Raw genomic sequence first — 247686 nt, 5'->3', positions numbered from 1 at the left:
TCTTACAAATACACTTGTTTGTTAAGCCATTTTAAAAGCAACACTGATAATCCAATTGACATCGATATCGTAGAATGAGAGGCTTAGTAAATCGGTTGAAAAACTACATCCATCCATTAAAGTCGTTATTACGTACATGAATACAACTGTACCTAATCGATACAAAGGTCCAGGCCTTTAACAGTGCCTACGGTGTTTTTTCGTACTGGACTTGTGTTGTAACCCGTTTTACTGGAATGTCAAAGTTACCCAATCAAATCTCGTCCTTATACACAAATATAGAGAAATGACGTCACCACTTGGCATCTCGGCCATGACTATTCAACAGCTTTCTTTGCACTTTTGGTAGCTATCAGTATCGAACGAACTTTAGCTCAGAAATCTCTTGGTAAATATTAAAAGATCTGCAATATTCTGGCATTGCTGTTGGCTTCAAAGGCAACGTGTAATTTATGCATCATTTTTCTATTGAATGCTAAATTTATTTTGCTCTTCAATTATGGTTTCTGTCCGATCAGTACTGTGCCATTTTCGGTTACAACCTTCTTGAATAGACGATGGCTTTGCTTTCCAATGCATATGGTTTGATATTGTATTAAAAATCAGCAAAAATACCAGGCTTGAATTTAGTACACTAGACGTAAATAGTTACTATTTTTGTTATTGCTATTTCTATTATTATTATTATTATTATTATTATTATTATTATTATTATTATTATTATTATTATTATTATTATTATTTAACCATCATCATCATGATCATTACCATTTGATATTTGTAAAAAGTTTTATCCATTTGTGTCTGGATGTTACAAATGATTTATTTGTCATATTTTCGAAAATATTTTAGTTGTTTTTATTATTAATTTTTAGTATTCAATTATTCTCAGATAGTTAAGATAAATAACTGCATGATTTTTCTTAATTTTCTAGAAATGCAGAAAAAAAGATCGGAATACTAGCAGCAGTTTCAAATATAAGTGTTTAGAGAAATATATATTTGAAGGTTTTGAATGAGTAACATTTAAGCTCGAAATATTTTGATAATTGTTATATATTAGTTTTAAAAATTTAATTATTATTTTACAAGTTCATTAAATTCAACAGTTATTTACAGTTTTCCAAAAGAATTATAAAATAAAGTTAAAATTATTCAAAGTAAGTATTTTTTTAACAATTTTCTGAAGTCCATATTTTTTTAACAGTTTTTTTTTATCTATCATATACTTATACTTATAATTATATATTATATATATATATAATTATATTATATATATATAATTATATTATATATATATAATTATATTATATATATATAATTTTAGTTGATCTAAGTTTATTTATCCTTTGTCTATTTATATAGTTAATTAGATTTCCCTTTTAATTAAAGGAGAAGGTCCGGTAAGGACCGATTTTGGCCTCAAATTTCAGGTTCATCTGACGAAAGATTTTGACCACTTTTTAAACACTTAAGTGTCTATTTTATTTGATTCAATTAAATTATGTGAAAGATTTTAACTGATTTAGTCATTAAAAACGATCCGATTAAAGCTCAAATATGAAAAATCTACCACATTTGCCGAAAAATGTCACTTAACAGATGGGTTTTGTCAAAAATGAAAGTGGCCGCATCCGTGTTCATCCACAACCTTTATATATGTTATTATAACAACAAATACAACTTACATTTCAATATTAAGGATGAACACGAATGCGGCGGCCACTTTCGTTTTACACGGAAACCGTCTAAAATTTAACTAAAATGCTCGAATTTTGAAGATTTCAGTAATTTAGCATGACTTAATGGTGCCACAACCCGATATATGTGCATTGCATTGTCAAAAACCGCCCATATTTATGTCGCAGAGGCATTGTTCTGCCCAATAAATAACTAAAAATTTATATTTTAGCAATTGTGTAAAACAATTATATTTTGGGGCCAAAAAGGGGTCTTACCGGACCTACTCCTCTTAAGAAACGAGTTTAGAAATGTGAATGAAATAAATGTTATGTCTTAATGACGAACATTAAAATACTTGCTTTAAAATATTTTTTTTAACATCAACACAATTGTCCAATTTTCAGAGGAATACAATTTAAAATATGAGAATTTTCTGTTTTGTCTTTTTTTAATTTTAAATAAAAAATCTTAAGTATGTTATAGAGATACTACAACCTGTCTGTGCCAGCAGGAAAATAAGCATGATACAAGAAACCCATTACCCTACATCACATACTTACTTAGTATTAACTTTGCTGCTTTCGAAACATTTTATGTTTGAATCTTTTCCACTAACATCCACTTCTAAAAAGTGTTAAATGAGAAAATTTGCACTCAAAACAAAAATATTCAAAATCCTAAAGACTCATCAGTGGCCGTTCCAATGAAAAAAAAGCTGGAAGGCCGAATCAAGTTCAAGAGCACTGAGATTCGAAAAATGCAAAATACTGTAAAGGGCATCTTTGTCTGGGCGTAGAAGATCCGTTGTGTGTCCAACAACAGTGAATTTATATAAGAAAAACTTCATATAAACAAAGAAGTATTGACTATTTATTTGTTGATACTTAAGTAGACGAAACACCCATGATCTACTGCCGGCATGATCATGCGGATACTGGTTGATTGGAATATATTAAAATGGGTACCATTCTATATATAACTTTTTTACTCTCAGTCCCAGAGAGAATCACCAGCACAGTAATCTTTACATCTGTACTTCTGTTTATAATTTTAGAAAATCATTTCAAATTATGGAATATATCTCCCCAATAGAAAGCTCTTATTCCTTACCCGGAATTCGCTATATAAAAGCTCCATTTGTATTAATTCAACTCTTTAACTTTTGTATTTTGTTTTCGATTTTCAAGTAGTTTGGTCTCGAGCATCAGTCAATAAACATTAATTGTCAAAACACACATCTGGTACAGCAAATTGGTAACGTTGATTTTCATCATAAATACTAAAAATACAAAATAACACTTCTGTTTAGGTTTATACTCATATAATTTCATTCTAACAGTCTTATTTCGCGGAACATGTCTACTTGTGTAATTATTTTTTTTTTGCTCAACAAAATCTGTTTGTTTTCACTGCACCATGATGTAAATGTTTCGTTAATTATTTCATTTGAAAGGATTTAGGAGTCTCGTGACCATTTTTTCCGAAAGAAAAACTATTTTACACTGCAGTTGTAAAAGAGGGACGAAATATACCAAAGGGACAGTTAAACTCATAAATCAAAAATAAACTGACAACGCCATGGCTAAAAAAGAAAATGGACACACAGACAAACAAAAGTACACATGACACAACATAGAAATCCGAAGAATAAGCAACATGAACTCCACCAAAAACTAGGGGTGATATCAGGTGCTCGGGAAGGGTAAGCAGATTCTGCTCCACATGTGGCACCCGTCGTGTTGAAAAATCCAAAATCTAATAATATTTCCTGCGCAATAGAGGGACGAAAGATACCAGAGGGACAGTCAAACTCATAAGTCGAAAATAAACTGACAACGTCATGGCTAAAAATGAAAAAGACAAACAGACAAACAACAGTACACACGACACAACATAGAAAACTAAAGAATAAAGCACACGAACCCAACCAAAAAAACTAGGGGTGATCTCAGGTGCTCCGGAAGGGTACGCAGATCCTACTCCACATGTGGCACCCGTCGTGTTGATTGTGAGATAACACATTCGGTAAATAGTCTAATTCGGTAGGTCACATTTATGAAAGGGAAGGGGATTGTAGTTACGACGTAAGGAACATATCCGATATCATTTGTGAAACGGTTATTCCATAACGGTCAACCAACTCGTGATGGCGACCGTAAAATTTACGAAGGGATGATTTCAACTTCACCATTTGGAACTCTTGATTTGATAGTTTCATTGTGAGCAACTTCTTTGGTAATGCCATAATCAAAGAAACGACGAAGGGATTTTGTCTAGGGCAATAGAAAAACATCAGTGGTCAACAGTGACAGACATTAAATAACTTTCAACCAACTTATTATAAAGATGTTTCTCTTGTAACAACCTTCATTCTGTATTAAACTTCACTACATAATACTACTCTTTTGTACGTCACCTCATGATAATGTATGCCTTTGAAAAACATTTACTGTGAAAGTATAAAGAATACAAAACTCATAATAAAAGTACAAAGCTACACGACAAGTTGACAACGCCGTTGCATATGAAATCAACTTGGAGGTTCATATTCCACAAGAATGCGCTTCTTGCATGTTGCCTTATAGAAATGTGAAGGTCACGATAAGAAAACAGAAATCACCTCTTTTAAAGTAAAATATGGATATCAATTTGAAATTTCAATATGTAATTGCAAGTCAAGATATAAGTCAGTAATTTACTGTATCTATGGTATTCCTTATTTCAAGTTCGATGGGATAGTCTTTCAATGCACGTTTAGAATTTATCAATAGTTTGGTTATGTCTTCTTTTTGTAAGTGTTTACATCCCTTAAAGACGAATACAACCATGTAGATAATTTCTTACGCAAGACGCCCGTTCTGTAATTATTTTTGATCAAATAAAATTGAGAATGGAAATGGGGAATGTATCAAAGAGACAACAACCCGACCATATAAAAAAAACAACAGCAGAAGGTCACCAACAGGTCTTCAATGTAACGAGAAATTCCCGCACCCAGAGGCGTCCTTCAAATATATACTAGTTCAGTGATAATCAACGCCATACTAATTTCCAAATAGTACACAAGAAACTAAAATTAAAATAATACAAGACTAACAAAGACCAGAGGCTCCTGACTTGGGACAGTCGCAAAAATGCGACGGGGTTAAACATGTTTATTAGATCTCAACCCTCCCATATAACTCTAGCCAATGTAGAAAAGTAAACGCATAAATCTTTGCTGATTTTTGTAATAAATTGTAACTCATAGCAATACAAAAACAGGTCCGCAATAAGTGGTGCACAGTTAGTCCCCATTGGAATTCCGATAACCTGACGATATACGGAGTCTCCAAAGCGAACAAAAATTTTATCTAGTAAAAAATCAAGGGCATATTATAGTATCAAAGTTTGTCCAATTGACATAGGTTTTTTTTGTATATTGCTACAAAAAAATGACATAAAAGAGTTTGAACATATATATATTCACATTCTGACTTTTTAAATGCCCATTTAATTAGGTGGGTGATTATTTTCTTAATGAGAATGTGAGGCAATGTGGTATACAGGGTAGAAAAATCAAAACTTTGAACAGATTCAAAATAATCAATATAAGCATGCAATTTATCAAGTACTTCAAAACGAGTTATTGTCACTCCAAACGTAATTAATTCCACTATTTTCGAAAGCCTTATTTGAATAATTTATTATCAGGTGTTTTATTGTACCAAGTTTACTGGTAAGAAGAATAGACAATTTAGTTGTGGAACAATGTATTGAAGACGAAATAAATCTTTATCTGTAAGGTGTTTTGTGGAGCTTCGGAAGCCAATACATAGTTGGGACTTTCATTGTATTTGGTTCTGCTTGTAAAGCGGAAGCTAAAAGTTTATGTTTGTCACAAATGTCGTTTTCTGAAAATGGATATTTCTATGTATAAAATGCATATTTCTATGAATAAAAATGTCAACAATTTGAATCTTGATATTTAACTTGAATATCAAATTTTCAATATCCGTTGCTTTATCGTAGAAACCAAATTCACAATATGGTTATTCGAGTTTTCCGTATTTAGTTAAGATTTTTAGTGTTATTGAATACATACAAGATCAAATTTTACTTGCAGTTTTGCAGCATTTGTGTATTCATTTTTCTTATATAATGTTACAAAATCCCTCACATAAAGTCAGTAGTAAACCGATATAAAACACTTGAAAAATTCATTCATAACATATAATGTTACAAAACCCCTCACTGAAAGTCAGTAGTAAACAGATATAAAACACTTGAAATTCATTCATAACATAACACAATGGTCTTGCACCAGTCAAAATTGTATCAACTCCAAACAGGATGGAAACAGATGAGTCAACAGGGTAAATAAAGGCAACAATAGTGTACCGGTGTTGAAAAGTCATGAATCGATTAAGAAAAAAACAAATCCTGGTTACAAACCAAAACCGAGGGGAACACAAAGTATATATATATCCTGTAATGCATGCAATACCGATTAAACAATTGGAAAGTTAAACTCAGTATCAAGGTTATGCCAGGATCAACGTAAAACAGTGATTTTGGACAATTAAAAAATATTACTAGAAATTTGAATGATGCCGAATGTAATTTTGGCAACATAAAATATCAGTCGTTTTTTCTTCATATAAACCTTACTGGTGTAGTTTTTGAGTTGGGAGTATTCTATTTGATAGTAATAGTTTTCAAAGGTATCAGGATTATAATTCAATATGCCAGACGCGTGTTTCATCTACATAAGACTCATCAGTGACGCTCAGATAAAAATAGTTAAAAAGCCAAATAAGTACAAAGTTGAAGAGCCTTGAGGACCAAAAATTACAAAAAGTTGTGCCAAATAAGGCTAAGGTAATCTAATCATGGGATAATAAAATCCTTTTTTTACGAAAAATTCAAAGTTTTTAAAGTAGTGTTGTCAACGGTTAACCGGTTAACCGGTTAATCGGTCGAACGACCGAATACCGAATACCAAAAACGCTAACCGGTTAACCGGTCTTTTTTCAATTTCGATAGATTTGATAAAAATTTGTGTTGAAAATCAAATCATTAAATAGTTATGTTTTATTTAAAAAATGTCGTCGTGGTAATTAGTTTGACAGATCAATTGTCTAGTATATTGATTGCTATTCTTAATCCTAAAAACATAAAATTAATTAGAGTTCACGGCAGGATCTTTAAGAAACATAATAATTAGTAAACATGTTTTTTAACAGTAACTTTAAATCAGTAATGAGATTTAATTTTACTAATTACTTCATTATTTCGTTTTCGATCTAATATTGTGTAAACCTACATTTAAATGTGCAACCTTGAATGAATGAATGAACTTTATTCTCACAAAACTACATGTCATAGTTACAGAGAAAATATATATTTACAGTTACATATATGTATATATAAGCATGCACATGTGTGAATAAATAACGTAACTTAACTTGGAGGACTGACTTTCACCTGTATTGTTTTTATAAACTTACATATTTTTTCTAAAATAATAGTATTGTCTGAATTAAATAAACTATTAAATTTGTATGTACTTGGATTTTTACAGCAATATTCAGGTAAAAATTTCTTTCTCTCTAAATCTAAAGATTTACAAGTCATTATATAATGATATTCGTCACCAATTTCGTTTGCGTTGCATAGATGGCAAAGTCTGTCGTTTTGTGACAAGCCTCGCCATCTGCCGGTCTCAATTGGTAAACGATGACTACCACATCTAAATTTGCAGTATACAAATAATAAACTATTAGACAATTTGTTGAGATAATTCTCAAATTTCAAATTATTTTTAAAAATTCTGTAACATAGGCATTTAGGTAAGGTTTCTATCTGTGACAAACATAATTGTGTGAACTGATCTTTAAGCTTTTGCTCCACACTTTTTGATACCCATTTGTCAGCAAAATGCATATTCCAAATATTAGACATTCCACAATTATTAAAAATATTTTTAATATAGATCAACCATTTACTTTCAAAACCATAGTTATTTAAATTTACAAGTAATAATTTATAAAGAACATGAGAAATTTTACACTCTTTACCGTTTATAATTCTGCCCCAAAAATTTATCATACGAACTTTTGCATAAAGAAATAATGGGAATCTGCCTAGTTCTGCATAAACTATACAGTCTGGGGTTGATTGCTTCAAATGTAAAATGAGTTTACAAAATTTTAGGTGCACCAGCTCTAATAAGTCAAAGTTTTCAGATCCCCAAATTTCTGACCCATACAACAAAATAGGTACAACAGCCTTATCAAAGAGATCAAGTTGACATTCAATAGATAAGTTATTAATTCTACTCTTCTTCAAGATAGAATACATAGCCTTTATTCCTTGATCTCGTAAGTATTTCTAGTTTGTAAAAAAGAACCACTTTTAGAAAAAAATATTCCTAAATATTTATAATTTTTAACAATCTCAATTTCATTGTAAAAATTCAAATTTTGTGGAAGTCTGCCATTTGTAAAAACAAGAATTTTTGTTTTATCAACATTTACCTTAAGTTGCCATTTGTTACAATATATGGCAAAATTGTTTTATGACATATTCAATTCTACGTGATTAAGATTATTTTTTTTGGTGATTTTTAATCTGAAGTTGGTACAAACGCTATAGTTGATACGGTGTATTTGATTATTAAAAGTCAAACTTCGCCAGGAATCCTCACAGACAAGCCTTATAATGCTAAGGGAAAAACTTATATTCTAAAAGCGCATTTATGACTTGGATGAAAGGTTTTCAAATTGACACTCATACCACATCTTATATCTATGTATAGGGTTCTATTGATAAGGCTTTCAAACATCAACTTAAAATACCGGTTAACCGGTTAATCGGTCGAACGATTATCCGAGTAACCGGTTAGGCAAAAGTGTACGATTTGACAACACTATTACATATTAATGACTTTTTTATAAGACAGTGACCTATTTTTTTTTATATAAATAAGGCCGTTATTTTTTTCGTTTGAATTGTATTACATTGTCCTATCGGGGCCTTTTATAGCTGACTTTGCGGTATGGACTATAGTTGTTAATGTCTGTGTCATTTCGGTCTCTTGTGGACAGTTGTCTCATTGGCAATCATACCACATCAACATTTTTATATATGTCAAAAAATAATGTTGACGAAATTCGCGCTAATGAGGAATGGAATTTTAAGCTTGGTTTTGAATTGATGGGCTTTCATTTTAAACACCTGCTAGCTGATTAGTCAAACTATGTTTTTTGAAAAATGCATGCTAGTACATAATATTTATTTTTCAAAAATTATCGAGATAAATGCATTATAAGCTTGATACATTTTCTTTTAGATTTTTTTTTATACCTATTGTTGAGCACGTTATTCGGTTCATTGCCATGAGCTCTTTCAATATACAAATATAGTTTGTTTTTGGTAAATACAATGTGTCACGAATTAAGCTCATGTCTCTTCAGATTAAACTAGAGGCTCTAAAGAGCCTGTGTCGCTCACCTTGGTCTATGTGCATATTAAACAAAAGACACAAATGGATTCATGACAAAATTGTATTTTGGTGATGGTGATGTGTTTGAAGTTCTTACTTTACTGAACGATTTTGCTTCTTACAATTATAGCTATCATGAACTTTGCCCATTAGTAATAGAGAACTATATTTGGTAAAAATTTACATAAATTTACCAAATTAATGAAAATTGTTAAAAATTGACTATAAAGGGCAATAACTCCTTAAGGGATCAATTGACCATTTAGGTCATGTTGACTTATTTTTAGATCTTACCTTGCTGAACATTATTGCTGTTTACAGTTTATCGCTATCTATAATAGTATTCAAGATAACCAAAAACGGCAAAATTTCTTTAAAAATTACCAATTGGAGGGCAGCAACCCAACAACCAGTTGACAAATTCATCTGAAAAATTCAGGGCAGATGGATATTGACTTGATTAACAATTTAACTTCTTGTCAGATTTGCTCTAGATGCTTTGGTTTCATAGTTATAAGCAAAAAACTGCATTTTACACCTATGTTCTATTTTTAGCCGTGGCGGCCATCTTGGTTGAATGGCCAGGTCATCGGACACATTTTTCAAACTAGATACCCCAAAGATGATTGTTGCCTAGTAGTTTCAGTGGAGATTTGGTAAAAGATTACTTAGATTTATGAAAAATGGTTAAAGATTGACTATAAAGGGCAATAACTCCTAAAGGGGTCAACTGACCATTTTGGTCAGGTTGACTTATTTGTAGATCTTACTTTGCTGAACATTATTGCTGTTTACAATTTATCTTTATCTATAATAATATTCAAGATAATAACCAAAAACAGCAAAATTTCCTCAAAATTACCAATTCAAGGGCAGCAACCCAACAACCGATTGACCGATTCAGCTGAAAATTTCAGGGCAGATAGATCTTGACCTGATAAACATTTTTATCCCATGTCAGATTTCCTCAAAATGCTTTGGGTTTTGAGTTATAAGTCAAAAACTGCATTTTACCCCTATGTTCTATTTTTAGCGGTGGCGGCCATCTTGGTTGGTTGACCAGGTCACGCCACACATTTGTTAAACTAGATACCCCAAAGATGATTGTGGCCAAGTTTGGATTAATTTGGCCCAGTAGTTTCAGAGGAGAAGATTTTTGTAAAAGATTACTTTAATTTACGAAAAATGGTTAAAGATTGACTATAAAGGGCAATAACTCCTAAAGGGGTCAACTGACCATTTTGGTCATGTTGACTTATTTGTAGATCTTACTTTGCTGAACATTATTGCTGTTTACAATTTATCTTTATCTATAATAATATTCAAGATATTAACCAAAAACAGCAAAATTTCCTCAAAATTACCAATTCAGGGGCAGCAACCCAACAACCGATTGACCGATTCAGCTGAAAATTTCAGGGCAGATAGATCTTGACCTGATAAACATTTTTATCCCATGTCAGATTTCCTCAAAATGCTTTGGTTTTTGAGTTATAAGTCAAAAACTGCATTTTACCCCTATGTTCTATTTTTAGCGGTGGCGGCCATCTTGGTTGGTTGACCAGGTCACGCCACACATTTGTTAAACTAGATACCCCAAAGATGATTGTGGCCAAGTTTGGATTAGTTTGGCCCAGTAGTTTCAGAGGAGAAGATTTTTGTAAAAGATTACTTTAATTTACGAAAAATGGCTAAAAATTGACTATAAAGGGCAATAACTCCTAAACGGGTCAACTGACCATTTTGGTCATGTTGACTTATTTGTAGATCTTACTTTGCTGAACATTATTGCTGTTTACAGTTTATCTCTATCTATAATAATATTCAAGATAATAACCAAAAACAGCAAAATTTCCTCAAAATTACCAATTCAGGGGCAGCAACCCAACAACCGATTGATCGATTCATCTGAAAATTTCAGGGCAGATAGATCTTGACCTGATAAACATTTTTATCCCATGTCAGATTTCCTAAAAATGCTTTGGTTTTTGAGTTATAAGCCAAAAACTGCATTTTACCCCTTTGTTCTATTTTTAGCCGTGGCGGCCATTTTGGTTGGTTGACCAGGTCACGCCACACATTTTTTAAACTAGATACCCTAAAGATGATTGTGGCCAAGTTTGGATTAATTTTGCCAAGTAGTTTCAGAGGAGAAGATTTTTGTAAAAGATTACTTTAATTAACGAAAAATGGTTAAAAATTGACTATAAAGGGCAATAACTCCTAAACGGGTCAACTGACCATTTTGGTCATATTGACTTATTTGTAGATCTTACTTTGCTGAACATTATTGCTGTTTACAGTTTATCTCTAACTATAATAATATTCAAGATAATAACCAAAAACAGCAAAATTTCTTCAAATTTACTAATTCAGGGGCAGCAACCCAACAACCGATTGACCGATTCATCTGAAAATTTCAGGGCAGATAGATCTTGACCTGATAAACATTTTTACCCCCTGTCAGATTTGCTCTAAATGCTTTGGTTTTTGAGTTATAAGCCAAAAACTGCATTTTACACCTATGTTCTATTTTTAGCCGTGGCGGCCATCTTGGTTGGTTGACCGGGTCACGCCACACATTTTTTAAACTAGATACCCTAATGATGATTGTGGCCAAGTGTGGTTTGATTTCGCCCAGTAGTTTCAGAGGAGAAGATTTTTGTAAAAGTTCACGACGACGGACGACGACGGACGACGACAGACGACGGACGACGGACGACGGACGCAAAGTGATGGGAAAAGCTCACTTGGCCCTTCGGGCCAGGTGAGCTAAAAAGGAAAATATTGTTTTAGAAAGTAGATTAACCGTTAAGCAGTCTCGATTTATTCGCATTCTGTATCAATCGGTTTTTGGTAACACAATCAATACTTCGGGTACCATCCATGAAGCAGGATCTTCATACCCTTTTAGTGATCATTAGATCACTCTAGGTTTTCGATAATTGAGGTGGAGGATAGGATTTGATCATTTGTTATGTTATGTTGTGTGTATTTCTGTTATATTTGGTTGTTATCGTATTTATTTACATTGGAATATGTTACATTTGAATTTGCCAAGTAAATTAATTTCATTAATCTTAATCTTTGATGTGCACTCTACATTCACTGTTCGTTTTCTATACTATGAGTCAAGTAATAACATTATAAAACAAAACGTTTTTATTCCAGTTCATTTTTATTGTTTCTGTTTACAGGAACGAGTTTTGTAATTTTATAATTATAATAGCGTCCTTGCTAAATCGAGAGAATCAATGACGATATTTTTAGACAATGGATTTCCTAATGAATTAACATGTATCATTCTCTTATCACTTAATTCTGTTTCCGTTGGATCCCGATAAACTGATAACTAAAAGGTGCATATCAACCAATCCAGAAAAAGACACTTAATCTTAATTCGTGTGTCACCCTATTAAATTACATACATAGATAAAACGAAATTTAAGCTACGCTTAAAGAGATTGATTTCCGGCAGGATCGGTAAGATAATTTGGTAGATATTTTAATCTCCGTTTGAGTTGATTGTAAGCTTCAGACTTAGATTGTGTATATCTTCAAAATAAATATGACAAGTAAATGTGAGTTATCGATTAACAAATTTCACTTTGACCATACAAGACTCATAAAACTCATTAGCGGCACTCAAATTGTAACATTTTTAATGTCATATCAATAACGAAAATGAAGATCATTATCAATCAAAACAGATCAAACTCTTGATAAAGCCCCTTTGGCTGGTGGTAGTAAACAACCCAGTTTTTCTCCCAAATAAAGTACAAAGTTGAAGAGCATTATGACAGTATACATGATATATTCCACCAACAGAGAAGTGTGTCTGACTACTAGGGTGGTGATACCATCAGAGACAAATTGTCAACCAGCGCGCAGTATCATCGACTCAGTGGTTACAAAACCTCGACAAAGATTTAAGTATACAAGGCGAGGGCCAGGTGGCTAATAATTTGTAATTTATAACAGGGTAACACGCCTCTTGTAAGTTGGACAATGGAAAAATCAACTTTCAACTGTTGTTGAGTTTTTTTTTGATTTTTTTTTTTAAACTGGGGTCACACATTCACGATTTTTACTACCGTCCTTGACAGGACCATTCCCGATTAAAAAAAATAAAAGTCTGATCAAGATCCTGTGAATCGTGGATTGTAATTCAAACTAAAATTAAGATTTGTAAAAAAAAAAATTTTGATCACGACAACAATCAGATAGTGTCCAGGAAGCGTCGATATTCAACCGTTTCTAAGCGAATTAGTCCCGATAATCCCGTACTGGATCAGCATCTAATCCGGTTTGTACTTTTCACCAGGTAAAATTCGACCGAGTCTGTCAAGACTGCGTCCCGACTCTACCGAATGTAATCCGACAAAGATCAGACAGTGACCAGACAGTGAACCGACGCTGACGGAAGTTATCCGTTCGAAAACTGTCGGCATATTCGGGATAATCAGGTACTGTCGGAACGTAATCCTATCATGATCCACTATATATCGCATTGCAAACGGCTTTGTCTGGTCTCAGTCGTATTGTATTCTGTAATTGTCGGGACTCGGACGTGGATATCATTGACGAATTTCGTCTTAATAACGGGACTGTTTTGGAACGGTTTCGGCAAAAACCGGTTCGCAATCGACAAGATCTGGATGCAATCTGGACTCAATCGGCGGAAAAACAGCTATGAAAAATTACTCTAGATCATTCCCGTTCCACAGGACACCGTTCAGGATACACAAGACATTGTTCGGAATTCGATCCGATACAGCAGAATCTGTCACGACATAGCCACGATAGGAATCCGACAAGACAAAATCGGCTGAGTTGCCCCGAATGTTACGGGACGAACCTAACTGTCGGGGTGCTTTGCCGAACTATTCGGAACCTTCCCGACCCGTAGGAATCTGTAACGAACTAAAACGACTGCGTTCAGACAATGATAGGACATTCTAGATAATTGAGGATACTAATCCGACTTTTTCACTTTTCGTGTCGTAATGTGGTCTGATCTCAAACGGGAGCAATAATCGGCAATGTGTGAACCCCGCATTATGGCGATCACAGAACTTGTAAAGCAATCATCAGTTGTTCAACCTTATAACATTGGTTGAGATATGGCTTATGGGCTCTGCGCTTTTGGGTAAATATTTTGCGACACTTCGTAAAATAGTTCAACTAAGATGGATTTTTAATTAATAAAACAAAATATGAATGTAGCAAAGAAAAGCTGGTTTAATATTCTTGAATAACTAAAACCATGCCCGAACCGAAACTCTGGGCAGGTGATAGAAAAACAGAAATCTTGTTTGTCGTAGATCCAAAAACTTCAATTTAGAAGAACCTATATGGATATGATTTTTATAACCATACATTTCTTTAATATCTGGCTTGATTGCAGGTTCTCAGTGAGACCAAGGGAATCCTGCTTCACATATGGCAATCGTCGTATTACTAATGATAGTACTAACCCAGTGATAAGTCTAATTCGGTAGGTAAAATTCGGATAAAAGGAAACGGGATTATAGTTACAACAATTGGAATATATCTGTTAGAAAGGATACTTCTGATACTAGATAGACCGCTTGATACTTTGATACCTTCCTCATTCTTGACACAGAAAATGTATGACTATATTTTATCAGTTAACCATTTCTCAGCAGTAACATACTGTTTGTCTCATCGTATGGTGTTTTGATATGTTAAGCACCTGCAAAATCACACGATACGTATTTCATATACAGGAGTGTGCTCTTACACAGACACTGCTCCAACAGAGTTATGTGGACGAAATATTTAAAATGGCATTTTGTAATGTTATGGAAACCATCACGAATTGGTTGATCCATGCGATGTGTCTGTGTCTCAACTAAATAACGACATTTTTACCACGTCTTAGATTGTGGTTTACTGTCTATGTCGAAATGTCTTATTTGTTTGTGTAATTTTTTTTTTTGTGTATTTCTCTGTCATGAATGTTCTTGTGTTTATTTGTACAGTAGTGTAATGTTATCATTTTAGTATTATATTAAAAATTGCCATCAAAGCGAGAGGTTTGGCTAGACACAAAACATGGTTCAACCCACCATTTTTACTTTAAATGTTCTGTACCAAGTCAGGAAAATGGCAGTTGTTACTAGCACCTTTGAGTTCTTTTCTGTGTGGATTGCATTTTAGTGTTTCTATTGTGTCGTTGTTCTCCTCTTATATTTCATGCGTTTCCCTCAGTTTTAGTTTGTAACCCAGGTTAATTTTTTTCTCAATCGATTTATGAATTTCGAAAGGAGGTACATTACTGTTGCCTTTATTTAGTTATGATGTTCCATTTGTAATTATGGTTGGGTGTTGTATTATGTCTTTTAAAGTTTGTGGGTTTAATTCTATTTTTATTTTCTTTATGTATAAAAAAGTAAAGATATAATCACCTTGTTCATTTATATGACTTTTAGTTCAAAGCAACTAGTATATGCACAGGATTTATTTGATTATAAAAAACAACATGGTTATATATTTACACATTATTACAAAATTATTAAACAAAAATCTCTATATCAATACTCTTCTAATGGTTAGAAAAAACATCAAATAACATCATAGGATTGATATCACTGGTGCTGCAGTTTTTATTCCCCGAGGGTATCACAAGCCAAGTAGTCAACACTTCTGTGTTGACATGAATTATCATTAATATTGTCATAATTATAAATCAACTGTTTACAAAATTTTGAATTTAGAAAATGTTCCTACGCTAGTAATAGATTACTTTAGATAAAGGCAACAGTAGTATACCGCTGTTCAAACTCATTAATCCATGGACAAAAAACAAAATCGGGGTAACAAACCAAAACCGAGGGAAACGCATTAAATATAAGAGGAGAACAACGACACACAACTTAAATGTAACACACACAGAAACGGACCAAGCATCAGACAAAATCCCACGAGAATAACAAATATAACATCAAAACCAAATACTAGTATATGAGTTTGGGATAGACAATTACCGTGACTCGTCTTATCGCAATGCGAATTTACACTCAAAAATAAGAGAAAAAAACCCGACGCAATGTTAAAATGTAACACACACAGCCACGAACAATAATATAATAATGGCCATATTCCTGACTTGGTACAGGACATTTTTAAAAGGATAAAAATTGTGGGTTGAACCTGGTTTTGTAACTAGACCAACTTTTAAGAATTGTGGTACTCAATGCTCTTTAATTTCGCACTTTATTAAGTCTTTTAGCTTTTTTTATTCGAGCGTCACTGGTGAGTCTTATGTGGACTAAACGTACGTCTAACGCAAATGCAAAATTTCAATCCTGAATCTATGATGATAAAATTGAAAATGGAAATGGGGAATGTGTCAAAGAGCAGACAACATCCGAAGGCCGCCTATGGGTCTTCATTACACCGAGAAACTCCCGGATCGGAGACATGCGGACCTTGCTCCTGAAAAAAATGTATACTAGTTTATTCACAAATTTAATCTCAATCTTATATTGTATTTTCAGAGATTTAGATGTGACGTTACTTTTTGTGATACATTCGTGAGATGCACAGTTCATTATTCTATTGTGTTGAACTTGTGTTCTGTTGTAAATTAATTTGAGGTGTTTCTTGATATTATACATTGGATAATATGTTGAAATAGACTATTATATTATTTTTTATGTATTTCTCTGTCCTGAATGTTCTTGTAGTTATTTTTTGACTGTATTTCTGTAGCGTAATGTTGTCATTTTTGGACTTTTTTTAACATTTCCTAATAAGTGGGAGGTTTTCTTAAAATCCTATTTCAAGTCAGAAGTGGGACAGCGGTTATCACATAGTCTGCTTCTATGTATGTTAACGTTTGTTTTTGTAGCAGTTCAGTGTATTTGTTTTTCCGTTTTGTTTCTCTTTATGCTGGCAGTTGCTTTGTTTCCATCAGATTCAGTTAAATCGATTCATGAATATTGAACAGCAGTATACTACTTTTGAATTTATTCATCTGTGAAACATATATTCCATGACGGTCAACCATTTGGTTTTTTAGCATCCTAATGAATATATCAGTAAAAAAATCTTGCCATCGGGAGTGCTATAAAAGTGGGCTTACGTTTTTTTTTATTTACATTTCAGGTAGGCATTTTAGTTATATTTTGTTTTTACCAGATAAAACATTGATTCCAAGTCCACAAACGAGACATCAACTCAATATAAAATCTACAAATATCATTAACATTAACAAATTTATCATGCAGAAATTTTAAAACATCATCATTCTTTAGGTTATTAAAAAGGTTGATTATTCTCTGTGGAAATGCGAATTTTGCTATTTAAGGTTTCGCCTTTGAACGAACAAAAGAAAACCAATAACCAAACAAAGAGTTTAATTAAACTAGTTCACATTTTCAACAGTCTGAACCTCTTTTTCCTGATTGCCGGCTGCAGTGTTCGATATATAAACCTTTGGTGAGGAATTCAAAACCATGGACGTCGTCCATTTAAAAATCACAGTTATGAAAGTATTTATGCAGAAAAATCGCACACTATTTGTCAATCGTGTTATATACCTTGTAAACTAGTGGTAGAAACACTTAATTCATCAGCCCAGTAGTCAGCACTTTAGTGCGGACATGAATAGTGGGCTGTAGGCACTATCAATCAAACAGCTATGAATCATCTGATGGCTGGGTTTTTTAAAGAGACAAAAAAAGTAATTCAACACATTCAAAGGGAGATAATACCTAACATTACGTTTGCAAATATTTTTTTAGAAAAAAAACAAATGCAGTACGTTATTTCTATATAAGGCAAAGACCATGGACTACCTTATTATAGGTGCATATGAACTTTAAAATTGAAACCGATATTTCAAATGCCAGTTTACGAAATGACTTTAAAATCGGTAAACTAAATAAGGAGCTAAAAACTAGAACTTAAATGACTTAATGAAAATCTCTCTTACCCACAACAATGTGGTAATTGTATCAGTCTATGCTTCATGGATTGGTTAAAGTTTGCAGTTTTGTAGCTATGTGTATGACGTATATTTTTAAATGTATTTTAAAGTCTTTCAAGAATGTTCTGCAGTGCTATGACATAATTCAAAAATACTATACAGAGATAAAATTATAAATTCCTTCTACACAACCATTTGTCAAAAGAGGGACGAAAGATACCAGAAGGACAGTCAAACTCATAGATTGAAAATAAACTGAAAAGGCATGGGCTTAAAATAAAAAGACAAACAGACAAATGATAGTACAGAAGACACAACATTGAAACTAAAGACTAAGCAGCACAAAAACCAGCTAAATCTGGGAATGATCTCAGCTGCTCCGGAAGGGTGAACAGATCCTGCTCTGCTTTGTTTTGTTAGATAATATATTTAACGTTTCTATATTCAATTTAGCGATTAAATTTGTTTTTCTATTTGTTTTCCGTATTTCATTTTTTTTTATTTAAATTCGTTTTTGTAATTGTTTTCCATTTTGGATACAGGTTTCACTCAATTGGCAACTAAGAGCGTTTGGCGAAAGGTACTTTTTTATTATTATAATAATGAGGGGGTAGGAGGGGTCCTGATCCCGAAATTCCGGGCTTAAAAACACGAAATCCCGAAATCCCGGGTTTTGAATCACGAAATCCCTAGGTCCCGAAATTGGAATAAAGAATTCCAAGATTCCGAAAGTGTCAATCACGAAATCCCGAGCTTAAAAACACCCGATCCCGGAGTCCCGATAAAGGTCCTATCCCCCCTCAATAATGCAATCATATATATTTGTACTTACACCAAACATGAAGTCAATAAGCTACAATGGACAAAGTGTCAATATGAAGCACCTGATTCAGATCTGGGTAATGATAAAAATAATAATAAAGATAAAAATCAAATACATAATAAAATGTGACTCCAAAAGTATTCGCTCGAACATTATTTTTAGGGCGTACGCTCTAAGTAAAACTCATGCAAATTCGATTTCAATTTTGCCAGTAGTTTCAATGGACATGTTTAAACTTTATTTCATCGTTAAAGAATTCAATTTTGGAAGTAACGCGTCCTCTGATTGGATGATAGACAAACCATATAGTACATAGTTTTGTCATGTGACCATAAAGTCGTCAACAATTTTTCATGATTTACTCCGGCTAAGATTAGAATTTATAATTAAATTATAAGGAATGACTGTAATTTTTTCCGTCTATTCAAAATAACATAATAAAACAAGAATGTGTCCACAGTACACGGATGCCCCACTCGCACTATCATTTTCTATGTTTACTGGAACGTGAAATTGGAATAAATTCTCTAATTTGTCATTAAAATTAGAAGGATGTTATCAAAGGGAATATGTATACTAAGTTTCAAGTTGATTGGACTTCAACTTCATCAAAAACTACCTTGACCTTAAACTTTAACCTGAAGTGTAACAGACGGACGAACGAACAGACGGCCGGACAAACGAACGGACGAACGGACGCACAGACCAGAAAACATAATGCCCTCTACTATCGTAGGTGGGGCATAAAAAATGTGATTCACATTTTGTAATAACCCGCTACACGGGTTATTCAGTGTGCACCACATTTTTTTATGTTTTCAGTAGACATCATTCCTTAAATACATATTTGACAGAGTCAGCAAATAAATAAGTGTGTTTATGCATTCTTACACATCACTTAATTCATTCAGTTATTCAGACTTCGAGCTGTAGGACCGTGTAATTTTTTTTTGTCGCACAAACATTTCTTACATTATTTAAAGAAACGATTCATCCACTACATTCCATTAGATGGTTTTGCTTTATATATGTACAAAACTGATAAAGCTATGTTAAAAATATAAACTACAAAACAAAAGAGCTTCTTGAAACAAAGTAAGAGCCTTTTTTCACATACATGTACATTTAAATGTAACAGTTTTCAATGTTACTTTTCCCTACCATGTATCTTTAGCATATACGTTATAACATTTGCACGGGTTTCGCATTGATGTTTCAAGATGTCTTTAAATTCCTTCATGAGATTAATTTGTTCATAAGGTTTGATGATGAAAATGTCTTCACGTCTGGGGATGAAAAATACTGGAAACGTCTGATTTTTGTTAAAAGACTGCAAACATAATAGGATATCGCCTACTAAATCAACTATAGCTACATGTTCATTGCTGGTTGCTACAGGCATGCCTTTCTTGTTGTATTTTTCGTACACATAGAAGAGACAATTTTTGAACATGTAGCTTGTTATCAATTTATTTTTTATACAGGCCTGAATATACTTGTCTTCCGAACTATGGGTATTTATAAGCCATAAATAAAGTAGTTTACAAAGACGATAACCGTCAAGAAAATATGTCGGTAAAACATTTTTTAACAACTTGAGCTCTGCTGGTGAACAGGAAATTCTCAAATGTGTTTCCGACTGTACCATTACTGTTGTTTGAAAAAGTAATAAGCATCCTTGCCCTTTGATACTTTCATTCTTCAGCAACTCACAACTTCCGCCATTTGAAGGCCACCATTCTGTTTTTCTGATAGCTGGCACGAGGTCAATACTTATAACTTCATCTTTGTAAGAGCATCCAAACCAATTTATTTCCATTGTTAACACCGGTTTGTCACATTCAGTAGAATTTTTCAACTTCCCAAAAATAACGTTTTTTGATTTCCAAATCTTCTCATCGAAAACAATTGTTTTCACCGCTCTAGAAAATGCCATTCGAACCTCGGATATTTTACACAACCCATCATCCCCAAAAAACATTTTAAATGGCTGAGGGATGTCTTTATTGTCCATGTTAGCACTAAGTTCAACAAATTCTTTTTCCATCTTCAAATCCTTAACGCTACACAATTTCTGGATTTCATCCAAGCAAAATATAAAATCGAATTCATTTGGATCCCCTACTTTTGTTCCCTCTTCTGAACTCCCTGATCTTCGAAGAGTGCATTTCAATCTTGCGTCCAATTCACCGATAGCTATGCACAATTCTTCAGCAAACTTTATAACAGTTTGTTTGATATCTTCACTTTCGTCATAGTCCCATGGGGCTCCTATTCCTCTCTTATTTAAAAGCGAATGTATGGATTCGATATTGATATTCGGAATTCTCTTGATTTCAGACTGTAACCGGAATCTCGAAACTTCATATGGTGCATGTCCTTTAATATCTTTACATTCAAAGTTATCCCAACCTTTTCTATCTTTACGTTCTAGGTAATCACACGTGTCCAATTCTTTCTGCAATATCGCAACGTAGTGAAATAATGTTGATTGATAAACATCAGTATGTAGAATATGTTCTTTGTCCATTGTTTCGATATAATACTGAGAAAGTTGTTTATGATTTTCCATAGATACAGCTGCAAGTAATATTGATCTTCCAAATATATCGTTTATGTTCAAATCTGCACCATTGTCTATCAGAAGCTGAACTGAACTTGTAGCATTTGCTAAAAACAATGGCGTACGGTCGAAAATATCTTTTTGGTTAACATTTGCACGAGCATTCAGTAACACTGTTGCAATCTTATTTCTCTTTTCGTTGTAACCATCCAGCAGTTGTTTGTCAGTGGCGGATGAAACATTCTCGTAAATATTTGGCAAAAATTCTTTTGACATTATTAGATGAAGTGGACCTAATTTCATATTGTTCGAAGTGTTGATATCATAGTCATAGTCTTCGTGTAAAAAGATTTGTAGGGCCTCTCTGTTAACACATTCCATATCTTCACATCTTAAAAGTTCAAGCAAAGGTGTATTTCCTATATTATTTTTTTGCTTTAAAGCTTTTTTAACGAACTCTTTTCCTTTCTTAAAAAGAAGCTTGTCTATTTGACTATCAAAGTTGTCGAAATTATCGGCATCTCCCATTAGAACCAATTTATGGAGAATATTATTTCCATCTTTGTCTATTAAATCTGCATTTTTTAAAGAATCATCTATAAAGAAAATCATCATTATTTTCAAACAATCTCAGTGTGGAATTATCATTTTGTCTACTGCAGAGATAAACAAATTGATACAATATTAATAAAAACAAGATTTAGAATGAATCAGATGACACAATGTTACATAATATACCGTGTTTTTATTACCACATCATCCATGAAGGGATGGATACGCGGCATTAATATGGTGCCATGACTTTAATATATTTTTAAAGTTCATTATAAAAGTATTATGAAACTCGTTTCTGGTGGTTATTATGTTGAGGAAATTATTGAACCATGCTTGCATATATAATAAACTTAGTCCTCTGTGCACTTATTTTAATTCTATAACAAATACATAAAGATAATCGACAACAAACAATTATTCGATGATTATTGACAAAATTTTGCTGCTTATTAACTTTCGGGTTTCGTACCATAGTTAAGGACGCGTCTTTACATGTCAAATACATGAGATGATATTACAGTGCAATGATTATATTTATGTGTTTTGTTTATTTTCGTTTTATTTGTTAATCACGCTTTGCCATTACAGATTTCAATCGATATGCGTGTATCAAAAGTTTTCTTACATTATCGGTTAATTCTTCAATTTTGATGACTATGTTAAACGAATCTATCCAATCGAACTTGAGATACAGAAAAGGATACAATAGATACAGTTAGGTATGCCTCATATATTGACTTACATTTAGATATGACAATGAGGGTTTGTTGAATAGAAAAGTTTACGATAAATAGAGATGAATATAGCTTCATAATTGTTAACTTTCCTTTTCTATGTACCAGCATGCAAGCAAACATACGGAGTATATATCTCCCTGCTGATACGCGATTTTAGGACTTTTATTTCCTATCATGATTTCATTGATAGATGGTTGATGCTTGCAAGTAAGCTATTAAATCAAGAGTTTCAAATGATGAAGTTGAGGTCATCTCTTCGTAAGTTTTACGGACGCAATCACGAGTTGCCACTGATATCATGTGTCAGAAATCTAAATGCACTACATGAATATCATCAATAATAGACAATTGTGTATATAAATCACTATTTATATTACAAACTTTGCACTTGTCCGAATACAATTGAACTTTAAATGGTGTTTACCTATTATTTCATCCCAAAGTGTTGTTTCATTGTCACTGTTTTCATCAGTACTTTGGTCACTGTACTTGCTGGTACCACCTTGATATTAATAAAAATTATAATTATGAATAATATGCATATGTCGTGTGGTCTAGCGGGACGACTGCAGTGCAGGCGATTTGGTGTCACGATATCACAGTAGCATGGGTTCGAATACCGGCGAGGGAAGAACCAAAAATTTGCGAAAGCAAATTTACAGATCTAACATTGTTGGGTTGATGTTGATATATATACAACTCGTCTAAACATCAACCCAACAATGTTAGATCTGTAAATTTGCTTTCGCAAATTTTTGGTTCTTCCCTCGCCGGGATTCGAACCCATGCTACTGTGATATCGTGACACCAAAATGCCTGCATATATATATATATCAATGTTCACACTTAATGCTTTTGTTTTCAGCCTTCTTTTTTCATTATAGGAATGTCATGCATTGTATGTTTTAATGATTCTTATACTTTATTTATTAAGTATTGTCAAAGTTTGTTGCGAACCGATGATAATATGCCAAGGACGTATGTGGTTTTTCTAATCTTCTATTCCAAACATGTGCAAATTGAAGCTTAATTATATCAATTTGAAATAACAAAAACTAGTAACATTACCATGATTTAGAGCAATTTCTCGCAATTTGATTGGCTGATATTGTCCTAATAAATTTCAGTACAATTTTTTATTACGTCAATATGAATTATCTTCCTTATTTAATCAATTGGGATTATCTCCCTTAACCCATTAACCTAATAAAAAAGAAAAAAATAGTCGCTTTATATTTTTTTATTTTTACAGTTTTAAATGAAATATCTCAAATATATTTGGTTGATATTGTCCTTATATTGAATTTAAATATAATAATATATATGTAACATAACAATATCAGGATAAATTCGTTACACATCTTTCAATTGTCCTAATACGGAATTTATCGGGCCAATAAATTCATTTCGGGTTTGGCGATATAGATTTTATTGACCCGATAAATTTTCATATTAAGACAATTGCACAATGTGTAACTAATAACATCCTAGTATAATAAGAGCATTTTAAATGATTTTAGTTTACTGAGAAACGAATTAACATGTCGTTGTCATAAAAACACCTAAACATCCAATATTACATTGCCACTGAGATGCAGACCCTGTTTCTGTGAAATCTATAACAACAATATGAAACTATGATAAGCAATAATTATAGTCCGTTAGAAGATTACCATCCCGTATTGTGTTCATTGACATTATAATAAGTTTCACACATGAACATCAATCTTTATCAAATTAAATTTTCTTATGGTTGTGACTTGTTTTTATTACTTGCATGAATAGAAAATTATTGTATGACACTGCACGGAGTTCGATACGAAAAAGTGATACGAAAATCTGTGTAAATTTGATAGGCTTGTTCGGTATTATAAGACGATATTACAGCATTTCAATAGTCTTATCGTTAACTGATGGTTTTCAAAGGTTAAGATGATGTATATTTCGTCCATGGCAAAGAACATATGTGATTCCGGAAAAAAATATATAAAACACTTACACATTTCACCTGACAATCTTCCTTTTGGTCAAATTTTATTTCATTCAGGAGCGTACAAAAAATTTAAAAATGTCTGATGTTAAAGTTTGACACCGTAAAGGAGATATGACGTTTTACAGGAATGTACAAAAGACTACATTTCGATGAATCTTTAACTTCACACATTGAATGTGTTGACCATAAGAGAAATAGTTATAACAATTTGTGAAAATTGGATATCGCTGTATATCAACTCTCGTTAAATCTAAGTATATTGAAATCAAATAACTCGAGTTTTTATCAAGCAATATTCCATTCTCACACGTTATGAAACCTATAAATATCAATAAATTTTCAATATGAAAAAAAACTAATAAATTTAAAACCCAAAATATCAATAAATGTAGAATTTTAATGTTTTACCAAAGTCATCAAACCCTTCGGGAACTCCAAATTGGTCCATTTTACGGAATACGTTAGCCTCGTCTATTCTTGCGTTTATTAAAGATGCATCTATAAACAAAAATACAGAACGGTATCTTACTAGTAGGCATTGTACATGTATTCAGTACACAAATCATACAACATACACCACATATGAAACTCAACTGCATGACCCAAAGGAGGAGCGAAAGATTCCAGAAGGGCATTCAAACGCATAGATGAAAAATAAACTGACAACGCCATTGCTAAAAATGACAAAAGACAAACAGAGGATAAATAGCATACAAAGCACAACATAGAAAACTAAAGATTAAGCAACACGAATCCCATCACAAACTTGGGGTGATCTAAAGTGCCCCCGAAGGGAAAGTAGATCCTGCTCCACATGTGGCATCCGCCGTGTTGGCCAAGTTATAACAAACCTGGTAAATATTCTCATTCCGTAGCACACATTTAAAATGACCCTCAATATAACATATTTTTAATTATCAGAATTTGTTTTAAAATTTTTTAAAAGTGAATTCTAATTAGAAAAGTACTATCGTTAAAAGTAAAACCACAAAAATACTGAACTTAGAGGAAAATCAATTCGGAAAGTCCATAATCACATGGCAAAATCAAATAACAAAACGCATCCAAAACTAATGGACAAGAACTGTCATATTCCTGACTTGGTACAGGCATTTTCAAATGTAGAAAATAATGGATCAAACCTGGTTCTATAGTGCTAACCCTCTCACTTTGATGAGAGTCTCATCAAATTCCGTTATATTTACATTTATGCGTTAAAGAAACAGACACAATAAATAAGATAGTCAAAATATGGGTACATCAACTATTATATGTATTTACCAAAATCATCAAAACCTCCAGTAGCTTTAAACTGGTCCAATTTTTGAAGTACGTTTGCATAGTCCTCATCTGATGAAAAATCACCTATGGAGAGAGATAAAACGCGCAAAATGATTATATTGGATAATGGATAATAATTCTCTACATTCCTGTGCTGGTGGAGTTTTAATTCTCCGAGTTTATCACCAGCCCAGTACTTAGTCAGCACTTCTTCTATTAATTGTAATTATGATGGAGAGTTGTCTCATTGGCACTCACACCACATCTTCCTTTTATCTATGACATGAATTATCATTGATATGCTCATATTTATAAATTAACTGTTTACAAAACTTTTTTGAATTTATGAAAAAATTAGGCTTTTCTACCTCAGGAATAGTTTACCTTGGCTGTATTTGACAAACCTTTTAGGAATTTTGGTCCTCAATGCTCTTCAACTTCGTACTTTAGTGTGGCCTTTTCAACTTCTTTTTTTCGATCGTCACTGATGAGTCTTTTGTAGACAAAACGCGCGTCTGGCGTAAATACAAATTTAATCCTGGTTTCTGTGATGAGTTTATTTGCTACTTAAATAGTTATCTAGCATATATCATATTTGACAACTAGAAAAATAAAGCAATGCATACAATGTAATCAGTAATAAGCAGTGAATCTTTAAAAGAGATACGGAATGAAAAAAAATATAGCGTATTTTATAAAGTATCATCAAATACAAAAAGTATACAACTTCTTTTCTTCCTGTTACAGTTGCGTTTGTGTCGTGATTCATTGTATATCGCCTATTTGAAACCGATCGGCAATATAATATAGGTACAGTGTGAGTCATAGCTTTGACATTTATATGTCACACTTGAAATAAATGTATTTTGTCGACATAATTTATGAGAAAGATTTTTTAACAGGGTCCATCTTGTCATAATGTCCAGAATTATAGCTAACATCCTGGACAAAGTTGTTTTTCAACTAATGAAAACATGTTGGTGTTTTAATACCAAAATTTATAACATCGAACCAAAAAAAGGTGTGAAAACATTACCATTCTGTATTTGTGATGACATTCTTCCTTGTCATTTTTGAATGAGCAGCAAACATTTAATCTTTGGCGAAGGAAATATCTTTGTGAATATTGAGCTTATACTATTTGACAGTATCATGGACATATGACTAAATACATCTTGTACGAAGTATTGCTATCGTATTCGGATTCTTTGTTTGACACCATTTCAAAGGCTAAAAAAGTTAATACATAGTCCTATCGGTATGTTATCAAATAGTGTGGTCACCTCCTATTACCAACATCGTCTTTATATTTAATAGTACCACCAATTAAAGAAAATCGAAAATGTTTTCAACAAAAGAATTACAGGTCTCTGGGGGGACTTTCTGGTCCAAGGGTATCATAAAATCTAACATAATTATATACATATATCAATGCATAAATTAACAAAAACAACAACTGTAGAACAAGAAATGATTGCGTGCATTTATTTATTTTTGGCAATTGCAGGAAAATCTGCGTAGATGTCTATATGTATCAGATATAAGAATACAAGTTTTGTGTATTTGATACTCAACCAGACGCATTATTCGCACTAATAACATCTTCGCAAATAATTTCTGAATTAACAGCATAAGAAAGTATTAATAAATATCACATATTCATCACTATTGCTGTTTCTTAAAAATCACCTGTGTTTGTAGTTCCTCCTTCTGCCATTTCTTCTTGTCTGTTGTTTTAAGAATAATCAAATCTTTAGAAACAAAATCCGCCTTTAAAAAGAATATTGGGTGCATTTTTAAAGTTAAACTTGATGCAGACGCATTGTATATTGTAAGCTGAGTATTAACCTGCATTGTCTTAATTTCCAAAGCAAACTGGTTTATTTACTTCAATATATTAAGATCTTTCAAAATATCTACTTCAATAGCTCAGTGGTGTCATACTAAGGTTGGGGTCTATAGATTTATTTGTAAACGTATGTTTATGTTTGAGCAATCCGAAATATGATAAGAAAGTATTGATATAGATGATTAACAGTCTACCTCAGGTATAGATTACCTTAGCTGCATTTGGCAAAACTTTTAGGAAATTTGGTCCTTAATGCTCTTCAACTTCGTACTTTATGTGACCTTTTTTTAACTTTTTTTTATTCGAGCGTCACTGATGAGTCTTTTGTAGAAGAAACGCGCGTCTGACATACATACAAAATTCAGTCCTGGTATCTATGATGAGTTTATTTTCATTGGGCAAAATCATATGATTGGGCAATTAGAGAATATTTTACTCAATACAAGGCAACATATTCATGATATAAATTTTTACGATCAATGGACAAAACTCTCTTCATACCAGGTTATTATCATTAAGGTACGAGATATATAAAAAAATTCTAAAGCATGATTTTTTTTGTTTGTTCAATCATTAATGAAAGTGAAATAGTGAAATAATAATTTGCTTTTTTCAGCTCAAATGGTACAATTTTGCCAAATTAAGCTAATAAACATGTATAATGAGTTATTCACTTGCAAGTGAAAAACTCGACCTCATTAAATCCGTATTCATGTGAACTTCAATTTAACCGCGTAGAAAAAGATAGAATACGCATGCATTACCAGTGTATGGTAATTTAAAGGAAAATAATGTCAACATTGAAAATTAAACAAAGGTTAATAATTTGATTGACAAAAAAATCTTACTTATAAAGGTAAAAACGACGATAAACATAAATTTCTAATTTATAAAACAAAATTTAACAGACCTATAAGAATTTAATTGCACAAGCTGCTTAATCTATTTACATGTCCTGTAAAATGATTTTTTTTGTACTTTTGATAGTTTGAAAGAAGGTTTTACATTGTTATAAACAATATATTAGAATTTGAGTCAAATCGGTGAACATGAATTTGGTAGCTAGTGCCCCTTTGATATAACCCTCTTCCTTCCAAAAAAAATATATAATGATGAATGATGTTTTCAATTTATTAGGATATAAAGAGTGTTAAGTATAAGATTGAATAAATTGGTGAGTGCTATCAACATTTCTGTGTTGTTATTTTGACTTGATCATTTCATAGTGTATACTTTCGATTAACAACACTGTGGTTTACAAATAGAAAAATGACATGCTATTTCAAATATGTTCTTAAATAAAGTTTTTAATCATACAAAACGTATAACGAAATGAACGACAACGCAAACAAACGTATGAGATTTTACGCCGATGATTTGTGCACTACTGGGTCGTTGCCACTGCTGTTGGACGTTTTGTCCCCGGGGGTACCACCAGCCCAGTAGTCAACATTTCGGTTTTGACATGAATATCAATAATGTGGTCATTTTTTTAAATTCCCTGTTAACAAAACTTTGAATTTTCGAAAAACTAAGGATTTCTTATCCCAGGCATAGATTACCTTAGCCGTATTTGGCACAAAGTTTTGGAACTTTGGATCCTTTCAATGCTCTTTAACTTTGTAATTGATTGGCTTTATAAATATTTTGATATGAGCGTCACTGATGAGTCTTATGTAGACGAAACGCGCGTCTGGCGTACTAAATTATTATCCTGTTACCTTTGATAACTATTAGCAGGCACATTTGCTAAGAACCGCGACAAAGTCATGACTTATTTTTGAGACTATATGAAAACTCAAGACATGCAAGAACTCCAGATCAAATTTTCAATATTATCAATTATACTATAAACACTGCTTTTTTGGCCTTTGAAATATATAAAAAAAATCAAGGTCAAAATAAATCACCACATATTACACAATGTAGAAATGTTTTTGTTAGATAAGGGTGTCTGATATCATCGTTTTATACAACATTTTTGTGGCATTTAATTTGTAAATTGTTTCGTTATTTGTAAATATTTCGGTCAATTTATGTTCGATCTTTTTTTATAATAAGATAGTCTTTTTTAAACTGTTAAGACTTTTAAATGATTCTGTCTGAATATAACATATGTTTATATATATTTTCAGATCAATTTTATTACTCTGCATTTCGCTTTATAGGTCATTTTTATTCGTACCAGTCAGACTGTTCATTTCTTTATTCCTCTCACGGGTTTTTAATGTCTTTATGGGTTTAGGCAGTGTCAGAGCGAAGTCCTTATAAAAAAAACATGGAAATTGTCCATAATTCCCCATATCAGCTTTTGTCTCGAAATCATAATAGGTCTGTTTTCAGACATTCCTACAAAAACATTTCTACATTATGTAATATGTTGTGATTTAATTTGACCTAGATTTTAACCAAATAAATCATACAATAATCGACTTTTCATGCATTTGTCTCCACCAATTTGTATCTTTTATTTTAGTACTTACCTTTGCAAAGCAAAAGCTTCATTCCCGAAAACCATATTTGCAATAATTTACTTTCGTTTTGAGGAACAATATATACACTCCAGTGGTAATAAGTCAGATCATCGACGGACCGAAATAACCTCTAGGATTCCTCTCGTGTAACCATATTTATACTAAGCAGACTCCCTTACGACCTTTCAGTCCACAGACGACAACTGTCTTTGGAAACAAAGGTGTGTCGATAACTGTCTGAAGTCTTTTAGAAAAAAAGAGAACTATAGATGATTATATTTGTCTTCTTATGCAGCAATAACAAACGACTAATCTAGTATGTAAGCGTGAAAAAAAAACCACCGATGTTTTCTGCTTGAGTTCTGACAGGTATGGCTAGGTTGACAATGGTTGAAAAGATATACCTTGATAAATTAAGTTTTCAAGACACTGAGCGTTCTGACACTTAATTCTTCAGATCAGTGAAGTTTTGTCAATTCAAAGTTGATATTGCCATATAAATGATATACGAGAACTTGGTAATATTAAGATAAGATTGTTTACAGAGACTGGACACGTTACCACAACGGGTTAGCTGACGAGTTTAGGCGTAACACAAAAAACGAAAAGAACGCATCAAAATGGATTCCTATAATGTTAAGTATTACTGCCTGCCTGATCCGGTTAATCCATATTCCTTGCCTCTTACCTGCCATGAAGTATTCCTGAACCCAAACTGTAGTGTCTGTTCCAGTCCTATGAGTCCCGACTTCAGTTCCAGTCTTAGTCTTGATCTATTTATTCCAGTAATTGATGCATTTCATTTGGTTACCTTAGAATATGTGAACAAGATCATTCTTGACATCAAACTTGGCCTCGAACACTTTCGAGTCAATTTTATTTGTACTCATACTCCAAAATCTATCAATCAAAATGCTGGATTTCATGTTTCGAGCATTATTTTTGTGCTCCAAGCACTGAGCAAAGATTTATGACTTCAACCCCTGAGGGCCTATTGATGGATTATCTTTGTGGTGAACATGACTCACTTTAGAGTAGCTAAATCCCTATTTTATAATTTGACCAGCATAGAAATGCATTTGACTGAAGAGTTGATCGCAGAAAAGATCGAACTTGAGGGAAACTTCGGTGATAATATTCTGGCACCTTAACTGCGCCTAAATAAAACTAATGATCGTAGATATGCCCCATTCATAAGAAAACCATTAGTGCAGTCGTACGATAGACCACAAAAAATTTAGTTTGAGCAATGTTCATAGAATCCTATATTGAGTGGAAAGACTAGTCCAACAAAATAATGTCGTTCTTAAATCATTGAAATACTAGTACAACTCTAAATTAAACGCAAGCTTTCTATGGCAATTTTCCAAAACTTTATTTGCTTGTCAACTCTAGGGTACAATGATCAGCTGTATTGGTGGATGACAAATACTAGTGGATACCATGTTTTACCTGGTAGAAAGAAATCCTGACTTGGCATATATAAGAAACTAAAAAGCTATTGGGATTAAAAGCTATACAAGAGACGACAAATACTAGTGGATATCATTTTTTACCTGGTAGAAAGAAATCCTGACTTGGCATATATAAGAAACTAAATAGCTATTGGGATTAAAAGCTATACAAGAGACGACAAATACTAGTGGATATCATGTTTTACCTGGTAGAAAGAAATCCTGACTTGGCATATATAAGAAACTAAATAGCTATTGGGATTAAAAGCTATACAAGAGACGACAAATACTAGTGGATATCATGTTTTACCTGGTAGAAAGAAATCCTTACTTGGCATATATAAGAAACTAAATAGCTATTGGGATTAAAAGCTATACAAGAGACGACAAATACTAGTGGATATCATGTTTTACCTGGTAGAAAGAAATCCTTACTTGGCATATATAAGAAACTAAATAGCTATTGGGATTAAAAGCTATACAAGAGACGACAAATACTAGTGGATATCATGTTTTACCTGGTAGAAAGAAATCCTGACTTGGCATATATAAGAAACTAAATAGCTATTGGGATTAAAAGCTATACAAGAGATTATCAAACTATAGACGATTATATTTGTCCTATAAGGTAGCACCAACATAACGACTAAGCTAGCTTTGAAGTGTGAAAAAGCAAATGTTCTCTCCTTGAGTTCTTACAGGGAGGACTAGTTTGAAAATGTATACCTTGATAAATCACTGAGCGTTCTGTCACTTAATACTTTAGATCAGTGAATTAAAGGCATTAACGTTAAGTCAAGTCAGGGGTAGATACGTGTGAAAAGGTTTAACAGGTAAACGTTGATATTGCCATGTACAAGATGTACAAGAAATGGGTAATCAGAAAAGTTGTTTACAGAGATGTAACGAACACGGGTTAGTTCATGAGTGTAGGTATAACACAAAAAAACCGCATTAAAATCGAGTCCTATAATGTTAGCGATTGCTGCATACACCAATAAATCCATATGCATTGTCTCTAACCTACCGCGAAAAATTCAAAGAGCCCAAATTGAAGTCTCAGTTCCAGCTCCGACTTCAGTTCCAGTCTAGCTCTTAATCTTTGTATTTCAGCGTTAGTGATGCATTTGAATGTCATTTGGTCAAGTTAATCTGTGCTGTCAATTATAATTAGGGTGATATTGAGTTATAAAATTGATATGATTGATAAAAAGTTGATACTGCTTCCGAAATTGTGGTTGCTTGTGGTTATGTGATATAAATATCCGAAAGGGCTTATACATTCTTCGGGCATGGATGCCATGAACAAGCACCGTTCAAAGATTGCCGTGATACCATTTGACTTCAATTTCTTATAGTATCTGAGATACTGACTACATCTTCGTACTTTATTCGGCTTTTTTAAAACTTCTATTCCGACGTCACTGGTGAGTTTTTAGACGACTACAAATTTAAATCCTGGTATCTATTCCGTATCTATGATGACTTTATTTGATACGTTAATAGAACATATACACTATACAACATATACTTTCAAATCAATAGTGAGAGTCAATTGACAACTTGAGACGAGACAAAACAAGATGTTTCAATTTGGCAACATGGTACTGTTACGAGTCACAGTTTATGACTAAACTCACTGAAGACCCGTCTAAATTGCATTTAATTGATAAATTCAACAGCACTTACCGTTATCTTGATGGTCTTTTTTCGTTAAATAATCAAGAATTTTCTCAATATACTGCTGAAATTTACCCCCAAGGAACTTACTTTAAATAAATCAAATGTATTCGGTAATAACTGTCCTTTCCTGGATTTAGATATTTCGGTTTTAAACGGGAAACTACACACAAACATTTACGACAAGAGAGACGATTTTTCGTTCCCTATTGCAATTAATTTTCCATTTTTAGATGGGGATGTTCCTTTGGCACCATCTTACGGTGTTTATATTTCACAACTTGTTCGCTATGCCCGTGTCTGTTGTGACGTTTTTGATTTTAACGAACGCAACCTATGTATTACTGGTAAATTATTAAACCAGGGATATCGTTACCATAAATTACTTAAAACCTTTACTAAATTTTTCCATAGATATAAAGATTTGGTTTTGAAGTTTGGTTGTACCTGTAGAATTAGACAATATACGTATAGTGTCTTGAAATATGAAATTTATTTGTATGAGGCTTAGAAACGGGAAAATGCGAGGTTCTACCGAGTATTTTCCCGTTTCGTGCCGAATACAAATAAATTTCATATTTCAAGACACTATACGTATATTGTCTTTATACTGAAATCGAAAAAAAAATAATGAAAAATGAAAAAAACATGTCACAAAATTTGTTAAAAAAAGTGTTTGGAATTTCCCTCTTGGGGTACCATTTTGGGGTATTTCCCTATGAGCGTAGTCCAGGTGGTAAGACAATGGCGTATTAAGGAATTAGAAAGGGAAAATGAACTTAATTAATAGCATTTGATAAACATGATATATAAATAACCAATTTGAAGACATAAAAGTTTAAATTCAAAAAAGTTTGACCATTGTTACTTTACGTTGTCATGGTCGTGACGTGATGTTGTTGATGAAATACAATAAGGAGGCGGGGCTTATAGGTCAATTGGGGTCATTGACGTATAAAGCTAACGTTTATACGTATAGCTTTATCTGTACAGTAAAATAGCTGATTGCAGTATAAAACTTATTTCAAGCGGGATAGCACATCCTCAGATTTACGGAAATGTTGTTAACCGTGCCCAGAAATTAATAAATGATCCATGTAAACTTATTGCTCCTTTAAATAAACTTATTCTAAAAGTTTACCTTTTCAACACTGTAATACGATCATTGATTATTGTTTTATTGGTATAAATATTGATTTTGTTATCAGTAGATTAAAAGCTAACTAACTATTACTAGTATGGTATATACATATACATTTTCATGGATCTACAATCTGTCGATACCTGTAACTTTGCATTGCACACGGCCATGTTCTTCTCTGGCTGTTTTGGACATCTTTACACTAAATCCATTGTATGTTGGATGTGTACGGGTTGAGTGTTTAGTCTTAGAGGCATGATTTTTTATTAGTTGTTAGTGGCTTTGAACTAGCTGTCAGATAACTGCGAGTACTCTCAGATCTGTTCATTATGTCTTTTTGTGTCGGGATGTATAAGTACCCTGCCGCGTCCACTTGTATTTTTCAACTGACTTTTATAATTCGTTCTTATGTTGTACTGTTATACCACTGTCCCAGGTAAGGGGGAGGGTTGGGATCCCGCTAACATGTTTAACCCCGCCACATTATTTAGGTATGTGCCTGTCCCAAGTCAGGAGCCTGTAATTCAGTGGTTGTCGTTTGTTTATGTGTTACATATTTGTTTTTCGTTCATTTTTTTTACATAAATGAGGCCGTTAGTTTTCTCGTTTGAATTGTTTTACATTGTCCTATCAGGGCCTTTTATAGCTGACTATGCGGTATGGGCTTTGCTCATTGTTGAAGGCCGTACGGTGACCTATAGTTGTTAATGTTTTGTGTCATTTTGGTCTTTTGTGGATAGTTGTCTCATTGGCAATCATACCACATCTTCTTTTTTTTTATGTTCAATTGGTCGAAACCTTCCGATATTAAATATTTTCATAGTTGACATCATCCTGTACGTAGTACTTTGACCTATAATTATTTACTTTTACAAATTGTGACTTGGATGGAGTTGTCTCATTGGCACTCAATCAACATCTTTGTATATCTATAAAGTGTTATTATATTTTTTGGAAAAATGTACCTAGTTTCAAGTTGGTTAGGTCCATAACCTTAAACATAATCTTCAATCCTACAAGGGGTGGACGAACAGATGTAAAAGACTAGAAAAAAATAATGTCCTACTATTATAGTAGACATTTCATAAAAAGTTACTAAATTTCCTATATTGAACTTTCGAATGTTATGTAGCACTTTCTAGCAGCAACTGCATTTGAAATATGTATCTCCAAGAAATTTATTAAGCATTCGAGTCTTGTGTTCCCTAACAAAATTTCTTTGATAAATGATTGTTGCAAAGGTAGTCTATTCCATGAATATAATCATTTCCACCAGGAGTTCATTACTAGAAATGGACTTCTGTTATCACGAATGATTGTTGAATCTCCACTTTTCAGAAAGCCACAATTTCGTTTTTTTTTCTCAATCATCACAGTTTTCAAAAGTACCAGGCTTATAGTTTGATACGCCAAACACGTGTTTCGTCTTCATAAAACTCATCAGTGATGCTCAAATCAAATTTTTTATAAAGCCAAACAAGTACAAGGTTGAAATGCATTCAATACCCAAAATTTCAAAAAGTTGTGCCAAATATGACTAAGGTAACCTAGCCTGGGATAAATAAATTCTTAAGTTTCATACTTTTGCAAACAGGAAATATATAAAAAAAAAATACCATATATTTGATATTCATGTCAACACCAAATAGCTTACTGCTTGGCTGGTGATATCCCTTAGGAACGAAACGTCCAGCAGCAGTGGCAGGACTATATAAACCTTCTCATAGCATTGGAGCCACCAAAAGAGAAAGAACTGAAGACCCCTTTTGGCAAACATAAACACTACCCTGTTTTTGTATGCTCAATTTTGACTTATCTGTGTAAAGTTTTGTAAATATGTTTTTTAGTCTTTATTCCTTTTCATCATTTTTGCTATGTGTTGTATGTGTTGTATGTCCATACATTGGTGGTTTCATTGTTTTGTTCTCTTGGTTTCTTCTTTATTTTCCATTATTATTAAAGATGTGCATATTGTTAAATCCAATTAAGATGCATATCCTGTTTCCAGTTCTACTTTCAGTTCTTGTAACTTTTTTGAAGAAATTACTGCCTACAATTATTTTAAAAGTATGTATACAGATCATAAATACTTAACCAGACCAACAGAGGAACATAAAAAGGGATTTAAAAACAGAAAGTAGAAAGAAGATTTCTAAGATCCTTGTAAATGAAGCATAGACATACATATAGATGTTCTCATTGAAAGAGTATGATTCTTTGAAGTTGTCCACAGGTACAAATGTAGTAGCATCAATCCTACTAATTAGAACAATTATAGTTTTTTTGTATTGTGGTTGTCTTTTCAATATCAATAGTTATCAAAGGTACCAGGATTATAATTTTATACACCAGACACATGTTTCTTCTACATAAGACTCATCAGTGACACTCAGATCAAAATAGTTATAAAGCCAAACAAGTACAAAGTTGAAGAGCATTTAGAACCGAAATTTCAAAAAGTTGTGCCAAATACAGCTAATTTATGTAAGGTCATCTTTTCCTGGGATAAGAAAATCCTTAGTTTTTTTAAATATTTAAAGTTTTGTCAACAGGACATTTATTGAAACTACCATATACATGATATAGTTAATATGCATGTGCTGAATATCAAGGCTGTTACCTAAACAATGAAACAAATGGTGAACACAATAAAGGTTTATTTACTGAAACTTAACATTTACAAGCAGTCATATTGTTATTTTAAGTCTAAACATAAATGGTGGAGACAAAAAACTAAAATAGAACTAAACAAATAATAAACAATTTAAAGTATAAGAAAGTCAAATAATAACCTTGTTTAGGAAATACCCTGTATCCCTAAAATCTTTGAATTAAATATCCCTCAAAAAAGGAGTACTGCATCCATCAATTAAGAAATAATCTTCACCCAAGCTATAAGGTATACATTTAACATGCGTAGTTAGGCTGCACTACTTTAAAATCCCTAAAATAAGGCTCATAATGCAAATTCTTAAAAGATTAAAGATACTAAAACATTTCTATTGCTATAAAATAAGGAAAGATGATATTATTGCCACAGAGACAAAATATCAACCAGAGATAAAATCATGTAAATGTTTCCAACAATACATGTACATTACAGTCTTAGTTAAGAGCAAAATCCATAATAATTCCTGTTTTGATTATTACTTTATACTCTGTTCTTATTTAAGTTAAAAACAATTGTAAAAAGGCAGACTTATTTCTTTTCAATTAATTTAACAGCGGCATTCAGGTAGAAATCATGTGATCAGATTTGTCTGTATATAAAAGTCTACATGCACATTAGTTATTTTATTACAAAAGAACCCTTAGAAAGGTTTTGAAAGTTCTATATTGTCCTTTTTGATTAAATACTAATTCAAAATGTTTTTGAAAATATTAAAGTATCTAAAGAAACACCTGAAATTATCTAACTGAGCTGAACAGAAATGTGCGTCATTTGAAGGGATTAAGTATGATAAATACAATTACATTTTATACCGAATAAATTAGAATATAAAATATATATATCTCCATATTATTTCTTGTATTAGATAACTTTTCCTTTCTAATATTAAACCTGTGACTATAAGACACTCCTTGTATTAGTTTACATACTGAAAATGACTATAAATCTGAATCATGGTTATAGTCAATATAGATAAAATAAGTGAAGATGTATTTAAAAATTGTTTGAATATTAAACAAAGAAAAACTTTGAAAAGACAACAATATTTCTGCTAAGAGCAGACCAAATAAATAATAATATTTGTGTGTATGGCATGTTAAAAATATTCATCAAGTAAACTCAATTCAAAAAAGTTAAAAATCAGGTATTGAGATATAGGATTATAAATATAACATTGCATGTCTGTCTTCATAATATTTTTTTTTCAATTTATCAATTGCTGGAATAAATTTTGGCTGTTTAAGGACCCTTGTTAATGTGAATCTAACACACAGATCATTAATGTTTATCAAAGGACATTTCTAGACTTTTTTCTTTTACTTCAGTCTTTTTGTTGTGTTAAAATAATCAAATTATTTTGAAGTGTTTAAGTTGTTAAACCCATACCAAGTATGGCAGCTTTATTAGCTTTAATGAAAAGATAGGTAAATCATAAATCATGTATTTAGCTAAAGCATCTAATTAACATAACCTCATAAAATGTGATTACAAGCAAAATTAATTAAGTAGAGACGTCTTCTATTAAAGCTGAAAATTAATAGTTGTCAGGCATGTCGGGATTTTACTATTTTTTTAATATAAAATTGAAAACTTTTACACTGAACCATCTATAAAAGTAATCACTCAGGCCAAATAGAATAATTGTGTGATTCTGGTTATTATCTATATATGTTATTAAAATAACAGGGTTGGTAGGTATGTTATTTTCCTTTTTTTGATAATTTTTTCTATAGAATATACTAAGACACATGTGAATAAAAGATGCTTACTTAAAAATGGCCCAAAAAAGTTTACGGTAAAGGAGCTAGGGGTTCAAAATAAGTGTAGATAGGGAAACCAGAACAACCAGAACAACATCTTCATTTTATTTGGCCTTGTGGTATAATGTATTTAAAATCACAACCATTTTCTTACTAAACATTATACCAGACAAATCTGTTCTATCACTTATCAATTCATAAAAAAGTCAACTTGTCTAACATCTTGTAACATACATGTACTTCAATTTAAATAAATAAATAAAAACAAATAGAATATCACCCCTTTCATCATTTTCTTATATCATTAAAAATATTAAATTTGGAAATCTTCCCAACCATATTCAAACTGATATTCATTCTTGTGGAGGTCTCCCTATTACTGTAAAAACTTGCATACAAGCTTGCAAATAAATTATTTTGACAATTATCAATACAAAAAATAAAGATAATATCTCATAACTGACCATATTGTGAGAACACATGTACATGTGTACATTACAAACACGTGACAATGGTGTATACCATACTCATATACATGTAGTAGTTAGGCCAATTAAAAGTAGTTACAAGAGACAGTTATATGTTAAATAATATATGAGAAATTTTGGCCTTCAAAACTTTCATGAAGCAATACTAGACACATGTACAGCTGTTTTGACAGTACAGACAGTACATAATTTACATGTCCCAAATATTTCCATTAAACCATTGTTTGGTGAAACTACATTCATGTGTGGTATGTCCCTGAACTCTGGAGTGACATAAAAAAAAAGTATCACTGACAGCATAAAAGCTATCGTCCAAAGCATAAATGAGTAAGGGTTTTACCCTTTTCAAACAAGGCCTTTTTTGGTCAGGTCACATGAATGTTATATAAAGAAAACTTAATAATACATTTTATTTGAAATAAGGGTATTCTGACTTCATAACTAATAACTGACCACATAAATAATAAATAATAATGGTATACTGGATTTTCAGTTGAAGTGGGTTAACAACAAACAAACAATGCATCAAAATATACTACAATACATCAAATACATTTGTAATAAGGTGAATAAAAAACACCAAAACAAACATCTATACATTGTACCTACATGTATAGGTGACAAAAAACAAAGACATAATCAAACAATATATAGCACTATCAAACATTATAAAGCACTTAAAAAACAATAACTAGCCCCAGCTAAAGACATAAAATCAGTGGAACTAAGGCTTAGCGATTAATAAAAAAAGAGAAGATGTAAGTTTGTTATTGCAAAAATATTACTTGTACATGTATCTAATCTGAATTATCAGGTTAAAGTAAAATTCAAATAAAACATCACAATTCTCAACATTTCTATTGATCAAAACTTTAACCAAAACATAAACAAAAAAACAAGCTTAACAAAACCCTCATGGTTTTAACTCTAACACCATGTGCATACATGGTTTCAGCTGTAACAAAAATTTGTTACCATTTTCAACCCTGATTTTACTCTCTTGCAATCATCTTGCTTTATCAATTTTCAAATTTCTTTAATTTAAGGAAAATGCATATACTATTCATTAAAAAGCAAATTCTTAATAGTATCTCCTCACAAAAATACAATTTTGTTACCAGGGGTATTTATAAGCTAAAGAAACAATTTAGAAGTGGTGTTGGTTTTCAGCCCCATCTCTTTTGTGTCACTGTGGTTGATGTCTTTATCTGCCTTTATATCACTGAGATTGAGATTCATATCCTTTACACCAATTGCTTTAAAAATGGTATTGTTCTGGTGGTTAAACTCATCAGTATTGCTCGTATTTGTTAATTTATGATGTAGAGAAACTGCTGCAATCACAACTAATACCAAAATGAGTATAATTGCGAAGATGAAACAGAATGTGGCATTCCTTGATCGTCTTCTCGTTTTGTCTTCCCGACTTTGTGTAAATAATTTATGCTCTCTGTGAAGAAGAAGAGCGGTATCTCGTACATATGGAGCACTATTAGTACTTGTGACAGTTGAGTAGTTGGATAAGAACTGCTCTCCCTCCAAGTCATGGATGGTAGAATAGTTGGATTTCATAGGATCCATTATTTCTATACAGTCAGGACGGGTAATTGGAACACATGGTTCATCACCATTTTCGAATGAAATACTTTTTTTTGCTTGGGACATTCTTTTAGCTTATGATTGAGTATCTAGCTATCTATAGTTGGTCCAAGTTTATCTACTCTCAGCTTTGCTGTAGTTCCAACCTTAGGTCACTGCAGTTATTCTCATCTTTTGTGATGTAACCTAAAAAGTAGAATTTGATATAATTAATTAAAAATGTCAACATCAATGTACATCTGTACTAACTTAAATATCTTGATTTTTTACTCTCACCTATTCACATACACCTTTTATTTTATTATAAAATTGATGCAAATTTATAAGTTACAATTCCTATACTCGTCTGACATGGGTTTTTATACATGTAATATACTTTATTAGAATGAATTCGCCTTTTCAAAATCTCAAGGACTATGGGTAATCTCATTGTTCTTACACCAAAAGGAGAATATTGATACATCATTAGATGAATTTTAATTGATTAGAACGTTTTTAACCAACATGACCAATCACAACATTTTGATGTACACTTTTGAAAATATTACCCTAAATGCATTAGATTCTGAAATGGCAAATTGTGACGTCACAATTTCCCTTGAAAATGCATGTAAAGTATAAATCCATACATAAGGGAAGTAATGCCTTTTAATGTCAGGTGCAAACAGTCATTTTTGGCTACTGTTAGTATCAAATTGGTTAAAGTCATTTTTCAAGATTTTTTACCGTTATTCCCCATTACGACCCTCGTACACAGGGGCATAGCAGCTAAGGTAATAATTTTTGTTGGTATGGCATGCCGTACCTAATAAATTGCATAAAAAGTTTTTTTTAAACCCAGGTTTTTGCTTGGAAATAAAGAAAACAAGGTATTAAGGGAAATAAAAGATAGAAAATCCATTTATGAGTCATAAGTAGTTTACCGTATACATTCATCAATACCGGTTCAATAGAATTAAGAAGATGGAGTATGTTTGTATGTACTTCCGAGATTCTGTCAGTTGAGATGCACCCCTTGATTGATTGCAAGGGTACAGCGGATCCATGTACAAAATGTACACTCCCTTAGGATTAATGGAAATGTGTCCTTTACAATATTATCCCACCACCAAAACAATTGCCACCCAACACTGCCCAAGGGAGGTTGTAGGACACCGGGAAGTCTTTTATTAGGGTGGAGGGAGACGAAGTACTCAGAGAGAGCCACCCGGATTTTCGGCGGGAACAAACAACCCGAAGAGATTTCAAAAAGATTGATCTCCAGGTCAAGCTTGGAACAACTTTGACCTACCGAGGCCCCCGAAGTATCCAATGTAGTTTTAAACTCCTTTTTGGTTACCAGACATGTGTGTGTGTGGGGGGGGGGTGAAAATAATCCTACTGATGTACTGAAAATTTGACGTCTCCAGTGAGAATCGTACTGGGGACCTTCAGTACTGTAGCCAATGATCTTAACCACTAGACGATGAACCCACATTTTTCTAGTTTGAGTTTGAGTATCAATGAGACAACTCTCAATCCAAGTCACAATGTGTTAAAAAGAAAACAATTATAGGTAAAACAAGTGAAACTGCGAGCTACTGCTCACTGATGATACCCCCGCCGCAAGTGCAGTGATCTGGAAGGTTTTTTTCACTATGGGCCCAGGGCCCCTCAAAAATAAATTCAATGGGCCATTTTAAAAAATAATGGGCCATGTTGTCAAATGAGTGGGCCATTTGAATTGACTTTGGTAAAAACATAAAAAGTATCATTATTTTTTTATGTTTTGGAAAAGAGGTGTTGGTACTTACCTTTATGATTTTAAATAATATCATGGATATTGTTCATGTGATTCTGTAATTTCAATGAATATACAATAACTTCTTCCAAAACGGACAATATTAAAGATAACCTTTATTTACAATGTTTTAATTATATAACTGTTACTGTTGCCTTGGCTTGTTCATGTTCATGTTTTTTTAAACCTTAAATTTGGGTCTTCGTCGATACCATACTCATTCCAGACGTTCCGTATTAGAGGACATTTCAGGAACGTCCTCTGCACTTCTTGTATTATTATTATTACTTCATCACGATGACAAGAATAACAGTAGAGAGTACCATTAATTGATAGAACAAAACAATAATTCGCTGAAGTCATGTTTACAAAATGTCAAAACGAGCCAAAGACCAAAAAATGACAAGGACAGTTAAGCGCCTTTTATGAAGACAAAAACTATATTCGTAAAAACGCTTCAGGGGTTTTCAATCGAAATAATAGCATGCTTAACTAAATTAAAAGATTATTATTAGAGTTAAATGTCGTCTGTAATAGCCAAATTTCACAAATGTAAAGTTGTTTATAAAAAATTATATCATGAATGATGGTTAATTACGTTTTTTGGGTTATCAGTTAAACCGCATGGTTCTATTATTACCATAAGAAAACACCCGAGACGTTTAACCGCATGGTTCTATTACCATAGGAAAACGTCCGAGACGTCCTGAAAATATATAGGTGCTCCTATGATTGGAGGAACATTATACAGTTGTGTACACACACATGGCGGCACGGAACACTATCGGAAATCTATTTGACAATAACTAAACGTTTCGAAACGATGTGAAAAATATCGTGCGCCACGTTGGCGCTTACATTTGTCACCCTATGCGCCATTTCTGGTGAATATGCGCTATAGGCGCAGGGCGCACGTCCTTCCCGATCACTGCAAGTGGATAATATAAATAGTGTAAAAATAGGCAAGTGTTCAGTAAACAGGAAGTTGTCGAGTGATGAATCTGAAAACGCATCACACAGTATAGCTGACTAATATAAATCCTGAAACCAAATTTCAGAAATCCTTGTATTGTAGTTCCTGAGAAAAGTGTGACGAAAATTTTCAACTTGGCTATCATGTGTAAAATCATACAAGTGTTCGGTAAATAGGAAGTTTTCAAGTGATCAATCTGAAAACACATCACACGGTATAGCTGACTTAGAAAAATGCGACAAAAAATATTTATTGGACGGACTGACTGACGGACGGACAGACGGACTGATTGACGGACGGACGGACTGAGGTAAAACAGTATACCCCCCTTTTTTAAAGCAGGGGTATAATTAAGGTCTTCAGTACGGAGCCTTGGCTATGTCACATTGAACAGCAAGCAATACAGAACCCCATTATAATTGACTGAAGTAAAATAATTCAAACAGACAAAAGTGAAAATGTCAGCTTCCCAATTGTGAACTTTCCATTTCTTTGTTGCAATATTACAGCATGGCCTGCATACGGAGTATATGCATTTGTATCTCCCAATCGATACGATATTCCCTGGGTTGTGTTTCCTATAATGATTTCCTTGATAGAGGGTTGCTGCTAGAAAGGAAACAATAAAACCAAGAGTTCAAAATGGTAAAGTTGAACATGTTGAAATCATCCCTTCGTAAATTTTACTGATGCTATCAAGAGTTGGTTGAATGTAATGGACTTTCTGTTTCACATATGAAATTGGATATGTTACTTATTTCTCTACTACAATCCAGTTCCCTTTTCACACTTGTTTTGTCTTTAGTTTTTTATCTTGTGTCTTGTGTACTATAAGTTGTCTTTTTTTCATTAATGCCAGCATAGTCAGTTTATTTTCGATCTACGAGTTTGAATGTCCCTCTGGTAACTTTTGCCCCCTCTTTTCTACAATTATCCTGGTGTAAACATTTCATAACAACAGTTGCATGACTTTTTTGTATGAATACTATGACTCAGTGGCATCATATCGCACGTTAAATGCCCTTTTTCAGGATTGGCACCCTGCCCATTTGAAAACCTAGCTGGAACACTGCCATGGAAGAACTAAAGTTATTAAGTACTCAACTTCCCAACTTCTCTGTTTAAAGAGTTCCACAGTGAAAGTTATTGAAAAAAACATACGAAAAACAAAAAGAGAATTAAATTAATCTTGTAATTTAACTCTTTTTTATTGAAAGTTGTCACTGATTTCAATCCTTCCCTGACAACCCTTTCTCGTCCTAAAATTTGGCGTCGGTTGTACCCCAAAGTATGCAAGGCAACGGCCATCTTTTATTTAACGATTGCTTTGCAAAAGGTTTAACCACACGTAAATACTGTTCGCGATTCACACGCAATGTACGACCATCGCAAAGTACGATTGATTTATGAAACGGAATTTTAGCGTTACTTTTGGTTAAAGTTCAAACTTACGCTAATGATCGTTTTATGAAACCGCAGCCAGGTGTCCAACACAAATGTAAAGTATTAGTTTTAGCTTAGATATTCCATTTTTCCTATTCCAGTTGGATTGTTAACTTTTTTTACACATAGGTCTTGTTGTCACGGAAAATAAGTTCCTTCATAATATAAGTTCCAAATGGAAAAAATATTCTGGAATATTATTTCCTCAGGAATAAATATTACAGTATATGTTCCTAACGGAATAAATAGTATAGAATATTTTTTCCATCAGGAATAGGTATTCTGACATTGTTTATAACAAAGTTTCCATTGGAACTTCTGTTAGGCGGAACAAATATATGTTGACACTACAACCGAGTCTTTATGATGCCCATTTCCACCCGGTTTCATTGCGCCCAATGTGGGGCTCGAACCCACAACCCCGAGATTAAGGTCTCATGCTCTACCGACTGCGCTAATGTCTTTATGATGCCCATTTCTACCCGGTTTCATATATATCATGCACGGTTGAATTTTTTATTTTATTTTTTTTTATATTTTGAAGTTTGGTTTTTCTTTTTGCGATTTATGAATGGAATGTGAAAAACTATATCTCCAGTGAAAGTGGTTGATAGTTTAGATTATTTTAATTGATAACCGCTACGAATTTCAGCTGACGGAAACTATAGTATGTATGCTTTCATGTCGATCGGTCCCTATATGTTCAGGCCCCTGTTGATCTGGCACATATTTACACTAAAGTCTTATCCTGCCCAAATAGAAAATATTAATATGGGAAAAAAAAACCATATTAGTTTTAAACATATTTATTTATAGTGGATTGGGAAACAAGTTTTGCAACTTATATTAATCCCTTTCCACTTTGCGGGTGCGAGTGCTGCCTTGTAGCGGCATTACCCTACTCTTTTTACATATGTATATAGAGGCGGGATAGGACCTTTATCGGGACTCTGGGGTCTGCTATATTTAAGCTCGGGATTTCAGGATTGACCCGTTCGGCATCCGGGAATTCTTATTTTGAAATTCGCGACCTCGGGATTTCGCATTTTTTAAGCCCGGGATATCGGGATTTTGTGTTTTTAAGCTCGGGATTTCAGGATCAAGACCCCTCCTAACCCCCCTCTATATAGTATAAAGACCAGAGTAATGCTGCCCTCTATATAGTATAAAGACCAGAGTAATGCTGATGGTCATGCATCTTTTATAAATTTTCAAGTACTGATAAATATCATTGGGCTGAGTAGTCCGAGATTACTCTGACGTCCAACGGCTGTTATTCCAGACAAGCTGGGGCCCATGGGACTATGGGCTGAGAAACAGCTGAAAGGAACTCCTTCCCAGGAGTTGATTCATATTTTTAGAAGAAGTCGAAGAGTGATAAGAAACAGCTGATACCCATTTTTTTCTTTAAATCATTACTTACCAAACAAATTTTTATAAACATGATTAAGAATGACCTTCATTTCACAAAAGATATTTCATTCGACAAAGTGTTTCTGTAGCCACGCTATGTGTGAAAATAACCAGTATAATCTGGATAATACACAACTGCAAACTGGAATAAAATGAGTAATCACATGATCAACTGTACACAATTTCTACATTCAAAAGTATCTTTTCTCCGTTAACAAACGCAACAATGATTAAGATCAATACAGGGGAAATAATCCTTGTACTAAATTGAAAGTAGAAACAACGTGAGGGAGAAAGAAGAAAACACTGCTTTGAAATTTAAACAAACCATGGAAAGACAAGGTTTGCACAAGTTATAACCATTTATCCATCTACTTGTACCTATTTTTGGTCTCAATATGTTATTTTCCAACACTGCAACAGTTGAAATCTTGACATTTGTTTATAAACTGATAAATAATATTTACATGCATGGCCATGGCATGGACTCAAAATGTGCACCAGATTTAGTTATTTTGTTTTGTAAACTCTATTAAAGAAATGATTACAGTGGTTACATATAATGTATAAGACATATATATATTGATCTTGCAACATTCAAGACCAATAAAGTTGATTACATAATTATCATTGCAGAGGGAGGGTAGGAGGGGTCCTGATCCTGAATTCCCATGCTTAAAAAAACGGAATCCAGAAATCCTGGACTTTAAAACACGAAATCCAGAGGTTTCGAAAAAAGAATTCCGGGATCCCGAAAGGGTCAATCCCGAAATCCCGAGCTTAAAAACACGGGATCCCGGATTCCTGATAAAGGTCCTATCCCCCCTCATTGCATAGCTAATAGATCTCTAGTTCTCCACTTGTGTTGAATCTGGGAACAGTATATATATGTTCCTAGTTGAATCCAGTCCATTTGGCCTGATTCATGTTCTCCGGATGGATGTTTCATGTGTTTGAGGGGGGATAGGACATTTATCGGGACTTTGAGATCAGGTGTTTTTTAGCTCGGGATTTCAGGATTGAAATCCCATTCAGTCTATTTATGCAGTAATATTTTAACTTCAAAATCTTTTAAAATTTAGAAACAGAAATACCGTAATGTTTCCGATTTTGGTTCTGTTGTTCATGTTGTTAGGGATTTTAGTAGTGACGTTATCTATAATACTAAAATAAAGAGGTCCAATTTTTCAGCCGTCATCATGTAAAAATCATAGGGTTGACACTACTAAATTCAATCATTGTCACATTGTTCCCGATTGTAGGATTTTAATCAGTATGACTTTCTAAAATGACAATAAGAATAATAAAAATCTGGACTTGAAATAAGGCGTATAGGTACAGCCTGTACAGTTTTCAATTTGTTAGCCGGAATGACATAAAACAGCAAATCAAAGAATTCAACTTTATTTATAACTGATAAAGGACAATGCTGTTGATTAAAAAATACTCCTTTCGAGGCCCTACACAAAATATAGTGCATTGTTCATAACATTCTATACATCTTATCCATGACCATTCAGAAATTTATCGATGTAATATATATTAGATATTCATGGCACAAAATGATGTTACAAAATGTACATACACTTGTCAAGAAATTACATAACTTTTGCAAGGTGCAAAAAATCTAATATCTGTTCTAAAGATATAAATTGTGTTATCGTTTACCTCATCTTTAAAAATTAAAGTTATCTTCCTTTTCCTAGAATAGCTGTTAAATCAACTACAACCAATGCAATATTTATCTTTATATACTTCCAACTAATGAATTGAAGCAATCTTTACCATTCAGTGCTTTCAAGCACTTTGATTGACTTAAAAATGTATATTCTCTGAAACTAAAGCATTTAAAGCAAATCTGACCGAATGTAAATGTCCATCTGGTCAAGAAAGAAAATGTTCATCTGGTCAATCCCTATTGATGACTGAGTTGCTGCCTAAGAACATGTAGAATTGGTAATTTTATGGCAATTTTACAGTTTTGCTTATTATTTTGAATATTATAATAGACATCTAGATAAACTGGCCCGAGAACACAGTTATTTCGTAGTGCATTTCTTTAAGACAATAAATTCAAATTAAAAAAATCGCACCTGCTCTTTCTCAAAAATATTTTTACAGTGTAGTGTACTACCAGTGAGACAAATAATATCAAAATTATAGAAACTTCTCCAAGCTCTAACTCAAAATATTGACAATTCTATGTTAAGGGGGTGTAAAATTCAGTTTGACAGCTTCAGACGTGATAAAATTTGACCTTTTAGAACTGGACCAAATCACTACTTAACATAAAGTTTCAGCACCCAAATTTTTTTGACATGTAATTACATCCCCCTACTTAATATTTCATGCATTTAATATTAAGAAATAAATTGGGAAAGTGTATTAAATAAAACATGCAAGTTATACACTGTTTACACTAGGGACTATATTCGTAGACAACGAAAACCAAAGGAGGATAACTGTGTCCATGGACCAACTGTACTGCAAAATTTTTCAACAAAATAAGATCTACAAATAAGTCAGCATGACCAAAATTGTTAAAATAATTGATCCCTTTAGAAGTTATTGCCCTTCATAGTAAATTTTTAACAAACTTTTGTAATCTTTTGCATAAATCTTCTCCTCTGAAACTACTGACTGACTGACACATGACTGAGACAAATTTAACTTGGCCACAATCATCATTAACATGATTAAGGTACAAATGTATCTAGTTAAAAAATGTGCCTATCAACCAACATGGCTGACATCACTAAAAGTAGAACATAGGGGTAAAATGGAAGTTTTGTATATAATTGTTTGAATCGTTATAAATCTGTAAATAGAGAAAATCTGAAATGAAAAATAATATTCAGAATAATGAGCTCTACCAATTGTCCATATATATATATATATCAAATTGTTAGATAAATTATTATGCTAGGAGTTATTTAAATGAAAAAAAATATGATTTTTTTTTTTAACTTTTCCTTTTCTCATTTTTAAAGAGAAACATATTTTTTTGTTATGTCTCATTATGATAAATAAATAATTATAGATTATCGTTGATCATCTCAACGAGATTGATTTTCTTGCTTGAGCTGGTACAGCGAAAGTGAGAAAAGCAATCGAGTTGAGATGACCAATGATAATCTGTTTATCGCTATTTTACCTATGACAACGTTGTCAATTTCGTCATACCTGCCAACTGTCACGATTTAGGCGTGTACTACACGATTTTGACCCTTTGTCACGATTGCACGATCGTGTTCCTGAAAAACCCTCTAAAACACGATTTGGTGAAAATCTACACGAAAAATATTATTGTTCCCGAATTTGAACTGTGTCCAATGGAGGAAATCGTGTTCAGCCAATCAAATTGTGTGTTTCTCATGATCAAATAATCAGCCAATCAAAAACGTTTTCTCTCCAGATTATTTTAACATGCTAGATATTGAACTTGTGTTGTATTCCTGTTTGTTGGTCAGAATTGTAAAACGTGAACATGGCAAATGATTTTTCAACTGCAAGGAGGTTCTTACACAGAAAAAGAATAAAAGCATGGCTTATTGACAAACTTCAATGATGCATTACTACCATGAAGATAATAAATAGTAGTTTATTCACTTATTTATTGACATTACATGTACACTTGCTGTAACATAATTTTATTTACTGTATGTATTCAATCATTTAAAGTATAATGTACTATTCATTATTTTTCACATGGAACACCCCCCCCCCCCCCCAAAAAAAAAAATCAACATGAGGAATCCCTTAAATGAGGGACTACCCTTAGTCAAGGGGTCACTCTTGTAAAAAATAAAATAGAAAAATGTAGATTTATTAACTTAAAAATGGGAAATTCTGACATTATATTTGGAACAGCTTTTCTAAATGAAGAGTCCTATTATTTTGAATAATAAAGAAGATATAAGGCCAAGAACATATCAAAATTCTTGGACATGTGTTGACCATATAATACCAGATAGATCATAAGATGTATAGTTCTTTGGAAAAAGTTTCTTCAAATAATATGAATGTGTGCTCATTTGTACTTAAAAAGTGGTTTTAAATGTGCTAACATTGAGGGGGGGTCCCTAGGTGTTGTTCCTAACCTGATAAAGGTCCTTCTTTGTGTATAATTTTAAATTGGAAAAGTCAACAACTATTTAGTATCCTTACACATGAAAATAATTCCTGGTCTTTCAGTTACATGTTCATATTTTCTGCTGATATAATAACTAGAATCATGCAAATAAACTTAAGAAAAAGGCATGTAAGCTCAGCTTACAAATATGACACTTTCTCTAGACTACAAAACAGCACGCGCAAAATAGTCGTCGCAAAGAATTGTAACCTTTGAAATTGTTGTCGCGCGCTAAAACCCCCATGGGCATTTTCAAAAGTTGGCAGGTATGTTTCGTTAGCAACGCCACATGGCCTCCTTAGTTTCTAGTGATAATTTTTCCATCTCAAGCGAGAAGCATGATATGAAAATGATCACAAAAAAAGATCAAAAATGCACAAAATAGCGATAAACACTCTTAATCATAAAAAATTATCAGGAAGGGCAATATCTATCAATAAGTCAAACTAAACAGGCTAAAAGATCAGTAATACAAGATCTACAAAATAGAGATTTTTGTCATGTTCTGTTCTCATCTACAATGTACAAAATGTAGGAGAGTGTTCTTTGTTTGATATTTTGGTAGACCAAGGTGAGCGACACAGGCTCTTGAGAGCCTCTAGTTTTCGTGTTTGACACCTTCTATCTTTCCTTTACCTTTCCATGTGCTTGTACATGTAGCTCTTGTTAGAAGGAGATATAATTTAGTGGGCAGTTTTGAGTGCAAGAATGTGTCAAATGTAAAATATTTTACCTAATGTAATGACTGATTCAAAAATTTAACAATGATAAGTTTGCAGAGGTGTATTAGTATTACCAATGTAATATCAACTGATCAGGCTGTTATAATTATTATTGATCTTTAATCACCTATCTGTTTTACCGAACAGATGTACAAAAGAATGAAATGTATAATATGGGACAAATGACTGAGCATTTTGAATTCATTGATAAGTTTATCCCAAAAGTCCTGTCTATAGATGGACTGGTCTTTAATAAGCGAACCTGTTAAATATAAAAAAGAAGATGTGGTATGATTGCCAATGAGACAACTATCTAAAAAAGACCAAAATGATACAAACATTAACAACTATAGGTCACTGTACAGCCTTCAACAATGAGCAATGCCCATACCGCATAGTCAGCTATAAAAGGCCCCAATAAGACAATGTAAAACAATTCAAACGAGAAAACTAACGGCCTTACTTATGTAAAAAAAAAAAAAATTTAAAATAAAATGAAGGAAAAACAAATATGTAACAAATAAACAAAGGACAACCACTGAATTACAGGCTCCTGACTTGGGACAGGCACATACATAAATAATGTGGCTGGGTTAAACATGCTAGCGTGATCCCAACCCTCCCCCTAACAGGGACAGTGGTATAACAGTACAACATAAGAACTCCCGTCCAGTCAAGTGAAATAAATCAAGTAATATCCATGGTGATGTGACCTGTTGCATATGACACCGCCCTGAGGTTGGCATAAATGGTGCTTCATAAACATGATAAAGAGTATATTTGAATTACCATGATTACAGTAGTTAAATCTCTTTAAATATAATCTTCCTCAATTTGCTAATAACTTATTGGGTTAGCTTTAATGTGCAATTTTAAATGTTTTTCTTTTGTTTAGTAATTAAGGTGGTACCTAACACTACAGGGAGATAACTCTGTAAAATCAACTTAATGTTTTAATTACGTTGTATTGTAATGGGAATAATAAGTTTCTCAGTGACCAAAATTGGTGTTTGTCAAACTACTATATAACCAGTGTCATTTTTCTGACAAAACAGTTGGTTCAAAATTTTTGAAATTTTTATATTTTTGTTAAAGGGTCAAAGTAAATACTTTGTCAAAATTTTATGAAAAATAAACGAGCCAAATTAATTTTAGTGAAAGTGTTGGGTACCACCTTAAGTTGATTAATAATCAAAAGTTTAAATGTTATAATTTTCTCTAATTTTATTATTTTGCTTTTGTAATGTCTGTGATTCTTTAATCTAAATTAAACAAATTGTCATTAGGTCAGATTATTCAATTCACAAAATAGCCCACTGCCACTTTTGTGTGTAATATAAAGTGCAAGTAAAAATATCATACATTTAGAAAAATGAGCCTTTAATTTACAGCTAAAAAAATTAAGGTTATGCACATCCATACCGTATTGACAAGTCAAGAGATGTTCTGAAAACAAAAAATATTACCTGTTTACACCTGACCTAATGACTCCTTCAATTAATATATATCAGATAAAATGAACATCCAAACTGTCTTTTTTTCATTTCTGGCCCTAAAATACAATAAATGAATGAAAGTGGGAAAGAAAAAATACACTACCAATAGTGAGAACTATATTTGAATACCGGAAATAAAGGTAATTAATTGTTGTTTTGTCTGATACATCATATACTAAGTGACACAAATAGTATTTGACATTATAAAATGATTTATCAAGGGAAATATATAAAATACTCCCACCAATAGAAGGTTATTTCCTCCAACATTAACCACTTCATAGACTTTGGGTTCATTGTATGTTTTAACTATTTGTATCGTTTTTAGATGTGAAGATCTGGATTGTTTGAATCGTAAATGCCATCCACCAAAATATTTTGAATTAATGATTGAACTATGAAAGTTTACAAATGACATCATAGAAATTTCACCTCAGAAAGTAACAGATCTATACTTTCATCTCTTTTTCACTTGCAGGAGTCATTTTAGTAATAAAAGTATTAAAGGGAGACAAATCCATGTAATCTAATGCCTCGTTCACACGTACATTTAATTCGAATTGAATTTGAATCGAATGCGAATCAAATTCCCTAATCACTTTCACACACTCTTCTATTTTAATTCAAATTAATTCTAATTGGCTAATCGGAATTATCCAATTTGCATTAGAAATACGCTTTTGTTAATATGAATTAAAAGTTAACATCGTTTGGACAGTAAAGCGAATTTGACCCCCATTGCAATTCAAATTAGAATTGATGTTTGGACGTAAAACGTTTCGAAAGCGAATTAAACTATTTCGAATTAGTTATTGCGAATTACGTGTGAACTCAGCATTAGTCTACTTTTTTATATATTTTTGTAAGGAGGACTAGTCAATGAAATTCAAATTTGTAAATGTACATCATTAGTTTAAAAACTAATTTTCACAAATATTGGTAATCCATAGAATGCTTTTTAGTCAATTGCAGACAATTTTGATAATATATTGTAGATTGTTTATATTTCTGTAAAATGCTGCTGAATCGAGGGTCTGTTGGAACCAAATTGAATTAATAAATTATTTGTATATTATAGAAAGGGTCAGAAAGAATGACAACTCATTGCTTTAAAACCATAATACAAATGTACATAATATTTATGATCAATTTTCTTTTCAATGGAATTGTGACTCTATCTAATATTTGACTGTAGCTATAAATAATAAGTTTTCTTAAAGCTGTAGAACTGAACAGTGAAGTTAAAGATTGTGATTAATACTAATGCTATGACTTTTTACTCTGATGTTGAGTGAATTTGCAAATAATCATAAAAAACTTACCTTCTCTATTCACAAAACATGCACCATGTGCACTAGAGGTACATATGAGTGACATCATACAGTATGATGTAACTCAAGTGCATATTTTGTGAAAAAAGATGATACATGTAATTTATAGATCACATGATTGTATACTAAATCAAAGATGAAAGTTGATTATAGTATACCTAACAGGCATTTATCTAGACACAACATGCACAATTTAACAGCCAATAAAATGCTAGGTAACAAGGTTTAAAATTTGGATCATTTAAGGAACTTAGCTTACCTCCATATTTTATAAAAAAAAAAAAAGAAAGATTAATAACAATTTTGACCGGTTAATCAATAGTTTACCTACAGGAGAAGGCTCAGCTTAAGCCATATTTAGAACAGGTCTTGGCAATAGATGTTTTATTTTGATAAATTGTTTGAAAAATATTGTAGTTGACAAATATATATGTCAATGAATTATGAAACTGATTTTTCAATTCCAGAAAAAAAATGGGGGAAAAAAAATGTTGATAATGACAGTTTATTAGAAGTTCCAAAAGGATGGAAAGAACCAGGAATAACAAAAGAAGATAATAAACATGGCATGCTGGCAGAGAGTTCATTTGCTACACTATTTCCAAAGTATAGGGAAAAGTACCTGAGAGAATGTTGGCCTTTGGTTAAGAAAACTTTAGCGGACTATGTAAGTTCTGGAAAATATATATTATATGGATGTAGTTATTCTTAATTCAGGATAAATGTATTATTTTTATCAGTTACCCGTAAGCATGTTTTAGCATTTTAACCAATTTTTCTTGAAACTTGTGGCCCAAGAGCACAGATATTTCGAAGTGCATTTTTTAGACAATAAATTCAAATTTCAAAAATCACACCTGCTCTCTTTCAAAAAGATTTATACTACCAGTGAGATAAATAATATAAAAATTATAGAAACTTCGTCCAGCTCTAAATCAAAATATTGACAATTCTGTGTTAATGGGGTGTAAAATTCAGTTTGATAGCTTCAGACGTGTTAAAATTTGACCTTTTTGAACTGGACCAAATCACTATTTAACATAAAGATTCAGCATTCAAATTTTTTTAACATGTAATTACATCCCCTGCTTAATATTTCATGCATTTAATATCAAGAAAAAATTGGGAAAGTGTATTAAATAAAACCTGCAAGTTATACACTGTTTACACTAGGGACTATATTCATAGACAAAAAAACAAAGGACGATAACTGTGTCCTTGGACTTTGTGCTGGATTTAGATTTACAGATGAATTATCATTCTCATACCAGTTTAACTAGCCATAAAACCAGGTTTAATCCACCATTCTCTACATAAGAAAATTCCTGTACCAAGTCTGGAATATGACAGTTGTTATCCATTTGTTTGATGTCTTAGAGCTTTTGATTTTGCAGTTTGAAAAGGGACTTTCCATTTTGAGTTCTCCTTGGAGTTCAGTATTTTTGTGATTTAATTTTTATTACTGCAATAAAAACATTAATATTAACTGTTTATTAACACTAGTATTTGCTATTTAATCTTTTTCAGGAAATCAAGGCAGAATTAGATGTAGTAGAAGGAAGTATGAGTGTATCTACCACCAGGAAAACTTGGGATCCATATTCTATTGTCAATGCTAGAGATCTGATCAAGTTGTTGGCCAGGAGCGTCCCTTATGAACAGGTAGAAGTGTTTTTATGCCCCACCTACGATAGTAGAGGGGCATTATGTTTTCTGGTCTGTCCGTCGTCTGTCCCGCTTCAGGTTAAAGTTTTTGGTCATGGTAGTTTTTGATGTAGTTCAATGTAGTCCAATCGACTTCAAACTTAGTACACATGTTCCCTATGATATGATCTTTCTCATTTTAATGCCAAATTAGAGTTTTTACCCCAATTTCATGGTCCACTGAACATGGAAAATGATAGTGCGAGTGGGGCATTTGTGTACTGAGGACACATTCTTGTTTAATATAGCAATATTTTTCTAGACTTTCTAGACTTGCCTTTTGAAAAGTTTCTTCTCAGATTCAGTTATTTTGACAGTGGTAGAACTAATGTTCAAAGATACATGCCATTGTCTAAGCATGCACAAAAGTGTATAAGACACAGATCAATAGAAGTCTCTGAATTTGGATATTTTCTCAAAAATCCCTGTTTTCTATTTGTTCAAAGACAAATTAAGAATGTAGAGAACACTACATTTATACTTCATATCACAAATATATCCGACTTTGTACAGTTTCAGTGGAGTTGCGACTCAATTAAACCATTTTCTTCCTTTAGTAGTATAGATTACATTTGCCAGAATACTCCATGCAAACATTCTTTACTATAGAAAATTTGCATAATATATCTGCTTGCATTAAACTTATACAGACTGTTCTAGTCAATAATTATGAAATTATGAATTACAATAAGTGATTTGGTAACCTAAGATTGAAATATGATCCCTTCTGAGTCTGCAAATTTATTTTTATAATTTTACAGGCAATTAGGATTCTAGAGAATGATATAGCATGTGACATCATAAAGATAGCATCACTTTGTAGAAATAAAGAAAGATTTGTAAAGAGAAGACAGAGAGTTATAGGTCCAAACGGATCTACTCTAAAGGTGAATATTGACACATATGATATAGTTTTTTCTGTTGCACATAATGTAGGACAGCACTGTTTCATGATTCTGAACCAAAATTTTGAAGCAGCATCTTGAGCTTGTGGGGTTTTATATTAATAAGAAGATGTGGTATGATTGTCAACGAGACAACTGGCCACCACAGACCAAATGACTAGAAAGTGACCTATTATATGTCACTGTAAAACCTTCAACAATGAGAAAAAACAATACTGCATAGCTATCTATTACATGTATAATGCTCATCTTCATTTTAGACAACATCAATATTTCTTTTCAAAAACTAAAACACTTAAAACATAATGAGAAAAAAGTATTTTTGAAAGTTATAACATCTAATGATAGATTCTGCAATCATTTCAAATTATTGGTACGCTTTTGAAATACAATTCATGGACATGAATAATTGTCACTTACAATATTTGATTACAAATTTTATATCTACATGTATAACATGGATTTCCTTTTTACCTCTTTATTTACTTCTATTCATATTTGATTCTGAGTAATTTAGAAGATTCTTTGTACTACTCTTATCATATTTTATTTCAACAGGCCATAGAGCTCCTAACAGAATGTTATGTTCTGGTACAAGGTAACACTGTGTCTGCTTTGGGACCACACAAAGGATTAAGAGATGTAAGTTAAAAGAAATATAAATCTATGGCAGTCAACTGAATAAACCTAAAAGATCTTATTATATTAAAATGCATGATTTTATAACTGTTTAATCAATGGTACCATTTTAAAAGCCTGTGAAAAGATGATGGGGAAAAATGCATTTTGTCAAACATATTTAACCAACACGTAGAAGATGATATGATACATGTACTAGATTTATTTAAAGTAGTGAATTTGCCCCCAAAAGTAACCTTTTTAACTCATTGACAAACTGAACAGCAAAAGTCCTAGTGATTGACAAAGGATTTGTTCTAAGTCTGTCAATAAAATTAAACCAAAGCCTGTTTACTAAGAACAAAAAGTCATGTATTAAATGGGCTTAAACACTGTCTTTTCCAAAATATTTACAGAAGTTAGTCCTCACTCCATAAATAGTAATTAGAATATATGTATAAGTTAGCTTATAAAGTTCAAACTTTTTAAATTGCCAAATGTTTTATTTTTCAGGTCAGAAAAATCATTGAAGACACTATGAAAAATATCCATCCTATTTATAATATTAAGGTAACACTTAGTTTTAGTGTGCTAAAAAGTTCAGTAATGTGTTATACTTTGTTTCTTTGTTTGTATGTTGGTGTTTAATGCCATTTTCAGTGCCCTTGACTCTATCTTTGGTCCAGTCAATGTTAGTTAAGTAAGTCAAAGTACTTGGAGAGAACCACCATCAGGCTTAAAACCTGATATAGACAGACAGCCTTTCTGATAAATGTCAAAGTGACAGAAAACCAATAGATATCCATCAAATGACTACCTTTGAAATGGCCTGAATAGCGAAAAGTAGGAAATAAATTTAACCCAATACTCAGCAATGTAAATGAGGTTTTCAAATTTATATTTTTTTGTGAATAAACCAGTTTTTTGTTATAAATAAGATAATATATGCTTTTTGTTTTAATTTACAATTTACTTACAAACAATGTTACAAATGAAACACGATTTATGTGAAACTAATACCAAGGGTTGAATTCATAAAACTTTGGTCAGTGCTCAGACCACAAAAATCATGCTCGAAAACATGAAATCCAGCGTTTTGATTGGTTGATTTGGAATATGAGTACAAAAAACCTGATCGAAAGTTTTATGACTCCAAGGCCAGACCTTCCGGTCATAAAATTATACAGTATGATCATTGTATTCAAACTCAAATTCAACCAATCATAATTGTAGATTTTGTGTTTTGAGCACAAATTTTGTAATCAGAGTACCTAGTATAATTGCAGGATGAAAGGCCTAAGTAATACTGTTTGAGTTTTAAGAGTCACACTGAATTTTTTTACCATATTATACTTATCTATACAAGTGAGAGGATAATGTTCTGACCATTCAAATGACATAACTTGCACTATAATTGTAGACATTGATGATAAGAAGAGAATTAGCAAAAGATCCTCAACTACAAAATGAAAGCTGGGATAGATTTTTGCCAAAATTTAAGTCTAAAAATATCAGTAAGAGGAAGCAACCTATGAAGAAGAGAATAAAGAAAATATATACACCTTTCCCACCTCCACAGCCAGAGAGTAAGGTAAGTTGTTTGTTGTCATTTAGATGTGACTTTTACTGTCAGGTGTCAAATGGTCGTATTAGGCTAACGTTAAGTCAAATAGGTTAAAACTTTACCGTGATTCGTCAGAGGTCCCAAAATAAATATCGTTACCATTATTTTTGGAAAAAATTTAACGAGATTCTTCAAAATCTGTTGATTTTTTATTGTCTAAAAGAAAGTGTAAATTTTATTGTCATACACCAAAAAATACTGTTAACATGAAATGGCAAGAATTTTTGCCAAAATGGTCATGAAGGTACACCATTACAACCCTCATGTGTAGGGTGAGGGATTATTGCTGTCAATATAATGAAATTATATGCATCTTTCATACAAGTGAGAGGTTAAGCTATCTATAAAACCAGGTTTAATCCACCATTTTCTACACGAGAAAATGCTCATACCAAATCAGGAATATGACAGATGTTATCCATATGTTAGATGTGTTTGATCTTTTGATTTAGTCATTTGCTTAGGGACTTTCTATTTAGAATTTTCATCCTAGTTCTTTTTCATACTTCTATACATGTATTGAATGTTGAGTGTCATCATTTTTGAATCCATTAAGCTATGATGTGATGTAATGTAGCTATTTTAAGCACTAAATGAATTATAACATAAGCATCTTTAACCAACGGACTAGAACCAAATGATAAAAGTTTTAGTGATATTGTTGGGGTGGAGAGAGGTCTGTTTGCTTTATTGATGGTGATGTAATTAATTATTTCTTCTACTTTAAGGTTGACAAAGAACTTGCTTCAGGTGAATATTTCCTGAAGCCCAGTACCAAAAAGGCAAGGAGGCAAGCTGAGAAAAAGGTAATCAATTAATTATACACACAATTTTAAAATAGAAATAGACAAAAATACTTTAAAAGGTTCTGGAAAAAATATTTGTTCGTACTTCTGATTTCTATTGTACAATTGTCAAATAAATCAATCTTAAGTTACTGTTTTTTTTTAAATTATTTTTTGTTTATTATTTGTTTGAAAAGAATGAATTAAGGAGGATCTGTGCATTGAAAAAACTTAGTATCAAACTATTTTACTATAAACAAAAAGTAATTTATGCAATTAATTACAATGATCATGGCAATCAATACAACATTTCCAGGCATTTATGGGAAACTCTTTAATACACAAAAAAATTGCAAGAATTAAATAAAGAAAAAGAAGAAAATTAATTCAGAACACTTAACCTGCACACAAAAAAAATATGTGCAGAATATAATGTTCAAATTATAGCCTGTCTGCTATTCCAATGAAAAGTATTTAAATACAATAACATTGAACAAAACATAACCAGTAAATAATTTTAATGAGTATTGTTGAATTTTCTCAGGAAAAACAGAAAGAAGCAGTTGAAAAGAAACAAGACAAGAGAGCACAAGCATTTGTTCCTCCACAGGAGACGGGAGAATCAGCAGCAAAGAAATTAAAGAAAACAGGTTAGTTGTATTTAATGCCCACTCACTTTTAATTAAAAGATTTATAGATTTTTGAAGATTCTTAAGACAAGATAGAGTATTCATTCCCATTGAAGAGCTGCATGTAGCCAATACATATTCAAGAATTTGAAATACCTTTGATAATCTGTTTATTGCTATTTTCCAAACAACATCACACATAAGGTTTATGACATCATACATTCTCTTGCTACTTAACTAAGAAAATCCAATATCACTGGAGTAGGGTGATATGGAAAATTATAATATTAGAAAAATCAAGGAAGAAATTGAGAAAATAGAGATAAATTGTTTTATTTGATGAAGGGAGTAATATGAAATTAATCCATAATTGTTTCTTAATATTGAAAAACCTCAGATAAGCTACATCATCCAAACCCCTAGATTTTCACTGGATACTGAAAAGTCTTATGTAAAGCACATCTGATTTGATATATTGCTCCATTGTAACTTGAAAAACAATTACTCCCTTAAAAATACACATTTAGGAAGTATGCATTCTTGAAAGCACAATTTCTACATTACCCATGCAGTCATTCCTTTCAATTTATTACCATCCAACGTAATGCAAAAATTCAGTGTGTAATAAATTGCTTCTTTACATCGGTAAATTCATATTCCAAGACGGAAAGCATATAAAAGTAATGTAATTATAAATGTCTTTGTAAATTTTGGTAACATATTTAATATTTCCTTCATTTTAGATGATACAGTCAACGTTGAAGAGTTGAAAAAGAAAATCAAGAAAGCTCAGGTAATTGTTTGTCAGTTTAAAACACCAATTTTGCGTTCTTTTTTTATACTTCTTGTGACTAAGTCAATTTGCCTAAATTATTTAATTTTAAAAGCAATTGTCTCGTAAAACATAAGCATGGTCATGATGGTGTCATCAGAAATGTAAGGGAAATTGCTATATAAATAAGCTGTATTGCATACTTATATCAAGCCAGACAAAATAAGTATCTAGCCTATCAAGTGTTTTTTTCTAATCAACTAGAAAAAAGAAAAAAGAGGTACTTTTGTTTTATTTATCCATTGTAGGTTATGTGTGATTTATTGTCCATTAACTTCTTTATTTGGTCAAATTCTCTGAACTGACATGACCCAATTGATCATAATTTTGTAGAAATTACTTTTACATAAAGATGTTTGGTTTGGTTTCAACTGAAATAAAAACAGGGCAATTATGGAATCCAAATTGTTAATATTTATATTCCAACCCTTCACACAGTAAATAGTCTTTTCTGTATACATTTGATTGCATGACGAGTAAGAGACCTTTACAAATATTCTTGTTTTGAATGGTGGCTCAATAAGTTACCTTTGAACCCTATGGGAATAACGTTTTCATTTTTATTTTGACCATATCTATAGCCTAACCTGACACTTACATATTTGGCAAAGATGCCAGATAGGTTTATTTAAGTTATAGTAAGAGTAAATTGGTCATTTCTTAGAGATTTTTATAATTTTGAATAATTATATAACTGCTTCATTGTAAATTGAATTGAAAATCCAGATATTAATACATGTAATGCATTTATCTTCTTTATTTTCTGAAATATTATTGAATTATATTTTCCCAAATAGATTTAAATATGTATATCTAAAACAAATCTGGTAAACAATCCTAAACTTGTATTTAATTCTTAAAATCTGCAACTACCAACACATAGGGATTTTTTAAATTGAGAAAGTAATTTTCATTTGATTGAAAAAAATAATCATATTCACATCCAAAATTAAGAGAAGAATTGTTGTACATGTAGATGTTGTATTTTTCAGAAAAAGAAGATTGGTCAAACATCTGGATCCTGACAAATAACATGAATTTTAAACGGAAAAAACTGTTGAACAGAAATAACCATGGCACCATTTCCAGATTTCAAAATATGCTGCATGAGTTATACTGACGAGACAACAATATTAGAAAGTTAAATTTCATAACTGTTTGATGCAGTTTTCAATATGACAAAGATTTGTGTATCATAGATCATTACAAGTTCTCATTTGATGTCATAGGAAATGTGTTTGTAAACATTTTTGTTGTCATACATAAATTCTTAACAGAAGCATTTGTAGATACCATTCCTTTTATAATATGATTTTAGAAATGTGAAAATATCAGCTTTAGAATTTTTATTCTTTGAATAAGGATGCATTAAATATATCATGTTATTAGAATAGTGCAATTGAAACTGATTCATCGGAACATAACAGGTTTATAGAGTCTTTAGTACCCAGATTTATCACTTTAGAGGGATTTATAAAAGTGTAATATGTATAACTGTATATCACTTTGCCTAAGGACCTTATCTATCTGTCACGACATTCATGATAATTTTGAGCTTCTTTTCATTCCTTTTAATTTTTGTAAGGATAATGCTAATATAGTTAGTAGACTTTTCATAAGAACATGCACATGTATCATTGGAGTTTGATTTCACTAACAATTTCATGATCTATAAAAAAAACTATTTCAGTGTTTAAATTGTATATATATATTTAAATAAAAGTTCATCATGTTTTGGATTGGTTCATTGTCAATTAAAATATTTGTATATGCCTTGTCATGACAAATATAACAAGAGGTTGAACAGCTTAATACCCTTAGAACATCATCAAAGATCTAACTTGTTTGTCTGAAAGTTTTATCTATACCAGTGGTAGTATCTTTTTCATTTTGTTTATATACAGCTATGCTGGATCTATGTGAGCACTCTGGATTTTAAGATGGTGCAGAATTCTAATTTGAAGACAAATCATGAAATTAATTACTTGCTTTTATAAATTCTGAAACTTTATACACAATTCTAATCTTCAACTGAAAACTTTTGACATGCTGTTGTTCTTAAATTAAGAAAAGATTGGACAAACAACCCTTTTATTATAGATATAAATATACATATAGTTCCTTTGTACCTATAAAAACAGGTAACAAGTGAAAATATCTATCTCATAGGGAGGGATAAATTCTACTTGGTAAAGGATCAATCTGACATTGTCAAGATGCTTGATTTCTTGATTGATAACATATTTGTTATGTTCGGAGGACATGTTTTTTAACAGACTGTTGGTATTCCAATTGGTTTCTTGCTGACTTGTTTCTTTATTATTTTGAGGCTGACTTCATACAGGAACTTCTTAAAGATAAGAAGTTAATAAAATCCTTTAACTTTACTTTCCGCTATATAGATGATGTTCTCTCACTGAATAATTCAAAATTTGGTGACTTTGTTGAAAGCATCCATCCCATCTAACTAGAGATAAAGAATACAACAGATACAGTTAAGTCGGCCTCATATCTTGTCTTTCATCTAGAAATTGACAATGAGGGTTGGTTGAAAACAAAACTTTACGACAAGAGATGATTTCAGCTTTCCAATTGTAAACTTTCCATTTCTAAGTAGCAACATTCAAGCAGCACCTGCATACGGGGTATATATCTCTCAATTGATACGAAATTCCTGTGCTTGGATTTTCTTGATAGAGGGTTGCTGTTCACAAGGAAAGCAAGCTATTAAACCAAGTGTTCAAAATGGTGAAGTTGAAATCATCCCTTCATAAATTTTACGGACACCATCACGAGTTGGTTGACCGTTATGGAATAACTGTTTCACAGATGATATCGGATATGTTTCTCAATTCCTAACTACAATCTCCTTCCCTCTCATGAATGTGACCTACCGATATAGACTGTTTACCGGATTTGTTATAACATGAGCAACATGTGGAGCAGGATCTGCTTACCTTTCCAGAGCCCCTGAGGTAATCCCTAGTTTTTGGTGCGGTTCATGTTGCTTATTCTTTAGTCTTATATGTTGTGTTATGTGTACTTTTTTTTGTCTGTTTGTCTTTTTCATTTTTAGCCATAGTGTTGTTAGTTTATTTTCGATTTATGAGTTTGAATGCCCCTCTGGTATCTTTCGAACCTCTTGTACATTCCTATTTATTGAATAGACAAAATTGCGATCAAATATAAAACAATCTTTTTTTTTTAAAACACACCAAAAAACAAACCAAAACCTACACATTATCTTAACTTATAATTCAAAATGTGTACTAGTACCTTTAAGACCCACTTTTAACATCTGTATAGTAGTGCAATGCGTCAGTCAGTTATTTTGATAGGCCACATTCCCGACGTTGTTCATTCATTTATACTACATTTCTGTTGATGGATGTATATTGTTGCAAATAGGAAAATAACCTAAGTACAAATCTGATAAGTATAACTTATTTTAATGACAATGTTTGCAAAAAGTTTGATTTCAACTGCGTGTTTTTCTTTCACTTTTAGATAATCATATATCCATTGCTTCAATTAAACTGTGCAGTTCCTGTTTTGCATATAATGTCAATTAGCCGGAAGTGAAAGATTGGTGTTTGATTATATTCCTACATTTCAAACAAATTTAACTGTATTCAGAATTGTATTGGATATGACATTACATTGTGTATTGCTTTCGCAAAATTGAGAATGAAAATGAGAAATGTGTCAAATAGATAACAACCCGACCCGCGGCAGAGAGCGGCTACCAATGGGTCGTCACACATCTCTCATGTGACAGCGAGACAATCTAGCACGCGGAGGCGCGGGGCTTCAGTTGGCCCTTACATAAAAATTTGTACTAGTTCAGTGAAAATGAATATCCAACTAAACTCAAAAACATAAAAATAAAATTTTTATTTTTTTTTAAATGTTGAAGATTGACAATGACAAGATGCACCTTATTTGGGACAGACGCAAAAAAAACGTTACGACCATCATATCATCATAAACTATACGAGAAGAACATAACCTGCATCTTGCCAACAACTGGCATTATAATGAATATGTTTATTTCCGATGCAAAGACGCTATGAGAGACATACTAGTATATTAATTTTAAAATATGCCATCTTAATGACCTGACACCAATATCTTAACTTATCCTTCCTAAATAAGTCTGTTTAAAGGTTTGGTATACTTTTCAGGTGAAATACGACATACGTGTGCTTTGTTTAGAGTATTACCAAAGATTGGATGTGAAATACCTAAATTTTTAAGATGTCTGTGTGTTGATTAATAATCAAGAATGATGTCCTTGTGTCGATAATAAAATTATGTAAATTGATTGTTGAACAAGTTTATCCTATCGAAAACCCTTGTGTAATATTTTTTCAGTTATACAGAGATTTCTATAATTAAAATCAAATGTGTTGTTACTTACATGAGTGAATCGAACAAATTGAAACACCCAAGGATGGCGAAAAGTGAAAGCCACCATCTTAAAATGGATAATAAACAATAGAAAAAGAAAACAATTTTTTTTTTCGTAAACTATGTTATTGAGCGTGCCGTTAAAGTTACTGCACAAATTTTTTCAGTGCGCATACTGAAGTCTTCATTATTGAGAGCCATCTAAACCACCCCGTATAACCAGGATACAAATGAATCCGGACGTTGACGCGTTCGAAGCGATAATCAAGACAAGATTTAGGATGACAACAATTTCGAATGCCTCTCTAGAACTTATATGAGTATATATAAATATGTCAATGTGAATGTTGGTTTATTTATCCAATTATACAATTGTTGTAAGTTTTAGATATTGCAAACACCATTTGATAAAACTTCTAGATGCAAAACGCACAGACATGGTGCAATTTCATACGTTTTATGCGATAAACAATGCTGAATATCTTTTCTTGCATACACCTTTGCGTATCAATACTTTTAGCAATAATTAATAACTATACGTTGAATAACTACGTGCCTACAAATGTTGTCTAGAACTAAGAGGAAAGGAAATATCATGCATAATAAATTTTCTCTAACTGTATTGTTCGTTCATCTAAATGTGTCGCGTTCGTTGTGCGTTTTTAAATAATCACGGTAAAGTTCGTTAACAAAAACCGACACAAATCACTTTCTTTTTAAGGTATTCGAGATGAAGTCGGCGACCCTTTTTCTGTATTTTATTGGAAATGTTTATCTGTTAACCTAGTCGAAGTATTTGATCTTAAAATATCAGTCATCCAAAGCCGAAATTGCAATGTTTAACCAGACTATATCAGATAGGAATGTTTCTATTTGAAATTAGGACTTTCAACGTTATTCCACATGAAATAAACAGATAATACATATATTCCAGAGGAAAGAAATTTTCAAGAAGTATAGTAGACAATAAAACTTAAAATGACTTACTTTTCACAATTTGAGGCTATTTCAAATGCTGATGTTGGTCCAAATCCACCTAGACGAAAGCAGATATAGGAGCTCGTTGAACTTAGATTGCCGAATGCCTTAGATGGCATGCCAACTGCTTTATTTTTTCTATTTCTTTTTTTACATATAAAGCTTTGTAGATATGGTGTGATGGCCAGTGAGACAACCTTCCACCAAAGTTTAAATATGAAGTGGGTGTATAAAGCAATCAGTATAGTCAAATATACAACATTTTACAATGAGGAAAACCTATACCATATAGTCGGCTTAAAACGGCCCTGATATAAAATAAAATGTGAAAAAAATAAAACTAGAAAACTAACTGTTATATATTTATAAATTATGAATTATGTCGTAAAGAAGAAAAAAAATGACAGATCTATGTAACCAATGTACTACAGAATCGAGCCCCGAACCCTCTCGTTAACCTGGAGTACTAGTGTAACAGCACATCATGATAAAAAGAAACATGTACAGTTGCAATTGGCTCAACTTAAAATTTCGGTACAAGGCACAAAAAACAAAAAACATATACATAAAATATCGTCAAAGGAGCAATTGTAGTAACTGATAGTTATTTCAAAGCAAACAAATTACAACTAAGAGGTATATCATATATCTTAAGTATTAGTCAGTATATATCCAACAATTTTAGGTAATGTTTTAAAAACTATGAGGTACGAGAAACATTAAATTTCGAATATTTAAAAATACCAAGCACGTTTTATCATCGATATCATCGTGCGTTTTTTATGTTCCTTACTATCTAAACTAAAGTGTTACAAGGTGTGCTCGATTCGAAAGCGTCAACGTCGGGTTTCATCTGTATCGGAGTTATACAGGGTGTACTTGTAAGATTTAGAAATAGCTGCCATGACCTTGAAATTGATAGAGGAGACAAATTGGTATAACATCTGGAAACCGAAAGTATTAGCTTTGTACCATCCGATGAAATATATTTTCTTTTAATATGTCCTATTCAGTAAGAAACAGTCGAGGTCGTAACATCTTTATTATTGAAATTGTCAACTCAAAATTAGCTTTCATCTAAATGTAATGACATTTATTTGTTAATCTAAACTTATCTATTTTTTGCACTCCCTTTTTGAAAATAAACTCATCATAGATACCAGGATCAATATTTTCCATTTACGCCAGATACACCGTTCGTCACAAAAGACTCATCAGTGACGCTCGAATTCAAAAAAGTTTAAAAGGCCAAATAAAGTACGAAGTGGAGGAGCATTGAGGACCAAAATCCCTAAAGGTTTTGCCAAATACAGCTAAGGTAATTAGTTTTTCAAAAATTCAAAGACGTGAGAAAATTCTAGAAAATATCGATGTAGTTTGGACAATACCAAAAATCAAACAAATCTACCAAGAGTTCTCTTATATAATTATAGGTCTATTAATTGATTATGAAGACGTATTTTCTCCTGGTCACAATGGCTTCAAAAGACTTAATGTTTTTTGTAAACGTACTTCAATTACTCTTATCGTTATCCTTTACTGTGCTTCATTTTGTAAAAGTTCATTTGATGATATAGCTCAAATTCTAAGCACATTGATTGGTTGATAAAAATGTTTCCACTTATCTTAAAACTTTATTTTTTTCCGGTTTTATAGAAGTACTTGAAGTGTACTTAATATTTATAACAATTTTATTATAGAATTAGGGGAGTGTCTCTCTGGATTATCAACATGTTTGATTGATAATAGTATATTTTCCTGTGTCATATTAGTCAACAAGCCCCGGCAATTTTGTTTTAGATATATTGATTGTTACTTGAAAGCGTCTGGATGATAATAATAAGGTAAGTGTCTGAAGTAATGTAAAATAAACTGATAAAACCCTATTATAAGATCACTGAAGTTTGATTCTTGGTATAAATAACAAGTAAAATCACAAAAATACTAAACTCCGAGAAAATTCAAAACGGAAAGTCCCAAATCAAATGGCAAAATCAAATGATTAAACACATCAAACAAATGGACAACAACTGTCATATTCCTGACTTGGTACATGCATTTTCAAATGTAGATAGTAGTGGATTGAACCTGGTTTTATAGCGCTAAACCTATCACTGGCATGGCAGTCATCATAGATACAAATTTAAGATTGCAATTCTATATTTGCGTCGGACGCGTATTTTGTTTACTAAATAAAGGCAGCAGTAGTATCCAGCTGTTCGAAATTCATAAATCGATATAGAGAAGGAAAAAAAACGGGTTACACGTTTCTCTACTAAATAACGGCAGCAGTAGTATCCCGCTGTTCGAAATTCATAAATCGATTGAGAGAAAAAAAATCCGGGTTACACGTTTGTCTACTAAATAACGACAGCAGTAGTATCCCGCTGTTCGAAATTCATAAATTGATTGAGAAAAAAAATCCGGCTTACAAACTAAAACTGAAGGGAAAACATCAAATATAACAGGAGAACTACGGCATAACAGAAACACAACACTAAAATGTAACACACACACAGAAACGAAATATAATATAACAATGGCCATTTTCCTGACTTGGTACACACTAAAGACTCATCATTCAGGCTCGAATAAAAAAAAAAACAGCATTGAGGACCAAAAGTTTTGCCAAATACAGCTTAGGTAATCTTAGGTATATCTTCTAATATTTAGGTATAAGGATGAATTTCCTTCTTTGAAAATTAAAAAAATCGTCAAATTACTAACTAATTAAATCTTCAGATTACATGTAATTAAAACATACTTATTATTCATAAGCATATTAAAAAAAACGTCATGCGACTTCTATTGAAGCAAAAACTATCCCTACCTTACCCAATGAAAAAAAATGTTTCAGATACATCATTTAACATTTACATTAGCCATCTATCCACTATGCAATTTTAATGGCTTTCCAGGAAATCAACTTTTTGAAGCCTTTTATTCATGCCTCGTAATAGCTTGTATTGTCATCAAATTAAAATTCTGAAATTAAATGTATCGGCATTGGTTTTCTTACTAGAACATTCCCCAAAATTATGCTTGGTATGATTGAATTTTTGAAAGAAGAAAAAATGCAAAAATGCGTTTTTTAATTTTAAACAAATTAAGTGATCTAGCAGGCCTCCAGATTTTTTCTTTGAAAATTTAGTGTTCATCCTATTAACTGGTTTGGCAACAACATAATAATTTCAAGTTTATTTACAATTTACACAGTGCGTTTTAATGAACACATGTTCCCATGGTTTAGGACTTTCTTCGTTATAGGTTAAAAAATACAGGCAAAGTTTAGATGTTTATGTGGTGTCCTATAATATGACTTTAGTGGAATCTTAATAGATTTACAGATACCATTCTTTCGAAGACATTGAATTTATCTGTTTATTTTTTAGCAAGTGTAGATATAGACTATTGTTGTTAGATGAGCGATTTTTTTAATGACTTGTGAAGGGGTTAATTCTGTAGAGTGACTGCAAATATAAAAGTATCTTATATATATTTGGTTTGCGAATATGCACTGTTTAAATAGGAAAATAGATACTTTTAAAGGATGTAACCACTCATTAACAATCAGAACAAACACTTAAAATTACCATGATTGATATTGTTTTATGTCAATTTGTATAGTGCTCTATATTGTCGACACTTAAATAATGGGTTTGAAACCTCTTTTTTTTTGCAAGATCACTAGACTTTGATCTTCTGATAACACGTGTTCCGTTCGAAGTTCAATGTTTTTCTCTTGTTACTACGAATTCCAAAAATACAATGGCAACCATGATAATGCTAAGTGCTGAATGTGGCGTTAAACACCATGAATCAATCAATTAATCAATGTTCATATACCCAATCATTGTACATTCTCTTACATTATATGTATTAATGTACATAGGTTAGTGTTGATTCCTTAAAATTATATCAAGAGGGGAATTGACAAGAGCATAGCGTCGCTGTTATGCAAAAACCTCGTATCTAAGGTTTTGATAATTTTACACCAGGCAGTAAAAACTGAAATCTTTTATCGCTTTTTTAGAATTAAATATGTATGTTCCTTTGTATGCCAAAATATCTGATCTTTTAACCAATCAATTACCAAGACGAGCAAAACTTTCTGCTACTATATTGTATTTTCAAAGCTTTTCCTTATTCTTAAGCTAATATATTAGCGTTGAGAACCTGAAATTGATTAAACTCTTCCTGTTATAATGTCAGCTGCCGGTTTTGAAATACGATATTTTCGCACAACATAATGTCTCACCAATCCGACTACACTTTTTCGTCATATGTCAGAATTCGGATTAATGATTGGTTAGAAGATCAGATATTTTCGCATACAATGGAACATACATACTTAATCCAAAATAATCGATAAAAAGATTTCCGCAAAAAATTGAGATACGAGGTTTTTGCATAACAGCGACGATAGGCTCCATTTTGAAGACCGAACTTTGACTTTTAATGGTTTATTTTTATAAATTGTGACTGGGATGGAGAGTTATCTCATTGGCACTCATACCACATCTTCATATATCTAATTACAGTAAAAGTAAAATATCAAAAATACCGAGTTCCGATGAAAATTTTAAACGAAATGAACCAAGTCAGGAATATGACAGTTTTTGTCCATTCGTTTGATGCCTTTGAGCTTTTGATTTTGAGTCTTTCCTCGGTGTTCAGTATTTTTGTGATTTTACTTTTCCCTAAGCTAATATCAAAACCAAAAGCTCAAACACACCAATCAGATGGATACACAGCTTTGTATCTAGAATCTACATCTGTATAAACAAATTTACTTGGTTCTCTGTAGGGCCATTTAGCACCATGGTGATATATGTTTAAAAGTATTCTGTGTGCAAGTGTGGTGCTTTTACATTTATGAATACAGTAGGAATACAGGTCCGTGTAACACTTATCAATTCAAAGTTTTAAAAAGTTTTGAAATGTTTGATTTTTGGAATATTGATCAAAGTTTTAAAATATCAAAATTTCAAATTGTGTTAAAGTTTTGAAATTTTGAAATTTTAACCAAATTATTAAAATATCAAAATTCTAAATATCGTTTATAAATTTGATAGTTTAGAAATTTGACCAAACTTTTAAAATACTAAACCTTACGCGCAATTTGATTATTTCACTTTTTGAAAGTTTCATTTTTTAAATGTTTGCTTAAAATATCAAAATAGAAAAGGGGCAATAAGAGGAATACCTGAAAAAGCGAAACGAAATAAAAGCGGAACGAAACGAAACAATATGAATTAAAAACATACTGATACTTAAAAGTTTATGTATGAAATAAAACGGACAGTTGGAAGCGGTGAAAATTGGATGACAAAATTAATATTTCTTAAAAGAAGATAATTCATTTAAAAACCAGACGTACGGTTCTGATATTGACCATTTTACCTGCTGTTTTTTCTAGCACCCATATTTTAGGAGAAACAGGAGTAACAGTAAAAACTGAACAACTCGCAGTAGGTCAAATAGTATGTTTATGTTGAGCATGTATATACATTTTCTACTAAACTCTAAGCCATAAAAAGGCCCAATACACGATGTATTATCTCTTTTGATTTCATTTTTTTTCTGTTTTGCTTTACGACTTCTTACTTTCTGCAATCATGTTGGCTAAAGAATATATCATTTCATGTACAGAATGAAAGATCATCTTAAACGTTTTTATCTGTTCTTTGTAAGTTGTTTGCCCTGAATATTCAGCTTTAAGCGTTCCGTAAGGAGGTCGATCAAGAAAAGCGCTTCATGATACTGAATGCATGGTTTAAGGTTGTGCTAGTCCACAGTATGGGAGGTTTTTAATATAATCTTTTTTACGCTGAAATTAAGACGGTAATATCAGCAAATTGGAGCCAAGATACTGTTACAAGGTATCTACAAAAACTCATCATAGATACCGGAATATAAATTTTGCCGGTTTTTGCGCCAGACGCACGTTTCGTTTACAAAAGACTTATCATTAACACTCGAACCAAATTAAGTTAACTTAAAAAGACAAATAAAGTCAAATAAAATTGAAAAGGTCAAATAAAGTAAACTTTTAAATCCAACGTATAGCTCTGGTTTTGTAAAAGTTGAAACCTTTCATATCATATATAAACGTATACCATAAACATTATTTTCACGAGCATTCATATCTATGTAATAATTACCGCTGTACTACATTAAGCACCCAACTTGCATTCATGTTTATGTAATAGTTGGCGCTGTACTACATTAAGCACGCATCTATCCAGTTGTAGGTGTCGTTGAAAGTTGAAAATTGTGTTCAAAAGTTTTTATCAACGATAAATGGTAATCGTCTGGGGAACCAATATTTAGATAGTCCCTGTTTTTTACTTGATACTACCACTAGGGGCTTCGATAATGGTACATTAAAATATTCTGATCCCTAATTTGATGATATAATATTCTGTGCCAGAAGAGGACAAAAAAAATATCCATGCCTTTTAGTGTTAAATTTTGAACCAGACAAGTTGATTAATGGCGATGAAAAACTTAATAAAATTGTTAGCGCTTCGACAAAACAACCTCACCCCACTTTTAAAGTTACATGGTTGCTACCTTAAAGACAACGTTTGGACTGGTTATCATACACGTAGCTCCATTATAGGTTCTAAATCAACCACTGTTTTGTTATAGTAAACAAAAGGAATAGATTTTTTTGTATTAAAGGATATTACTGTCCCGTATTTGCATTTTGTTATTTGGGTATTTATATTTGAAGTTATCGTACGACAATCGACTTTTAGCAAACTAAAAGTTCACATGTTCACCCAGTCAGAATGGGGCGTGCAAAGAGAAGCCACACTGTCAGCTGCATGGTGGATTTTTTTCCATTTTTGGCCGTACACCAATGTCACTCTCGAAAAACCAGTACAATGTTAAACGCAGAATTTGAAGTAAAGAATTCACATATGGAACGCTGAAACTGAAATTTGAAATTCAAGCAAAATAAGAACGAAACAATTAAAGAGGTGTTTGACCAAAGTGAAGTTAAAACATATTTAAATCCATCTATAAGGGCAACTTTCTCCTCGGAAGTTGAATCTTACGTTTCTTCGTAATTTGTATGTAAACAACCTATTTTAAATTATCGACTTTTTGTTGTTGCCAGTGACAAATATTTCATGAATGTTCTGGAACAAATTAGCAATAAATGCAACAGGGAGAGAGTGTGCATAATGAGGAAATTTAAAACCTTTCAATTAGTTTAATTGAGATCTGGAGCTGGCGTATGACAGTAACTGCTAGTCTTATGTATAGTAGTCCTTTTTATTATCATTGTCATGCATTTTAATTAGTTTCTTAGTTTGTTTCCTATTCTGACATAGGACTTGTATTTCCTATTGAAGTGCGTTTTACTGTTCGTATTACTGTGTGTTTTACATTCTTTATTGGCTAGAGGTATAGGGGAGGGTTGTGATCTCACGAAACATGTTAAACCCCGCCGCATTTGTGCGCCTGTCCCAATCCAGGAGCCTCTGTCGGCTATTGGTACTTTACGGAACGGAACGGAACGGAACGGAACGGAACAGAATTTCATTTAAGGTATCCAAAGGGGGCATTTATCAAAATTTCGAAAAATCTTTAAAACAAAACAAACTAAAATTTCTGTGTTTTACGGTTTTCCATATACAAATAACACAAATGTACTATAATCTCATCTTCACAGGTGAAATGTGCAATAATGTATAACATCGGGAACTATTCTGTAAATGAATATGTCGGATTGTCCTGATAAATTATCATGAAATTAACGCATTTGCAAGTCATGCATTATGATATCTAGACTGACCTCACGTCGTCCTTTCCGACGATGATTAGAAACATTGGTTCTGATTTTAACTTTTTAAATTTATTATTCCGTTCCGTTCCGTTCCGCAAAGTACCAATTGCTCTGAGGAATTGGTATTTAACGGAATCGAACGGAACCAGACATTTATAATGTAATAAAAGCAGTATGATATAAAAACAAAATGTGTCTGACACCCCTTTTTGCACGAGAAATAAGTGTTTTAGATAGCATTCCCGACCAGATAAATAATTAAGAATTTAAAACAAAGGCAGCTTAGACAAAAAGTCTTACTCCTTCCATTGGTAATTATATTTTTTAAAAGAGGCCTTCCACCTCTCGTGCCGACGAGGATTAGAAACAGTAATCAAGTTGAATCTGATTCAAACTTTTTAATTTATTATTCCGTTCCGTTCCGTTCCGCAAAGTACCAATTGCTCTGAGGAATTGGTATTTAACGGAATCGAACGGAACCAGACAATTATAATGTAATAAAAGCAGTATGATAAAAAAAATGTGTCTGACACCCCTTTTTGCAGAAGAAATAAGTGTTTTAGATAGCATTCCCGACCAGATAAATAATTAAGAATTTAACACAAAGGCCGGATAGACAAAAAGTCTTACTTCTTCCATTGGTAATTATATTTTTTAAAAGAGGCCTTCCACCTTTCGTTCCGACGAGGATTAGAAACAGTGATCAAGTTGAATCTGATTTAAACTTTTTAATTTATAATTCCGTTCCGTTCCGTTCCGCAAAGTACCAATTGCTCTGAGGAATTGGTATTTAACGGAATCGAACGGAACCAGACATTTATAATGAAATAAAAGTAGTATGATAAAAAAAATGTGTCTGACACCCCTTTTTGCAGAAGAAATAAGTGTTTTAGATAGCATTCCCGACCAGATAAATAATTAAGAATTTAAAACAAAGGCAGCTTAGACAAAAACAAAAAATCTTACTCCTTCCATTGGTAATTATATTTTTTAAAAGAGGCCTTCCACCTCTCGTGCCGACGAGAATTAGAAACAGTAATCAAGTTGAATCTGATTTAAACTTTTTAATTTATTATTCCGTTCCGTTCCGTTCCGCAAAGTACCAATTGCTCTGAGGAATTGGTATTTAACGGAATCGAACGGAACCAGACATTTATAATGTAATAAAAGCAGTATGATAAAAAAAAATGTGTCTGACACCCCTTTTTGCAGAAAAATAAGTGTTTTAGATAGCATTCCCGACCAGATAAATAATTAAGAATTTAAAACAAAGGCAGCTTAGACAAAAACAAAAAATCTTACTCCTTCCATTGGTAATTATATTTTTTAAAAGAGGCCTTCCACCTCTCGTGCCGACGAGAATTAGAAACAGTAATCAAGTTGAATCTGATTTAAACTTTTTAATTTATTATTCCGTTCCGTTCCGTTCCGCAAAGTACCAATTGCTCTGAGGAATTGGTATTTAACGGAATCGAACGGAACCAGACATTTATAATGTAATAAAAGCAGTATGATAAAAAAAAATGTGTCTGACACCCCTTTTTGCAGAAGAAATAAGTGTTTTAGATAGCATTCCCGACCAGATAAATAATTAAGAATTTAAAACAAAGGCAGCTTAGACAAAAAGTCTTACTCCTTCCATTGGTAATTATATTTTTTTAAAGAGGCCTTCCACCTCTCGTTCCGACGAGGATTAGAAACAGTAATCAAGTTGGATCTGATTTAAACTTTTTAATATATTTTTTCCGTTCCGTTCCGTTCCGCAAAGTACCAATTGCTCTGAGGAATTGGTATTTAACGGAATCGAACGGAAACCGACATCTATAATGTAATAAAAGCAGTATGATAAAAACAAGTCAGACCCTTCTTTTTTGAATGAGTGGTAAGTGTTTTAGATAGCATTTCGACTTGATCAATATTTAAATAAACAGCTGCGCCATGAGCGCATGATACGCCCGTCGTCTTGTGAAAAAACATAAATCTTTTTTGAATAACACAGGGTTGTACAGGATGTCATGCTTAGTATATCCTGACTCCTTCCTTATTCCCGCTCAATAGGAAGATTCATCATTGTACAAGATGTATTTGGAAACCCGACGCAACATTAGCCTGTTAAGTTTTAAGCAATAGAGATACAGCGCAACATGTGAAAAAAAAAACTCTTTTTTTACAAAAAACTCAATAACTCGAAAATATAAAAATGAATCATCACCAAAAAGTATACAGATCTTTAGATTAATATAAAGAAGTGTGTAAAGTTTTAAGCAATAATCATAAATCGTTTTTGAGATATGGTGCGACATGTAAACCCCCCCCCCTTTTTTTTTTTAAAATACTCAATAACTCAAAAATGAAATTTTGAATCATCACCAAAACGTATACAGATCTTAAGATTAATATAACAAAGACATGTGTAAAGTTTTAAGCAATAATCATAAATCGTTTTTGAGATATGGTGCGACATGTAACCACCCCCCTTTTTTTTTTACAAAATACTCAATAACTCAAAAATGAAATTTTGAATCATCACCAAAACGTATACAGATCTTAAAATTAATATAACAAAGACATGTGTAAAGTTTTAAGTAATAATCATAAATCGTTTTTGAGATATGGTGCGACATGTGTAAAAAACACACCACTGTGTTAGTTACAAAGTGCCGTAACTCAAAAAGTTGTAATCTTATTTTCACAAAAAAAACCTCCCCCTTTTTTACAAAATACTCAATAACTCAAAAATTAAATTTTGAATCATCACCAAAAAGTATACAGATATTAAGATTAATATAACTAAGAAGTATTTAAAGTTTAAAGCCATAATCAAGAATCGTTTTTGAGATACGGTGCGACATGTGAAAAAAACACACCCCTGTTTTAGTTACAAAGTGCCGTAACTCAAAAAGTTGTAATCTTATTTTCACAAAAGAGTATACAGATCATTTGACCATCATAAGAAACAACTATGTTAAGTTTCATGAAATTTGGATAAGTCGTTCTCAAGTTACGGTGCGACATGTTTACACCGGACAGACGGACAGACGGGCGGACGGACGGACGGACACTGGACATTTGTATACCATAATACGTCCCGTCAAAATTGACGGACGTATAAAAAATAACACAAAGACAGGTTAGATAAAAAGGTCTTTCTACTTCCATTGGTAATTATAAATTAAAAAATTTGTAAGGGTTCCGCGGAACCCAGTGTCTCGCCTACTTTTGCTGTAAATCGCAGGCTCAACAAAAAATGAGGAAAAAAATCAATAAAAACATTCCTCTTGATACTATCTTTTGATTGTAAGAAGCTTCTGTCCAAGTTTGGTAAAAATCTAGGATAGTTAATGAATCTAATTAATGTTTTGAAAACTTTAACTGCGGACTGTATGTAATGTTAACTGGAAGAAAATATAAGTCCATTTAAAAGTAAAATACAGAAAAAATGGAGTTATCTTTTTACAAAATTTACTTCTGGATACTATCTTATGATCATAAATAAGCTTCTGTCCAAGTCTGGTACAAACCCAGGATAGTTTAAGAAAGTTATTAAAATTTTAAAAACTTTAACCACAGAGTGAATGTAATGTTTCCACTCAGAAAAACTAAGTCCATTTAAAAGTAAAATACGGAAAAAATGGATTTATTTTTTTACAAAATTTACTTCTGGATACTATCTTATGATCATAAACAAGCTTCTGTCAAAATTTGGTTCAAACCAAGGATAGTTTAAGAAAGTTATTAAAATTCTAAAAACTTTAACCACAGAGTGAATGTAATGTTTCCCCGCAGAAAAACTAAGTCCATTTATTAGTAAAATACGGAAAAAACGGAATTTTATTTTTACAAAATTTACTTCTGGATACTATCTTATGATCATAAACAAGCTTCTGTCCAAGTTTGTTAGAAATCCAGTATAGTTTAAGAAAGTTATCAAAATTTCAAAAACTTTAACCACAGAGTGAATATATGTGGACGCCGCCGACGACGACGCCGACGACGACGGAAAGTAGGATCGTTTAGTCTCGCTTTTTCGACTAAAGTCGAAGGCTCGACAAAAAGGGGCCTTCCGAAGATGATTAGAAACAGTGATCAAAACTTGACAGACAAAAGATTGACGTGCGAGTTTAACACAATGTAATGTGATGCCTGAAACACTTCTCAAGCAACGTGGGTCCTATTTGGCACCACAAATAGCAGAGATCTACAAAAAGCTTGGCTGTGACAAAGAGACGTCTGCAGTACTCAAACTTTATTTATAGAACGAACAACATAAAAACAAGTACACAATCCCGAACCTAATAACCGTTACACTATCCCCCCTTTTCTTTATAAACAGACAGTTCTCAATAAGAATATCTCTTATTTTTTTGCACAAATGTTTTTGTCAATCTTTGAAACGTAAGGGTTGGTTTATTTTGCGTCCATATCGACTGATTTTAGGTGGGTGCTTTTCTTTTGTCATCTGATGATTCCCAGGTAAGTCTGGAGCCTGTGTCCTCGACTCACTGGAATCTGAACTGTCATCCATCTTGGTGAAATCTTTGGATTTAAGGCATCATTGAGAGACCCTATCTTCTTGGTTACGTTTGCATGGGTCTTACTACCACTTGAGACTGGACTCAGTGTCCCCGAATCACGTGATATAATCTCCTTCTGTTCTGATTCATCATCTTGTTTGGTTGAATTCTTGCCCGAATCTAAACTTTGTATCGTCTGTTCTAATGAACATATGATATAGTCTTCAAATAGTGAATTCTCTTTCTTTGAACTATCAGATTTATCGTCGTTAGCCGCATCATAAGCATCTGAAATTTCGACAACACATTCTTGCGATAGCTTAATATTCTTGTTCTCAAACCCACCTGAGTCTGGAGCCTGTGTCCTCGGCTCATGTGGCACATTTGAACCAATCACACTTACCTCGTCCATGTCTGAAACATTATCTTTTTCAAGATTATCCTGTAGGCGAGTTTCCACTAAAACCGACCCAGTGTTGTTATTGTCTTGTAAGGAAGCTGGGTCTAAAACATCAACAATACTTTCTTTTAGACTTTCAACTCCTCCATATACATCTGTCTCGTTCATGGGCTTTAAAGTATCTAAAGTGGGTTCCATTTCAGCCGTCACTCTTGATATTTGGCAATCATTTTCTGTTCGATACCGTCCTGGTATCAGCTCATTATTTATCAGGAGATCACCTTATTTGGCCATTATGGTACCATCTACTTCTTTCAGTAAGTCTATTCCAATCAAAATATCATCTCTTATGGGGGCAATGCATACTTTCCAAATTATCTCCTTTTTACCCAGTTGAAGCTTTGCAACAATATTCATGTCAGCCTCCATTTCTTTCCCATTTTCTGCATTCAATAAGCAAGCTTTTATACCGGTAGTACCGCTCAAACCAATACAATTTGCAAAGGATCTTGAAAGTACCGTTACATCTGCTCCTGTATCAACAATAGCATCGACCTTATTGCCATTGACTTGAATTGGAATGAGTAAATCTTGTCCTCTGCCAATTTGATAATATATCTCCTTTCACAATCAGCACCAGTATCTTGTCTTCTCATAGGGCTGGGTGATCGTGATCTTTTTGGACAATCACGTTTGAAATGGCTTTTTTCGCCACAAAAATAACATCCCGTTGACTGTGCTGTCAAGGTAGCTGGTTTTGAATCATGCAGCATGGCCCTTTCTAAAAGATCTCTTAGTGCTTTGATTTCATTCTGTAATGTTTGATTATCTGGTTTCCGAAATGAATTTACCAACTGCCTAACGCTGTCCATCCCTTCATATTGGTCAGTACTCTTTTCCTCTTCATCTTTCAACGTAACGCGTCTGGTCCTTTGTTTTGTATTATAATCAACATCCCTGCCCAACGTAGCATGATAATTGTGTTGTAGTTGTACAACAATATCTAGTGCTGAAGATACAGTTTAAGGTTGGTGGTTTAAAGCTTCATATGCTATTTTGGCGTTCTTGTGGCCCTTCAAAAAGTGTTCCGCTGCAAGTTCCTCTTGTAACTCGATACTAATTGTTGGGTATGCTCTTGAGACTAATCGTCTTACTTCTTCAGCAAACTCTTCATTCTTTTCATTGTGTTGTCTTAAATCAGATAGTTTTTTTCGTGCAGTGGATGGGGGCTCTTTTCGGTTGAACCTGTTTCCATGTGACGCGAATTGGATTCAAAAGTATCTCTTTCCTGTCGAGGAATTGCGGTCATAAATTTACTCGCCTGTCCTCGCAGGCACTCAATGTACCTATCTAACTTTTCCTCCTCTGTCCATTCGTTTCTCCTAGCTTCCCTGTTGAATGGGATAATAAACCCCTCATAATCATCCTTCCCGTCGAATGTTGGAAGTTTTTGGTGCGGAACGTCACTATTTGGTACTTTTTGTCTTGTCTGCTGTGTATTGTTACTACTGTGCATAGCTTCAATATCACTAGAAAACGAAGGTTGTATGTTTCTTATCAAATCTTGTCTATTATTTGTGTTCATAGAACTCGACCTAGACTCTCATCTTTCTATAGTGCTTAACAACGGTTTAAAAGGGGGGAGTGTTGTGGTATCCCTTGGTGTTGATGACAATGGTGTGTGTGAATTAGCATTTAGTCTGGGACTGTTCCCGCGACCAAACTGCAAACTCCCGTTCTGTCTGTCATCATCTAAATTCTGTGTTGTTGTATCCCTTTGTGTTGATGACAATGGTGTGTGTGAATTTGCATTTGGTCTGGGACTGTTCCCGCGACCAAACTGCAAACTTCCGGTCTGTATGTCATCATCTGTATTCTGGGACGATGGCCTGGGACTGTTCCCTCGACCGAACTGCAAATATCCTATTGGTTGATTATCTAAACTAAATGAAGGTGGTCTGGGACTGTTCCCACGACCGAACTGTAAAACCGATTTCGGCTTGCTATCTTGACCGAACAGAGATTGTCTGTGACTGTTCTCTTGGTCAACCTGAAAACTGTCAACTGGTTTGTTTTCACCTAACTTAGGGTCTAGGTGTTCATTATTTCCATCATATAATCCATACTTTGGACAAATAGAAGACCCAGAAAAATCGTCAACTGTGTAACCGGAAGTATTAGTTCCTGTGCTCTTAATGTCGGATTTCGATGTCTCCCGGTTCTGCAAAAGCGTATTGTTCAATTCTTCTATACTTCTACTTTGTTGGTAGAGTAGCTGCATTGTATTGGCAGAAACCTCATCCTGTTTTCTAAACATATGTCATGGTGTCAGCCAAGGTTCCCATGTCGTTCCCCATTCTTTCTAACACGTTAAGCATTTTTATGCCCAACTGATCACCATTTGGCGGGGAATCTTCGCTGACTTTTCGATCAGAACCCGTCTCTACTACTGTATCGTCATTCATGTTTATTATTAAATTGCAATTTATAAAAGATTGTAATTTTCAATCCTGTGGATCGACGTGTACTGAGAATGATTCCCTATCTAACCAATACTCTTGGCATATGTCAAGTGGTAATCTTCTAAACCACTTTTGTGCCCATATTCTTTTAGGATGAAGCCCGTCTCTTAGCAGGTGAAAATTAATATTTTGTCTGTTGTGTGATGACGAGTGGAATAGACCTGAGATAGTTGTGTAGAACAGTATCACTCATAAGTCCTTTATTTTCTAAATTCGATCTGTAATACTTAAAAAACACGTATTACATGAAACAGTCTAAAAATATGCAAATTATTATGATACAAAATGCAAATCTTGACTAAAATAAAATAAAAAATAAAAATGTTTTTGTATGTCCGGTAATTTGGTGACGAGGTCGGAGCCACCGGAATTATTTTTTTTCAAATGCAAATTTTCGTCAGCTAAATTTTTTGTAAAATTAAAACAATTTTCAGTATTTAAAGTATAAAAATCATACGATCTCACCGGAATAATTATGTTTGGGTTGTGATTGACGGGGATCCGCTTCTGGATCGCCCAATCGTCGACTCACGTGGTTTTCCAAACTGGCAACTTTCCGATGAATTTCCAAACTTCTCAGTCGAATAAATTCACAATAGTCGACACTTCTGACACCAGTGTGATGCCTGAAACATTTCTCAAGCAACGTGGGTCCTATTTGGCACCACAAATAGCAGAGATCTACAAAAAGCTTGGCTGTGACAAAAAGACGTCTGCAGTACTCAAACTTTATTTATAGAACGAACAACATAAAAACAAGTACACAATCCCGAACCCAATAACCGTTACAGTAATTAAAAAATTGACACTGTCATAGTTTAAGTACACTTGTATTTCTACATCAAAAGCTTATGTCATTCGCACTGTATATTGTCAAAGTTGCGGACTTCTAATTTAATAAAAGGTTGATTTTGATATTTTCATTTGTAACCACTGTAATGACGCCAGGTATAATTGACGAGAGCTTTGTTTTTATTCAAGACATTTTTTTTCATTTTTTTTTAACTTAAATACACATGCATGATATTCATTAGCACAATTTAAAACTTACATTCAAATGAATTCCAAGAGGATCAACATTACTTTAGACATACAAATGTAGCAACTCATTCCGAACTTTAATAATTAACGACAACATTTTTTTGCCCATTTCATCATTTTTTTCCCGAAAATTTTAAAATATAATAAGGAATGGATGGATTTTGGGTAACCTGCATTTGTGTTAAATTATTTATTAATGATCAGGTCGAGAATGCTATATAAAACAATTACCACTCATTCAAAATAAGAAGTGTCAGCCTTTTTTTATCATACTGATTTTATTACATTTGTAGATGTCTTTTTCCGTTCAATTCCGTTAAATACCAATTCCTCAGACCAATTGGTACTTTGCGGAACGTGCAATGTGAAAAATGCCCGGCAGGCATGGCTTTTTGTCAGGAATTTAATGTAAAAAAACTCATCAAAATCGGACTTGAAATAAAAAACAAATATATTTTTTCAGGCCCCCCCCCCCCCCCCCCCCCCATTGGCCCCCTTTATCTCGGGTCCCATAAGAGCAATATAAATCCGTAGGCAGTCTACAAATAAAAAATTTAAATGGAATATAAAGAACAGGTTTTTATTACATTATAGATGTCTGTTTCCGTTCGATTCCGTTAAATACCAATTCCTCAGAGCAATTGGTACTTTGCGGAACGGAACGGAACGGAATAATAAATTAAAAAGTTTAAATCAGATTCAACTTGATTACTGTTTCTAATCCTCGTCGGCACGAGAGGTGGAAGGCCTCTTTTAAAAAATATAATTACCAATGGAAGGAGTAAGACTTTTTGTCTAAGCTGCCTTTATTTTAAATTCTTAATTATTTATCTGGTCGGGAATGCTATCTAAAACACTTATTTCTTCTGCAAAAAGGGGTGTCAGACACATTTTTTTTTTATCATACTGCTTTTATTACATTTTAAATGTCTGGTTCCGTTCGATTCCGTTAAATACCAATTCCTCAGAGCAATTGGTACTTTGCGGAACGGAACGGAACGGAATAATAAATTAAAAAGTTTAAATCAGATTCAACTTGATTACTGTTTCTAATTCTCGTCGGCACGAGAGGTGGAAGGCCTCTTTTAAAAAATATAATTACCAATGGAAGGAGTAAGATTTTTTGTTTTTGTCTAAGCTGCCTTTGTTTTAAATTCTTAATTATTTATCTGGTCGGGAATGCTATCTAAAACACTTATTTCTTCTGCAAAAAGGGGTGTCAGACACATTTTTTTTTTATCATACTGCTTTTATTACATTATAAATGTCTGGTTCCGTTCGATTCCGTTAAATACCAATTCCTCAGAGCAATTGGTACTTTGCGGAACGGAACGGAACGGAATAATAAATTAAAAAGTTTAAATCAGATTCAACTTGCATCACTGTTTCTAATCCTCGTCGGAACGAAAGGTGGAAGGCCTCTTTTAAAAAATATAATTACCAATGGAAGAAGTAAGACTTTTTGTCTATCCGGCCTTTGTGTTAAATTCTTAATTATTTATCTGTTCGGGAATGCTATCTAAAATACTTATTTCTTCTGCAAAAAGGGGTGTCAGACACATTTTTTTTTATCATACTGCTTTTATTACATTATAAATGTCTGGTTCCGTTCGATTCCGTTAAATACCAATTCCTCAGAGCAATTGGTACTTTGCGGAACGGAACGGAACGGAATAATAAATTAAAAAGTTTAAATCAGATTCAACTTGATTACTGTTTCTAATCCTCGTCGGCACGAGAGGTGGAAGGCCTCTTTTAAAAAATATAATTACCAATGGAAGGAGTAAGACTTTTTGTCTAAGCTGCCTTTATTTTAAATTCTTAATTATTTATCTGGTCGGGAATGCTATCTAAAACACTTATTTCTTCTGCAAAAAGGGGTGTCAGACACATTTTTTTTTTATCTTACTGCTTTTATTACATTATAAATGTCTGGTTCCGTTCGATTCCGTTAAATACCAATTCCTCAGAGCAATTGGTACTTTGCGGAACGGAACGGAACGGAATTATAAATTAAAAAGTTTAAATCAGATTCAACTTGATCACTGTTTCTAATCCTCGTCGGAACGAAAGGTGGAAGGCCTCTTTTAAAAAATATAATTACCAATGGAAGAAGTAAGACTTTTTGTCTATCCGGCCTTTGTGTTAAATTCTTAATTATTTATCTGGTCGGGAATGCTATCTAAAACACTTATTTCTTCTGCAAAAAGGGGTGTCAGACACATTTTTTTTATCATACTGCTTTTATTACATTATAATTGTCTGGTTCCGTTCGATTCCGTTAAATACCAATTCCTCACGTCAATTGGTACTTTGCGGAACGGAACGGAACGGAATAATAAATTAAAAAGTTTAAATCAGATTCAACTTGATTACTGTTTCTAATCCTCGTCGGCACGAGAGGTGGAAGGCCTCTTTTAAAAAATATAATTACCAATGGAAGGAGTAAGACTTTTTGTCTAAGCTGCCTTTGTTTTAAATTCTTAATTATTTATCTGGTCGGGAATGCTATCTAAAACACTTATTTCTCGTGCAAAAAGGGGTGTCAGACACATTTTGTTTTTATATCATACTGCTTTTATTACATTATAAATGTCTGGTTCCGTTCGATTCCGTTAAATACCAATTCCTCAGAGCAATTGGTACTTTGCGGAACGGAACGGAACGGAATAATAAATTTAAAAAGTTAAAATCAGAACCAATCTTTCTAATCATCGTCGGAAAGGACGACGTGAGGTCAGTCTAGATATCATAATGCATGACTTGCAAATGCGTTAATTTCATGATAATTTATCAGGACAATCCGACATATTCATTTACAGAATAGTTCCCGATGTTATACATTATTGCACATTTCACCTGTGAAGATGAGATTAAGTATACATTTGTGTTATTTGTATATGGAAAACCGTAAAACACAGAAATTTTAAAGTTTGTTTTGTTTTAAAGATTTTTCGAAATTTTGATAAATGCCCCCTTTGGATACCTTAAATGAAATTCTGTTCCGTTCCGTTCCGTAAAGTAAAGTACCAATAGCCCCTCTGTCCTTCTACGTCTTGTATGATTTTGATTTTAGTTCATTGTTATGTTTCGGAGTTTAGTATTACGTCTATAATCGCTGAACCAGTACACTTTTTTGTCTAGGGGCCAGCTGAAATACGCCGGGGCTAGCACAACTTTTATTGCGACGCACATACATCATAAAAGCAATATATTATCTTTTTTTTTTTAACGTGGATAATATACTTTATTGCACTCTATTGCTGTTAACAATTTACTTAGTGTACAGCATTGCACTAAGTATCCCTCATATATTAGTTATTAGGTATCCAGGGAGAATATCTAATAAAAGTAAATTGATGTTACATTACAATATTACAATATTTTAAATGATTTCATGTTTACCGGAGAATATTTCACTTCCGTCCGATAGTGTTTTTTAATATTAGATAAATGTGCATCGTTTTGCCATCATCATCTTTGTGATTTGGATAAATTTAATTCACAATACTTAGACAGTTTGTCTAATTTAAAAGGTAAGTTGATCATAATTTTCGTGATGTTTTGAAATGTATGTGAAGTTAGCAGCCGGTTCGTTATTCGTTATTCGATATTCAATATCCAATCGGCTGCTAGCAGCTGGTTCGATATTCATAACTTATTGAAAAAAATTATAAGAAAATTAAATACTTGATAACATAAAAAGCATGATTTTCATATTTAAAAAGACTGATAAAATACGTAGGAAATCGTTAAATGATCTTTTAAAGCTGTCGTAATTTCTCGTCGTAATTTCTCGTTGTCCTCGAATATAAACCATTTTTTCATGTTACATATTTGTCTATATGTAATATAGAGTTTTGTCAATAAAACGACTTCAAAGATGTACTTTTGTGTAAAATATTTCTTAAGACAAAAAGAAAAACCCATAACTCTAGAAATATTTATAAATAGAAATAGAAATATATATGGAAAGCCAAAAAAACAAAAACAAATCATTCGAAAAATATCAAAATTTTAGGACAAAGGGCACAGGGCAATGGTGAGAGCTCCCTGATCTCTCAATCTTTCTAATATTTGACAGACATTTAGTCAATAGGTAGATACAAACGTGACTAAAAGGAATTTGGTACACTTCCTGTCTTCTAGGTTTACGTACGGAGCGCCCAAAGTGCCAGTTGGATATTCAAAATATATAGCGAAAACCTACCCGAGACCGCTTAAATGAGGTTGAGACCCCCCGGGTCTTTCAATGTCTATAAAATTTAACCAAATCATTGACTCTGTATATATAAAGGTTGTATTAGATGGATTTACCAGAATAACGTCATCTTCCATATCTACGGAGGGCTAAGATTGTCACTTTTCAGTCGAAAAATGTCAACATTTTAGGACAAAGGGCACTAGATAATGGTGAGAGCCCCCTGATCTCTCAATCTTTCTAATATTTGACAGACATTTAGTCAATAGGTAGATACAAACGTGACTAAAAGGAATTTGGGTACACTTTCTGTCTTCTAGGTTTACGGAGCGCCCAAAGTGCCAGTTGGATATTCAAAATATAAAGCGAAAACCTACCCGAGCCCGCTTAAATGAGGTTGAGACCCCCCGGGTCTTTCAATGTCTATAAAATTTAACCAAATCATTGACTCTGTATATATAAAGGTTGTATTAGATGGATTTACCAGAATAACGTCATCTTCCATATCTACGGAGGGCTAAGATTGTCACTTTTCAGTCGAAAAATGTCAAAATTGTAGGACAAAGGGCACAGGGTAATGGTGAGAGCCCCCTGATCTCTCAATCTTTCTAATATTTGACAGACATTTAGTCAATAAAAAGATACAAACGTGACTAAAAGGAATTTGGGTACACTTCCTGTCTTCTAGGTTTACGGAGCGCCCAAAGTGCCAGTTGGATATTCAAAATATATAGCGAAAACCTACCAGAGACCGCTTAAATGAGGTTGAGACCCCCCGGGTCTTTCAATGTCTATAAAATTTAACCAAATCATTGACTCTGTATATATAAAGGTTGTATTAGATGGATTTACCAGAATAACGTCAACTTCCATACCTACGGAGGGCTAAGATTGTCACTTTTCAGTCAAAAAATGTCAAAATTTTAGGACAAAGGGCACAGGGTAATGGTGAGAGCCCCCTGAGCTCTCAATCTTTCTAATATTTGACAGACATTTAGTCAATAGGTAGATACAAACGTGACTAAAAGGAATTTGGGTACACTTCCTGTCTTCTAGGTTTACGGAGCGCCCAAAGTGCCAGTTGGATATTCAAAATATATAGCGAAAACCTACCCGAGACCGCTTAAATGAGGTTGAGAACCCCCGGGTCTTTCAATGTCTATAAAATTTAACCAAATCATTGACTCTGTATATATAAAGGTTCTATTAGATGGATTAACCAGAATAACGTCAACTTCCATACCTACGGAGGGCTAAGATTGTCACTTTTCAGTCGAAAAATGTCAAAATTTTAGGACAAAGGGCACAGGGTAATGGTGAGAGCCCCCTGATCTCTCAATCTTTCTAATTTTTGACAGACATTTAGTCAATAAAAAGATACAAACATGACTAAAAGGAATTTGGGTACACTTCCTGTCTTCTAGGTTTACGGAGGGCCCAAAGTGCCAGTTGGATATTCAAAATATATAGCGAAAACCTACCCGAGACCGCTTAAATGAGGTTGAGACCCCCCGGGTCTTTCAATGTCTATAAAATTTAACCAAATCATTGACTCTGTATATATAAAGGTTGTATTAGATGGATTTACCAGAATAACGTCAACTTCCATACCTACGGAGGGCTAAGATTGTCACTTTTCAGTCAAAAAATGTCAAAATTTTAGGACAAAGGGCACAGGGTAATGGTGAGAGCCCCCTGATCTCTCAATCTTTCTAATATTTGACAGACATTTAGTCAATAGCTAGATACAAACGTGCTTTAAAGGAATTTGGGTACACTTCCTGTCTTCTAGGTTTACGGAGCGCCCAAAGTGCCTGTTGGATATTCAAAATATATAGCGAAAACCTACCCGAGACCGCTTAAATGAGGTTGAGACCCCCCGGGTCTTTCAATGTCTATAAAATTTAACCAAATCATTGACTCTGTATATATAAAGGTTGTATTAGATGGATTTACCAGAATAACGTCAACTTCCATACCTACGGAGGGCTAAGATTGTCACTTTTCAGTCGAAAAATGTCAAAAATTTAGGACAAAGGGCACAGGGTAATGGTGAGAGCCCCCTGATCTCTCAATCTTTCTAATATTTGACAGACATTTAGTCAATAGGTAGATACAAACGTGACTAAAAGGAATTTGGGTACACTTCCTGTCTTCTAGGTTCACGGAGCGCCCAAAGTGCCTGTTGGATATTCAAAATATATAGCGAAAACCTTCCCGAGACCGCTTAAATGAGGTTGAGACCCCCCGGGTCTTTCAATGTCTATAAAATTTAACCAAATCATTGACTCTGTATATATAAAGGTTGTATTAGATGGATTTACCAGAATAACGTCATCTTCCATATCTACGGAGGGCTAAGATTGTCACTTTTCAGTCGAAAAATGTCAAAATTTTAGGACAAAGGGCACAGGGTAATGGTGAGAGCCCCCTGATCTCTCAATCTTTCTAATATTTGACAGACATTTAGTCAATAGGTAGATACAAACGTGACTAAAAGGAATTTGGGTACACTTCCTGTCTTCTAGGTTTACGGAGCGCCCAAAGTGCCAGTTGGATATTCAAAATATATAGCGAAAACCTACCCGAGACCGCTTAAATGAGGTTGAGAACCCCCGGGTCTTTCAATGTCTATAAAATTTAACCAAATCATTGACTCTGTATATATAAAGGTTGTATTAGATGGATTTACCAGAATAACGTCAACTTCCATACCTACGGAGGGCTAAGATTGTCACTTTTCAGTCAAAAAATGTCAAAATTTTAGGACAAAGGGCACAGGGTAATGGTGAGAGCCCCCTGATCTCTCAATCTTTCTAATATTTGACAGACATTTAGTCAATAGCTAGATACAAACGTGCTTTAAAGGAATTTGGGTACACTTCCTGTCTTCTAGGTTTACGGAGCGCCCAAAGTGCCTGTTGGATATTCAAAATATATAGCGAAAACCTACCCGAGACCGCTTAAATGAGGTTGAGACCCCCCGGGTCTTTCAATGTCTATAAAATTTAACCAAATCATTGACTCTGTATATATAAAGGTTGTATTAGATGGATTTACCAGAATAACGTCAACTTCCATACCTACGGAGGGCTAAGATTGTCACTTTTCAGTCGAAAAATGTCAAAAATTTAGGACAAAGGGCACAGGGTAATGGTGAGAGCCCCCTGATCTCTCAATCTTTCTAATATTTGACAGACATTTAGTCAATAGGTAGATACAAACGTGACTAAAAGGAATTTGGGTACACTTCCTGTCTTCTAGGTTTACGGAGCGCCCAAAGTGCCAGTTGGATATTCAAAATATATAGCGAAAACCTACCCGAGACCGCTTAAATGAGGTTGAGAACCCCCGGGTCTTTCAATGTCTATAAAATTTAACCAAATCATTGACTCTGTATATATAAAGGTTCTATTAGATGGATTAACCAGAATAACGTCAACTTCCATACCTACGGAGGGCTAAGATTGTCACTTTTCAGTCGAAAAATGTCAAAATTTTAGGACAAAGGGCACAGGGTAATGGTGAGAGCCCCCTGATCTCTCAATCTTTCTAATTTTTGACAGACATTTAGTCAATAAAAAGATACAAACATGACTAAAAGGAATTTGGGTACACTTCCTGTCTTCTAGGTTTACGGAGGGCCCAAAGTGCCAGTTGGATATTCAAAATATATAGCGAAAACCTACCCGAGACCGCTTAAATGAGGTTGAGACCCCCCGGGTCTTTCAATGTCTATAAAATTTAACCAAATCATTGACTCTGTATATATAAAGGTTGTATTAGATGGATTTACCAGAATAACGTCAACTTCCATACCTACGGAGGGCTAAGATTGTCACTTTTCAGTCAAAAAATGTCAAAATTTTAGGACAAAGGGCACAGGGTAATGGTGAGAGCCCCCTGATCTCTCAATCTTTCTAATATTTGACAGACATTTAGTCAATAGCTAGATACAAACGTGCTTTAAAGGAATTTGGGTACACTTCCTGTCTTCTAGGTTTACGGAGCGCCCAAAGTGCCTGTTGGATATTCAAAATATATAGCGAAAACCTACCCGAGACCGCTTAAATGAGGTTGAGACCCCCCGGGTCTTTCAATGTCTATAAAATTTAACCAAATCATTGACTCTGTATATATAAAGGTTGTATTAGATGGATTTACCAGAATAACGTCAACTTCCATACCTACGGAGGGCTAAGATTGTCACTTTTCAGTCGAAAAATGTCAAAAATTTAGGACAAAGGGCACAGGGTAATGGTGAGAGCCCCCTGAGCTCTCAATCTTTCTAATATTTGACAGACATTTAGTCAATAGGTAGATACAAACGTGACTAAAAGGAATTTGGGTACACTTCCTGTCTTCTAGGTTCACGGAGCGCCCAAAGTGCCTGTTGGATATTCAAAATATATAGCGAAAACCTTCCCGAGACCGCTTAAATGAGGTTGAGACCCCCCGGGTCTTTCAATGTCTATAAAATTTAACCAAATCATTGACTCTGTATATATAAAGGTTGTATTAGATGGATTTACCAGAATAACGTCATCTTCCATATCTACGGAGGGCTAAGATTGTCACTTTTCAGTCGAAAAATGTCAAAATTTTAGGACAAAGGGCACAGGGTAATGGTGAGAGCCCCCTGATCTCTCAATCTTTCTAATATTTGACAGACATTTAGTCAATAGGTAGATACAAACGTGACTAAAAGGAATTTGGGTACACTTCCTGTCTTCTAGGTTTACGGAGCGCCCAAAGTGCCAGTTGGATATTCAAAATATATAGCGAAAACCTACCCGAGACCGCTTAAATGAGGTTGAGAACCCCCGGGTCTTTCAATGTCTATAAAATTTAACCAAATCATTGACTCTGTATATATAAAGGTTGTATTAGATGGATTTACCAGAATAACGTCAACTTCCATACCTACGGAGGGCTAAGATTGTCACTTTTCAGTCAAAAAATGTCAAAATTTTAGGACAAAGGGCACAGGGTAATGGTGAGAGCCCCCTGATCTCTCAATCTTTCTAATATTTGACAGACATTTAGTCAATAGCTAGATACAAACGTGCTTTAAAGGAATTTGGGTACACTTCCTGTCTTCTAGGTTTACGGAGCGCCCAAAGTGCCTGTTGGATATTCAAAATATATAGCGAAAACCTACCCGAGACCGCTTAAATGAGGTTGAGACCCCCCGGGTCTTTCAATGTCTATAAAATTTAACCAAATCATTGACTCTGTATATATAAAGGTTGTATTAGATGGATTTACCAGAATAACGTCAACTTCCATACCTACGGAGGGCTAAGATTGTCACTTTTCAGTCGAAAAATGTCAAAAATTTAGGACAAAGGGCACAGGGTAATGGTGAGAGCCCCCTGATCTCTCAATCTTTCTAATATTTGACAGACATTTAGTCAATAGGTAGATACAAACGTGACTAAAAGGAATTTGGGTACACTTCCTGTCTTCTAGGTTCACGGAGCGCCCAAAGTGCCTGTTGGATATTCAAAATATATAGCGAAAACCTTCCCGAGACCGCTTAAATGAGGTTGAGACCCCCCGGGTCTTTCAATGTCTATAAAATTTAACCAAATCATTGACTCTGTATATATAAAGGTTGTATTAGATGGATTTACCAGAATAACGTCATCTTCCATATCTACGGAGGGCTAAGATTGTCACTTTTCAGTCGAAAAATGTCAAAATTTTAGGACAAAGGGCACAGGGTAATGGTGAGAGCCCCCTGATCTCTCAATCTTTCTAATATTTGACAGACATTTAGTCAATAGGTAGATACAAACGTGACTAAAAGGAATTTGGGTACACTTCCTGTCGTCTAGGTTTACGGAGCGCCCAAAGTGCCAGTTGGATATTCAAAATATATAGCGAAAACCTACCCGAGACCGCTTAAATGAGGTTGAGAACCCCCGGGTCTTTCAATGTCTATAAAATTTAACCAAATCATTGACTCTGTATATATAAAGGTTCTATTAGATGGATTAACCAGAATAACGTCAACTTCCATACCTACGGAGGGCTAAGATTGTCACTTTTCAGTCGAAAAATGTCAAAATTTTAGGACAAAGGGCACAGGGTAATGGTGAGAGCCCCCTGATCTCTCAATCTTTCTAATTTTTGACAGACATTTAGTCAATTAAAAAAGATACAAACATGACTAAAAGGAATTTGGGTACACTTCCTGTCTTCTAGGTTTACGGAGCGCCCAAAGTGCCTGTTGGATATTCAAAATATATAGCTAAAAACTACCCGAGACCGCTTAAATGAGGTTGAGACCCCCCGGGTCTTTTAATGTCTATAAAATTTAACCAAATCATTGACTCTGTATATATAAAGGTTGTATTAGATGGATTTACCAGAATAACGTCATCTTCCATATCTACGGAGGGCTAAGATTGTCACTTTTCAGTCGAAAAATGTCAAAATTTTAGGACAAAGGGCACAGGGTAATGGTGAGAGCCCCCTGATCTCTCAATCTTTCTAATATTTGACAGACATTTAGTCAATAGGTAGATACAAACGTGACTAAAAGGAATTTGGGTACACTTCCTGTCTTCTAGGTTTACGGAGCGCCCAAAGTGCCAGTTGGATATTCAAAATATATAGCGAAAACCTACCCGAGACCGCTTAAATGAGGTTGAGACCCCCCGGGTCTTTCAATGTCTATAAAATTTAACCAAATCATTGACTCTGTATATATAAAGGTTGTATTAGATGGATTTACCAGAATAACGTCATCTTCCATATCTACGGAGGGCTAAGATTGTCACTTTTCAGTCGAAAAATGTCAAAATTTTAGGACAAAGGGCACAGGGTAATGGTGAGAGCCCCCTGATCTCTCAATCTTTCTAATATTTGACAGACATTTAGTCAATAGGTAGATACAACACTTCCTGTCTTCTAGGTTCACGGAGCGCCCAAAGTGCCTGTTGGATATTCAAAATATATAGCGAAAACCTACCCGAGACCGCTTAAATGAGGTTGAGACCCCCCGGGTCTTTCAATGTCTATAAAATTTAACCAAATCATTGACTCTGTATATATAAAGGTTCTATTAGATGGATTAACCAGAATAACGTCAACTTCCATACCTACGGAGGGCTAAGATTGTCACTTTTCAGTCGAAAAATGTCAAAATTTTAGGACAAAGGGCACAGGGTAATGGTGAGAGCCCCCTGATCTCTCAATCTTTCTAATTTTTGACAGACATTTAGTCAATTAAAAAAGATACAAACATGACTAAAAGGAATTTGGGTACACTTCCTGTCTTCTAGGTTTACGGAGCGCCCAAAGTGCCAGTTGGATATTCAAAATATATAGCTAAAAACTACCCGAGACCGCTTAAATGAGGTTGAGACCCCCAGGGTCTTTTAATGTCTATAAAATTTAACCAAATCATTGACTCTGTATATATAAAGGTTGTATTAGATGGATTTACCAGAATAACGTCATCTTCCATATCTACGGAGGGCTAAGATTGTCACTTTTCAGTCGAAAAATGTCAAAATTTTAGGACAAAGGGCACAGGGTAATGGTGAGAGCCCCCTGATCTCTCAATCTTTCTAATATTTGACAGACATTTAGTCAATTAAAAAAGATACAAACGTGACTAAAAGGAATTTGGGTACACTTCCTGTCTTCTAGGTTTACGGAGCGCCCAAAGTGCCAGTTGGATATTCAAAATATATAGCGAAAACCTACCCGAGACCGCTTAAATGAGGTTGAGACCCCCCGGGTCTTTCAATGTCTATAAAATTTAAGCAAATCATTGACTCTGTATATATAAAGGTTGTATTAGATGGATTTACCAGAATAGCGTCATCTTCCATACCTACGGAGGGCTAAGATTGTCACTTTTCAGTCGAAAAATGTCAAAATTTTAGGACAAAGGGCACAGGGCAATGGTGAGAGCCCCCTAACTGCTCAATCTTTCTAATATTATGCAGACATTTAGTCAATAGGCAGATACACACGTGACGAAAAGGAGTTTGGGTAGACTTCCTGTCTTTTATGTTTACGGAGCGCCCAAAGTGCCAGTTGGATATTCAAAATATATTGCGAAAACCTACCCGAGACCGCTTAAATGAGGTTGAGACCCCCCGGGTCTTTCAATGTCTATAAAATTTAACCAAATCATTGACTCTGTATATATAAAGGTTCTATTAGATGGATTAACCAGAATAACGTCAACTTCCATACCTACGGAGGGCTAAGATTGTCACTTTTCAGTCGAAAAATGTCAAAATTTTAGGACAAAGGGCACAGGGTAATGGTGAGAGCCCCCTGATCTCTCAATCTTTCTAATATTTGACAGACATTTAGTCAATAGGTAGATACAAACGTGATTAAAAGGAATTTGGGTACACTTCCTGTCTTCTAGGTTCACGGAGCGCCCAAAGTGCCTGTTGGATATTCAAAATATATAGCGAAAACCTACCCGAGACCGCTTAAATGAGGTTGAGACCCCCCGGGTCTTTCAATGTCTATAAAATTTAACCAAATCATTGACTCTGTATATATAAAGGTTGTATTAGATGGATTTACCAGAATAACGTCAACTTCCATACCTACGGAGGGCTAAGATTGTCACTTTTCAGTCGAAAAATGTCAAAATTTTAGGACAAAGGGCACAGGGTAATGGTGAGAGCCCCCTGATCTCTCAATCTTTCTAATATTTGACAGACATTTAGTCAACAGGTAGATACAAACGTGACTAAAAGGAATTTGGGTACACTTCCTGTCTTCTAGGTTTACGGAGCGCCCAAAGTGCCAGTTGGATATTCAAAATATATAGCGAAAACCTACCCGAGACCGCTTAAATGAGGTTGAGACCCCCCGGGTCTTTCAATGTCTATAAAATTTAACCAAATCATTGACTCTGTATATATAAAGGTTGTATTAGATGGATTTACCAGAATAACGTCATCTTCCATATCTACGGAGGGCTAAGATTGTCACTTTTCAGTCGAAAAATGTCAAAATTTTAGGACAAAGGGCACAGGGTAATGGTGAGAGCCCCCTGATCTCTCAATCTTTCTAATATTTGACAGACATTTAGTCAATAGGTAGATACAAACGTGATTAAAAGGAAGTTGAGTACACTTCCTGTCTTCTAGGTTAACGGAGCGCCCAAAGTGCCTGTTGGATATTCAAAATATATAGCGAAAACCTACCCGAGACCGCTTAAATGAGGTTGAGACCCCCCGGGTCTTTCAATGTCTATAAAATTTAACCAAATCATTGACTCTGTATATATAAAGGTTCTATTAGATGGATTAACCAGAATAACGTCAACTTCCATACCTACGGAGGGCTAAGATTGTCACTTTTCAGTCGAAAAATGTCAAAATTTTAGGACAAAGGGCACAGGGTAATGGTGAGAGCCCCCTGATCTCTCAATCTTTCTAATATTTGACAGACATTTAGTCAATTAAAAAAGATACAAACGTGACTAAAAGGAATTTGGGTACACTTCCTGTCTTCTAGGTTTACGGAGCGCCCAAAGTGCCAGTTGGATATTCAAAATATATAGCGAAAACCTACCCGAGACCGCTTAAATGAGGTTGAGACCCCCCGGGTCTTTCAATGTCTATAAAATTTAAGCAAATCATTGACTCTGTATATATAAAGGTTGTATTAGATGGATTTACCAGAATAGCGTCATCTTCCATACCTACGGAGGGCTAAGATTGTCACTTTTCAGTCGAAAAATGTCAAAATTTTAGGACAAAGGGCACAGGGCAATGGTGAGAGCCCCCTAACTGCTCAATCTTTCTAATATTATGCAGACATTTAGTCAATAGGCAGATACACACGTGACGAAAAGGAGTTTGGGTAGACTTCCTGTCTTTTATGTTTACGGAGCGCCCAAAGTGCCAGTTGGATTTTCAAAATATTTAGCAAAAAGCTACATTTGACCGCTTAAATGAGGGTGAGACCCCCCTGGTCTTTTAATTTCCATTAAATTCAACCAAATCATATATTTAAGATATATAAATGATTGTATCAAAAGTGGAATGTTCTTGAACGGACTGTTTGCTGCAGATCAGATCAGACCAAAATCCTAGGCCTAGTAGAATCGATGACCTAGTTTCAAATACAAACCGTCACTATAGGTTGAAGGGAAAATATACAGACATTTATCACGCACCTTCACACAGCTCATACAACCACCTCTTTTGATGTAAAATCCAGGTCCAAATACATTGTTGATCGCTATTTAACACAGACAACTTCGGGCTCCAACACCTCATGCTGACATGAATTTTGTTCGCATAGGAAGGGCTTGCATTGCCCTTTCCGCTAACATGGATAGGAATCCACCTTCTTTTTGAATGTTTTTATTCAATTGGTTAGTGCTTTTTCCCACTATAACCATTTTGTAGGAGCTTGCTGATCTTTTCAATCTGTCGCGGGGTAAGCAACATCTTGTGTTCACCTTGCAGGTTTGTGTGGGATAAACGAATGGTGACCGGGAAACATTTTTTTTCTGTTCTCTGTAAGTGAGATTGTGGAGGATCGCCGTCTGGATCGGTGAGGTATGTCTGCATGGGATTGCGGAGACTGTGGAGGATCGCCGGCTGGATCGGTGATGTATGTCTGCATGCGATTGATGGTTCTCAAGATCACGGGTAAGTACATCATATTTTTTGGGGGTTTGAATGATCTTTACCCCGGGATCGATTGCGAGGGGGGGGGAGGCTTCAGAAAGTGGAATGTTGGGTGCCGTGTATGTAGCTGCTATTGATGATGCCACTGTTCAACAGGACGCTGTTGATGCTTCTGATGCTAACAATGTATTCACCCTCTTTGTAACATTTGTTGCCCGATCAAATGTGTAGAGCTGTCTCTTAAATCCCAATGTGGTGTTCGATTCCTTAAATTGTAGTTGGGGGAGGGGGGTCGAACCGAGTAAAAATGCGACTGTCGTTTCATAGACAAGGATGGAAAACCCTTGTTTTGGTCTGTGTTGTGGACGATTTGCTGCAACAGTGTGGTGTCCATTTATTTATTAAAACAAGAATTTCAACTACTGACCGACCGATTAGAACTGGCGGCCTAGGACTCCTACGGAGATTGGAAGTGCAAATGCTTAGGTGTTGACGGGAACATAGCGCTCGAATTCCGCTCGAATCTTGATGTCCGCTCGGACTGATGACTTACATCGATGACAAACAGCGGCTATATGTCAATGAAATCAGAGGGGTTGACACCACCGTTACTGAGGAGGGTGTCAATGTTGTAGAATTTCTTTCTGGGGTCTACATCCTCCTTGAACACTATGGCAACCTTGTTTTGTGAGAAAAACGGCATAAAGGTCGACGGCTGGGGTAAAAGTCATAAAACTTTGCTCAGTGCTCGGAGCACAAAAATAATGCTCGAAACACAAAATCCAGCATTTTGATTGGTTGATACTTGAGTCTGAGTACAAAAATCGTGCTCGAAAGTTATATGACCACAAGGCCTGAGCTTTGAGGGTGACATGGATATTTTGCAATCGACAGCGATTGAACACGGAAGCATTATGGGTTTTGTCATTATCTCTGTCGGTTTGAAAGGCAACAATAATATATCTTGGCTTTTCGTGACCACTATTGGCAGCTAGGCGGCAGTTAAACTGTGAGGCTTGGGGAACGGCTATGAAATCACACTGTCTCATGCGAAATCCACAGAGGATCGTGGATTTTTTCTGGATGGTTTTGTACAGTTGCATCTTGTTTTCGTCTGCAGGAATGACGCTCCAGAGTTGGAAAGTTGGGCGCCGGCTTAAGGTTCGAATTCGTGAACCTAGTATTAATATTTTTGAAGACTTTCATCGAAGGTCAACCCTTCTGTGATTGTAGGGATGTCAGACCTTATGTATTTATTTATAGCGTTGGAGGAAGTTGGAATGGTACCGATGCCACGACCAGAGATGAGATTGTTTTACTTGGTTTGGTTGTTGGGCTTTCTGCGTTTAACACTGAGCTGTTGATTGGGCTTGCTGCGTTGGTCAATGGGTTTTCGAGTGCGGGTCACTTTGTCAACGACATAGTTGACGACTACCACCTTCCACTCCTATCATGACTGCATTGGTGGCAGTGCTCATAGGGCCTGCTTTTCAATGTCTTGGCAGCAGAGGAGGTGAACATGCGACCAGCGATACTGGCGATAGTGTCAAAAAACTTCTACCACCGTATGCATACTTTCGAGCAAAACCTTTCTTAATTGAGGGTATTACGATGGAGTTGCTTATATTGCTTGATGCTGATGTGTTCAACTTTCTTTATGGCATCGCGGATCGCCATAATCGCGTTGCGCACACCATTATTTCCAGCATGGTATGCAGTGTTGCACAGATCCAAGCGATAGAGGAGCTGCTGGTCAAAGTCGGAGGGTAGAAACACGGTTTGAAGTCCGCTTTAATGCTTATCTAACTTTAGTTGTGAGACACAATCTTCGTCCACTTTTAGATCTTTATCGCCTTAGGGTTCTCGAGAGGGTTAATTGCCTTGATACATGGCACCGGAACTGTTCAGGATATCTGCATAGTCGACAAGGTCGTAAAAACTTCGGGCTCAAAAGATTCTGATTTCTTTTTCACCATGAGTTCCCAGAGGTTAAGGGTTCCTTTGTACCTCACTCCATCCACGAAAATATCATCGCCGTCAGAAGTAACTGGTGAGCTTCCGATGACGATTCCATCGTTTTCAGTTCGAGATCCAAAGGTGTGGTCGGCGAAGGATCGTTGCTGATCTACAAATACTGCTGTGCTCGAAGTCTGAGGATGGTGTCTATAGGTGGTGCAATGGATAGCGGATAGTCAAACTTGGGCGGTGGAGGATGGAGGGTTGTCACTGCTACAGGAAGGTAAACGATCGTTTAGGTGATCGGTGAAGCTGCATCTCGCTGAGCCTCAACCACAGGCTTAACACCTTGGAAAGGTCTCGGTTGAGTCCAATCTTCTCGAGGCGATGCTGCATGTTACTGGCTTGAATCTTCCGCTTGATTTCTTGCAACTCCCTGGCGAGCGCCTCACACTGTTTAGGGTCTGTAATCTTTATAAACGTTCAATTATTTAAAGCGTTGACGTGAACCTTCCTGAGTGAAGGTTTGAATACTTGTAAGCGTTTGTTTGAACGCCCCTAAGCGTTGGTTTAACAGTTGTGCCTTTCCTGAAAATATAGGCATATATCTATCGAAAGGTTTAAAAATCCACACATGCATTTTTGCTCGTTTTTGCATAAATTGAATTGAAAAGGTCGAGCGATAAATATTTGTTGATAAACACTACAATAATTAATGGACCTATGGGTGTTACGGATAGAAAAATACGGACTGTCAAACAGATAAATACCATATAAAACATGCTAAAATCAATCTAATGTTCATATAATCCCACTAAGAAGCCTATATTATTCTTCAGTTATCTAAAAATATATTTCATTGTACAAAACTTTCATATTAAAAAAAGTCACCATGGCCATAATGCGACACTAAACTTCTAACTGTGTATTGCTACAGAACCTTATCGTTTTTTGTTTCAACCTTATCGGTAAATCAAAACACTCAAAGTCCGCGTACACTACGAAAGGGACTCTCATCGGGTGGGTGTTGTTGACAAAAGTCAACTGGTATGTCCCTTCTTTGGGCAGCTCTGATCTTGACTGCCTTGTGGTTGACGCAACACTCTTTGTTAGTTCTCAGAACTTCCTTGCTATACACGTGGTTCAAGCACATGTAGCCTTTGATCAGCAGTAAGTTGAGTTCTCTCTCCCGCTGTTCACCAACGTTTGAAATGTGCAGCGGGTATAATTCACTGTCATCTATTCTATATACATTAACCGCCAGGGTGGAATTGCCCTTCTCAAATTAATTAATATCCTTAAGGCTTACCAGATTGAGCTCTGTGTAGCCCTGTCCGTTTGTTTTGGGTCTACCTGCAAAGCCGAAAGTATGGCCCACTTGAAACACTCCTCGTTGTTATTTTTCACATTGATTACAGCCTTCTTAGATTTGATCCACGCCGGCTAATCAATGTACTGTGACCTACCCAGCGGTCGTTGGTAATATTGACTTGAAATTTTACAATTGCTTTCGATGTCCAGTCACTTTTTTCAGAGGTCCACTGTGCAATCTTCTCTCCGATCTTTTCATCCATCTTCCCAAGGGTTTCAAGCAAGTCCGTGGTTGAGGGGAAAATCTGGTTTCCCGAGTGAAAGTATCCCACGTTCTCATCATCCATCTTACCTGTTGGGTTAATCTTCACAGTGCAGCATCACATTGACTTGTTATCCTGTCAATGCCCAATCGTCTATAAGTTCCACCCTTGACATTTGAGAGGCATCAAGAAAGGTCTGCATATCCATGTCAATAATAGAGGTCATCTTTCAGGTAGTAAATACATCTTTAAAGGCTTTCTTCAGTGGATGTACCTCAATTTTATCCCCAATGATTTCCTATCTTCTCTGATCTGTTCCTGTAACTTCTCCAGTAGTCGATCTTTCGACATCCTGCTAACCTCTATCAACTCATGCTGTTTGGCTTGGGTGATAATATCCTTCCTAGTATAGGGTTGAGACAACGCTAAACAAATGTTAGTCTTCGTTCCGATCAGCTGATCCAACGGATCCTTCCTCATCCGGGAGTACCATCGGCGGTGGTTCATTTTGGCAATACCACTCAGGGCTTTGACGTTTTCAACAACTAATTCCAACTATTAATAGCTATTGGATCGATGTCTTAATCTATATAACAATCCAAAATAAAATCAATTTGTTTCACCCAAAACTAATATCCACGATTAATAGGTTTTTAGACCCAGCTTTTGATCTTTCGATCCTATCGTCCATATCAAAATATTCGTGGTATTCATACCCGGTGCGCCTGTTTTTTTTCATCCCATAGCTCACAATTTGCCGAGATCAATCGGTCTCTCCCTTTGTCAAGACGGTGGTCAGCTGCTTGTTTAATCTCTCACAACCCCAAGTGGGGATAGTAACCCCCTTCCAACATTGGGTTATAATTTCTGCCTACCTAAATGACTAAATGTCTGCTTAGTAATACAAAGATTAAGAGATTAGATGGCTATCACCATTACCCTGTGCCCTTTGTCCTAAAATTCTGATAATTTTTAGCTGAAAAGTGACAATATAAGCCCTCCATATATATCGAATATGACAATATTCTAGGAAATCCTTCCAATACAACCTTCATATATACAGAGTCTATGATTTAATTAAATTGTATAGACATTGATATACCAGGGTGTCTCACCCTTATTAAAGCGGTCTCAGGTAGATTTTCACTATATATTTTGAATATCCAACTGGCACTTTGGGCGTTCCGTATTCATACGAGACAGAAAATTCACCAAAATTCCTTTTAGTCTCGGTTGTATCTACCTATTCGATCTTTAAAATCATCAAATATGCACAAGAATGCCCGATCTTTAAAATCATTAAATATACTTTAATACTTACCCTTAGAATGCACGATGGATGCATATAACACCACCCACAAAAAGCATAACAGTTTTGTCATGTTTGAATTCAAAAGATTGTTTGTTACGTTTCCTTAAACAGAATGTGTTAAACCAATATAATCAGGTAATACATATTTTGAAATTAAGCAGTCGATACAATCTTTATATATACAGGGTCAATGATTTAGTTGAGTTTTATGGACATTGAAAAACCAGGGGGGTCTCAACCTCATTTTAACGGTCTCGGGTAGGTTTTCGCTATATATTTTGAATATCCAACTGGCACTTTGGGCGCTCCGTAAACATAGAAGACCGGAAGTGTACCCAAAGTCCTTTAAGTCACGTTTGTATCTACCTATTGACTAAATGTCTGTGAAATATTAGAAAGATTGAGAGATCAGGGGGCTCTCACCATCCCCCTGTGCCCTTTGTCCTAAAATTTTGACATTTTTTGACTGAAAAGTGACCATCTTAGCCCTCCGTAGATATTGAAGATGACGTTTTTCTGGAAAATCCATCTGATACAATCTTTATATATACAGGGTCAATGATTTAGTTGAGTTTTATGGACATTGAAAAACCAGGGGGGTCTCAACCTCATTTTAACGGTCTCGGGTAGGTTTTCGCTATATATTTTGAATATCCAACTGGCACTTTGGGCGCTCCGTAAACATAGAAGACCGGAAGTGTACCCAAAGTCCTTTAAGTCACGTTTGTATCTACCTATTGACTAAATGTCTGTGAAATATTAGAAAGATTGAGAGATCAGGGGGCTCTCACCATCCCCCTGTGCCCTTTGTCCTAAAATTTTGACATTTTTTGACTGAAAAGTGACCATCTTAGCCCTCCGTAGATATTGAAGATGACGTTTTTCTGGAAAATCCATCTGATACAATCTTTATATATACAGGGTCAATGATTTAGTTGAGTTTTATGGACATTGAAAAACCAGGGGGGTCTCAACCTCATTTTAACGGTCTCGGGTAGGTTTTCGCTATATATTTTGAATATCCAACTGGCACTTTGGGCGCTCCGTAAACATAGAAGACCGGAAGTGTACCCAAAGTCCTTTAAGTCACGTTTGTATCTACCTATTGACTAAATGTCTGTGAAATATTAGAAAGATTGAGAGATCAGGGGGCTCTCACCATCCCCCTGTGCCCTTTGTCCTAAAATTTTGACATTTTTTGACTGAAAAGTGACCATCTTAGCCCTCCGTAGATATTGAAGATGACGTTTTTCTGGAAAATCCATCTGATACAATCTTTATATATACAGGGTCAATGATTTAGTTGAGTTTTATGGACATTGAAAAACCAGGGGGGTCTCAACCTCATTTTAACGGTCTCGGGTAGGTTTTCGCTATATATTTTGAATATCCAACTGGCACTTTGGGCGCTCCGTAAACATAGAAGACCGGAAGTGTACCCAAAGTCCTTTAAGTCACGTTTGTATCTACCTATTGACTAAATGTCTGTGAAATATTAGAAAGATTGAGAGATCAGGGGGCTCTCACCATCCCCCTGTGCCCTTTGTCCTAAAATTTTGACATTTTTTGACTGAAAAGTGACCATCTTAGCCCTCCGTAGATATTGAAGATGACGTTTTTCTAGAAAATCCATCTGATACAATCTTTATATATACAGGGTCAATGATTTAGTTGAGTTTTATGGACATTGAAAAACCAGGGGGGTCTCAACCTCATTTTAACGGTCTCGGGTAGGTTTTCGCTATATATTTTGAATATCCAACTGGCACTTTGGGCGCTCCGTAAACATAGAAGACCGGAAGTGTACCCAAAGTCCTTTAAGTCACGTTTGTATCTACCTATTGACTAAATGTCTGTGAAATATTAGAAAGATTGAGAGATCAGGGGGCTCTCACCATCCCCCTGTGCCCTTTGTCCTAAAATTTTGACATTTTTTGACTGAAAAGTGACCATCTTAGCCCTCCGTAGATATTGAAGATGACGTTTTTCTGGAAAATCCATCTGATACAATCTTTATATATACAGGGTCAATGATTTAGTTGAGTTTTATGGACATTGAAAAACCAGGGGGGTCTCAACCTCATTTTAACGGTCTCGGGTAGGTTTTCGCTATATATTTTGAATATCCAACTGGCACTTTGGGCGCTCCGTAAACATAGAAGACCGGAAGTGTACCCAAAGTCCTTTAAGTCACGTTTGTATCTACCTATTGACTAAATGTCTGTGAAATATTAGAAAGATTGAGAGATCAGGGGGCTCTCACCATCCCCCTGTGCCCTTTGTCCTAAAATTTTGACATTTTTTGACTGAAAAGTGACCATCTTAGCCCTCCGTAGATATTGAAGATGACGTTTTTCTGGAAAATCCATCTGATACAATCTTTATATATACAGGGTCAATGATTTAGTTGAGTTTTATGGACATTGAAAAACCAGGGGGGTCTCAACCTCATTTTAACGGTCTCGGGTAGGTTTTCGCTATATATTTTGAATATCCAACTGGCACTTTGGGCGCTCCGTAAACATAGAAGACCGGAAGTGTACCCAAAGTCCTTTAAGTCACGTTTGTATCTACCTATTGACTAAATGTCTGTGAAATATTAGAAAGATTGAGAGATCAGGGGGCTCTCACCATCCCCCTGTGCCCTTTGTCCTAAAATTTTGACATTTTTTGACTGAAAAGTGACCATCTTAGCCCTCCGTAGATATTGAAGATGACGTTTTTCTGGAAAATCCATCTGATACAATCTTTATATATACAGGGTCAATGATTTAGTTGAGTTTTATGGACATTGAAAAACCAGGGGGGTCTCAACCTCATTTTAACGGTCTCGGGTAGGTTTTCGCTATATATTTTGAATATCCAACTGGCACTTTGGGCGCTCCGTAAACATAGAAGACCGGAAGTGTACCCAAAGTCCTTTAAGTCACGTTTGTATCTACCTATTGACTAAATGTCTGTGAAATATTAGAAAGATTGAGAGATCAGGGGGCTCTCACCATCCCCCTGTGCCCTTTGTCCTAAAATTTTGACATTTTTTGACTGAAAAGTGACCATCTTAGCCCTCCGTAGATATTGAAGATGACGTTTTTCTGGAAAATCCATCTGATACAATCTTTATATATACAGGGTCAATGATTTAGTTGAGTTTTATGGACATTGAAAAACCAGGGGGGTCTCAACCTCATTTTAACGGTCTCGGGTAGGTTTTCGCTATATATTTTGAATATCCAACTGGCACTTTGGGCGCTCCGTAAACATAGAAGACCGGAAGTGTACCCAAAGTCCTTTAAGTCACGTTTGTATCTACCTATTGACTAAATGTCTGTGAAATATTAGAAAGATTGAGAGATCAGGGGGCTCTCACCATCCCCCTGTGCCCTTTGTCCTAAAATTTTGACATTTTTTGACTGAAAAGTGACCATCTTAGCCCTCCGTAGATATTGAAGATGACGTTTTTCTGGAAAATCCATCTGATACAATCTTTATATATACAGGGTCAATGATTTAGTTGAGTTTTATGGACATTGAAAAACCAGGGGGGTCTCAACCTCATTTTAACGGTCTCGGGTAGGTTTTCGCTATATATTTTGAATATCCAACTGGCACTTTGGGCGCTCCGTAAACATAGAAGACCGGAAGTGTACCCAAAGTCCTTTAAGTCACGTTTGTATCTACCTATTGACTAAATGTCTGTGAAATATTAGAAAGATTGAGAGATCAGGGGGCTCTCACCATCCCCCTGTGCCCTTTGTCCTAAAATTTTGACATTTTTTGACTGAAAAGTGACCATCTTAGCCCTCCGTAGATATTGAAGATGACGTTTTTCTAGAAAATCCATCTGATACAATCTTTATATATACAGGGTCAATGATTTAGTTGAGTTTTATGGACATTGAAAAACCAGGGGGGTCTCAACCTCATTTTAACGGTCTCGGGTAGGTTTTCGCTATATATTTTGAATATCCAACTGGCACTTTGGGCGCTCCGTAAACATAGAAGACCGGAAGTGTACCCAAAGTCCTTTAAGTCACGTTTGTATCTACCTATTGACTAAATGTCTGTGAAATATTAGAAAGATTGAGAGATCAGGGGGCTCTCACCATCCCCCTGTGCCCTTTGTCCTAAAATTTTGACATTTTTTGACTGAAAAGTGACCATCTTAGCCCTCCGTAGATATTGAAGATGACGTTTTTCTGGAAAATCCATCTGATACAATCTTTATATATACAGGGTCAATGATTTAGTTGAGTTTTATGGACATTGAAAAACCAGGGGGGTCTCAACCTCATTTTAACGGTCTCGGGTAGGTTTTCGCTATATATTTTGAATATCCAACTGGCACTTTGGGCGCTCCGTAAACATAGAAGACCGGAAGTGTACCCAAAGTCCTTTAAGTCACGTTTGTATCTACCTATTGACTAAATGTCTGTGAAATATTAGAAAGATTGAGAGATCAGGGGGCTCTCACCATCCCCCTGTGCCCTTTGTCCTAAAATTTTGACATTTTTTGACTGAAAAGTGACCATCTTAGCCCTCCGTAGATATTGAAGATGACGTTTTTCTGGAAAATCCATCTGATACAATCTTTATATATACAGGGTCAATGATTTAGTTGAGTTTTATGGACATTGAAAAACCAGGGGGGTCTCAACCTCATTTTAACGGTCTCGGGTAGGTTTTCGCTATATATTTTGAATATCCAACTGGCACTTTGGGCGCTCCGTAAACATAGAAGACCGGAAGTGTACCCAAAGTCCTTTAAGTCACGTTTGTATCTACCTATTGACTAAATGTCTGTGAAATATTAGAAAGATTGAGAGATCAGGGGGCTCTCACCATCCCCCTGTGCCCTTTGTCCTAAAATTTTGACATTTTTTGACTGAAAAGTGACCATCTTAGCCCTCCGTAGATATTGAAGATGACGTTTTTCTGGAAAATCCATCTGATACAATCTTTATATATACAGGGTCAATGATTTAGTTGAGTTTTATGGACATTGAAAAACCAGGGGGGTCTCAACCTCATTTTAACGGTCTCGGGTAGGTTTTCGCTATATATTTTGAATATCCAACTGGCACTTTGGGCGCTCCGTAAACATAGAAGACCGGAAGTGTACCCAAAGTCCTTTAAGTCACGTTTGTATCTACCTATTGACTAAATGTCTGTGAAATATTAGAAAGATTGAGAGATCAGGGGGCTCTCACCATCCCCCTGTGCCCTTTGTCCTAAAATTTTGACATTTTTTGACTGAAAAGTGACCATCTTAGCCCTCCGTAGATATTGAAGATGACGTTTTTCTGGAAAATCCATCTGATACAATCTTTATATATACAGGGTCAATGATTTAGTTGAGTTTTATGGACATTGAAAAACCAGGGGGGTCTCAACCTCATTTTAACGGTCTCGGGTAGGTTTTCGCTATATATTTTGAATATCCAACTGGCACTTTGGGCGCTCCGTAAACATAGAAGACCGGAAGTGTACCCAAAGTCCTTTAAGTCACGTTTGTATCTACCTATTGACTAAATGTCTGTGAAATATTAGAAAGATTGAGAGATCAGGGGGCTCTCACCATCCCCCTGTGCCCTTTGTCCTAAAATTTTGACATTTTTTGACTGAAAAGTGACCATCTTAGCCCTCCGTAGATATTGAAGATGACGTTTTTCTGGAAAATCCATCTGATACAATCTTTATATATACAGGGTCAATGATTTAGTTGAGTTTTATGGACATTGAAAAACCAGGGGGGTCTCAACCTCATTTTAACGGTCTCGGGTAGGTTTTCGCTATATATTTTGAATATCCAACTGGCACTTTGGGCGCTCCGTAAACATAGAAGACCGGAAGTGTACCCAAAGTCCTTTAAGTCACGTTTGTATCTACCTATTGACTAAATGTCTGTGAAATATTAGAAAGATTGAGAGATCAGGGGGCTCTCACCATCCCCCTGTGCCCTTTGTCCTAAAATTTTGACATTTTTTGACTGAAAAGTGACCATCTTAGCCCTCCGTAGATATTGAAGATGACGTTTTTCTGGAAAATCCATCTGATACAATCTTTATATATACAGGGTCAATGATTTAGTTGAGTTTTATGGACATTGAAAAACCAGGGGGGTCTCAACCTCATTTTAACGGTCTCGGGTAGGTTTTCGCTATATATTTTGAATATCCAACTGGCACTTTGGGCGCTCCGTAAACATAGAAGACCGGAAGTGTACCCAAAGTCCTTTAAGTCACGTTTGTATCTACCTATTGACTAAATGTCTGTGAAATATTAGAAAGATTGAGAGATCAGGGGGCTCTCACCATCCCCCTGTGCCCTTTGTCCTAAAATTTTGACATTTTTTGACTGAAAAGTGACCATCTTAGCCCTCCGTAGATATTGAAGATGACGTTTTTCTGGAAAATCCATCTGATACAATCTTTATATATACAGGGTCAATGATTTAGTTGAGTTTTATGGACATTGAAAAACCAGGGGGGTCTCAACCTCATTTTAACGGTCTCGGGTAGGTTTTCGCTATATATTTTGAATATCCAACTGGCACTTTGGGCGCTCCGTAAACATAGAAGACCGGAAGTGTACCCAAAGTCCTTTAAGTCACGTTTGTATCTACCTATTGACTAAATGTCTGTGAAATATTAGAAAGATTGAGAGATCAGGGGGCTCTCACCATCCCCCTGTGCCCTTTGTCCTAAAATTTTGACATTTTTTGACTGAAAAGTGACCATCTTAGCCCTCCGTAGATATTGAAGATGACGTTTTTCTGGAAAATCCATCTGATACAATCTTTATATATACAGGGTCAATGATTTAGTTGAGTTTTATGGACATTGAAAAACCAGGGGGGTCTCAACCTCATTTTAACGGTCTCGGGTAGGTTTTCGCTATATATTTTGAATATCCAACTGGCACTTTGGGCGCTCCGTAAACATAGAAGACCGGAAGTGTACCCAAAGTCCTTTAAGTCACGTTTGTATCTACCTATTGACTAAATGTCTGTGAAATATTAGAAAGATTGAGAGATCAGGGGGCTCTCACCATCCCCCTGTGCCCTTTGTCCTAAAATTTTGACATTTTTTGACTGAAAAGTGACCATCTTAGCCCTCCGTAGATATTGAAGATGACGTTTTTCTGGAAAATCCATCTGATACAATCTTTATATATACAGGGTCAATGATTTAGTTGAGTTTTATGGACATTGAAAAACCAGGGGGGTCTCAACCTCATTTTAACGGTCTCGGGTAGGTTTTCGCTATATATTTTGAATATCCAACTGGCACTTTGGGCGCTCCGTAAACATAGAAGACCGGAAGTGTACCCAAAGTCCTTTAAGTCACGTTTGTATCTACCTATTGACTAAATGTCTGTGAAATATTAGAAAGATTGAGAGATCAGGGGGCTCTCACCATCCCCCTGTGCCCTTTGTCCTAAAATTTTGACATTTTTTGACTGAAAAGTGACCATCTTAGCCCTCCGTAGATATTGAAGATGACGTTTTTCTGGAAAATCCATCTGATACAATCTTTATATATACAGGGTCAATGATTTAGTTGAGTTTTATGGACATTGAAAAACCAGGGGGGTCTCAACCTCATTTTAACGGTCTCGGGTAGGTTTTCGCTATATATTTTGAATATCCAACTGGCACTTTGGGCGCTCCGTAAACATAGAAGACCGGAAGTGTACCCAAAGTCCTTTAAGTCACGTTTGTATCTACCTATTGACTAAATGTCTGTGAAATATTAGAAAGATTGAGAGATCAGGGGGCTCTCACCATCCCCCTGTGCCCTTTGTCCTAAAATTTTGACATTTTTTGACTGAAAAGTGACCATCTTAGCCCTCCGTAGATATTGAAGATGACGTTTTTCTGGAAAATCCATCTGATACAATCTTTATATATACAGGGTCAATGATTTAGTTGAGTTTTATGGACATTGAAAAACCAGGGGGGTCTCAACCTCATTTTAACGGTCTCGGGTAGGTTTTCGCTATATATTTTGAATATCCAACTGGCACTTTGGGCGCTCCGTAAACATAGAAGACCGGAAGTGTACCCAAAGTCCTTTAAGTCACGTTTGTATCTACCTATTGACTAAATGTCTGTGAAATATTAGAAAGATTGAGAGATCAGGGGGCTCTCACCATCCCCCTGTGCCCTTTGTCCTAAAATTTTGACATTTTTTGACTGAAAAGTGACCATCTTAGCCCTCCGTAGATATTGAAGATGACGTTTTTCTGGAAAATCCATCTGATACAATCTTTATATATACAGGGTCAATGATTTAGTTGAGTTTTATGGACATTGAAAAACCAGGGGGGTCTCAACCTCATTTTAACGGTCTCGGGTAGGTTTTCGCTATATATTTTGAATATCCAACTGGCACTTTGGGCGCTCCGTAAACATAGAAGACCGGAAGTGTACCCAAAGTCCTTTAAGTCACGTTTGTATCTACCTATTGACTAAATGTCTGTGAAATATTAGAAAGATTGAGAGATCAGGGGGCTCTCACCATCCCCCTGTGCCCTTTGTCCTAAAATTTTGACATTTTTTGACTGAAAAGTGACCATCTTAGCCCTCCGTAGATATTGAAGATGACGTTTTTCTGGAAAATCCATCTGATACAATCTTTATATATACAGGGTCAATGATTTAGTTGAGTTTTATGGACATTGAAAAACCAGGGGGGTCTCAACCTCATTTTAACGGTCTCGGGTAGGTTTTCGCTATATATTTTGAATATCCAACTGGCACTTTGGGCGCTCCGTAAACATAGAAGACCGGAAGTGTACCCAAAGTCCTTTAAGTCACGTTTGTATCTACCTATTGACTAAATGTCTGTGAAATATTAGAAAGATTGAGAGATCAGGGGGCTCTCACCATCCCCCTGTGCCCTTTGTCCTAAAATTTTGACATTTTTTGACTGAAAAGTGACCATCTTAGCCCTCCGTAGATATTGAAGATGACGTTTTTCTGGAAAATCCATCTGATACAATCTTTATATATACAGGGTCAATGATTTAGTTGAGTTTTATGGACATTGAAAAACCAGGGGGGTCTCAACCTCATTTTAACGGTCTCGGGTAGGTTTTCGCTATATATTTTGAATATCCAACTGGCACTTTGGGCGCTCCGTAAACATAGAAGACCGGAAGTGTACCCAAAGTCCTTTAAGTCACGTTTGTATCTACCTATTGACTAAATGTCTGTGAAATATTAGAAAGATTGAGAGATCAGGGGGCTCTCACCATCCCCCTGTGCCCTTTGTCCTAAAATTTTGACATTTTTTGACTGAAAAGTGACCATCTTAGCCCTCCGTAGATATTGAAGATGACGTTTTTCTGGAAAATCCATCTGATACAATCTTTATATATACAGGGTCAATGATTTAGTTGAGTTTTATGGACATTGAAAAACCAGGGGGGTCTCAACCTCATTTTAACGGTCTCGGGTAGGTTTTCGCTATATATTTTGAATATCCAACTGGCACTTTGGGCGCTCCGTAAACATAGAAGACCGGAAGTGTACCCAAAGTCCTTTAAGTCACGTTTGTATCTACCTATTGACTAAATGTCTGTGAAATATTAGAAAGATTGAGAGATCAGGGGGCTCTCACCATCCCCCTGTGCCCTTTGTCCTAAAATTTTGACATTTTTTGACTGAAAAGTGACCATCTTAGCCCTCCGTAGATATTGAAGATGACGTTTTTCTGGAAAATCCATCTGATACAATCTTTATATATACAGGGTCAATGATTTAGTTGAGTTTTATGGACATTGAAAAACCAGGGGGGTCTCAACCTCATTTTAACGGTCTCGGGTAGGTTTTCGCTATATATTTTGAATATCCAACTGGCACTTTGGGCGCTCCGTAAACATAGAAGACCGGAAGTGTACCCAAAGTCCTTTAAGTCACGTTTGTATCTACCTATTGACTAAATGTCTGTGAAATATTAGAAAGATTGAGAGATCAGGGGGCTCTCACCATCCCCCTGTGCCCTTTGTCCTAAAATTTTGACATTTTTTGACTGAAAAGTGACCATCTTAGCCCTCCGTAGATATTGAAGATGACGTTTTTCTGGAAAATCCATCTGATACAATCTTTATATATACAGGGTCAATGATTTAGTTGAGTTTTATGGACATTGAAAAACCAGGGGGGTCTCAACCTCATTTTAACGGTCTCGGGTAGGTTTTCGCTATATATTTTGAATATCCAACTGGCACTTTGGGCGCTCCGTAAACATAGAAGACCGGAAGTGTACCCAAAGTCCTTTAAGTCACGTTTGTATCTACCTCCCCCTGTGCCCTTTGTCCTAAAATTTTGACATTTTTTGACTGAAAATGTTTTTTGGCTTTCCATATATATTTCTATTTATAGTTATAAATATTTCTAGAGTTATTGGTTTTTCTTTTTGTCGGAAGAAATATTATACACAAAAGTACATCTTTGAAGTCGTTTTAATGACAAAACTCTATGTTACATACAGACAAATAAGTCGCACGGAAAAGGGTTTATATTTGAGAACAACGAGAAATTACGACAGCTTGAAAAGGTCATTTTATGATTCCTACGTATCTAATCAGTCCTTTTGACTATGAAAATCATGCGTTTTATGATATCAAGTATTTAATTTTCTTATGATTTTTCACTAAATTTTAAATATCAAACTGGCTGCTAGCAGCCGGTTGGATATTGAATATCGAATAACGAATAACGAACCGGCTGCTAACTTCACATACATTGTTTATGTTTTGAATCATAATAAAAGTGTAACCTGTTGTATTTTAGACTGATATATCTAAACTACTCGGGTAACATGATTATACACGACATCAGAGTGCACTACACATAGTTGTCAAAGATAAACACATAAAATATAAAGTAAAAAAGAAGACAAAAAAGTGTGTATTATACAATATTGAATGATACATTATTATCTTTTTTTTAACACGTGGTATTAAAGTACATTATATTATATAGGTTTAATTATATTTTTTTTGATAGATGCACAACCTTAAAATTTCAGGATACTGTTATCCCATGTGATGTCTTATATGTTTCATAAAAAAAAACCCGACTTCTTCTTTTCATTATTTATTTTGTTATTAAGAATGATTTGATATATTGCATGCTATTTATTCATAACTAAGAATAGTTCCTATCAGAGCCGTGTTTACATCAGTGATTACAGGTACCCCTCTTGTCGCCCCTTTATATTTTTGATATTTTAAGCAAACATTTAAAAAATTAAATTTTCAAAAAGTGAAATAATCAAAATTGCACATTAGGTTTAGTATTTTAAAAGTTTGATCAAGTTTCTAAAATATCAAATTTATAAAACGATATTTAGAATTTTGATATTTTAATAATTTGGTTAAAATTTCAAAATTTCAAAACTTTAATACAGTACTATTTCAAAATCTCGTAGTGCTTCATTTATATGAAAATACTACAAGCTGACATAAATGTAGGTGCATATTTGACCTTGAAAATATTTTGCACATTTCCTTTTTCTTGTAAAATATTTATAAATCATGACTGTGACAAACATATCAGTAGTTACACACATAAAGAAATAACAAACAACTTCAAGATGGCAAGCCTGATTTATTGTTATAGTGAGCTTAAGCTTACGTCAATCATTTCATACAATACGCTGCCTATGAAGTATAATTTCAATAGTTTAATTTAAAGTTTAACATTTTATTTATAATGGATTGGGAAACAAGCTAATGCAACTCATATTAATCCCTTTCTACTTTGCTGGTGCGAGTGCTGCCTTGTAGCGGCATTAGTCTGCTCTTTTCCGAAATCTACACGGACGTCTTTTACGTGCAAGAGATATGGCTCTCTCCTAGCACGGGTCAGCCTTTTATCGTCCTCTTAAGCTTCCGACAGACTTTCATCGTTTCCTTAAGACCATACTCACAATGGTGTCAAGGGAGAGCCGAAAATTCAGTCCCTGAAATTTTCATCCCGTAGCAGGAATCGATCTTTTGAACCTTTGTGTTCGTAGTCCGATGCACTAACCACTACACCACGGCTCTTAACTGTCATAGACTGTAGAAACAGCAATTATGCAGAACTTTCATAAGGAAACTACCATTTGATTTTTATGGGAAGGGGGAGGGGGCTAGGATGAAACATTTTGTCCTGCCTTTTCATTAGTAGAAGGTCTTACTGAACTATTATTTTTCTTGACAATATGCGTGTATGTGACATATATTCAAGTTATAGGGATACCAGTTATAGCGTTGTTCCATGATATTTGAGAACAAGAAAAATACTGTTTTTTTCTGCTTGTTGAATTTAAAAGAAGTTAGATATTGAAATCGTCATTTTGTGGAACATACTACATGTATCATGATATCCCTGCTTTCTTTTTAAGTCCCAAATAGGTTTGTCGAAACTTCAGGCGTATTTTTATTCCCTTCACGTCATGTTTTGGTACGTAATATTTCACGGTTTGAAGTTAACTATCTTAAACTAAATCCAGCTCTTATCCAGCTCTGTTCATTACTGTTCAAGTTTCTTTGAAATAAGTTATATCGTCATCCATTACATTCAAGCTAGTCAATATTTTTTAAACATATAGGTCCCGTTCTAAAAAAATTCTGTTGTTGCATTGTCGGTAATCTATAATTGCAAACATGTGTGATGATATTTGCACGTGCTTCAAATCGTGTACAGATAATCATACGATATGATCTTACATTTGATTTGTCGTGGTCCTTAAACATAAAACCGTGCGTACAATATAACATCCAGAAATTTTAAGAATGTGTTGGTTTCTAGTAAAAAAAACACAACAATTGGGGACCAAATATTTTTTCGATTTGATATATAATGTAAAATTTATTATATTAAATCATTTAGCCAACATGATCTTTTCTTATATGGATTTTTTTTAATACAGTTTATTTAGACATGCATTTTTATGACAATTCTTTACTGTTTAGCTATGTCCATGATACTCTTATGCTTAAAAAGCAAATAATAAAGTCATAATATCAAATGGTAAATTTTCATCATTATACAAACCAGGTATTTCATTTGAAAGAATTGATTTTTGACAACACTAAAATGATTGTTGCTCCAGTTTTATAATACATTTCAGAAGTCGCAGGTGGAGACATTGTTTTTTAAATGATAGTGCACATCAGACGTATTAAAAGGCAACCTTTTCTGCACATTTATCACAAGTGTTATGTAGATATAAGAATGTATGATACAACTCTCTATCCAAGTCACAATATGAAAAAACCATTATAGGTCGGTCAAAGTATGTGTGTTTCTATGATTATTTTATGGGATATTTATTTAACCTTAGATTTATTTCTTTTTTAGACACATTATCCGTAAAATGGAAAATCTTTCATTGCGATTATATAATTTTCTGAGTAACAAGCTTGGATCCGAAGATACAGTAAGAACAAGACGAACGTATTATATAACACACAATTATTTGAGCAAAACAAAAACGCACGTACCGTTTATCTGTGGAAGTAAGGGGGAAGGTCTAAGCATGAAAGGCAGTGACACTGATACAATTGTCTTCATTAAAGATATGCACATTGTTGAACAACCTAACAATAAAGATGGTTCTAACACATTTGTAATGAGGTCTTCTGATACCAGACCAGGCTTTGCACAGTTAGAGCTGTGTAGTAGTTTCACATATTCAGATGCGTGGTTAAAGAAAATCGAACATAAATCCTTTCTTTCTAGTAGTAAAATGATGGAGCAGTTACTTTATGTTAACAAAGATTTTAGTGCATGTAACATTACCAATCTACATGGGCCGTGTATGTCTACAAGTAATGAAACACAAGACTTTACGGTGGGGATAAAGTGCAAATCATTCATTAAACAAGCACAGGAATGGGTAGGAAGAAAACGACATTGGCCAACAGAAGTAATAAAAAAGATAATTATTGATAGTGGGGTCTGGTTTGTCCCAATAGGCTACAAGCTGTCGCCAAATGAAGATATAGAATGGCGAGCCGCATTCACGGTCGCTGAAGTACTTCTTGTGTTTTCTTTTACCCATACCCAACTTATGGTTTATGCTCTTTTAAAAATAACATTGAAAGACTTAATTGAAAACAATTGCCAATTCAAAGAGCTTCTATGTTCTTATTTTTTAAAGACCGTTGTTTTCTGGATTTCAGAAGAAATTGGGGTCACAGAATGGGCACCGCATAACTTTATGAATTGCTTTCTAGAATGCCTTAAACGACTGGAATACTATGTTAAATATGATATCTTGCCGTTTTATTTCATAACAGAAAGGAATATGCTTGAACATAGAATCACTTTACCTGAGTGGATGAATTTGAAAACAACAATAGTTCGGTTGTATAAAAAATACCCTGCATGTCTTGCTTCGTCAAGTTTTATGTCTGTCTTCTTCCTTGTGCCTCTATATGTAAGTGTATCCCAAAACATTTTGCCTGCATTACGTGAAACTGACATGGTTGACTGTGCCAAATGTTCCGCCAATATTTCCAGTCTTAATGAAGTAAGGATTATGCTTTTAGATGGTCAGGCTATCCTGACATACATACTTACGCCCATGCAGGTATTGGTTAATAGTTTTGAGCTACTCAAACAAAAACCGACCGGTTTATATTCAAGAGTTTATTCAGTACGATATGTCGCGGCGTTGGTACCCGTTTTACCTCTGACGATGTGACTGGTGGTGGTAATAAACTACATTATCAAAAACTGAAAGAGATATTACCATTTGTTATCCTAGGAGTACGAAGCGATGCCGTATCAGGCTGGAACGTTTTAGCTACATTCTATTATTGCATAGGTAGATATTCAGTTTCACTTAAAATCACTGACTACGTATTATACAAGATAAAGGAAGCGAAACAAGAGAAACTGTATTACAGTGAGGATAAGTTTACCGTCGACTATTTACCAAGGGGATGTCATACTATTGACTTGAGCGATATACACATAGCTAATTCAATGGAGCCGAACGATTTTTACCGTGGCTCGTTTTTAATTCCTGATGAAATGAAACCAGAAGTAGAATACAAGAGATATATTCAGAAACCTCCGATTGTGTACACATTTTTTATACGTTTTATGTGTTCACTAAAGTTAGAGCAGACTCAAAAATGTTCACAGTCATTAAGTGATCTAAAAACATTAATTGAAACCAATACCTATATTGGTACTCATGTTATGAAAGCAGAATGTTACACCCTTCTTGGTATTGCATACTATCTGATGGGTGATTTGGTGGAAGCAGAAAATTACCACAAAAAAGCTTTAGTATCAGATTATTCAAGGCAATTTAGCTATGTGAAAAAGCTACAAAAAATACGTAGACAATATGAAATGGGAACGAAAGCCTTGAACAATTATTGTCAAACGTCTATTCAAGATCCTTTGATTATTTTTGAAGAATATCTGAAGTCCTTATGTGATTAATTTTTTAATGGAACAATACTCACTTTATGTCAGATATCTTCGAAAATTTGGTTTTAGACGATGTTTTATCAGACGGATTCAACCAATGTACTCATACATTAAAAGGATGTATACTCAACAATGGTTGGATGTCCAGCAGTTTTAATATGTTTCACAGAATTCGACAAAGTTGTTAAATTTCTTCTTAAGGTTGCATTTTTGTAAATATTGACAATGCAATTTCCCATAGGAACTCCTTTTACGGCTAAAACTGTACTACTTTTACTATGAAGTTTGAAAAAAATCTTATCCTAGAATTGAAAGTTCATTTGCACCACAATTTTTTCAAAGGTCAAAATATAGGACTGTGCGGCATATTTTCAACGTTTATATGCCCTAAACTTACACTAATTTTCTTAACTACCCCTACCTCGAATGAAAGGTTACCACAGATTTCAATGTAAACAATATGCACGTGTTTTTTTACTGGTAACATTCCCAAGTTCTGTCTCTGCGATATGGAACACAGAGAGCATAACTGGGAAACAGTATGTAAACAAAATTAATTTTCTATGAATATTCAATTTCTCCCCAAAAGAGGAGGGTTTTCAGAAACAGCTGTATTTACAAAGTGCAACCTATAGTCTTGGTTTTTGGCAGTTGACATTATGGAAATTAAATTAAGACTAAATGATAACCTAAAATGTTTAGAGGTGAAATTAAGTGGTAAAGACTGCTCACTACAAATATGCTAACTTGCCGATGATGCAACTCTTAAATCACCAAAAGATGTTAGTTTAGCAATGAATATAATTAAAACCTTTGGTAGCTTCTCAGAATTACAATTAAACAGAATTATTTTGGTTGAGGAAACTTACACATAGTAGAGACAAATTGGAAAACAGATAACATTAAAAGTCTTGGCTTTTACTTTGGTTATAACAGCCAAGACTCAAAAAATGAAAACTGGTAGATTGGTTCCAAAAAATATGAACAAATAATTTCAAACTGAATGAAAAAAAAACTTATCATGAATAGGTAAAATAATAGGATTAAAATCATTAATTCTTCCAAATTTAACTTATATTGCATCAAACATGTACAAACCAAAAGAACTAATACAATATTTAAAACTCTTAGTCTTTAATTTCTAACAGATTTTTTTTTTGGGGGGGAGGCGATAACGTTAACCGAACAACAACATGAACAACAAATTGGAAGGCGGGATAAAGATGATCGATATAGAATTAAAACTTCCTTTTCTTGACATTAAACAACCTCATCAACATTGTTTTGTCAATGGGAGTACTGCGAACATAAATAAAAAAAATACTTATTAATGGTATCAATCATGGATGTCTTTAAGTTAATTTATAGAAAGAAGATGTGGCATTATTTCCCATGAGACAACTCTCCACAAGAGACTATAGGTCTACGTACAGCATTCAACAATGAGAAAAGCCCATACCGCGTAGTCATCTATAAAAGGACAAAAAAAATAATAAATGTAAAACAATTCAAATGAGAAAAAAATTACGGTCTAACTTATGTACAAATATACGAAAAACTAATGTAAACAAACAACAACCACTGAAATACGGACTCAAGTCAACATTTGGAACAGCCATGGTACAGCTTAATGATCATGATTGTTAAGATAAGTTCATTGTCAAAGAAGTATACAATCAGTAACACAAATGAGTAAAAACATCATACTTTGATTCAGCCAATAGTGGGAACTACAATGATGAGCCATTTCACGGGTTTACTACTATTATTGATCTGCAATATTGTCCTGTCTTTATATCACATATCACTATAAATGCATAGGTTTGACATAATATTGGTAGTATAAAACAATCTTAATGATCCTTAAGTAAGAGCACTGCGGACTAATTATATACCGCTCAAATATTTTACTATATCTTTAACAAGTAAAAATGACGTAATGTATGCAGATAGACATTATATAGAAATAGAGAAAAAAAAACAGTTGAAATCTTTACCATTGAACCAATTCTGATAATGCTACAACATTTAGAACTAAAGCTGTTTTAAATGTTGATGAACACTCAACATCTAAAACTAAAGCATCTGAAGATCTGCAAAACACGACGAGCAAAATGAAAATACAGTAACACCTAAAATGAATTATAACATCTGAAAATTTTGACTCTTACATACAAAAATGAAAGATGCTTCAAAGCTTATATAAAGTTCTAATCAAACTAGCAATGTAACGTATAAACCTATATGACAAGAAGCAATGAAGAGGCAGCAACAAAACAAGACAACTAAACAACTATGCTCAATAAAAGACGACAATTGTGTACGTCGAACAACAAATTAAACAACTAAAAGCCGTTCTGATATCGGTTTTATGAAGCACGAAGAAACATTAATACGTTGAATGTAATATATGATGCATGTGAGTATAACCAATTGAACAAGTTTAATTAAAAAGCAAACATTCTTTTACTGGTAAAGACGATGAAACTGGAATATTTTCAGTTACGATCTTAACAGAGAGCCGTGGTGTAGTGGTTAGGGCATCGGACTACTAACACAAGGTTCCTGGGTCGATTCCCGTTTGGGATGAAAATTTCAGGAACTCAATTTTCGGTTTTTCCTTGACACCATTTGAGAGTATGGTCTTGAGGAAACGATGATAGTCCGTCGGACGGGGACGATAAATGGCTGACCCATGTTAAGAGAGAGCCATATCTCTTGCACGTTAAAGACACCCTTGTAGATTTCGAAAAAGAGTAGGCTAATGCCGCTACAAGGCAGCACTCGCACCCGCAAAGTGGAAAGGGATTAATATAAGTTGTAAAACATGTTTCCCAATCCACTATAAATAAATATGTTTAAACTAATTTGATTTTGTCTCGAAGAGATAGATTGTTACTTGCTTCCGGATGATAACTGTAAGATACGTAATTAAAGATAAACAGCTGACAAAACTATCAAATGAGTTGAGTCTGATTTATTTAAGAAAGATACATTTTCTACTTTTGAGAATCAAAAATGGATTTTTTTTTTCATTTTGAAGATTGACAAAGCTAACTTAAATTATATCGTTGTAACTAAAATAAACCTGACTTTCATAAAATACATTTTAGAAAACGTGAAACGATTTCCACTAAGACACCAAAAGAACAAAGTGCAAAAAATAAAGGTCACCATATAGGATGTCAATCTATATATTAAGTCTTTGTCGTTGCATATTATTACTTTAACTGTGTAGTCTATTTTTAGTATTATGCATTTGACGTGGCTCGGTACCTATATATCCTGGCATTTTGTTATAGTGTTAGGGTAAATTTGTGTATTCTTGTCTTTCATATTTGCTAATGTGCTTTTTTTCAAAATGCCTGTTTGGTTTTCTTTGTTGACATATTTGTTATAACATCATGTTGACAGCTGTTACTTTTGACATTTTTAAATAAAACATCTGTTTGTTTTGTTCACACATCGTTGTCAAATAATGGACTATTATGGGACTGTCATACATTGTACATGTCAGAGGTTCTTTGCCTTCGACCAACTTTCCTGTTTGTGTTATAAAGTTATGTTTACAGATTTACAGATCCCGCATTCATTTCAATACTTCGAAAATAATTCCCTATGCATATTCTGTAAGTTTATTTCTTCCTGCAAGGAAATGTCCAACCAGGAGCTGTAAATGCCGTAATAGTTTTTTGTAGTATGTTAAAAATCATATACTCTGCTTTCCGTATCATGCACTTTGTTCTTTTCAGAAGTCATCCTGTTTAAAGTTAGTATCTGACATGGGCTTGATTTGTGATTGTGACAAAATTGAGGGTTCGTGCTCACCTATCCTATTTTGGGCCTGTACCAAGTCGGGCTTTATAACGATCATGGTTTTCATCTAATTCATTTATAGTTTAATCGATACATATATATTAGAGGAATAACGAGAAGCAATTAATCGCTTGACTCAATCCTTTGTATATAAAATATAAAAGGACGAAATATGAGATCTTTGTTACATAAATTGCGACCATTCACAGTAAATAAAGATGCAGTCTATTCATGATTCAATACCAGTGTGCAAGCAGTGAACAGAAATCCATACCCATGTGGAAATTTATATACTCAAAATGTCAATCGCACTATTTCCCACTAGATTGAAATATGAAATTGACATTATCAGATAGCTTCACAACAGCGGAAACCGGAGTCAAAACTCAAATAAATAAGAAAAATGAAATATGATACATGGAATGAGTTATATGCTCATCTGTAAATGTACTCAAACAAATACTTTCAACCAACGTTTTGAATTCAGTGACTCTTTTAATGAGGGGGATAAAAAAAAAAGCGAATTTGCATTAAGCTAAATAGCAGTTAATTTTACGTTTTTTTGTTCATTCTTTTTTATCTGCTTTCCATAACTGTTGGAGTTCTCTATTTCCATGATTTGCCGCGGATGTAAAATCACGAAGTGAAAACACATTTTGTATGAATTTAGGAATATGAATTCAAGGGAATTGGTCTATTAGATAAACTCATCATAGATACCAGGACTAAATTTTGTATGTACGCCAGACGTGCGTTTCGTCTACAAAAGACTCATCAGAGACTCTCGAATCCAAAAAATGTTAAAAAAGCAAATTAAAGTACGAAGCTGAAGAGCATAAGTTCTTAAAAGTTATGCCAAATACAACTAAAGTAATCTATGCCTGAGGTAGAAAAGCCTTAATATTTCAAAAAAATAAAATTTTGTGAACAGTATTAACAGAATTATCATTTCGATTGATTAGAGCAACTATTGTTTTCATATAACTTAAGAATCATTTTTTTTATAATACATATTCCACATTGTAAACTTTGAACTTTCAAAAAAATGCATTCACAGGTTATAACGTTGTCAGTTTGTTTTAGATTTATGAGTATGACTGTCCCTTTGGTATCTTTCGTCCCTCTTTTATAGTTAGAGTAAAAAATATCAATAAGCACAGTTAAAAAAAAGAAGAAATGCGAATACATATTAAATAGCAAGGATATTTGAACCCACATATTTACCCGTTGCGAACGACAATGTATCGATAGTTGCATGTGCTTCCAAATGTGTACTCGATTTTCATACAGATTGATATACAACAATAGTTGGCAGATTTATCGCAGATTGTACGTACTAGATTCTAAGAATTCAAGTGTTTTAGTCTAAAAAAAAGATCGAGGATCGAATATTTTAATAGGTTTTTTTATTCTATTCCATCTCATAGCTGTGCATGGTCTTTTCTAATAATATGCTATCTATTATTTAATATATTTGGTTACGTTTTTTTTTATAATATATTAATGTTTATAGCTTTGTCGATGAAATTCTAATGCTCAGTAAATAAAGCAATTTGTCGAACTGATAAAATCAAATGATTTTTTTTACTAGGAAAAAGTATAAGTATTGTAATTAAAACATTTTTTTAGATTTTGGCAAAATTAGTTCGACATCTGTTTTGTATACAACAAGTAGGGATACTTTTGCACCGCTTTCTTAAAATGACACTGCTTATAACATGTAACAGAAAATGTTACTCTAAGCTTATTGCTAATGTTAGGTTTTATTCATTGATTATGTACTGGAATATGTAGTTTACGCTGATTTTATTTCCTTTTCAGTCTCATGATATAAAAAATGGAAAACGTTTCATTGAGATTATATGATTTTCTAAGTAACAAAATTGGAACCAAAGATACAGTAAGAACAAGACGAACTTATTATATAACACACAATTATTTAAGCAACACAAAAACGCACACACAGGTGATTTGTGGAAGTAAAGGAGAAGGTCTTGACATGAAGGGCAGTGACACGGACATGATTACCTTACATAATGATATACACATTGTTGAAGATGTCACCAATACTTACGATTCTAATACAATTGTCATGAGGACTTGTGATACCAGACGAGGTTTTACACTGTTAGAGTTGTGCAGTAGTTACGAATATACTGATGTGTGGTGTAAGAAAATAGGACCCAAATTCTTTCTTTTAAGTAGTAAAATGATTCAAACATTAATGTCTTTAAACAAGAATAATGCAGTATATACTCGTTAACACTATACATGGGCCATGCATGTCTACAAGAAATAAAACACATGACTTTACTGTTGGCATAAAGGGCAGATCCTTCATTCAACAAGCACAAGACTGGGTAATCAGGAAACGACGTTGGCCGACAGAAACACTGCAGAAAATAATTATTGACAGCGGGGTATGTTTTGTTCCAATAGGCTACAAGCTGTCACAAAATGAAGATATAGAATGGCGAGCTGCATTCACAGTAGCTGAAATACTGCTAGTGTTTTTCTTTTACTCATACACAGCTTTTAGTTTATGCCCTTCTAAAAATATTGTTAAAAGACGTGATTGAACGAAATCTGAAATTTAATAAGCTTCTATGTTCGTAAATATACTACGTAAAACACAATACTGTGCCGCATTATTTTATAACGGAAAGGAATATGTTTGAACGTAGATTTACTAAACCAGATTGGAATAATTTGAAAATGACAATAGTTCGATTGTATAAAAATTTCCCTGCATGTCTTGTTTCGTCAAGTTTTATGTCCGTCTTTTTCATTGCGCCTCTATATGTACATGTATCCCAAAACTTGTCGCCTACATTAACTGTAACAAACATGATTAAGTGTTCTAAATGTTTCGCCAATCTAACCAAGCTTAATGAAGTAAGATTTATGCTTCTATGTGGCCAGCCAACATCTACAAACATACTTACACCAAAACAGATATTGATTTATACTTTGGAGCTGCTAAAGCGAAAACACGACCGGTTTATATTTTGTATATTCAATACGTTGTGTCGTAACATTGGTACCCGTTTTACCTACCAGTATGTTACCCAATGTGAAAATAAACTACATTATCAAATTTTAAAGAAGATATTACCCTTCGTCAAAAGTTAGCAGTGATGCCGTATCGGGTTGGAATTATTTAGCTACATTCTATTATTGTGTTAGGAAATATTCAGTTTCACTCCAAATCACTGACTATGTGTTATCAAAGATTACGGAAGAGAAACAAGAAAAACTGTATTACAGTGAGGATAAGATTACCATCGACTATTTACCACGGAGATGTAATGATACTGATTTAAGCGCAATATACAACGCAACTCATTTTTAATTCCTGATGAAATGAGACCTGAAGTAGACCACAAGAGATATATCCAGAAACCTCCGGTTGTTTATACATTATTTTTACGTTTTATAAGTTTACTAAAGTTGAAGAAGATGCAGAAATGTTTTGATTCTTTACATGATATGAAATCATTCATTGAAACCAATCAATATATTGGTAATCATGTCATGAACGCAGAATGTTACACCCTTCTTGGTATTACGTGCTATCTGAAAGGTGACTTGTCGGAAGCCGGAAATTGTCACAAAAAAGCTTTGGCATTGGACGGTTCAAATCAATTTAAATATCTAAAAATGATAGACTTCATACGAAAGCAGTATGAAACTTAAACAAAACATTGCACTTGACAGTTATAAAATGTTTATGAATGAATTGGCATATACAGTCACAATATTTCTAATCTTGTTTGTTTTTAATTTTATTTTTTCGTTTAAAACAGTTTAAAGAGGACATCTAAACGTGAAAGGTACAATGAATATAAAAATTAAAAAAGTGGTATGACTGCCAATGGGACAACTCTCCACAAGAGACCAGATGACACATACATTAACTATAGGTATATGTACGGCCTTCAAAAGTAAACAAAGCCATTTCGTCACTTATGAAAGGCCATGAAATTACAAATATAAAACAGCTCAAAAGAAAAAAATAACGACGCAATATATGAACAAAATAATGATTGAAAACAGATGAAGAACTGGATCTTCCATCACTGTATTGGATACCTAAACTACATAAGTGTCCTTACAAACAACGGTATATTGCTGGGTCTGCCAAGTGCTCCACGAAACCCCTTTCTAAATTATAAACATCCATCTTATCAGCAATCAAAGACGGGCTTCAAAGTTATTGTGAAACTGCTTATTCCAGAGGTGGCGTCAATCAGATGTGGATACTTAAAAATTCCAAAGATCTCTTAGAGTGCATACAATCTAACTCTCTTTCATCTTGTAACAGTATTAAAACATTTGACTTTTCTACTCTTTACACAAGTATTCCACATTCCAAACTAAAAGACAAATTAAAAGAGTTGGTATTACTTTGCTTCATGAAAAAAGAATGGCCAACGTAGATACAAGTATTTTGTCGTAGGGAGGGATATAAATCCTACTTTTGTAGAATCACTCTGATTCAAACAAAAAAATCTCTGAAACCGATATGATCAAGATGCTTGATTTCTTGATTTACAACATATTTGTTACGTTCGGAGGACGTGTTTTTCAACAGACTGTCGGCATCCCAATGGGAACAAACTGTGCCCCTCTAATTGCTGACTTGTTTCTTTATTATTATGAGGATGAATTCATGCAGGAACTTCTAAGGAAGAAGGATAAGAAGTTAGCAATATCCTTTAACTCTACTTTCCGCTATATAGATAACGTTCTTTCACTAAACAATTCAATATTTGGTGACTATGTGGATCGCATCTATCCCATCGAATTGGAGATAAAGGATACTACAGATACAGTTAAGTCGGCTTCATATCTTGACTTACATATAGAAATTGACAATGAGGGTCGGTTGAAGACAAAACTTAACGACAAAAGAGATGATTTCAGCTTTCCAATTGTGAACTTTCCATTTCTAAGTAGCAACATTCCAGCAGCACCTGCAAACGGGGTATATATTTCCCAATTGATACGATATTCCCGTGCTTGCGTTTCCTATCATGATTTTCTTGATAGAGGGTTACTGCTCACAAGGAAGCTATTAAACCAAGAGTTCCAAATGGTGAAGTTGAAATCATCCCTTCGTAAATTTGACGGACGCCATCACGAGTTGGTTGACCGTTATGGAATAACCGTTTCACAAATGATATCGGATATGTTCCTTACGTCGTAACTACAATCCCCTTCCCTTTCGTGAATTTGACCTACCGAATTAGACTATTTACCGGATTTGTAATCACATAAGCAACACGACGGGTGCCGCATGTGGAGCAGGATCTGCTTACCCTTCCGGAGCACCTGAGATCACCCCTAGTTTTTGGTGGGGTTCGTGTTGTTTATTCTTTAGTTTTCTATGTTGTGTCATGTGTACTATTGTTTTTCTGTTTGTCTTTTTCATTTTTAGCCATGGCGTTGTCAGTTTGTTTTAGATTTACGAGTTTGACTGTCCCTTTGGTATCTTTCGTCCCTCTTTTACACAGCAACAAACCCCAACTATTGAAATAACGCAAGTATTTTATCCTGGTAACTCAGGAATAATAAAGATAATAAAAGGTATTTTTTTTCCAATATTGTGCTATGATTGAGAGGGGACATGAGTTGTTTTCTACATTTCATGTTCTCATTTTTCCCACCAGGAAAATATATATCTCCTAATCACAAAAGTTCATACGGAACATCTGTACCCCTTCTGAAAATGAAAGATTACCCTTTAACTATTTTTATAAGAATAATACATATACATATTAAATGTTAAAATTCAAACCACTTGAAACCGTCCACAAGGGACAACCCAGTAAAATCTGAAAACATTTGGAAAGTAAATTAGAAAGTAATAATTTGGTTGCTAATATGCCATTCCTAGAATGGAAAAAAAAATCTTTAGGTACTCACACTTCTGTTTGTGCTCGGTTTTGCCACAAAATCAGCTAACAATCAGGTGATGGTATAAAATAAAATCTACACAAAGCTCAAAAATAATATTTTTTCTTCATTTAAGTCTGTGCACTCTACAGAGAGACCAACGTCAACTATCAGATCATTACTACAACCCCGTCTAACCCCTCTTCTGGTCATATGAAGGACCCTTCTTTGTATTGGATATATAAACTACGCCATAAAAATCAAATATTGTTTCATATCAGCCTTTAGGGAGTATTTTACAACTAATCTTTCAGTTATTTTAACTAGAATCCTTAGTATAATCAAACAGCTTTCCATAATCTTTTTCAAATAGGCATTTATTTGGACAATAATGAGAATAATCATTTCTGCAGTGTAAACATTAATCATATGGTTTAGATAAATTACACGCTTTTGGTGGTCCTTACAATTCAGTCGATAGTTTTGATTATTCCATGAGCATGATGAGTCGATTAAAGCTATAACATTTGCACAGGACAACACCTGTACTACATAGTTTCGGCTACATAGTTTGTCGACAGTTTGTAGGTATTCCAGTGGTCACCAATTGCAGTTTTTAGTTGCAGAATTGTTCCTATAGTGTTACCGATTACTGTTTATGGCCAAACTACAAAATGCACTTCTATACTTAAATTTACGACAAAAAGGACCATGCTTAGTTTTCTGTTGTTGATGAATGATTTGGTTCCATCCCCTGGAGTTTATATATCTCATCTCCCATCTCGTATGCTATATCCATGTATAAATGATGTTATTTAGTTCAACGAGCCTAATCTTTATATCACTGCTAAAGTATTAAGTCGGGTATTTCGTTACCACAAATAAATTTCAATCTTTACTCTGTTGCTTCTACTATGAAGCCTTCAGATCACGGGACTTATACGAAAATTATTATACATGTGGTATTATGTGACAGTTAGCTGGATTTGTTGTTTCAGTCTGAAAAATACCAGTCACAAAATTTAGATTAAGGCAACAATTGTTAACATATGTTCAAATCTCATTAATCGATTAAGAAGACAAAACAAAGTCACGAATCATTATACAACAGAATCACGCAATGCAATAAAAAAAAACTATAAAACTATAAAACTACATATATTTCTATAAATATTCATGAAAGAAAAATTAGGATTATATGCATGTATAATAAAGGTTCTGCTATAAATGCAATGTTTCGTCAACAAAGGTAAACTATAGTTGCTAATAGTTATCAAAGGTACCAGTATTCTAATTTAGTACGCCAGACGCGCGTTTCGTCTGCATAATACTCATCAGTGACGCTCATATCAAAATATTTATATAGCCAAACAAGTACAAAGTTAAAGAGCATTGAGGATCCAAAATTCCAAAAAATTGTGTCAAATACGGCTACGGTAATATATGCCTGGGATAAGAAAATCCTTAGTTTTTCGAAAAATTCAAAGCTTTGTAAACAGGTAATTTATATAAAAAAAAATGACCACATAATTGCTAACCTCATCGTCATATGGACTCTGATGACTAGTTTCAATGGCAATTATACCGAATTTCCCCATTTCTTTAATCGTTTACAATAGACAATTTGTGTGGTATTCAATATAACAAAATCATGCTAATACAACATTGCAACATCGTAAGGGTTATGCAAAAAGTAGTAAAGTTTGTCAAACATATCTCAAGAATTTAACAAGACGAAAAAGATAGAAAAAAGACTAGAATACGTCGGCGTTAGGGTAGTGGAACCTGTTGATTGAACGACAATACAAAATATGTGAATAACATGTATTTGAAATATCTTCAAAAGATATATTGACCTTATATTTACTAATATTTAATAATTATTAGTTTTCAAAACCTGACATTCGGTTCATCGACACTTAATCTTTGATATGGTTAAGGGTACAGCTTCGTAAAAGACTATTCTGAAGCGCTTTTCTGGATTTGCCTTCATTAGGAACGCTCCTTACTGAATATCTAAAAGTTAAGATTGGGCAAGAACTTATAAACAATTTTAAGAACTTCATGATAAAAAAGGACCTAAGATCATAGAAATATCCATATTTGGTCAATTTCATCTAAAAGGAGTTGAAACCTTAGTTTGTAATACTGCGTGAACTGATTGTCCACCAGCAGTGATATTGACCAAGAGCTCTAAAAAGTGAAAATAACAATTTATAAATGACATGTGTAAAATATTTTTTCTTGATCGTTCACCTTCATTAGAACGCTCATAGACAAATATATGAAAGACAAGTATGTATCAGAACCAAAACCGAAACCGAGACGGTTGAAGAGCTATATGACAAAAAAGTACCTTAAAGAATAGCAAAAATCATATGTTGTCAACTTTACATGAGGGAGTTGAAACCTTAGTTTCTTAACCATTTATAACTTTATTTTTTGGGAAAAAATCCTCATTCAAAGCTATGATTTTGAAAGTTCACTCGGCTATACTTGTTTGTCCTGTTTTACAATAGATTTCATCTTTTTGATAAGTTTTAGATTTTCAAATGTTTTGGCTTCGAACATACTGAAGAGACATTTACTGTCGATAGCGCATTTTGTGCAGATAAATGGTACCGTTAGGGATATTACTTCCACTGGTTATATGCCTCTTCTCGCGGACTGTTAGCCAGCCAAGTAACCAGAACTTTGTTACTGACAACAACATACATATTTTTGGTTATTACAATTTCCTGTTTCAGTTTTTTTTATATTATTTGAAATTAAGGAATATATCTCCCTCATGTAATGCTCTGTTTCCTTGTTCAGCTTTGGCTATACTTTTTTTAATCATTTTTATAGCTCTTCATCTTTTAGCAAAACTGCGGATTTTGAAAAAGTTTGGTCTCAAAAATCACTGAAGACACATTTATTGTCGAAATACCAGAAACGTTGGTACCGTTAATGTTGACATTATAAACGGACAATTCAATATTGCCAGGACCGAGGTACTGATTACTGAGCTAGCAATACCATCGAGGACTGATACATAGTCAATCAGCAGAGGTATCGAACCAGTGCTGTAAAAATTTAAGCAACCCATGAAAAATTGCATTCGTCCGAAGCTCTTTTCTGGATTTGCCCGCATTAGAAATATTTAAAGCCGAATATTTAGAGAACACCTGATATCGTTCAAAAGCAAGGAATTCCAGCGTGATAAACTAACTTATTGAGTTAATAGTTAGTTCTTCCAATTATCAGCAGATGTTAAATTCTTATAAAGTCTTCACAAATACTGATGAGACCTCATGATTTGTGTTCTGGTAATTTCGTATAAAACGAACATTTTTAGCCAACAGCTGTAAATCATTTTGCTAGCTTATTTTAGTATATAGAAAATATTGTTTTGCTTTCCAAATTTTCTTTCCTTGTTCAAGGTAAGCAATAGCTTACTGACGTTGTTTATCATCTTAATAACGTGTTATAATTCAAAATTTGGTGACTATGTTGAATACAGCTATCCAATCGAACTAGAGAAAAGGGATACATATCTGCCTCATATCTTCAATTACATCTAGAAATTGACCAAGAGGGTCGGTTGAAAACAAACTTTACTACAAACGAGATGATATCAGCTTCCCAATTGTAAACTTTCGAAATCTATGTAGCACCATTCCATCAGCGTCTATATACGCAGTATATATCTCCCATTTGATACGATATCCTCGTGCTTTTATTTCCTATCATTATTTCATTGATAATGGGTTGCTGCTCACAATGACGCTTTTAAACAAAGTGTTCCAAATGGTGAAGCTGAAATCATCCCTTCCTATCACGAGTTGGTTGACCGTTATGGAATAACCGTTTCACAGATGATATCGAATATGTTCATTCCATTTTCACGAATATTACCTACCGAATTAGATTATTACGGGATTAGTAATAATCTGATGAACACGACGGGTGCCACTTGTGGAGCAGGCTCCGCCTACCCTTCCAGAACACCTGAGACTACCCCAGTTTTAGAGGGGTTCGTGTTGCTCAGTCTTTAGTTTTCTATGTTGTTTCTTGTGTACTGATATTTGTCTGTTTGTCTTTTTCATTTTAAGCAAAGACGTTGTCAGTTTATTTTCGATTTATGAGTTTAACTTTCTGGTATCTTTCGTCCCTATATTATAGTATTCTTTTATTTCTCTTGATGGATATTACTTTTACTGCTTACTTTATTTTTGTTGATAAACATTTGATGTGGCTCCGTACTGTTACATTCTATCATTGTGTTTTTGTGCTATGCTACATTTTTTTTTTGATAATGTGCTTTGTCTATATGCCTTTTGTGTGTCTTTTTATGATGATTAAGAAATGAGCCTGTCCTAAGTCATGAGCCTGTAGTTCAGTTGTTGTCGTTTGTTTAAGTGTTACATATTTGTGTTTGGTTCATTTTTTTTAACATAAATAAGGCCGTTAGTTTTCTCATTTGAATTGTTTTACATTGTTATTTCGGAGCCTTTTATAACTGACTATGCGGTATGGGCTTTGTTCATTGTTGAAGGCCGTAAGGTGACCTATAGTTGTTAATCTCTGTGTCATTTTTTGGTCTCTTGTGGAGAGTTGTCTCATCAGCAAGCATACCACATCCTCTTTTTTATAATTAAGATTATAACACAATGATGACTGCGGTACCCCATTCTACATTATGTCTGCTTATTTTCTACAGAATCGTTGTCATTAAAGTTAAAGGTTTTAGTTAGCTATAAAACAAAATATTTCTAAATAAGAAAATGCCTGAACCAAGTAAGGAATATGACAGTTGTTATCCATTCGTTTAATGTATGTGAGATTTTCCGTTTTTTTACTTTTCCTCGAAACTGATGTTCAAATCTGAATAATATATAGAACGAAATAAAAAAAACATAAGATAATTTGAAAGTTGCATAATTTAATCTGAAAGATGACAATTTACAAATGTAGGGAAATTGAATTAAAAAGCCGGAAATATTTTATTTAAATAAATACAATGATATAAAAGCCTTGTGCAATTTGTGTGTTTTCACAGAAAACAATATTTACCTGTTTCATAGAAGTACAATAACTGGGATAAATATAGATAAAGGTGTGAACACTGGCGTCGATTTATAACAATGGAGACTTGTTTGCGGAAATTATAAACATTTATCAGTAATGATGATATGTTTTCCTGCATCATAATAGTGAACAAGAGCTTATGATTTGAACTACAACATAATAGGAACTGTCTCGCAATAGTTCAGGAAACCAAATTAAGGTTAGTTTGTTAAAAGGATTAGCTGCGAACATGACTTGAAGAGTCTGACATACTTTGATCAGTTTTGACTCTTGTGGATCAACGTCATATACATAAGTATCAAGGTATACATAAACCATTCCTTCAACTGATAGCGTTACAATAAGGCAGGTGTCTGAACTATTTGACGATTAACTGAAAATAATGTATGAATTGAGTTTTATGTATCGATGAGGTTTTTTTTTCAATTTCAAAATGTTGAAAACAATAAAAGACTAGTTAAATTAACTCTTCGTTCTTAACATTACAAACGCAAGCAAACATATGATTAATAAAAAATATGTGTGACGATTGCAATTGAGATAATATAGAACCACCCAAGATAAATGAACACGGAACAATAAAAAAAATACAGGTTATAGTATAATAAGTTACTTTACATCTTTCGATATTTCTTACTGAACGAATTTTGATGGAAATCCACTTTTTGTAATGTTTAAATAATTATCAAAGGTACCAGGATTATAATTTAGTACGCCAGATGCGCGTTTCGTCTACATAAGACTCATCAGTGACGCTCATATCAAAATATTTATAAAGCCGAACAAGTAAACCTTTTCATAATTACTAGCGTTGTAAAAGTTTCAACGGGAAGTAAATGTATCGACATTGTTTTTTCTAAATATGATATTGCCCATGAAATTGTGCATGTTATTTTGAAGACAGGTATCAATTTGAAGTTGAAAATACCAAAAACTGCAAAAATGTGATTGAATAATCTAAAGCGGTTCGGAATGTCAACATCTGTTGTTTTAAAAAGTTAATTCATTTTCAATTTTCTCAATTACAACTTCAGACAATAGGGATAATCATGAAATTAATACATTTTTTATAAATTGTCACTGATCCAATTAAATTAGTCCACTTGGAAACGCGTGTTGTTTACTGAAGAAGAAACGCGTGTCTGCAGTACAAAATTTCAGGCCTGGTATCTATGATGACTTTATATACATGACGAGTAAATTTTCGTTTAGCTTACAACTCAACTTGATTAAAAAAAAACGGAACCCGACTTGCAAGCGAAGTTTAGAAACAGGATATGTTTTTAATCAGATTGTCAAAAAGTGCCTATCGTTTGCCTCTCCTTAGTGAGGGTAAACTTCGGCAATGTATGGGTTTTCGAATTGTGTGGTATTTCCTTATTCTGCAAGGCATGATTTGATAAAAAATACCTCATAGGTTGAGTTCAAACAATGCGAGAAAAAAATTATAGTATAGTTGTAAAGGGAGATAGATCATTGTACATTGATCTCAAATATATATTGATCTTATTTTTATCAAAAGCATGCATACATTTCTATAGGAGTCATATGGCGAGGTGTATTGTATGTAAGTCACATACCTATAAAATTTATCCAATGATTCTTGATTCTCAATGCTCTTCAAATTTTCTATTTATATTAATATGAATAACAAATGTTAAACCAAGTTTTACTTCAATGCAAAAAGACAAAAAGAACGTATCAGTTGAAAAATTGAAACTGTATACCGGAAATGTTTTATTTATAGATAGAATAAAATTTCCTTGTGCAAACTGGATATACCAGGGGGGGAAATATTTACCGATTTTCGTAGAAATACTTCGACTGTAACGAATAATAAATAAGTGTCTTATTGTTTGAGAAAATTATATGCATGTTTATGCTACAATAAATAAATGAAATTAGGAATTACACGTAATCATTAATCAATTTAGTAATTACTTTTGTTTACTTATTGTTTCAGTGATTACTTGTATCACTGTTGTTTTTTTTCTTCATTTTTACAGCTTTTTACTAACTTGATATTTAGATGAGAAATGAATCAAGAAACCAAAAAGAAAGTAAATTAGTACGGAAAAAAAAGTAAACCACAAAAATTGTAATATACAAAATTTCAAACAAATCAAACAAACGGATAACAACTGTCACATTCCTGACTTGGTACAGGCATTTTCTCACGTAGAAAATGGTAAATCCAACCTTGTTTTTTAACTAGCTAACTTGCTAAAACAAACCTGGATTTATTCTTGATTGCTAGCGTAACCCCTCACTCGTATGACAGTCGTATAGCATTCCATTATATTGACGATGTGTGAACAAAACAAAAAAACATAATTGGTAAAAATGTCAAAAATAGGAATACAGTTGTCACTTTAAAACAAACAAATACATAACAAAGAAGCACAAAAAGACATCAAGACAAGTTATACTAGCAACATAAGGGATTAAGGGTTAAGAAGGTAAAATCATTCAAGACTGCATACTCTTTATCTATAGTTTGAAACTGGGAATTAGTTGGTTTATAATTTTTGGAACTCGCTGAAAATTAATTGCAACATGCAAGGCAATGATATAATCCATGCAACGACAATGTCTAATTTGCAAATCATCTCAACCAAACATTGTCACCAATTTACAAAGAAATCAATGCCCATTTGCACAATGAGAGCAAATAACTTATCATGATACGACTAACGGTTGAGAAATCCTGGATTTTGTATGCACACTTTTCGAATATTTGCAATTTTTTCATTGTTTTGGTTAATTGATGCTAGAAACTAAGAAAAGGAAGCAACCAAATCTTCGTTACTACTTTGGGAAACAGATCCATGGTTTATGTTGGTCATCTCAAAATTCAGATCATTTTCTTCCTTCAGAGTAGCTAGACATTCTGTTGGTATTGGAGACTTAGCTATGCTGACATGTGTTGCAACCAAACATTGTCTACTAGTATTAAGATGAAGCTCTCATTCACAGTGATATTTTTTTTCGAAAATGATGCATGTTGCCCAATTTTGTTATCTCTCTTCGAAATCACTAACATGTCTCAACACTGCTTTCTGATATGTATTACCATCTTTTTTAATCATCGGACCATATTACAACATAGGTTTAACAGTTCGTTAATAGGTTTTCAAATTCATTTAAAAATTACTGGTAATAACTGGGCATTTTCAGGAATTACTTGTATTAGCTAAGTAAATCAGGAATTACACGTATTTCCTAAATTTAAGTAATTAACTGTAATTCCTGATTTCAATATTTACTTTGGCATATACACAAAAAAAAGATAATGTAATTTATAATCAGAAATCACTCAGATATCTCATCAACTAATTTTAATAACGGAAATCGACAGTACATAAATTTTAAGGTCCCCATAACGAATTGGTTCGCCGATACGATATCGTTGTCTCAACTCACAAGCGACGTCTTTTTTTTTTTTTTTTTTTTTTTTTTGCGTCTTAGATCTTTAGATACCAAGACAGCCATCTGATGATTTACTTTTCAAATTGTGTTCTTTTACATATTGAATATTGGTTTTTTTTAAATTAGTGTGAATTAGCATGGAAAATGGTGCAGATTTAGCAGACGCTTGCAAAGACGACGCCAACCGAACTCGTTCCTTTTTAAGTTCATGCTATTCCTACAGTTAATTTATATTTTTTATGTATTACCTTCATTTTTCTCTTCTAAGTCGAGATAACAGATATGAACATCGATTTAATATTATTTAAAATTATATACCTTAAAGCGTAGCTCTATGAATTGTATTTTAATACTAAATGAATTAACTAAATCTCGGAAATCATGATCATATAGTTCATTATGCCCTTTATGCAGTATAAGTATTGCAATTAGATAAGTTGATTTTGAATTTTGCGTGTGGTAAAATTGCGAATTCAAACACAAGTTGTTCTTATGTCACATGTATAATGTAACAACACTGTAAGGGGAGAGTTTGTGCATTCAAACTTATTCATCACCTCCATATATGTTATGTAGATAGATATAGGAAGATGTGGTGTGAGTGCCAATGAGACAACTCTCTGTAATTCATTTGTTGTCGTTGATTCATGTCTGTCGTGTTTGTTTTTTGTAAATTGTTTTGTTATAAATAAAGCCGTTAGCTTTCTTAGTTGACACATAACTAGTTATATATTCTAAGATTACCTTAGTCTCAGAATTATAAAGAGGCACTAAAAAAAATTAATATTAAAACTATGAAACATTTGTTTACAATGAGTCTATAATGGTAAATAATTTCACCTAACTGGGTTTTTTTTCTTCTTCTATTTTAGTTCAAGAATCATGGCCGCCGGAAAATATGGAAAACCGCTCATTGCGATTATATAATTTCCTAAGTGACAAACTTGGAAACCAAGATACAGTGAGAACAAGACAAACGTATTATATCACACACAATTATTTGACCAAAACAAAAACACACACACCGTTTTTCTGTGGAAGTAGAGCAGAAGGTCTTGATATGAAGGGCAGTGACACGGACACAGTTATTTTACTTAATGATATACATATCGTAGAAGAGGCCAACAATGCTACCGGTTCTAATACATTTGTCATGAAGACTTGCGATACCAGACCAGGTTTTGCACAGTTAGAGTTGTGCAGTAGTTACGAATATACAGAAGTGTGGTGTAAGAAAATCGGGCATAAATTCTTTCTTTCAAGTAGTAAAATGAAGCAGAAATTACTTTCTTTAAACGAAAATAATGAAATATGTACACTTAACACTCTACATGGACCATGTGTTTCCACAGCCAACGAAACACATGACTGCACTGCAGGTGTAAAGTGCAAATCATTCATTAAACAAGCACAGGAATGGGTAGGGAGAAAACGTTGTTGGCCAACGGAAGCATTAAAAAAGATAATTATTGGTAGTGGGGTATGGTTTGTCCCAATAGGCTACAAGTTGTCGCCAAATGAAGATATAGAATGGCGAGTCGCGTTTGGTATCGCTGAAAAACTGCTTGTCTATTCTTTTACTCATACTCAGCTTTTGGTTTATGCTCTTTTGAAAATAGTTTTAAAAGACGTGATTGAACAAAATATTAAACTAAAAGATCTTCTATGTTCGTATTTTTTAAAGACAGTTGTGTTCTGGGTTTCAGAAGAACTTGCTGTTACAGAATGGACACCGCACAATTTTGAGAACTGTTTTTCGGAATGCCTAAAGCGACTTGAATACTATGTTAAACATGATGTCTTGCCGCATTATTTTATAAATGAAAGGAATGTACTTGAACAAAGAATCACTTTACCAGAATGGAGGAATTTGAAAACAACAATAGTTGAGTTGTATACAAATTACCCTGCATGTCTTGCTTCTTCAGCTTTCATGTCTGAATTTTTCCGTTCTCCTCAATATGAAATTGTATCACAAAACATGTCACCTAGATTTACAGAAGCGGATTTGATTGGCCATTCCAAATGTTCTGCAAATCTCACCAAGCTTAATGAAGTGAGATTTTTGCTTCTATGTGGTCAAGCCGTCCTTACAAACAAACTTATGCCTTGGCAAGTGTTGGTTAATAGTTTTGACCTGCTCAAACGAAATCACGACCGATTTATTTTCAAGTGTTTATTCAGTACGTTGTGTCGAAACATTGGTACTCGTTTTACTTATCAGAATGTCACGCGCGGGGGTAATAAACTTCATTATCAACGTTTAAAAGAGATGTTACCCTTTGTATTAATGGGAGTACGTAGTGATGGAGTATCCGGGTGGAATGTCTTAGCTTCTTACTATTATTGCATTAGAAAATATTCAGTTTCTGTTACAATCACTGACTACGTGTTATCGAAGTTTCAGGACGATCAACAAGAGAAACTGTATTACAGTGAAGATAAATTTACCATCGACAATTTAACGAATCAAACTCAAGATACCGATTTAAACTCAATATATATAGCTTATACAATGGAGCCGAACGATTTTTCTCGTAACTCGTTTGTAATTCCTGACGAAATGAGACCTGAAGTAGAACACAAGGGATATATCCAGAAACCCCCTATTGTTTATACATTATTTTTACGTTTTGTGTGTTTACTTAAGTTAGAAGAGATGCAAAAATGTTTAGCGTCTTTAAATGAAATGAAAACATGCATTGAAAGCAATAACTATATAGGAAATAACGTCATGAAAGCAGAGTGTTATACTCTATTAGGTATTGGGTGCTATATGATAGGTGATATAACTGAAGCAGGAAAATGCCACAAAAAAGCTTTGATATTAGATCGTATAAGGCAAATAAAATATTTGAAAAAGATCAGCAGTATAAAATGAAAAAAATAACAACTCTATGCCTCACTTTGCATACAACAGATCGAACCCCCTTAAGAGTGAAGTGGTATGTATACAGTAATGGTATTTCTACTCCTGATAGAGAACAATGTTGTTGTTGTTCTTTCGTTGTTTTTTTAAACGCAATTATCTACAGGATAAAAACCTACAGGAAAATTTATAATAGTCATTGTTTGCCCTGCAACAGCAAAAATAATAAAATATTTTATCCTTACGGTATTATGTTGGTTTTTTTGAGATAAAGGATTATGATACTTTTGCAATCGTTTTAAAGGAGAACTTATCGTTCTTCCGCTTTAATTCATATGGAATATGCATAAAAGGCCATGTACAATATAAAATCAGAACGATCTTGATGCAGAATTCGTGTAAATCTAATAATGAACACAGATATATATAAAGATTATTACATTAATACCAGTGGATTATCGGATTTACCCAATCGAGATAGTCTAATTATCAATTTTAAAGTCCGAGCCTCGGTGAGGACTTTAAACCTTATAATTTAAATATCGGGATTGGATAAATCCGATAATCCACGTGTAACTATGTAAGAATCTGTTTCTCTAATGATGAAAAAAAAAATCATTTTTTGTTAAACTAAAAACCCCTTCAAGTGCCTTCCACATTCCAGTAGATAAAATAATATTGACATATTTGTAAAATGATACATGCACTATAGCTATCATGTATTATGACTTGGGTAACTTTTAGTGTTCATTATTACTAAAATTCCCTCTAAAAGATCTTAATTATATATCAAATTGTTCTGCTTTCTATCGAAAAACTCATTTATAAATAATAGATGAGTCAGATGTATATCTCGATTATAGACACAGTTAACCCACGTATGGAATCGCATTTTTTAATACCCTCATCCAATTATTTTCGTGTTATACTGGTTGTGTATCATAAATATTATATACAAAAGTAAAATCACAAAAATACTCCTAGGAAAATTCAAAATGGAAAATCCCTTATTAAATGGCAACATACAAAGCTCAAACACATCAAACGAATGAATAGCAACTGCCATATCCTTGACCTGGTACAGGCATTTTCTGATGTAGAAAATGGTGGATTAAATCTGGTTTTATTACTAGCTAATCCTCTCACTTGTATGATAGTCGTATAATTATATTGACAACGATGATTTAACAAAAACCACAGACATAAAAGGTAAAAATGTCAAAATAAGGGTGCATCATAGTCATGACAGCAATGAAGTCATAGATATTCCCAGTAAGGTCAATATCACTTACCTGCTGATAGAGCAACTGCTGATATAGCACCTAAAAAAAGTGGATTACCAAAAAAGACTTTGGCGAGATGTGCTCAAATGTATATTTACAAAAGATTTTTTTTCTCACTTTTTATGTCTTTTAACCTTTAACTTTTTTTTTGTCAGGATTTATTTGAATTAATATTTGGAAAATGTAGATATTTTAAACCAGATTTGTATTATCTCCTTTATGTTTAATTATTATGTAAACTAGTGACAACCCGATCCTTTGTAACATTTATTTTTACTGTAGCTTTTTCCACCAGAAGCTATAGCTAGACTTGTATTAGATTTTAGTGAGAGAAATTTATTTATTACTGAAAAACATTACACCAGGGTTTTCGATATCACAAACTAGTCAAAACATTTACTAAATTTTATCATCGGTATAAGGACATCATTCGTAAATATAAAACTCAACATGTAGACATCTTATATGTTGAGGTATTTCACATCCAATCTTTTATGGTAATATTCTTTACAGAGCACAAAAATGGCAGTATTTACCTAAAAAAACTTACAAAACCTTTAAACAAACTGATTAAAAATAGAAACAATATAGTCACGATACTGTTATCAGGTCATTAAAGATTGCATATGTTGGCTTTTATATTGTGAAGGTTTTTTAAAGGGTCTTTGCATCGGAATTAAACACATTTATTATAAAACTAGTTGTTGGCATGACACGGGTTATGTTCTTCTCGTATATTTTATGATGGTATAATACTAAACCCCTAACGGGAGGGATTGATCTTTATATTCAGTTTAATTGAGGTCTGGAGCTGACATGTTAGTAACTGCTAGTAGTCCTTTGTTAATGTATGTATTATTGTCATTTTGTGTAGTTTCTTTTGTTACCTATTTTGACATCGTACTCGGACTTCTCTTGAACGGAGTTTTACTGTGCGTATTGTTGTGTGTTCGTTTTTCTACATTGTCAAGAGGTATAGGTGGAGGGTTGAGATCTACAAATACATGTTGAACCCCGCCTTTTTTGCGGCTGTCCCAAGTCAGTAGCCTCTGGCCTTTGTTAATTTGTGTGATTTTTGTCGAGCCTATAACTTTTGTTGCAGAAAGCTCGACACAGTGATAGTGATCCGGCGGTGGCGGCGGCGGTGTTAGCTCACTTCTTAAAAGCTATATATTTTAGAAGTTGGAATACCTAGATGCTTCATATTTTTTATATAAATGCTTCATGTTACGAAGTTTCCATCAGTCACATGTCCATTGTCCTTGACCTCATTTTCATGGTTCAGTGACCACTTGAAAAAAGTTCAGATTTTTTGTAATGTTGAATTCTCTCTTACTATAAGACTTGTAATATGATAACTATGTTTGGTATGTGCGTACCTTGCAAGGTCCTAATGCCCGTCAGACAGTTTTCACTTGACCTCGGCCTCATCTCATGGATCAGTGAACAAGGTTAAGCTTTGGTGGTTAAGTCCATATCTCAGATACTATATGCAATAGGTCTAGTATATTCGGTGTATGGAAAGACTGTAAGGTGTACATGTCCAACGGGCAGGTGTCATCTGACCATGAACTCATTTTCATGGTTCAGTGGTTATAGTTCAGTTTTTGTGTTTTGGTCTGTTTTTCTCATACTTTATGCAATAGGTTTACTATATCTGTTGTATTGAATGATTGTAAGGTGTACATGTCTAGCAGGCAGATATCATCTGACCTTCATCTCATTTTCATGGTTCAGTGGTCAAAGTTAAAATTTTGGTCTTTTTATCTAATACTTTATGTCATAGGTCAACTATATTTAGTGTATGGAAATATTTTATGATCTATATGTCAGTCGTGCAGGATTTATTTGAGCTAGACCTGGTTTTCTCGGTTCATTGCTTAGAGTTAAGTTTTTGTGTTTTGGTCTAATTTTTTAAAACTGTAAGCAATATGTCAACTATATTTGTTGTATGGAATAAAATTGAGAATGGAAATGGGGAATGTGTCAAAGAGACAACAACCCGACCAAAATAAAAAAATACAACAGCAGAAGGTCACCAACAGGTCTTCAATGTAGCGAGAAATTCCCGCACCCGGAGGCGTCCTTCAGCTGGCCCCTAAACAAATATATACTAGTTCAGTGATAATGAACGCCATACTAATTTCCAAATTGTACACAAGAAACTAAAATTTAAATAATACAAGACTAACAAAGGCCAGAGGCTCCTGACTTGGGACAGGCGCAAAAATGCGGCGGGGTTAAACATGTTTGTGAGATCTCAACCCTCCCCCTATACCTCTAACCAGTGTAGAAAAGTAAAAGCATAACAATACGCACATTAAAATTCAGTTCAAGAGAAGTCCGAGTCTGATGTCAGAAGATGTAACCAAAGAAAATAAACAAAATGACAATAATACATAAATAACAACAGACTACCAGCAGTTAACTGACATGCCAGCTCCAGACTTCAATTAAACTGACTGAAAGATTATGATTTCATCATATGAACATCAGGCACAATCCTTCCCGTAAGGGGTTTAGTATCATACCATCATAACATATATGAGAAGAACATAACCCGTGTCATGCCAACAACTGTTTTTAGAATAAATGTGTTTAGTTCCGACGCAAAGACCTTATCAGTGACTCAATATTAACTCCAAAATATGCAATCTTTAATGACTTGACAACAGTATCGTAATTATATCCCTTCTTAATAAGTCTATTCAAAGGTTTTGTAAGTTTATGAGGTGAATACTGACACCTTTGTGCTTTATAAAGAATATTTCCATAAAAAATTGGATGTGAAATACCTGAACGTATAAAAAGTCTGCATGTTGAGCTATATTTTCGAATGATGTCTTTATACCGATGATAAAATTTAGTAAATGTTTTGACTAGTTTGTGATATCGAAAACCCTGGTGTAATAATTGTTCAGTAATACATAAATTTCTCTCGTTAAAATCTAAAACATTGTTACATACACGAGCGAATCGTACAAGTTGAGATATATAAACACCGTAAGATGGTGACAAGGGAACGTCACCATCTAAAAACGGATAATTAACGATAGGAAATGAAAAATCATCCCTTTTATCATAAATTTTAGTATTCAGCTTTCCGTTAGTGATATAGATATCAAGATCGAGGAAAGGGCAGTGGTCATTGTTAGTATTAGCTTTATTTAAAGTGAGTTCACCAGGATAAATTTCATTAATATACATACTGAAGTCGTCATTATTGAGAGCCAAAATATCATCCAAATATCTAAAAGTATTATTAAATTTGTTTATCAGATGTTGTTTTGATGGGTCTTTGCTTATTTTTGTCATAAATTGTAACTCGTAACAATACAAAAAGAGGTCCGCAATAAGTGGTGCACAGTTAGTCCCCATTGGAATTCCGATAATCTGACGATATACGGAATCCCCAAAGCGAACAAAAATGTTATCTAGTAAAAATTCAAGGGCATATATAGTATCAAAGCATGTCCAATTAACATAGTTTTTTTGTTTATTGCTACTAAAAAATGACCTAAAAGAGTTTGAACATATATATTCACATTCTGATTTTTTGAATGCCCATTTAATTAGGTGTGTGAATTTTTTCTTAATGAGAATGTGAAGCATTGTTAGCTGTACACGTCTGCCTGGCAGGGTTCATCTGACTTTGACCTCATTTTCATGGTTCATTGAACAATGTTTGGTTTTCTTGGTTTTCTTTGTTAATGTTAAGTTTATGTGACAGTCGTAATAAAGCTTTATATTTATGAGTATCAACATAATATCAATGATTAGTACAGAAGGCGAGACATTTCTGGCAAAGTTAGTTTACCGCTGTTCGAAAGACATAAATCGATTTGGATCGAGAAAAAAAATCCGGGTTACAAACTAAAACCGATGGAAACACACCCACTATGATGGCGTGCACAAACCTGAGTCCACAAACGTTACGTCTTCAAATTACTAAAATAAAAAAAAGAAGATTTGGTATGATTGCCAATGAGACAACTATCCACAAAAGACCAAAATGACACAAACATTAACAATTATAGGTCACCGTACGGCCTTCAACAATGAGCAAAGCACATACTGCATAGTCAGCTATAAAAGGCCCCGATAAGACAATGTAAAACAAATCAAACGAGAAAACTAACCGCCTTATTTATGTAAAAAAAAAATGAACGAAAAACAAATATGTAACACATAAACTAAAAATCATTTACGATGTCGGCATTTCCCCCCAGAAAACAAAAGCGTAACAAAAACACTGGACACTATAAGTTTATAACATAACTTAAAAGATAAACGTTCAATTTGTTTTCTTTTTTTCGAACAACAAATCACAGCACATGCATATTATGGAAATCTAAAAAAAGATACATGCTAAGACCATTTTAATGGAAATAATAAGCGACTATGTCGTGTATCCTATTCAGAAAATGGCGTTAAATGTCATTTCTTAAACAGTAACATAATAGCCGGACATTTAAAAAAATAAGGTGTTAAGCCTGGACTATCGAATCATTCATTCACTATTAAGCAGATTTTTTAAACCTACTGTTTTCCACATTTGGAATATTAAGTCATTTCGAAATAAAAAAATAGCTAGAACATAATTTTTTAACGATTATTCCATTTCCTAATCAGTTATATATAATAATCCTTCAAAATTACTACCTCTTACACATACCGAACTACTTTCCAAACTCATCCACCATGGCCGATTTTGATATTTTATTTGGTGAAGTTATTATGGCGTCATAGTCCGAATCCGAATATTTCTATTGTCCAAAAATGCAGGAAAAAAAAGTTGTATGCTTATTTTACAATGTTACAAGTTTCACACATTTTTGCCGTTTTCTCCATGTTCTTTTCATACTTTATAGATTTAATTTTGATAACCTTTTTAATAATGTTGATCTTAATGGCTACCTTTCATCATTTTATCGTAAAAAAAACTCCATATTTTAAAAGCGTATTTTATAGTTGCAGTCAACTTTGTGCGCGCCGTCTTTAGGAGGAAAAACAACGAAACAACAGAAACACTCAAGTGCAACAAAAAACAAACGAGAAACGTAACACACTAAGATACGAACTAAAAGATAACAAATGCAATTTTCCTGACTTTTCACAGGACATTTCAAGAAAAAACGGTGGGTTGAACCTGGTTCTGTGGCCAGCCAAACCTCGCACTTACATTGTAATGTCAGATAACACTAAAATGATAACACTGCATACATGAACATTCAGGACAGAGTAATACACAAACGAACAATACAATAATACATTTCGACATGCTAATAGTTATCAGAGATACAAGGATTAGTTCCGAGAATAGCCAGTATACGTATATTTTATTCTATCATAAGTTCAGGAATTTCACAGTGTGCGAATGTAACTGTGAGACTGTTTTCTAATATTTTGATAATTCTGGAGGCTGTCAAGCGGGGCTCCGACATTAGATGAAAAAACAGGTTGCTTGATGGAAAGTTTGATAAACTCAAATATTACTGCAAGTTTGGAATTATTTAACCATTTTAAGTATTTATGCAAAAATGGTCCTTCTCTTGCCGCCATTACAAAATTTGGAGATCCTGATCTGTGTTAAGTTTTTAGAATAATTTGCATTCCCATGAGTTTTTAAGTAATTTAGATTGAGGTGCTGGAGGTTTATTCATTTGGTCTAGACATTGTATTGGGGTAGGACAGGGCCTCCTCACATTAATCATGTATGCCGGTTTAGTTTTACGTTTATTTTCACCACCCTAGTAATTTTTTTTTTAGTGTATGATACAGCTTTTTTCAACTTAAAGTTATACCATCTATTGTTAAGTTTGTTTTCAGTTTTAATTAAATGAGTTATTTTTAATGGAAACAAACGAGTGAGAAACTATAAAATAAAATACCTATAAAGGGGTCGTTCGTTTCTATTATTTTTTAAAATATCTTTTGGTACGAAAATTAGAAACACCTCGGTCTTCATTATTTAGATAAGAGAAGTCCGAAAGGGATGTTTTAGAAAACAAAAACAAATTTTTGATCTTTGATCATGTGAGAAAACTGAACGAGAATAATTGTTACAGTATTAGCAAAAGGTGAAAGTGAATATGCGATTGGAAAACTTTTCTTGCTGTGAATAACAAGTTTGACTTTCCAAATTCAGGATTAACATTGTAAGGTTCCGTTTCATTTTCTGTTTTGTTATGGTTATGAGGATATATACATCTGTATTTTTCTCTCATTTTCTTCCGTTTTATATTTCCTTAAAGTGACACCTACATTTACTATAATATATGAAATTGGTTAATAATTGAAAAGGTTATCAAATTATACATGTTACAAGAATGTTCATCATAAAATAGTGATTGCTTATAAAAGTTTTTGACAGATAGGTTTGGTTGAATCCGGGTCTGTTCGCGCCCACTCATGTTCGCCCCCTTTCACTTTCGCACCCTACATGTTCGCACCCAAAGTCCATTCATTAGTGTATTGTATTGCTATAACTTTGTTTCATTGACTAGTTTCAAAATGGAGTGAGATTCTGACTACGTTTTTTTTTATTTGTGTGTTGAATAAATATTATCATGTTTGATCATGTTTTGGTTAACTTATAATAGTGTATTGACATATTCTATTGTTTCATTGTTTCAGATCAAAGGGACCAATCTGTTAAAAACAATTATCTTTTGTGTTTTTCATTTAAAACTTTCAATCTTTTACTCATGCCAAGCTATAAATAGATTCAGTATTTAGACGAAATACAACATTCAGGATTTTCCAATTATTCAACTGAAATGATGAATTAAAATTGGGCGCTAACGTGTAGAGTGCGAACGGACCTTGGGTGCGAACATGCGAGGTGCGAACGTGTAGGGTGCGAAAGTATATTGGGCGCGAAACGGACCTGATACCGGTTTGGTTCAAGTCAGAAAAAGTGGGGTTATTCCTGTTTTCAGAGGACACCCCAGTTTACAGGGACTTCCCTTTTCTATTTCAATTAATGTAATGAAATCTTTAAAGCACATGTTTAAACTTGATTATATTTAAAATATTTCAGGAACAACAAAACATGAAAAAAATGAAGCCTTGTTTTTTCTACTAAGAACTCAAAAACATACAAATCTTTTGTTTATGAATCAATTGATTAAACTGGATGCTTCAGGTTTAACTGACCATAACTGAACTATATTCACTCCCATTGAATGTTTTTTTCTTAAATGCCCAAGTGATTAACTCATCTTATTGTCATCTCATAATTGATGATCAATGTACTGTATGAATTGAATCCAGGTTAGTCCTCCCTGATTCTGGTTCGCCCTAGTTTCTGTTCGCCCTAATACCTGTTTGCCCTGAGTCCGTTCCCCCTGATTTTATTTTTTAGTATAGTATTGCATTGTGTGTATATAATTGAATGTGTTGAAGTCAGTCTACAATTTCGCCGAATATTTACGATGTTTCATGTTAACTTGTCTAAAGCTAGTTGCTATACTAGGTTATCAGTTTCATTACATTTCAGGACTACAAGATATTGTGACTTCATCAACCCCAACCCCCCCCCCTTTCCCTCTTTACTTAATTTGGGAAAAATTGATTTACTTATATGGATAAAGGTAAAATTGAATTTGGATTAACAGAACAGAACAGAACATATTTTATTTCCAATTAAGGGCCCACAAGGGCATGAAGGGGCATACAGAGCATACATGAATATAAAGGAAAAAGAATATTGATTTGCATAGATACATAGATACAAACATTTTTTTTTACAAACAGTAACAATACAATTACTAACTAAACTTGCAGCAATGTTGACCCCCCCCCCCCCAAAAAAAAAAAACACCAAAAAAAAACAAAACAAACAAAAACTATTTTAGTTTTTTTATCCTACATCGATCTTTTGATGTCGTCCCTCACATGACTGATACTGACACATGACTGACAAATTTTAAAAAAATCAAAAAAATCACACAAATGATACTGAATCCACAGTCATGACAGTACAATGTATATGAAAATGTTTTTTTAATGTTTAATAAATTGATGAGATAATTTCTAGAAACAAGAAAGTATTTACAAATTCCTTGCCTTTTAGACATGCTACATGTAGGATGCTTTGTACAGAACTTATGAGTACGTAGAACACTGATATACTTGAATAATTCATATCCAATTAAGGATTTACAAATAATTATATTTGTAAATAATGTATATGCTTTCAAAACTACCAATTATCACGATTAAGGGGGATATTCTCCATGAGAGGTGTTGACATGAGTATTGATGTCTTTATTACAATACATGTATTGTAAATTTAACACCTCTAAAAAGGGTTAACAGGGTATTGTACATACATACTCATTTCAAATTTCAAACAATTTAGTATTAGATTAAAATCACATCAAAATAAGACCTGTAGTAGGTCCAGTTGCACTTAAAATCACCTTGATTTAAAAAATTTGGCAGGTACATGTATGTGCTTTCTCATAAGCCCTGATAAAACTTTATAGTGTTCAGGGATACTGAGAACATCAAAACAAAAATATGAATAAATGAGATGTAAATTTATATTTGTATATATGTAGAAATTAATTAATGTATAATGTAAATTTAGAAATTAACATGAGGTTTTCAATAATGCAAAAAAAAATCAACTGGGTGAATATCAGAATCTATTTTTGTAACAAACTCGATTCTAATATATATCTATTTGTATGCAGATTTTTCTTTAATGGCAATAACTGTTCTAATTTTAGATTTTTTATCAATCTTTTCAAATAGCAATAATTTCTGAGTTTACAGTAATCTTATAATCTCGACCAGCATGAACGAGGTAGATTTTATGTTTCATTTTATCTTATTTTTATTTGCAAAGCAGTTTGAATTCAATTTCATTGGTTACAGTAATTTGAGGTTTGTTTCTATTCACCAGGGTATAAATATTAACACTTACCATGCGGTACCCGTCTTTTGACGGGCGGACCCTAATAACCGTTATTTGGCTCTAATGGCGTTCCATACTTTTAGAAGTCCACTTTATGATACTTATTTTAAAAGTTATGCATGTTCCGTCAATCTGAGGCTATCCATATTCACGTTTCTCACGTATAAGTAGCATTTTGAGCACAAATACGGACTTGGAAAATTGAAATTGGCTAAAACTCGGTTTTCTGGAGGGGTAGGCTTCACATCTGTATCTTACACAAGAAGTTCAGAGGCATAAAACTGGCAAAGATAGTGCAAACCCACAGCCATATAACTACTGATCATTGTTATTATTGAAATACGCATAGGAAACAACTACTTCCGGTTTTGGGTCCATTCGAAGTCAAAAATCGGCAAAAATCGTGAAATTCGGTATTTTGGGTCCTAATGACCTTCTGTAGACCGATGAATCAAGATCAGATTCACTCCGACCTAACAACTGTTGGGGTCTATTTGTTCACTAGGGTCCACTCTACACACAGGCTACAGCTGGATACCTTAACCAGCAACCCTGGGTCTTCTGGGTCAAGAGAAGGGGTGAAAAATCGGCAAAATTGACGTTTTTTGCACCTGTTGACCCACTTTGGGGCAAATTCCCGTCAAAAAAATTCCGCCTCCTCACCCCGAGCACCCCACCCCGTGATCACCTATATTAGATTTAAAGAAATCAATATGCTACAGCAACAGGGCTAAGCTCATTTGCATATAATTTGCATATTTTTGCAAATAAACGAAAATTAGACATTTTCTAAAAACAATTCCGCATGGTAAGGGTTAAGAATCTGGTCAATATAATTGGATTTCTTTAAAGGGCACAAGCTAAAAATAAATAAAGTTTAAATTGTATTTTTTTTGTTAAATCATTAATGAAAGTGTCATAGCAGCCAGTATGGTTTATTTTTGTAAAAATAGGCTAAGAAAGGTTGATGATGAATTATTAACTTGCAAGTCAACATTGAAAGAGAAAAAAAGGTAAATCATTTGATTGACTGATTCGATCCACAAAAATATCATTCTTATACAGGTTAAATCGAAAAATCAATTTGCAGAAGGTCCTTATCTATTTATATTTACGTTTATATTTAGATCATGTTATGAAACTGACAGTCATCTCATTAGTTAATTAGATGGCTTCTTGACTAAAAATTAATACACACAAATTTCTGTTATATTTTATCTATTATATGTATTGTTAATTTTTTATTTAATACTTATGATAATTTGGATAAGTGTTTTAGTATGCTATAAATCAAATATGAGAATTTGAGTCAAATAGATGAACATGATTTTAACAGCTAGTGCCCCTTTAAAATTTGATTTGATTTGATTTTTTTGTGTTTTAACGCCACTTTTAAGCACTGCATTAGGGCTATTTTGTGGTGAACAGTTTTTATTGATGGAGGAAGCCTGAGTGCCCGGAGAAAACCACCAACCTTCGATAGGAAAACTGACAATTGTAGTCCATTCAGATTTAAATCGAGTGCACCCGTTCGAGAGTGATTGACTAGTATAGGCCTCCTTTTCAAAACTCTGGACCTGCATTTGTACACTTTTGAAATGAATTATGTCCCTTTATCAAATGCATTTGTACTTACTACCACATCTTACAGAATATGCTCCTTTTTCTTATTATTCCTTTTGTTTATCATTGATATCAAGGTGCTATCGGAAAAGAGTTTATATTAAAATGTATTCATAATGTAGTGCTTGGATTCTAGGGGACTTTCATATTGAATTGTGCTATTTGAAAATACATATGTATTAGGGGAAAACTCAGTTACAATTTAAGCCAGTATTTAAAGAGCGATGTTGATCCTCTTTTGAACTGTGAAGATGGAAATGTATTATAAAAGATTGTAAAATACTCAATTTGAATAACATTCTAGCATTCCAACTGCTATATGTATATATTGTGTTGGAACTCATGGACTTGCTTCAATTTTTCAGATTTAAAAAAAAAAAATCAATTTACTACTTCAAATATATTAAAAAGTATTAAATACATATTATAGGTCTACAGATGAATGTTTCAGGGGAACAATTTTCTGCCAAAGTAAGAACATTATCAGACCTACCTGGAGCATCAAAAGAAAGTACCATAGATAACACTGGTTCCGCAGGTGTCATTCACCGTATTGAAAATAATACAGCTTCCATTAAATTTACTGGTACTGTAATAACTGGTCTGTCGGACGAAGAAATTTCCTCTGAAGAAGAACAAGATTACTCCTTTAGAGAAATAGGACCCGTTGATGAAGAAACATTGAAGAAAATTAATGAGAAATTTGTTCCTGAACATGATGATGATATTGTGAAGTTAGAAATAGACTTAAAAAAGCGAGGTCTCAGTGATGCAAGTAAAGAGGACAGTATTGAAAAGACAATAAAAACTGATAAAGGGGAATCACCCAGTACCTTTAGTCAAAGTAGATTTAATCCTTTTGATAGAGACTTGCACATGGAAGAAGATCATTTTGAAATCAATAGTTCAAGGCCTCGTTCAGGTAATTTGTTCCTTAATAATACAAATGGTTTCACTGTAATACTAAAGTAAAGGAATCCACAGAAGTTTGCTAAAAATTTTATGTTTAATTTTTCCTGTTGCCATTACTGGTATTATTCATGGAGTATTGCTTTATAATTATACATGTAGAACAAAATCCATTGAAAAAAATCTCATTCAGTTCTTTGATGTGAAATATACGTAAACAGCTCTTGACTTAAGTACAAACATGGTTTTCTACAAATTTGGTGTATGATACAGTTAAAAATGATATCAATGAAAATACTCAACACATTATTCAAACAGTTTCTTTGAATTCGTGAATTATAGTAATGTAATTTTTGCACCACAGGATCTTTTTCATCATGGACCAATTTATCAGAGACAGGGGATGAAATCACTATAAATGCTGAACTTGGACTGGCCGAGGATCACTTCTCACATCCTGAGGTATATATATAACTACGAAGTACATTTGTTGTGATGTTTAAAAAATTTTTTACAGACAGTTACTAAAATGTCCATCTTTATAAGTGGATAGATGCAAATTAGGTAGAATTAATACCGCTGCTACATGTACATTTTTAAATAGTGCATTATCATATTGAATGGTTTGATAAGTAATGGAGACCATTGAGCATTAAACAGGTTTTATTTGGTGGAGTGCCCTTCAAAATAAGAGCATACTACATTACATTACATATAGTATAAATTGTCTAATCAGCTTGTATAAGATAGAGAGAAAAAAGATAATGGGAATAATAAAAAAGAGACAAACAAACATGACAAAAGACAAAAAGAAAGCAAAATGAAAGCATACTACCAGTACACTACAATACATATATAGTATAAATTGTCTGAAAAAACTCTTATAATCTTATAAGATAAAGATAAATGATAATCTCTATAAACAATAAAAAAAAAAGACAGACAAAGACTCAGGCAAAGCATTATACAGGTATAAGGAATCCAATGTAAATTTGTCTTTTACAGGGACATTTTGGATTAAGTAATCATGAAGAATTAGAGATGGCTATAGAAAACTGTAAAGAAATGATCAGTGAAGCACAGCCTCACTCTGACAGAATGAAAAATCTGGTTCAGAAATTGATTCAGCTACGACTGAAGTTACAGGAACTTAAGGTAGGCTGGATTGTATATAGGTAAAGAAATGATCAGCAAAGCACAGCCTCACTCTGACAGAATGAAAAATCTGGTTCAGAAATTAATTCAGCTACGACTGAAGTTACAGGAACTTCTAAAGTTAAGCTGGATTGTATATAGGTAAAGAAATGATCAGTGAAGCACAGCCTCACTCTGACAGAATGAAAAATCTGATTCAGAAATTAATTCAGCTACGACTGAAGTTACAGGAACTTAAGGTAGGCTGGATTGTATATAGGTAAAGAAATGATCAGTGAAACACAGCCTCACTCTGACAAAATGAAAAATCTGGTTCAGAAATTAATTCAGCTACGACTGAAGTTACAGGAACTTAAGGTAGGCTGAATTGTATATAGGTAAAGAAATGATCAGCAAAGCACAGCCTCACTCTGACAGAATGAAAAATCTGGTTCAGAAATTAATTCAGCTACAACTAGCCGTTTCAGAATCTAATGCATCCTGGGTAATATTTTCAAAAGCGTACACCAAAGCGTTTTGATTGGTTTAAAACGTTATAAACAATGGAAATTCAACCAATGATGTAACGTTATTTTCGCTTTGGGGTACGAACAATAAAATTACCCATGATGCTTTAGATTCTGAAACAGCCAACTGAAGTTACAGGAAATTAAGGTAGGCTGGATTGTATATGTAAAGAAATGAATAATAAAGAATAATATCTGCAAAATGTAAATAAAATAGTGTTTTAACCAATTTAAATCTGTTGATCAACGGAAATGGATCTTCTTTTAAAAAGCTTCTTTATGATGCATCATACTTTCAGAGCTAAATAATTAAAAACATCAGTAATCTACCAATGATTATGACAGAGCTTCTCTCATGATAATTAAACGTTAAAGAGCTTATTTTAAGATACATTATACCAATAATCTATCTACCAATGACAGTGCTTCTCTTATGATCCTTTGTACCTTTCAGGAAGGACCAGAACCAGTATCCTCTGACATTAAGATAGTTCTTGGACACAAGTTTACAATCCAAGAAAGTCGTAATGCCAAACATTATTGTGAGAAATGTAATGCAATGATCCTAGGGGTCATTCAGACATGGCTCAGATGTGCAGGTATACTTATCTTTCATTCATACTATAAATGACAGTCATTTGACTCAGATCAATGCAGAAATAAAACAAATAAAAAAAGCTTTTTAAAAGCTTTCATATTTTCTTACTAAAATAGCTTTCTAAGGAATGTTTCTTGGATCCTTGATTTTCCTATTAACATCCAAGAAGCCATTCAAGTATCCAGCATAGTAGTTTCCATGAAGTGGTATTATATCATAAGACTCTTCTACAAATCTTTGATAAAACTGCTAGTATAAAAATAAAGCGATGTGGTATGATTACTATTAGTCATAATCAATATTAGAGGGGGGATAGGAGGGGTCCTGATCCCAAAATCCTGGGCTTAAAAACACAAAACCCCAAAATTAAATAAAGTAAATCCCGGCATCCTGAAATGCTAAAAACAGAATTTTCGGATCCAGAAAGGGTCAATCCCAAAATCCTGAGCTTAAAAACACCTGCTCCTGGACTCCGAATAAAGGTCTTATCCCCCTCATATTATGCATAAATGAATCAACTGAATTTATTATAAAAAACACTATATTATTATCAACAAATGAAAGTACAAAAAAAGTAACAGTAATAAACTTATATTTCCAGATTGTGGTTACAGCTGTCACGAGAAATGTGTCAACGGCATCAAAAGAACTTGTGCAAGTTTAAAGGTAGGTGATTTTTTATTTCATGTCCAATTTCTACGGGAATTTTCTCCCATTAGAACATATATTCTTAAACATTGTTTAAAAAAAGAATTTTTATATCAAACTTCACATTTTATCATTATTTTGAAAAGAAATTTGTTTTGAGACCAACTTGTTTCTCCAAATATAAAATATATATATCACTATTTATACTAAAATTTGTATGCTTTTGATGTCACAAGGAGATATGCCAGACCCTGGTCAAAAGAAGACTTACTTCAGGTGCACTAAGCAAATTTAATATACATCACAAACATCACTCACAAAGTTCTCTTAGCAGTAAGTATTGTTGGTAATACATGTAATCACATATATATGTGAATATTTTTTAAGTAGAGAGTATTACTTCTTTAATTATAACTTTAGGTTGCAGAAACTGGTATCTTTTGTTTGTCAATATGCCCAGATAGAGGTTTGTCAGCTCAGAACTACAGATGTGCTGAATGTAGAAGTCACATCTCATTTAGTAAGTTGTAATTAAGAAAAAAGTAAAATAACAAAAATAACATTGCTGAGGACAATTCCTAACTGAAATTCAATAACAAAATAACAAAATCAAAAGCTCAAACAAATGATAACAACTGTCATGTTCCTGACTTGGTAGAGGCATTTTCTGATGTAGAAAATGGTGAATTGATTCTGCTTTTATAGCTAACTTAACCTCTCACTCGTATGACAGTTGTTTAAAATTCTGAAGATATCTATGGTCTATCTAAATTCTTCATTATAGTTTTTACAATGAATGACATAATAGCTCATAATTCATGATAATTGTATTAGATAAATGATATCTGCTGTTACATGGCTTTGGACATAAAAATTGAAAATAGATTTATCCCTTTTAGTCATACCAAGAAATAAATTCTGAGTTTTAAAAAAAATGTGTATTTTCGTCTCTTTATACTTTTTGGATGGTTACACAGAACTTAAAAATTCCTTTGAAAAGTTTCGTACGTATGCGATTGCCAAAATATATTTATTCTTTTTAGTTATAAAAAAAGTTATGTTAGATTTATGTTTAATCATAAGAATTAGTTGCAATGGAAAGCTGTTATCAAATTATATTTTTAGAAAGTGGATTCAGTGAACCACGACTTTGTGATTACAGTGGTAACTATTATTGTGAACTTTGTCACTGGAATGATACCATGGTTATACCCTCTAGAGTTCTACATAACTGGGACTTTGAACCACACAAGGTATTATCTACTGTCTCTCCACAGTAAATTTCAGAAAGTGTAGGTCCAGCTTCATATTTCAATATTAATGATTACTGTAAACAAACTTATTTTCGCGAGCGATTTATTTTCGCGACTTTCGTGAGTAGAAAAAAAACGTGAATATAAATAGTTGCAAATATGTTAAACTTGGATCTTTCCTTATTTGACTTCATCAAGTAAATCAGAAAATCGCAAAATTAAATAGCCGCGAAGTGATGAAGAAAGCAGAAAACGCGAAATAAAGTATCCGCGAAAATAAGTTGGTTTACAGTATGTTTTTTACACTTAAATTCTACTATTGTATCTTGAATATCAGCAATACATTCACAGGAAATTACCAATCAGATAGTAAGACTGATTTTTAAAATGTGAAAAGTTGGAGCTGAAGGCAGATTCATTGGAGTTTTACTTTAGACTCTAACAAGTTTTGAGATTTCACATCTCAGTTATGTTGGTGAGAGGTTTTAATCCATTAAATAATTACATCAATATTTACATCCTGACAGTCATACAATTAAAAAATAAAATAAGAGAAAACTTGAAAGGTGTTCTCTGAAGTGTATTGCAATCTTGTTAACATTTATCTTTTTACTTTGATTGGATTTTTTTCCATGATTTTGTCTCTATTTGATTTACAAGATTTGATTTTCCCTCAGTTGAAGAGCATTAAGGACCAAAATTCTGGAGCATTTGGCAAATACAACTAAGGTTACTATTCTGGGGTAGAAAATTTATTGTATTTCCAAAAAAATTACTACATGACAATATTATCCTGATTTCATTCTAAAAAAAGTAAAAGCAAATTAGGTTTATTTGGTTTTATTTGTTGAAACATTCTCTCAAAGATAGCTTCACTAGATCTCAGTTTTTGAAGATAAAAAGTTTTACCTTTATTAGACGTTTTACAAATAAATCCAGAGGTACAGTATGCATTTCTGTTCAGAAGATGCAAATTCAAATTTGATTCATATTGTTGTATACTTACAGGTTTGTAGGGCTTCTAAACAGTTCCTTAAATTGATGACAGACAAAGCTGTGATGAGAATCCAAGATGTTAATCCAATGTTGTTTAACTATGTGGAAGAGTTGAGTGAGGTTAAGGTAGGGAAATGGGTTGTATGTTTACTGTGGATTCATTAATATTCGTTGGATACAAATTTTCATAGGTTTTGTGGGTACAAAATTAATGTTTAAAGAATGACAAATTTTCTATAGGCTTGTTAGCAGACTTGGGCAAAACCATGAAATAAAATATCTACGAACATGTGAGTTTTCTTCCATCCACAAAATTAGTACAAACAAAAATAAATGAATCCACAATAAGTGACATTATATAAGAAGCTATATTCATATAATGTAATGATAAATTTCTAATATCAGGTTATTACATATTGAAATTTTGCAATATATATCAAAGGAAAATTTGATATTGATTTCTCATGTGTTTGTGTGGTTTTCATGATAAAATAACAATACATTTTTTTTGTTTTACAATCTAACTTTAAGATGATTGCACCAAGTATTTATGCCAGATCAAATACATATGACATCTCCCCTGTGAAGCAAAGGGTACAATCAAAATCACCAGATGGATATACACACACCGGAAGTAACAGTCGAGCAGACCGCTTGAAAGGTGAGTAGTCGTATTTACTTGTTTATATCAATAAAATTTAATAAATAAGGTAGTGCACTGAATGTCGGATACTATCTAGTTTTGAAATACACAATTATCCTTGCTAGAAAGCATGCAGTTAATGCTAACACTTCGGCACAGTTCCAAAATTTCATCAGATAACTGCATTGAAGTGTTTGCAATAACTGCACGCTTTCTAGCAAAAACAATTGTGTATTTTAAAACTACATACTATCCGACATTCGGTGTGCCAACTTATTTATCAAAATTTAATTGATATAAACAAGAAAATTCAACTACTAACCTTTCAAGCGACGAGTTCGACTGTATCTTCCGGTGTGTATATCCATCACGTGATTTTGATTGTACCCCTTGTGAAGGGAGGGTTTTATGGTTTCTGAATATTAAAGTACCTGTGGTACTTGCAAGGACAAACATCTGCCTCTATATAGCTTTAGATTCTACAATGAAAAGTAATATTGCAGTTGATATAAGTAATGATATCTGAAACAAAGATCTTAATAAAACTCAACATTTTTTTAAAACTGTACAATTAAAAATAATCATGGAATCAGAGATAAAAACTACTGTAGTACCTGGTACTTTGCAGAAATGATACTGATATTTAGATTGCATAGTATATTTAAAACACTTGTTTAGTGTGATGCTAATATTATATTGTCTATCTCTGGTGTTAAAATGTTTTCTTTCACAATCCTTGATCAAGAAAGTCCCTCACGAAAAGATTTCTCTGATGAATGGGCCCATTTAAAGTTTTTTTTAAATCTTGTTTAATATTAGTTTGTTGTATTCCAGCCCTCATATTTTTTCTGACAAATACTGTTAAACTTCAATTATAATAATAACTGATTGATTTTTTCTTACTTTCAGAAATTACGAGAAGAACTACTGATAATGAAAAAATATCTATTGCTTTGTAAGAATGCAATGAGTGAGAAATTTCTGTTGATGTTAAAGGGTAGACAACACTTTGTGGAAAATTCAGATGTGTATTCTATGCAGGATTTCCTTGATATTCAGTCGGATAAATTGTTAGGAGATTTAGCTACAATCCACTCTGCCTGGGCTCAACATATTAAAACAGACTGTGAGGTGAGTTGTCAGATAAGGAAAATCATTGAATAAATGTACATTTTATTTAGAATTCAAATTTTCTGAATCAAGAAAATAGAAGAAAAATCTGACAAACCAAAGGACATTAACAAACAGAAATGATGAAATTTAAGATACTCTCAAGAGGTGTATTTTTTTCTTATCCTTAATTTGAGTTAAGTGTTTTAACTTAATCTGCATTGGCAGACTAAAAATAAGGAGAGGTGGTATGATTGGCCAAGAAAACTTTTACTTTTTTGTGGTAGGGTTGAGCAAGGTAGGGGTATGTAAAAATATATATTTGATAACCAAAAAAATACATCTATTTCATGGATAGATTGATGAATGACAAATATCTGATGCATTTATGACTATTTTTAATAGTATCTATGTTGGTTGTTTTTACATCTGTTTCTATCAGATGCATATGATTCTATCAGAACACTGTCATATATATGTATTTTTATAACTTTTGAGTTCATTACATTTCAGGCACAAATTTTGGTTTTAGTGAACATCATTTGTTCATTTAGCCGCATCATCTGTTCCTATGTAGAGCTAATTGTTAAAAAAATTATAATACTATATTGCTCGAATTATTCATCAAATTAAATTCTTGTAATTGATATTCAGCACTGCTATCTTTGGGAATTGTGATTAAGTACTTACAGAATAAATATTATTTTTAGATTAATCTGAAATCTGAATAATGACAATTACAAAGATGCCTGATAAACTTTAATACAGCAGGGATAAGGGCGATCAACTCTATCTGGTAAATGACATCAAAAAGGTGCACAAAGTTGATGAACTTTATGGCAAAAGACATAACTCGAAATTGGTCTATTATTTAATCCTCTCGTATGGCGGCTAATGGATGACTGTGAGAGATCGATAGATAAACACCAACACAATTCGAATGTAAATATTAAATTCATTGCACTGTGGGTTACAAGATAGTTGATTTTGCATTTATTCTGAATTTATCATTTTGATATTGCCTCTTTTCATTTGTTTGGCTGATTTATGTTTGCCACTAAACATTTAGTTAATATTGAATCCGATTAAATATCATTTCTTATTTTACAGCTATGTCGAGCTCGAGGATTTATTTGTGAGTTGTGTAATGACCATACAGAAACCTTATTTCCATTTGATAGTGTAGCAATAGTGTGTTCTCAGTGTTCATATGTTTTACATAGGTAAGCAAAACTCTAGTTCCAATAGTGTGTTCACAGTGTTCATATGTTTTACATAGGTAAGCAAAACTCTAATTCCAATAGTTTGTTTAACTATTTATGATTTTCATTTTACACACAAAAGTCATGTGATTAGGTCAAAAATCTATGCAGTTTTAGGATCAATGCATCATTGTCTGCATGTTAACATCAACACACATGGGTTATGGCTTTACTATAGATTTTCATATGGGTGAGAGTCTATTTAAAATCTATTTAAATCTTTACATTTGCTTAATTGTTTGTGGAAAAAAAGTTTGTTCACTTCCAGCAATTTCAGCTGATACAACTTTTTAGATCGCCACATTGAAACAACTCACCTATAGTCCAAATTCATCTTTGTTCCAAATTTTTTATTTTGGCAATAGGATACAACAAACTTAGACTGGTTCCCGATCCCAATATTAAGTATGTCTCACGTTATATTGGTATATGTTTTATATCGTGAGAGAGTATGCTAATAGCTAATACCTGGAACGTAGTGCCAGGGACCAGGATACAACAAACTTGACTTAACCAATACAAAGAAAAGACCTTGTATCAATGTGTATAGTGTGCAAGATTTGACAAGTTTTATCACTTCATGTGACCATCTCACACTTTTGGATTACACATATAGAATTATGCTGTAAGAACGTCTGTTTCCCTAAGGTTTACATAGAACAGAGAATTCTACTTTATGGTTGTCTCCCTTGGCAAAAAAATCTAAAACTGCAAATAAGATGGTTATTTTGAAGTTTTTTTGTCTCATCACAGATGAAAAATTAGGTAGACAATATTTCTTGTGCTAATAGATATGAGATAGTAATATTTATAAGTGGAATTATCAATTTATTATCCCGTTATTATTTTGCATTATGTGTAAATTCAAGAACACTAAAAATCATAGTAGTTGTATGAATAAACGTTCATGACATGTATAGAAAATCCTATCTATTGCCCTGCAAAAATCTTTCATATAAATATTATAAGTTTGTTATTGTTTGCTTTTGACTTTGATCATAACATGACACAAACTATCCTATGAATATATTTATTAAACCATGTTTACATTATTTTTTCACTTCAATACATTTGCACAGGAGTGCTCAAGTTAAGATAAATTATAAGAAGGATGTGTACTAGCATTTTTGTCTCCCTAATATTAGTTTAAAGAACAAACTTACTAATAACCAACTAATTTACAGTTTTAGAATTTTTGTCAAAGGGAGACAACCCAACCTTAAATAGTTCTAACATTTAAAATTGCTAGTCTACATAAGAATCAGGCAGTGGTGAAAACATGACAAACAAAAACCCACTCAGGTTGACATTAATTTATGTTCAAAATGTATAATGATGGAAAAAATATACCATTTGTTTCCTTGTCCTGATCTGGTAATTGGAGATAAAATTTGGTTACAATGCACTAGAAATTAACAATTAAGGGGAGCTAACTCTGTAATTTGCTATCAATCTAACCAAAGTTTATCGAAAGATTTCTAAAGTTACCAGACACGAAGACAATTAAGACCTACCATTTCTAACTCAGGATGAGTGTTACTTCAAAATAGGATGGCTAGGGAGGTGGGTTTTTTTCAGCCATGTTTTGATTTTTTTCAAAATTGCCTGATTCTTAAAAAGACTGGCACTTAAAAGAATCACTTAAACCTTTGTTTGATCTTTGTATTTTCTTTTTTAATTGTTCAATTATTTTCAATTTTTTTTTCAGGCACTGTTTTATCAAGAAGGGATCTCAGTGTCCACGATGTGAAAGGAAAAACAAAAGAAAAGCTACTTGACAACATTCCATGCATACCGACTGTTTTATCATCAATTTTAACAACATATTAAAATGTGCAATAATTGTGAAAACAAGGAGAATTCACTTGTTTCCTAAGTCTGTTTGTCTTTCAGATATATTTTTATAATAAAATTGTAAAATTGTTGTAATATTGTAAATACTTGGACCACTGGAAGCTTAACAGTTATCCATCTTCATTATTGTCACTAATTGGTTAGGTCAGCACATAAGACTCTTATGCAGAAGCTATTATATTACAAGTTGACATTTAGTACATTTTCTGATGTGGCATATTTAAAAAAATTTTAAAAAAAGGTAATACATGTATCTCATTACCTAACTCAAAAAAACAAGTATGAAAAATCCATTGGCAAAAGAAAAAACTATATTATAAGTCTGCAATGCATCACAAAGAAAAAACAAAACTGTTGTAAGTAAAGTTGGCCACAAACTTCAAACACCAAAAACTGGTTAATCTAAAAAACAAAACATCAATCACCTTAACTAAGCCTTTGGGGTGTACTAAGATGAACCCCCATTTATAGCATTCAAATGAGTTGTCATCACATAGTTATTCTGTATGTCTGCTCTCATTATCTGCCTCTCCTGATATACATATGTATACATATTGGTATATTGACCAGTAACTTTTAAACTTTATACGTTTTCATACAGAATCTACCAGTAAATACTAATACAGTGATGGAAATATCTATTACTTGTATTGTAATACAGTGATTAAAATATTTATTACTTGTACTGTAATGCAGTGATTAAAATATTTATTACTTGTATTGTAATACAGTGATTAAAATATCTATTACTTGTATTGTAATGCAGTGATTAAAATATGTATTACTTGTATTGTAATACAGTGATTACAATATCTATTACTTGTATTGTAATGCAGTGATTAAAATATCTATTACTTGTATTACTTGTATTGTAATACAGTGATTAAAATATATATTACTTGTATTGTTAAACTGTGATTAAAATATCTATTACTTGTATTGTAATACAGTGATTAAAATATGTATTACTTGTATTGTAATGCAGTGATTACAATATCTATTACTTGTATTGTAATACAGTGATTAAAATATTTATTACTTGTATTGTAATACAGTGATTAAAATATCTGTTACTTGTATTGTAATACAGTGATTAAAATATTTATTACTTGTATTGTAATACAGTGATTAAAATATCTATTACTTGTATTGTAATACAGTGCTTAAAATATCTGTTACTTGTATTGTAACACAGTGATTAAAATATCTGTTACTTGTATTGTAATACAGTGATTAAAATATCTATTACCTGTATTGTAACTTGTATTGTAATACAGTGATTAAAATATCTATTACTTGTATTGTAATACAGTGATTAAAATATCTGTTACTTGTATTGTAATACAGTGATTAAAATATCTGTTACTTGTATTGTAATACAGTGATTAAAATATCTGTTACTTGTATTGTAATACAGTGATTAAAATATCTGTTACTTGTATTGTAATACAGTGATTAAAATATCTGTTACTTGTATTGTTAGTTACTTGTATTGTAATACAGTGATTAAAATATCTGTTACTTGTATTGTAATACAGTGATTAAAATATCTGTTACTTGTATTGTAATACAGTGATTAAAATATCTGTTACTTGTATTGTAATACAGTGATTAAAATATCTGTTACTTGTATGGTAATACAGTGATTAAAATATCTGTTACTTGTATTGTAATACAGTGATTAAAATATCTGTTACTTGTATTGTAATACAGTGATTAAAATATCTGTTACTTGTATTGTAATACAGTGATTAAAATATCTATTACTTGTATTGTAATACAGTGATTAAAATATATATTACTTGTATTGTAATACAGTGATTAAAATATCTGTTACTTGTATTGTAATACAGTGATTAAAATATCTGTTACTTGTATTGTAATACAGTGATTAAAATATCTATCACTTGTATTGTAATACAGTGATTAAAATATCTGTCACTTGTATTGTAATACAGTGATTAAAATATCTGTCACTTGTATTGTAATACAGTGATTAAAATATCTGTCACTTGTATTGTAATACAGTGATTAAAATATATATTACTTGTATTGTTAAACTGTGATTAAAATATCTATTACTTGTATTGTAATACAGTGATTAAAATATGTATTACTTGTATTGTAATGCAGTGATTACAATATCTATTACTTGTATTGTAATACAGTGATTAAAATATTTATTACTTGTATTGTAATACAGTGATTAAAATATCTGTTACTTGTATTGTAATACAGTGATTAAAATATTTATTACTTGTATTGTAATACAGTGATTAAAATATCTATTACTTGTATTGTAATACAGTGCTTAAAATATCTGTTACTTGTATTGTAACACAGTGATTAAAATATCTGTTACTTGTATTGTAATACAGTGATTAAAATATCTATTACCTGTATTGTAACTTGTATTGTAATACAGTGATTAAAATATCTATTACTTGTATTGTAATACAGTGATTAAAATATCTGTTACTTGTATTGTAATACAGTGATTAAAATATCTGTTACTTGTATTGTAATACAGTGATTAAAATATCTGTTACTTGTATTGTAATACAGTGATTAAAATATCTGTTACTTGTATTGTAATACAGTGATTAAAATATCTGTTACTTGTATTGTTAGTTACTTGTATTGTAATACAGTGATTAAAATATCTGTTACTTGTATTGTAATACAGTGATTAAAATATCTGTTACTTGTATTGTAATACAGTGATTAAAATATCTGTTACTTGTATTGTAATACAGTGATTAAAATATCTGTTACTTGTATGGTAATACAGTGATTAAAATATCTGTTACTTGTATTGTAATACAGTGATTAAAATATCTGTTACTTGTATTGTAATACAGTGATTAAAATATCTGTTACTTGTATTGTAATACAGTGATTAAAATATCTATTACTTGTATTGTAATACAGTGATTAAAATATATATTACTTGTATTGTAATACAGTGATTAAAATATCTGTTACTTGTATTGTAATACAGTGATTAAAATATCTGTTACTTGTATTGTAATACAGTGATTAAAATATCTATCACTTGTATTGTAATACAGTGATTAAAATATCTGTCACTTGTATTGTAATACAGTGATTAAAATATCTGTCACTTGTATTGTAATACAGTGATTAAAATATCTGTCACTTGTATTGTAATACAGTGATTAAAATATATATTACTTGTATTGTAATACAGTGATTAAAATATCTATCACTTGTATTGTAATACAGTGATTAAAATATCTGTCACTTGTATTGTAATACAGTGATTAAAATATCTGTCACTTGTATTGTAATACAGTGATTAAAATATCTGTCACTTGTATTGTAATACAGTGATTAAAATATCTGTTACTTGTATTGTAATACAGTGATTAAAATATCTGTTACTTGTATTGTAATACAGTGATTAAAATATCTGTTACTTGTATTGTAATACAGTGATTAAAATATATATTACTTGTATTGTAATACAGTGATTAAAATAAATATTACTTGTATTGTAATACAGTGATTAAAATATCTGTTACTTGTATTGTAATACAGTGATTAAAATATCTGTTACTTGTATTGTAATACAGTGATTAAAATATCTATCACTTGTATTGTAATACAGTGATTAAAATATCTGTCACTTGTATTGTAATACAGTGATTAAAATATCTGTTACTTGTATTGTAATACAGTGATTAAAATATCTATCACTTGTATTGTAATACAGTGATTAAAATATCTGTCACTTGTATTGTAATACAGTGATTAAAATATCTGTCACTTGTATTGTAATACAGTGATTAAAATATCTGTTACTTGTATTGTAATACAGTGATTAAAATATCTATTACTTGTATTGTAATACAGTGATTAAAATATCTGTTTCTTGTATTATTATACAGTGATTAAAGTATCTGTTTCTTGTATTGTAATACAGTGATTAAAATATCTGTTACTTGTATTGTAATACAGTGATTAAAATATCTATTACTTGTATTGTAACTTGTATTGTAATACATTGATTAAAATATCTATAACTTGTATTGTAATACATTGATTAAAATATCTATTACTTGTATTGTAATACAGTGATTAAAATATCTATTACTTGTATTGTAATACAGTGATTCAAATATCTGTTACTTGTATTGTAATACAGTGATTAAAATATCTATTACTTGTATTGTAATACAGTGATTAAAATATCTATTACTTGTATTGTAATACAGTGATTAAAATATCTGTTACTTGTATTGTAATACAGTGATTAAAATATCTGTTACTTGTATTGTAATACAGTGATTAAAATATCTGTTACTTGTATTGTAATACAGTGATTAAAATATCTGTTACTTGTATTGTAATACAGTGATTAAAATATCTGTTACTTGTATTGTAATACAGTGATTAAAATATCTGTTACTTGTATTGTAATACAGTGATTAAAATATCTGTTACTTGTATTGTAATACAGTGATTAAAATATCTATTACTTGTATTGTAATACAGTGATTAAAATATCTGTTACTTGTATTGTAATACAGTGATTAAAATATCTGTTACTTGTATTGTAATACAGTGATTAAAATATCTGTTACTTGTATTGTAATACAGTGATTAAAATATCTATTACTTGTATTGTAATACAGTGATTAAAATATCTATTACTTGTATTGTAATACAGTGATTAAAATATTTATTACTTGTATTGTAATACAGTGATTAAAATATCTGTTACTTGTATTGTAATACAGTGATTAAAATATCTATTACTTGTATTACTTGTATTGTTATACAGTGATTAAAACATATATTACTTGTCTTGTAATACAATGATTAAAATATCTATTACTTGTATTGTAATACAGTGATTAAAATATTTATTACTTGTATTGTAATACAGTGATTAAAATATCTATTACTTGTATTGTAATACAGTGATTAAAATATTTATTACTTGTATTGTAATACAGTGATTAAAATATTTATTACTTGTATTGTAATACAGTGATTAAAATATTCATTACTTGTATTGTAATACAGTGATTAAAATATATATTACTTGTATTGTAATACAGTGATTAAAATATCTGTTACTTGTATTGTAATACAGTGATGGAAATATCTATTACTTGTATTGTAATACAGTGATTAAAATATCTATCACTTGTATTGTAATACAGTGATTAAAATATCTGTTACTTGTATTGTAATACAGTGATTAAAATATCTGTTACTTGTATTGTAATACAGTGATTAAAATATATATTACTTGTATTGTAATACAGTGATTAAAATATCTGTTTCTTGTATTGTAATACAGTGATTAAAATATCTGTTACTTGTATTGTAATACAGTGATTAAAATATCTATTACTTGTATTGTAACTTGTATTGTAATACATTGATTAAAATATCTATTACTTGTATTGTAATACAGTGATTAAAATATCTGTTACTTGTATTGTAATACAGTGATTAAAATATCTGTTACTTGTATTGTAATACAGTGATTAAAATATCTGTTACTTGTATTGTAATACAGTGATTAAAATATCTGTTACTTGTATTGTAATACAGTGATTAAAATATCTGTTACTTGTATTGTAATACAGTGATTAAAATATCTATTACTTGTATTGTAATACAGTGATTAAAATATCTGTTACTTGTATTGTAATACAGTGATTAAAATATCTGTTACTTGTATTGTAATACAGTGATTAAAATATCTGTTACTTGTATTGTAATACAGTGATTAAAATATCTATTACTTGTATTGTAATACAGTGATTAAAATATCTATTACTTGTATTGTAATACAGTGATTAAAATATTCATTACTTGTATTGTAATACAGTGATTAAAATATCTGTTACTTGTATTGTAATACAGTGATTAAAATATCTATTACTTGTATTACTTGTATTGTTATACAGTGATTAAAACATATATTACTTGTCTTGTAATACAATGATTAAAATATCTATTACTTGTATTGTAATACAGTGATTAAAATATTTATTACTTGTATTGTAATACAGTGATTAAAATATCTATGACTTGTATTGTAATACAGTGATTAAAATATTTATTACTTGTATTGTAATACAGTGATTAAAATATTTATTACTTGTATTGTAATACAGTGATTAAAATATTCATTACTTGTATTGTAATACAGTGATTAAAATATATATTACTTGTATTGTAATACAGTGATTAAAATATCTGTTACTTGTATTGTAATACAGTGATGGAAATATCTATTACTTGTATTGTAATACAGTGATTAAAATATCTATCACTTGTATTGTAATACAGTGATTAAAATATCTGTTACTTGTATTGTAATACAGTGATTAAAATATCTGTTACTTGTATTGTAATACAGTGATTAAAATATCTATTACTTGTATTGTAATACAGTGATTAAAATATATATTACTTGTATTGTAATACAGTGATTAAAATATCTGTTTCTTGTATTGTAATACAGTGATTAAAATATCTGTTACTTGCATTGTAATACAGTGATTAAAATATCTGTTACTTGTATTGTAATACAGTGATTAAAATATCTATTACTTGTATTGTAACTTGTATTGTAATACATTGATTAAAATATCTATTACTTGTATTGTAATACAGTGATTAAAATATCTATTACTTGTATTGTAATACAGTGATTAAAATATATGTTACTTGTATTGTAATACAGTGATTGAAATATCTGTTACTTGTATTGTAATACAGTGATTCAAATATCTGTTACTTGTATTGTAATACAGTGATTCAAATATCTATTACTTGTATTGTAATACAGTGATTAAAATATATATTACTTGTATTGTAATACAGTGATTAAAATATCTATCACTTGTATTGTAATACAGTGATTAAAATATCTGTCACTTGTATTGTAATACAGTGATTAAAATATCTGTCACTTGTATTGTAATACAGTGATTAAAATATCTGTTACTTGTATTGTAATACAGTGATTAAAATATATATTACTTGTATTGTAATACAGTGATGAAAATATCTGTTTCTTGTATTATTATGCAGTGATTAATATTTCTGTTTCTTGTTTTGTAATACAGTGATTAAAATATATGTAACTTGTATTGTAATACAGTGATTAAAATATCTATTACTTGTATTGTAACTTGTATTGTAATACATTGATTAAAATATCTATTACTTGTATTGTAATACAGTGATTAAAATATCTATTACTTGTATTGTAATACAGTGATTAAAATATCTATTACTTGTATTGTAATACAGTGATTCAAATATCTGTTACTTGTATTGTAATACAGTGATTCAAATATCTGTTACTTGTATTGTAATACAGTGATTAAAATATCTATTACTTGTATTGTAATACAGTGATTAAAATATCTATTACTTGTATTGTAATACAGTGATTAAAATATCTGTTACTTGTATTGTAATACAGTGATTAAAATATCTGTTACTTGTATTGTAATACAGTGATTAAAATATCTGTTACTTGTATTGTAATACAGTGATTAAAATATCTGTTACTTGTATTGTAATACAGTGATTAAAATATCTGTTACTTGTATTGTAATACAGTGATTAAAATATCTGTTACTTGTATTGTAATACAGTGATTAAAATATCTGTTACTTGTATTGTAATACAGTGATTAAAATATCTGTTACTTGTATTGTAATACAGTGATTAAAATATCTATTACTTGTATTGTAATACAGTGATTAAAATATCTATTACTTGTATTGTAATACAGTGATTAAAATATTTATTACTTGTATTGTAATACAGTGATTAAAATATCTGTTACTTGTATTGTAATACAGTGATTAAAATATCTATTACTTGTATTAATTGTATTGTAATACAGTGATTAAAACATATATTACTTGTCTTGTAATACAATGATTAAAATATCTATTACTTGTATTGTAATACAGTGATTAAAATATTTATTACTTGTATTGTAATACAGTGATTAAAATATCTATTACTTGTATTGTAATACAGTGATTAAAATATTTATTACTTGTATTGTAATACAGTGATTAAAATATGTATTACTTGTATTGTAATACAGTGATTAAAATATTCATTACTTGTATTGTAATACAGTGATTAAAATATTCATTACTTGTATTGTAATACAGTGATTAAAATATATATGACTTGTATTGTAATACAGTGATTAAAATATTCATTACTTGTATTGTAATACAGTGATTAAAATATCTGTTACTTGTATTGTAATACAGTGATGGAAATATCTATTACTTGTTTTGTAATACAGTGATTAAAATATCTATCACTTGTATTGTAATACAGTGATTAAAATATCTGTTTCTTGTATTGTAATTCAGTGATTAAAATATCTGTTACTTGTATTGTAATACAGTGATTAAAATATCTGTTACTTGTATTGTAATACAGTGATTAAAATATCTGTTACTTGTATTGTAATACAGTGATTAAAATATCTGTTACTTGTATTGTAATACAGTGATTAAAATATCTGTTACTTGTATTGTAATACAGTGATTAAAATATCTGTTACTTGTATTGTAATACAGTGATTAAAATATCTATTACTTGTATTGTAATACAGTGATTAAAATATCTATTACTTGTATTGTAATACAGTGATTAAAATATTTATTACTTGTATTGTAATACAGTGATTAAAATATCTGTTACTTGTATTGTAATACAGTGATTAAAATATCTATTACTTGTATTACTTGTATTGTAATACAGTGATTAAAACATATATTACTTGTCTTGTAATACAATGATTAAAATATCTATTACTTGTATTGTAATACAGTGATTAAAATATTTATTACTTGTATTGTAATACAGTGATTAAAATATCTATTACTTGTATTGTAATACAGTGATTAAAATATTTATTACTTGTATTGTAATACAGTGATTAAAATATTTATTACTTGTATTGTAATACAGTGATTAAAATATTCATTACTTGTATTGTAATACAGTGATTAAAATATTCATTACTTGTATTGTAATACAGTGATTAAAATATATATTACTTGTATTGTAATACAGTGATTAAAATATTCATTACTTGTATTGTAATACAGTGATTAAAATATCTGTTACTTGTATTGTAATACAGTGATGGAAATATCTATTACTTGTATTGTAATACAGTGATTAAAATATCTATCACTTGTATTGTAATACAGTGATTAAAATATCTGTTTCTTGTATTGTAATTCAGTGATTAAAATATCTGTTACTTGTATTGTAATACAGTGATTAAAATATCTATTACTTGTATTGTAATACAGTGATTAAAATATATATTACTTGTATTGTAATACAGTGATTAAAATATCTGTTTCTTGTATTGTAATACAGTGATTAAAATATCTGTTACTTGCATTGTAATACAGTGATTAAAATATCTGTTACTTGTATTGTAATACAGTGATTAAAATATCTATTACTTGTATTGTAACTTGTATTGTAATACATTGATTAAAATATCTATTACTTGTATTGTAATACAGTGATTAAAATATCTATTACTTGTATTGTAATACAGTGATTAAAATATATGTTACTTGTATTGTAATACAGTGATTGAAATATCTGTTACTTGTATTGTAATACAGTGATTCAAATATATGTTACTTGTATTGTAATACAGTGATTAAAATATCTATTACTTGTATTGTAATACAGTGATTAAAATATCTGTTACTTGTATTGTAATACAGTGATTAAAATATCTGTTACTTGTATTGTAATACAGTGATTAAAATATCTATTACGGTACTTGTATTGATTGATTGTTGTTTATCTCCACTACAGCAGTATTGTGAAATTAGTGTCTGTCAGTTTTCACTAGTGTAAGAAAGAAGGGAGAACTACCAACTTTTGATAGAAAAATAGATAATCCTGTTCATAAAGATTGCAGTCTAGCGCACCTGCAAGATGCAGATTTAAACTCACAACCTCAATGTTGACAGGCAAGTGATACAAAAGTACAACTTCTTGTCTGCTAGACTAACCATGATTAATTTTATGTTGAAAGTCTTAAAGTAGCAATACACAGTTAATAGGTATGTGGTTTTGAATTTTGGCTGTGGTGAATTTTCAAATATGAAATTTTGTGCAATAAAATTCATGTAAGGACAACTGAAGAAAAGTAAAGACTTCATAGTTAAATATGTGAACATCAAGATTGTACTTGGTATATTGTGGACTTACTACATATGTAGATCACCCATAGGTCCAGAAATTATAGTAATGCTTACTAAAGCTTTAATTCATTCAAACTTTTAGAGACAATTATAGGAACTAGAGGCTCTAAAGAGCCTGTGTCGCTCACCTTGGTACATTTGTATATGTGAATATTCAACAAAGGACACAGATGGATTCGTGACAAAATTGTGTTTTGATGATGGTGATATGTTTGTAGATCTAACTTTACTGAACATTCTTGCTGCGTACATATATCCCCATCTATAATGATTGGCCCAGTAGTTTCAGTTAAAAGTGTTAGTAAAAATTTACAAATTTTATGAAAATTGTTAAAAATTGACTATCGATTCGTCTGAAATTTTCAGGGCAGATAGATCTTGACCTGATAAACAATTAAACCCATGCCAGTTTTCCTCTTAATGCTTTTGTTTTTGAGTTATAAGCCAAAAACTGCATTTTATCCCATGTTCTATTTTTAGCCATGGCAGCCATCTTGGTAGGTTGACCAGGTCAACAGAAACAATTTTTAAACTAGATACCCCAATGATGATTGTGGCCAAGTTTGGTTTAATATGGCGCAGTAGTTTCAGAGGAGAAGATTTTTGTAAAAGATAACTAAGATTTACGAAAAATGGTTAAAAATTGACTATAAAGGGCAATAACTCCTAAAGGGGTCATTTGACCATTTCGGTAATGTTGACTTATTTGTAAATCTTATTTTGCTGAACATTATTGCTGTTTACAGTTTATCTCTATCTATAATATTTTTCAAGATAATAACCAAAAACAGCAAAATTTCCTTAAAATTACCAATTTAGGGGTAGCAACCCAACAACAGGTTGTTCGATTCATCTGAAATTTTCAGGGCAGATAGATCTTGACCTGATAAACAATTTTACCCCATGTCAGAATTGCTCTAAATACTTTGGTTTTTGAGTTATAAGCCAAAAAATGCATTTTACCCCTATGTTCTATTTTTAGCCATGGCGGCCATCTTGGTAGGTTGACCGGGTCACCGGACACAATTTTTAAACTAGATACCCCAATGATGATTGTGGCCAAGTTTGGTTTAATATGGCGCAGTAGTTTCAGAGGAGAAGATTTTTGTAAAAGATAATTAAGATTTACAAAAAATGGTTAAAAATTGACTATAAAGGGCAATAACTCCTAAAGGGGTCATTTGACCATTTCGGTAATGTTGACTTATTTGTAAATCTTATTTTGCTGAACATTATTGCTGTTTACAGTTTATCTCTATCTATAATATTTTTCAAGATACTAACCAAAAACAGCAAAATTTCCTTAAAATTACCAATTTAGGGGTAGCAACCCAACAACAGGTTGTTCGATTCATCTGAAATTTTCAGGGCAGATAGATTTTGACCTGATAAACAATTTTACCCCATGTCAGAATTGCTCTAAACGCTTTGGTTTTTGAGTTATAAGCCAAAAACTGCATTTTATCCCATGTTCTATTTTTAGCCATGGCAGCCATCTTGGTAGGTTGACCAGGTCAACAGAAACAATTTTTAAACTAGATACCCCAATGATGATTGTGGCCAAGTTTGGTTTAATATGGCGCAGTAGTTTCAGAGGAGAAGATTTTTGTAAAAGATAACTAAGATTTACGAAAAATGGTTAAAAATTGACTATAAAGGGCAATAACTCCTAAAGGGGTCATTTGACCATTTCGGTAATGTTGACTTATTTGTAAATCTTATTTTGCTGAACATTATTGCTGTTTACAGTTTATCTCTATCTATAATATTTTTCAAGATAATAACCAAAAACAGCAAAATTTCCTTAAAATTACCAAATTAGGGGTAGCAACCCAACAACAGGTTGTTCGATTCATCTGAAATTTTCAGGGCAGATAGATCTTGACCTGATAAACAATTTTACCCCATGTCAGAATTGCTCTAAATGCTTTGGTTTTTGAGTTATAAGCCAAAAACTGCATTTTACCCCTATGTTCTATTTTTAGCCATGGCGGCCATCTTGGTTGGTTGACCGGGTCACCGGACACAATTTTTAAACTAGATACCCCAATGATGATTGTGGCCAAGTTTGGTTTAATTTGGCCTGGTAGTTTCAGAGGAGAAGATTTTTGTAAAAGTTAACGCAGGACGACGACGGACGACGACGACGGACGACGACGACGGACGACGACAGACGCCGGACGCAAAGTGATGAGAAAAGCTCACTTGGCCCTTCGGGCCAGGTGAGCTAAAAAATGAGATGTAAGACATATTATTTGATAGATGCATGTAAAAACAAGGTATTGAAATTTTGCTGTTCACAGAATAACAGGGAAATGCACCTTTATTAAATATTTTATAGTTAATAGATGCAGGTTGATGATGTAAATACACCAAAAAGAAATTGTTTTCTGCATTTTAACTACTTAAAATTAAATGCATGGAAGATACTGGTACAAGAATATGCATATAGATGACAAAACCAGTAAGTTTAATATGTAAAAAAGCAAGGAAAGAAGGATGATAAAATTTATAAGGGAAAGGGTCATTTTTGTCTCGCCTTGACGGAGTCAAAAAGCACGACATAGGTATGCTGTTTCCGGCGTCGGCTGCGGCAACGGCGTCAACAATGTATTAGCTCAGTTTTATGGGGAACCACTAGTGGTATGTCAATGATAATTGGTATGCAGATGTATTACCATTGCCACATCTCATTGCCATGGAGATTATTTGGCTCCGCCTCCTCAGTCATGCTCTATTGACTTTGAATGGTTTTGAATGGTTTGCTTACTTTACATGTATTAGTTTGTGATTAGGTAAGTTTATGGAGTTTATGGAGATCCACCTGTGGTACGTCAATGATAATTGGTATGCAGATGTATTACCATTGCCTCATCTCATTGCCATCGATATTTTTTGGCTCCGCCCCCTCAGTCATGGTCTATTGACTTTGAATGGTTTGCTTACTTTACATTTATTACTTTGTGATTAGGTCAGTTTATGGAGATCCACTCTTGGTACATCAATGATAATTGGTATGCAGATGTATTAGCATTGTCACATCTCATTGCCATGGAGATTATTTGGCCCCACCCCCTCAGTCATGGTCTATTGACTTTGATTTGTTTGCTTACATTACATGCATTAGTTTGTGATTAGGTCAATTTATGGGAACCACTTGTGGTAGGTCATTGATATTTGGTTTGCAATTGTATTAACATTAATTGGCACAATTCATTGCCAAAATTACAAAAAGGCGAGACATATCTCTGTGATAACAGTTTATTTTCCCCTATCCATGTAAAGACAAAGGTACAAGACATTAATAATCAATAATTCGTGATGGTAAAGTTAAGGTCGTATAAATCCTGTTAGACAGACAGGCTCTTTGGGGCCGCTGCAGAGGCTTATTTGTTAGCAACCCATGTAGTGACACTCAAAATTGCAGACGTAGTTATATATGTCTTCATTGGCTATAGGTAAAGGGGGAAGTTTGAGATCTCACAAAACATGTGTTACCGCTGCTTTTTTGTGCCTATCCCAAGCCAAAAACCTCCGGCCTTTGTTAGTATTGTATGATTTTTAATTTTCTATGATTGGATTATTATCTTTTTGACACATCCCCGTTTCCATTCTCAATTTTAATATTTTCACATTACAACCATTCCATACCCAAAATAAAGTTGAACTATTGCGTACAGTATTCAAGAAACAGACCAAACCATGAAATCTTAACATTTACCGATGAACCATGAAAACAAGTTCAAGGTTAGGTCATACATGTATATGCTAGACAGACATGTCCACCTTGCAAAGTATTCTATGTTCCAAATATATTTGACCTATTGCTTATAATGTATGTTGTACATGTATGTTGCTTATATTATGTGAGAAGATGAACGATTTATGTAAATTTGATATTGACCAATGAACCATGAAAACGTGGCAAGGTCAGCTGATGCATGCCAGACTAACATGTACACCTTACAACGGCAATACACCATATATAGTTTACATACTGTTTATAGAATCTGAGAAACAGACATAATCACGTAATTTTTACCACTGATCCGTGAAATAAGGTCAAGGTCAGTTGAACCCTGTCTGAGGAACATAAACACTATAATGCTATGAATCCATTTATCAAATACTGTTATAATTATATCTTATATTCTACGAAAAGTGAAGTTTACATGACAAAAAAAAAGTTAAACTATACATTTCAAGCAGTCTTGAACCATGAAAATGAGGCCAAGGACAATGGACATATGGAAGATGGAAATTCATATAATAAGACATTCGTTTACGTGGTGTGAAGAAAACAAGTCTTCTTCGTTCTTGAATATAATTAAAAGCTTTACACAGAGAGTGTTTGCCGCCGGATTGTTATCCCCATGTCACACAATCTGCCACTTTCATGACTTTAGTCCAAGGCAAGACAATTATAATAGTCATTTTCGGGATACCCGCGCAAACAAATTTATGACCAATTGTCTAATGAAAAATGAAAATTTAACAAAGATATGAATGTGGGACTTCTAGAGAAAACATAAAATGCCAGGGGGGTCGGTTCCCATTCGAGTTAATATGTACTACGAAGTTCTACCTAAATAGTTACGCCCTTCTTGTGCCCAATTTAAAATCTGCTAATGATAATCAGTGATTAGGCTTCATGACATGGTCTCCTTCGCTTGCTGGATTGATTGATGCCTCTTGTCGTCAAATTAGAAAGAACATCTCATGATTCTCTCGCCTTCAAATACTAATGGTAAAATATGAATAAGTTTTTTCGGGGCAAAGGACCAAAAACAACACAGAAAATAAAAACTACATAACAGAAAACAAAAGCAACACAAAGGCTGCTTTGAAAACTTTGAGCGTGTTAAAGATGTTCAGAAAGGCTACACAGTGCCTGTGCTATTAGTTGCACATGTCCTGTTGCTCATAAAAGGCAGCTAAATTTTGTAGTGACTGTCATCAACATGGAAAAATCACCCTAAGTTATAGTTACTTCAACCGATGTAACGTATATTATAGGCATCTGTGACGTGGAGATTAAACAGCAGTAGTCCATAGGGTAACCCATTTCCTATGTATATATACAATCTTGACAAAAAAAAGTAATCTGTTATTGAAATTTGCAGTTTTTAATCTTTTTAAACCATTTTAAAGCTAAGATATATCTCCCTCATTTATATATGAAACGTCTGTAACTTACCTTCTTTTATTGGTGTGCACCTACAACAAATTAATTATTCCAGCAATAGATGAAATGTATACTTCATGATCGGTATGTTTTTGCATTGTTCGTTGAAACCACGGAAAACACTAACTGACCTAACTGAGAAAGTGTACAAAGTCGTGTTTTTTTTCTATACATTGCATGTCGTTTCTGTATGACATCATACATGCTATATTATAAGTATAATACTTGTGGTTACATTATAATGTAAAAATTGTTGTTTCTATGTAAACATGCATTTTAAGTAATTTTGATTTGATTTCCATTGAATTGAGCATTATTTGATGTGGTATTACTCATAAATTGTCTTTCAAAATAATCAATAACCAATAATTCTTGATTCCATTGAGGACAACGCTATAGGATGTGCTAAACATGAAGAAGTTGATCTGGACACTTTGTCAGAATAGAGTATCAGATTTCTGATATAACGTCGAATATGCTGAAATTTAAACAACTTAGTCCGGCGGCTTTGTAAAAAATTGTGCACATCCTGTTACAAGCATGAAATTTGGCATAGACCTTCCTCAACTATTACTCTTTTATTTCAGATAGGGAGGCATTTGAAAAAAATGTCTCACTTCCGGTAAAATCCAAAATGGCGGACGTCATACTTAAATCAGCCCAATATCGAAGGCTAGCGTGTAAAAATGTGTTATTATCATGCTACTATCATAATATTTGGTACAGACCTTTGTTTTTTACTACTTTTGGATAAATTAAATAGATAAGATGTCTTCAGAAACCCCACTTCCGGTTAAAATCCAATATGGCGGACATTGTACTTAAATAAGCTTATTTTTTAGGGAGGGTAATTGAAATGTGTTTTAACGTATTGCTACTATAATTACAATGTGTATGAACCTTTCTTTGGTGCTTCTGATGGAGACAATGTATAAGACATATGTCTTAAAAACCCTTACTTCCGGAAGTATCCAAAATGGCGGACAGAGAAATATCAATTTTATTCAAATTTTCAACTTTTTTCAAAATGTAAAGAAAATGATTTTATTTTGTGCTGGTCATTAAACTTTTGGCTTTAAGTTATCCCCAAAACCACTTATTTTAGCATGTTGTAAATGCTAAGATATAAAGTTGACACTTCCGGTAAAAATATGACGTAAATTTTAAAGATGAGTCCTCAATCTATTTCTTCGATGTAGAGTTTTGGATAGATTGATTTAAACAAAATAAAATCACTATAGTACTAAAAAATATTTAATACTACTTCTATTTGGCCAAGAATACATGCTTATTCACAGTCACCACCACATGCACACAAGGCAGTGCACGGGAGACCCGATTTTACACATTAAAAATAACCGCGGCATCCTTTCTTACATCCATAATGTACAAGCTTCTGAAAAAATTATGAGGTCTCAGAAAGAGTTTTTTTTAAAGGGACCCTCTTTGTCCCTTCGCAATCCATTAGTGACAAGACTAGGTAGCATAAGAGTCAATCCAAAGATCGTCTCACTAAACACCTGCATTAGTATATTACACGTTTTACATGCTTGAAAAGACTAGAACAAGTCGTTGGAATAGCCTCACTTAAAATGAGATTTCCCTTTTGTGCAAAAATTGACTTTCTTGGTTCGTTAATCATGTTAGATCTGATAAGTTTGTACAGTACAACCCCGGTGATTTAGGCTGATCAATCGTCATTCTTCATGTTAAAGTCACATCTTCAAATACCATTAATGTCTCCCACGCAGTCTTTTGTTTCCTTTTCAAGCAAAGAGAGAACAGTATCACAACCCGTCATAAGGTATTGGTCAGAAATAAAAGTGTGTGATCACTCATTGCCTAGTGCATTTGAAAGGCCATTGATAGATATCAATCCAAAGATTTTTGCCTCCCCAAATACAATCAATAAATCGTCTGCCCCTTTGTCACGGAATAGCGAAATACTGGTAGTTTGAAAGCTGCTAAAAGAAGCAAGGGCAACATTTAGGGAAAAGGGAATACACAGACGAACCCATGATTAAAAACATCCTCAAAGATGGGAAAGTTTTCTGAGAGATGACGACAGTAAGAAAGAACTTTTAAGTTTTCATTCACAGGAGCTTGCTCAATACAATTTTGAGTACAAGGTAGTTGAAGCAACAAATGCTCAGGATGTTTAGTGTTATCCAACACTTGATGATGTTTCAAGTTTAGCACCATGTTTACACGAAGAGACTGACACTAAAATCAAGATAGATGTGTCTGATGCAGTGAAACATAGACTTAACTGAGTCATGACTCAAACAGTCGATACTGATGTCATTGCTGTTTCGCTATTCCGTGACATAGGGCAGACAAACTTTGGTTTGCATTTAGAAGGGGAAAAGTATAAGATATATATCAATCAATGACCTTTCAAATGCACTAGGCATTAAAAGATAACACGTTCGCTGGAAAAGGAACTGCGTTGGTGACATTAAGGGAGTTTGAAGATGTGACTATAGCATTTAGAATGATGATTGACCAGCCAACATCACCAAATGGATTTGATGTTTACTGTCATTGAAAACGATACGTGGTTTTGTTGGAAGATAAAACAAAAGAAACAGATTAGGTTAACAAGGCAAGAAAATATGTGTTTTTGCAGAATTTATTAAGATGTGAGAAACAATACCACAGTCTTTGTAAATGTTGGAAATCAGCTCTCCGATTGTGAATTGCGTCCTACTGAGTATGCTGATTGGGTATTATGTCCTTACCTAAATAAAATACCTTGAAACTGAAATACGAGTGGATGAAGTCTTGGATGCGTATGGTAGTTATAGCAACAAATGGTCAGGATATTCTATCTTATCCACCACGTAATGTATTTCAAGTTCAGCACCAAGTTCATATTTAGAGGCAGACACTAAAATCATGGTACATGTGTCTGATGCAGTGAAACACGCACTTAAACGAGTCATGATTCGAACAGTCGTTAATGATGATGTTGTCACTACTGTTTCGCTATTCCGTGACATAGGGGTAGACGTTGTGTTTGGGAGGGCAAAAGACTTTGGATTAATATCTATCAATGGTCTTTCAAATGCACTAGGCAATGAGTGATCTGAGTGATCTGAAACACTAATTGTTATCCATGTCTTTACCTGTTGTGATATGGTTCTCTCTTTGCTTGAAAGGGGGGGGGGGAGACTATGTGGGAGACATTGATTGCATTTGAAGATGTTATTTAAGTACAATGTCAGCCATATTGGATTTTAACCGGAAGTGGGGTTTCTGAAGACATCTAATCTATTTAATTTATCCAAAAGTAGTAAAAAACAAAGGTCTGTACCAAATATTATGATAGTAGCATGATAATAACACATTTTTACACGCTAGCCTTCGATATTGGGCTGATTTAAGTATGACGTCCGCCATTTTGGATTTTACCGGAAGTGAGACATTTTTTTCAAATGCCTCCCTATCTGAAATAAAAGAGTAATAGTTGAGGAAGGTCTATGCCAAAATTCATGCTTGTAACAGGATGTGCACAATTCGTCTGAAATATGCTTGTAGCCGCCGGACTAACTGTGTGAATGATCGACCAAAGTCCGTTTTAGAGACAAAGAAGCTGTGAAATGTCTATCATCTCTTCACAATAAAGCTGTTGTTCCTGCAGACAAAGCTTCAAATAATATTGTATTTGTTTGTAAATAGTTCTACTATGGGTGTCTTGTAAATTAAAAAAAAACAAGTTGCTTTCTTTAAAAAAAAGAAAAGCAATACACGAACCTAAGACCGCTGACTGCCGGGTTATCAAAAGATTGTTGCTGAATTTGTGTTTGCGTTTGAATTGAAATAATTGACTGTGAATATAAGAAGCCAGTTGAAAGTATATATTTACAGCTTCTATTTGAATAGTTATTTTAAAGCTCGACTATTTCATTTATTACTTGGGAATGTACATAATTTTTCCGATGATAACCCTTTGGCAAATCATAATTACTACTAACCGGATGACTTACGCAAATTGCACAAACCTACTCAGTTTGCTTTGTATATTTGTAAGGTGGAATTCTGTTTCTTATTGACAACATATTTGTTTAATTTGGAGGTAGACTTTCCAACAAAATTATCGGCATTCCTATGGAAACAAAATAACGCCTCTCTTTACCTATCTCTTCTTATGTTCGTATGAGTCGAAGTTCCTGCAGACACTTGTCAAAAACAAGAAGATCAAAGAAATCAGATAATTTAATTTCACTTTAAGATATATTGAGATGTTCATTCCATTAACAATCCTAACTTTTCTGATTGGATTCATTAATATATCCTCCAGAGTTAGAAAGTAAAGAAACAATACACGTGGCTTTCTCCGCCTGATTTTAAGACTAATGCATCAAATTTGACATAAACGGTCATTTCGGTGCCAGAATCTATGACAAACGAGACGATTTTAATTTGAAATTATTAATTTCACATGTATTCAAGTTGTCGAGCTTGCTGCCCAGACTTTATAAAACGTCATCAGTGTCTGAGCGGCAGAAAGTTGACGAACCAGGGTTATGTCACAAAACGTTTCGTCCTTTTTCTAAAATAAAGTTCATCGAAAGATACTCAGACTTTGTTAATGAATATTTTGTATCAACTCCAAAATAATATACATGATGGCCTTAAAGTATAGATAATATAGGTACTGACGTTGTTTATTGTGTTGTTTACTTGTCTTTGTAAACAATTAACATTTACTGGTTATAGATATAAGAAGATGTGGTATGAGGAGTACCGATGAGACAACTCTTCATCTAAGTCACAATTCATAAAAGCAATCTATTATAGGTCAAAGCACGGTCTTCAACACGGAGCATTGGCTCACACCGAACAGCAAGCCACAAAGGGCCCAAAAAATTACTAATGTAAAACCATTCAAACGGGAAAATCGACGGCCTAATTTATATAAAAAAAAGTGAGAAACAAGAAACACTTATGAACCAAATCAACAAACGACAACTATACAAAGCATCAGGTTCCTGACTTAGGACAGGTGCAAACGATTGCAGCAGGTTTTATTAGGTACCAACAATCACTTAATCCATTTTTGGTAACATCCTTTTGGCGTTGCTCGGTATTTATACATCCCGCCAATGTGGTGTTGTCTTTTATTTTTTCTTAAGTGCTTTGCATGTATTTTATATTGCTTTTCTTGAGGAAGAGCAGAAAACAGTCCAAGTTCACCAATGGTTCTTTTTTTTTAAGGATTAAGATTATAACACCATGTTGACTGCTGAACTCCTATTTTTAAAATGTTAACTTTGTTTGTGGTTATTATATATAACCAACGTATTTTGTAAGATATCCACTATTATGTTTTTGACAAACTTGTTATGTGCTTTTATTATCATAGTTCAGTTTCTATTGATTTATGTGATTCTTGTCACATGTTTTTCCTAATCTCTCATTTCCTGCTTCTTTTGTTCCCTTTTATATTATATCAAGGATTTGTATAGTACAAATCCTTGATTATATGCAGGTTTTTTTTCTTGTCCAGATTCCTCTCAGTTTATAGATTATCCATTGTATGGCAGAAGATATTCAAGAGCTTATTTCACTATTTTTTTTTAATTCAAATTTTCTTTTGAAAAACAATAACCGTTCCAGGGACTCTAGTTTAAAACTGTACATGGGGATTTGAATTTAAAAATGGTTTCAGGTTATATTCATACAACGTATAGGTAATATGCATGTATAGCAAGATTTTTACTATACAAATCCTTACTATAGATAGATATAGGAAGATGTGGTGCACGGTGAGTGCCAATGAGACAACACTCCATCCAAATAACAATTAAAAAAAAGTAAACCATTATAGGTCAATGTACGGCCTTCAACACGGAGCCTTGGCTCACACCGAACAACAAGCTATAAAGGTCCCCAAAATTACTAGTGTTAAAACATTCAAACGGGAAAACCAACGATCTAATCTATATAAAAAAAATATATAGGCCTATCTATTGTTATTTTCACAGTCAGCCATCCAGGAAAGTTCATTAAATAGCTAGAAAATGTAAACAGTAGAGATGGCCATCAAGACAAGAAATACAAGAAGAAATTATATAGGACTAACAAACAAGCAAACATAACTTTATAGACTGGAACTTTAAAAATAGTTACATTCATTTGTCTAATTCTCTTCGACTAATATTTTTTTTTATTGTATTGACCAACAAATTGTACCTTTTTTTAAATTAGAAAAGAATTCAGTTCACTGACTCGCAGCTATATATTCAATTGTTGACATAACAGTCTAGATGCATCAATATTTATGAACCAAATATATTTTACTTTGGCCTATTAGGAATAAACAGTTAGAGTTCCTTCCCTTGCGATGACTTATTCCTATGAATTGTGGGTAATGACACACTTTTAGAAAAAGAAATATGGCTTCTAAATAAGATGTGATGGGTCATTTAAAAATCAAAACATTTAGACATGACAAGTAAATATGCATGGAATTCTTGTCATACGAGGCGAAAAGAAAACATCATTCTGTTGTTTGGACCGTAAATTATAGTGAAAATATGTAGTGATAATTTTATAAACCACTAACTAAATTCGAGGATCGTAAGTAACCCGGGATGCTATTGACATCACCGGTAGAAAAACCGATATTTGTTTTATGAATGTCACTTTTGATTTGGATTAAATAACAGGAAAAATTTCAAAATGAGTTGTGATGTTATGCCGACGATTTCTGAGGACGGTTCGAACGATGGCGAGTCGCAGTGTTCGGGTGATGATGCTAACTTTGAACACTTGATGGTAAACATGCTGGATGAGCGAGATAAGTTGATGGAAAATTTGAGAGAAACTAAAGATACGTTATCATTAACACAAGCCAAACTACAAGATGTTGAAAGGGAGAGAGATGCTCTCCAAAACCAACTTAATTCCACTACCCCGCAGGTAAAACATTCAAGTCACGCCCATTTCATTTAAATACATTATTATGTATTAAAAACTGACATCATCTTTTACAAGAATAGATTCAAAACAGCCATTTTGTATACATTAACCCAGCCTTGGGATATTTCATTCATAAAATTTTTACTATGAGATTTTAAGGAAAATGTGTAGTCTGAAGTTAGACTTACATTTTCCATTTTTTTATAGAGTTGCAAATCAAATAATCTTGAAAGTTAGAAATTGATAATAAAATATTATTTCCTTTACTTTACATATCAGTAAATCCAATATTTATCAATAAATTTGTGTATTCAAATTTCAATAAACATAATGGAGTTAATGAAAAAAAATGTGCCTATTATAATTTTAAAGTAATATTGATTTTTTGTTTTTAATTTTTGAGCTTTTAAATACAGATTTTTTGCTCTGTAATCATGGTAATTGGGATCTTGATCTCTTTCAGTAAAACATTTGAAACAGATGTTTTGCATATATTTACCATGATTACTTTAAATATCTATCTTCCTAAATTTTTAAGAAAATCAAAGAGCCATCTGACTTACTTTTTATAGTTAATTGGATTATAGGTATATTAAGACACCTGCTGTTATTGCTGCATTAATTGGTTTAAATCCAATTGTTGATACACCTGATGGTGTACTTGATTGGATCCTCTATAATAGGATTAACTATCTATTCACAATTGGTCACATATGCCTGATAAACTCGGATAAGCATTTTTTAATTTATTTAATATATATACACAATAAATATATAAAGTACTGATGTTGTATTTAGCTAAACAGAAAGATATTGTTGAAGGAAAAGAGCTTCCAGATTCACATATACATGTACAATGTACAATGAATTTCAAGGGGGTATTATAAAGGAGGCAGTCTTCAACCTATATTTCAAAATTCATGACCACCATCCTTTCAGACACCACCACCCCTTCCCCATTCCATCAAAAAAGTCTAGGGGGAAACACTTTGTTCCATAGATTTTTTGGGTTTAATACTTGTGCCAAAATTATTAAATCTGACTGAAGTCATATTAGAATTATACATTTTGTACATCATATTTATGCAGAATGATAGATAAAGACAGACTTTATTTATAATTGAGTTCAGCATTGTTATCTTGAGCATCTAATTATTATTAAGAACAAAATGTAAAGTCACACCATTAAGCTTAAAAAAAGGTAATTTTTACTCAAAACTCTTAACATTTAATTAATTGCATGTGTGTTACACTGGATTTTATATCGCTGCCTTCCATGCATATTAAGTCCATCAGCAACAGATTTAAGAGACGAGTTGAAGATTGATTGAAATAAGGAGATCTACAGTGAGATTGCCAATGAGACAAATTTCCAATTACAGACCAAAGGAAAAGAAGTATATTTAAATACATGTAACAACAGACCATCTTACTTCCTTCAACAAACAAAACCCATACTTTATAGTAAGCTATAAATGTATATTGTAATGGATAACAAAATTTGAATTTTTAGGTATTTAACAGGGAAAATAAACTTCATGGACTGTGTTTGAACAATGGTCAATTTATGTTCAAACCCTGTACATGTACTGGATTTTAAGTACATAATGAATGTACAATGTTGCAATTCAAAAATAATAAAACCATGATTGTTGTATTAAAATTGGTGTCAGTCATAGTTCCATCACTTAGTATGGGTACAAAAAGACAATGCATACATGTACATGTATGTATATATTTGGTTATTTAAAAAAAACGGGAGGAAGGTTTGGTTGTTTTTAAATCCTATTTGCCAGAATTCAATGTTTAACACAATTTGTAAAACCTCAGGCTCTGGAACATTAATTGAAAACCTGAATAAAGGTTTAAGCCATTTTGATTATACATGTAAAATAGCTCATGTAGAGTTTGCTTTTTCCACCTGCCCACAGTGGTCAGCCCACCCGTGCCCACTATAGCTATAATATCTTTTCTTGTAAAAAATAGTGATTACAATTGCTTATCTGCTTTTTTCAACTGATTGTACATTTGAAAATGCAAGTCTTTTGGTTCAACAAAAGAAATTCCATGCCCATTCCTATGGGTGGGCAGAGTGGACAAGTTAGAAATTTTGCCCACCAGGGGCCCACTTCCACTGTGGGCAGGTGGACAAAGTAAAATCCTGCCACCTGAGCTGCAGTTTGTATATAGAATATAAGGTAGACTGGATAGGACAAACTATTTCTTACAGCCACACAAATGTAAAATACAAAAAACATGTGAACACATGTTTACCTGTTTAAACATATTAAATGTGATAATACACAATGAGTATAATGAAATTCAGTAATGATCTAGACCAACATCATCCTTACTTTGAAACTTGAGATAACGGATCAGATTTAAACATGGATCAACAACATCACACAACTTTACCACTCTAGATTGATATCAAGCTAAAAGATCTGATTCCACGTTTTATTGTGAAATGACAGAGAAAAAAATCATGTTTTTGTAAGGAAGCTGTCTATATCATCACAGCTGTTTTATGCAGATAGATTAAACAGATTGCAGACAGATACACACTGCCTTCTATATAGAGCATTTAGTCCAACAGAAATAAACTGTGAATGCATGTTTTCATTCAGCAAATGTGTTTTTTAAATTTGACCTTCAATATCTTTAGTTTTTGATAGTACAGTACACCAACAGCTCAAAAATTTTCAACTTAAAAGATGCATGTCAACCGTACAACATAAAATACATAAGTTTTACTTTCTTGAATTGAGTTCTCTAACAACTCCAAATGGAGTAATGTCAATGCATATTTTCCTCAGTTAAACTAAGTGTATATGTATAAAATGTAAGTGCAAAATTCTGTCACTGCAATATTGTTTTCTCAAATTTCTTAGGTTTGCTTCTGGTGCATGCATAATCACTAGACATTTACAGCTTTTACATTAATGCTAGCAAGACAAATGTTTTCAAATTTAGTGTCCTTAACCTCAAACATAACGTCCAATAAAATTTGAGTATGACATATACAAGCTGAAGCCTTGCCTATCTTTATTGCCATGCTTGAGCAAACATTGATACAAGCAAAGCAAGCAAGCCAAACAAAGATTTGTCTTGCTAGCATAAATGTAAAAGCTGTAATTTTTAACATCAGCTTACTTTCAGTGTTACTTATCAGTGTTACTTTAGAATGAAAGAACATTTTTAAGTGAAAATGTGTCTTTTATCTTGATTGAAAAAGAATTTTGATACATTTTCAAATTCAGTATAGTTGACAGCCCTTGTTTCAGACATATAGAGATTGAGAAATTTGAAGATGGTACATTTTAGGTAGTGGTTCAATCCATCAAATACAAAATGATTGAATTAAAATGTGTAACTATATACACATTATTATTATAAAACAAGTACAAACCAAACTCGTCAACAGATTCAACTTAAAATATAAAAATTAAAAGCAAACCACATAATAAAAGAAGGAACAACCTGAAGTTAATCAGTGGCGGATCCAGAACTTTTCCTAGGGTGGGTGGGGGGGGGGGGCTCCAGTCATGCTTCAATGATTCCCTATATAATCAACCAAATTTTTCCCACCAAAGTGGGGGCCAGGGTGGATCTGCCTATGTTAATATATTGACTGTTAGCGGGAACACACTCTAACGTATAGAAGTCAGCTGACAGAATTATCAGCCAAGTGGTAGTAATGATAAAACAAGAGAGGGAAACCCTTTCACTTACTTTATGTTTGATGAAAACATAGAATCTGAAATGATTTCATTTATTATCATATGAAGTGATACTGGAGAATATCTAGGTGATTAAGTTTTCACCAGATGTTTTGTTAATAATGCTTAAAGGATATAATGTTGATCTGATGGTGATAAAAAATCCTATCATATTAATTATCATGGTGATTTAAGTAGAATTTTATGGCTAATCTGATAGTAATAAGTTCTCTTTGCTGCAATGAAGTTTTTCTGTGATTGTAGAAACCTGATTTTGTGGCATTTATTTTCTGACTTCTCCCAAGTTAATTCAAATAAATGAAATAAAAAGATGACTGCAGTCTATGTTAAGTAGCTCTTCCTGGACCTTCAGAGTGATCATAGGCGGATCCAGGTGGACCTGGGCCCCCCCTTTTGTGGGAAAAAATTGTTTGCTTATATAGGGAATCACTGAAGCGTGACTGGACCGGGTCCCCCTTAGGTCAGTCAACAGGCCTCCTTTTACAAAAAGTTCTGGATCCACCACTGGTGAACAAGGTTGAATGCCAGAAAAAATATATCAACAAAACATTTTGTGCCCCAAAAGTAGTTTGGTCTTTGAATAAGGTTTTTCAAGATTTTCTTTCAAACCAAGGCTAACTTTTTTTTAAACTATAGGTCTGTAACATATACATTTGTACATTGTAGCTCTGAATAATATATGTTTGTTCCTAAAAAAAACCAAATGAGCACACTTACTGCAAATAGTTAAATGTTTACATGGTACTGCTAGTAGAGCTTTAACAATAGTCCAGAGTTAGCAAAATATTTGTTTTTCCTTGGTGCCAGTAGTTATGGTGGTGGTCCTTGAAGAAAATGTGTGACACTCTTCACTATTATTTCTATTGCAAAACACCAAAATTGTGCAAATTTAGTGGTCAAAACCTTCATATTGCATTTCCAAAAGTCTGGAAGTGCATAATTCATATACATTTGTACGTAGCTTCCAGTATTTTTTGTAAAATAACATGTACATGGAAGAGACATAATAGAAACTTGTCTTATATTCAGATGTAGAGCACAAGTTACATGTTTTTATCAGCAATCATTGAATGATTTTACATATATAAACGAAATTTAAATGTTATTATATATAAACAAACAAAAATCATCCATAACAATTTTTACAATATTACATTTTTTTTTACAGCAAGAATTTGTTTCCCATAAACAAAATTTAAATGTTATTATATATAAACAAACAAAAATCATCCACAACAATTTTTACAATATTACATTTTTTTTACAGCAAGAATTTGTTTCCTTATCGAAAGAAGTTAATATTTTACGGGACCAGTTACTGGAAAGAGAGGAAGAAGTAGCAGAGCTCAAGGCTGAACGAAACAATACCAGGGTACGTTATCATGTAAAATACAATGTAAATACATAGGAAGCTTTACGGTATAAGTACATGTATAAATATGTGGTAAACAAGTTAAGGTACAAATGTAAACTTGACTCTAAAGTATGAAGAAAAGAAGGGCTGTTAAGATAAGGAAGGAAGGAACCAAACAAAATAAAAAAAACCAAAGAGACTATTTTATATCTACACATTTGTCAAGGTTACCATAGAGTAATTTATACATTTAATCAGTCAACTGAAAAAGACATCCTATTATAAATGGTTGACCAGCAAACCTGAGTTAGAGGACTAAATATTAAATATGAAAGAATAATAAAAGATGTACTTGAAGATAGGAAGCAAACAAAAAAAACAACATAAAAAGACAGTAGCCTTCAAAGACATAAATATCTACACAACTTTCAAAAGAAAAAAAGTTTACCATAGAGTAATTTATGCATGCATGTAAAAAGTAAATTGGAAAAAAAAACCATTCTATTATACAAGTTAATCAGAAAACACATTTAACTGACAATAATCTGACATTACAGGAGTACTGGGTACACAAAATGTAATTGTGTACTTCCTATTTTAAACTTCTGAAAATGTTTTGGTAGATTTGATTACATGTGATATTTAAATCATACATGTAGGAAGACAAAATATAATAGAAATATTTTGAAGGTGGGTTATTCACTAACTATCCCTAGTGTTGAATAATAACACAATTACCACTGTGGTGATAATGTATTAACTGAAATTAAGATACTGTTATAAAATATAATAGTAAGCTATATACCTACTATATAAAGCTCATTGTTTTTGTGGAGTTTAAAGTACTGTGGCTTCTGTCAGTCTTGTTATCAAAAGTTTGTTCTGTGAATTACAATTTGAATAAACCATCTGATAGATATAAGAAGAAGTGGTATGGGTGCCAATGAAACAACTTTCCATCCAAGTCACAATTTGTAAAAGTAAACCATTATAGGTCAAAGTACGATCTTCATCACAGAGCCTTGTCTCACAACGAACAGCAAGCTATGAAGGGTTCCTTTGAGCATATATATTGTCTACATGCATACACTTCTGTACATGTAATTCATTTCTTGTCAAATCTGACCACTTATGATATTTATTTGGTCTTCTTTTGTGGTATGGTTTGATGAACTTAATTATAACCTTAAAAATATTGTGGATTTACAAATTACCTGAAGAAAAAGTCTGAGGAAAAAAGTTACGAAACATTTATAGCTGCCCAAGAAACCTATGCACAGATATAGACAGAAAAACACGTCAGATTGTATAGGAAGATTGCACTAAAAAACATGATAAAAATGTCTTGTTTCCTGTGAATAAATAGTTGCAGGAGATGAAAGCAATTTGATTTTAGAAAATAAATTGATAATTATGTATATTTTGTACTTATCTCTTATGATATGCAGGTGCCTTCAGAATGTTTGTTAACTTTTATCAAATTTTAAAATTGGCTTAAAGTTAAAAAATATTATGGTGAATTTATTACTACTTTATTGGGATACACTGTACTTGTATGTTCAATGTAAGGTAGGTTTTTAAAACATAATATACTGGACTTTATGTAATGTACAGAGCTCTCATAGTCTTTTGAACTCTCTGTAAAGATATAAGAGATTTTTAAATCTAATTGATAAGGCACTTGGTTTTGTTCCAAGGTTTTGGTATTTGAAAGACAATCTTGATCTCCTAGTAGCGTCAGAGATGGAAGGCGGAATTATTATGTTTTATTGCAATTAATAGCAATGTTAACGCCATTTCTAATAAAACCTCAAACATGCCTTATATTTAGGGTTACATGTTAAATGGGCTCATATACCGTTATTTTTCATACCTTTCAGTATAATGCTATAGACACATATTTCGTTTTTAGTTATCTTTTTATATAAGCTAATTATATTTAGGAATCACTAAAGAAGATGAATAGCAAATAGTGTTTTTAGTCCCAAATTTGAACATTATAGTTTACAGCAAAATGTCTATATAACAGAAGTATAACTGAAGAAAGAAATCATAAGAGAAGAACTTTTATTTGATAATTGACTTTTTCAACTATTCTTCACTGTTACATATACATACCAATTAATTTCAAGTTGAGGGGAGAACCTAAGATTTGATTTTAAGTAATATGTTATAATAGGTAAGAGTGGAAATGATTTATCCTCTTACAAAAATAGGTATATCATATCCTTGAGAAAAGAAGTGATTTAATGCTCAAGTATATATAGGTATTTTTTCTTTTGCAGATAAGATTTTTTTTCATATACTGATGTCATACATATTTTAAGAAATGTCCTGATCTGCACGAATAGTTACATGTTCAGATTACATAAATAAATATAACAGCAAGCATGCATGAGCACAAGGATTGATAAAGTATGGTGTCCCCTATATAACTTCCCGCAGAAACTGGTATTTAATATGGATTTTCTGCTATTTTCCATGTTTTAATAGAAAACTGCATTTACATCTGATAAACTCTAAGTGCATTTTTGTTGAGTAGACCTAAATTCTGAGATGCATCATTTGTTTGTCTTCACAACTGCAATTATGTTTATGAAATTATGTTGTTTGATTGCAGTTGTTACTTGAACATTTAGAATGTTTAGTATCACGACATGAACGTTCACTGAGGATGACAGTGGTCAAGCGACAAGCCTCCTCTCCAGCAGGTGTGTCCAGTGAAGTCGAGGTTCTCAAAGCTTTAAAATCATTGTTTGAACATCACAAGGCTTTAGATGAAAAGGTAAATTAACTGAAAAATAAAACATAAGCATATATATTAAAAAAAAATTGAATAGCAATTCCATGTCTCCTTGCAATTTTGTTGTTGTATGTGTATATGTCATGTATGTTGTAAATTTTCAGAGTCTGATTTTAGGAATTTATAAGGCCATTGATGAAGTAAGAAATTAATCCTTTCATGTACAGAAGTATAATGAAGGTGAAAGTTTATTGTTTGATAAGCGTAAGGTAATAGGTGTAAAGTTTGCTTCCATCTGCATTTTCCTATGAAATATGCTAATGAATAAGGTCTGGCCTTGAAGGCATAAAACTTTGCTCAGTGCTCTGAGCACAAAAAATCATGCTCGAAACATGAAATCCAGCAATTTGATTGGTTGAATTTTCGAGTCCGAGAACAAAAATCATGCTCGAAAGTTTTATGACCGTGAGGCCAGGAGAAGACAATTCAAACAGACCTTTGGTAGCAAGATATTTGAAAGGTTTATTTAACTAAACTCTTATTTATTATTTCAGTCAAAAGGGGTAATGATAAGTAGATATATAGTTTGTATACCAAGCCTCTCATATTTTGGAGTTCGGTTGAATTTCTACACCAATGGTTTTCATTTTCTTTCAGTTTTATCCATTGTGCATTGTGAATATCCTTACATAATAAATTACTGACCCTTTCTGAATAATGCAAGAAATTCACCATTATTCACTGTTTAATCGGTGCATGAAAGTGAGATTTGTTCTCATAAAGCATTCTGTACCTTCTAAACTGTGTGGCCACAGAAATTATTTCTGGATATTCATATTATATAAATAGTACTCTAAGTGCTCTATATTTGCTTTGTTTAAAAATGAATTTTATTTGGCTGGGAGAATGAAGCATGGATTTTAAAATGGTGGTGGAATCTTCCTTGCATGTTTGATGGTAATTTCATGTATTTGTATCCGGCGTATTGTTTCTCAAATTGCAATCAAGAATTTAAGTCCAGAGTATTGCTTCACACATGCATATATATATAGCATGTACATGTACCAAAAAATTTATAATACATTTTATTTTTTTCAAACTGAAATCGAGAATTAAAGTCGGGGATTATTAACTACGTATGTTTTATTATAAATAAATATGTTTTAAGGTGTGAAAGTCAACCTTGCTCTCCTTCAAAGCATTCTAAGTATGAGCTTCAGGCTAGCTGTAAAGTAAAGTTTTACATTGTAGTTACAATGTCTTATAAACATTTGACAAGATGTTTGAAGGTTAGAGGAAAATATAAGACAAAATGTGTAAATGGCTGACAGAACTAAGTACATTTGGATTACACACACAAAAGTTGACCTCTATCAAGTGTTTTACGTAGTTGTCAGATAAATAGCTGCCTTTTTCATTATTTTGGCCATCATCTATTGTGTCAATTGAAAAAGTTTTTTTTATGAAAACTGTTAAAATCCTGCCTGCTACTATTTAAAAATTGAAGCCTGTTCTAATTAATATTTAGTTTGATAGTCAATAAAATGGAGAACAGAATGAAAGAGGATGGATTCCATGCTACATCAAGAATAAAAAAAATGATGAAAAAAAATGAAAGTACTCAAATGTATGATACATTGATACACCAAGATGAGATTTGTTGGAAGAAAGAGGAAAAAAAGCTGCTTTTCAATTTTTCCTTCAAAAGCTGTCAATATTTGATTTATTCACCTCAATCAATCACCATTTTTCAGAGTTTGCTAAATCTTTTTTTCCCTGGTGGTCCTTGCAGTAAATAAACTGGTCCTCACTATTAATTCTATTGAAAAATGCTAAAATTGTTTCAGTCCTATGCAAAATTTTGGTGGTAAAATCCTGAAGACTGCCACTTTTCGCAAACTCTGATTTTTGAGCAAATACATTATCAAGAAGAAAGTTAATATATTCATGATGATTGGTAATTATTTGATGGTGACCTTATTATTAAGTTTTTTTGTATTGATTGATATGAGGTGACCTAGTGGTCTGGTTTTGTATCTATACCAATACTGTTATAACAGTGCCAATGAGTAATCCATTAGATTTACCTTGGAATATAAGATATCTATTGATTGCTCTGATTCGTATAAGAAAGACTATCATTCAACTGAACAACAGCAGTTGACAATGTCAATGAGCTTAGAAATATGAATTTGTCTGGATTTCTTCCAAAGTTTTCAAGATTTTGCACAATATGTAAACACTGGTGTAGACCTTAAAACTTTAAAAATGCTGATCTGATTGTACCACACAAACATTTTCTTATTAAAATGGCAAAAATAATCAACCTAATAATGTTAAATTAGATATCATTCTTTACTCCCTTTCTGAGCAGAACTGAAACTCATACTTGTTACTTCTAACTTCCACATCGTCCTGAATATGCATGAAATATTTGCCACTGGACGTTAAGCAACCAACAATCAATCAATCATTTAACTTTTACGACAACACCTCTAAGCATTATGCAGACACTTAAGGGCATACAATACAGTTTCGATCCTGTATTTACAAGTTCATGAAAATTTGCATATAGGCTATTTTTTACTTGATTAAATCAAATATGTAATAAAAAATATACCTTCATGTGCTACTTTTTGAGTAAAATGAGGTCGAAATTTTGTATATTTGCTCAAAATTCAGATTTGTGGCCGTAATTTCTTTTTCGAAAGAAAGACATAACTTTTTTGTTATAAAAGATAAACACAAATTGTTTTTTGTTAAATAATCGGTAATTTCTGCATTTTATAAATATCCTGAAAAAATATGCAATTTTATATTAAAAAATAACTCTTATTTATCAAATGTTCATGAATTGAGGAAAAAACGTCATGTTTTACTGCATGTTTATCAAAATTAAAAAAAATCCTCTATTTACAGTTTTATGAAATTTGGGTCACACAATCTCCCTGCAAAATGAAACAAAATGCTGGTTTGAAAAATAGGGGTCCATGAACTCGTTTTCAAATTAAATCAGTTTGAATGATGAAAATCAGTCGAAAAATGCATTTTTCCCCGATATGTCACAGTTTGACGTCGCGAAAATAACAAATTACGTTAGCAACGACATAACCTTCCCTGTAACTGTATCGTATGCCCTTAATCCCAACAAATATAGCTATATCTATATAACAGATTATTACATACAAATGTAGAACAAAATTTTTCTTTCACAAAACGTAGTCCAACCTTTGTTCGGTTTTAAAAAGTATGAAACAAGTTGTTCATACAGTATAATGGTACTTTGATATAGTTTTTCAGGAGCAGATCCAGCCATTTTAAAAAGGGGGGGTTTCTAACCCAGGACAAGGGGGGGGGGGGGGGGCAATTACATGTCCCAATGCATATGCATTGATTGACCCAAAAAAGGGGAAGTTCCAACCCCCGGAACCCCCTTCTGGATCCGCGCCTGGTTTTTAAAAAATTATACATTAAAATTCAACTGAAATTGTGGTGTCACCGTGTCAGTCCCCTTCTTCTGTATCTTACTGGACTTTTCAGGAGGTTTTCTCTGTAAACAAATACACAATAATTGTTTCTTACTATTCCCACTATTGTTTACTATAGAATGCCAGGTGTTTAATGATTTGATCCATATATTTACTTCTAGGAAATTGATTTATTGATTCTGGTTGGCTGTTTGATTAGTAAACTTAGTTATAGGCCATTGTTGTTATTCCAAAGTGTATTGTGATGGGAGAATCTAGTTCTGGTCCTATTTCATTATACATAGTCAGGAAAATTCTGTCAAATAAGTAGTTTGTCTTCTTTAAAAATGAGCTTACATTGCTCGTCAGTTGGTAAACATGGTAAAAAATGGAGGGGAATATCTGCTGTTAGTTATTTTGTGCCACCTTTTTTTGGTCTCAAATTGATAAGTTTTAATTCCTCATGTCATGATTGATTGAAAATATTGTCTTTTAAAAGAGTTTACATTTATTGTGGAGTGCCAATTTGAACTTGAAGCTTCTATTTTATGTGTAAATTGATTATATAGAGCTAGGATTGCAAGTTTTCCTCCAAAGGTTAAAGGTTCTCTCCAGGCACTTTGGCTTCCTCCAACTATCAATTCTAGATGTCATGTAATAGCCAGAAGTGCTGAAACTGATGCTAAACACAAAAAAAAATAATCTAAGAAAGATGACATAGGAATTGACAACATAAAAGAACCATGATTGGCATAAGATGTGTTTAACTTGGTTCTTCATCACTAGCCAAGATCACACTGAGGTTCAAGTTTGAATCCTGCACTGGACAGGTGCATTCGACTCTAATCTCAATTGACTAGAATTGTCAGTACCTATCGAAGGTCAGTTATTCTCTTTAGGCACTCACCTTCCTCCACCAATAAAAGCTTTACCAAGAAATAGCACAATAGTGTTGATGTGTCAGTCATTATTTTGTTTCTGGGCAAACATTTAAGAAGACACAGAGAAAAACTTGATCAGCAAGACACATGAAACATTATTAAGAGATATTGTAGTCATGAATTTTACTTTAGTCTATAAAGCTATATTGTTGGAAAGTGTCCATTGTTGAAGGCAGATGAGCCTCACAGGAAAAATCTCTAGACTAATTATATGTTCTATGATGAGTTTACTTCTGGTAACTGTGACTCCATAGCTTAGACTCCATATTTCAAGTAAAGGGTCTCTATATTTTGGATAATGTTATAGAATATATATTTGTCAGTTGAATTTTGGAATTCTAACCCTCTGTATCTTAAAGTAATCGTATAAGGTTGCCAAATTGACAGTAAATTGTGGGATAATAAGTTTTAATTCCATAATAGTTTCTCAAGATCAATGCCATCTAAGAGAAATAGCAGTTTTAACGATTTAAGCGAACTTTTGGCCGGTGTTAATGGAAATGTATAGACACTCAGACTTACTGTATGAGTCATCCCCCTGTCTTGGATAAAACTCAATTCAACTTATTGATTTTTGGCGGGATATTGCACCATGGCTTCTACTGATTATTTGAAATACCAAATTAGACATGTAGTAAGAATCCAAATAAAATGATTTACGACAAGCAAAAGAAAGTCAATAGTCATACGAGATGTGTACCATTATATGCACAATATTACCCAATCCATGCAAATCTTTGATACAGAAGAGGAATATGATAACATGTGTTGTCGAGATGGCGTGTTATCTGTGGTAGGTTTAAATGTACGTACTTGTACCTAATCAGGGTCCTGCTTATGTAGACATGCTCTTTGTAGTGCATTTATTGCTTGGGTTGCAGCCAATGCAGGGTGGTTTTGGGGTCTGTCAAAAAGTGCATTCCTTAATGGGAAATGATCAGATGTGGATAAAAACAGGGTTGAAAAGAGGTTAATTAGTTTCATTGGTTGGGAAATTCCCTTAATTGTTAGGTACTTTGTGATATTTGTAGGTTAATTGATCGACTTGTAGGAATCATTGTTATTGAAGAAAAACATAGACTGTTTTAGTGACGTCTTTCAAAATCCTGAGATTGCAGAGAAATTTAAGTCATGTGATGAAAATGATGTTTTAAAGAAATAAGTGAAATGTTTTGTATCACACTTAAGATTTCGCTCAGACCATTTACAGCCAACGTCTACTGGTACAAAAAAGTCAAACATCATTGAAAAATGTTGAAAGATAAGCTTATTATGCACTTTTAAGCGTTGAAAACTGTTCAGCTGTTGACATTATTATAAGAAAAATATCCAGAATCAAATAGATTAGTGCAAAAAGGCTGCTGAACTTGAGGGTTTATGTGTTAGATGAAATTATCCAGAAATGTGATCTTCAGATAGGAAGAATTGATATTTTACATTGTTTGTTCAGATATCTGAATTTTTGTAAATTATCAGATGCCAATTACTTCTGAGATAAGTAAAGAATGTGAAATGTAAGAAAGATACAGTTTTAAAAGTACTAGAGGTCAAAATTAGGTCAATGCTGCAGTTGATGTTTAAACTAAAGTGCAAGTGGTTACAGAAGATTTAGTTTGAGACAAGGTTGAAATTTGCAGAAAAATTTTCCGTTCTGTCTGATCACCACAAGTTAAGATGCTATATATAATTTGATTATAGAACATGCTGACTTAAGTCATGTTAGTAGCAAATAATAGTTTTAATAATAACTTATAATAAAAGGGGTAATAATTAGCAAGTACTAAATTCAAAATATTAATACCTAAAAAAATGTTATGCATGGTCTTTACAATATACAGAAAATATAGAAAATTAGAAAATGCTCTTCATATTTTGTCTTAGGCACTGGCTACTACTAGCCATGGATGTGTCAAAGAAAACTGCATTAGTGTTATAACCTTCCATCATGAATCTCAGATCATTTTCAGTTACAGCAGATTTCAGTGAGTATGTAGCTAATGGCAATATCTTTGGTTAGCTTGCTTGTTAGCTGAACCGTGAAGTCATTGACAGGTAAGGTAAACTTCCCTTCTTTTAAAGTAGCTTAGTCCTACAGATAGATAGATTTTTTATCTGTTGAGCTAGTCTACTATTAAAGGAGGGAAGATAGATTTTTTATCTGTTGAGCTAGTCTACTATTAAAGGAGGGAAGTTTACCTTGCCTAACAATGACTTCACGGTTCAGCTAACAAGCAAGCTAACCAAAGATATTACCATTAGCTACATACTGACTGAAATCTGCTGTAGTACTTTTGTGAGGTTACTGTTCAATGTTTAATGAATTGAAATTTGACAACAGTTGTATATACCTTACTGAGAACACTGACCAGTCAATACACACTGATGTCTTGGAACAGTATTGTTCTTTGTCATACAACTTGTTAATTGTGTATTGATCAAGATTTATTGATACAATATTAATTAAGATTACATAATAATTAGTAATAAGTATTTATCAATAATTTCAGGTCAGAGAGAGATTGAGAGTAGCTTTGGAAAAAGTTGCCTCCTTAGAGGAAGAATTGACAAATGCTAACCAAGAGGTAATTATACTGCTTGACTATTGCCAAAGGTTTGACCTAACTTTAGGTATCTGATGTAAATCACGTTATACTGCTTGACTATTGCCAAAGGTTTGACCTAACTTTAGGTTTCTGATGTAAATCACGTAGATCATTAGTTAATACAGAACATACACATCTCTTGCTGTTAAACATACCTGTTTGTCTGATATACAATATACATTTCTACAAAGAAATTTGTCTTTTATCAATTTAGAAATTACTGAATGATACTTGTGGTTTATTTGCTATCTTATCATGGTTATACATGTACTGGTTTTCATTACTATTCTAATCTTCAAAGTTCAACACCTTGTACATGTTATTCTATTGGTTTAATTTTTTTGTCTGTCCATCATTTAGATTGTCTTTTCGAATTCTCCTCTTTTTCCGATCTTAAGATAATTTTTTGAATAATGCCCTATTTTTTTGTCTGTCCATCATTTAGATTGTCTTTTCTACTCTTTTTCTGATCTTAAGATAATTTTTTGAATAATGCCCTATTATTTTGTGCATTGTCAGGTCAAGTGCTAGTACAGATAATTTAAAGTTTGAAGTTTTTGTAGTTGTTCGATTGTTAAATTTTTAAAATTATAAACGAGATTACATTGTAAAAAGACCCTAACGATCAAGAGGTTACCATGTCAAAGGTGGAGGACACATTAAAAATTGATAGACTGAAATTGTGGCATAATCTTAGATTTGGTATATCTTTAATTTTGAAATGTTTGTCCAAATATTCACAGTTTAGCTGACATATTAAATAAAAAACAACATAATTGCCAGATAAAAGTAATGGCGTGAAACTCCTGAATTTATGTATTTAAATACTGTATTTAAGTCTTGTGAGGAAAACATGCTTTAAAAATCACTTTCTTAATTATTGATTTATAGTGATTGTTCTGTTGTTTTTCATGCCCCTGCCATACATCCATAGTAGAGGGGCCATTAAGTTTTACCCTTATGTGTCTGTATGTCCCAAAATTGGATTCTGTGCTCTAATTTGAGGTTGCCTCAACCAAATGTTTTCAAATTAATTCACAATGCTTATTACCACAAAATACAGATCAAGTTTGAACTTTGGTGGCGTCACTCAAACCATTATCGAGTTTTATCACTTTATAAATTGAAAAATTGCTAAAGCAGTTTCTGTTCTGTAACTTCAGTTTGCCCCAACCAAACATTATGATACCTATACACAACACTTATTACCAGAAAACTCAGATCAAGTACAAATTTAGGTAGCGTCACTTTTAGTGTTTTGGAGTTATGTCCCTTTATAATGTTGTATGCAAGCAGGGTCTTTATTTGTGTCCATGGGTACACATTCATTCTCCATTTAATTCATTCTGCATTTATGCTCTCACTTCATGAGCTAATCTGAAATGAACATTTACCATTAAGAACAAATCTTTTTATGCCCCACCTACGATAGTAGAGGGGCATTATGTTTTCTGGTCTGTGCCTCTTTCGTCCGTCCATCTGTGCGTCCATTCGTCCGTCTGTCTGTGCGTCAGTTTGCTTCAGGTTAAAGTTTTTGGTCAAGGTAGTTTTTGAAGAAGTTGAAGTCTAATCAACTTGAAACTTAGTACACATGTTCCCTATGATATGATCTTTCTAATTTTAATTCCAAATTAAAGTTTTGACCCTAATATCACGGTCCACTGAACATAGAAAATTATAGTGTGAGTGGGGCATCCTTGTACTTGGGACACATTCTTGTTTATCTTTATTCTTTTATGAAATTCATGCTAAAAAAAGATGTTTTTTTGCTATAAGAAGACTTTTTCATTACAGTTATTTACATTAAGAGAACAGCAGAGTAAGTCGAGACATTCTAGTGGCAGCACAGAAGAGACTATGAAATTGATGAGTAAAAATGATCATAAAGACGAAGCCAAACCCGAACATCTACCTAAGGTATGGCTTATATTTATACAAGCATAAGCCTATCTATTGCAGATGTCAATCTTAATTACAATGCTTAAGCAAACATTTATACTAACAAAGATAGCAAGCCAACCAAACCTTAAAACTACAATCATTAGTAAAATAGCTCTAAAGTTAGTTACAGAGCTATTAGATATATTTGAAGTTATGTGTTCAAATCCCACACGTGGCAGGTGCTCTCAACAACTATCTAAAAAATTTGTAAGGGTTCCGTGGAACCCAGTGTCTCGCCTACTTTTGCTGTAATCGCAGGCTCAACAAATTTTGAGGAAAAAAATTCAATAAAAATATTCCTCTTGATACTATCTTTTGATTTTAAGAAGCTTCTGTCCAAGTTTGGTAAAAATCTAGGATAGTTTATGAATCTAATAAATGTTTTGAAAACTTTAACTGCAGACTTTATGTAATGTTAACTGAAAGAAAAATTATGTCCATTAAAAAGTAAAATACGGAAAAAATGGATTTATTTGACAAAATTTACTTCTGGATACTATCTTATGATCATAAATAAGCTTCTGTCCAATTATGGTACAAACCCAGGATAGTTTAAGAAAGTTATTAAAATTTTAAAAACTTAAACCACAGAGTAAATGTAATGTTTCCCCTCAGAAAAAAACTAAGTCCATTTATAAGTAAAATACGGAAAAAATGGAATTTTATTTTTACAAAATACTATCTTATCATCATAAACAAGCTTCTGTCCAAGTTTGGTAGAAATCCAGTATATTTTAAGAAAGTTATTAAAATTTCAAAAACTTTAACCACAGAGTGAATATTTGTGGACGCCGCCGCCGACGGAAAGTAGGATTGCTTAGTCTCGCTTTTTCGACTTAAGTTGAAGGCTCGACAAAAAATATCTATTATTGTCAGTTTTCCTACTGAAGCGTGCAAGGATGTTGTGGAGAGGGCTTACATAGACTATATAAAAAAGAAGATGTGGTATGATTGCCAATGAGACAACTATCCACAAAAGACCAAAATGACACAAACATTAACAACTAAAGGTCACCGTAAGGCCTTCAATAATGAGCAAAGCCCATACCGCATAGTCAGCTATAAAAGGCTCCGATAAGACAATGTAAAACAATTCAAACGAGAAAACTTATGGCCTTATTTATGTAAAAAAAATGAACAAAAAACAAATATGTAACACATAAACAAACGACAACCACTGAATTACAGGCTACTGACTTGGAACAGACACATACATAAAAAATGTGGCAGGCTTAAACATGTTAGGGGGATCCTAACCCTCCCCTAACCTGGGACAGTGGTATAACAGTTTATATGCCTGTTGCCCAATCCAATTCAATTATTCGAATAAAGTATTGTTCAAACTAAGGATGTTGGTTCTCTCCTGGCACACTATTAAGGTGGTACCCAACACCTTCACCAAAATTAATTTGGCTCCTTTAATTTTCATAAAATTTGACAAAGTATTAACCTTGAACCTTTAACAAAAATATTATTTTTTTTAGAAATTTTAATCAACCATTTTATCAGGAAAATTACACTGGTTATATAGTAGTTTGACAAACACTTATTTTGATCATTGAGAAGCTTAATATTCCCTTAACAACACAACATAGAGTTATCTCCCTGTAGTGTTAGGTACCACCTTAAAAGTAAACACCACAAAATAGCACAATAGTGCTGACGGTGGCACTTAACACCAGAAGGTGAATTTAGAGGGTTTTCAGGAGACCAAGGCCCCCGCCCAACCTTTTGTGGGAAAAATTTGGTTGATGATAAAGGGAATCATTGAAGCATGACTGGAGCAGGTCCACTCTTAGGCAGTCACTTGGTACCACTTATGAAAATTTCTGAATCCACTACTGAACACCTATCAAACAATCTAGATATGTTAGATATTTATTATGAAAAAATTTGAGAAGGTAAATCAGTTTATATATCCCATGACTGTACGAACGTCGCAAGTTTGTTTCCATTCTCGAACTTTAGTTTACCTCAACCAATTGCTATGAAACTACTGTAAACCAATTTAATTTCACAAATTTTGCTAGCAAAAAAATAATGTGAATACAAATCGTCGTGAATATGTAAAACTTGGATATTTTCTTATTAAACTATGTCAAGTAAATCAGAAAATCTCAAAACTAAATAGCCGGGAAGTTGTCTAGAAAGGAAAAAAGGTGAAACAATTTGTTTGCAATAATAAGTTGGTTTAAAGTAATACATAATGCTTACTACCACAAAGCACAGATCAAGTTTGAATTTTGGTGGTGTCATTTTAATGTTTCCAAAGTTATGCCTCTTTATGAAGGGAAAAGTTGCTAAATGTTTAGTTTCCGTTCTCTACCAGTAACTTAAGTTTGCAACAAGGTTCCTCAACATGTATTAAAGAAATAGACAATAGGGATTTGATGTCGTGTTTGGGTCACAAAAAAAATTGTTTTGATTATTCATTGTCAAATATCACTTTCAATTACTAAAATACAGAACTTTATTTGTTTATTAAATTTTATGTTTATTGCAGAGATTATCAAATGGATCTATAGACCCAGATTCTGAAGTGAATAGAATTATAGAATTACAAGACACTGTAGAAAAACAAAATAGTGAATTAACTGCTACACGGACTAAGTTGTTAGAATTAACAAATAAGTGTACAGAATTAGAGGAAAGCTTAACTACAACTTCAAAAGATCTCATTAAATCACAGGAGCAAGTGGTCAAGTTGCAGAGAGATTTAAGAGAGGTGAGTTTTCAGATTAGGGCTATTCCAGAAAAAAATGTAGGGGGGGGGGGGGGGGGGATTGGAAGGCAGTTTTTGTCAGCACCAGCCACCCAGACAATTGTAATTGAGAATTATAGTGTGAAAAAGAGCTCTGATACCCATCACCCATGTATTATTAATACAATGTGCCTTCCAACCCCTCCATACATTTTTTTCTGGAATAGCCCTTAGGGGAATCCCCCAAAAAACACATAAAGGATTTGAGGCAAAAAAAAGAGGTCAAAATATACCAGAGGAATAGTCAAACTCATTAATATTAATCGAAAATAAACTGACAACACCATGGCTAAAAAAGAAAAAGGCAAACAGACTAACAATAGTACAAAAAACATGCAAGACACAAATTTAGTCTAATGAAAGGCTCATCAGTCATGTTAGTGACACTCAATTCTAAAAAAGTAAAAAAATGCCAAATACAATATGAAGTGACAAACAAGGAGCAATATTGTAAAGAGAGAAAAACAGCAACAATTTGGAGCATCTTAGAATTTAAAAAACCAAAGACTGTACATATAATTGTATGCTTTGGATACAGATTTATGTTAAATAGATGTGTATTACTATTTTCCTCCAAAAATACATCCACAAAAGCTATGAAGTGTCCAAAAAACTATTGCATGTTGATAATAGACAAATCTTGGAAACTGACAACAATATCTATTGACCACAAAAAAAGTTCTTATTTCATTTTCAGCTTATCCAAATAGATAATAATTAGGTCTTCGCTTGTAATTGTCTTAGGAAATTGATTTTGACATCAAATTGAAATAAAGCAAAGAACAGAAAACACTTTCGAAATTTTTTTCTGAAATGGGTTCCAAATAAAAAAAAATTGTATTTTAGGGGCCCAAATGATTGCAACTGTCTATAAACACGATAAAGTTTATGTTACATGTCAAATTACATTATGTTCTCCTCAGTTAGTATTTTCAAATAGTAAATTGGGGTTAATTAGAAAAATTATGTGATAAAAACTTTTCAGATACCCATTGGTCTCTTAACTCGTTTTAATGTTCAAAAGATATTGAGTAACCTGAACCTACGCTTTAGAATTGCTTCAGTAGTGTATTTTGCTCATACTCCCCAGAGATAGAATTGCCTCAGTAGTTTATTTTGCTCATACTCCCAAGAGATTTTTTTTTAGGTTGATATACATATAGGAATGACACTGTCATTCTTTTTCTCTAAAAAAAATATCCAAATTCAAGACTTAAGCAATAAACTCATCATAGATACCAGGACTTAATTTTATATATACACGTTTCGTCTACAAAAGACTCATCAGTGACGCTTGAACCCAAAAAAGTTAAAAAGGCAAAATAAAGTATGAAGTTGAAGAGCATTGAGGACCAAAATTCCTAAAAGTTTTGACAATTACAGCTAAGGTAATCTATGCCTGAGGTAGAAAAGCCTTAATTTTTCAAAAAAATCAAAATTTTGTAAACAGTTAATTTATAAATATAACAATATCAATGATAATTCATGTCAGCACAAACAGTGTAAATAAACTCATCATAGATACCAGGACTAAATTTTATATATACACCAGATGTGCGTTTCGTCTACAAAAGACTCATCAGTGACGCTCGAATACACCTCTTGTCCAGTCAATGTTGTGAAAAATGGAGTCTTTCAAAGCTCTACCAATAACACCAAATTTCCGAAAAAGGCATATACATTAAAAGAGCTTTTTTACTTTTATTTCTAAATGTCAATATGCTAATATTGATTTGTTAGCAAAAAAATATAAGTTACCAAATTATTTTTTTATTTATTTATTTCAAAACTATTTGCAAGGCAATTGATGTTTCATCATTATCTTGGATAATGTATTCTTTTTTTTGTGTGTTAATTACATATCAATGAGTCAATGAATCTATAATCATCGAATGTGTTTATTATACTCCCACCACTGTTTTTAAATATATATAGCCTCTAGTGGCTTTGTGTAAAGTTGTTATCTGGAAAACTCTTTAAGTGAAATAACCACTAATTATTGATTGTTTTATGTTTTATAGTCGTTAGCTCAGCGAGAGGACCAAGAGGAGAGGATTGCTACATTAGAAAAACGTTATCTGAACGCCCAACGGGAATCAACATCTCTTCATGATCTCAATGATAAACTGGAGTCAGAGTTAGCTACAAAAGAGAGTCAGTTAAAAAGTGTAAGTTTCACTGGTGAATATGACATGTATGATGGTGAAAACAGTGTATTAGAACTTTCATTGGCAAGTTTAAACAGTACAAATCAATGTGTATTGGAAGGTGTAATTAGTTGAAAAGTAATTGTGTAGAAAGGTATACAAATTGATTTCAAATGTTACAACTGGTAACAGAAAAATTACATAATCATTTCTCTTCTGTAAGTTGGATTTTATAAATATTTAATTGTTTTTATTCAAGGTACAGTTACTACAGTAATGAATGGAGTAATTGTTTTTGGAAGTAGTCTACAGTATTATTTGTGTTTGCAATACAACATGCACACATGAAGAAGTTAATCTTGAAAAACATTACTGCAAACCTAGAATACAAATCATCATTTAGTATAATAAAGTTTACAGCAGATTCCATTGAGTGTGTTGTCAAAGGTGATATTTTTGGTTAGATTGCTTGCTAGCTGAACTGTGAAATCATTATTAGGTAAGGTATACAACCCTCCTTTCGAAGTAGTCTAGTCCTACAGACAGATTGATTGGTTATCTGTTGGACTAGTCTACTCTTAAAGGCCTTACCTAATCTAATAATGACTTCACGGTTCAGCTAGCAAGCAAGCTACCCAAAGATATTAACTTTGCCTACACATTCAATGGAATCTGCTGTAAATTTGTAGATCTCATTCATTGTTTAAAGTCAGATATTTAGAATACATTACATTTTTTTAAAGGCATACACAAATAAAAATAATGTCATTAAAGTCATAAGAAACCTCAAATCAAAAAAAAATAATGCATATGTTTTTTATAACTCAATGGATAGTTTTCATTATAAAACTTATGTACACATACTTTTTTCTGAAGAAAATTCTTTAATTTATCCATATTTAGAAGAAGTTTACTTTATTTTAATTGCTTGCTTCCAGCAACCAATTCCCCCGACATATTTTCCGTATGCAAAGTGACCTCAGTGTGACCCATCTCGTAAAAATCCGGTGATCACAATACGCATGGATGTCCTTAAAATAAACTATTATCTGAATTCACATGTGAAACACGTGCTCTCTTTCCATGCTTTTTTGTTTATTTTTTGTTGATTGTTGACAAACAGGTTACCATCGTTAAACTTCGGCTTCAAAACACGAACTTTAATTACCTGCCATATTTACACAACAACACTGACCGATTGAAAAAAGAAATTGACGATTATACGAAATTTACACAAAAAAATGAAAAATTCGTGCACAGAAGACTAAGTTTATGATGTGTATATGCATTGGTTCAAGAATTGGAAGAACATAATTTTTCACCGGTCACTCGTTTCTTATGACTTTAAGTAATGCAGATAAAAATGAATGTCATTTTATAAAAACCAATGCCGTTTCCATTGTTTAAAAGAATATGATGATTGTATTAAGCTTAAAAAGATTTTTTGTTTACACAAGGCATATGTTAGTATCATGACCTTATTATTGACCTAGTTAAAAAATGAAGTTATTTATATTGCAGACTGAAGAAAAGGTGCGAGCCACACAAGAGAAATTAGAACTTGCCGAACAAAAATTACAGCAATCATTGAAAAAAGCTGAGGCATTGCCAACAGTAGAAGCAGAACTAGCTCAAAGATTAGAAGCATTAACTCAGGCAGAGGAACGTCATGGTTCAGCAGAGGAACGAATGCAGTTAACTGAATCCAAACTACATGAGAAAGAGACAGAAATACAAAGGGTATACTTACTTGATCATTTAAATCAGCTTCAATTCTGGTATTTGTTTATGCACTGGTAATCGCTTTGTAAACCCCAGTTTATACTTCGCTGTACAGTAGCAAGGGGTATATAGCTTTTTGACCGTATGTCAGTTCCTAAGTCTGTCTGCTGGAAAAAAGGTTTTGACATGGTCAATTAAATATTATAATGGGATTGTGAGCCAACTGTACCTTGATATGTGGTCAATTATACTGTAAACTAACTAATTTTCATGACTTTCACATGTTGAAAAATACCGCAAACATAAATCGTCACCAATATGTTAAACTTGAAACTATCCCTATTTAGCAACATCAAACAAATTGGAAATCACAGCTTTGAAATGGCGTGAAATTGGCTAATAAGGGCTACACGCACAATAAAGTATCCACGAACATAAATTGGTTTACAGTTATCAGAGGAAGATCCCTGTTTATTTTTAAGTCACAAGGTCTAAGTTCAAGGTCATAGTTTCTTAAAGTTGATTTGTGAAGCACAAAACTTCAGTTGGAAATCATAACAGAAAAGAATCATGTCTTAAATTAATTAAACAGAAAAAACTATGCTCTCAAGATAATATAAGCTTTTCTCTTTTACATTGGGGTTGTGAGATTCCTCATTAAAGGTTGTTTCATTGAATTTCTTGTTTTTCTAATAATTATACAATACATGATATGGACACTAGCAATAGTATTTGTAACCACAATTTACTGTAAATGTTGCATTAGATGATTCTCCTATTCTTTTACAGTGTCGACAAAGAGAGAAGATGAATGAAGAGCATAATACAAGATTATCACAAACTATAGATAAATTATTATCTGAATCTAACGAGAGGTTACAACTTCATCTTAAAGAAAGAATGCAGGCATTAGAAGAAAAAAATCAACTAACTCAAGAATTAGAAAGTGTCAATCAGGCACTAGAAGAAATTCAGAATGAAAAAGTGAGTATCTTGCTGTGAGCTACAGCCATCTTATTTGGTTCATTAGGACTTAGCTTGTTAACTTTTAGGCCAAACCAAAGCAAAAAAAGATAGATTTTTCTGTTTTTCCACTTTTAAAACACACATTACTGAATTAGCAAAACTGGTTTTGTAAGGAAAATGATATTTGTTTGTGACATCAGGCTTCAATTATCAGTTTGTTTTTTGCTCAACTATCTGTACTAAGGAGCATTTGCTAACATCTCTCTCATTTGGTTGCTGATGGATAGTTGTCTTATTAACAATCTTTCCACACCACTATATTTTATGTTGTAACAGATAACTTACAAAAACGGACATTATTAATGCTAAAAAAAACAACTGGGATTTCAAAACGAAAAAGGATTTTAAGCCCACTAAATTCAGCATTATAGCGTGTTTAGTATTTCTTCCTCCAAGATACATGACAACAGTTTTAATTAGTATTACATGATGTTAAGTATTTTTAAACCACACAATGTTTTGTGATACAATCTGTTGGCTGACTTGTGTGTTTATATGATGCTGAACTAAGAACTACTACATATACTTGTTACTGAAAATTCAGAAATCAATATATTATGTTTATTGTTATGAATCTGAGAAACTGGTTGAAACTGTGTAAATATTTGATATTTTTGATATTTGCTCCCTTGCAGGAGAGAATGAATGAAGATTTAGCAAGAGCTAAAAAAGAAATTGATACTCTTAGGCAGCAACTTGAATACCTGGCTAGGTAAGTGTTTAATTATCAGAATACCTGGCTAGGTAAGTGTTTAATTATCAGAATACCTGGCTAGGTAAGTGTTTAATTATCAGAATACCTGGCTAGGTAAGTGTTTAATTATCAGAATACCTGGCTAGGTAAGTGTTTAATTATCAGAATACCTGGCTAGGTAGACAAGACAAGACAAAGACAAATACTTTATTAGAGTCTCACCTCAAAATTGACATACATTTATACATTTTTAAAATTACAGTAATATTTAAAACAACATGAGCTACTCTAAAAAGAGTTATGAGAGACTATAAAATTTCTACAAAACACATTATTATCTACAATTATATAAAATACCTTTTCTTTTTAATAATACATCATAGCAGATTTTGGCTAAAAAGTAACACACATTTTCATCAGTGAATAAAAATTTGAATTTATCATCATCAGACAAATTAACAAAATCACAATTAAAAAAGCTAGCATGTCTGAATAAAATAGCTTGTAAATCTGCAATAGGTATGTGTTTAATTATCAGAATACCTGGCTAGGTAAGTGTTTAATTATCAAAAAATTTAGTGAGTTTAGTAAAGAGACCTAACATAAGAAAAAAAAAGGAAAGAACAAGCTTGAAATGACAGTATTGATTGACATATAGAAAAGAAGTTGTGGTATGATTGGCAATGAGAAAACTCTCCACAAATGACACAGAAATTAACAGCTATAGGTCACAGTACGACCTTCAACAATGAATAAAGCCCAAACCACATAATCAGCTGTAAAAGGCCCTCAAAAGCACAAATGTAAAACAATTCAAACAAGAAAACTAACAGCTTAATTAATGTACCAAAACAAATTAATGAAAAACAAATCTGAACACAGAAACTAAGGATAACCACTTATTTACAGGTTCCTTCTTTATTTTGTTTATTTATCAATAAGCTTTGTCAAAATATGAAATTTTGAAGATGTTACAGCTAATTTCCTAATGCATGTAGAACAAAACTTTGGTTGGCTTGCTTGCTTTGTTTCTATAACTGTTTAATCAAGCTTTGTAAATAAGATTGACATCTTTAAACAATTTATATAGGCATGGTTTTACCTGTATATATCATATTTGAATTTAATTGGGTGTTATTCTAATGATTGTACAATATACAAACAAAGCAAACAAGCCAACCAAAGTTTTGTTCTACATGCATTAGGAAATTAGCTGTAAATCATACCAGAGTTTGTCAGTCACCAATTTCTACAAGAACTAAAAGTAATATAAATTAAATGTTTGATATTTGTTTAAATCAGAAAAAATAAAAAGTAATGAGTATGAGTTAAAGAAGCTGTCAGCTTTTAAATTGTAATTTTAAGTATGGGTGGTAGTTTGTAGTGAATTCTGTTTATGTCTAAATAGTATTATTGATAATGCAATATTTCCATTTTCAGGCCAGGTTCTGGATATGTGTTACAAAGTCCCAGTGAAATATCACGGCGGACACAGCGCGGCAGGGAACATGCTCTTAATGATGATCCTACAAAAGTATGTTTGTATTATTCATTGTTTAAATTACAAAAAATGAAAAGTATAATGCCACTATCTTTTTGAGCAGTCCTATTTTGTTGACTATAAATATTTGTGATAAAATCACTTATTACATTGGTTGCGATAAATTACATTGATTTCCCAGTTGAATAAAAACAGATAATTTCACATGTGAAATAAATGTGGTTATTTCACTCTCTGACGTCATACAACAATAGGCGTTGTCAAGACGTCAATACCGTCGGATCAAAACAAATTGTGAATGCGTAGGAAAATAATATAGTTCCTTACATTTTCTGCATTAATTTCATAAAAAAAACAGCCACTAGCCAATGTAATAAAATGTATAACTAATCGCCGTATTTGAATATCAAAAATAAGACAACTTGTGACCGAACGCCGCTATGTATTAAACTCGTGCTGCCCACTCGTTTAATCCATGCGTCCCTTTGTCACGCGTTGTCTTATTTTTTATATTCAAATACGGCGATTAGTTATACTATAATTAACAGTAGAAGACCATAACCAAATGGATAGTCAAACACATTAGTCAAAACAAACAATCAGTGCAATAGCAAAAAATAAAATAAGAAAAATAGACAAACATATTAACCACATCAAAAACAACATAGAAAATTAAAGAACACCTCCAAAAACTTTGAATGATCTTAGTAGGTATTTACAGTAAAATGTGTTAATCCTGGGGTTACATCAGATACTACTCTAATATGAAAATATTAAATAATATTAAAATTTAACTGATTATTTTAAAGTCACAAAATCTTTATAGTTAATATCTATCATAGTTTCTGTATATAGAATTTGTATGATAACAGATCAACTTCACAAAACAGAGTTAAGTTGAAACATTTTCTGACATTTTATTTAGGAGTTTTAATTATGGTGATATTCATTGTGTCCCTTGTTTCTCATAACAATATAAAAGTAAGGGCTGTTTCATTTAAACATAAATGGCACCCAGGGAAGACACGATCGAAATGAGGTTACCCCGTATAGATGGAATATTAGAATTTCACTTCAAATTTTTAAACAGAAAAATATTTGACACTCACTTATACTAGCGGAAGTGTTGAAGTGCCTTCCCAAAGTCCCATGTATTTTTTTTTGGACAATACTAAGAATATATAAAGGCCCAGCATGGAGGAATTTATTTTATATAACATTGCTTTTGATTCTAAGAGGTGATTACATTAAACGTGCAGGAATAGGAAAGGATATAGATCCCAGACAACGGACAATTGGTTTTAATAATATTGTTAATGTTTTTATTTTAATAATAGGTGAATATATTAAATGTGCTGGAATAGGAAAAGACATAGATCCCAGACAATGGACAATTGGTTTTTAATAATATTGTTAATGTTTTTGTTTTAATAATAGGTGAATACATTAAATGAACAGGAATGGGAGAAGATACAACAACAGCATGTGTTAGCTAATGTCCAGCATGCTTTTGATACCAGTGATACAGAAGAAGATAGCGAGTCCGTTCTGGGAACATTTGACATGTTGTCACCTAGTGGACATACTGATGCCCAGACCTTAGCCTGTATGCTACAGGAACAACTTGACGCAATAAATAATGAAATAAGGTAGGTGGGGTGTATCCACAGATATAATGCTTTAATTGCCTATAGGCCACATAAAAAATATAGATTGTCATCCATTTTGGTGTCTGCAAAATGAGGCTGTAAACCAACTTATTTTCGTAGATGCTTTATTTCTCATTTAGCCCTTACTATCCCATTTTGCGGCAATTCAATTTCGCCATTTTTTAATTTGCTTGATGAAGTTCAATGAGGGAAGATCCAAGTTTTACTTAATTGCAACTTTTCATATTCGCATTATTTTCTACTCAGCAAAAGACAAGAAAATAAATTGCTTGCAAAAATTAGTTGGTTTACAGGATTATTTCTTAAATTTTGGAAGAATTAATATCTCTGTACAGCAATTGTCTGTCTGGGAATTAATGTTTTAAACTTTTATTTACAATACCAGCTTGATCAATTATTTATCAATTATAGTTTGTCATTGTCCAAACTTATAAATAACTGCCATATAATTAGAGGATATAAAATTAACAACTTGGATGGATGAAAATTTACAAGTTTTATATGCCTTACATTTGCAGGTTAAAGAATATTCAAGAAATGATTTAATTTATTGCTTTTAAACCAGGATAATGTTTTTATCAATCTGAAAATGAAAGATGCTTTCTATCATTGTTGTATATTATTTAATCAGATTTTACCTGTCAATTGATGTTGTTGCTTTGCTGTTTTACTTTTGAGTTTTAAACTTTTGCAGTTTGCTTTCTGTTATTTTTATTTGCACCACCAGCAATTATTTAGAGGGAATGATATAACTAAGGGCTGTTCTGGAAATATTATTTTTTAAGAGTTTTTGGAGACATTTTTATCTAATTTTCAATGTCAGAGGGGTTTGGACTATGACCTGTTTTAGCATTAAGTACAAGGTTAAAAAATTATTGACATTTGGCGAATGAAATAAGTCTTTGAAGGCCACCATAATTAATAATGGCACAGTCCAAATTTATTTGCCCAACTGGTTCAGTCTAATTTCAAGATGATATTTTTATTTATAGTTATTCAATAGAAAAGCATTCATTTATTTTAAATATTTATAGAGAAGGCTATGAAAACAAAATTGAAAGGTATAGACTATTAAAGGTTTTGTATAATTTCATTCAAATTGCGTTCTATTCATGAATTTAGATCTTTTGTTCAGTGTGATCATTCATCATGTACATGTAGAACTTTTATTACAGTTATTTGATGCTTGATGTAAATCAAACAAAAATCAATCTTTATAGTTGATTTCTGCTGTATTATGAAAGTCTAGTTCCACTAAAATTTGTGTAAAGATTAAAGATAAGAAAAATGATCACTTTCGGATATTTTCTTGAGGAAGTAAGATTTGGGTTACTGCTAAATAGTAGATAAGAAATACGTTATCTTTTATACTAATAATACCATTAATATATAATCTTTTTCAGTGAAATTAATGAAAAAACAAATCCACGAGGGTAATTTGTAGTTCATATACTTATATCAACCTTCAATCTTTGTCTTGCGTGTAATTAACAGGGAAAAATAACTCTTGTCTCTGTCTTATAACATTATAATGTCTCTAAGGGGATACAAGTCTTGTGATAACAGTGTATGATATGACAGCCAGTTCATCAATTATTTGAATTTGGATTTAACTGAAAAATATATCAATTTCAAAAGGCCAACAATAGTTGAGAATATTTCATGTTTAAAAATTAAAAAAAAAAAACATTTTGAGAAGAATATCAGTTAGAACTTAGAACTTACATGAGCTCACAAATTTAAAAAGATGCATAAAACTTAGTTGATTTAAACCCTATGGTCCAACAGTCCTACCCATTCATAGACAAAGATTTGCATTTTTTGCTAGATTCTTTGTATGTTAAAATTCTGTTCAATATGCATTTGAGAATTTATAATTGCAGTCTTTCTTGTATTTAAAAATCAGCACTGCATACATATAATAAGCATTTAACATTGAGTTTTGATGAAAAACTCTCTTACCACATCTATATAATTATATCATATTAGCTTGTAGTGAATTATAACATGCTTTATGTGTGAGATTAAACTTTGATGACAGCTTATTGCTAGATTTCAAGCAAAATTTGTATGCAAATTATTTTTATATTTTCTCTACTTTAAGTTTTCTATAGAATGTTCTCTCTTATAATGTTTCTATCACTGACGTATTGAAACTCAAATTCATGAATCAATATTGAGGTTTTAGAACTATTGGGTTGTACATGAAATATGTTGGAAGATATAGCTCTTTTACAATTTTAACCATAAAACAAGAAATTAGACATCAGATATATGATTGATATTGTGCCCTCCAACAAATGAAGGGAACAAACTTGTCTAACCAGGGGAGAGGAACTACTAAATAAACAATCATCTTGAAATTTATAGGAAGGAAACACAAATGATGTTAATAAAAAATACCTACTGTTAAGGTCATTTTATAAGGATTATGTGTCTTAGAATCTGTAAATTAATTTACATTGTTTTTGTTCTTGATGGGATTCCTATTTGTACATGTAGTGCAGTTTTCAAGTTGATAATTATTTTTAACATGTTAAAAGATAATTTGATTTTCTTTGATATATTTTCAATTCATGCGACATATATTTTTCATTTTTAGTTCAAATCATAAAGTTGCAAGTTCTGATCAAGCCTATCTAGTATATTCACTGTCATATGCTCAATTCATCATATAGATTTTTTAGTTACTATTGATTCATGCATGATTATATTTTTTAAGAATTTCATTTATATTTGCCATCTTATAATTGGATTTCATTTTTGTGCATGTACTCTCCTTCAATGTGTTAATTCAAATTGTTCAACATACAAAGATTTTTCAGGATCTGTGACTAAATTTGTTTATACTTTTAGACAAAAAATGTATATAAAAGATCTTCCCTTTTCAGATTGATACAAGAAGAAAAAGAATCTACAGAACAAAGAGCCGAAGAATTAGAAAGCAGGGTAGGCAGTGGAAGTCTTGATGCTATCGCCAGCAGATGGCGTACATCTCCACCCCTCAGTGGTAGCTCCACCCCTACACCCAGGACGATTTTGTCCAGAGATTACCTACAAAAATATCACACTGTAAGTCCCATGGAGTCAGCACTTCTCATAACTTTTTGGTGTTTTCAAACTTTCTTCATTGCTGACTCCAGAAATTACATAAAAAAAGCATGCTCTATCATTTGAAATCTTAACACCATGTAAAATATCACAAAGTACTTGATAAATTAAAATGGTAAACTTTTGTTTGCAGAATCAAAATTAAAATAATAAACCCGGTTTTTAAATTTAGAATATACAATCTGCTGCAAAATATACGTTTTTTTGTATCATCCATATTTAAATTTCGAATTTGATAGCTTTTTCCTCTTAAGTCTGGTTAAAATTTAAAGAATCATGTATTTAAAGTCATTGTCAGCCTGGGTCTTGTAAATAGGATGTGTCCATCTCCATAACAAAGATTAATTCTACTTTGAAAGTTTTGGTTCAGGTTCATATAACAAGTTTTATTTTATTTCTCTGATATGTTGTAACAGAATTAAGGTGTTTCATGGTCAGTCGTTTGCTCTGATTATTCAGATTATTTAATTGTTTAATTCTTTAATTGATCACTAAACTTACATGTATTTCTAAAAAATAAGAACTTAAACATTTTCACTTATTGAATTGCATTTCAATATTTAAGTAATTTATTTGTTATCTCAAATATTGCAACTTGTAACAAGGAAAATATGAAGCTTTCCAAATTTTGTAAATAAAAAAGTAGCAGTCTAAGAATTTTCTATTATTTTTTTTTTACATTTTTTATTTCTAAATGATAGAGCATGTTAACATTTGGTTTTTAGCATGACAGTATTACACATTTTTGCTGTTGTATCTCAAAATTTGTATAAATATATATATTTAGAAGTGGTATTTTCCTTATATTCAATTATTTATTAGATGTGTTATTTGCTAAAACACATATATTAGATACATATATAGATTATATATATTTATATATTTGGAATTCATTTTGCATTTCATTTGAAATTTTCCATCTTTTTATTTAATTAGTGTATTGAGCGATCACAAATTTCTTATTAAATGTATATATCTGAGTTAACTCCCCTTCTCTCCCTCTGCTGGCACATCAATTTGTTATATGTATGTTCAGTCCGATATGCGGTTTAAATAGAACAAAAGAATGCGACCTCTTGTGTTAAGAAGGTAGAAAAGTGTAATGAACATTGTATACAGTTGTCAAGATGTCACAAAAGTTACTTTCCGTAAAGTCATTAAAAGTACTTGCATTCACGTTGATTAGTTTTCATATTGTACACTTGTTCACAATGCAACTTGCAAACGATCGTTTTTAAAACGACCATAAGTCGAGCTGTTACGTCATTTAGGGGGTCTCCTTATAAACTGCTACTTTTTTTTGCTGGACATAGAAAAAAATCTAGGAAAAATTACAAAAATTGAGAAATGAATTGTCAATCGTTTAAGACCATTCCCAAAGTGGCACACCTAAATTTGACATTTAGACGCAACTTCAAAGTTGGATGTTATATGACAGGGTTTTGTTAATTAATTTACGCAACGAACACACCCGTCCTATATATATGTAACATCACATGATTTTTAAGTGATTAAAACTAGTTTCTTTTAAATAATATTTGCATGCTTGACATGTTTTTTTCTTAAACAATTACAATTACACCGACAGTCATAATTTCTGTAATACTTAAAAAGTTTTGTTACACATTTTGTTACACCTTAGTTATCCATTAACTCGGATTGGTTGATCACTGTGAAGTTGAGTTTTTGGGGTAGCAACCCATTGTTGTTCGGAATTATTTTTTATGCATCATGTATTGATCTTGCAATTACTTGTTATTTAGTTTGGGTCTTATTTCTCAAGTGTCATATTTTGGCTATGTTTGTGTTCGATCATACAGTATATAATAAGTTGGTAGTTGCCCGCGAATAGATTTTTTTTTCATTTCTTGTGACTCTTTGCGACTTATTTGTTGATTGCAGTTGGTTTTTGTTTTGTGTCATGTGGAGCGATATGGTATGATTTTGTTTTTCTTTTCGTGTGTTTGCATCTAAAATTGGGATTGCACTGAGTTATTTCATGATTTCTTTTGTGCTATATTTTCGATACATTTTTAGTCTATCTTATAGCATCTTAAAATCGTCAGACGACATAATGTGATACTTTGTTTGTTCGCCAATATTATTCATACGATTCATACGATTTGAATTTACTATTTATATCTTTTTCTTTTCTGAATAGTTTACCTTCAATAACCAGCACAAAGTCTTTCATTAATTTTTTTTATATACATTTGAAGACTTCCATCGCACTGTTCAAACCAATATTCAGTGGCTGATCCAGAATTTTACAGGGGGGGGGGGGGGGGGGGGGGGGCACTGACGGAGCTACGGGGAGCTCGCTCGAGATATGCTTCAGTGATTCCCTATGTTTAATCAAACAAATTTTTCAGATTAAAGCTACCCCCACCCTCCGCTCGAATCCGCATATATTCTTGAAAACGTTGTCTTATACATACTTACCTCCATGCTATTGTCTCAAGTATTTAGTCTCTGCACCAAACACTTACAATCAACCAAGCCGTTGCTAAGACGGTGCTTTAAGAGCAGGGGCTTACGTTAAAATTGTACTTACTAGACAGTCTTTGATAATCTGTTACAGTTTTGTACAAGAGTTACTCCTTTGTTTTTTAATAATTAAACGGAACTATTATGATGTTATGGAAAATATCGAGTTTGCTTGTTATTGATAATCAAAAACTCAAGTCACTTGGTAATGGTTGGGATGCTTAAACCTTTGACATATTCTGTAAGTTGACAAATGAATATACTAAAGACCTTTTTGGGGTGTTAACATTTACGGTTGACTGGCATATTTTATGTAGAATATACAGACCGTTTCATTTAAAAAAAATGATGATTCTAAAAAATAACGAAAATTAAGCATATGCTCTTTTAACTCTTCTTGAACAGGGCTCCAATTTTAAAAAAAGAGTTCAGATGATCAATATAAAAAGGAAGATGTGGTATGATTGCCAATGAGAAAACTATCTACAAAAGACCAAAATGACACAAACATTAACAACTATAGGTCACCGTACGGTCTTCAACAATGAGCAAAACACATACCGCATAGTCAGCTATAAAAGGCCCCGATAAGACAATGTGTAAAACAATTCATACGAGAAAACTAACGGCCTTATTTATGTAAAAAAATGAACGAAAAACAAATATGTAACACATAAACAAACGACAACCACTGAATTACAGGCTCCTGACTTGGGACAGGCACATACATAAATAATGTGGCGGGGTTAAACATGTTAGCGGGATCCCAACCTGGGACAGTGGTATAACAGTACAACATAAGAACGAAGTTCTTTGAAGAAGGAGAAAGGGGAAACCAATGGCACTGCAATATCATCTCAGAAATTATATAAATTATTACCATCAGTATTACAAGGCTATGAAGGATGCATTCACATCTCTTCTGTTATGGATACGTTTGACAAATTCTGTATATAAAAAAAAAGTAGTTCCTTTTTGTGGCCTAACTTTATTCAAATAGATTATTTCTTCAACATATCTTTATATATTGCTTTCTTTAGTTCAAATTGAAATCTCAGATAAGCATCTGGTACCCTCTCCATGCCACTGGTCGACATGTGTATACTTCAGAATAATTCCTGACTGTCAGATGTATAGCAGAACTTTCACATAACTTCTTGATAAAACTGCCGTCTTTCTCGCTTTTCGACACTGCAAACAAAAAATCGAACATGCAGTTAAAGAGTGGATTGCAACCACATGTTCCCCGTACAAACGGATCGGAACTAAGAGCTCTTTCCCGGATCTGGCAAAGGATTTATACATCAGATACGTCACAAAATATAAACATGTTATTAAATATACTTGAATATGAATCGAAAATATTGAATTATCATTTATGTCTACGAAACCACAAGATCCTACTTAATTGGTCATGTTTTCACATCATATCAAATGTTTTCATTGGTCTTCGCTTGTTAGAAAATGTACTGAATTTATTGTTAGCTAAATTATCAATGTTAGGTTATTGCATATTCTTCAGAGCTGTATCTTGAACTAGTGAATTGAAAAAGAGGGGATGGGTATACGTACTAAACATTTGTCTGTATTTTCAACATATATCCAACAAACACGTGAGAAAAAATATTTTTAGAATACGAAATATCTCTCTCATTCTGTAAACAGATATTGTAGGTATATTGGTGTTTTTAAAAGACCACCCCCTTTTTTTTGTAATATACACCACAAAAAAACATTTTGTTAGGATAAAGAACTAATAAACAATAATACAATAATGTAAGGCTTCGGAGCTTCATATCATTTACATTCAACATTTTTTTTTTGATTTTTTTTTACTATCAATATTGAACCATTAATTTTTATCGGATTTTTTTTTAACTACCAATGTTGAACCGTTGAACCGTTCATTATTGAAAGTAAACAAAAATTCGTTAAAAAATGTTGAATGTAAATGATATGAACCTCCGGTCTTATATATTAAAGGACAGTATATAAGACTTCTGAGGTTAATGTGATTTAAATTGAACGATTTTATTGGATTTTTTTATTTTTTTTTACTATGAATCGTTCAATAACAATAGTAAAAAAAAATCGATATAAAAACGTTGAATATTAGTGATATGAACCTCCGAAGTCTTATATGATAGCACTACGGTAAATTGAATAATTGAAATTCAGTTAATAGTGTGAGAGGCTATTTTAATCCACTTTATGCTTGTGTATTATATAATGTTACAATTTAACAAACCTATCAAACACACCTTGAAAAGTAACATTATCTCCCCTGGAAATGCTTAACAACACGACACAAAAAACTGCTACCTTTTTTTGCTCTGTATCACATAATTATGAAAACACATTACATAGATAGGGAATACTGTGCTTGTGCACACGTTTAAATGTGTAGGTGGCACACTCAGAACGATCATCTCTAGATTTTTTTTTGAAATTCGTCCCGGCCTTTCCGGGTTCACGTAGCAACACGTTTCTCCCCTTCCCAACTATTTCTGATTATGAATAAATCCAAAACATACACTTATCCCAATGCAGCAACTATTAAACAACTCACCTATACCAATGGTGATCGTCTAATTCCTAGCTGATTCCTATAATTGTACCTTTCTTGAAGACACCCATCGTTGTAGCGTCTACCTTTGGAGGTAGCGAAATTACACGAATTGACAGGAGAGCGAAATAAACAAGGGGAGCAATTTTTTCGAACCGCATTCCGGACTGTGTTATAATAGTAGACTAGATCATGTTTAGTAGTAAAATACAACTCATAAAAGCATACACCATTCAGACATATCGTTTTATTCTACTGAAATTTGGCAGCTTGTGAATGGCTGAATGGCTGAATCGCAGTACAAAGTTAATTTGCTCACATTTTCAGAAATCTAAAATCATCTTCAATATTTTCATAATAAAAAGAAAACAGAACCAATATTAACAGTTGTCTCTTTTTTCTGATTTTAAGTTCATTTCAATTATCAGTTGATTTCTTCATTCTTTATTTGAGAGAAAAAAATGAGTTGTTTTGCAAATGTGCTGTATATCCCTGACTGATTTAAGGTTTTATAATTGGAATATTGAAATAGCATGTAAATATGTATTAATGGCTATTTCAGGAATTTTTGTTTAAAAGATTTTGGTAGTTGCTTACACTTAAAAAAAAAAGCTTTGAATTGAACAGAGACAAATTGGTGGCCTTTGGCTGTTTGTTGTCTGCTCTATGGTTGGGTTGTTGTCGCTGTGACACATTCCCCATTTCTGTTCTCAATTTTAAATTATATTCTGGATGATAAAACTAGATCTTCTAAAATGTAAATTTTTCCTGGAATATGCCTAATATCACCTGATATGCATGTCTGTTGTCTTTAATCTATCACAATCTTGCATGCTACTGCACTGTAGACATTTTCGTACTGCATCAATTATATTTATCAAAATTTTTTTTTAGTCCAATATTGAAAAAAATGTTTCATATGACGTAGAAAGAATTTGGAACTATATTCCTTGCCATGAGAACAAAATTGTTGAAGATGTTTTAGTACATCACTATTTATGAAGAAGAAAAATATATGATCTTTACTGGTATATTGGGAAAAATGCTTATTTTATAATGAATATATTCATTTTTTGGAAATCTTGCATAAAAGAAAAGCGAAGTAATTTCTGAATTTCTTTCAAAACAAATGGAATGGCTTCATTTCTTGTTATAAGCTTTGATTAACAAAAACTGCAAATCAAAATCAAGTTATGTTTTCTTAGCTTGTATTAACATTCTGCTTACTATTGAACAAGAAATGTTATTTATCCTCCACTGTAGGCCCCTGCAGGAATGTCAGCTTCACATCTCTATACTTATTCCTCATCTAGTCCACAGTTGGCTACTGCTACCACAGCTGAATCTATTAACCAGGTAACTATACACACCTTTCATTAACCAGGTAACTATATACACCTTTCATTAACTGGGTAACTATATACACCTTTTAATAACCAGGTATCTGTTCATTAACCAATATACACCTTTACCATTCATTAACCAGGTAACTATGCACACCTCTCAGTTACCAGGTAATCTATTCATTAACCAATATATACCTTTACCATTCATTAACCAGGTAACTATGCACACCTTTCAATAACCAGGTAATCTATTCATTAACCAATATACACCTTTACCATTCATTAACCAGGTAACAATATACACCTTTCAATTACAACGTATATATTCAATAACCAATATATACCTTGACCATTCATTAACCAGGTAATTCTATTTTGATTGTTAGAAAATAAAAGTTAAGCAGAGGTGATGGGGTCAAAGATAAAATCTTTTCCAGATTGAATAGCATTATAAATCTTCAGACTTGGTACACCCTAAACATAATTACCACAGAACAAGGAAGATGTACATTGTTGATAGTGGTTTCTGTTTTAGATAAGGCTTTGCACTAAAATCTTTAGTTCTCAGTGCCCTGGTAAATGAAAAAAATATTAACTTTATAAGATTGAAAATAATGAATTTATATACGACCACAAACATTTTTTGTGGATTGTATAATGTTATGATGCCCTGGAAAAATTCAGACAGTATCAAGCTTTAATATTGTATCCAAATTTGCCTCAACTATTCATGGTTCCACCTTTGCAGTCATATAAGGCTGTGCTCAGTGAAGCATTTTATTAACATTTTGTTGGTTATATGGTTTGATTAATTTGTTCTTGATACCAGTAGCTTTTGCTTTAAACAATTCTGGTCTAGTGTCAATCCTTTCTTATCTTCATTTCATCCAGATATCGTCATTTTTTGATGTCAAGGAGTCTCTTGTTAAAGAAATACATGCATGTATCTATTTTATATCAAACAATATGGACCCAATTCAGTAATGGTGTTTCTTTATGGTAAATGTCTGTTCTGGACCATTTGATTTGGCCAAACCTTGTATACAAGGACACTAAGACTGCTTAACTTTATTTATCTAAGACCTAAAGGTTGAATTCCTAATTCGGCCCATTTTTCCATTTCCCTTTTGCCATATTAAGTTTGTATCACGTAATTGGCATGCATTACTTTATAACAAAGAGATGATATACTGCAGACTTTAACAATGCTTACATGCAGAACAATATTTATGCTAGAAATTATAGATAGTTACTTTCTAACTTGGCTTTATAATATTAAGATTGGAAGTTACATACCACATCTTGAACAATGCGTTGTAATACTTTTATATTGAAATTTTAGATGTAATTTTCTTGTAAAATTTGTGTGGGAGCATAAATCATGATATAACTTTTTGGCACAAATGCAAAGGATGATAAATTGTCATGAGTTTTATGATGACTTTCAAAATTTCTAATGTTTTTTTTTAACACTTTTTGTTTTTAATTTAAAACAAGATATTACACAAGACTGATAATAAGTATAATAATACTAATCCCTGAAGTAAGTGGTATGTTTCACCTGTTACTCATTAGATACTAACCACATAATCATTGGAATTTAACAATACCTTTCAACTATAAAAGACAATTAGTGAGTTTGAACTTGATTTTAATCTTTATTTTTAAAGCAGCAGTATAGTCGTGATGATTCAGCAGTGAATGAAGAAGCCATGACGATAAAGTGTGAATCTAGTCCCCCAACTCCACGGTCTTTACGTCTGGAGAGAATAGCCACAGCAATAGCTCAAACATCTAATCCAACTAATGAAGATTCAGTTTTATCTTCTACACCAAAGTAAGTATCTATATTTAGTCCCGTATATAATACTTTTAACCTGAGAGCATGATTCTACATACAAAATCATCTTTGACTCCGCCAGGACTCGAACTAGGGACCTCTGTATGACAGGCAGCAATTATACCAACTGAGCTAAAGAAATAATTCCTTAGCTCAACAGCTTAAAGCTGACTAAGTATCTACTAATAAAAGGATGCAATCCCGTCACATACCTAAGGAGTTACAATTGTCTTGCACTTTAAATCACAACGCTCAAGACTTATACTTCTTACCCAAAGTTGAAGAAAGATTGTCCTACCAGATTTATTTGAATACTATGGATTCATTACTCTTTGTTGGATACCAATTTTCCTCGATTTCGTGGGAACAAGTGAACCACAAGTTTAAATGTTCAGTAAAATACAAAATTGTTTCTATGTAGACTTGGCAAAACCACGAAATCAAATACCCACTAAAATACAGGCATTCCTCTAACCATGAAAATTGGTACCCACGAAAATAAATGAATTCACAGTAGTGTTTATTTTCAAGTTCTCTAATTTTTGTGCTATTTTCACATTTCCTGACCGGTGTGAGAAAAATATTTCTCCTCACAAGTGAAAAATCTGTTCTCGGCAAATGATTTATAGTGGAAATTTGATAATGACCTCCAAATGTTTTGTTTTCTTCTGAATTTTCCTATTGCGACCATGCCTGATGACGTCACTTATAAAGAACACAAGTTTCTGAAAATCTTTGAAAAAAAAGGATTAAAATTATTAGAGAAACAGATTCCTACACTATAACTCGTGTATTACTAGAATGCAAAAAATATCCTTTTGTTTTATAAATTCTTTTATTTTATATGTTTAGATCTGTGATAGATACCATGCAAGCAACAGCTAGTCCATTTAGTTCTACCAGTAGTAGTCAAGATTCTCTATCCAAAAATCAAAAGAAAAAGGGAATTAAAAGCTCACTGGGAAGTTTCTTCAAGAAAAAAGGCAAAACGAAGGAAGGCATCAATCGAGAAATGACACCTGTTGGTATGTATGTCTGTGTACAATGTGTATTTACATTTTGTTTACGCTGAGATTACAAGGGGTACAATCAAAATCACAAGATGAATATACACACACTGGAAGTAACAGTCGAGCAGACCGCTTGAAAGGTAAGTAGTTGTATTTACTTGTTTATATCAATAAAATTTGATAAATAAGGTAGTGCACCGAATGTCGGATACTATCTAGTTTTGAAATACACAATTATCCTTGCTGGAAAGCATGCAGTTAATGCTAACACTTCGACACAGTTCCAAAATTTCACCAGATAACTGTGTCGAAGTGTTTGCAATAATTGCACGCTTTCTTGCAAAAACAATTGTGTATTTTAAAACTACATACTATCCGACATTCGATGTGTCAACTTATTACTCAAAATTTAATTGATATAAACAAGAAAATGCAACTACTAACCTTTCAAGCGGCGAGTTCGACTGTAACTTCCGGTGTGTGTATATCCATTACGTGATTTTGATTGTACCCCTTGGATTAGGGAAGTCATAGTGAAGATGTTCCACTTTGAAATATAGGTTTTTTATTTACCACCTACAATAGTTGGGGGAGTTATTTAGTTTTCAGGTGTGGGTCTCTGTTTATTTACTATGTCTATTGGGTATAAGGTTAATTTGTGCTCACATTAACTTAAAATTGAAACTTGGTATGATGTGAACCTATAAAATAAGAAAGCCAATAAGGATCAGATTTGTATGTGGGGTAGCTGTCTTATTGACAATCATACAACATCTACTTATTTTTATGCCCAAGACATAACAGAGAGGGCATTAAGGTTTACCCTGTATGTCTGTACATCCATACATCCCTTAATTAGTTTTTGTTCTCCAACTTGTAATTCCCTTGACCAAATGTTATGAAAATGATACATAAAGCTCATAACCTAAAACACAGATTAACAAGTTTGAATTTGGTTAGGGTCACTTATCACAAGATGCTTATCACCATAAAACACAGATCAAGTTCGAATTTGGGTGGCATTACTTTTACAGTTCTCTAGTTATGGGGGGCATTGGGGGCACTCCATTTATTTAAGTCTATGACATAGATTTAACAGTTGATAATATGTGCAGAATCAAATGAACACATTTTCTTTTAAAAAAAGGTATTGTCCCTCAATATTTTTTTTTAAACCTGATTTTGTTTCTAGGTGGAGGATTCGGTGAAATGGGTGATGTCAGTGCTGGTGATGCTTTAACACTAGGACTTGGCCAATCAGAATATGATAGACGCAAGAAAAAAAAGTAGGTGGAGTTAATAATATGAAAGGTTTTAGTTAAAAAGTACCTGTTTTACAAAAATAAAACAAATAAAGAGAAATTTTGTTGAATTTATGGGTAAATGGACAATCATTATTTTTTTGCAGACAAATTATTGTTTTATATCAAAGAGATGTCCGATTTAAAAATATCAAAAATAAAAGATGGGATCTTCGTTAATTCTTAAAGGCAACACTTTAAGGTATCATATCTTAAAATCATACTGTAACTACTGGATATAAATCAGGATTATGTTTGAGTGAAATTATCATCCCAATCAATCTGTACATATATTCCTGACATTAAGATTTTAATTTTATTGTGTTAACATCAGGTTTGAGGTGTAATACCACCATTGATTTTCCCCTATTAGTCTTTGTTAAATTTGCACTTTTCAAAAAATTGTGCAGAATTTATCTTTGTTTCAAATAAAGAAATACTTGGCATGAGTAAAGTTTTATCCTGTCCAGTTCTATAGAAAAATTTTCATATAACATTTCATTGCATATAAGAAAATAACCATCATTGGAAGTTAACCAATCAAATTTCTCCCCTTATTCTATATGTGCACAAGGTTTAGTCACCATGTAACCTCAAGATTACAAAATTTTCTATACAAATCACAAATAAAAAATAATGGTGTTTAGAAATACCCAAGACATATGTTTATGACCCAGAAATAGTTTTACTGCAATAAAATGTAGGATTAATTACCTACAACGGTCAAATTCAAGGGAATATATTTTTAGACCTACTTTCGTATACAACCAGATGTGACATACCATGATTTGGTGGTATTACACTTAAATTGATAAAAGAATGCAATACAGCATGAACAAATTATGATACTTTAAATTTTGAAATTATTGCATACATATATTATTGTGATTTTATCAAGAATGGACCAAAAATGGGGTTTAATTATTGCGATTTTTGAAAAGATCTGCTTACAGGTCTATGTTTCAGTATCATAATGACAGTTCTTATTGGGATACTCATCCAATCACATTATTCACATTCATAAAATCATCACAAAAATTCTATATTTACAGAAATTACAACAGAAAAATTAGATAGCTTTTGTCTGATATATAAACTAACTTTGTTGTTTTATTTATTTTTCAGGCATGAGTTATTAGAAGAAGCAATGAAGGCTGGTACTCCATTTGCTTTATGGAATGGTCCGACTGTTGTAGCATGGCTAGAGGTTGGTGTGACTAAATTTTTAAAAAGGCCATCTAATAAATCAACATTCTTGAGCCAAATGTATATGTTTTTCTTAATGAAAGTTGACTTGCAGTGTACACACAATTTAAGTAGCATTATGGTAGATGATAACTTGATTGCTAGTTGAAACTAAAAAGTTTTGAAATAAAGATAATGCTGATTGATATTAAGGATTATTTGCTGTTGGCTAAGTGTCTAGTGGTAACTATTTCAGGCATATTCATGACAAGATTAAAATAATAAGTCAACAGGTGGAATCTGAGAAAAATACGTTTCAAACTGCCACTGGAAATTCTGAAATTCATACACTTCGAACGAAAATTAGATTTTTCGTGTACTGAAATTGACATTTTTATACTGATCAACATGGAAAGAAATGTCTGAATTATATGCAATGTTGAATAGAACTAATATAAACTTATATTTTATTCTTCAGTTATGGGTTGGTATGCCAGCATGGTATGTGGCAGCATGTAGGGCTAATGTTAAAAGTGGTGCAATAATGTCTGCCTTGTCAGACCAGGAAATACAGCGAGAGATTGGTATTAGTAATCCATTACATCGCTTAAAATTACGACTAGCCATTCAGGAAATGGTCAGTCTCACTAGTCCCTCAGCACCTAAAACTTCCAGAACTGTAAGTATTTTGTTTTACTGATCTAATTACTTTAGATTGCAAGGCGAAGGATAAAATTCCAACTGAAGTGTTGCAAATATGTAATTAGCCATCTATTTTAATTGAAATGTGTTACAATTAGGCTAAATACTGATTTTCATGATGATAAAATACTGTAAAGCAGAAATTATTTAAATTTTTAAAGAATAGACAAAAATGCAAATCGTATCCAGGATTACAGATATAAGTACTAAATTCAGAATTTGAGTTCTTGTTATGGTGATATTCATTTCTTTAAAAAGCATGCAATAATTTCTGAACTTAACAAATTGTAAAATTGATTAGTAGAAAATAATATATTGAACTTTAGCCCTTTAACTGGTTCAAAGAAAATAATTCTTGATTGTTCAGTGTTTGATAGGAATAGTTACAATGATGTCAAGTTTCAGTTTATATTTTTTTTTATTTGGCCCCTAGAATTTAATTGGGTAAAAATAGTGCAGTTCTCTGGTATCATTGACCAGGAGATTTCTGTTTTGATCTTGTAAACTAACACTAGTGGTCCAATAGATAACTACTTCAACAATAAACCCATGCAGTTGCAAAATACACCTACTGTGGATTCATTATTATTTGTTGGATACCAATTTTCGTGGCTTTCATGGGTACAGGTGAACCATGAATTCATATGTTCAACAAATTACAAACTTTCTATAGGCTTTGTACACAGAAATCGGCAAACCACAAATTCAAATATCCATGAAAATGATAGTTTTCCCCAATCCACAAAAATTGATACCCACGAAAATAAATGAATCCACAGTATTTTTTATCCCTGTTTTGAATTCTATTTATAGACATTAGCATTTGGTGATATGAACCATGAGTGGATAGGAAATGAATGGTTGCCTAGTCTAGGACTACCTCAGTATAGAAGTCACTTTATGGAATGTTTAGTAGATGCCAGGATGTTAGATCATTTAACAAAAAAAGATTTACGGGGACAATTAAAAATGGTCGATAGTTTTCATAGGTAAGTAAAACATGCAACCAAGTGTAGTTAAATGTAAATTACTGTAAATTTATACTCAAAATAAAATTGATGCCTGCTGATACTTTAAAGTACCAATGTTGTTCAATCCTTTTCATATCTTTATTAATAGAATATGTTTAAAATCAAAATCAAAATCAAAGAACCAATATGTATCAATGCAAAATATAACATAAAAGCATTAATGTTATCAGTTACAATATTTAGAAGGGAAGAAGTATGGGTCTGTACAATTCCTATTTTACATGGGATATCATTGACCAATATTCATGCAATAACTTCTTTTGTATGGCTAAACTTTCAAATAATATTGCATACTTACTTTGTTATATTCTACAAGGAAAATCTATGTTTACACAAAAAATGAAAATAAGATTGACTCATGTTTGTGTGGAGAAAGAAAGACATAAAATGATAAGTTGAAAGTTGATTGAAGACTCTCTACAAAGATTTCTTTCTTTATTTTACCAATTAACATTTTATTTTAATGATCATATATTTTCAGGACAAGTTTACAATATGGTATAAATTGTTTAAAAAGATTAAATTATGATAAAAAAGAATTAGAACGGCGGAGAGAAGAAAGTGCTACAGATTGTAAAGGTAAGAAGGTTATTTTGGGTAACTTTTATAGAAAGAATGAGAGGGGATAGAACCTTAATCTGGATTCTGGGATCTGTGTTTTTAAGCTCGGGATTTCAGGTTTAATCGTTTCCAGATCCAAGGAATTCTTTTTTCGAATTTCAGGATGTCTGGATTTAAATTTATTATAAATCGAGACCTCAGGATTTCGTGTTTTTAAGCCCGAGATTAGGACCCCTAAAAAATAAATTATGATTTTATGAGAGAAGTGACCTTTGAATTGAGCTTCAAAATTGGTATTACTGCAGTGGGGTATTAAGAGGTTGTCCTGACAAGCATGGTTTTCTCTTGATTGAGGTAACCTTTACGGTAAATAATACTTTATACATGTATATACATGGTCATTTTTAATGTTTTTTTGCTACCGTGCGCTTTATTATATTGCATGTCATTTCACTCATAAGTTGCTTACAGCAAAACTTATTGTCTTTCAAATCAATTCGCCGTTTCAGAATCTAATGCATCCTGGGTAATATTTTCAAAAGTGTACACCAAAGCGTTTTGATTGGTTTAAAACATAATAAACAATGCAAATTCAACCAATGACGTAACGTTATTTTCACTTTGGGGTACGAACAATGAAATTACCCATGATGCTTTAGATTCTGAAGAGGCCAATTCAATACTTTATGATTACACCAAGAAATTATTTTGTTAGCACATAGTTTATAAAATGAAAGATGGCTCGTGGTAAAGATAAACATTTACCAAGGTAAAAATAAAGGCATCATAGAGACCAGGATTAACATTTTATTTTTACGGCAGATGCGCGTTTCGTCTACAAAAGACTCACCAGTGACGCTCAATTCAAAAAATGATTTAAAGGCCAAATAAAGTACAAGGTTGAAGAGCATTGAGGACCAAAAATTCTTAAACATTATGCCAAATACAGCTTAAGTTTCAATTTTAGAGGAATTATCCTGATGATTATACTGCATCATCTATATGTCTTGTCAAGATTAATGATTTACTTTACTTGGGACATACCGGTATATATATCATGTTTATTACAAATAAATGCAAAATGTGGTTAGATGAATAATAGTAAAACCTAAAGCCTGACCAGTTAATTTCAAAAATAGTTATGTTAATATATCCATTAATATCTATATGTGTTTTAAATTTCTACAAATAGACTTAATCGTTTATCATTCTATTTCAGATGTTTTAGTATGGACAAATGAACGTGTTATAAAATTTGTACAGTCTATAGGTCTAAGAGAATATGCAAATAATTTAATTGAGTCCGGAGTTCATGGTTCACTTGTGGCTTTAGATGAAAGCTTTGATCATAATAGTATCGCTTTAGCTTTACAAATTCCTAACCAAAACCCACAGGTATGTTCTATTTATAGATTAGATATACATAGATTCTACCACTGCATCAAGTGTAATACGATATTTATCCACTCGAGACAGTTAAAATTGATAATCGAATTACACGAGATTTGGTGGTGGAATCTGTTTCTCTAATGATTTTCTAACATTATGCAGGCAAACTAATTCCTTCCTTTCGAATGATCTGCAAAAAGATGTGTTCTTTCTATGTGACGTCGTCAGGCATGGTCGCCTTTTTTCATGCAGTCACAATAGGAAATTCAGAGGAAAGCAAGAAATTTCGACGTCACAATCGGATTTTAACCAATGAAGTACTGAGATCAAACAAACCACACGATGATTAATTTTTTTTTTATACAATGAGTGCAGAAAGGGATAAATTGACGAAGAATTAGAGAAAACTATAGAAAGTGTTCCAAAGAATGTTTCCAAATCTTTATTTATAAGTAGCTTTGTCTATATATATTCTCATTACAGAAGACAGAAAATACTAAGTATCAACCTTTTTTCAAAGATAATGTTACTGAAAGTGCTATTCTTTGTTTATAGAGAAGACATAAAAAACAAGAAACCATCATTCCAAATTGGAATCATCACACCTTATTTAACACATATTCATAGTATCTTTTCATAGACAACTTTCAAATTCATACATTTACTTGTACATGGTCAATTGACATTGTTAATGGTATTAGGCCACAGAAAGAAGCGGTTGTTTAAAGGCTTTATGACAGTTATTTCCTAATGCATGTAAGGCAAAACTTTGGTTGGCTTGCTTGCTTTGTTTGTATAATTGTTTATACAAGCTATATACATACGATTGACATATTTAAACAATATTTATAGGCATAGTTTAACCTGTACATATAATATTTGAATTTAATTGGGTGTTATCCTAATGATTGTACAATATAAAAACAAAGCAAACAGGCTAACTAAAGTCTTGCTCTACATGCTTCAGAGAATTAGCTGTTATGCAGATTGACCCAGGGACAACTAGTGTAACTCATTCATAAAAAAACCAGGAATTTGTTTATTGCAATATAAATCATACTCTTAGCTTAATATTAAGAGCAAAACTTTGGACTTAAATAAATGTACTACAATTTAAGATTTCAGAAATTATTGCGTGTATATATTATTGCGATCTTGTCATTTTACACTTGAATGCGATTTTAATTTTTACGATTTTGAGAAAAGTCATGCATAATTCAGTTAAAATATTACAAAATGCGAGTTTTAATTATTGCGTTTACAACTCAGTCGCATTATTTGCAATAATAAAAACCTCGCAATAATTTCTGAATTTACAGTACCTAAAATGTTTCTTTTTTAGGCTCGTCAGATATTAGAAAGAGAATTTAATAACTTGTTAACGATGGGAACAGATAGACGGCTAGACGAGGTAAGTCACATGTCATCAGATGAACTTTAACCTAACATGAATGTTGTCCTGTTTTAGTAACAGAGGGAGTAGTAGGAAAGTACTTACTAAGTTTTAACTTCCATATTTGGTTAGGTGCTTTTGGGTTTCGTTATGAACTGGTTAAATAAAATAAAAAAATAATCAAATTTTCATTCATCGTTACAAAAAAGAATTTGATTGGGTGATAAATTAAAAAAAAAATCTTTCAAATCTTTCTTTTCATTCAACCATTGAAAAAGTTCTAGGAATTACAAAAAACATAGATCAAACAGTTTGTCAATTTTAATAATTTGAAATTGACCAGCTTTAAAAAAAGAAAGCTTTCCAATGTGCCTAATCTTTTAAGAATAACCATTTTGCATCAAAAACTGATTAAAACTTAGAAAAAGATGTCGGTATTTAGTAATTGTATTAGTGTTATAACTGTTATGCCTTCAAAGAAACAGATACATATAATTTGACTCTGAAATTTTAAAGCATGGTGGGGAACAGATGTACATTTTCTTCAAATTTTAAGCATCACAGGTAAATTTGTGATGGTGAGCATGAGGCTTGAATGCTTGGGCAGAGGGACACATCGTTTTATAAAAGTAAGAGAAAACCCAAAAAAATCTGAAATTGAAATGAGAAAAAAAAAACCAACACAGAATATTTTCATATGCATTTTAAGTTTGAAATAGTCCCTAATTGATAGTCACCTGACATTCAATAGGAACATTTATGATTTACATAATATTAATTATGATATGTTTGGTATGCAATCTGTAGAGTAGAAATTGTAACTTGTTTTTTCTAAGTGTGATATCTGAGTTTGCTTGTTTTCAGAAGAAATCTAAGAAAGGTGAGAACGTGACATCAGTATTTTATGCTTTTACTGACTGACTTTGGTCATTATGCCTAAAAATGTCAATTTTGTCAAAATAAGATCATGTGAAATGGTTTCATAACTTTAGATCTTTTAAATGGTGAAGGCAATACTGTTTATTTAACTAAAATTGGCATCACATGGACATTTTGATAGTCTTTCATTGAATATTTGGTTAGGGTCATAGGTCAGGGTCAGAGGTGTATTTAAGATAACGTGTTTTACTAGTATGCAAATTAGATTAAAGGTGCACAAGTCTGTGGGTAGAAGTTTATTTATAAAACTCACTGTTTTTTTTATTGCACTTCAATTGAATCCATTAAGTTCATAAATAGTAGAAATCTCTTGCGTTTGCATTTTTGGGGGTTCTTAGATCCATTATTTTACATGATCTTAAAATTTGAGCCTCTTCCCCTTCCATTAACAAGACCAAGGCCTACGATGTATCACTGTTTCTCTCACCTTTTGTGGAAACTTTGGTTGTCAAACCTTTCCTTACTAACATATGCTTGCTAACAATTATATTGTTTTCAGAAAATAAAATAGTTTGTTTTGGCACTCATTTGAACACTTTTGAAAATTTGAAGTTTTCATTTTACTAAGGGAGATAATTGCAGTTGTGTTTTAAAAAATATTGGAAGATACATAATGGGAACCAGATGTTAAAGAAAAAAGACAACTCCATAGTAAAAAACGAAAAATGACTTAAGAGACAAACAAAACTACCTTTTGTTTTATCTAAATGGCAAACTTCACTGAGTGGTGTAAACATTAATATTGTTTATCAAATTAAAAAAAGATAATGATTGTCTAACACGCTATTTCTTATTATACTGAATGTTTACAAATTGAGCATGAACTCAGTTGGTACTGGCATGTATCAGTTATCCAGCTTTTGTACTAAACCATCAATTGTTGTATTTAATCAGAAACATCCCAAAACGTTTGTGTAATGTGAATTGTTGTAAGGTTATTGTTTCCATGTTTAGGAAATTGTCTGCAATATTATTATGGTTACATGGAAATACTAGATCCCCAGAAAATTGGTTGGATGTATTGAAGCACTATGCTTTTCCTTCAGTATTTAAACAGAGCAATATATTCAAAGATGACTTCATTTAGACTAATATATAAACTTCATTACTAGCTTATTAAGATTTCTTTAGTCTCTTAATCCTTAGTAGTGTAGTCAATATAAAGAGGTAAAATAGTAAGCTTTGCTAGTAGAATTCATTGAATAAATTATACATTCAGAAATTTGCATATACAATAGATATAGGAAGATGTGGTGTGAGTGCCAATGAGACAACTCTCCATCCAAAAATTTTTTAAAATTAAACCATTATAGGTTAAAGTACGGCCTTCAACACGGAGCCTTGGCTCACACCGAACAACAAGCTATAAAGGGCCCCAAAATTACTAGTGTAAAACCATTCAAACGGGAAAACCAAGGGTCTAATCTATATAAACAAAACGAGAAACGAGAAACACGTATATATTACATAAACAAACGACAACTACTGTACATCAGATTCCTGACTTAGGACAGGTGCAAACATTTGCAGCGGGATTAAACGTTTTAATGGATCCAAACCTTATCCCTTTTTCTGAAACAATAGCATAACATCACAACAGAGAAAAACATACGATAAAATATCAATTGGCAGACTTAACTCAATCAAAAAACGTATAGTTATATATCTATAATACACTATGCTGGACTCCATTGTTTAGGGTACTTGGCCGGCCGGTTTTAGTAATTGCAATCACTTGGAAGTTGGGTTTTAGCTGTCTTCTGACATCCTTGGTCAACTTTTAAAAAAAAATCAACAAAAAAAAATCTCTAAAACAATCAGACTTAATGGAAATTAAGCTTGATCATAATAACAAGTAGGGTGTCTTGTTTGAACTTCATGTTTTTCTGTCAGCCAAACAACATGAGTGCCATTATCAAAAACATAGATTAGAAGAAAGATTCTCAAATGACAAAAGTATGTGCCTCTACAAATTTTACTTTAAAGATTAATATGGTCTTTAGGAATGAGAGCATTTATTAAGTCACAGGAGCTGACATTTGGGTTTATACTTATATATATATTTGTTTAGGGACCAGCTGAAGGACGCCTCTGGGTGCAGGAATTTCTCGCTACATTGAGGACCTGTTGGTGACCTTCTGCTGTTGTTTTTTCTATGGTCGGGTTGTTGTCTCTTTGACACATTCCCCATTTCCATTTTCAATTTTATGTAGTTAGTTCTTGAATACTTCATTCACATTGAATATTTCTCTTTTTAACTTAATTATAACCGTTGGACTGATTATTATTCTGTCATAAAAATGACAATTTTATGTTCAGTTTACCATATGACTTGATCCAAATTTGTCAGTTTAATAATCTTAAGTGAAGTAAAGGATATTTTTACCTTTACAACAACAAAATAATTAATATAAATACACTCTTTTTGTGGGAGTTATGTTTCTGAAACTTATATGAAAAACCTATTAAAACAGTTTTTTTAAAGCTTATATTTTATGCTAAAAGTGTATAATTTATAATATTATCTATCTTTAAGAATATATGTACTTAAAGTTGTATTATTTTATTACAAAAAACATCAGTCTAGACGTGATATTGTAGAACAAGATATTAATAAAGGTTGAAAATGACAATAATCAACAGAAATATTTCTTTTCATTTATCAGATTGAAGATTTAATTAGTTGACCTTCAGCAAAAAATCTGACCTTCAAATACAATATAGAAATTTCATTAACCACTAGCTGGATGATTTCCCTTTTTCTGTGTATGTTTTACCAAACAAGCATGCTCCTCATTGACCAGATAATCTTGTCACTAGATCTGTTTGCCACAATAGTCAAAACATGAGTAGGATTAGAAAATTACATAATTACAGTTGATAGTACCTTTCTTTTGTCATACTAATTCATTTGTTGGAGTACCAATTACATTATATATAAATAAGATATATATATGGACCAATTTGTAATCTTTTGAAAATTGTAATTATTGTTTTATTTTCTAGGGTGAAGGTGGAAAACTACGTAGAGCCCCTTCTTGGAGGAAGAAATTCCGTCAAAAAGACAAAAGTAAAGATAGCGGTGATGAGGCAGAACCTGCAGAATCTCAACAATCACCACAGCATCCTCGCCGTGGAAATGACAATTCCATGGAACGAAGACCCAATGAAAATGGACGGACGTTCTCACAATAGAACATAATAAATTGATCCAAAAGACCAAAATAATTGCTAGCATCATTATTCATTTCAAAGTGTATGTTGTTGTCTCAGTGAGTTTAGATAGACAAAGATTGTTGTATCACAACATCCTGTACTTAAAGGGATAATCTCTAAAACCTTATGATTCACATTTCTGTATTCTCATAGATAGTCTCTAAAACCTTAGGATTCACATTTCTGTATTCTCATAGAAAATTATGATTTGAAATTTTATCTTTTGTAATGCATACTTGTTATAATTCAAATATAATTGTAGCTGAACTTTTACAGAATTGAAATGTGACAAAACACAAGTTTTTATTGAATCAAAAGAATTTTTTATGAGTTTTATTTGGTCCGTGAGGTTTTTGTTACAGAGATAAGTTTTGTGTACATTTTTCTCTTAGATACAGGAGGAGAGATAATTCTTTCGAATACTTTGTAAACCTTACTACAATTTTTTATATACTTTTTCTTTATCTTCAAAACCGAATTGCTGATGATTCTGTTCAGGTTTTATTCATTGGTGTATGATGATAACAGTTTAATATAACCATTGATTAAACAAGTGGCATGTGGTATATCTGTGATAAAAACTCCATATTCAGGACTAAATCCATAAACATAGAATTATACAGTACATTTATATACAAATCCAATATATAAAGATTGCCAAAATGATGAGATAAGCTTTTTATAATTATGATATTCATATAAAACATTTATTTAGCCATAATAAGATACACCTATAACTATTTTCACACTCAAAGTGGAAAAGGGGGGGGGGGCTATATTGTAATCACCTTGTATGTCATTTCTATCTTCATCACAAATTTTTGTCACACATTTCCCAGGAACTAGTATTGAACAGAGTTACTACATGTTTGGTTAGAAGCGTGACAGTTATGCATTGTCAATTGTGAGATTTGTTTCAGCATCTTGTTGAAGGGACTTAAAACTGTATTTCGAAAAATACAACTTTCTACTTAAGGGTATTGCATCCTATTTGGTCAGCTGCTCAACAGTACTGAGTTTTTGCTTTTCAAATTTGTCCATTCACCTATATCATGTTTTCTTGATACTTTGAATTACAAGTGGGGAAAATTCTTAGCATAGCAACACCTGCATTATTGATGGTAGAGAAGTACTATGTATGGTGCCTATTAAGTTTTGATACTCTTATGGCAATCAATCTAAAAAAATATGGCCACCATGGATAGGTTTATGTTAGAGCTAAAATTTCACATTTTTTTCCTTTCTTTTGAAGCAATATACTAATTAATATAATTATGATGGTAACTATATTTAGATAAGTATCAGTGAAATTTAAATTGCATATAAATGGAAGTCAGCTACTTGTTAAAAAGCTGTATAATATACCATTCTCTGATCACAAATGGTAGAAACAAATTAAAAACAGAATGAAACCTTCAATATAATCTGATTTTGTCATAAAAAAATTATATAGTTATGTTAAAATGCAAGTAAAAATTAAAATTAAAAGGTGTCTTTAGAAGAATAGATTTATTTATGATATTATCTAAGTTGATCTTATTATGGCTAAATATTATATTTTGACGTGACAGTAAGTAGTATATATTAATTTTTTCAATCTAGGTAGGTGTTGATTTTCTATATGGAAAACCTGTGAACAAAGGGTATCTCTTTATCAATATCATGCAGGTTTCCATAGTAAACAAAATTGTAAAATAGTTGAAAAAAATATTGTAGCAATAACCTATTAAAAAGATTTTATTTGTTGCATTTATTTCCTGTTTTAGAAGGAGACCAAGAACAATGTATTTGTGTAGAACACATTTGATATTAATGTACAGATAGTATGTAGTAAAAAATATGTATGACTGCTTTTACCCATAATGCCGTGGTGTACATCATAATCATATGATTGTTTGGGATTATGAGTTATTTTATGTTTAAATTTTGTTAAATTTGTTAAATTAGTTGAAAGATAGCTGAATTTGTTTCTTCATTAGTCAAGAGTTTATTGGAAAAAATCCTTTAAAAATTATTAAAAGTCATTTTTATCATCATGATTTCAATTCATATAAATACAAGTACCCGTAGCTCTGTTGGTCAGTCTGTGATGTAAGAATCTGTGATTTGGGTCTGTATGACTGTTATCTCAGTTTTACTGACCGGAGAAAGCTTTAGATCAACAGGAATCAGAATTATGACATGGTTCTTTATCTATGGTTTAAAAAATTATTAGATATTTGTTTACTGATTCAATACCCTTCTTTAAAAAAAAAATACATGATGAAGTCTTTGATATTTTAGCAATGGTTGGCAATAGGATTACTTGTATAAGTACAGTTACTTTTCATTAAGTATTTTGGTGCTAAGACCTTATATGTTTTAACATTACATTTTGGTTGTGCCTTCCAAGGAAAGCTTGGTTGTGATTTCAGATGTGTTCATTATAAATATACTCACTCCATTATATAATTCATTATAAACTACTTTCTTAGCACTAACTTAAAACTTCAACCCTTTGAGAAAAATAGCCCATGTCAATACTCATAGTACAAAACAATGTTATTGCAAAGGCCAGGAAATCAATGGCCTTGTAATTATGATGAAAAGGATTAGTTTGTTTAAAACAAAATGTTACGAATAATGAAGGCAGACATCATTAACTCTACAAAACCACAGTAATTTGATGTCATGAATACATTTATTTGAATTTCAATTAGAATTTATTAAAATGCATTTATTTCCAGTTTTATATATCTGATGAAAAAGTGTCATAAAACATTTTTGATCCATTACCAAATATTTTTTTGTGTTTTTTATTGTGATAGATGACATTGATGATTATGATGTGTATCCATGTGTAATTGTGTGGGCTGTGTATGTGTGTGTGTGGTACATGCTTCATTTTTAACGTCATATTTATTTCTTACCAGATTGTAAATGTAATAAACTGTATAGCATGTCTGAAAATATGCAAATACAGTGATTCAAACAGTATTATCTTGTCTATATTCTGTTAGCCATTGAACTGCTGAAAGGATGCTCATCAAATGACATACTGTGGATTCATGAGTATTCGTTGGATACCAATTTTCGTGGATTTCGTGGGTATAGGAGAACCATGAATTCAAATGTTCAACGAAATACAAATTTTGTAAAGACTTTTCCAAAACCACGAAATTAAATATCCACGAATATGTAAGTTTTCCTCAAACCACGAAAATTGGTACCCACGAAAAATAATGATTCCACAGTATACATATCACCCACACACTTACCTCTTATGCAGTTTGTTAAATATATTGAATATTTTCAACCTTGCCTCATTTGCAAAGATCATTTTATACATCACCAACATTTCTATAAATGACCTGCTACCATATATATTCAACATAAAATTAAGAATGGAAATGGGGAATATGTCAAAGAGCAGAAAAGAGCTGAAGGCCACCAATTGGTCTTCAACACAGCTAATTCCATTGAGTGCATCACATCCGCACCAATCTATATTCACAGCTGCTATTGAAACTTTATTCTATGTACAAATTATTAAAACCAGTGTTACAAATTCTCATTCTAATCAATACAAACTTTCATCTTAGATATTGCTTATCATAGACTTTTCAAACCTGTTGGTATTTGAGAGGAGGAAATGAAGAATCACTATTAGCCAACATCTTTCACAATAAATGGTCAACTACAGAATACCTCCCTTCAGGTTATTCAAATAGTTTTTTTCACAATAAATGGTCAACTACAGAATAACTCCCTTCAGTCTATTCAAATCATCTCTTTCACCTTTACCCCACCTGGTATGATAGAAATTACAAACAATACAAAAGTAAGATGATGTGGTATGATTACAGATGAGACAACATGTTCTTCCTTAGCTCTGCTGGATACCAAAATTAATCAAGTTTCCTTTCGAACAACATAATATTAATGGTTCTGACAATTACATCTTGAACCCTTTTAAAGTTGTAAACTTCTGTTGGATCAGCAATCAAAACAAGATTTATGAGTTACCAAAAAACTAACTATTTTGATAAGGGTTTAATGAAATTGTGAATCTGATGTTGATACTAAAACTTAAAATAAATCTATTGTGGTACATGTACATAAGGCTACATTGAAGACTTGTTAGTGACCTTCTGCTGTTGTTATTTTATTTGGTCGGGTTGTTGTCTCTTTGACATATTCCCCATTTCCATTCTCAATTTTACATACAATTTTGTTAAAAAATCCCTCTTAATGAGCATTAGTATAAAAAACATTTGACTCCTCTACAGTACCCTTCACACAAGTTTTCATCATTCTATTTTAAAGACAGATTAACAGAGTTGATTAATGTGTTGATTGATTAAAAAAAAGAATGGCCAACATAGATACATATATCTTGATTTCTATGGGGAAAAATATTAGTTTGGAAAAAATGAAACTCTGTTTCAATCATATTTATGATTTTTAATTAGCACAATAAAAACATGAGATAACAATCCAGAGGTAGTGATGCCTTTCCTATTTGTAGAAAGCTTTATATTTGAGAAAAAAAATATACAAAAATGCTTCATACCTATATGCAAAAACTTTGTTACGAAATTTTGTTACCTAAATTGAAAAACCTTATGTTGAGAAATTTTGTCAGTCATATGTCCATGGTTCACTGACTGCGTGAAAATTTTTTTTTATGCCCCATTTATGGGCATTATGTTTTTTGGTCTGTGCCTTCATTAGTTCGTCCGTCTGTCCTGCTTCAGGTTAAAGTTTTTGATGAAGTTGGAAGTCCAATCAACCTGAAACTTAGTACAAATGTTCCCTATGATATGATCTTTCCAATTTTTTAATGCCAAATTAGAGATTACCGCCCATTTTTGCGGCCCACTGCACATAGAAAATGATAGTGCAGATGGGGCATCTGTGTACTGGGGACCCATTCTTTTTTGTCATGTAAAATACTCACTTCTAACGAGTATTAAGACAATCCTCATTTGGTTTATGGAATCCTTGCAAAGTTTACATGTCTGACACACAGGGTTCACCTGACCTTAGTATTATTTCATGGATCATGATCAGTTTCTGGCTCTGTCTATTTTAGTCAGGAATATGACAGTTCTTGTCCATTCGTTTTTAATGTGTTTTGTTATTTGATTTTGCCATGTGAATATGGACTTTCCGATTAGATTTTCCTCTTACTTCAGAATTTTTGTAATTTTACTTTTTCCTAGGAACTAAAAACAATAGGACCACTATCTGATGTATGAAATGATTGTAAGTTCTACATGTCTGTCTGGCATGGTTTATCTGACCTTGACTTCATTTTCATTGATCATTGAAAAGTGTATGTGATACTTACATTCAAAACCTTAACATTAATTCAATCATAAGTTCAACAGGCAAGTTATTTCAGCATGTGCACACTTGTTAATAAAATTGAAAATTGAAATAGGGAAAGGTCTTCAGCTGGCACCTTAAGAAAAATATGTAATCATACGTTTTTGTCGAGCCCGAGACTTTTGTCGCAGAAAGCTCGACATAGGGATAATGATCCGGCGGCGGTGTTAGCTCACTTCTTAAAAGCTTTATATTTCAGAAGGTGGAAGACCTGGATGCTTCATACTTTGTATATGGATGCCTCATGTTACGAAGTTTCTGTCAGTTACATGTCCAATGTCCTTGACCTCATTTTCATGGTTCAGTGACTACTTGAAAAAAAAAAAAAAAAATTTTGTAATGTTAAATTCCCTCTTATTATAAGTAATAGGATAACTATATTTGGTATGTGCGTACCTTGCAAGGTCCTCATACCTGTCAGACAGTTTTCACTTGACCTCGACCTCATTTCATGGATCAGTGAACAAGATTAAGTTTTGGTGGTCAAGTCCATATCTCAGATACTATAAGCAATAGGTGTAGTATATTCAGTGTATGGAAGGACTGTAAGGTGTACATGTCCAACTGGCAGGTGTCATCTGACCTTGACCTCATCCTCATTTTCATGGTTCAGTGGTTATAGTTAAGTTTTTGTGTTTGGTCTGTTTTTCTTATACTGTATGCAATAGGTCTACTATATTTGGTGTATGGAATGATTGTAAGGTGTTCATGTCTAGCTGACAGGTGTCATATGACCTTGACCTCATATTCATGGTTCAGTGGTCAAAGTTAAGTTTTTGAGTTTTGGTCTTTTTTTCTAATACTATATGCAATATGTCAACTTTATTTGGTGTATGGAAATATTTTATGATCTATATGTCAGTCGCATAGGTTTTATTTGACCTTGACCTCATTTTCACGGTTCATTGCTCTGTGTTAAGTTTTTGTGAGTTTGTTTTTCTTAAACTATAAGCAATAGGTCAACTGTATTTGTTGTATCGAAGAATTGTTAGCTGTACATGTCTTCCTGGCATGGTTCATCTGACCTTGACCTCATTTTCATGGTTCAAAGGTCAATGTTAAGTTTTCTTGTTTTGTTAAATTTATGTGACAGTTGTAATTAAGCTTTATATTTAGGTCTATCAACATAATATCAATGATTCGTAAAGAAGGCGAGACATTTCAGTGTGTGCACTCTTGTTTGATTGAGTTAAGTCTGCCAATTGATATTTTATCTTGTGTTTTCCTATGTTGTGATGTTATGCTATTGTTTCAGAAAAAAGGGAGAAGGTTTGGATCCATTAAAACGTTTAATCCCGCTGCAAATGCTTGCACCTGTCCTAAGTCAGGAATCTGATGTACAGTAGTTGTCGTGTGTTTATGTTATATATACGTGTTTCTCGTTTCTCGTTTTGTTTATATAGATAAGACTGTTGGTTTTCCCATTTGAATAGTTTTCACTAGTAATTTTGGGGCCCTTTATAGCTTGTTGTTCAGTGTGAGCCAAGGCTCCGTGTTGAAGGCAGTACTTTAACCTATAATGGTTTACTTTTTAAATTGTTATTTGGATGGAGAGTTGTCTAATTGGCACTCACACCACATCTTCCTATATCTTAGTAAAGTTAAAAAAGGATATCAAACTTAACTCTAAAACACATAAATTAACTAAATAAAAAAAAACATACAAGACTAACAGAACAATGGCAAGAGGCTCCTGATTTGATACAGGTGCAATAATGCTGCAGTGTTAAACATGGTTTGTGAGATCTTAATCCTCCCGATAGCTCTAGCCAACTTAAAATAAACAAACACAGAAATACCCACAATAAAACTTATGTTGAATATGAGTCTGGTGTCAGAAAAGGTAACAGAAGAAACTAAGTATAATGTTTGATTATAAATTTTGAATTTCTGTGGGAACCCTGCATTTAATCAAAAGGTACAAAGGTTCTGCAAAGTGGGTCAACCAAGATGAAGGACAGCAAATTGGGCTACTGCAAGTGAAAGGTGTGAAACATTTCATAATTTGGTCTGAAGCTTTTTAATGATAAAAAAACTATTCAGAGTATCTTGCCCTGTTAAAATAAAGTTTGGTGCTGATGAGGATTTTTTAAAAAGTTTTTCTACATTTTTTCTGCATTGTTACTAAAAATTGACATTTTTTAAAAGAGAACATTTAGATTCAGTTGGGGATTACATTTTTATACACATCATTAATCAACTTTGTCAAAACTTCATAGGATTTTATGAAAGTTAGATAGAAGCTTCTTCAAGATCAAGAAATAACACCTTTAAAAAGACATTTGATTTAAAAAAGAATATTTGAATAGGATAATGGATATGGGCATTACTACATTACACTTTTACTCTGAATATTTTTTGTGAAAATTTAGAATATGAAAATCTAAAATAAGGAATATCATATTTAAAACAAATTTAACATTTGCACAATGGTAATTCATAATGATTGGCTTTAAGTTTTCACACTTAATTTCAGAATTAGTGTTAAAATATTGAGTTTGAGAAAATGTGGTTTGTAATTACCTCCCTTTGACACATAATTTAAAAAAGAAATGACTTTACTGTAATAAGATAAGATGGTAGGGGAAAACTTTATTTGATTCTGAGAGAACATCAGCTCTATTGAACTTTTTTTCAGAATATATCAAACATTTGACTAATGTTAAAACAAAAGCACATGTAATCAACATTTTGGCTGTATGATATCATATTAAGTTAAAATCAACTTCAGCTTGAAGTTCCTCACAGGACACCATTTAAATAATATAAAAGTTTTGTATGTGAAAACAATGTTGTTAAATTTACATATCCTTTCATTCTTTTTCAAAATATAATCTTTGACAACTTATTTATCGGTTTGTATCTTGACAAATGAAATTGACAAATTAAAGATTTATCCTATAATTAAAAAATTTTTTTATGTTCAAAATTGCTATTTTGACATTTGCTGAAGAAAAACATGGTTTTTAATACCAAGGATGTATTTATATTTATGGGATGATATGAAATAAGGAAAAAAAGTACCTCAAAAAAGAATGTTTTCAGATCCTGAAAATTGAGACTGATGAAAATAAATTTATCTATTTATTGATTGTTGTTGTTTCAAAACTACACTTTCAACACTAAATGCAATGTTGAGGTGGGTAGTTTTCATTGTCACAGGAATCAAGTGTTCCTAGAGAAACCACAACCTTTGGCAGGAAAATATTTGTTGGTTAGCTTAAAATAATTTGCATTAGAAAACATTTAGTTTTAAAATGCATTATAACAGCAATAAATGCCCTGGGTTTTTTTTTTTTATTTTTGTCAACAGTTTGGTGATTTTGTGTCATGAATTTGAACACCATGTTCGTTATTTTTCCCATTGAGAATTTTTTTACTGTATTCAATATGTGAAAGGGAGATCATTTTCCACCATGATTTGTTGCTTGTATTATATTGACTAAATATAATTAAAAATAAAGTAAATTTTGATGCAATTCCTATTTAATAATGGTCACACATATTCTTTAATTGATAAAAAGTTCATATCATGGAAATAAATTTTTCATCTTACTTTTTCAATGTTGTCCATAATCATGACTCATTCAAAACTATTCTTCATTTTCATGTTAACTATTTTGTTTTGTGAAATATTTAATTTGTGATCATGAGAACTGATTTTGAGGTGATTGTTTATATTGGCTTATTACCTATAGTAAAGTCCAGATAGGGTCAATTATTCTTCATTTTCATGTTAACTATTTTGTTTTGTGAAATATTTAATTTGTGATCATGTGAATTAATTTTGAGAGGTGATTCTTTATATTGGGTTATTACCTATAGTAAAGTCCAGATAGGGTCAACAACTAGAACAGCTGTTTTCTAACCCAACTCTTTATGCATAACTACAGGACCAACAGCCAAGGCTTGTAAAATTGATTATCTCTACAGACAAGCAGAAACATTGGTTAATATTCTCGACACAAGAGTCATATGTTTAAGAACCACAGACACCCCCATAAAAGCCATGGCTTGATGTATTTAACGTTGCTATGATTCATTAGCACAAGTTTTAAGATGTGGTTAGGGAAAAATGGAAAACATTGTTTCTGAAATGATGATATGTATAGATTATTACATGGCATTTTTCATATCAAACCCTTTATTGGCCCAAGGTTGTGATATCAGCCCAAGAGCCGGAGGCTCGAGGGCTGATATCATGAACGAGGGCCGATAAAGGGTCTGATATGAAAAATGACATGTAATTATCTTTTTATCATATACTTCAGCAGAAGATGTACAGACAAGAAATATTAAAATTTAATTTTTGTTTGTCTTTGCACTTTCAGAAAATATTTACAGACAACCAAAACAAATTCATTACTTTAATTGTTTTATTGATGACAAGCATTTTATTTGTTTTTCCAGTTCCTTCAATAATATTGTCACCTCATTTATGTCTTTCAAAACAAGTTTAACTTAATTCTTTTTTGCTCCCCAACTACCGAGGGCCCTCATGGGTTTTTTGATTATGTGATTACTTGGCCGTTTTTTTAATGATTATTTGATTATTAAGCCAAATATTTCATGATTATTTGATTACCTAGGACTGTATTTTTAGTTTATGATTATTTGATTACTAAAGATAAGCAAATATTTAATGATTATGTGATTATATTGGCAAAAAAATGGTGATTATGTGATTACTAGGACCCCCCCCCCCCATAAGGGGCCTCACTACCGTACTTTGGGAAAAGTCTTACACTTGCCGTTTTCCGCGTTCTGTTGTCGTTTTCAATCAAATTTCCGGAAATGCACGAAGTTGCATGTGATAAACGTCACGGAAATTAACGGAAAGGCATGTGATAACATTCCGGAAGCAGTCAATAAAGGTACCTTTATCAGCCCGCTATGGAAATTCTTAAGAATCTGGTCAATATACCTAGTACTCCTTTCATAGCCTTTTGATATTTTTAAATGTTATTGAACTGTAAAATTTTAGTAATATTTTATACAAGTATATGATAAAATTTGTTTATTAGGATTTTCATTTCAGAATCTAGGTATATCTTTCCAATATAATCAAATGTCTCTTTGTGTATTGTTGTGTTCTTATTTACTCGAGACTCAATATGACTGTACCTCCTTTTCACAGAAACAATGAATCAAAGCTTCATAAAGCTGGATATCAGGCTAAATGTGAACATGCTATAGTGTTATTTTTGCATCTATCCCTAATCAACTACCTAGATAGATATAGGAAGATGTGGTGTGAGTGCCAATGAGACAACTCTCCATCAAAATAACAATTTAAAAAAAAGTAAACCATTATAGGTCAATGTACGGCCTTCAACAGG

At 32.6% G+C, this 247686-nt stretch overlaps 5 protein-coding genes across 22 annotated transcripts; 4 read left to right on the top strand and 1 right to left on the bottom strand.

Moving 5' to 3' along the window:
- Nucleotides 1-18901: 18901 nt before the first annotated feature.
- LOC134701618 (uncharacterized) lies at nucleotides 18902-30721 on the bottom strand. Its single transcript, XM_063562756.1, has 6 exons — nucleotides 30410-30721; nucleotides 27767-27847; nucleotides 26078-26161; nucleotides 25205-25294; nucleotides 23228-23305; nucleotides 18902-22107 (listed from the first exon to the last, which is right to left on the bottom strand). Exons 2-6 carry the CDS (start codon nucleotides 27792-27794, stop codon nucleotides 20096-20098), a joined length of 2292 nt encoding a protein of 763 aa, XP_063418826.1. The 5' UTR covers nucleotides 27795-27847; nucleotides 30410-30721; the 3' UTR covers nucleotides 18902-20095.
- A 16252-nt stretch (nucleotides 30722-46973) lies between these two features.
- LOC134701639 (KRR1 small subunit processome component homolog) lies at nucleotides 46974-63313 on the top strand. Of its 2 annotated transcripts, none has more exons than XM_063562772.1 (11): nucleotides 46974-47144; nucleotides 54951-55150; nucleotides 56011-56145; nucleotides 56949-57074; nucleotides 57651-57734; nucleotides 58224-58280; nucleotides 59131-59301; nucleotides 60063-60140; nucleotides 60664-60769; nucleotides 61492-61541; nucleotides 62573-63313. In XM_063562772.1, exons 1-11 carry the CDS (start codon nucleotides 47132-47134, stop codon nucleotides 62603-62605), a joined length of 1053 nt encoding a protein of 350 aa, XP_063418842.1. In that variant the 5' UTR covers nucleotides 46974-47131; the 3' UTR covers nucleotides 62606-63313. The 2 variants fall into 2 exon arrangements, with proteins under 2 accessions (XP_063418842.1, XP_063418841.1); XM_063562771.1 differs by lacking the exon at nucleotides 46974-47144 and adding an exon at nucleotides 54605-54698.
- Nucleotides 63314-67944: 4631 nt separating this feature from the next.
- LOC134701613 (uncharacterized) lies at nucleotides 67945-119322 on the top strand. 2 transcript variants are annotated; one of them, XM_063562749.1, is made up of 2 exons: nucleotides 67945-68812; nucleotides 116275-119322. In XM_063562749.1, exons 1-2 carry the CDS (start codon nucleotides 68799-68801, stop codon nucleotides 117620-117622), a joined length of 1362 nt encoding a protein of 453 aa, XP_063418819.1. In that variant the 5' UTR covers nucleotides 67945-68798; the 3' UTR covers nucleotides 117623-119322. The 2 variants fall into 2 exon arrangements, with proteins under 2 accessions (XP_063418819.1, XP_063418820.1); XM_063562750.1 differs by lacking the exon at nucleotides 67945-68812 and adding an exon at nucleotides 86566-86782.
- A 13827-nt stretch (nucleotides 119323-133149) lies between these two features.
- Nucleotides 133150-162293, top strand: LOC134701566 (differentially expressed in FDCP 8 homolog). Of its 6 annotated transcripts, none has more exons than XM_063562695.1 (13): nucleotides 133150-133345; nucleotides 137448-137804; nucleotides 151707-152198; nucleotides 152550-152647; nucleotides 153191-153340; nucleotides 154301-154445; nucleotides 155046-155110; nucleotides 155513-155612; nucleotides 156218-156345; nucleotides 157354-157467; nucleotides 158894-159115; nucleotides 160205-160317; nucleotides 162065-162293. In XM_063562695.1, the coding sequence occupies exons 2-13, from the start codon at nucleotides 137474-137476 to the stop codon at nucleotides 162132-162134; spliced, it is 2028 nt and encodes a 675-aa protein (XP_063418765.1). In that variant the 5' UTR covers nucleotides 133150-133345; nucleotides 137448-137473; the 3' UTR covers nucleotides 162135-162293. The 6 variants fall into 6 exon arrangements, with proteins under 6 accessions (XP_063418765.1, XP_063418770.1, XP_063418768.1 ...); XM_063562696.1 differs by lacking the exons at nucleotides 133150-133345; nucleotides 137448-137804 and adding exons at nucleotides 146718-146807; nucleotides 149583-149622; XM_063562697.1 differs by lacking the exons at nucleotides 133150-133345; nucleotides 137448-137804 and adding exons at nucleotides 146784-146807; nucleotides 149588-149622.
- Nucleotides 162294-184022: 21729 nt separating this feature from the next.
- LOC134701589 (liprin-alpha-1-like) lies at nucleotides 184023-239953 on the top strand. Of its 11 annotated transcripts, none has more exons than XM_063562727.1 (25): nucleotides 184023-184590; nucleotides 189598-189702; nucleotides 192305-192469; nucleotides 199343-199417; nucleotides 201233-201355; nucleotides 203883-204104; nucleotides 206162-206308; nucleotides 207809-208027; nucleotides 208799-208993; nucleotides 209671-209747; nucleotides 211170-211263; nucleotides 212668-212879; nucleotides 215792-215972; nucleotides 222328-222420; nucleotides 224081-224247; nucleotides 225103-225275; nucleotides 226453-226546; nucleotides 227687-227768; nucleotides 228225-228425; nucleotides 229262-229437; nucleotides 229961-230058; nucleotides 231260-231435; nucleotides 232772-232840; nucleotides 233687-233702; nucleotides 236768-239953. In XM_063562727.1, exons 1-25 carry the CDS (start codon nucleotides 184351-184353, stop codon nucleotides 236770-236772), a joined length of 3405 nt encoding a protein of 1134 aa, XP_063418797.1. In that variant the 5' UTR covers nucleotides 184023-184350; the 3' UTR covers nucleotides 236773-239953. The 11 variants fall into 11 exon arrangements, with proteins under 11 accessions (XP_063418797.1, XP_063418794.1, XP_063418793.1 ...); XM_063562724.1 differs by lacking the exon at nucleotides 233687-233702 and adding an exon at nucleotides 214304-214333 and having other exon boundaries at nucleotides 215792-215849; nucleotides 224084-224247; XM_063562723.1 differs by lacking the exon at nucleotides 233687-233702 and adding an exon at nucleotides 214304-214333 and having other exon boundaries at nucleotides 215792-215849.
- Nucleotides 239954-247686: the final 7733 nt, after the last annotated feature.

This window comes from Mytilus trossulus, unplaced genomic scaffold (genome assembly GCF_036588685.1).
Source record: "Mytilus trossulus isolate FHL-02 unplaced genomic scaffold, PNRI_Mtr1.1.1.hap1 h1tg000247l__unscaffolded, whole genome shotgun sequence".
Taxonomy (NCBI): domain Eukaryota; kingdom Metazoa; phylum Mollusca; class Bivalvia; order Mytilida; family Mytilidae; genus Mytilus; species Mytilus trossulus.
Note: the sequence above shows the minus strand (reverse complement) of the source record. Positions and strands in the feature narration are given on the sequence as shown.

Excerpts from the sequence above, each read along its gene's own strand:
- LOC134701639 (XM_063562771.1), top strand. The coding sequence starts at position 54,620 with ATGAAAGTTGATTATAGTATACCTAACAGGCATTTATCTAGACACAAC. Across the intron at positions 54,699-54,950 it reads AACAGCCAATAAAATGCTAG|AAAAAAAATGGGGGAAAAAA; the intron begins GTAACAAGGTTT and ends TTTCAATTCCAG. Across the intron at positions 60,141-60,663 it reads GGAGGCAAGCTGAGAAAAAG|GAAAAACAGAAAGAAGCAGT; the intron begins GTAATCAATTAA and ends GAATTTTCTCAG.
- LOC134701566 (XM_063562695.1), top strand. The coding sequence starts at position 137,474 with ATGGAAAACCGCTCATTGCGATTATATAATTTCCTAAGTGACAAACTT. Across the intron at positions 152,199-152,549 it reads TAGTTCAAGGCCTCGTTCAG|GATCTTTTTCATCATGGACC; the intron begins GTAATTTGTTCC and ends TTTGCACCACAG. Across the intron at positions 157,468-158,893 it reads AAGAGTTGAGTGAGGTTAAG|AAATTACGAGAAGAACTACT; the intron begins GTAGGGAAATGG and ends TCTTACTTTCAG.
- LOC134701589 (XM_063562721.1), top strand. The coding sequence starts at position 184,351 with ATGAGTTGTGATGTTATGCCGACGATTTCTGAGGACGGTTCGAACGAT. Across the intron at positions 212,880-215,791 it reads GCAATAAATAATGAAATAAG|ATTGATACAAGAAGAAAAAG; the intron begins GTAGGTGGGGTG and ends TTCCCTTTTCAG. Across the intron at positions 226,547-227,686 it reads GATAGACGCAAGAAAAAAAA|GCATGAGTTATTAGAAGAAG; the intron begins GTAGGTGGAGTT and ends TTTATTTTTCAG.
- LOC134701618 (XM_063562756.1), bottom strand. The coding sequence starts at position 27,794 with ATGGCAGAAGGAGGAACTACAAACACAG. Across the intron at positions 25,295-26,077 it reads TGGAGGTTTTGATGATTTTG|ATGCATCTTTAATAAACGCA; the intron begins GTAAATACATAT and ends TTTTGTTTATAG. Across the intron at positions 22,108-23,227 it reads ACTTTGGGATGAAATAATAG|ATGATTCTTTAAAAAATGCA; the intron begins GTAAACACCATT and ends TTTTCTTTATAG.